Source organism: Rhinopithecus roxellana, chromosome 12 (assembly GCF_007565055.1).
Source record: "Rhinopithecus roxellana isolate Shanxi Qingling chromosome 12, ASM756505v1, whole genome shotgun sequence".
Lineage (NCBI taxonomy): Eukaryota > Metazoa > Chordata > Mammalia > Primates > Cercopithecidae > Rhinopithecus > Rhinopithecus roxellana.
Genome location: NC_044560.1, coordinates 107,519,149 through 107,803,490, shown reverse-complemented (window position 1 = coordinate 107,803,490; position 284,342 = coordinate 107,519,149). Strand labels below are relative to the sequence as shown.

At 51.3% G+C, this 284,342-nt stretch overlaps 6 protein-coding genes and 1 non-coding gene across 8 annotated transcripts; 1 reads left to right on the top strand and 6 right to left on the bottom strand.

Moving 5' to 3' along the window:
- Nucleotides 1-6,030: 6,030 nt before the first annotated feature.
- Nucleotides 6,031-34,855, bottom strand: CRX (cone-rod homeobox). 2 transcript variants are annotated; one of them, XM_030912920.1, is made up of 3 exons: nt 34,756-34,855; nt 7,292-7,461; nt 6,031-6,777 (listed from the first exon to the last, which is right to left on the bottom strand). In XM_030912920.1, exons 1-3 carry the CDS (start codon nt 34,853-34,855, stop codon nt 6,031-6,033), a joined length of 1,017 nt encoding a protein of 338 aa, XP_030768780.1. The 2 variants fall into 2 exon arrangements, with proteins under 2 accessions (XP_030768780.1, XP_030768781.1); XM_030912921.1 differs by lacking the exons at nt 6,031-6,777; nt 7,292-7,461 and adding exons at nt 28,195-28,842; nt 32,504-32,655.
- Nucleotides 34,856-52,501: 17,646 nt separating this feature from the next.
- TPRX1 (tetrapeptide repeat homeobox 1) lies at nt 52,502-71,635 on the top strand. The gene is made up of 5 exons (XM_030942346.1): nt 52,502-52,581; nt 53,011-53,081; nt 70,064-70,233; nt 70,727-71,135; nt 71,346-71,635. Exons 1-5 carry the CDS (start codon nt 52,502-52,504, stop codon nt 71,633-71,635), a joined length of 1,020 nt encoding a protein of 339 aa, XP_030798206.1.
- A 14,799-nt stretch (nt 71,636-86,434) lies between these two features.
- SELENOW (selenoprotein W) lies at nt 86,435-93,238 on the bottom strand. Its single transcript, XM_010377392.2, has 6 exons — nt 93,007-93,238; nt 91,056-91,080; nt 90,884-90,937; nt 90,618-90,692; nt 90,408-90,506; nt 86,435-86,826 (listed from the first exon to the last, which is right to left on the bottom strand). Exons 1-5 carry the CDS (start codon nt 93,051-93,053, stop codon nt 90,426-90,428), a joined length of 282 nt encoding a protein of 93 aa, XP_010375694.2. The 5' UTR covers nt 93,054-93,238; the 3' UTR covers nt 86,435-86,826; nt 90,408-90,425.
- A 14,219-nt stretch (nt 93,239-107,457) lies between these two features.
- Nucleotides 107,458-120,091, bottom strand: NOP53 (NOP53 ribosome biogenesis factor). Its single transcript, XM_010377393.2, has 13 exons — nt 119,815-120,091; nt 118,772-118,836; nt 114,796-114,904; nt 113,959-114,158; nt 113,489-113,559; nt 111,962-112,057; nt 109,897-110,001; nt 109,631-109,813; nt 108,994-109,169; nt 108,696-108,762; nt 107,914-107,990; nt 107,774-107,830; nt 107,458-107,523 (listed from the first exon to the last, which is right to left on the bottom strand). The coding sequence occupies exons 1-13, from the start codon at nt 120,036-120,038 to the stop codon at nt 107,517-107,519; spliced, it is 1,437 nt and encodes a 478-aa protein (XP_010375695.1). The 5' UTR covers nt 120,039-120,091; the 3' UTR covers nt 107,458-107,516.
- Nucleotides 108,557-108,666, bottom strand: LOC115892572. Its single transcript, XR_004052441.1, has one exon. It is a non-coding gene; the product is annotated as a small nucleolar RNA SNORD23 (small nucleolar RNA).
- Nucleotides 120,092-123,992: 3,901 nt separating the features above from the next.
- Nucleotides 123,993-147,998, bottom strand: EHD2 (EH domain containing 2). The gene is made up of 6 exons (XM_010377394.2): nt 147,809-147,998; nt 144,059-144,517; nt 142,772-142,869; nt 134,852-135,264; nt 129,195-129,359; nt 123,993-124,954 (listed from the first exon to the last, which is right to left on the bottom strand). Exons 2-6 carry the CDS (start codon nt 144,460-144,462, stop codon nt 124,403-124,405), a joined length of 1,632 nt encoding a protein of 543 aa, XP_010375696.1. The 5' UTR covers nt 144,463-144,517; nt 147,809-147,998; the 3' UTR covers nt 123,993-124,402.
- A 10,400-nt stretch (nt 147,999-158,398) lies between these two features.
- BICRA (BRD4 interacting chromatin remodeling complex associated protein) lies at nt 158,399-259,251 on the bottom strand. Its single transcript, XM_030942775.1, has 15 exons — nt 259,101-259,251; nt 191,562-191,663; nt 187,877-187,922; nt 187,731-187,773; nt 185,577-185,642; nt 180,224-182,179; nt 179,265-179,441; nt 166,890-167,501; nt 166,536-166,716; nt 166,130-166,239; nt 165,094-165,155; nt 162,820-162,968; nt 162,544-162,638; nt 162,197-162,299; nt 158,399-160,354 (listed from the first exon to the last, which is right to left on the bottom strand). Exons 3-15 carry the CDS (start codon nt 187,915-187,917, stop codon nt 159,264-159,266), a joined length of 4,686 nt encoding a protein of 1,561 aa, XP_030798635.1. The 5' UTR covers nt 187,918-187,922; nt 191,562-191,663; nt 259,101-259,251; the 3' UTR covers nt 158,399-159,263.
- Nucleotides 259,252-284,342: the final 25,091 nt, after the last annotated feature.

Here is a 284,342-nt window from a genome sequence, read left to right as displayed (position 1 = left end):
TTTTTTGAAACAGAGTCTCACTCTCACTCAGGCTGGAGTGCAGTGGCGCAATCTTGGCTCACTGCAGCCTCCACCTCCCCGGTTCAAGTGATTCTCCTGCCTCAGCCTCCCGAGTAGCTGGGATTACAGGCATGCGCCACCACATCTGGCTAATTTTTGTATTTTTAGTAGAGAGGGGGTTTCACCATGTTGGCCAGGCTGCTCTCAAACTCCTCGACTTAGGTCATCCGCCCACCTCGGCCTCCCAAAGTGCTGGGATTACAGGCATGAGCCACCAAACTGGCTTTGGTGTCTTCTTAATAATGACAGTTAAGCATCAACTCCTGGGAGTTTGTCTACTCCACGGCAGGGATTTGACCGAGAACAGCAGTACTTAAGCTTTGCACATTGGAATTGCCTCAGAGCTTTAAAACATACTGGTGCCCCATCCCAACAACCTCACTATTTTTTTTTTTTTTAAGAGATGGGGCAAGCCAGACGCCGTGGCTCAAACCTATAATCCCAGTGCTTTAGGAAGCTAGATGGGAGGATTGCTTGAGCCCAGGAGGTCAAGACCAGCCCAGACAACATAGCAAGACCCTATCTCTGCAGGAAAAAAAATTAAAAATTAGCCTGGCTTGGTGGCACATGGCTGTAGGCACAGCCACTAGGGAGGCTGGGGTGGGAAGACTGCTTGAGCCCAAGAGTTCGGGGTTACAGTGAGCTGTAATCACACCACTGCACGCCAGCCTGGGTGACAGAGTGAGACCCTGTCTCAAAAAAAGAAAAGAAAGAAAGAAGAGGAAAGGAAAGGAAAGGAAAGGAAAGGAAAGGAAAGGAAAGGAAAGGAAAGGAAAGGAAAGGAAAGGAAAGGAAAGGAGGAAGGAAGGAAGGGAGAAAGAAAGAAAGAAAGAAAAAGAAAGAAAGAAAGAGGAAGGAAGAAAATCACCACTGCATGCCAACCTGGGTGACAGGGTGAGATCCTGTCTCAAAAAATAAAAAAAAAGGAAAGAAAGAAAGAAAATCAGGCCGAGTGCGGTGGCTCACGACTGTAATCCCAGTACTTTGGGAGGCTGAGGCGGGCAATCACCTGAGGTCAGGAGTTTGAGACCAGTCTGGCCAACATGGTAAAACTCTGTCTCTACTAAAATTATTTTAAAAAATTAACTGGGCGTGGTGGTGGGCGCCTGCAATCCAAGCTACTCGGGAGGCTGAGGCAGGAGAATCATCTGAACCCAGGAGGTGGAGGTTGCAGTGAGCCTAAACTGTGCCATTGCACTCCTGCCTGGGCAAAAAGACCAAAACTCCATCTCAAAAAAAAAGAAAAAGAAAATCAGAAACTAGATACAGGAACCTAGGATGAAGTTGGGTATTAAAGCAAGAGGTTTTGGCCAGGCACGGTGGCTCACGCACTTTGTAATCCCAGCACTTTTGGGGGCTGAGGCAGGAGGATTACATGAGATCAGTTCAAAACCAGCCTGGAAAACAGTGAAACCTCATCTCTACAAAATATATAAAAATGCCGGGCGCGGTGGCTCACGCCTGTAATCCCAGCACTTTGGGAAGCCGAGGCAGGCAGACCATGAGGTCAAGAGATCCAGACCATCCTGGCTAACACGGTGAAATCCCGTCTCTACTAAAAATACAGAAAATTAGGCGAGCGTGGTGGCAGGCGCCTGTAGTCCCAGCTACTCAGGAGGCTGAGGCAGGAGAATGGCGTAAACCCGGGAGGGGGAGGTTGCAGCCAGCTGAGATTGCGCCACTGCACTCCAGCCTAGGCGACAGAGCGAGACTCCGTCTCAGAAAAAAAAAAAAAAAATTAACTGGGTTTGGTGGTGGCAGGCACCTGTAATCCCAGCTACCCAGGAGGCTGAGGCAGGGGAATCACTTGAACCCAGGAAGCAGAGGTTGCAGTGAGCCAAGATCGCTCCACTGCACTCCAGCCTGGGAGAAAGAGTGAGACTCCCTCTCCAAAAAAAAAAGAAAAAAAAAAAAAAAAAACACGATGGCCCCCCTCTCTCCAATTCTTACAAGACAAAGACATTTCTACCTGCACTGTGTCCATCTCCATCCCGGAGCATGCAGGATGGTATTAAGCTTGAACTTGGCCCATTTGTCAAAGGTACAATGACCTGTTCTCATATGTACCCTGAATCCTTTCATGTTACGCTTTTTGGCTATAGGCAAGAAAACAAAGAGAAACTCTTGCTGTTGCCAAGACAGACATGGGGAATTTCCAAGGCCTGCCTTCTGAAAGTCACCTCGTCCCTTCTTCCTTGGCCCAGTGAGAAGTTCAGATGTTTCCCTTGGGGATGCCCAGAACACAGCCTGGGATGGTGAGGAGAGGCGGGAGAGCCTCCTAGGAGATGGTAAAACTCCCTAGGAATTTTCACATTCGGAAGGGAGTGAAGGGGGCTGGCATTGCTTGGGTGAAAAAGGAGGGAAATTGAATGGAGAAGATATAGCCAGGAGCGGTGGCTCCTGCCTGTGGTCCCAGCACTTTGGGAGACATGGGCTGGAGGATTGCCTGAGCTCAGGAGTTTGAGACCAGCCTGGGCAACATGGAGAAACTCTGTCTTTACAAAAAAAAAAAAAATTGGCCAGGCACAGTGGCACGCACCTGTAGTCCCAGCTACTCAGGAGGCTGAGATGGGAGAATTGCACAAACCTGGGAGGCAGAGGTTGCAGTGAACTGAGATGGCACCACTGCAGTCCAGCCTGGGTGACAGAGCAAAACCCTGTCTCCAAAAAAAAAAAAGAATTGAGGCTGGGCACAGTGACTCATGCTTGTAATTCCAACACTTTGGGAGGCCAAGGTGGGTGGATCATCTGAGGTCAGGAGTTCGAGACCAGCCTTGCCAACATGGTAAAACCCCATCTCTACTAAAAATACAAAAATTAGCTGGGCGTGGTGGCTGGCGCCTGTGGTCACAGCCAGGGAGGCTGAGGCAGGAAAATTGCCTGATCCCGGGAGGCGGAGGTGGCAGTGAGCCAAGATTGCACAACTGCACACCAACCTGGGCGGCAGATTGAGACCCTGTCTCCAAAAACAAGAAGAATTGAGGACATTAGAAAGAGAGGAATTCTGTTCTACCTAATCCATTCACTTTCTATTCAGCTAATCAGGGCACATGCAAACTCAGTCTTCATTCATTAACAACTAATCCATGGCCCGGCATGATGGCTCACGCCTGTAATCCCAGCACTTTGGGAGGCCAAGGCAGGTGGATCACCTGAGGTCAGGAGTTCCAGACCAGCCTGGCAAACATAGTGAAACCCCATCTCTACTAAAAATATAAAAATTAGCCGGGCGTGGTGGTGGGCACCTGTAATCCCAGCTCCTTGGGAGGCTGGGGCAGGAGAATCGCTTGAACCTGGGAGAGGAGGTTGCAGTGAGCCGCGATTGCACCACACTGCACTCCAGCCTGGGTGACAGAGTGAAATCCTGTCTCCAAAAAAAAGAATTGAGGAGACGAAAAAGAGAGGAATTCTGTTCTACTTAATCCATTCACTTTCTATTCAGCTAATCAGGGCACATGCAAATTCCATCTTCATTCATTAATAAACTAATCCATTTTCCATTCACTGATATGCCTGCAGGGCCCTGGAGCACCACCATCCCTCCCCTAGGCCCAGGATGTGATTCTGAACCTACAGTCAGACTGGACCACCTCTCCCCCCATGCCACCAGAATGTCCACAGGAACTCCCTCACCTACAATAGACGGATTACATTCCTCCCTACTCTTCCCACACTGTCAGAGTCTGACTGGTGTGAAGTTTCCGTGTTTTTATGTGTATTTTACTACCAGGGTCGGCTAGATAAGGAGGAGCTTTCATTACATCCTGGAAGTCTGCCCCTGGCACACACGCACAGCCGTCCTCCCTTCCCCCCACATCTGATCTAATTCTCTCTCTGCTCTGCTGAGGCTGGCCTGGCCTAAGAGGATTAGAGCATTTGCTAAACGGGACCAGGACAGGGTCAGAGAAACCGCTGTGGGGAGACCCAGGGCCAGGACGGCCACCAGGGGGCGGCAGAGGAAGCGAGAAGCGGAGAGGGGTGTGGAGTGCCGAGGAGGGGGAGCTCGTTGGCTTAGCACCATGAACTATTTTCATTTTCAAATTTACAATGTTCAGATAAGTTATAAGAATTCAGAAGAATTGAGGTAGGTTCCCGGAAACAAAATAAACTGATCAACTGAATCCTATGTACAAGACAAGTATATTTTTTAAAAATAAGAAATTTAAAATACCATGTAAAATATCAGACAATAATAACAATGAAGTACAAGAAATAAATCTACAGAAAGATGCTTGCAAGAGCTCTGTGATTAAATAATTGCATTTCAGCCAGGCACGGTGGCTCACGCCTGTAATCTCAGCACTTTGGGAGGCCGAGGTGGGTGGATCACCTGAGGTCAGCAGTTTGAGACCAGCCTGGCCAACATGGTGAAACCCCATCTCTACTAAAAATACAAAAACTAGCCAGACATGGTGGTGTGCGCCTGTAATCCCAGCTACTCAGGAAGCCGAGGCAAGAGAATCACTTGAACCCGGGAGGTAGAGTTTGCAGTGAGCCAAGATTGCGCCACTGCACTCCAGCCTGAGCAACAGAGTAAGACTCTGTCAGAAAAATAATAACAGTAACAACATTTCATGAAGAGCCTTTGTAAAACACCAATTGAATGAATATAAATAAGTACTAAGTCGACTAGACTTTGTACAAACTTCAATTTCTCCCAAAAACATTTATAAATTTAATGTCATTCCAATTAAAATTCCAACAATTTTCTTGAAGAAACTTGAAAGCTCAAGTCTGGGCAACATGGAGAAACATTGTCTCTACAAAAAATACAAAAATTAGCCGGGTGTGGTGGAGCACACCTGTAGTTCCAGCTAGTCAGGAGGCTGAAGTAGGACAATCACTTGAACCTGGGAAGCAGAGGTTGCAGTGAGCCAAGATGGCACCACTGCACTCCAGCATGGATGACAGAGTGAGACCCCGTCTCAAGAAAAAACTTTTATAACAGTTTTTGTCCATCAAGTCTAATTTTTAAATTGGGTTTTTTCTTCCACTAAAGTATCAATCTGCTGATGAATGTTTTGAATGCTACGCACAGTGATCTACTTAACAAAAGCAAGAAGAAGACAAGCCACAGAATAGGAGATCTTTGCAGAATATTAACTCCCAATAGAGTTTTATGTTAAAACATCGTGGCTGGGTGCAGTGGCTCATGCCTGTAATCTCAGCACTTTGGGAGGCTGAGGCAGGCGGAACACTTCGAGGTCAGGAGTTCAAGGCCAGCCTGGCCAACATGGTGAAACCCCGTCTTTACTAAAAATACAACAATTAGCCAGGCACAGTGGCTGGCATCTGTAGTTCCAGCTACTCAGGAGGCTGAGACTCAAGAGAATCACTTGAACCTAAGAAGCAGAGGTTGCAGTGAGCCAAGATCATGCCACTGCACTACAGCCTGGGTGGCAAAGCAAGGCTCTGACTCAAAAAAATACTTATATGAAATCAACTACAGAAAATGGGCCCAAAAGAGCATGAATAGTCACTATTTAATAAAAATAAGAAAAAATTTAAAAAAAAAAACTAAAAATAGTCACTATTTGAAAATGCCTAATGCCCACATGAGAATTTCTCAATCTCTCAATCATCAGGGAAATGGATATTACAACCACAAAGCCACAAGTCACTGGATCAACAAACATTAAAAAGTCTCACAATCCTCAGTGTTGGGGAGGACACTGACCAGCAGGAGGGCTGGGAAAAGCCCTTTACAAAGCTCTCAAGAGGCATCCACTAATGCCAAACATCCCAGTGAGCAGTGACTCCAATCCCAGCAGAGAAATGTTCAGGCTCAATTCAAATGAGAGGCAGGCACATCCACAGGCCACCTGTGATGGCTGCACAATGAAGACAGCAAATGTCCGCCTGTAGCAGGGTGGGTAAAGGGTGGTGCATTCACTGCAGAAAGTCACCAGCAGTGTAGATCAGCCACTCCAGGCCCTCTGGGATCTGAAGAACTTTGCAGGCACAGGCCCCCTATAAATCCAGTAACGACCCAAGGACTGAGTGATTTTCGTCCACGGAGCCATCCTTCTCTTCGTACTGAGATGTCGTGGTAAAGAGTGAGGATTCCTCGAACAGGTCTACGGGCGGGAGCAGCTCCGTGAAGTCAGGGAATAACTGGGTTTCTGGCAACAAGTTGGAGGCATAGGGGCTCTGAGGCCACACGGCGTCTGGGGCTGGGGCTGGGGCTGGGAGTGATCCTGAACCTGGCATCAGGGCTTTGCCTAGGACTGGGTCTGGGATTGGACCTGGGCCTGAGATGGGGGCGGGGAATGGACCTGGGCTCGAGCCTGGATCTAACATTGAGCCTGAGAGTGGGCCTGACATTGGGCCTGGGATCTGGGCCGGGCCTGGGATAGGGCCTGGGATAGGGCCTGGGATCTGGGCTGGGCCTGGGATGGGAGCTGGGATTGGGCCAGGGCCTGGACCCTGGGCAGCCAGGAGGCCCTCCTGTGCTCCACACCCAGGGCCACCCCAGGTCTGGTGGAGGCTGTAGGTCGTGGGTTCTGCTGCTGGGAGGACTCCCCAGGGGCCCGGCTGAGGGGAGATCCAGGAACCCCGGCCCTGCGGGAACTCAGGACCCCCAGGGACAGAGGCGAAGCCTGCAGGGACTAGGGGTGCAGCGCGGGCTCCTCGGCCTCTCCGCCCAGGGACGCGCTGGGGCTGTTGCTGGAGCCGTCGCTCCCGAGCTAGTTTGGCGCGGCGATTCTTGAACCACACCTGGGGGCAGAGGGGACAGGGAGGAGGTGTGAAGGAGGGGCTCGCGCGGTCCGGTGAGCCGCTTGGGGGTGGGGCCGGCCTCAACCTCTCCCTCTGTTCACCCCCACCCGGCACCCACCATAAGAGGGCCCCCGGCTCCCAGGTCTGGAGAAGGAAGGGGAGAGGGTGGGGTGGGAGGGGAGAAGGGTGGGGTGGAAGGGAAGGAGCGGGGTCTGCTGCCCGGGAGTCCGGGGGGCCAGGGAGGGTTCGAGGGGAGGGACCGCTGGTTCTGAGGGAGGCCTGAGGTCTGGGCACCGGGAGACCTCGTGGGGGACAGCTTGGACCGATCCTGTGGGCAGGTTTGGGTTAGCATAGAGTTGGGACAGGACTCAGGATGCAGCCCGGGTCTACACTGGCGGGACCCCTTGTGTGGCAGGGCAGGAGGTGGTCGGGCGGCCCAGGTCCCGGTAAATGACAGAGGTGAAGAGGCTCCTTGGGGTGACTGAGGCGGGCGGGGTGGGGCTGGGAGTCAGACCTGCAGTTGGTGCTCCTTGAGATCGAGTGTCTTCGCCAGATTCAGTCGCTTGTCATAGTTCGGGTACTGGTCGTTCTGAAAGTAACTTTCTAGCACTTCCTGCTGGCTTTGAGTGTAGACCGTGCGCTCCTGCCGCTGTCTCCTTGGAGGGTCCGGGGCCACGGGAGGGCCTGGGAGCGGGAGGGAAACAGGTCAGAGAAGCCCCCAGGCAGCCCCCGGCCCCCTTAGGTACCCCGTCCCCTGCCCGAGGCCAGGAGCACAGGCAGTGTGGGCTGGGGCGGCACCGCCAATGGTAGCCCAGTATCTGGACCAGACCTTGCACCTCCCTGGGCCTCAGGATCCACATCTAGGAAATGGGCATGATAACACCTCCTGTATTATTAGGGACCCCACAGAAGGGAAGGCAGGGAGCCTAGGCATCTCACCAGGGAGCAGACAGGGCTGCTTCAGGCCTGCTCAGCCCTCCCCAGCTGCCCCTTCCCCTCCCATCCAAGGGCTATAGGGACCCTGACACTTGCAGGGGTGCAGGCACCTGCCCAGTCCTCTGCTCCACTCAACTGCATAGTTTAATTTCTTTCCTTCTTTTTCTTGGAGAGGGGATCTCGCTCTGTCACCCAGGCTGGAGTGCAGTGATGTGATCACGGCTCAAGGCAGCCTCCACCTCCTGAGCTCAAGCAATCCCCCCGCCTCAGTCTCCCGAGTAGCTGGGACCACAGGTGTGCGCCACCACCCCTGGGTAACTTGTATTTTTGGTAAAGACGGGTCTCACTGTGTTGGCCCAGCTGGTTTCAGAGTCCTGGGCTCAAGTGATCCTCCCACCGTGGTCTCTCAAAGAGCTGGGATCACAGGCGTGAGACGCTCCGCGCCACTGCATGATTTTTCATTTCCCAAAGGCCACTAAGTTCTCCCCTCTCTGCAGGACGGGAAGCCTCCCGCACAGGCCCAGCCCTGCTCTGGCTGCCCAGATCTGCACTCTGCAGCCTTGGCCACGGGATCAGCTCAGACCCCTCACACCCCTGCCCTCGCTCACCTTGGAGATGACCAGGGTCTTGCATCCTGCGTCCTGCTCTGTTCCCAGACATGAGTGTGTACTGCCAAGTGCTTGGCTCTTAAATCACTTCTATGCTGTGCCCACCCTGGCCCACCCTGCTGGGACCCTCCCTTTCCCACCCTGCCCTGCAGTCCCACCCCCTGGAGGAGCTGAATGATGGATGAATCCTTCATCACTGAACAGGTACTGCCTGCCAAGCTGTGCTAGGAGCCGGGGAACCTCAGTGGGCAACACAGCCTTGGTTTCACCCTCATGGGCCCAGGCGAGGCGGCATTCCATGCGGGGTTGGGGAAGTCAGCATTATGACCTGTGGTTGGGGTCCCCATCTCAGGAGAGGCACCGCCTGTCAGCCCCCAGGAGTCATCCTTGTTCCTTCCCAGGGCTGGGGCCCCGCATGACCAATGTCAGCGAGTCTAGCCACTCCTCCTGGCTCCCGGGCTGCCTGCCTTGTCCAGCCACCATCCCTCCCTCCTGGATGACCCTACAGCCTCCTCTTTGGTCCTTTGAGGCCACTCTGGCCCCCACTATTCATTCTTTTAGTTACCTCTCCTCCAACCAGGAGGGGACACAGGTCTGATGGATAGTTCCATGGGCCGCTGCTGACCGGCTCTTGTGAATGAATGAACCTGCTGCTGATGTATACAGGGAACCCATGACCTTGGTTCACACATGTCAGGTCCCTTAGAGATGCATCCACTGTGTCAGACCCCTGGCTGTTCTCATCTCCTCATAGCAGGACCCACGTGGGTTCAGGGGTCAAGGAGATTGACAAGGCTTATGATCCAGGGAGCTAAAAATTAGTCAGTCAAGGCCAGACACGGTGGCTCATGCCTGTAATCCTAGCACTTTGGGAGGTCGGGGTGGGCAGATCACCTGAGGTCAGGATTTTGAGACCAGCCTGGCTAACATGGCAGAACCCCGTCTCTACTAAAACTACAAAAAGAATAGCTGGACCTGGTGGCAGGCACCTGTAATCCCAGCTACTTGGGAGGCTGAGGCAAGAGAATCACTTGAACCTGAGAGGCGGAGGTTGCAGTGCAGCCTGGGCAACAGAGGGAGACTCCGTCCCCACTCCCCGCCAAAAAAAAAAAAAGAAAGAAAAAGAAATGACTCATGCAATCAATTTCAAAATTCAATAAAACTTAGACATAAACAGGCCTCGCTCATTGTTTTCACCGGCTACTGAGAGTTCTGTTGTAGAAAGCAGCATCCCCAGCAATGATTCCTCATCGCATGCGTTGTCCGGCTTCATCTACAGGACATGCTGGGAACACAGTAGTGACCCCGGTGATTTTGCACTGTGGCTATTTATTTGGCCAACAAAGGCATAAACAGATGAACAAGCTCACTGGTACTATTTTGTGAAGATAGACATTTAAATATAAGAAAATTTGGCCGGGCGCAGTGGCTCATACCTGTAATCCCAGCACTTTGGGAGGCCGAGGCGGGAGGATAACCTGAGGTCGGGAGTTCGAGACCAGCCTGACCAACATAGACAAACTCCGTCTCTAATAAAAATACAAAATTAGCTGGGCATGGTGGCACATGCCTGTAATCCCAGCTACTCAGGAGGCTGAGGCAGGAGAATTGTTTGAACCCTGGAGGTGGAGGTTGTAGTGAGCCAATATCGCACTATTGTACCCCAGCCTGCGCAACAATAGCGAAACTCCGTCTCAAAATAAATAAATAAATATAAACTGAAACAAAAAAAATAGTGACTGGGCATGATGGCTCATGCATGTCATCCTAGGGCTTTGGGAGCCAAGGCAGAAAGATCACTTGAGGTCAAGAGTTCGAGACCAGCCTGGGTAACATAGCGAGACCTTATCTCTACAAAATATATATATATTTTAAAAACTAGCCAGGCGTGGTGGTAGGTACCTGTAGTCCCAGCTACTTGGGAGGCTGAGGCGGGAGGATCTCTTGAGCCCAGGAATTTGAGGCTGCAGTGAGCCATGATCAAACCACTGCACTCCAGCCTAGGTGACAGAACGAGACCCTGTCTTGGAAATAAATAAATAAATTGTAAAACAAATAGATGGTATGCTTACAAGTTCACTGCACTATTTTTTTCCTTTCTTTCCTTTTTTTTTTTTTTTGAGACGGAGTCTCACTCTGTTGCCCAGGCTGGAGTGCAGTGGCGCAATCTCGGCTCACTGCAAGCTCTGCCTCCTGGGTTCATGCCATTCTCCTGCCTCAGCTGTTGTAGAAAGCAGCATCCCCAGCAATGATTCCTCATCGCATGCGTTGTCCCCAGCAGCTGGGACTACAGGTGCCCACCACCATGCCTGGCTAATTTTTTTATATTTTAAGTAGAGATGGGATTTCACCATGTTAGCCAGGATGGTCTCGTTCTCCTGACCTCATGATCCACCTGCCTTGGCCTCCCAAAGTGCTGAGATTACAGGCGTGAGCCACTGCACGTGGCCTCACTGCACTCTTTTAAACGGTTGCTTAGTACCTCATAGTGGCATCCTTCCATCATTGTATCTATATTCTGCTTCCTTTCTGGGAACATTTCACCATAATTGCACATTTTGTTCCACTTTTAGGTAGCTGGGAACACATTATTCACCAAGGCAGATGATGGCCCTGCTGTCAACAGGAATGATCTCGCAGTTTTCTTGGTCTATAAGTTGTGGGTAAAAGGTCCCCCTCTCTGTAATTTCTAAAAGAAATCAAGTGTAAGACTTTGCATATTCGAGGCCAGGTGTGGTAGCTTATGCCTGTAATCCCAGCACTTTGGGAGGCCAAGGTGGGCGGATCATGAGGTCAGGAGTTTGAGGCCAGTCTGGCCAACATAGTGAAACCCCATCGCTACAAAAAATACAAAAAAATAGCTGGGCGTGGTGGTGGGCGCCTGTAATCCCAGCTACTTGGGAGGCAGAGGCAGGAGAGTTGCTTGAACCCAGGAGGCGGAGGTTGCAGGAAGCCTAGATCGCACCACTGCACTCCAGCCTGGGTGACAGAGCAAGACTCTGTGAAAAAAAAAAAAAAAAAAAAAAAAAAACTTTGCATATTCGATTGGCAAAGATTAAGCCAAGAGACTCTACCTAGGCTTAGTAGGTGAAGGGGTAGGGAATCTGATTATTTCTCCAGAAATGGTTTTGGAGCATAGGTTGGTTTTTTGTTTTGTTTTGTTTTGGTTTTGGTTTTGGTATTTTTGGTTTTGAGACAGGGTCCTGCTCTGTTGCCCAGACTGGAGTACAGTGGCATGATCACAGGTCACTGCAGCCTTGACCTCATGGGCTCAAGCAATCCTCCCACCTCAGCCTCCCAAGTTGCTGGGACTACAGGCACCCACCACCCTGCCCGGCTAATTTCTTATATTTTTTGTAGAGACAGGGTTTTGCTCTCTTGCTCAGCCTAATGTCCAACTCCTGGGCTCAGGTGATCCTGCTGCCTCAACCTCCCAAATTGCTGGGATTGTAAGTGTGAGCCACCATGCCTGGCTGGTTGGTTTTTAAGACTGACTTGGTGATACCTGTCAATGTCCATCAGCTAAAGCCCATCAGAGGGACACCAGTAGTCAAGCAAAGTTGAGTTTATTGTCTTCTTGCAAGAAGGAGGAACACGAAAGGGAAGGGAATCTTTGGGGCCTCTCAGTAAGAGGGTGTTTGAAAGTATGTTTTAGATTGATGCGAAAGGAATTGTGGCTTTTGCCCTTGCCTTTTTTTTTTTTTTTTTTTTTGTGAAATGGTGTCTCGCTCTGTCACCCAGGCTAGAGTGCAATGGAGCGATCGATCTCAGCTTATTGCAACATCTGCCTCCCAGATTCAAGCGATTCTCCTGCCTCAGCCTCCCGAGTAGCTGGGATTACAGGCACCCACTACCACGCCCAGCTAATTTTTGTATTTTTAGTGGAGATAGGGTTTTGCCATATTGACCAGGCTGGTTTCAAACTCCTGACTTCAGGTGATCCGCCCGCCTTGGCCTCCCAAAGTGCTGGGATTACAGGTGTGAGCCACCACTCCCGGCTGCCCTTGCTTTTAATGGCAAATGTTATAGGATTTGAGCTTATTTGATAATTTTGGAAAGGGTTCAAAACAGAGTGACTTTTATACCAAAAGAATGTAAACAGGCCGGGCGCGGTGGCTCAAGCCTGTAATCCCAGCACTTTGGGAGGCTGAGACGGGCGGATCACGAGGTCAGGAGATCGAGACCATCCTGGCTCACATGGTGAAACCCCGTCTCTACTAAAAAATACAAAAAACTAGCCGGGCGAGGTGGCGGGCGCCCGTAGTCCCAGCTACTCCGGAGGCTGAGGCAGGAGAATGGCGTAAACCCGGGAGGCGGAGCTTGCAGTGAGCTGAGATCCGACCACTGTACTCCAGCCCGGGCGACAGAGCAAGACTCCGTCTCAAAAAAAAAAAAAAAAAAAAAAAAGAATGTAAACAAAAAAAAAATGTTTAAAAACAGGAAAAAAAAAGAATTTAAATCAGGGAAACGAAGAAATATTTGTGCACTAATGTTCATAGCAGCATCTTTTACAATAGCCAAAAGGCTGAAACAATCCAAATGTCTATCAAATGAATGGACAAAATGCACGCATGGTCTATCCATGCAATGGAATATTCTTCAGCCTTAAGTAGGAAGTTCTGGCACAGGCTACAACCTCCATGAACCTAGAAAGTATTTATGCTAGATGAAATAAGCCAGGACAAATATTGTATGATTCCACTCCCAAGAAATATCTAAAATAGACAAATTCATAGAGACAGAAAATAAGCTAGAGGTTCCCAAGGGTTGGGGATGGGGAGAATGAGGAGTTCAACATTTGATAAGTATAAAGTTTCAGTTTGGGGCCGGGTGCCCTGGCTCACGCCTGTCATCCCAGCACTTTGGGAGGCTGAGGCAAGTGGATTTCTTGCCCAGGAGTTCCAGACCAACCTGGGGAACATGGTGAAACCCAGTCTCTACTAAAAATACAAAAATTAGCCAGGCGTGCTGGCAGGCACTACTCGGGAGGCTGAGGCGGGAGGATCACTTGAGCCCGAGAGGTGGAGGCTTCAGTGAGCCAAGATAGCACCACTGCATTCCAGCCTGGGCAACAGAGCAAGATCCTGTCTCTAAAAACATAAAAGTAAACAAATAAATTGAAGGTTAGGATGGTAAATTGTATGTTATGCCTATTTTACTGCAGTTTTAACAAATAAGAAAAGTGGTTTTGCTCTGGGTTCGATGCTGTCAGGAAAAGAGGGTCATCCTGATTCTCTTACCTTGAAGGTGAGGGGGATGAGGAGTGCCCAGAACTAGGGTTTTTGTATAGAAACAGTGTCACTTGTATTTGACAGAATAGGAGGACATGGATCTTTGTGGTTTGAACAACATATTTCTCTCTGGGTTCAGACATGATTACAGAGAGCTCAGGGCAACACAAGGAATAACCTTGTGCGTTTGTGCTTGTTTCTTTGTTTAAATCCAGTTCTTGCACCATGCATTGTGTTTTATGAAATCCTTTCTTTTTTTAATAATGTTTGTTTATTTATTCATTTATTTACTTATTTATTGAGACAGAGTTTCGCTCTTTCACCCAGGCTGGAGTCCAATGGTGCGATCTTAGCTCACTGCAACCTCTGTCTCCTGGGTTCAAGCGATTCTCCTGCCTCAGCCTCCCGAGTAGCTGGGCTTACACGCGCCCACCACCAGGCCCACCTAATTTTTGTATTTTTAGTAGAGATGGGGATTCGCCATGTTGGCCAGGCTGGTCTCGAACTCCTGATCTCAGGTAATCTGCCCACCTCAGCCTCCCAACGTACTGGGATTACAGGCATGAGCCACCGTGCCCCACCTGGAATCCATTCTATCCAAAGAGAGAGCATGGAAGGCCTGGATGTGAGTGCAAGGCCAGCACCTGGCCATTGGGGGCTGCTTTTCTCTTTCTGGTATTTCACCAACTCCCTTGTACTGAACATTCCAGGCAGTATCTCAGAGCAGCTGGGAAGCCCTGGAGGTCCTCATTATTATCAGCTGTGTGACCTTGGGCAAAAGCCTTCCTCCCTCCAGGATCAGTTTCCCCACCTATACAATGGGCCTGGGTGGATTCAGGCATCTCTTATCATGACATCTGCTCAGGAGGGGACCTGGCACAGAGAACCCTCCCTGATCCCTCCCCTGCTCCCCTGGTTTGGAGAATCCTCCCCAGTCCTTGCATGCTTGTCCCCAGGGCAATGTCACTAGTGGCCCTGCCTCACCTCACCTCTCCCCTGCAAGAGATACTGATCAACATTATTATCTTGAAAACCAGCCTCCTCCCCAGCCCCCACCAATGCACCAAGTTTAAGCCAGCAATTTTCTTTTTTGTTTTTTTGTTTTCTGTTTTTTGGTTTTTTGAGACAGTCTCCTCTGTTGCCCAGGCTGGAGTGCAGTGGCGCAATCTCAGCTCACTGCAACCTCTGCCTCCTGAGTTCAAGCCATTCTCCTGCCTCAGCCTCCCGAGTACCTGGGATTACAGGCGCCCACCACCATGCCTGGCAAAGTTTTGTGTTTTTAGTAGAGCCAGGGTTTCACCACGTTGGCCAGGCTGGTCTCAAACTCCTGACCTCAAGTGATCTGCCCACCTTGGTCTCCCAAAGTGCTGGGATTACAGGAAGGAGCCATCATGCCCAGCCATAAGCCAGCAATTTTCAATATCTAGTTGGCATCAGAATCCCCTGAAGAGCTCCTTAAAACCCAGATCCCTGGGTCTCACCCCTAGAGTTTCAGTTTCTGATTAGCAGGTAATGCTGATGCCACTGAGATGCAGCAGGAACCACACTTTGAGAATGGCTGTTGTCAGCTCAGCGGCAAGCCTCTCTATCCACCTCAGCCCCACACCTGGCCTCTGTCTCAGAGCTTGCCTTGTTTAGGGACAGGAAGAGGCCAGCAAGCCAGGGCAAGAAGGATGGAGACTTGAGCCAGGGCCAGATGGCATCAGACCTTGGAGGAGCTCAGATGTTATTCCCAGAAAACAGAAAATAAGAGAGAGGTGCAGAAGTAGGAAGACATCATAAGCTTGGGAAGCTGGGCGTCGCAGTGGGGTACAGCGGGGAGAAGAAGAAAATAAGAAGACAGATACAAGAAACAGGCCGGGCACGGTGGCTAACACCTGTAATCCCAACACTTTGGGAGGCTGAGGCGGGCAGATCACAAGGTCAGGAGTTCGAGACCAGCCTGGCCAACATGGTGAAACCCCGTCTCTACTAAAAATACAAAAATTAGTCTGGCGTGGGTAGCAGGTGCCTGCAATCCCAGCTACTCGGGAGGCTGAGGCAGGAGAATCACTTGAATGTGGGAGGCAGAGGTTGCAGTGAGCTGAGATCGTGCCATTGCACTCCAACCTGGGTGACGGAATGAGATTCTATCTCAAAAAAAAAGAAAGAGAGAGAGAAAGAAAAAGAAGAAAGAAAGAAAAAGAAAGAAAGAAAGAAGGAAGGAAGGAAGGAAGGAAGGAAGGAAGGAAGGAAGGAAGGAAGGAAGGAAGGAAGGAAGGAAGGAAGGAAGGAAGGAAGGAAGGAAGGAAGGAAGGAAAGAAAGAAAGAAAAAGAAAGAGAGAAAGAGAGAAAGAAAGAAAAGTAGGAAAAGAAAAAAGGGAGGCCGGGCACAGTGGCTCACACCTGTAATCCCAGCACTTTGGGAGGCCGAGGCAGGGGATGGGAGGGATCGCTTAAGCCCAGGAGTTTGAGACCAGCCTGGGCGACAAAGTGAGACCCCAACTCTACCGAAAATATGAAAATTAGCTGGGCGTGGTGGTGCATGCCTGTAGTCCCAGATACTTAGGAGCCTGAGGTGGGAGGACCATTTGAGTGTGGGAGGTCAAGGCTGCAATAAGCTGTGATGGCATCACTATACTCCAGCCTGGGTGACTCAGCAAGAACCTGTCTCAAAAAATTAAAAAAATGAAAAGAAAAAGAACACAAGTTTCCTGAACCATGCTTGAGCAGCAAAGTAAAGAGACAAGAAGACCGGGCGTGGTGGCTCACGCCTATAACCCCAGCACTTTGGGAGGCCGAGGCGGGCGGATCATGAGGTCAGGAGATCGAGACCATCCTGGCTAACACAGTGAAATCCCGTCTCTACTAAAAATACAAAAAAAATTAGCCGGGCGTGGTGGCGGGCACCTGTCCCAGCTACTTGGCAGACTGAGGCAGGAGAATGGTGTGAACCTGTGAGGCGGAGCTTGCAATGAGCCGAGATCGCACCACTGCACTCCAGCCTCGGCGACAGAGTGAGACTCTGTCTCAAAAAAAAAAAAAAAAAAAAAAACATAAAATGACAGTGTAGAAATTGGAAAACAAGACACAGGTACAGTTTTGCTCCCACATGCACAGCAGGCATGAAGAGTGACACATAGGAAGCTGCTAAGAATGGTGGCCCCATGGACAGGCCGCCATGGGATCAGGGAGAATTTTCATGGCATGCACTGTGAATTCCCCAAGGGGCAGGGTTATTAACGATGCAAAATGTAAGTGAAATTTACATGAACCAGGCGCAGTGGTTCATGCCTGTAATCCCAGCACTTTGGGAAGCCAAGGTGGGCGGATCGCTTGAAGTCAGGAGTTCGAGACCAGCCTGGCCAACATGACGAAATCCCATCTGTGCTAAAAAGACAAAAATTAGCTACATGTGGTGGTGTACACTTGTAGTCCCAGCTACTTGGGTGGCTGAGGCAGGAGAACCGCTTGAACCCGGGAGGCAGAGGTTGTAGTGAGCCCAGATCGTGCCACTGCACTCCAGCCTTGGCAACAGAGTGAGACTCCATCTAAAAAAAAAAAAAAAAAGTAATAAAATAAAATAAAGTCTATTGTATTTTTAGAAAATTGGTTCCTTTCTCTGGTAGCTCTAGACCACATTCCCTTTCTCTTGGGAATAGAATTTCTTTTTCCCAAATTCATAGAAAATAGCTGCTTTTTCATCTACTGCTCTGGGCCTCGGGTTTTCTCTGGAAAATGTCTCCTTTCTGACCCACCTATAGGGGCATTGAAGTAAAACATTGGTTGAGGAAAATTCACACACCAAGTGTAGTGGTGCAATCATGGCCCATACAGCTTGGTGCTGCTGGGAGTATTCTGCTTTTCACTCTGGGCGGTGATTACACAAATGTGCTCCTTCCTTCCTTCCTTCCTTCCTTCCTTCCTTCCTTCCTTCCTTCCTTCCTTCCTTCCTTCCATCTCTCTCTCTCTCTCTCTCTCTCTCTCTCTCTCTCTCTCTCTCTCTTTCTTTCTCTCTTATTTTTGAGATAGGGTCTCCCTATGTCACCCAGGCTGGTCTCAAACTTCTGAGCTCAAGCGATCCACCCTCCTCAACCTCCCAAAGTGTTGGGATTACAGGCGTGAGCCACCGCACCCAGCCATGTATGCATTTCTGTTAGTACAATACTAGAAGTAGAATTTTGGGGTCACAGATAAGCCATTTGTTCAAATTTTATAGATAACGCTGAACAGATTTCCAAATCGATTTTACCAGTTTACATTTTCGGTTACTCCATATCCTCACCAAAACTTGGCATGGTCTGTCTTTATTTTTTGTTTGTTTGTTTGTTTGTTTGTTTGTTTTTGGCAGGGGTTGGGGGTGGGGAGGAGGACGGAGTCTTGCTCTGTCATCCAGGCAGGAGTGCAGTTGGGCAGTCTCATCTCACAGCAAACTCCGTCTCCCAGGTTCAAGCGATTCCCCCACCTCAGCCCTCCAAGTAGCTGGGATTACAGGCGCCCGCCACCATGCCCGGCTAATTTTTGTATTTTTAGTAGAGACGGGTTTTCACCATGTTGGCCAGGCTGATCTCAAATTCCTGGCCTCAAGTGATCTGCCCGCCTCAGTCTCCCAAAGCGCTGAGATTACAGGCGTGAACCACCACACCTGGCCAGACTGTTGAGTGTTGATTCACCGTTTATGTATCTTCTCAGAGCACTGTCAATTCAAGTCCTTTGCCCATTTTTAAATCAGGGTTTTTTGTTGTTGTTGTTTTACTGTTGAGTTTTAGGAGTTGGTATATTCTGATTATCAATCCCTTAAAAAATGTGTGATTTGCAAATGTTTTTTCCTATTCTGTGACTTGCCTCTTTACTCTGTTGATAGTGGTTTGTTGTTGTTGTTGTTGTTTTGAGACGGAGTCTCGCTCTGTCGCCCAGGCTGGAGTGCAGTGTCCCCATGTCAGCTCACTGCAAGCTCCGCCTCCCGGGTTCACGCCATTCTCCTGCCTCAGCCTCCCGGGTAGCTGGGACTACAGGCGCCCGCCACCTCGCCCGGCTAATTTTTTGTATTTTCCGTAGAGACGGGGTTTCACCGTGTTAGCCAGGATGGTCTCGATCTCCTGACCTCGTGATCCGCCCGTCTCGGCCTCCCAAAATGCTGGGATTACAGGCGTGAGCCACCGCGCCCGGACTATAGCGGGTTTTTTATTATTATTATTATTTTAGATACAGGGTATCGTTCTGTCACACAGGCTGCAGAGCAGTGGCATAATCATGACTCACTGCAGCTTCAGACTCCTGGCCTCAAGCGATCCTCCTTCCAAAGTGCTGAGTGACAGGTGTCGCCTCCGTGCCCGCCCGTCCCCACACTGTCCTTAATTATCCCTCCCTCCCAGTCATCGGCTTTCCCAGCCCAGCGCCCCAGGTGAATGTCAGGAGCTGGATTCTCATGGTGTCCTTTGTATTGCAAATTACAGTGAGGTATGAATGTGGCCAGTGGATAACGTCCTCCGGCTCCTCCTGGCCTCTGTTTTGTCTATTCTGTTCCCACCTAATCTCTTCCTCTCTTCCTCCACCCTGCTTTCCGTTTCTCCTCTGAAATGCATTTTCTTTCTCCCTCTGTGTGTGTGTGTGTGTGTGTGTGTGTGTGTGTGTGTGTGTGTGTGTGTGTGTTTCTCCACTCTCTCGCTCTCTCTCTTCTCTCCTCCATACTTTACGGAGGCTAAAACTTCGGGAGGCAGAGGTGGGTGGATCACCTGAGGTCGAGAATTCGAGACCAGCGTGGCCAACATGGCAAAACCCCGTCTCTACTAAAAAATACAAAAATTAGCCGGGCGTGGTGGCAGGCACCTGTAATCCCAGCTACTCGGTAGGCTGAGGCAGGAGAATCGCTTGAACCCGGGAGGCGGAGGTTGCAGTGAGCCGAGATTGCGCCACTACAGAGCAAGACTCCGCCTCAAAAAAAAAATCGTCCCGAAGTTACCCCGACAAAGCTGCGCCCCCTTGCGGTGTGATCCCCCCACCCCCGGCCCCTCAGTTTACATCCCTCCAGTGTTTTTTCATCTTTAACCTGAGAAGCACCAGGAAGGCTGAGATTGGATCCCAATTGCCTCAGGAAAGTTAATTAACCTCTCCTGATCCTTAAAACCAGGGAGGGGCCGTGCCCCTCCCTCAGGGAGCTGTACTGACGTTTCAATGAGTGAAGGGGCTTAACAATCAGTGCCTGGCACCTAGGAGGAGCTCCGTGAAGGGTTTAGCCGTGATTTTATCATCATTGTGTGCCCCAGGCACCAGTGCTTTTCCATGGAGGGGATAGGAGTGGAGGAGGAGGGGGCATCGTTTCGATAAAACTCCCCGAAGTCCCCTCCCCAACAAGTCATGCGTCTGAACCTAATCCTCGCTAATTCCCCTGCCATTCTGCTGAGGCTGGGCTGTTGCCCTAAGAGGATTGGAGCATTTGCTAAATTAGTCCTGGTCAGGGGCTGAGGAAACAGCTGGGGGAAGGGAGGGTGTTTGGAGACCAGGAGGGACAGAGACATATGGGGGTGAGGGAAGAGACGGAGAGAGGGAACGAGGGCAGAGAATCACTGACCGTTGAAACCTAGGGAGGGGAAAACAAGAGAGAAGAGAACACGAGTGGCGGTCAGGCGCAGTGGCTTGCCCCTGAAATCCCAGCGCTTTGAGAGGCCGAGGCGGGAGGATCGTTTAGAGCCCAAGAGTTCAATGCCACACGGGGCAACATAGCAACACCCCATCTCTACACATGCATAAATAAAAATTTGAGAACAGGAGTAAAATGAAGGACAGAAAATGGAAGGGACAGAGACCAGCAAGGAGGCCGGCAACCTGACGAGATGAATATCAAGACCGGGTCCACCCCCTCCTAGCTTGGGACCTCGGGCAGGTCACCCAGACGCCCTCTGCCTCAGTTTCTGCATCTGTGAAATAGAGATCATAATAATAGTAGCATCTGATGGACCATTCTGAGGATTAAAAGAGTTAGAACTGACTTACGCCACTGCCTGCTCAATAATTTTATTTTCTTGTCCTTCTGATTTACTAAGTTATAATTTATGTCCTATAAAATCCATTGTTTTTTCTCCAACTTTCTTTTTTTTTTTTTTTTGAGACAAGAGTCTCAGTGTTGCCCAGGCTGGAGTGCAGTGGCACAATCTCGACTCACTGCAACCTCTGCCTCCCAGGTTCAAGCAATTCTCCCACCTCTGCCCTCCAAGTAGCTGGGATTACAGGCACTCATGACCACATCCAGCTAATTTTTATACTTTTAGTAGAGACAGGGTTTCACCATGTAGTCCAGGCTGGTCTCAAACTCCTGACCTCAGGTGATCCAACCTCCTCAGCCTCCCAAAGTGCTGGGATTATAGGCGTGAGCCACCACGCCCAGCCTACCTGATTCCCTTTTCACTCTCTTATTGAAATACATTCATTTTCTAGGGTGTGATAAGTTTGGGGAATTATGTACAGTCCCAGCAACCATCACCATAATAAAGATAGAGAACATTTCTAGCACCCCCGAAGATCCTCATTTGTTCCTTTGCAGTAAATCTCTCCAGCTGCTCCCTAGGTCCTGACAAGCACTATCTGCTCTCTGCCCGGTAGAGTTTTATCTTTTCTAGAATCTCATAGGCATGGAATTGTATTGCATGGTATTTGCTTCTTTTTGTTAATTTTATTTTTATTTATTTATTTCAGTATTTGCTTCTTTGTTCCTGGTTTCATTTCTTTTTTTTTTTTTTTTTTTTTTTTTTTTTTGTGACAGTGTCTCACTCTGTTGCTCAGGCTGGAGTGCAGTGGCGCGATCTCAGCTCACTCCAGTCCCAACTTCAAGGATTCAAGCGATCCTCCCACCTTAGGACCCCAAGTAGCTGGATCTATAGGCACATGCCACTATACCCAGGAAATTTTTTTAATTTTTTTTAGTAGAGACAGGGTCTCACTATGTTGTCCAGGCTGGTCTGGAACTCCCGGGCTAAGGTGATCCTTCTCCCACCTCGGCCTCCCAAAGTGCTGGGGTCACAGGTATGAGCCACCGTGCCCAGGCTGGATTCAATTTTCTTTCTTTATTTTTAAGACGTGGGGTCTCACTCTGTCGCCCAGGCTGGTCTTGAACTCCTGAGCTCAAGCAATCCTCCCACCTCCGTCTTCCAAAGTGCTGGGGTTACAAGTGTGAGTCACTGTGCCCAGCCCTAGTTTCTTTCACTGGGATATCAACTACTGGGAGTTCATTCCTTTTCATAAATGAGGAATATCTTTTTTTTTTTTTTTTTTTTTGAGACAGAGTCTCGCTCTGTCACCCAGGCTGGAGTGTAGTGGCGTAATCCCAGCTCATTGCAATATCTGCCTCCTGGGTTCAAGCGATTCTTATGTCTCAGCCTCCCAAGTAGATGAGATGACAGGCACGTGCCACCACGCTTCGCTAATTTTTGTGTTTTTAGTAGAGACAGGGTTTCAAGCAATCCACCCACCTTCAGCTCCCAAAGTGCTGGGATTACAGGCGTGAGCCACCGTGCCTGGCTCAGGGTATCGATCCTTTTGTATGGATGCATCAGGGCTTGTTTTTCCCTCCACCTGCTGATGGACGTCTGGATAGTTTTAAGCTTGGGACCATTATGACTAAAGCTGCCAGGAATAGCGTAAGTACAAGTTCAGTAAAAATAATAATAATAAAGACCCAAGTGCCTGGTCAACATGGTGAAACCCCGTCTCTACTAAAAATACAAAAATTAGCTGGGCGTGGTGGCGTGCCTCTGTAATCCCAGCTACTCAGGAGGCTGAGGCAGGAGAATCATTTGAATCCGTGAAGCAGAGGTTGCAGTGAGCAGAGATCACACAACTGTACTCCAGCCTGGGCGACAGAGCAAGATTCTATCTCAAAATAATAATAATAGGTGAAGATAAATGTTTAGCATGATGATTTCAAGGTTCATCCATGTCGTGTTTATCAGTGCTTCTTCCTTTTCATGGCTGAGTAATATTCTCTTGATGGGTAGACCACATTTGTTTCTGTGGACAGACATTTGAATTGCCTCATCTTTTGGCTACTGTGAATTGTCCTGCTATAAATTTGAGCGTACAAGTTTTGCTTGAACACCTGCTTTCCGTTCTTTGAGGCATACACTTTGGAGTGGAATTGTTAGATCACTACATAGCTCCAGGACATTTTCGTCATCCCAAAAGGAAACCCAATATTCATTAAGCAGTCACTCCTCATTCAACCACACAGCACCCCTCACCCCAGCCCCTGGCAGCCACTACGTTTCTGTCTCTATGGATTTGCTTTTTTTTTTTTTTTTTTTCGAAATAGACTCTCAGACTGTTGCCCAGGCTGCCAGGCTGGAGTGCAGTGGTGCAATCTCAGCTCACTGCAACCTCTGCCTCTCAGGTTCAAGCAATTCTCATGCCTCAGCCTCCCGAGTAGCTGGGATTACAGGCGCGCACCACCACGCCCGGCTAATTTTTGTATTTTTAGCAGAGGCGGGGTTTCACCGTGTTGACCAGGGTGGTCCCAAACTCCTGACCTCAAGTGATCCGCCCACCTCAGCCTCCCAAAGTGCTGGGATTACAGGCGTGAGCCACCGCGCCTGGTCAGATTTGCCTATTCTGAATATTTCATACAATTAGGATAATAACAATATATGGTCTCTGTGTCTGGCTTCTGTGAATGTACTTAATGCCACTGAATTAAGCACCTTAAAATGGGAAAAATGAATTAAGAATCATGCAATGGAAAAGATGGTACCTTTTATAGTATGTGTATTTTACCACAAAAATAAATAAATGCTTATTGAGCTCTTTTCCTGGACCCAGCTTCAGAACCAAGTAATTAATATAATAACGTCATTTCGTTCTCTTGAGGTGGGTCTTCTTAGATCCTCCATGCTACAGGTAGGGAAATTGAGCCTGGGAGAAAGGAATCACTCGAGGTCAGATGACCAGAAGAGGCTGAGCCAAGCTCGGACAGCAAGTATGACCCTCCATCCTGTGTATAACTCCCAGTCATCCCCCAACAAAAATCTTAACCTGGGATTCAGCAATTGAGAGGAATACAGGCAGAGAGAGATGATCTAGAAGCTGGGCGCGGTGGCTCACGCCTATAATCCCAGCACTTTCGGAGTCTGAGGTGGGTGGATCACTTGAGGTCAGGAGTTCAAGACCAGCCTGGCAAATATGGCGAAACTTCATCTCTACTAAAACATACAAAAATTAGCCAGGCGTGGTGGTGGACGCCTGTAGTCTCAGCTACTCAGAAAGCTGAGGCAGGAGAATCACTTGAGCCCAGTAGGAGGAGGAGGTTGCGGTAAACTGAGATCAAGCCACTGCACTCCAGCCTGGGTGACAGAGATCCCGTCTCAAAAAACAAAAACAAAAAACAAAAAAACAACCTAGAGCTGGAAAAATAGGAACTCAGAGGTGGGCCAGGCATGGTGGTTCACACCTGTAATCGCAGCACTTTGAGAGGCCGAGACAGGTGGATTGCTTGAGCCCAGGAGTTCGAGACCAGCCTGGCAGCATGGCGAAACCTTGTCTCTACTGAAAATACAAAAATTAGCCGGGCGTGGTGGCGGGCACCTATAGTTCCAGCCACTCAGGTGGCTGACGTGAGAGGATTACTTGAGCCCAGGAGGCAGAGGTTGCAGTGACTGAAGACCACGCCACTGCACTTCAGCCTGGGTGACACAGTGAGACCCTTTCTAAAAAAAAAGAAAAAGAAAAAAAACAGAGTCAGAAAAAAGTCAGACGCAAAGAAAAAGAGAAGGAGGGAAAGAAAGAAAAAGGTGCAAATCCATCGAAATGAAACGAGGACCTGGGAGTCTGAAAGACAAGAGGAAGAAAGGAAAGAGAGAGAGGAGAAGAGATGAGAGACAAGGGGTGAGATTGAGAAACTGAAAAGGATCCGGGGGAAGAGCCGAAGCTGCAGAAGACTGGATGCTGAGAGGGAAGGCTGGGCCGGAGGCTGGGCGTGGCTGTAAATGCTGGCGTTCATCTTCACATCCTGCCACTGAGGCAGGGATCATTCTCATCACTCCCCTGTTTTTTCAGGAGGGGCACTGGAAGGTCACAGATGGGTGGGGCTGGGGCTGGCCCTGGGAACCCCTGTTCCTCCTCCTCCTCCTTTTTATTTATTTATTATTTATTTTTTTATTTTTTATTTTTTCTCGGAGACAGGGTCTCTCGTTCCGTCACCCAGGCTGTAGTGCAGTGATGCAGTCATAGCTCCCTGCAGCCTCAAACTCCTGGGCTCAAGAAATCCTCTTATCTCAGCCTCCCAAGTAGCTGGGACCACAGGCACACATTACCACACCCGGGTAATTTTTTAAATTTTTTTTAGAGACAGAGGTCTCGCTATGTTGCCCGGGCTGGTCTCAAACTCCTAGCCTTAATCGACCCTCCTCAGCTTTTCAGAGCACTGGATTACAGGCGTGAGCCACTGCACCCAGTCCCTGATCCTTTGTAAACTGGCTTTAGAGAGACGTCAAGGAAAGGAGGGTGATGAGACAGGAAACACATGGATGGACCCAGGCCCCACAGACAGAAGGAACAGAGCAGTTCCTGTTCCTACCTGCCCCTCCTGGAAAAAACACAGAAATTAAAGAATCACCCAGACTTTAAATGAGATCCAACATTTTAATCGGTTTCACTCTGTGAGTGGGCAGAGAAGGGGGACCCAGAGGCCAGTGTGTGGGGAAGAAGAGGACAGAGAAGGTGGCACCTTCTCAGGGAGGCTCCTGGCTTCTTCCTTCTGTCCCCACCTGCCTTGTCACTCTTCCTGGCTTTAGGACGTAGAACATTTGAAATCCCCCGTGCACAGCTTGAAGAACCAGCACTCAGGAGCCCAGCCCAGGAAAAGCAACTAGTAACCTCCTAGCCAGATTTGGCTCTCTGCCATCTCCGGCTCCTGGCGGAGTCTCAGAAGACCCCAGGATCAGGCTGTCTTGAAGTCTTACCCCGTCGGCCTGTGATGGGAGCCCCTCGGCCTCCACTACTTCTCACTCTTTCCTAGAACCTTGCATCCATCCTTCAGTCCCTCCCCGACTCCCATCAAGTTTCTACGACTTGTTTGCACAAGACACAGCCTCCCTGGTGAATAAGGAGAAGATTCTTGTCCATGCCTGAGTCCCGGCCTCCAGTGCAGAGCTTCAGTGTCTCTGAAGAATGAAATTTATAGTGGATTCTGGTCCCAACGTTTGCACACACCCAGGGCACAATATCATCTCATCCCTGCCCCTCCCGTGTGAATTTTGTCTAGCTCCCCCAGCCTCCCCAATGACATATGTTGTCTTCCTCTGTTTATATTTTCATCCCACACTGGACTCTTGAGCCACTCGTGGGTTATTTTTGTTGTCGTTATGATTGAGACGGAGTTTCGCTCTTGTGACCCAGGCTGGAGCGCAGGGGCACAATCTCTGCTCTCTTCAACCTCCGCCTCCCGGGTTCCAGCAATTCTCCTGCCTCAGCCTCCCGAGTAGCTGGGATTACAGGTGTGTGCCACCATGCCCGGCTAACTTTTGTATTGTTAGTAGAGACAGGGTTTCACCATGTTGGCCAGGCTCGTCTCGAACTCCTGACCTCAGGTGATCCACCTGCCTCGGCCTCCCAAAAGTGCTGGGATTACAGGTGTGAGCCACCGCACCCGGCCCACTCCTGGGCTTAATGTCCCAGAACCCAGCAAGACTCAGGCCTATGAGAGATGAACACATTTTATGTTGAATAAAAGCCTCTTTGTGGGCTCTAGAGATCAGGGTGTGCCCCTCAGGGGTCTAGGCTGTATGCACCTCTTCTGGTCTGGTGCTGGAAACATCATCTGATACCTCTCGGCCTCTCTCCTCTCTGCCTCTCTTCACACCTCGCCTTTCTCCTGACCCTGGGGTGCTGCTGACAGTGTGCACCGGCTCGGAAGCGTATATTGTGCCCTATCTTCTTCCCAACTCTTAGTTCAGCGACCTCAGGTTGCTAGCCTGAAGTCAGCTGTGGTGAGAGTATTTACACCACGGAAACTGACAAACACTCCACAACCAAGCTTTTCCTCTTCCTTGGAGAGCCCATTGTTAGACCTCTGCCAGCACACCACTGCCTTCCTGCCCTACTTTTTTTTTACCCCTTGCCTTGTGAACCCCACCGATGAGCGGCTCTTGGATCCTGCCTCCCCACCCAAAACTGAAAGGAGAACTCAGACTGAGGAGGCAGGGAGCCAGCACCCAACTTCTGAGCATCAAACGACTTCAGTCCGTCTTCAGGTTCTCACGAGTGCTTGCCTGTGTCACCATGAGTAAAATTCTATTTCAAGAAATAATGGTGCCACCCCAGGAAAATGTCCTGAAGCCATGCTCTATTTTCCAATCCCACCATCGAAACTGAACACCAAAAAAAAAAAAAAACTAAAAAAGAAAATGTATTTTCGAAATGTAGGGGTGCCTCCTCCAAATCTATGTCCCCCTCTTCCTGTCTCTTGTTTATTTACAGATGGGAGGCTGTCCATTTGCTTCTTCTCTGTGAAATAGCCATAACTAGAGGTGGTACGTCCCATGCAGCTACCCCAATTCCACCAGTGTCTCACCTTTAGAAAATCCTAAAAGGAAAGAAAAAAGGAGTAGAGATGCAACAGGCAAGCTGTGTTTCATTTCCCTACCAAATACACACATTCCCAATATGCTAATGAGCAAATGAGTGATAAAATGTCTTTTTAAAGAAACTAAGAAGAAAAAGTACATATATGTATAGCTACATATATGAATATAGATCTTTGTCTCTCAAACAGCCCCCTAAACCTACCAGGTAAGCCTGACATTTGTGAAGTCTGTAAAATTCCCAGATGATTTATTTTTAATGTAACTGCATCATTGGCCTAAGGTTTCCCGATGGGGCTTCTTAAAGTCTGTCTTTGGAATTTCTAGAAAGGTCCTTAACCATATGCTAAAGAAGTGTCCACATGTAGTGCCAGGCACCGTGGCTCACGCCTGTAATCCCAGCACTTTGGGAGGCCGAAGCGGGCGGATCACTTGAGGTCAGGGGTTCGAGACCAGCCTGGCCAACATGCTGAAACCCCGTTTCTACTAACAATACAAAAAACTAGCTGGGTGCGGTGGAGCACACCTGTAATCCCAGCTACTTGGGAGGTTGAGGCAGGAGCATCGCCGGAACCCAAGAGGCGAAGGTTGCAGTGAGCTGAGGTCGCACCACTGCACTCCAGCCTGGGTGACAGAGCGAGACTCCGAGTCTCAAAGAAAAGTGTCCACGTGGAAAGTTAAGGAATCAAGCTCCTCCACCTGCTTGTTCAAGGGCGTGGTGATTCTGACCTAAACATGACCCCAAATCAACTGCAAGTTTGGTTTGATTTCTTCTCGGAGCAAGTTCTCAGCACCACTTTCTGAAGCCTGGAGCTCGTGGTGTACTTCAGCGGTCACAATCGTGCCAGACGGTGTTGGGGTTGAGAGAATCACTAGGACCTGTGAACTGTCCCGGGAGAGGGAGGCGCCTCTCCCTGTGGAGGAAAGGGGTGGGCTCTGTAAGCTGAACACGGAGCCACCGAGACCACGGCTGTCGGAAGGACAGCTGGTTCTGGTTGCTTTCTCAGGGATGCCGTCCCGGGATCTAAGCTGCAGGGAAGCAGATTCGGAAGAGAAAGGGTCCCGACGCCCAACGGGGAGAGATGGAGACTGCGTCCTCTACAAGATCTGAAACTTCCAGGCACTCTGATCCTTGTAGTCCAGAGGGTCCATGGGATTGTAGGTGAATTTCCAGGTGCCCGTGGGGTCCTTGAATTCCAAGCTATCCACGGGGCTGTAGGCGCCATAGCTCTGGCCTGATAGGGAGGTGGGGGACTGGGCCAGGGAAGGTCCCACAGAGGGGCCAGAGAGGGGGCTAAGAGCTGGGCCCCCTAACTGGGGCACCATGGGAGAAAGGTAGGGGTCTAGGCCGCTGAAATAGGAGCTCGGAGACCCATAGGCGGAGGGGGAAGAGCAGAAAGCGGAGGCCGGGGCATAGGTCATGGCATAGGGGGCCGACGTCAGAGACGGCCCGGAGGCCACCAGCCCAGCCCTCTGCGCCTCAGGCAAAGGGGACTCTGATGCTGGGCTCCAGATGGACACAGTGGCCACTGCCGTGGTTGGGGAGCCTGAGGGGCCGGGCAGAGGGGGACTGTAGGAATCTGAGATGCCCAGAGGGTCTGGACAAACATCCGTGGAGGGTCTTGGGGACGTGCCTGCCTTCCTCTTGGCAGGCCGGGCCTTGGCCTGGCCCCCTGGAGGCTGCTGCTGCTGTTTCTGCTGCTGCCGCTGCTGCCTGCATTTAGCCCTGCGGTTCTTGAACCAAACCTGGGGGTAAGAGGGGAGATGGGGGTGGGTAAGTGGGGAAGAGGCCCAGGAGAGCCGCAGGGTGCTCGGGGATGAGGACGCTTGTTGGTGAGAGGTGCTGGGGTCACATCTCTCTACTTTGCATCCAGCTGTGGGGCATCTATTCATCCATCCATCCATCTATCCATCCAATCATACCTGCGTGTGTGCATGAACACAAACATACGTCATACCTACAGGCATTCATCCATCCAATACAAACATGCACACGTACCATTATGCATACATACACCATACGCACATACATCATGCTTATATTTACCCATCTATATGATCATACATACATCATACACATATTCATCCACCCATCTAATACAAACATGCACACGTACAATTATACATACATACACCATACACATGTATATCATGCCTACATTTACCCATCTATCTGATCACGCATGCATACATCACACACATATACATCATACATTCCCTGGTCCATCTGATCATACATACAAGTATACATACATACATCATACACACATACATCATACATGCATTAATGGAATATCTGATCATGCATACATACATCATACACATATTCACCACCCATCTAATACAAACATGCACATGTACAGTTATACATACATACACCATATGCACATACATCATGCCTACATTTACCCATCTACATGATCATACATACATCATACACATATTCATCCATCTAATACAAACACGCACGTGTACAATTGTACATAAATACACCATATACAGATATGTCATGCCTACATTTACCCATCTATCTGATCATACATACATCATATACATATACATCATACATACATTCCTTGGTCCATCTGATCATACATGCAAATGTACATACATACATTATACACACATATATCATACATGCATTAATGGAGCCATCTGATCACACATACATTATACACATAGCCATCCATCTGATCATACAGATATACAATTATACATACATACATTGTACACACATCATACACACATACATCATGCATATATATACATTAATCCATACATACAATCATACAAACACATATTTCATTTATCCATCTAGTTATATATACATGCATACACTCATATATACATAAATAAATCCATCCAGTCATCCAATCATGCATGCATGCATACATACATCATACCCTACAGGCATTCATCCATCCATCTAATACAAACATACACACATACAATTATACAGGCATGCACCATACATGCATGCATCATGCATACATTTATCCATCTATCTGATCATACATACTTCATACACATATTCATCCATCTGATCATATGAACATACAAATATACAATTATAGGCACATACGTTGTACACACATAACATCATACGTAACTACGCACTAATCTATCTAATCATACATACATACAATCACACAAACACACATATTTCATTTATCCTTCCAATCATACACGTGTGTATGTATATATACATAACATCATACCTGCAGCATACAAACATACATGCATACAATTATACATACATACACCATACACACATACATTATGTAGACATCCATCTGATCATACATACATACCTCACACATGTATATGTCATACAAACATTCACCAGTCCACCTGATCATACATACATCAGACATACACTTATCCATCTGATGATACATACAATTGTACACATACATCATACATAGATTCATCCATACATCATAGACACATACATCATACATTAATGGATCTATCTAATCATACATACATCATATGCACATTCATCCATCCATCTGATTATACAAGCATACAAATACACAATTACACACACATACATCATACACACATACATCGTACACATATACACATTAATTTATCCAATCATACTTATATCCAATCACACAAACACACACATTTTATTTATCTGTCCAATCACATGTACCTGCATACACTCATATATACATAAATACACCCATCCAGCTGGGCACAGTGGCTCACATCTATAATCCCAGCACTTTGGGAGGCCAAAGCAGGTGGATCATGAGGTCAAGAGTTCGACACCAGCCTCACCAACAGGGTGAAATCCTGTCTCTATTAAAAATACAAAAATTAGGCCGGTATGGTGGTGCGTGCCTGTAATTCCAGCTACACAGGAGGCTGAGGCAGGAGAATTGCTTGAAGCCAGGAGGCGGAGGTTGCAGTGAGCCGAGATCGTGCCACTCCAGCCTGGGCAACAGAGCGAGACTCTGTTTCAAATAAATAAATAAATACACCCATCCATCCAATCATGCATGCGTGTATACATGCAATTGTACATGTGTACATACATCATGTATACATATATCAAGTGTGCATACATTCATCATCTAATCATACCTACGTGCGTTCGTACAAACACACATATATAAATGTATCCGTCCATCATACACACAGACACTTATATATACACATACATACACTCATCCATGCTTCCAGTCATACATGCACACACACATATACAGTCACACATACATTCATCTCTGCATCCACCTATCCATCCATCTGTCTATTCAGTCAATGAATAAACATGCATTAACCATCTTCTGCTACTCTGAGGGTCCATCAGTGGAATTGACATTCTAGTTGGGAGAGACAGAGTCTAAATAAACGGACTCTGAGATACCATATGTAAACTGTATGAGCGCATGATCATATGAACATACAAATATACAATTATAGGCACATACATTGTACACACATAACATCATACAAAGCTATGCACTAATCTATCTAATCATACACACATACAATCACACAAACACACATATTTCATTTATCCTTCCAATCATACACATGTGTGTAGGCACATATACGTAACATCGTACCTGCAGCATACAAACATATGTAACTGTATGGTATCTCAGAGGGCGATAGATACAAACATACGTAAACTGTATGGTATCTCAGAGGGCGATAGATACAAGCATACGTAAACTCTATGGTATCTCAGAGGGCGATAGATACAAGCATACGTAAACTCTATGGTATCTCAGAGGGCGATAGATACAAGCATACGTAAACTCTATGGTATCTCAGAGGGCGATAGATACAAGCATACGTAAACTCTATGGTATCTCAGAGGGCGATAGATACAAGCATACGTAAACTCTATGGTATCTCAGAGGGCGATAGATACAAGCATACGTAAACTCTATGGTATCTCAGAGGGCGATAGATACAAACATACATAAACTCTATGGTATCTCAGAGGGCGATAGACACTGTGGAGGAAACGATTGAGCGGGATAGCGGGCAGCAGTAGAGTCAGGGTCTTGGGGAAATACTGCAATGTTAAATGCTGTGTTCAGCGTGGGTCTCATTGATTGATAAACAAAGACTCGAACAAGGGACCTGCTGTGTGGTTATCTGGAAAATAAGGATTCCAGATAGAGAAAACTTATTGCAAAGGGCCGAGGCAGGAGGGTGCTTGGCAGGCAGGTCAGAGGCCGGCGCGGCTGGAGAGGAGCCAGGGGCGATGAGAGCCTTAAGAGGCGGTCAGTGGTATGGTGGGGAGAGGAATTATTGTCTCCTTGATAACTTTGGCTGTCACTCTGTGATCTCTCCCTCCTCCCATCACTCTGAGTTCCAGGGAGGGCCCCTGGAAGGTCACAGGAAGGGTCGGGAGGGGTCCAGGGACCCGCCACCCCACCTGAACCCTGGACTCAGGCAGATTGATCTTCAGAGCCACCTCCTCGCGGGCATAGACGTCTGGGTACTGGGTCTTGGCAAACAGTGCCTCCAGCTCCTCCAGTTGGCTCCGGGTGAAGGTGGTCCGCTCCCGCCGCTGCTTCCTGGGGGCGCCTGGGGTGGGACGGGAAACAGGACCCTCAGGTCATCCACCATGGGCTGATGTGAGGCCCTGAGGCTGGGTGGGATGCCAAGAATTCCATCCCGGTTGCCATCTGCCTAAACTAAGAATGGAATGCACATTCCCTTTCCTTCTATGCCTTCCTCTGTGCCTGGCACTCTGTGGCTCCTGCCTGACCCCAAGGGGAATTGGTTTTAGCTCTACGAGGAGGTGTGTGAGCCGTTTCTCCCTCTTCTAAGCTTTCTCATGCACTAAAACATATTCAGTTGAAGCATGACATCACTGCCATTCAACAATTTCTAGCCTATAAAAGTAGCAAGTCTGGGCCGGGCGCGGTGGCTCATGCGTGTAATCCCAGCACTTTGGGAGGCCGAGGCGGGCAGATCACAAAGTCAAGAGATCAAGAACCAGCCTGGCCAACATGGTGAACCCCTGTCTCTACTAAAAATACAAAACATTAGCCAGGTGTGGTGGCTCCCAGCTACTCGGGAGGCTGAGGCAGCAGAATCGCTTGAACCCAGAAGGCAGAGGTTGCAGTGAGCTGAGATTACGACACTGCACTTCAGCCTGGTGACAGAACGAGGTTCAGTCTCAGAAAAAAAAAAAGAAAGTAGCAAGTCCACACTGCTCAACGTAATGCGAAAAAGAAAAACAAAAACAAAAACAAGAGCTAAAGAATAATGCTAATAATGCTACAAATAACTGAGTACTCACTTCTCTTAAAAATAGGCTTTATGAAAATTAGCTGGGCATGGTGGCGTGTGCCTGTAATCCCAGCTACTTGGGAGGCTGAGGCAGGAGAGTCACTGGAACCTGGGAGGCGGAAGTTGCAGTGAGCCAAGATTGCACCATTGCACTCCAGCCTGGGCAGGAGTGAAAGTCTGTCTAAACTCCATCTCAAAATAAATAAATAAATAAATAAATAAGGCTTTGCAGGCCAGGTGCAGTGGCTCATGCCTGTAATCCCAGCACTTTGGGAGGCTGAGTCAGGTGGATTATTTGAACCCAGGAGTTTGAGATCAGCCCGGGCAACATAGGGAGACCCAATCTCTACAAAAAAAAAAAAAAAATTAATTTTTTTCTATGTTTTGTATAATCCGGATCCTGCACAATCTACAAAAACTTTAAAAAGTTAGCCAGACATGGTGGCATGCACCTGTAATCCTAGCTATTTGGGAGGCCGAGGCAAGAGGATCGCTTGAGCCCAGGAGTTCAAGGCTGCAGTGAGCCATGATTGCACCATTGCACTTCAGAGTGGACAACAAGAGTGAGTCCCTGTCTCAAAAATGAAATAAAACAAACAAACAAATAAACAAAGCTTTGCTGCCTCGGCACGATGGCTCACACCTGCAGTCCCAGCTACTCAGGAGGCTAAAGTGGGAGGATCGCTTGAACCCAGGAGTTTGAGGCTGCAGTGAGCCGTGACCGTCACCACTGCACTCCAGCCTGGGCGACAGAGTGCAAAATCCTATCTCTGAAAAATAAATAAATAATAAAGTTTTTTTTTTGTTTGTTTGTTTTTTTTTTTTTTTTGAGACGGAGTCTTGCTCTGTCCCCTGGGCTGGAGTGCAGTTGCCGAATCTCAGCTCACTGCAAGCTCCGCCTCCCGGGTTTACGCCATTCTCCTGCCTCAGCGTCCCGAGTAGCTGGGACTACAGGTGCCCGCCACGTCGCCCGGCTAGTTTTTTTTTTTTGTATTTTTAGTAGAGACAGGGTTTCACCATGTTAGCCAGGATGGTCTCGATCTCCTGACCTCGTGATCCGCCCGTCTCGGCCTCCCAAAGTGCTGGGATTACAGGCTTGAGCCACCGCGCCCGGTCTAATAATAAAGTTTTGCTAACAGATGAAAATTCCTCTTGATTCCCCTTCCAAATTACATTCCCTCTTCCCCACCCCAAAAGGAACCTCTGTCCTGAATTTCTAGGACTACACATGTTTTTCTAAGTGACATGCATTTCAGATGAATGCAGAGGGCTGGTATATGGCCCTGAAGTCGCCCCTGTGACTGCTTTTTTCCTGGGGGCAGAGGGACCCCAGAGGTGCTCTAAGAGGTGAGGCCAGCCTGGGGTGCCAAGAGAAATGACTGTACTCACTTGGGTAGGGCACAGCCTGGTGCATCAGATCCACACTGGGGCCACTTAGGGCCAAGGCGTTGACAGAATAGTGAGGCCCCGGGTTCATATACGCCATCATGATCTTCCGGGACGCTGAGGCCCAAGTCAGGGGGCCTGCAAGAGAAGAGAAGGGATGCTCACTCACTTACCAGTTACTCACCATGGGGTTACAAGCAGGCTGAGATTCAAATCCTGCCTCGGTCTTCTCTTAGGTACGTGACCTTGGCCATTTATCTCACCTCCGTACCTCTGTGTCCTCACATGTAAAATGGCCTCTGCTTAAGGTTCTCAGAGCTTCCTTGAGACTCTGCAAAGCAGAGAGCTGAAGTGATCACGCGCCTCATAAGTGCGAGCTCTTATTCCTACTCTACCCTCTAAAACAATCTCATCCTGGCTGGGCACAATGTCTCACATCTGTAGTCCCAGCACTTTGGGAGGCCAAGGTGGGAGGATCACTTGAGCTCAGGAGTTTGAGACCAGCCTGGGCAATATAGCAAGACCCTGTCTCCAAAAAAAAAGTGTTTTTTAAAAAGTTAACTGGGAGTGGTGATGCATGCCTGTAATCCCAGCTACCCAGGAGGCTGAGGTGGGAGGATCACTTGAGCCCAGGAGTTTAGGGCTGCAGTGAGCTGTGTTCAGGTCACTGTACTCCATCCAGCCTGGGTGACACAGCAAGACTCTAAGAAAAAACAAAACAAATCTGATCCCGTAACACTTCCTCATCCAAGATCCCTTCTTTCTGTGACCATGGGCAAACACTCTCAGCCTCACTGATAACCAAGGACTGCAGGTTGACCAACCATCCCTGTTTGCCCAGAATGGAGGAGAGGTGGGTGTATCTTGGAACATAGGACTTTCAGGCTAGAACCAGAATGGTCCCAGCCAAACTGGATTGGCTGGTCACCCTAAGGGAGAGTTGCATTAAAAGGACAGTAAAGGCCAGGCAAGGTGGCTCATGCCTGTAATCCCAGCACTTTGGGAGGCTGAGATGGGCGGATCACCTGAGGTCGGGAGTCCAAGACCAGCCTGGCCAATATGGTGAATCCCGATCTGTATTAAAAATGCAAAAATTAGCCAGGCATGGTGGCCCACGCCTGTAATCCCAGCTACTCGAGAGACTGAGGCAGGAGAATCGCTGGAACCCGGGAGGCAGAGGTTGCAGTGGGCCGAGACGGCACCACCGCACTCCAGCCTGGGCAACAGAGCAAGACTCTGTCTCAAAACAAAACAAAACAAAACAGCAACAACAACAACAAAAAACTACAGTAGGGGCCAAGAAAGGCAGCTCACACCTGCAGTCCCAGCGCTTTGGGAGGTCAAGGCAGGAGAATCACTTGAGCCCAGATGTTCAAAATCAGCCTAGGCAACATAGTGAGACCCCCATCTCTGAAAAGAAAAAAAAAAAAAAACCAGTGATTGTGGATCTTCCATGATCACCTTGACCTATCAGGTTGGCAAAGATGAAAGAGGTTGATAACTTCCAGCACTGGGGTCAGTGTCGGGAAAGGCGCACTCCCGTGGCAGATAGGTAGCAGAACAGGTTGCAACAAACTTATCGAAGTAAAATGCCATCTTTCTTTTCTCCTAGTAATTCACCTTCAATGTACACCTCAGTCGCCTTGTTGGAAAATGGGAATGAAAATCGCATTAAGGGCCAGGCGCGGTGGCTCACACCTGTAATCCCAGCACTTTGGGAGGCCAAGGCAGGCAGATCAGTTGAGGTCAGGAGTTTGAGATTAGCCTGGTCAACATGGTGAAACTCCTTCTTTACTAAAAATACAAAAATGAGCCAGGTGTGGTGGCGTGTGCCTGTAATCCCAGCTACTTGGGAGGATGAGGCAGGAGAATCACTTGAACCCAGGAGGCGGAGATTGTAGCGAGCCAAGATGGTGCCACCACACCCCAGCCTGGGCTACAGACTCCATCTCAAAAAAAAGAAAAGAAAAAGAAAATAGCATTTATGTTCAGGTGGCAACATAGCGAAACTCTCCTGTCTCTACAAAAAATTATTTTTTTTTATTTTTAAAGTAAGCCTGGGCCGGGCGCGGTGGCTCAAGCCTGTAATCCCAGCACTTTGGGAGGCCGAGACGGGTGGATCACGAGGTCAGGAGATCGAGACCATCCTGGCTAACATGGTGAAACCCCGTCTCTACTAAAAATACAAAAAACTAGCCGGGCGACATGGCGGGCGCCTGTAGTCCCAGCTACTTGGGAGGCTGAGGCAGGAGAATGGCGTGAACCCGGGAGGCGGAGCTTGCAGTGAGCTGAGATCCGGCCACTGCACTCCAGCCTGGGCGGCAGAGCGAGACTCCGTCTCAAAAAAAAAAAAAAAAAAAAAAAAAAAAGTAAGCCTGGGCACAGTGGCTCACGCCTGTAATCTCAGCACTTTGGGAGGCCAAGGCAGGCGGATCACCGAAGGTCAGGAGCTCGAGACCAGCCTGGCCAACATGGTGAAACCTTGTCTCTACCGAAAATACAAAAAAAGCTGGGCATGGTGGTGGGTGCCTGTAATCCCAGCTACTCAGGAGGCTGAGGCAGGAGAATCACTTGAACCGGGGAGGCAAAAGTTGCAGTGAGCCAAGATCGCACAATTGCACTCCAGCCTGGGTGACAGAGCAAGACTCTGTCTCAGGAAAAAAAAAAAATAAAGCATAAGGCTACTCTCTGAACTGATTTTAAAAGATCTCTAGTATATAATTTTTAAAAAATTGTTCTAGGGACCGGGCGCAGTGGCTCATGCCTCTAATCCCAGAACTTTGGGAGGCCAAGGTGGCCGGATCACCTGAGGTCAGGAGTTCGAGACTAACCTGGCCAACATGGTGAAACCCCGTCTCTACTAAAAATACAAAAATTGGCCGGGCATGGTGGCAGGTGCCTGTAATCCCAGCTACTCAGGAGGCTGAGGCAGGAGAATCGCTTGAGCTCAGGAGGCAGAAGTTGCAGTGAGCCGAGATTGTGCCATTGCACTCCAGCCTGGGGCACAAGAGCGAGACTTCATCTCAAAAAAAAAAAAAAATATTCTAGGCTTGGCAGTAAGACAAAAGACTGACAGCATGTCATTTCCAAGTCATTTGGGAGTCTTGTCTAACAGACCCACCTGAAGTTTACTTCATATTCTTTTTTTTTTTTTTTGAGATGGAGTCTCCCTCTGTCGCCCAGGATGGAGTGCAGTGGCCGGATCTCGGCTCGCTGCAAGCTCCGCCTCCCGGGTTCATGCCATTCTCCTGCCTCAGCCTCCCGAGTAGCTGGGACTACAGGCGCCCGCCACCTCGCCCGGCTAGTTTTTTTTTTTTTTTTTTTTTTGTATTTTTTAGTAGAGACAGGGTTTCACCGTGTTAGCCAGGATGGTCTCGATCTCCTGACCTCGTGATCCACCCGTCTCGGCCTCCCAAAGTGCTGGGATTACAGGCTTGAGCCACCACGCCCGGCCTACTACATATTCTAAGGCAGCAGTCCTCAACCTTTTTGGCACCAGGGACTGGTTTCATGAAAGATAATGTATTCTATGCATGGGGGTGGGCAGTGCATTAGATTCTCATAAGGAGCATGCAACCTAGATCTCTCACACACGCAGTTCACAATAGGGCTCACGCTCCTGTGAGAATCTAGAACCACTACTGATCTGACAGGAGACAGGGCTCAGGCGGTAATGCTCGCTCACCAGCTGTGCAACCCCATTCCTAACAGACGACAAACTGGGGGCTGGGGATCCTGTTCTAAGGGACTGCACCTGTGTTTGATTTACTATTCTTTTGTTTGTTTCTTTGTTTGTTTTGTTTTGTTTCTTTGAGACAGAGTCTTGCTCTGTCGCCCAGGCTGGAGTGCAATGGCATGATCTTGGCTCACTGAAGCCTCTGTGTCCTGGGTTCAAGCGATTCTCCTGCCTCAGCCTCCCGAGTAGCTGGGACTACAGGCACCCACCACCACGCCCAGCTAATATTTGTATTTTTAGTAGAGACAGGGTTTCACCATGTTGGCCAGGCTGGTCTCGAACTCCTGACCTCGTAGTTCTCTCGCCTCGGCCTCCCAAAGTGCTGGGATTACAGGCATGAGTCACCGCGCCTGGCCTACTATTCATTATTGATTAGAGTCTAGACTTCAACAAGGTAAATAGTAACCTCAGGAAGTTTGGTTGCAAATGATTTCTCTCTGGTAGAAAAGATAACCTCAAAGGTCACAGTTGTATTGCCCTGTAGGTCTTTAACCAGTTTTGTATCTAACCTGGCAAACTTTCTCCAGCACGTCTTTCCTGACTAAACGTATTAACTTCTGTTCATCAAATTATCCTTTTTTTTTTTTTTTTAAGGAGTCTCTCTCTGTCGCCCAGGCCGGAGTACAGTGGCACAATCTCGGCTCACTGCAACCTCCGCCTCCTGGGTTCAAGCGATTCTCCTGCCTCAGCTTCCCAAGTAGCTGGGATTACAGGCGTGAGCCACCACGCCCAGATAATTTTTTGTATTCTTAGTAGAGACAAGGTTTCACCATTGTTGGCCAAGCTGGTCTCGAACTCCCAACCTCAGGCGCCTGCCACCATGCCTGGCTAATTTTTGTATTTTTAGTAGAGATGGGGTTTCACCACGTTGGCCAGGATGCTCTCGATCTCTTGGCCTTGTGACCTGCCCGCCTCAGCCTCCCAAAGTGCTGGGATGACAGGCATGAGCCACTGCATCCAGCCCAAATTCTCCTTTGAGACAGCTGGTTCCTTCATTCATGGCTTAAATAAATCTTTGACCCGTGCTTGTTATATATGTGTCAGAGAATCAGATTTGTTTTTGGGATTTTTTAAGAGATAGGGTCTCCCTCTGTCATCCAGGCTGAAGTGCAGTGGCGTGGCCATAGCTCACTGCAGCCTCCAACTCCTGGGCTCAAGTGATCTTCCCACCTCAGCCTCCCAAAGTTCTAGGACTACAGACATGAGCCACCACACCTGGCCAAATGGTTTTTTTCTTTTTAATTTAATTGTACTTTGACAATAAGTGTTTGTGAATGTTATTTTATATATTGTATATGACCAAACGATATATATTTATTATATGTATTTGTTATTTTATATATTTTTTTTTTCTTTTTTTTTGAGACGGAGTCTCACTCTGTCCACCAGGCTGGAGTGCAGTGGCGTGATCTCGGCTCACTGCAAGCTCTGCCTCCTGGGTTCACGCCATTCTCCTGCCTCAGCCTCCCTAGTAGCTGGGACTACAGGCGCCCGCCACCGCGCCCAGCTAATTTTTTGTATTTTTAGTAGAGACGGGGTTTCACCATGGTCTCGATCTCCTGACCTTGTGATCTGCCCGCCTCGGCCTCCCAAAGTGCTGGGATTACAGGCGTGAGCCACCGCGCCCGGCCGTTATTATATATTATAAATATTATAATATTATAATATTTGTATCTTCAAAGGAAACAAGTATGGTGCTGGGCAGTGTGTATACCTCGCAACCATTTGTGTTTTTTTTTTTTTTTTTTTTTTGAGATGGAGTCTCGCTCTGTCGCCCAGGCTGGAGTGCAGTAGCCGGATCTCAGCTCACTGCAAGCTCTACCTCCTGGGTTTACGCCATTCTCCTGCCTCAGCCTCCCAAGTAGCTGGGACTACAGGCACCCACCACCACGCCCGGCTAGTTTTTTTTTTTTTTTTAGTAGAGATGGGGTTTCACCGTGTTAGCCAGGATGGTCTCGATCTCCTGACCTCGTGATCCGCCCATCTCGGCCTCCCAAAGTGCTGGGATTATAGGCTTGAGCCACCACGCATGGCCCCATTTGTGATTTTTAAAGCAATGCAGACGGCCAGGTGCTGTGTCTCACACCTATGATCTCAGCAGTTTGGGAGGTCAAGGTGGGCAGATTGCTTGAGCTCAGGAGCTTGAGACCAGTCTGCGTAACATGGTAAAACCCTGTCTCCACACACACACACACACACACACAAACACACACAAAATACAAAAATTGCTCAGGCATGGTGGCCTGCACCTGTAGTCTCAGTTACTCAGGAGGCTGAGGTGGGAGGATTGCCGGAGCCCAGGATTTGGAGACTGCAGTGAGCTATGAGCATGCCACTGCACACCAGCCTGGGCAATAGAGCAAGACCTTGTCTCAAAAACAATAATAAATAGGCCAGGTGCAGTTGCTCATGCCTGCAATCCCAGCACTTCGGGATGCCGAGGCAGATTGATCACCTGAGGTCAAGAGTTCGAGACCAGCCTGGCCAACATGGCAAAACTCTGTCTCTACTAAAAATACAAAATTAGGCGGGCATGGTGGTGGGCGCCTGTAATCCCAGCTACTCCAGAGGCTGAGGCAGGGAAATCGCTTGAACCCGGGAGGCAGAGGTTGCAGTGAGCCGAGATCCCGCCATTGCACTCCAGCCTGGGCAACAAGAGCGAAACTCCATCTCAAAAAAAAAGTAATAATAATAAAATAAATTTTAAAATAAAAATAAAATAAAAACACAAAAATTAGCCAGGCATGGTGTTGCATGCCTGTAATCCCAGCTACTTGGGAAGCTGAGGCAGGAGACCCTCTGGAACCTGGGAGGTGGAGTTTGCAGTGAGCCGAGATTGTGCCAGTGCACTCCAGCCTGGGTGGCAGAGTGAGACTCCATCTCAAAAATAATAAGTATAGGCCGGGCGCGGTGGCTCAAGCCTGTAATCCCAGCACTTTGGGAGGCCGAGACGGGCGGATCACGAGGTCAGGAGATCGAGACCATCCTGGCTAACACGGTGAAACCCCGTCTCTACTAAAAAATACAAAAAACTAGCCGGGCGAGGTGGCGGGCGCCTGTAGTCCCAGCTACTCGGGAGGCTGAGGCAGGAGAATGGCGTAAACCCGGGAGGCGGAGCTTGCAGTGAGCTGAGATCCGGCCACTGCACTCCAGCCCGGGCGACAGAGCGAGACTCCGTCTCAAAAAAAAAAAGAAAAAATAATAATAATAATAATAATAATAAGTATTATTATTAATTAATTAATTAAATGAGGCATTGATTTTACTCATGTGTAGAATATACACTTGTATATGCATAGAAAATTCCCAGGAAGGAAGCAAGCTACTGGTACCAGTGACTGCCTCTGGGAAGGAGTGCTAAAGCCGTATCTTGTTTCTATAGTTTGGATTCCTTTTTAATTGTGCGTGTGTGCGTGCGTGTGTGTGTGTGTGTGTGTGTGGTTTTGTCAAAAGCAAAAACAACAATGAAATCTTCAAAAAAGCAAACAGAACATGAAAACCCTCTGAGGGTTCCTCACTGCCCTCATTAGGATGGCCTCAGAAAACCTCTCAACCTCCAGGGCTATTTACATAAGCCGTTTCCTGGGCTAGGAACGCCTCTTCCCCACCCCAAAACCCCTCTCACCAGCTAACCCCTTCTCCTCCAGGTCTCAGCTCAGCTACTTTCCCCAGAGAAACCAACCTACGCCCCTGAACTGGATTTTACACACACACACACACTCCCTACCTCCTTGTCTTCAAGACACAGCTTGTATTAAATGACATATTTATATGTTTGTTTATCTATCTCTCTCCCTCAAATTCTATCAGTTACCTGAGTTCAGGGACTGGAAATATCTCGGTTCCTGCCATGTCCCCAGCACCCCCAATAAATATTTGAAACATAAGAAATAGAATTAAAAATGGATGGCGTTGCCGGTCACGGTGGCTCACGCCTGTAATCCCAGCACTTTGGGAGGCCAAGGCAGGCGGATCACGAGGTCAGGAGATCGAGACCATCCTGGCTAACATGGTGAAACCCCGTCTCTACTAAAAATACATAAAAAATTAGCTGGGCGTGGTGGCGGGCGCCTGTAGTCCCAGTTATTCAGGAGGCTAAGGCAGGAGAATGGCGTGAACCCGGTAGGCGGAGTTTGCAGTGAGCCGAGAAAAAAAAAAAAAATGAAAAATGGATGGCGTTTATTTTCAGCTCTCACCCCTTCATTTCTCTCACTGTCCTTTCCTTCTCATCCCTCACGTGAGGAGGGGGGACAGATTCTGTTTATTTTAAGTGAGATTCTACTGCTAATTCAGTAAATATTTTTTGAATGCCTTCCCTGCTCTAGGAACTAGGAATATAGCAAGAAATAAGACCACAGCTCCTCTGTTCTCATAGAATTGAACTTCTTGGTTCCGTTCCTAGAGAAACCAGTAATGAACAAGGAAAAAAAAATAGTCTCACTCTTGTCCCCCAGGCTGTAGTGCAATGGTGCGATCTCGGCTCACTGCAGCCTCTGCCTCCCGGGTTCAAGTGATTCTCCTGCCTCAGCCTCCCGAGTAGCTGAGATTACAAGTGCCTGTCACCACACCCAGCTAATTTTTTGTATGTTTAGTAGAGACGGGGTTTCACCATGTTGGCCAGGCTGGTCTCAAACTCCTGACCTTGGGTGATCCTCCCACCTCGACCTCCCAAAGTGCTGGGATTACAGGCGTGAGCCACCACGCCTGGCTTTTTTTTTTTTTTTTTTTAAATAAAGATGCCATGGCCGGGGGCAGGGACTCACGCCTGTAATTCCAACACTTTGTGAGGCTGAGTTATGAGGATCATTTGAAGTCAGGAGTTTGAGATCAGCCTGGCCAACATGGTAAAACCCCATCTCTACTAAAAATACAAAGATTAGCCAGACATGGTGATGCGTGCCTGTAATCCCAACTACTTGAGAATCACTTCAACCTGGGAGGCGGAGGTTGCAGTGAGCTGAGATGTCACTACTGCACTCCAGCCTGGGCGACAGAGCAAGACGCTGTCTCAAAAAAAAAAAAAAAAAAAAAAAAAAAGCCTTCAGCAAGTTTCAAAAACTCCCGGAAAATAAAACAGGTGGAAAAAAAAGCCTTTAGAAAGTTTCAAGAACTCCCAAGAAAATAAAACAGGTTGTTATGAGAATGAAGGAGTTTGGGGTGGAGTGAGGCATCTAAGAAGTTTTGTGGATCTGGGATAGAGATTTCCAGGAAAAAAAAAAAAAAAAAAAAAAACAGGTGCAAAGGCTTGGAGGCTGGGCTGGACTCTCACACTGTCACCCTGAGTGAGACGGAGTCTCCAACTTGGTCTTGTTGGAGGAGAAACAAGGCACCCCACAGCAGAGTGGTCATGGAGAAAAGCAGAAAGAACAAGTAAAACCTGGCAGGAATGTCACGAGGAGGCTCAGTGCTGACAATAAAATCAAAAGCAGCTACATTAAATCCCCAAAATCAAACTGCCTCCAAGGTAACTCCCAATAATCCTTACCCGCTGATATTCATGCCCTGTGTAGTCCCTACTAACAAGCAGGCTGACGTGTGTAACCAACGGGATATTGCAGAAATGACAGAGCGTAGCTTCCAAGGCTAGCACCTGCTCTAAGGACAGCCAGCCGCCATGTTGTGAGGATGCTCAAGCCATCCCATGGAGAGGTCTATGTGGCAAAGAAATGAGGCCTCCTGCCAACAGCTGTGAGAGTAAGCTACTATGGATGTTATCTCCCCAGCCTCAGCCAAGCCAGTAAGTGACTTCAGTCCTGGTCGACATGTGACTACAGCCCCGTGGAACACCCTGAGCCGGAATAATCCAGTTAAGCCACTCTTGGACTCCTGTCCATCAGAAACTATGAGAGATCATAAATGTTTATTGTTTGGGCCGGGCGTGGTGGCTCATGCCTGTAATCCCAGCACTTTGGGAGGCTGAGGCGGGAGGATCACGAGGTCAGGAGATCAAGACCATCCTGGTTAACACGGTGAAACCCCGTCTATACTAAAAATACAAAAAATTAACTGGGCGTGGTAGTGGGCGCCTGTAGTCCCAGCTACTCGGGAGGCTGAGGTAGGAGAATGGCATGAACCTGGGAGGCGGAGCTTGCAGTGAGCCAAGATCACGCCACTGCGCTCCAGTCTGGGTGACAAAGCAAGACTCCGTCTCACAAAAAAGAAAAAAAAAAAAGAAATGTTTATTGTTTGAAGCTGCTAAATTTTGGGATAAGCTGTTACCCAGCAATAGGTAACTAATACACAAGCCTTCTCTATACAGGATGTCATTAAATCCCCAGCACAACCTTGGGAGGTAGAGATTGTATTACTATGATGCTTACATTTTGGTTTTGGTTTTGGTCTTAGGGACAGCGTCTCACTCTGTCCACCCAGGCTGGAGTGCAGTGGCAAAATCATAGTTCACTGCAGCCTCGACCTCCTGAGCTCAAGCCATCCTCCTACCTCAGCCTCCCAAGTAGCTGGGACTACAGGTGTGCCACCACGCCTAGCTAATTTTTTTCATTTTTGTGTAGAGAGGAGTGTCTTGCCATGTTGCCTAGGCTGGTCTTGAACTCCTGACCTCAGTAGATCCTCCTGCCTCAGCCTCCCAAAGTGCTGGGATTACAGGCCTGAGATGCTGGTTTGCCTGATGCTTACAGATTAGACAGCATCGTCAGGCTCAAAAGTGTGACTTACTCGGGATCACACACAGGCTGGCAGTGGAGAATCCAGGATTTCAAGGCTAGAGTAATTCCTGAAGGTCCTATTCCCCCAGCCCCCTATCCTGGGATCCCTCTGTCCTCTCCCACTTCTCCAAAAACCGATAATGTTAAATATGAACCTCCAGAGAGTGGAGGCAAGGAAACTGGTGAACTTGCCCCACTGGGGACCATTTGCAGGGCCTGGAACAAAAGCACACACTTTCATTGTCTTCGTCGTCAAATCTGAGCCAGGTTGCCCGGCTAAGCAGTTGACCTTACAGGAAAGCCAAGAAAGCTCACATTTAGGATCACCCCTTTCTGGGTTTTTGTTGTTTTTGTTGTTGTTGTTATTTTGAGACGGAGTCTCTGTCATCCAGGCTGGAGTGCAGTGGCGCGATCTCGGCTCATTGCAACCTCCACCTCCCGGATTCAAGCAATTCTTCTGCCTCAGCCTCCCAACCTGGGACAACTGGCATGTGCCATCACGCCTGGCTAACGTTTTTTGTTTGTTTGTTTGTTTGTTTTGTATTTTTAGTAGAGATGGGGTTTCTCCATGTTGGCCAGGTTGGTCTCAAACTCCTGACCTCAGGTGATCTGCCCACCTCGGCCTCCCAAAGTGCTGGAATTACAGGCGTGGGCTACCGTGCCTGGCCAGGATCATCCCTTTTTACGGATAGGGGATAGGAGGCTCCGCAGGAGGAAAGTGTGGGCCGCAGATCAAACAGCTGATAATAATGATTAAAGTGCTGCCTGGACAAGATGTCAGCAGAGAATAATAACAATAAAAATAATATCAAACATCCACTGAAACCTTTCTCTGGGTTTGGCAGCAACCTGAGGCAGCTGATGACAGAAAAGCCTCCAGTGAAGGCTGGGCGTGGTGGCATGTACCTGTAATCCCAGCACTCTGGGAGGCTGAGGTGGGAGGATCGCTTGAGCCCAGGAGTTGGAGGCTGCAGTGAGCTATGATCAAACCACTGCACTCCAGCCTGGGCGACAGAGCAAGACCCTCTCTCAAAACAAAACAAAACAAAACAGGCCAGGACTGTGGCTCAGCACTTCGAGAGGCTGAGGCTGATCACTTGAGGTCAGGAGTTCAAGGCCATCCTGGCCAACGTGGTGAAACCCCGTCTACTAAAAGTACAAAAATTAGCCAGGCGTGGTGTTGCGCGCCTGTTGTCCCAGCTACTGGGGAGGCTGAGGCACAAAAATCTCTTGAACCCAGGAGGCAGAGGCTGCAGTGAGCTGAGATTGCACCACTGCACTCCAGCCTGGGCGACAGAGCAAGACTCCAGTCCAAAAAAACAAACAAACAAAGAAAAAGTCAATCAGTCAATCAGAAGAGGACCTGTGTCATGGGGAGGAAATAAAAAAGGATGTCCGGGAAACTCAGCAGACACGACCAGGCTTTACATACAAGATCCCACAATGACAACGATTTCCAGACACTGGTGTTTTATGATCTCAAAGGGTGCCACAAGGGACGTCAGTGTCCCTGCCCTGGGGATCAACCTGGGAGGCCCAAGGCTGGTTCTCAGAGCTGTGGGGTTCGGCACCCACTGGGTCCCAGGTTCCCACCTGAACAGTCGTTCTCACAGGTGAGGCCTGAAAGCTCACAGCCACCTGGTGGGGCAGACATGCAGATAACTCCATTCTAAGCAGGGGAGACTGAGCCTGGGAGGGAGGGAGGTGCCCACAGGTCAGGTGGCTGAAGACCTTAAGGACTTCCAGGGGGTCCCAGCTTCTCACACACTGCATGCACCACGGACCTTAGGAACAAGATCTCAGGGAACCATAACCCCATGGAAACTTCCTCCAAGGCGGCTCCTGGTATCATCCCCGCTTTACAGAGGAGGAAACTGAGGCTGAGGGAAGTGGAGTCTCCAGTTCTGTCTTGCACATCAGCGGCAGAGCCAGGGCTGGGCCAGCACCTGCCCCGGAGCCTGTGCCCTCTTGACCACCAGTCGACATGGCCTCTTAGGACACTCGCCACAGCCCCATGGAGCTCAGAGGTCCCTTTGTCAGAGGAGGAAACTTGAGGCTGAGAGAGGTTTCGTCAATTCCCGAGGTCACACAGGTGATGAGTGGAAGAACCAGGGGTAGAATTTAAATCTCTTCGGCCCCAGAGCCCCGCTCTTCACCCTCAAGTCTACCTGGGGACCCCAGAAACAGAATGAGGCTGGTCTCCGGCCCTACTCCCACTGCAGGCCAGGCCTGCAACACAGGGTTCCCATGGCTTATCTGGCTGGATCATTGTGACAGCTTCTCATTGTCCCCACTTTGCACAGGAGGCAACCGAGACCCAGAGAGCCCACATGAGGGGTCCAAGGCCACACAGTGAGAAAAGAATAGGGTTTAAACCCAGACTCGGCCGGGCGCGGTGGCTCACACCTGTAATCCCAGCACTTTGGGAGGCCGAGGCGGGTGGATCACCTGAGGTCAGGAGTTCGAGACCAGCCTGGCCAACATGGTAAAACCCTGTCTCTACTAAAAATACAAAAATTAGCCAGGCGTGGTGGTGCATGCCTGTAATCCTAGCTACTTGGGAGGCTGAGGCAGGAGAATCACTTGAACCTGGGAGGTGGAGGTTGCAGTGAGCCGAGGTTGTGCCACCGTACTCCAGCCTGGGCAACAGAGTGAGACTCCATCTCAAAAACAGAAAACAAAAAAAACAGACTCATGTGGCTTCATGCCAGCCTTTAGGAAGACCCTCCCAGCCCAGCCACGTTCAGGGCCTGCCCTTGTCAACCACTCCAGCCTCTCTCTGCAGCCTCTGTTGGCGCCTGTGTGCAGTGGGGATAAGGAGCTGGGTGGATGCACCCACTGCCGGGCATGAGACCTGGGGGAAGCCAAGACCCATGGCACAGTTAGAGTCTGAGCCAATCAACTCAGTGATCAACACTGTGATCCCTGGAGCATCCAGAAATTCAAACACAGTGGGCAGCCTTGAAGTCAGACCTCACTCTGCGGCCATCACAGCCCTCGCTCGGTCCTTTTGGGAAAATCACATCACACCTCCTCTCTGTGGCAGTCTGTCTACCTGATTCTACCCTCTGCCCTTCATTCATTCATTCATTCATTCATTCATTCATTCCCTCCATATTCAGTGAGCACTCACTGTGTGTCTAGGACTGACCCAGGCACTGGGAATACAGCCGAGAACAAGACAGACAAGGCCCCAGTCCTCCTGACTGGGGCAGACAAGGAACAAAGTGTCAATCAGAGTTTTGCAGGAGACCGGCCAGGCGCAGTGGCTCACGCCCATAATCCCAGCACTTTGGGAGGCTGAGGCGGGCGGATCACTTGAGGTCAGGAGTTCAAGACCAGCCTGGACAACGTGGAGAGACCCCATCTCTACTAAAAATACAAAAAATAGCTGGGCATCATGGTGCGCGCCTATAGTTCCAGCTACTCAAGAGGCTGAGATGGGAGGACTGCTTAAACCCAGGAGGTGGAGGTTGCAGTGAGTGGAGATCATGGTGCTGCACTCCAGCCTGAGCAACAGAGCATGACTTCATCTCAAAAAAAAACGGCTTTGCAGAAGATCAGAGAGAGTGACTGTGCTGGAAGCTAGGAGCGCAGGAGTGTGAGGAACCCCTCAGTCCCGAAGTAGAGCCTGGGCTGAAAGCCGGAGCCTCTGGGTGCATCGAGGCCCCAAGTGATCAATTCACCAGCACAGTGATCCTCAGTCATCACATTTCCAGCTCCCTCGGGCAGGCCCAAGTCCACCCGGAGTCCTTCCTGCTGCAGCCACAGACCTGGGCTCTCTGCGTCTATGTCCGTTCCGTCCCTTGTCTGTCATTCATCCATCCATCTATGCAACACATATTTAGGCAAATCCCAGCCACACGCTGGGGCACTGGGGAGAAATCAATGCTCAGCAAGGGAGGGAGACAGGCCATTTGTGGATCATCACGCAAATGAAAATTTCGGGCAGTGCTAAGAGTTTTAAAGAAAATCCAACAGAACGGTGTGCTGAGGAGTTGCCTTAGAACCATGGTGAGAAGCCCCCAAACCCGGATGCTGTCAGGGCTTGAGGGCGCCCACAAGCCACCCTGAATCCTCCAATGCCCCAAGTGCCATGGACCAGTCCCTGCTGTCTAACCTTACTCCCTCCTGCTGCAATCACATCCCAGCCCTGTTTCCGCAAACACCAGGACGACACCTCTGTTTTGTGTGTGACTATTCAGCAAACGTCACCTGCAGAGCACGGCAAACACAGCCATGAATAAAATAAACCCAACTTCTCCCCTCTCTTTCTTCTCCCCCATCCCCTCTCCCTTCCTCAGTCCCCTCCGCCTCTCCTGCAGACGCTCACCTTCAGAAAGGAGGGACGGGGCTCTCCTGGTGGCCCAGGACCTAGACAGAGCAGCCAGACAGCAGAGGCTGAAGGAAACACGTCCCCTCACATGGGGAGATTTTAAGCCCGGGCTGGGAATGATGTCATTTGTCATGGCCCGGATCTCGGAGGGTAATCCTGGCCAAGGTGGGGGACTCGACTGGGCACCAGGAGGTGACATTGGCTGAAAGGGGGAGGGGCACCCGTCTGCCTAATCCCCTCCTCTTCCCCCCATGACATCTTGGCAATTAGGGTTGATGGGGAAGGGAGGCCCCAGCTCCTGCTGGTGACCATAAGCCCCTACTCCTCAGGGAAGTCCTTCCTTTGGTCTAACTGGTGTCTCTCCAGCTTCAGCTAGCATCCCAAGAGAGAGGCATCAAAGAGGAAGGAGAGAACTGTCAGAGGGTCCTGATAGACCATCTGAAAAAAGAGAGGCACGGGGCTTTCTGGATCCCTCTCCTGGGTCCCCCTTTCTCTCCACAACAGTTTGACAGCTAGTTTATCTCTGTACTGCCTCATTGTTCTCGGTTTCTGCCTCAGTTTCCCCTGTTTCTCTTTCTTTGACTTGATCAACTCCTATCTGTGGCCTGTCTGTCTCTGTGTTGTCAGACATGATATTCTCCTCTTTTGGGGGGCAGTGGTGGGGGCGGGGGCTGCTCCCAGCACTGAAAATAGGCAGACGTTAGAAAGGGTGTTTCGTTTTCTGTTTTTGGTGGAGTTTGGGGTTTGGGTTTTTTTTTTTCTTTTTCTTTTCTTTTCTTTTTTTTTTTTTTTTGAGACAGGGTCTCACTCTTCTATCACCCAGGCTGGAGTGCAGTGGCATGATCACGGCTCGCTGTAGCCTTGACCTCCTGTGTTCAAGGGATCCTCCCTCCTCAGCCTCCCAAGTAGCTGAGACTTTACAGGCACACACCACGATGCCCAGCTAATTTTTTCATTTTCGTAGAGATGGAGTCTGTCTATGTTGCCCAGGCTGGCCTCAAACTCCTGGCCTCAAGGGATTCTCCCATCTCGGCCTCCCAAAGTGCTGGGATTTCAGGAGTGAGCCACTGCACCCAGCACTTGCCATCTCGCTACACACCGTTGGTCTTTGTCTGGTTTCTCTGGACCTCAGTTTCTTTTCCTTTGGGCCTCAGGCTGTAGCATTTCTGCCTGCTTGCCTGAATACCCCTCTTTCATTCTCCATCTGCTCCTCTCCGTCCCTGTCTTTGTTGATAAACCTGCATTACCACCTTGGTCTCTCTTATTCTTTCCCTCTCTTTCTCTGTCTCTCCCTGTCTGTCTTGCTCTCTCTCCCCTCTCCCTCAGCCTCTGTGTCCTTCTGTTCCTGTCTGTCCCTCTCTTTGCTGTCTTTCTGCCTGTCCACCTGTCCCTGTAACTCCAGCCTCGTCTCTGTCTCTCTGTCCTCACTTATCCACCATGCCTCTCTACAGCTCCAATCTCTGTTCCTCCTTCTCTTTTTCCCTGTCTCTCTTTCTCTCTCTTTCTCTCTCTCTCTCTCTGATTCTTATTTCCCCTCTCTCTGGATTGCCCTTCATTTTCATTTTGTTTTGTTTTTGTTTTGAGACAGAGTCTCGCTCTGTCACCCAAGCTGGAGCGCATTGGCACCATCTCAGCTCACTGCAACCTCCGCCTCCCGGGTTCAAGCAATTCTCCTGCCTCAGCCTCCCGAGTAGCTGGGAGGATTTCCTTTCATTTCTGTCCTTCTCCCTATCTTGGTACCTCTGTCCTATTTCCGATTTTCCTGGTCTCTGGCCCTCTTTGTGTCTCTCTCCTCTCGTCTCTCTCTCTAGATATTAATATCTCTCCCTGAGCTCCTGGGCCCCACACGGGTCTGTTTCACTTCCCCATGCACCCAAACACGCACACAAACACACACAAGCACACACGCGCACGCGCGCACACGCGCACACACACACACACACACGCCCAGTAATCCCTCCTTGTGGCTGGGTCGTGTGTCTCAGCCATAAGGGGCCCTTTCTTTCTCCTCCTCCCTCCCCCAAACCCCCTGCTAGGAGAGATTAAGGCTACAGGCCTGGCTGAGGAATCAGGACAGGTCTCATTAGCTTGAAGAGCCAGGGGTGACAGCAAGAGAGGGAGGGGCCGTCTGACCCTCGGCGACCAGTCCAGAGGCTCCCGATGGGAGAATCCAGTCCTGGAACAGACCCTCTGGCCCTGGAGCAGGGAAGGAAGGTCAGCTGTGCAGGGAGAGGGAAGAGAAAATAACTTCTAGCAGGATAGAGAAGGTGTCAGCAACTCTGAAATCACCTGCCCCTGGGAATCTGGGTACTGGTTGGCTCTTGGATCCAGAGTCCTTCCAGGGGCGAGGGTACAGAGAGGTGGCTTTCAGCTGGTCCTGCACATGGCCCTGGGATCAATTAAGCTGAAATCAAATCCAAGCACTTCCTCTCTGAGCTAGGTCTTCTGAGGCAAGTTGCTTTCCTTCTCACCTCCACCCAGTGGCTCAGGCAGAAATCTGGGCACTCAACCTGGCCCCCAACCCCTTTCTCCTCACCACTCACATCCAATCCATCCATAAGCCCTGCCTTCTCTTCTTTCAGATCATTGTCCTACTGAAACAATATAAAGCACTGCTGGAAGAAATTAAAGGAAACTCAAGTCAATAGTGAACTATATACCATGTTCATGGATTAGAAGACTCAATATTATTAAGAGGTCAATTCTTCTCAAACTAATCTTTAGATTTACTGCAGTCCCAGTCAGAATCTCCTCAGGATTTTTCTGTAGAAATTGATTGGCAAACTGATTCTGAAGTTGCTATGGAAATATAAGTGATCTAGAATAATCAAAGCAGTCTTGGAAAAATAAAACGAGTTGGAGAACTTATGCTACCTGATTTTGAGACTTATTGTAATGCACATGATTGCAGCTGGAAAAAGTGGGGTTAAGGATTAAGAAAATGTGGCACATATACACCATGGACTACTATGCAGGCATTAAAAAGGATGAGCTCATGTCCTTTGCAGGGACATGGATGAAGCTGGAAACCATCATTCTCAGCAAACTATCACAAGGACAGAAAACCAAACACCGCATGTTCTCACTCACAGGTGGAAATTGGACAATAAGAACACCTGGACACAGGGTGGGGACCATCACACATACAGGCCTGTCATGGGGTAGGAGGCAGGGGGAGGAATAGCGTTAGGAGAAATACCTAATGTAAATGACGAGTTAATGGGTGCAGCAAACCAACATGGCACATGTATACTTAGGTAACAAACCTGCACATTATGCACATGTACCCTAAAACTTAAAATAAAATAAAACAAAGTGGGGTTAAATTCTGGGGACAGTCTGAAGACATGTGGAATACTGGAGGATCCTTGGATCAGGTTGTTAATGAGTTTCACTCCAGGCTCTACTGCAGGATGGGGGTCTCCTCATGCCTGCACCTCCTTAGCTCCCTAACACCTTCATCCTGTTTGATCTTTTGCAAAACTCTTATTGACACCTTGTTTCTTGTCTGCCCTTGTCAGGAAGATGGGGCCCTGTCTGTCTTGTTCTCAGCTGTATTCCCAGTACCTGGGACTGTCCCAGACACACAGTAGTGTGTGTTCAATAAATGTGAAAGAAATGGATAGATGGATGGATGGATGATAGATGGATGGATGGATGGATGGATGGATGATGGATGGATGATGGATGGATGGACGGACGGATGATGGATGGATGATGGATGGATGATGGATGGATGGATGATGGATGGATGATGGATGGATGGATGGATGGATGGCTGATGGATGGATGGATGGCTGGCTGAGGCTGGATGGATGGATGTGGCTGGATGATGGATGGGATGGATGGAGGATGGATGGATGGATGATGGATGGATGGATGATGGATGGATGGATGTGGATGGATGATGGATGGTGATGGATGGATGGATGATGGATGGATGATGGATGGATGGATGGATGGATGGATGGATGGATGGATGGATGGATGATGGATGGATGGATGATGGATGGATGGATGGATGGATGCATGGATGATGGATGGATGGATGATGGATGGATGGATGGATGATGGATGGATGGATGGATGGATGGATGGATGATGGATGGATGGATGGTGGATGGATGATGGATGGATGATGGAGGATGATGGATGGATGGATGATGGATGGATGGATGGTGCTGGATGATGGATGGATGGCTGATGGATGGATGCTGGATGGATGGAGGCTGATGGATGGATGGATGGATGGTGATGGATGGATGGATGGATGGATGGATGGATGGATGGATGGATGACGGATGGATGGATGGATGGATGGATGGATGATGGATGGATGGATGGATGGATGGATGATGGATGGATGATGGATGGATGATGGATGGATGGATGGATGATGGATGGATGGATGGATGGATGGATGGATGATGGATGGATGATGGATGGATGATGGATGGATGGATGGATGATGATGGATGATGGATGGATGGATGGATGGATGGATGATGGATTGGATGGATGGATGGATGGATGGATGGATGGATGGATGGATGATGGATGGATGGATGGATGGATGGATGATGGGGATGGATGGATGGATGATGAATGGATGGAGGATGATGGATGATGGATGGATGATGGATGGATGGATGGATGATGGATGGATGATGGATGGATGATGGATGGATGGGATGGATGATGGACTGGATGGATGGCATGGATGATGGATGGATGATGAGGATGATGGATGGATGGATGTATGGATGGATGGATGGATGGATGATGATGGTGATGGATGGATGGATGGAGGATGGATGATGGAATGGATGGATGGATGAGGATGGATGGATGGAATGGATGGATGGATGGATGATGGATGGATGATGGATGGATGGATGGATGATGGATGGATGGATGGAGGATGGATGGATGATGGATGGATGATGATGGATGATGGATGGATGGATGGATGATGGATGGATGGATGGATGGATGGATGGATGGATGATGGATGGATGGATGGATGGATGGATGGATGGATGGATGATGGATGGATGGATGATGGATGGATGGATGGATGGATGATGATGGATGGATGGATGGATGGATGGATGGATGGATGGATGATGGATGGATGATGATGGATGGATGGATGATAGATGGATGGATGGATGGATGGATGGATGATGGATGGATGGATGATGGATGGATGATGGATGGATGGATGATGGATGGATGGATGATGGATGGATGGATGGATGGATGATAGATGGATGATGGATGGATGGATGGATGGATGATGAATGGATGGATGGATGGATGGATGATGGATGGATGATGGATGGATGGATGGATGGATGATAGATGGATGGATGGATGGATGGATGATGGATGGATGGATGGATGGATGATGGATGGATGGATGGATGGATGATGGATGGATGATGGATGGATGGATGGATGGATGATGATGGATGGATGGATGCATGGATGGATGGATGGATGGATGATAGATGGATGATGGATGGATGGATAATGGATGGATGGATGGATGATAGATGGATGGATGGATGGATGGATGGATGGATGGATGGATGATGGATGGATGATGGATGGATGGATGGATGATGGATGGATGGATGGATGGATGGATGGATGGATGGATGATGGATGGATGATGGATGGATGGATGATGGATGGATGATGGATGGATGGATGATGGATGGATGGATGGATGGATGATGGATGGATGGATGATGGATGGATGGATGGATGGATGGATGGATGATGGATGATGGATGGATGATGGATGGATGGATGATAGATGGATGGATGATGGATGGATGGATGGATGGATGATAGATGGATGATGGATGGATGGATGATGGATGGATGGATGATGGATGGATGGATGGATGGACGGACGGATGGGCAGAACCAGGTAGAGAAACTGGCACAGAGAAATGGTGTGATGTTTTTGCAAAACGACCAAGGGTCTGTGATTGCTGCACTGTGAGGTCAGACTGTGGGGCTACCCACCGGTGTTTGAATCTCTGGATACTTCAGGAATCATATTGTTCCTGAGTTAATTCATTCAGGCTTTAACTGTGCCATGAATCCCGGCTTCTACCAAGTCCCATGCCTGGTAGTGGATGCATCCATCCAGCGCCTTGTCTTCACTGGACAGAGGAGCATACAAAGGCTGCAGAGAGAGGCTGGTGGGGCTGACAAGGGAGGGCCCTGAACGTGGCTGATCCGGGAGGTTCTTGCCAAGAGCTGGCATGGAGCCACATGAGTTTGGGTTTAAACTCTGGTCTTTTCAAACTGCGTGGCCTTGGGCTCTTCATGTGGGCTCCTGGGCCTCAGTTACCTCTTCTGCAAAGTGGATACAGTGACAAGCTGTCACAATGAGCCCTGGGAACCCCGTGTCCTAGGCCTAGCATGGGGTGGCCTGGGGTGGGAGCGGGAGCAGGGGAGGGAGCTGACCTCATCCAACTTCTAGGAACCCCAGGTAGACTTGAGGGTGAAGAGCGGGGCTCTGGGGCCAAAGAGATTTAAATTCTACCCCTGGTTCTTCCACTCATCACCTGTGTGACCTAAGGAATTGACGAAACCTCTCTCAGCCTCAGTTTCCTCCTCTGACAAAGAGACCTCTGAGCTCCATGGGCCTGCGGTGAGTGTCCTAAGAGGCCATGTCGCCTGGTGGTCAAGAGGGCACAGGCTCCGGGGCAGGTGCTGGCCCAGCCCTGGCTCTGCCGCTGATGTGCAAGACAGAACTGGAGACTCCACTTCCCTCAGCCTCAGTTTCCTCCTCTGTAAAGCGGGGATGATACCAGGAGCCGCCTTGGAGGAAGTTTCCATGGGGTTATGGTTCCCTGAGATCTTGTTCCTAAGGTCCGTGGTGCATGCAGTGTGTGAGAAGCTGGGACCCCCGGAAGTCCTTAAGGTCTTCAGCCACCTGACCTGTGGGCACCTCCCTCCCTCCCAGGCTCAGTCTCCCCTGCTGTAGAATGGAGTTATCTGCATGTCTGCCCCACCAGGTGGCTGTGAGCTTTCAGGCCTCACCTGTGAGAACAACTGTTCCGGTGGGAACCCGGGACCCAGTGGGTGCCGAACCCCACAGCTCTGAGAACCATCCTCGGGCCTCCCAGGTTGATCCCCAGGGCAGGGACACTGGTGTCCCTTATTCCACTCTTTGAGATCATAAAACATCAGTGCCTGGATATTCAACCAGGTTGCAGAAGACTTATACAGGCATTTCAAAAGTGAGAATAGCAAATAATCCACCAGTGTATAACACAGGGCTCACATTCATTGATCAACAGGGAAATGCAAATGAAAAACTCATAGTGGTAACTCCACATCCCACCAGGACAGCTAAAATGGAAGACTGACAATGCCATGTGTTGACAAGGACATGGAGCATTCAGGATTCGCACACCCTGCTGGGGCAAAGTACTGTAGCTCTCTTTGAAAAATGGTTTGGCAGTATTTTCTAAAGTTGAGTATATGACTCAGTGCCTTCATTCCTTGGTACATACCCAACAGAAACTCTGTGTTGTTTCACCAAAAAGATGAGAACAAGAATGTCCCTAGCATCAACCTTCACAAGAGCCCCACACTGAAAGCTTCCCAAATGACTGTCCATAATAGACGGGATACGTTTCTTCTGCTGCATTCACTGAAAACAATCCTGCCCAGAGATGAGTCTGAAACTCCTTGGTCTCAGGATCCCTTTATGTTCTTAAAAGTCATTGAAAAGTTGGGCATAGTGGCTCACAGCTGTAATCCCAGCACTTTGGGAGGCCAAGGCAGGTGAATCGCTTGAGCCCAGGAGTTCATGACCAGACTGGGCAACATAGTAGGACTCCATCTCTACAAAAAAAAAAAAAAAGTACAAAAAATTACCTGGGGTTGATGGCACATGCCTGTAGTCCCATGTAGTCCCAGCTACTCAAGAAGCTGAGGTGGGAGGATCATTTGGGTCTGGAGGGGCTGAGGCTGCAGTGAGCCATGATTGCACCACTGCACTCCAGCCTGGGTGACAGGGCGAGACCCTGTCTCAAAAAAAGACAAAAAGAAATCATTGAATACCCAAAGAGCTTTTGTTTGTACCAGTTATATCCATTGCCATTTACCTTAAGAAACATTAAAACTAGCCAGGCACAGAGGCTCACACCTGTAATCCCAACACTTAGGGAGGCCAAGGCAGTCGAATCACTTGAGGTCAGAAGTTCAACACCAGCCTGGCCAACTTGGCGAAACCCGTCTCTACTAAAAATGCAAAAATTAGCCGGGCGTGGTGTTGCATGCCTGTTGTCCCAGCTACTCAGGAGGCTGAGGCATAAGAATCACTTGAACTCAGGAGGTGGAGGTTACAGTGAGCCAAGATCGCACCACTGCACTCCAGTCTGGGCAACAGAACAAGACCCTGTCTCAAAAGAACAAAAAATTAAAACGGAAAGAAACAAAATAATATCTTTATCAATCCATTAAAACAACAAAAATAGGCTGAGCGCAGTGGCTAATGCCTGTAATCCCAGCACTTTGGGAGGTTGAGGCGGGTGGATCACTTGAGGTCAGGAGTTTGAGACCAGCCCAGACAACATGGTGAAAGCCCACCTCTACTAAAAATACAAAAATTAGCTGGACTCAGTGGCATGTACCTGTAATCCCAGCTACTCAGGAGGCTGACACAGGAGAATCACTTGAGCCTAGGAGGTAGAGGTTGCAGTGAGCCAAGATCACATCACTGCACTCCAGCCTGGGTAGTGGAGCAAGACTATCAAATACCCATCAATGATAGACTGGATAAAGAAAATGTGACACATATACATCGTGGAATACTATGCAGCCGTTAAAAAGGATGAGCTCATGTCCTTTGCAGGGACATGGATGAAGCTGGAAACCATCATTCTCAGCAAACTAACACAGGAACAGAAAACCAAACACTACATGTTCTCACTCATGAGTGGGAGCTGAACAATGAGAACACATGGACACAGGGAGGGGAACATCACACACGGGGGCCTGGTGGGGGGTGGGGGGCTAGGGGAGGGATAGCATTGGGAGAAATACCTAATGTAGATGAAGGGTTGATGGGTGCAGCAAACCACCATGGCACGTGTATATCTATGTAACAAACCTGCATGTTCTGCACATGTATCCCACAACTTGAAGTATAATAAAAAATTAAAAATAAATAAATAAACAAAAAGAAACAAATGATAAGATACACAATACATGGGTGAATCTCACAACTATAACACCGAAAAACAGAAGCCAGACATAACAGAGAGTATGCAGGAGAGGGAGAGAGAGAGAGAAGAATGCAGTATGATTCCATTTACACAAATTATGAAAACTGGCACGTGGGCACCATGCTATTGGAAGTCAGGATAATGATTGCCATTGGAGGAAGGGAGTGAGTCGAGGGATGAGAAGGGCTTCTGGCTTCCGGAGAGCTGGCCATATTCTCTTTTTTTTTTTTTTTTTTTTTTCAGACAGGGTCTCGGCCGGGTGCTGTGACTCACGCCTGTAATCCCAGCACTTTGGGAGGCCCAGGCGGGCGGATCACGAGGTCAGGAGATTGAGACCATCCTGGCTAACATGGTGAAACCCTGTCTCTACTAAAAAATACAAAAAAATTAGCCGGGCGTGGTGGCAGGCGCCTGTAGTCCCAGCTACTAGGGAGGCTGCGGCAGGAGAATGGCGTGAACCCGAGAGGCGGAGGTAGCAGTGAGCCGAGATCCCGCCACTGCACTCCAGCTTGGACTACACAGCGAGACTCTCTCAAACAAAAAACAAAAAACCCCATGGTTTGGGAGACCAAGGCGGGAGGATCATTTGAGGCTATGGATTAGAGACTGAGGCCGGCCTAGGTGACATAGGGAGACCCTATCTCTACAAAATAAAATATATTAGAAGGGGGAGGAGGCCAAAAAAAATTTTTTTTAATTAAAAAGAAGGTCAGGTGCGATCATTCACACCTGTAATCCCAGCACTTTGGGAAGCCAAGGTGGCAGGATTGCTTGAGCTCAGGAGTTCAAGACCAGCCTGGCCCACATGGCAAAACCCCGTCTCCACTGAAAATACAAAAAATTAGCTGCATGGTGATGCGCACCTATAATCCCAGCTACTCAGGAGGCTGAGGCGTGAGAATCGCTTGAACTCAGGAAGCAGAGGTTGCAGTGAGCCGAGACTGATCACACCACTGCATGCCAGCCTGGGCAACAGAGCAAGACCCTGTCTCAAAATATAAATACATAAACAGACAATATTTGGAACCAGCCATGTTTGCCTCTCAAAACTGTGCCCTCAACTATCCTGCTACACATGACCCAGAGTCTAAATAAGACTTGCCCAAGTCCCAAAGAAATACCACAGGGTCCTCTCCAGCTCTTGAAATTTAAAGTAACTAAGGGCTCAAAGAGCTTTTTTTTTTTTTTTGAGACAGAGTCTAGCTCTGTCGCCCGGGCTGGAGTGCAGTGGTAGGATCTCAGCTCACTGCAAGCTCCGCCTCCCAGGTTTACGCCATTCTCCTGCCTCAGCCTCCCAAGTAGCTGGGACTACAGGCGCCCGCCACCTCACCCAGCTAGTTTTTTGTATTTTTTTTAGTAGAGGCGGGGTTTCACCGTGTTAGCCAGGATGGTCTCGATCTCCTGACCTCGTGATCCGCCCGTCTCGGCCTCCCAAAGTGCTGGGATTACAGGCTTGAGCCACCGCACCCAGCCTGAGCTTTTGTTGATATTGACTATATATCTATTGCTATTTACTGTATTGGAAATTATTTCTTTTTACTTTTTTTTTTTTTTTTGAGACAGGGTCTTGCTCTGTTGCCCAGGCTGGAGTGCAGTGACGTAATCTCGGCTCACTGAAGCCTCAACCTCCTAGGCTCAAGTGATCCTCTCGTCTCAGCCTCCTGAGTAGCTGGAACTACAGGTGCACACCACCACACCTGCCTTTTTTCTTTTTTTCTTTTTTTTATTTTTGTAGAGACGAGGGTCTCACTATGTTGCCCAGACTGGTCTCAACCTCCTGCTCTCAAGTGATCCTCCTGCCTGGGCCTTCCAAAGTGCTGGGATTACAGGCATGAGCCACTGGGCCTGGCATGAAGTAGAAATTAAAAGTGTGGAATTTAAAAAATACTTTTGAAGATTTTAAATTTTATTTAAAATGTATTTTGAGCTGGGCACGGTGGCTCACGCCTGTAATCCCAGCACTTTGGGAGGCTGAGGTGGGTGGATCACGAGGTCAGGAGTTCAAGACCAGCCTGGCCAACATGGTGAAACCCCATCTCTACGTAAATACAAAAATTAGCTGGGAATATATATATTCCTAGCTATTGGGAGGCTGAGACAGGAGAATCCTTTGAACCCAGGAGTCAGAGGTTTCAGTGAGCCAAGATCACACCACTGCACTCCAGCCTGGGTGACAGGGCAGGACTCTGTCTCAAAATAAAAAAAATTCAGCAATGTTGGCACCCTTCTAACCCCTTAAATGTGGTTCCCTAAACAGCCAGGGAATATGCCTGTGTCCACTCCCTGCCTCCCCGCCATGTGGCCCCACAACCCCCATCCCACCCCCACCCCCACCCCCACCCTGCCCTTCTCTGTCCCCTCTGTCTTCTGGTCTCCCCCGTCCTCTGCCGCCCCCTGGCGGCCGTCCTGGCCCCTGGGTCTCCCCATCGCCGCCTCTCTGACCCTGTTCTGGTCCCATTTAGCAAATGTTCCAATCCTCTTAGGCCGGGCCAGCCTCAGCAGAGCAGAGAGAATTAGATCCGATTTGGGGGTGGAGGGGGGCAGACTTCCAGAATATAATGAAAACTGCTTGTCAGACCATGGTAGGCAGTAGACATACAGCAGCTCACACACTGGGATCCCACAAGGGGCAACGAGGAGGGGAAACTGAGGAACAGAGAAAGGGGGAGACAGAGGGGCAGGGTGGGGGGACGCCAAGGGGTGGACAGGGCACCTGGAGGCTGAGAGGTCTTGCTCCCTGCGCCTGGAAAATGTCTTCCCAATTTGGCTCTCACCGCCACGGTCACCGGAGCACCTAGTGCCTCCACCTGCAATTCTGGAGTATCTTCCCTCTTTACAAGGACCCGATTCTCTCATCCAGAGTTATTAATTAATTCTTGGCATGTGGTTTTTTGTTTTTTTGTGTGTTTGGGGGGCTTGTGGGGTTTTGGGGGGATTGTTTGTTTTTTGAGATAGGGTCTCACCCTGTTGCCCAGGCTGGAGTGCAGGTGGAGGGCACAGCTCAATGCAACCTCAACCTCCCAGACTCCAGCGATCCTCCCACCTCAGCCTCCCAAGTAGCCAGGACTACACTAGCACACCACTCCGCCTGGCTAATTTTGGGAGGTTTTTTTTGTTTTGTTTTATGCTTTTGTTTTTATTTGTTTTGAAACAGAGTCTCACTCTGTCACCCAGGCTGGAGTGCAGTGGTGTGAGCTCGGCTCACTGCAACCTCCACCTCCTGGGTTCAAGCGATTCTCCTGCTTCAACCTCCTGAGTAACTAGGATTACAGGCGCGTGCCACCACGCCTGACTAATTTTTGTATTTTTAGTACAGATGGGGTTTCACCATGTTGGCCAGGCTGGTCTTGAACTCCTGACCTCAAATGATCCACCTGCCTCGGCCTCCCAAAGCGCTAGGATTACAGGCCTGAGTCACCATGCCTGGCCTTTTTTTTTTTTTTTTTTTTTTTTTTTTGAGATGGAGTCTCGCTCTGTCACCCAGGCTGGAGTGCAGTGGCCGGATCTCAGGTCACTGCAAGCTCCACCTCCCAGGTTCACGCCATTCTCCTGCCTCAGCCTCCCGGGTAGCTGGGACTACAGGCGCCGCCACGTCGTCCGGCTAGTTTTTTTTTTGTATTTTTTTAGTAGAGACGGGGTTTCACCGTGTTAGCCAGGATGGTCTCGATCTCCTGACCTCATGATCCGCCCGTCTTGGCCTCCCAAAGTGCTGGGATTACAGGCTTGAGCCATCGCACCCAGCCCATTTTTTGTATTTTTTAGAGAGACAAGGTCTCGCTATTTTGCCCAGGCTGGTCTCGAACTCCTGGCCTCAAGCAATCCACCCACCTCAGCCCCCCAAGGTGCTGGGATTACAGGCATGAGCCATAGCGCTCAACCTATTCTGTGATTCTTTGAGTAAAACACCTGCCTTCCCCCACTTGGAGGATGAGTTCCATGAGAACAAGAGCTGCACCTGTTAACTATCTGGAGGTGCCTAGGTCAGTCCCTTGAATGTACAGAGCACTTAATAAATACAGGCAGTTCTCAGGCCGGGTGCGGGTGGCTCACGCCTATAATCCCAGCACATTGGGAGGCCGAGGTGGGCGGATCACCTGAGGTTGGGAGTTCAAGACCAGCTTGACCAACATGGAGAAACCCCATCTCTACTAAAAAAAAAAACAAAATTAGCCAGGCGTGGTGGCAGGTGCCTGTAATCCCAGCTACTTGGGAGGCTGAGGCAGAATTGCTTGAACCCAGGAGGCAGAGATTGCAGGGAGCTGAGACCGTGCCATTGCACTCCAGCCTGGGCAATAAGAGCGAAACTCCGTCTCAAAATATATACATATAATAAATTAAAAATAAATAAATACAGGCAGTTCTCATTCTTACTGGTTATGTTCTATGAAGTTGCTGTGAACATGGTCTTAGCCAATAAGGAACCACTGCTCCCGGGGGAAATACAGATTTGGGGTCCTGCAAGGATCTGCTCACACTATTGTCATCAATCGATCAATACCTCACCCTGGTTCATGCGTGTTTCGGTTTAAAGACACCTTATTGAATATATATTAATATGTTATTGATTCATTCAAATTAAACTCAGGACTGGCCAGGTGCAGTAGCTCACACCTGTAATTTTAGCACATTGGGAGGCTGAGGCAGTTGGATCACCTGAGGTCAGGAGTTTGAGACCAACCTGGCCAACATGGTGAAACCCCGTCTCTACTAAAAATACAAAAATTAGCCAGGCATGGTGGCAGGCACCTGTAATCCCAGCTACTCTGGAGGCTGATGCATGAGAATCCCTTGAACCCGGGAGGCAGAAGTTTCAGTGACCCGAGATCAATCCACTGCATCCAGTCTGGTTGACAGAGAGAGATCCTGTCTCAAAAAATAAAATTTAATAAAAAAGAGAGAAAGGACAGTGTTTCAAGAATGAATGTCCAGACACTGAGAGGAACCCCAATGGCAGAAAGACATTGAACAACAAGATTCTAGAAAGCAGGCCAGGTGTGGTGGCTCACACCTGTAATCCCAGTACTTTGGGAGGCTGAGGCGGGAGGATCACGAGGTCTGGAGATCGAGACCATCCTGGCTAACACGGTGAAACTCCATCTCTACTAAAAATACAAAAAATTAGCCGGGCGAGGTGGCGGGCGCCTGTAGTCCCAGCTACTCGGGAGGCTGAGGCAGGAGAATGGTGTGAACCCGGGAGGCAGAGCTTGCAGTCAGCCAAGATTGTGCCACTGCACTCCAGCCCGGGCGACAGAGCAAGACCCCGTCTCAACAAATAAATAAATAAATAAAATAAAATTTTTTTAAAAAGATAGAGAAAGGACAGTGCTTCAAGAATGAATGTCCAGACACTGAGAGGAACCCCAGTGGCAGAAAGACATTGAACAACAGGATTCTAGAAAGCAAAAGCCAACCTCACGCCTTCATCACCCTCACTCTGATCTGCCCAATACTGTCTTCAAAGCCCAAACGACTCCTTGTTGCCCGTGTGCCCCTCCTGAACCCCCTACCCCTGCACCAAGAGATACCCTTACAATGCAGAGGATGGGGAGGTGTCTGTGGGCCTCTTGGGGGCAGGAGCAGAGATGAGTCAACCCCACCAACAGGTCCACCCCATCAGAGCCCACAGGTGTAGGGTAAAAGAGGAGACTGAAGAATTGATGGAAGGCCAGGTGTGCCTGTAATCCCAGCACTTTGGGAAGCGGAGGCGGGCAGACCACAAGGTCAGGAATTCGAGACCAATCTGGCCAATATGGTGAAATGCCGTCTTTACTAAAAATAGAAAAATTAGCCAGGGATGGTGGCAGGCACCTGTAATCCCAGCTACTCGGGAGGCTGAGGCAAGAGAAGGGCTTGAACCCAAGAGGTGGAGGTTGCAGTGAGCCAAGATCCCACCACTGCACTCCAGCCTGGGTGACAGAGCGAGACTCTGTCTCAAAAAAAAAAAAAAAAAAAAAAAAAAAAATTGATGGATAAGGAGAGAGCCATTTTTTCTGTTCTGAAGGAATCAAATACAAATGGATTTATTTATTTATTTATTTATTTGTTTGTTTGTTTGTTTGTTTATTTATTTGAGATGGAGTCTCACTCTGTCACCCAGGCTGGAGTGCAGTGGCACAATCTCGGCTCACTGCAACCTCTGCTTCCCGGGTTCAAGAGATTCTCCTGCCTCAGCCTCCCGAGTAGCTGGGATTACAGGCGCCCTCCACGATGTGCAGTTCATTTTTGTATTTCTAGTAGAGATGGGGTTTCACCATGTTGGCCAGACTGGTCTTGAACTCCTGACATCAGATGATCCTCCAGCCTCAGTCTCCCAAAGTGCTGGGATTACAGGTGTGAGTCATTGCGCCTGGCCAAGAATGGATTTCATAATCCCTTCTGCATGCTTTTCCACCTACTTCATTCCCACCTATGTTGCTTTTGCCCCAGGCTCTGGAGGACCTCCCTCCACCCACGTGACTCTAGGAATTTGGCCATTGCCTAGGAAGGCCCAGGAGGAATCTCCAGAAATTCCATCCAATCCTGAAGACACATCAGGACGAGAGAAGGCATGGGGACTTCCGTGGGCGGGGCGCTGACGAGCCCTAGGGTGGCATTCAAGGCCAGAAATGCTTCTTGTTTTCCAGGTTGTCCATTAAAAAATCATAATTATAAGCAGCAGGAAATAGAGAAAGTAGACATTCCCCATCATCTCTGGGTAATTACTTTTGCAGGAGTTTTTATTGTTGTTATTTATTGTTCATGCAAATATATTATGGGCCAGACGAGGTGGCTCACACTTGTAATCTCAGCACTTTGGGAGGCCAGTGTGGATGGATCACTTGAGGTCAGGAGTTAGAGATCAGCCTGGGCAACATGGCAAAACCCCGTCTCTACAAAAAATACAAAAATTAGCCAGGCGTGGTGGCGCATGCGCCTGTCCTCCCAGCTACTTGGGAGGCTGAGGTGGGAGAACGGCTTGAGCCAAGGAGGCAGAGGTTGCAGTGAGCCGAGATCATGCCAGTGCAATCCAGCCTGGGTGACAGAGCGAGATCCTGTCTCCAAGAAAAAGAAAGAAAAGAAAATATATATATATGTATAATATGTATATATTTTTGTATGTGCTTATTAAATGTATACATTCTTCAAAATAAACAATGTGCCTGAGACAGCACTTGACATGGAAAACACAAACTCCATCCTTTAGCTCATTATTAGTCAGCAACCTTGAGCTTTTCCTATTATAGACATGGGAATTCGGGAGGAATAAAAGAAAAAGCCCAGCAAAGTGTCTGTGTTCAAGACACATTTATTTCGGCAAACAGCAAGCAGACATCCAACAGGCAAACAAAACAAAAAATACATTAAAAATCATCATTTGTTACTAATGGGTTGCCCTTCATCCCTTTTTTAAACTTATTAGCATTCCATAGTCTGAGGCTGCCACAAATTAATCATCTTCTAATTTGTGGGTGTGAATTAATCCAGTTAACTCAGTTGATATTTCAAAGAAATGCTACACTGAACACTGATATCTGCGCTCATTTACAGGGGAGCAAGAATTTTCCCAGGATAAGTCTCTTACAATAAATAATTGAGGGCAGGCACGGTGGCTCACACCTGTAATCCCAGCACTTTGGGAGGTCAAGGTGCACGGATCACCTGAGGTCAGAAGTTCACATAGTGAAACTCCATCTCTACTAAAAATACAAAAAAAAAAAACTAGCTGGGTGTGGTGGCAGGCGCCTGTAGTCCCAGCCACTCGGAAGGTTAACGCAGGAGAATTGCTCGAACCCAGGAGGCAGAGATTGCAGTGAGCCAAGATCATGCCACTGCACTTTAGTCTGGGTGACAGATCGAGACTCAGTCTCAATAAATAAATAAATAAATAAAATAAGAAAACTGGCTGGGTGCGGTGGCTCACGACTGTAATCCCAGCACTTTGGGAGGCTGAGGTGGGTGGATCACTTGAGGTCAGGCATTTGAGACTAGCCTGGCCAACATGGTGAAACCCTGTCTCTACTAAAAATACATAAAATTGACTGGGCGTGGTGGTGTGCGCCTGTAATCCCAGCTACTCGGGAGACTGAGGCAGGAGAATCACTTGAACCCGGAGGTGAGGTTGCAGTGAGCCAAGATCACGCCACTACTGCACTCCAGCCTGGGTGACAGAGCAAGACTCCATCTCAAAAAAAAAAAAAAAAAAAGGCCGGGCGCGGTGGCTCAAGCCTGTAATCCCAGCACTTTGGGAGGCCGAGACGGGCGGATCACGAGGTCAGGAGATCGAGACCATCCTGGCTAATACGGTGAAATCCCGTCTCTACTAAAAAATACAAAAAACTAGCCGGGCGACGAGGCGGGCGCCTGTAGTCCCAGCTACTCGGGAGGCTGAGACAGGAGAATGGCGTGAACCCGGGAGGCGGAGCTTGCAGTGAGCTGAGAGCCGGCCACTGCACTCCAGTCTGGGTGGCAGAGCAAGACTCCGTCTCAAAAAAAAAAAAAAAAAAAAAAAAAAAAAAAAATTAAATGGTTTTTAGTCTACTTGCAGAGTTGTGCCTCCATCACTATAGTCAATTTTAGAACATTTTTCACCATGCCCAGGAGCTATCCCCATAGCTACTCCCAGTTGGTCCCAATTTTCCCTTCTCCCCAACCCCTAGCAACCACTAATCTGCTTTCTGTCCCTATGGATTTGCCTATTCTGGACACTTTGTGTAAATAGAAGCATATGTGTGCTTTTGAGTCTGGCTTCTTTCACTTGGCTTCATGTTGGCAAGGTTCATCCACGTTGTAGTATGTATCAGAGCTTTATTCCTTTTCGTGGTTGAGTACTATCCCATTGTGTGAATATAGGACATTTTGAGTTTCTATTTTTTGTGGGTTTTTTTTGGGGGGTCGTTGTTTTGTTTTGTTTTTTGAGGTGGAGTCTCCCTCTGTCACCCAGGCTGGAGTTCAGTGGCACGATCTCAGCTCCCTGCAACCTCTGCCTCCCGGGTTCAAGTGATTCTCCTACCTCAGCCTAACAAATAGGTGGGATTCCAGGCTCCCCACCACGCTTGGCTAATTTTTTGTATTTTTAGCAGAGACTCGTTTTTACCTTGTTGACCAAGCTGGCCTCAAACTCCTGACCTCAAGCGATTCGCCCACCTCAGCCTCCCAAAATGCTGGGATTACAGGCATGAGCCCCCGTGCCCGGCCACGCGGCACTTTGTTTATCCATCAGTGGATCGATGTTTCAGCGTTTTCTCCTCTTGGGTGATTGTGAATCATGCTGCCGTGAACTTGCTTATATTTAAATGTCTGTTTTCACAAAATAATACCAGTGAGCTTGTTCATCTGTTTATGTCTTTATTGGCCAAATAAATAGCCACGGTGCAAAATCTCTGTGGTCGCCACTGTGTTCCCAGCATGTCCTGTAGGTGAAGCCGGACAACGAACGTGGGCGATGAGGAATCATTGCTGGGGATGCTGCTTTCTACAACAGAACTCTAAGTAGCCGGTGAAAACAATAAGCCAGGCCTGTGGTAACAATGTCTACGTTTTATTGAATTTTGAAATTGATTGCATGAGTCATTTCTAGTTCCCTGCACCATGAGCCTTGTCAATCTCTCTAACCCCTGAATCCATGTGGGTCCTGCCATGGGGAAATGGGGACAGCCAGGTGTCTGACAGAGAAGATGCATCTCTGAAGGATCTGATTTCTGTAGACCAAGGTCATGGGTCCCCTGTATCTTCAGCAGCAGGTTCGTTCACTCACAAGGACAGACCAGCAGCGGTCCATGGGCACATCCATCAGACCTGTGCCCCTTCCTGATACAGGTCTATGCAGCTCGGAGAGGCTGGGCTCATGTGAACCCAGCACACGAGCCCCGTATATAAACTGGAATAAACCAGCACTGAGGTCATTTACTCATCAGGAGAAACCAGCAGAAGTCTATGTGAATGTGCATCAGAACTTCGCCCCACAGGCAAATTCACTACAGAAACCAAACCATTATCAGCAGGACCAATGTGTACTGAGCTCTGCTTACACCTATAGGCACCTGGGGGGCAATTTTTGGAATAGATAGTAGGGGCCAGAGTGGCCTCAAGGGACCAAAGAGGAGGTTGCAGGGTTATCCAGGAGGGAGGGATGGTGGCTGGACAAGGCGGGCAGCCCAGGAGCCAGGAGGAGTGGCTAGACTCGCTGGTATTGGTCATGCGGGGCCCCAGCCCTGGGAAGGAACAAGGATGACTCCTGGGGGCTGACTGGCGGTGCCTCTCCTGAGATGGGGACTCCAACCACAGGTCACAATGCTGACCCCCCCCCAACCCCACGTGGAATGCCGCCTCGCCTGGGCCCATGAGGGTGAAACCAAGGCTGTGTTGCCCACTGAGGTTCCCCGGCTCCCAGCACAGCTTGGCAGGCAGTACCTGATCAGTGATGAAGGATTCATCCATCATTCAGCTCCTCCAGGGGGCGGGACTGCAGGGCAGGGTGGGAAAGGGAGGGTCCCAGCAGGGTGGGCCAGGGTGGGCACAGCATAGAAGTGATTTAAGAGCCAAGCACTTGCCAGTACACACTCATGTCTGGGAACAGAGCAGGACGCAGGATGCAAGACCCTGGTCATCTCCAAGGTGAGCGAGGGCAGGGGTGTGAGGGGTCTGAGCTGATCCTGTGGCTGAGGCTGCAGAGTGCAGATCTGGGCAGCCAGAGCAGGGCTGGGCCTGTGCGGGAGGCTTCCCGTCCTGCAGAGAGGGGAGAACTTAGTGGCCTTTGGGAAATGAAAAATCATGCAGTGGCGCAGAGCGTCTCACGCCTGTGATCCCAGCTCTTTGGGAGGCCACGGTGGGAGGATCACTTGAGCCCAGGACTCTGAAACCAGCTGGGCCAACACAGTGAGACCCGTCTTTACCAAAAATACAAAAGTTACCCAGGGGTGGTGGTGCACAACTGTGGTCCCAGCTACTCGGGAGACTGAGGCGGGGGGATTGCTTGAGCTCAGGAGGTGGAGGCTGCCTTGAGCCGTGATCACATCACTGCACTCCAGCCTGGGTGACAGAGCGAGATCCCCTCTCCAAGAAAAAGAAGGAAAGAAATTAAACCAGCGCCTACGCTGCCTGCCTTCCCTTCTGTGGGGTCCCTAACAATACAGGAGCTGTCATCATGCCCATTTCCTAGATGTGGATCCTGAGGCCCAGAGAGGTGCAAGGTCTGATCCAGATACCAGGCTGCCATCCGCGGTGCCGCCCCAGCCCACACTGCCTGGGCTCCTTGCCTGGCTCAGGGGACAGGGTCCCTAGGCGGGGCCGGGGGCTCCCTGGGGGCTTCTCTGACCTGTTTCCCTCCCCTCCCCAGGCGCTCCCCCGGCCCCGGACCCTCCAAGGAGACAGCGGCAGGAGCGCACGGTCTACACTCAAAGCCAGCAGGAAGTGCTAGAAAGTTACTTTCAGAACGACCAGTACCCGAACTATGACAAGCGACTGAATCTGGCGAAGGCACTCGATCTCAAGGAGCACCAACTGCAGGTCTGACTCCCAGCCCTACCCCGCCCGCCCCAGTCACCCCAAGGAGCCTCTTCACCTCTGTCACTCACCGGGGCCTGGGCCGCCCAACCATCTCCTGCCCTGCCACACAAGGGGTCCCGCCAGTGTAGACCCGGGCTGCATCCTGAGTCCTGTTCCAACTGTATGCTAACCCAAACCTGCCCACAGGATCGGTCCAAGCTGTCCCCCACGAGGTCTCCCGGTGCCCAGACCTCAGGCCCCCCTCAGAACCCGCGGTCCCTCCCCTCGAACCCTCCCTGGTCCCCCGAGCTCCCGGGCAGCAGGCCCTGCTCCTCCCCTCCCACCCCATCCTCTCCCCTCCCTTCTCCAGGCCTGGGAGCTGGGGGCCCTCTTATGGTGGGTGCCGGGTGGGGGTGAACAGAGGGAGAGGTTGAGGCCGGCCCCACCCCCAAGCGGCTCACCGGACCGCGCGAGCCCCTCCTTCACACCTCCTCCCTGTCCCCTCTGCCCCCAGGTGTGGTTCAAGAATCGCCGCGCCAAACTAGCTCGGGAGCGACGGCTCCAGCAACAGCCCCAGCGCGTCCCTGGGCGGAGAGGCCGAGGAGCCCGCGCTGAGCCCCTAGTCCCTGCAGCCGCTGCCTCCGCCCCTCAGCCGGGCCTCTCGGGAATCCTTCCAGCGGCGGAACCCACGATCTGCAGCCTCGACCAGGCCTGGGGTGGCCCCGGGTGCAGAGCCCAAAAGGGCATCCCAGATGTCCTGGGTCCAGGCTGTGGCCCGATCCCAGCCCCAATCCGAGGCCCAGCTCAGGTCCCAGGTCCACTCCCTGGCCCAATCCCAGGCCCAATTTCAGGCCCAGCCCAGATCACAGGCCCACTCCTTGGCCCAATCCCAGGCCCAGCCCAGATCCCAGGCCCACTCGCTGGTCCACTCCCAGGCCCAATTTCAGGCCCAATTTCAGGCCCAGCCCAGATCCCAGGCCCACTCCTTGGCCCAATCCCAGGCCCAGCTCAGGTCCCAGGCTCAGCCCAGATCCCAGGCCCGATCATAGGCCAGATCCCAGGCCCAGGCAGACTCGGAGGCCCAGGTCCCATCTTAAGTCCTGGCCGGATGTCAAGCTCAGGTTCACTTCCAGGCCCACCCCCGATTTTAGGCCCAGGCCCAGGCTCAGTCCCAGCCCCAATACCAGGTCCAGGATCATTCCTAGCCCCAGCCCCAGTCCCCTTATGGCCTCAGAGCCCCAATGCCTCCGACTTCTTGCCAGACACCCAGTTATTCCCTCAATTCACAGAGCTGCTCCCACCCCTAGACCCCTTGGAGGGATCCTCAGTCTCCACCATGACCTCTCAGTACCAAGAAGGGGATGATTCTATGGGCCAAAAAGACTCAGGGTCTCAGTACCAAGAGGAAGGTGGCTCTGAATGAAAATCACTCAGGCCCCAGGTCATTACTGGATTTATAGGGGGCCTGTGCCTGCAAAGTTCTTCAGATCCCAGTGGGCCTGGAGTGGCTGGTCTACACTACTGGTGACTTTCTGCAGTGAATGCACCACCCTTTACCCACTCTGCTGCAGTCGGACATTTGCTGTCTTCACTGTGCAGCCATCACAGGTGGCCTGTGGATGTGCCTGCCCCTCATTTAAATTGAGCCTGAGCATTTCTCTGCTGGGATTGGAGTCACTGCTCACTGGGATGTTTGGCATTAGTGGATGCCGCTTGAGAGCTTTGTAAAGGGCTTTTCCCAGTGCTTCTGATGGTCAGCATCTTCCCCAACACTTAGGATTGTGAGACCTTTTAATGTTTGTTGATGCAATGAATTGTGGTTTTGTTGTGGCTGTAATATCCATTTCCCTGATGTTTGAGAGGTTAAACTCTCACATGTTAACTGAACCTTAGAAATCCTCATAATGTGTCTCTTTGTTTACCCCTTTTCCTTCATTTATTTGAATGTATTCTTATATTCTCTTGGCAATTAAAGTTCTGCAAACGCCTTTCCTATTTGCATTTTGTTTCATTAGTAGCATTTCTTGATTTCAATGTTGTCTATTTCACTGTTTTTCAAATTACCTATTGTTATGGACCAGATTTGTCTTCATTTTTCATTTCCATCAGCGGCAGACTGATAATGTTGTAAAACACAATGAAGTTATTAATAAAAATTAAAATGGGCCAGGTAAGGTGGCTCATGCCTGTAATCCCAATAATTTGGGAGGCCAAGGCAGGTGGATCACTTGAAGTCAGGAGTTTGAGACCAGCCTAACCAACATGGTGAAACCCCATCTTCACTAAAAAAAAAAAAAATATATATATATATATATATATACAAAAATTAGCCAGGCATGCTGGCGGATACCTGTAGTCCCAGCTACGTGGGAGTCTAAAGCAGGAAAATCACTTGAACCTGGGAGGTGGATGTTGCAGTGAGCTGAGATCATACCACTGTACTCCAGCCTGGAGTACAGAATAAGACCTTGTCAAAAAATATAAAATAATAAAATAAAATGACTTTTACAAAATATCTCAATATATCTGTATTTTCAAATTGAACAGAAAAGCTTCTAAAAGCTGGTGTTTCTAAAAGACCTCTGTTACTAATTGTTACTAACTGGAGACGAAGCCCACAGGTGGCACCAGTCTGAGGTGTCTGGCTTACTGCTTTGAAAATTGCTCCATTTTCTCGCTTTTTCCTTCTAAGAATAATGCTTTTTTTTTTTTTTTTTTAATGGCTTGTCTAAAATATCTTTCTCCAGGCTGGGCACAGTGGCTCAAACCTGTAATCCCAGCACTGTGGGAGGCTAAGGCAGGTGGATCACATGAGGCCAGGAGTTTGAGACCAGCCTGGCCAACATGGTGAAAACCCACCTCTACTAAAAGTACAAAAATTAGCCGGGTGTGATGGCACATGCCTGTAATCCCAGCTACTCAGGAGCCTGAGGCAGAAGAATCGCTTGAACTCAGGAGGTGGAGGTTGCAGTGAGCCAAGATCATGCCACTGCACTCCAGCCTGAGTGCCAGAGTGAGACTCCATCTCCAAAAAAAAAAAAAAAACAACAACAACAAAAAAAAACTTTCTCCAAGATGAGGTAACCAACAGGAGAAAAAGAAATCTTGCATTATCACATGATGATGAAGGTATTCCATTTTTTCTCTAAATTTTTATAGTTTTACCTTTCATATTTAGGTCTTTAATAGATGTATAATTGATTGTGCATGGTGTGAGGTAAGGATTTTTCCTTTCTCATGGATTTCCAATTGCCAATTTATTGGGAACTTGCAATTTATTTTGTATTTTGTCATAAATCAAAGGTTCATTGATGTATGAGTCTGTATCTACAAACTCTTTTGTTTTGGGGGGTTTTTCTTTTTTTTTTTTTTTTTTTGGAGACAATCTCACTCTGTTGCCCAGGCTAGAGTGCAGTAACACAATCACAGCTCACTGCAACCTCTGCCTCCCAGGTTCAAGTGATTCTCATGCCTCGGCATCCTGAGTAGCTGGGTTCACAGGCATGCACCACCATGCCCAGCTAATTTTTTGTATTTTTAGTTGAGACGGGGTTTAGCCATATTGGCTACATTGGTCTTGAACTCCTGGCCTCATTGATCTGCTAGCCTCAGCCTCCCAAAGTGCTGGGATTACAGGTATGAGCCACCACACCTGGCTTTTTTTTTTTTTTTTTTTTTTTTTTTTTTTTTTTTTTTTTTTTGGACAGCATCTTACTCTGTTGCCCAGGCTAGAGTGCAGTAACACAATCACAGCTCACTACAACCTCAACCTCCCAGGCTCAAGTGATCCTCCCACCTCAGCCTTCTGAGTAGCTGGGACCACAGGCACACACCACAATGCCTGGCTAATCTCCTTTTACTTTTTGCAGAAACAAGGTCTCACCATGTTGCCCAGGCTGGTCTTGAATTCCTGGGTTCAAGTGATCCCCTCACCTTGGCCTCCTAAATTGCTGGGATTGCAGGTGTGAGCCACCATGACTGGCTCTACAAAAAGTCTCTATTGGGTTCTTGGTCTCTATGTCCTTGCACCAATAGCATGCTACCCCTTGCCTCTGTCCTCTCCTCTCCTGCTTCTTTTGCCATCACCTTGTGGCCATCCTGGCCCCTGTGTCTTCCCACAGCTAGTTCTCTGACCCTGTCCCAGTCTCATTTAGCAAATGCTTCAATCCTCTTAGGTCAGGCCAGCCTCAGCAAAACATAGGGAGAATTAGTGCGGATTTGGGGGAAACATGTGACAGGCTGTGGTTGGAGGTGGGGACAGACTGCCGGGATACAATGAAAAACCCTCCTGCTCCTCAGAGAGACCCTGAGAGGGATGTACACAGAAAACCACACTGAGACTGTCCCAAGGAAGGCAGAGTGATGGAAAAAGGGAGAGACTGAGGGGCAGGGAGAAAGGGAGAGAGGGAGAGTGAGGTGCAAAGAAAAGGGGAAACTGAGGCATGGGAGTCTCCTGCCCTCAAAACCAGAACAGACAGGGTCTCCCCAGCCTGTGTCACTTCCCATGTGACAGCAGCTGTCCTGTGTGCTCTAATATCCTTACAAAAGGTCCTTTGAGGCTGGCAGCCTGTAATCCCTTTGCCTATGGGGGGTTACACCAAACCTCAGGGTGTTTAAGTGCCTTTCTGAGAAGACTGAAAAGATTCAGTCTGAGCATGGACCAGTCCACCCAGCCAAAGAGCACAGCCCTTAAACCCTCCACTCTATCGAGTGATACCAAGCTCATCTGCTTCTTGGACTCTTTGGAGGAGGACCTGTGGACAGCTGGATGTCCATGAGACTTTGGGTAACAACTACACCTTCTCCATACGTGTGGGGTGTAGCAACATGGAACTGTGCCATTAACATGCCCAGCACAGAGCCTAGCTTACAGGAAGCTCGGAGTAAATGGGTGATCTTATTATTTTACCATTTAGACAACAGCTTCCTCCCGTATCTCTTCCCTCCTCTGACTCATCTCCTATCTCTCTCTGCCCTGTGCAGACCCATGCTCCCCCTTCCTGCTCCTTCCCTAGTCTCTCTCCCTCCCTCTCAGTCCCTGTGTTTCTCCCTAGCAGGTTTCCCCGGCCTTGACCTAATCTAACTCACCACCTGCCCCAATCCTCTTAGAGCCAGGTGAGGCGGCATCTGCAGAATCTCAGCCGGGTCAGAGAAGAGTTGAAGGGGAGATGGGACATATTGGTGGATGATGTCAAAACCCTTCTCAAGCCCATGCTGGCACCTTTTCATGCTCCTTACTGGCCATGAGACTTCAGTTACACAAGTAGGTGCTGTCAGGGTCTCCTGGAGCCCTTCCCCTATATAAACCCCAGAAAGACTCCTCAGAAAGACAAAATGAACCTGCAGAATCTCCTCTCCCTGATTTGGGCAGTGAGTGGAACAACATGTTGCAGATGTTCCACAGACACATCTGATTGTCTCTGCATATATGATGAAAAATGTAAACTGACCGGACGCGGTGGCTCACGCCTGTCATCCCGGAACTTTGGGAGGCTGAGGCAGGCCGATCACAAGGTCAGGAGTTCGAGACCAGCCTGGACAACATGGTGAAACCCCATCTCTACTAAAAATACAAAAATTGACCAGGCATGGTAGTGCGCATCTGTAATCCCAGCTACTCAGGAGGCTGAGACTGGAGAATCGCTTGAACCCAGGAGGCAGAGGTTGCAGTGAGCCCGAGATCGCACAATTACTCTCCAGCCTGGGTGACAGAAGGGGACTCCGTCTCAAAAAAAAAAAAAAAAAAAAAATAGCTAGGTATACTGGTACGTGCCTATAGTCCCAGCTACTTGGGAGGCTGAGGCAGGAGAATTGCTTGAATCTGGGAGGCAGAGGTTGCCGTGAGCCAAGATGACGCTCCAGCCTGGCAACAAAGCAAGACTCCATCTCAATAAAAAAAAGAAAGACAGGCATGGTGGCTCATGCCTGTAATCCCAGCCTTTCAGGAAGCTGAGGCAAGAGGACTGCTTGAGACCAGTCTGGGCAATATAATGAGACCCCATCTCTACAAAAATATTAAAATTAACTAAGCATGATGGTACACACTTGTAATCCCAGCTACTTAGGAACCTGAGGTGGGAGGATCACTTGAGCCTGGGACAAGGATACAGCAAGCCATGATCACTATACTCTAGCCTCGGTGACAGAGCAAGACCCTGTCTCAAGAAAAATAATAAATAAGAAATAAACATGTCCACAGGAAGACTTGTACAAGAATGTTCATAGCAACCTTATTCATAAAAGACCAAAACAGAAAGAACCCGAGTGAATGGTTAAGCAAATTATGGTATGTCCATACAATGGACTATAACACAGCACTGAAAAGGAACAAGCTGTGGATACACATATGATATGGAAGAATCTCAAAATCATTATGTTGGGTGAAAGAAGCCAGACACAAGAGGCTGTATGTGGTGCCATTTCATTTCTACAAAATTCTAGAAGATATGGAAGTAATCTGTAGTTACAGAAAGCTATATGTGATACAATTTCATTTATATGAAATTCTAGAAGAGACAAAAGGAAGTATTCTATAGTTAAAGAAATCTGATTGGTGGTTGCCCAGGCAGGTGTGGGAATGAACAGAAAAATAACTGCAAAAAGGTCCCAGGGAACTTTTGAGGCTGATGGATGCTTCTTGTTTGGGTGCTGGTATCATAGTTGTATAATTTATTTTTGATGCTCTTTCGAGATGGGTCTCGCTCTATCACACAGGCTGGAGTGCAGTGGCACAAACATGGCTCACTGCAGCTTAACGTCTCAGGCTCAAGTGATCCTTTCACCCCAGCCTCCCAAGTAGCTAACACTACACGTGCACACCACCACGCCCAGTCAATTTTTTAATTTTTTGTAGAGACAGGGCCTTGCTATGTTGCCCAGGATGGTCTTGAACTCTTGGGTTCAAGTGATACTCTTGCCTCAGCCTCCCAAAGTGTTGGGATTGCAGGCATTAGCAACCAACCAGTTGTATACATTTATCAAAGCAATTATACTGAACACTTAGGACAAGTGTGTTTTATCTAAAGAAAGCATCTATCGGCCGGGCGCGGTGGCTCAAGCCTATAATCCCAGCACTTTGGGAGGCCGAGACAGGTGGATCACGAGGTCAGGAGATCGAGACCATCCTGGTTAACATGGTGAAACCCCATCTCTACTAAAAAATACAAAAAAAAAAAAAACTAGCCAGGCGAGGTGGCAGGCGCCTGTAGTCCCAGCTACTCGGGAGGCTGAGGCAGGAGAATGGCAGAAACCCAGGAGGCAAAGCTTGCAGTGAGCTGAGATCCGGCCACTGCACCCCAGCCTGGGTGACAGAGCGAGACTCCGTCTCAAAAAAAAAAAAAAAAAAAAAAGAAAGCATCTATCTTTAAAAGTTGATGTTTCAAAACTCTATGAATGGGGCCAGGCACGGTGGTTCATGCCTGTAATCCCAGCACTTTGGGAGGCCGAGGCGGGCGGATCACCTGAGGTTGGGAGTTCGAGAACAGCGTGACCAACATGGAGAAACTCCATCACTACTAAAAATTCAAAATTAGCTGGGCGTGGTGGCACATGCCTGTAATCCTAGCTACTCGGGAGGCAGGAGAATTGCTTGAACCTGGGAGGCAGAGATTGTAGTGAGCCGAAATCACGCCATTACACTCCAATCTGGGCAACAAGAGCAGAACTCCATCTCAGAAAAAATAAAATAAAAATAAAATAAAAAATTAGCCAAGTGTGGTGGTGTGCGCCTGTAGTCCCAGCTACTCGGGAGGCTGAGGCAGGAGAATCTCTTGAACCCGGGAGGCAGAGGTTGCAGTGAGCCAAGATCACACCACTACACTCCAGCCTGGGCGACAGAGCAAGACTACGTCTCAAAAAAAAAAAAAAAAAAAAAAAAAAACCATACAAACAAACAAAAAACTCTGTGAATTTTTAATATGAAAGATTTTTTGGTGAAAGGGAGGGTTTGGAGAAGGGTTAGATGAGTCAAATCATGTAAATCTTTTTTTTTTTTTTTTTTTTTTTTTTTTTTTTTTGAGACGGAGTCTCGCTCTGTCGCCCGGGCTGGAGTGCAGTGGCCGGATCTCAGCTCACTGCAAGCTCCGCCTCCCGGGTTTACGCCATTCTCCTGCCTCAGCCTCCCGAGTAGCTGGGACTACAGGCGCCCGCCACCTCACCCGGCTAGTTTTTTGTATTTTTTAGTAGAGACGGGGTTTCACCATGTTAGCCAGGATGGTCTCGATCTTCTGACCTCGTGATCCGCCCGTCTCGGCCTCCCAAAGCGCTGGGATTACAGGCTTGAGCCACCGCGCCCGGCCCAAATCATGTAAATCTTAACACTGATGATGGTCAGTGATCAACAAACCATATCTGCCATTATTATGGCTAATAATAGCATCACATACAGAAAGTTATTGGTCTTTTTCTAACTGTCAGTCTCTCTCTCTCTCTTTTTATTTTTTATTTATTTATTTTTTTGAGATGAAGTCTCTCTCTGTCACCCGGGGGGCTAGAGTGTAGTGATGTGATCTCAGCTCACTGCAACCTCCACCTCAAGCAATTCTCCTGCCTCAGTCTCCCAAGTAGCTGGGAGTACAGGCACGTGCCACCATGCCCGGCTAATTTTTATGTTTTTAGTAGAGTAGGGGTTTCACTATGTTGGCCAGGCTGGTCTTGAACTCCTGACCTCAAGTGATCCAACCACCTTGGCCTCCCAAAGTGCTGGGATTATAGGCATGAGCCACCTCGTCTGGCCTACATCTTCTTCAATTATTTTTGTTATTGTTTTTTCGTTTGTTTTTTGAGTCAGGGTCTCGCTGTGTTGCCCAGGCTGGAGTGCCATGATATGATCTAAGCTCACTGTAACCTCCACCTCCCAGGCTCAAGGGATCCTCCCACCTCAGCCTCCTGAGTGACTGGGATCACAGGCACGTGCCACCACGCCTGGCTAATTTTTTGTATTTTTGGTAGAAACAAGATTTTGTCACGTTGCCCAGGCTGGTCTCTAACTCATGACCTCCAGAGACCCTCCCATCTCAACCTCCCAGTGTTGAGATTACAGGCATGAATCACTGGGCCCGGCCTCATTTTTCAATATGCATCCAGTGATCACGTAAGTATTGTTAACCCACTCAGGTGGGTGTGGGCGGATCTCTATACCATCCCTGCTGGGTCCACCACTCCGTCCTCCCCCTGCCCGCTCTGAAATGGAAGCACCCCCACCTCTTCTTTCTGCCACTCTGCCTCTCCTCTGCTGCCCCCTGGTGGCAATCCTGGCCCCTGGGTCTCCCCAGCGTTGGTTCTCTGACCCTGTCCTGGTCCCATTTAGCAAGTGTCCCAATCCTCTTAAGCCAGGCCAGCCTCAGCAGAGCAGAGAGAGAATTAGATCCGATTTGGAGGCAGGAGACACCCAACAGGCTACTGGGGAAGGGGGTGGGGACAGACAGCTTGGATAAAACAGAAGCCCCTCCTGCTTTGGGAGGTCAAAGCTGGCAAATCGCTGGAGCCCAGGAATTCGAGACCAGCCAGGCAGCACAGCAATACCCCGTTTCTATAATAATATTTTTAAAAAAGAAAAGAAACCAAAGGCTGAACAACTTGAGCTTACAAAGAAGAGCTTCAATGGATTGAAAGACGTCAGATGCATAGAAGTCCATGGGTTCACAATGGTCCTCCAAAGAGAAAGGAAAAAACTAGAGAAAGTTGTTGAGGCTCCAATTTAATGTTCTGCAAACTGCTAAATTAAAAAGAATCTCGGGCCGGGCGCGGTGGCTCAAGCCTGTAATCCCAGCACTTTGGGAGGCCGAGACGGGCGGATCACGAGGTCAGGAGATCAAGACCATCCTGGCTAACCCGGTGAAACCCCGTCTCTACTAAAAATACAAAAAACTAGCCGGGCGAGGTGGCGGGCGCCTGTCGTCCCAGCTACTCTGGAGGCTGAGGCAGGAGAATGGCGTGAACCCAGGAGGCGGAGCTTGCAGTGAGCTGAGATCCGGCCACTGCACTCCAGCCCGGGTAACAGAGCAAGACTCCGTCTCAAAAAAAAAAAAAAAAAAAAAGAATCTCCTGGCCAGGCGCAGTGTGGTTCACACCTGTATGGCTGGGCACAGTGACTCACACCTCTAATCCCAGTACTTTGGAAGGCCGAGGCAGGTGGATCACCTGAGGTGAGGAGTTTGAGACCAGCCTGGCCAACAGGGTGAAACCCCGTCTCTACTAAAAATACAAAAAAAGGCCAGGTGTGGTGGCTCAAGCGTGTAATCCCAGCACTTGGGGAGGCCAAGGCGGGAGGATAACAAGATCAAGATATTGAGACCATCCTGGCCAACATGGTGAAACCCCATCTCTACTAAAAATACAAAAATTAGCCAGGCGCGGTGATGGACCCCTGTAATCCCAGCTACTCAGGAGGCTGAGGCAGGAGAATCGCTTAAACCCGGGAGGCAGAGGTTGCAGTGAGCCAAGATCTTGCCACTGCACTCTAGCCTGGACGACAGAGAGAGACTCCCTCTCAAAAAAAGAAAAAGAAAAAAAGAAAAAAAAGAGTTTAATTGGATTATTTGTAATACAAAAGTTAAATGCTTGAGGGAATAGATACCTCATTTACCCTGATGTTATTAGTATGCATTGTATGCCTGTATCAAAATAACCCATGTGCCCCATAGATAGATACACCTAGTATGTACCCAGAAAAATTTTATTTTTTATTTATTTATTTATTTATTTATTTATTTATTTATTGTGTGTGTGTGTGTGTGAGATGGAGTCTCACTCTGTCACCAAGGCTGGAGTGCAGTGGAACCATATCGGCTCACTGCAACCTCTGCCTCCTGGCTTCAAGCGATTCTCCTGCCTCAGCCTCCCAAGTAGCTGGGACTACAGGAGCACACCACGACGCCCGGCTCCTTTTCGCATTTTTAGTACAGACAGGGTTTCACCATGTTAGCCAGGATAGTCTCGATCTCTTGACCTCGTGATCCGCCCTCCTCGGTCTCCCAAAGTGCTGGGATTACAGGCGTGAGCCACCGTGCACGGCTACATTTTCATTTTTAAAAAGAAAGTGTCATGTCACCAATCCAAAGATGGTGTTTCATTTGACTCTCCTAAATCTAGATGACCGGAAGTGATTCCTGGTGACCCACAGGGATTCCACAGCGATTCCTGGTCTTCCGCGGTGACCCGAGGCGAACTGAGAAGATGCAGTTCTCAGACGTGGCCACATGCTGTCGCTGTTATAAAGGAATTCTTGGTGTCTCCCTTTTCAGGCTGGGTGATGTTCATGCTGAATTCTTTGAAGGTGTGAATTGTCTTGATTACTCCAAAATCAGATGGTGGCGTTTTCATGCATACGGTACAATTAAAATAAGAGCCCTGGTAGATATTTGTAGTGCTCACCAAGTTTTCAAGTTCTCATCTCCTTCTTTTTTTTTTTTTTTTTTGAGACGGAGTCTTGCTCTTGTCACCCAGGCTGGAGTGCAGTGGCCGGATCTCAGCTCACTGCAAGCTCCGCCTCCCGGGTTTATGCCATTCTCCTGCCTCAGCCTCCTGAGTAGCTGGGACTACAGGCGCCCGCCACCTCGCCCGGCTAGTTTTTTGTATTTTTTTAGTAGAGACGGGGTTTCACGGTGTTAGCCAGGATGGTCTCGATCTCCTGACCTCGTGATCCGCCCGTCTCGGCCTCCCAAAGTGCTGGGATTACAGGCTTGAGCCACCGCGCCCGGCCCTCATCTCCTTCTTAAACATAGGAAAATTAGGTTCCCCAGCCAAGTTCTGCAGGTGGGCGGGAGTTTCGTGGTAGGGGTTCGGAAAGTGGGCGGGGCTGTGTAACTGGTTCTGGCCAATGGGCTGTGACGAAAGCTGATACGCATCACTTCCGGGCTGACGCCTTTAGCAGCGAATGCCTGCTCTGAAGGCCAAGGCGGGAAAGATCGCTTGAAGCCAGGTTCGAGACCAACCTGAGCAACACAGCAAGGCCTCCCACAGTGCCCCATCCCCGCCCAGTTCCCCTCCAAAACGAAAAAAATAAATTAGCTGGGAGTAGTGGTGCGCTTGTAGTCCCAGCTGGTCGGGAGGCTGAGGGGCAAGATGGCTTGAGCCCAGAAGTTCCAGGCTGGAGTGAACCGCGATCATGCCACTACACTCCAGCCTGGGCGACAGAGCGATACCTTCCTCTCTTTAAAAACAAGAAAAGTAGGCCGGGCGCGGTGGCTCACATCTGTAATCCCAGCACTTTGGGAGGCCAAGGCAGGTAGATCACCAGGTCAGGAGTTCGAGACCAGCCTGGCCGACATGGTGAAACCCCATCTCTACTACAAATACAAAAATTAGCTAGATGTGGTGATGTATGCCTGTAGTCCCAGCTGGTCGGGAGGCTGAGGCAAGACAATCGCTTGAACCTGGGAGGTGAAGGTTGCAGTGAACTGAGATCACGCCACTGCACTCCAGCCTGGGCAACAGAGTAAGACTCCGTCTCAAAAAAAAATGAAAGAAAAGCCAATGCAAGATTGCCTATGCTCTCTCCGCTCTGTTCACTAAAGCTGCTTTGGGGCCAGGTGCAGCAACAGGATGCAGAATTGCACTGTCTGATAACAAGCACATATTACACGGGTTGAATGTTATTTTTTTCTTTTTTTGAAACACTCTGTCACCCAGGCTGGAGGGCAGTGGTGCCATCACAGCTCACTGCAGCCTCGACCTCCTGGGCTCAAGCAATCCTCCCACCTCAGCCTCCCAAGTAGCTGAGATTACAGACATGCACCACCATGCCCGGCTGTTTTTTGTATTTTTTGTAGAGACAGGGTCTTACTGTGTTGCCCAGGCTGGTCTCAAACTCCAGGGCTCAAGTGATTCTCCCAGCTCAGCCTCCCAAGTGTTAGGATTCCAGGCGTAAGCCACCGTGCCTGGCCAAATGTAAATTTAATCACTCAGTTCCTTGGTCATGCCACATTTCAAGTTGTCACCAGCAACATGAAGTCAGTGACTATGGTGTTAGGCAGGGCAGATAGAAAAGAATTCCATCGTGCTGGCCAGCACAGTGGCTCTCCCTGTAATCCCACCACTTTGGAAGGCCGAGGTGGGCGGACCACCCGAGGTTAGGCGTTTTGAGACCAACCTGGTCAACATGGTGAAACCCCATCTCTACTAAAAATACATAAAAAAAAAAAAAAAAATTAGCTGGGCATGGTGACTACAGGCGGGTGCCTGTAATCTCAGCTACTTGGGAGGCTGAGGCAGGAGAATCGCTTAAACCCGGGGGGTAGAGGTTGCAGTGAGCCAAGGTCCCGCCATTGCACTCCAGCCTGGGGAACAAGAGTGAAACTCCATCTCAGAAAAAAAGAAAAAAAAAGAAAAATTCCATCGTGTAGAAAGTTCTATTGTACAGCATTGCTCTAGATTTCTGATTAGAAGCAGGAGAATTGTTGCCCTGGAGAGGGCTTTGCATGTGCTGTGTTCATCCATGGAGATTTGTTTGTTCTGGTTTGTTCCCACTGAAGCATAAGCCAACCTAGTCTGGCCCTGCCAGATTTCTTGCTTAAACAAAGAACTGAAAAGTCATGTGTCATTTAAATATTACCTGGTGCCACAGTGTGGCTTGGCTAACAGGTGGAGTGCTGACAGCTGAGGATGATGATAACTGGCTGACCTCAAATGTTAGACCAGTTGGCAAATGGGATTACGGAACCTCCACTGAGTCTCAGATGTTCAGATGCCACTCTCTGTGATCTCTCTCTACCTAGCTTAGAACTACACCACCAAGGCCGGGCGCAGTGGCTCACGCCTGTAATTCCAGCATTTTGGGAGGCCAACACAGGCAGATCACCTGAGGTCAGGAGTTTGAGACCAGTCTGGCCAACATGATGAAACCCCATCTCTACTAAAACACACACACACACACACACATTAGCCGGGCGTGGTGGCATACACCTGTAATCCCAGCTACTCAGAAGACTGAGGCAGGGCATTGCTTAAACCAGGGAGGTAGAGGTGGTTGCAGCGAGCCAAGATCGTGCCACTGCTCTGCACTCCAGCTTCAGCGACAGAGCGAGACTCCATCTCAAAAAAAAAAAAACAAAAAAAAAAAACTACACCACCAGGCCAGGGTCTGTGGCTCACGCCGGTAATCCCAGCGTATTGGGAGGCCAAAGCAGGAGGATCACTTGAGGTCAGGAGTTTGAGACCACCTGGGCAAAATGGCAAGACTCCATCTCTACAAAAAAAAAAAAAAAAAATTAGAAAATAAGCCAGGCATGATGGTATGTGCCTGTGGTTTCAGGTACACAGGAGGCTGAGGTAGGAGGATCACTTGAGCCCAGGACATCGAGGCTGCAGTGAGCCATGATCCTACCACAGCACTCTAGCTGGGTGACACAGGGAGAACCTTAGAAAAAAGATGAACTGTATGTACTACCAAAGGACTGTCATACTAAGAAAATCTCAGAATCATTAGAAATGAAGCCACGTGGGGGCTTGTTTCTTTGAGACAGTGTCTGACTGTGTCGCCCAGGATGGAGTGCAGTGGCATAATCTCAGCTCACTGCAACCTGTTTCCCGAGTTGAAGCGATTCTCATACCTCAGCCTCCCGAGTAGCTGGGACCACAGGCACCTGCCACCACCTGGCTAATTTTTGTATTTTTAGTAGAGATGGGGTTTCCCCATGTTGGCCAGGCTGGTCTCAAACTCATGGCCTCAAGCAATCCGCCTACCCTGGCCTCCCAAAGTGCTGGGATCACAAGCATGAGCCACTGCACCCAGCCTCTTGATGCTATTGTTGATGGCTGTCTTAACGTTTCCCAAGTGTCACTGGGCAGAGATCCATGGAATGTGGTGGGTTTCAGGAGTCAGCAGCATTCGACTTGGGAGAGGAACCATTTTATTTCTGTCCTCCCAGAATGAGTGGGTCAAGGTTTGAGTGAATCAGTTTAAAATTGTACCTGGCCGGGCGCGGTGGCTCAAGCCTGTAATCCCAGCACTTTGGGAGGCCGAGATGGGCGGATCACGAGGTCAGGAGATCGAGACCATCCTGGCTAACATGGTGAAACCTCGTCTCTACTAAAAATACAAAAAAATAGCCGGGCGAGGTGGCGGGCGCCTGTAGTCCCAGCTACTCCGGAGGCTAAGGCAGGAGAATGGCATAAACCCGGGAGGCGGAGCTTGCAGTGAGCTGAGATCCGGCCACTGCACTCCAGCCCGGGCGACAGAGCAAGACTCCGTCTCAAAAAAAAAATAAAATAAAATAAAATAAAATAAAATTGTACCTGATTGGAGTAAAGTGTGCATGCACTTCATGGCTATCAATAGTTACAAAAACAGCCGGGCATGGCAGTTCATGCCTATAATCCCAGCACTTTGGGAGGCTGAGGGCGGGTAAATCACGAGGTCAGGAGTTCAAGACCAACCTGATCAACATGGTGAAACCCCGTCTCTACTAAAAATATAAAATCCTATTAGCCGGGCATGATGGCACAAGCCTGTAATCCCAGCTACTCAGGAGGCTGAGGCAGGAGAATCGCTTCAACCCGGGAGGCAGAGGTTGCAGTGAGCCGAGATCACACCACTGCATTCCAGCCTGGGTGACAGAGCGAGACTCTGTCTCAAAAATAAATAAATAAGAATAAATAAAAATACAAAAATTAGGCCTGGCACGGTGGTTCACACCTGTAGTCCCAGCATTTTGGGAGGCTGAGGTGGGAGGGACACAAGGTCAGGAGTTCGAGACCCATCTGGCCAACATAGCGAAACCCCATCTCTAATAAAAATACAAAAAATTGGCTGGGCCTGGTGGCGGGCACCTGTAATTCCAGCTACATGGGAGGCCGAGGCAGGAGAATCGCTTGAACCCGGGAGGCGGAGGTTGCAGTGAGCCGAGATTGCACCACTGCACACCAGCCTGGGCGACAGAACAAGACTCCGTCTCAACAAACAAAAAAGAAAAAAAAAAAAAAGAAAAAGAAAAGGAAAAATTAGCCAGGCATGGTGGTGCACACCTGTGGTCCCAGCTACTCGGGAGGCTGAAACAGGAGAATCACTGGACCCCGGGAAAGAGAGGTTGCAGTGAGCTGGGATCGCACCACTCCACTCCAGAGCCAGACTGTCTCAAAAAATAATAACCTCAGCATTGCTGTAAGGTGCTTCCTTACAGAGGGCTGGTGCACTCAACACTCAACATGCGGTCACTCATTTTTGGGACAGGGTCCTGGAGGGAGGAGGCCCGGGGTAAAACAGGATACACTCCTCACAAGCACATTCGGTTAAATTCCTCCAATATTTATTGGATCGTGAATGGTTGCAAACGTCGCCGCAATCAGAAACTCACCCATCCTGATGCCTCTCTTGGCTTCCCCTTGAGAAGGATGCCTGAGGCAGGACGTCCCCCAAACTCCAGGGGACAACTGGGGAAGACATGGGGTATGCAAAGAGATATGATGAAACCAGGGGACAGGAGGACGGTGGGGTGGTGTGGATTCCGGGGAAGACATACACACAGACTCCCACACAGAGGCAAAGACCAGCGGCGTCAATCTCTGCCCCCAACAGCAGCCACAAGAACATCAGGGAAAGACCAGGCGTCCACAAGACTTTTCAGTCCTTCCTATCATGAAGCGTCTGCTGAGAGGGGCTGGGCCAAGGTCGCTGGACTGTGGAGAGAAAAAGAGGTGGTTGGGGGAGGGAGTCAGTTTGCGGGAACAGAGGCCAGGCTTGGGGCCCGTGTTAAAAGGAAGAAAGATAGCCGGGTGCCGTGGCTCACGTCTGTAATCCCAGCACTTTGCGAGGCTGAGGCGGGCGGATCGCTTGAGCCCAGGAGTTTGAGATCAGTCTGGGCAACATGGTGAAAAAAACCCATCTCTACAAAAACTAGAAAAATTAGCTGGGCGTGGTGGTGCAAAACTGTAATCCCAGCTACTCGGGAGGCTGAGGCAGGAGAATCCCTTGGGCCTGAGATTTGGAGGTTGCACTGAGCTGAGATCGTGCCACTGCACTCCAGCCTGAGTGACAGAGCGATACTGTCTCAAAAAAAAAAAAAAAAAAAAGAATTCAAAGCCTGCATGGTGATACCCCGCCCCCATGCTCAATAGCACCAGTCCACGATGCATTCAGCTGATGCAGCTTTGGAATTAGGCAATTCCATTTTTCTTTTCCTTTATGTTAGAGGGATTTGCTTTGTTTCAGACCTGCACATAAGGCAAGATATCGTTTCTGCATTACTTCATATTGGCACGTCCCAAGTCACATTGAACATAACCTCATTCTGCTCTAGTAAAGAATTCTAGGAAATGGAACTTCAGTGTAATGCATCTGAAACTAGTTTTCTGGCACAAGGCATGCTGGGAGCTGGTACTTGGGCCCACAGTGTGTTGGGATGGGACACTTTGTTCTTGATCAGCATGGAGAGGGAACTGGTGCTGAAGTTTAGAGGGGGGTAAAAAGTATCTCCGGGCACGGTCGCTCATGCCTGTAATCCCAGCACTTTGGGAGGCCGAAGCAGGCGGATCACCTGAGGTCAGGAGTTCAAAACCAGCCTGGCTAACACTGTGAAACCCCGTCTCTACTAAAAAACACAAAAAATTAGCCGGGTGTGGTGGCAGGTGCCTGTAGTCCCAATTATTCGGGAGGCTGAGGCAAGAGAATGGCATGAATCTGGGAGGCGGAGCTTGCAGTGAGCTGAGATCCTGCCACTGCACTCCAGCCTGGGCGACAGAGTGAGTCTCCGTCTTAAAACAAAACAAAACAAAACAAAACAAAAAAATACAAAAATTAGCCGGGCATGGTGGCAGACATCTGTAATCCCAGCTACTCAGGAGGCTGAGACATGAGAATCCCTTGAACCCAGGAGGGAGATGTTACAGTGGGCTGAGATCATGCCACTGCACTCCAGCCTAGGCGACAGAGCCAGACTCCACCTCAAAAAGTAAACTATGCTCAGGCCAGGTGCGGTGGCTCAAGCCTGTAATCCCAGCACTTTGGGAGGCTGAGACGGGCGGATCACGAGGTCAGGAGATCGAGACCATCCTGGCCAAAACGGTGAAACCCCGTCTCTACTAAAAAAATACAAAACCTAGCCGGGCGAGGTGGCGGGCGCCTGTAGACCCAGCTACTCGGGAGGCTGAGGCAGGAGAATGGCATGAATCCAGGAGGCGGAGCTTGCAGTGAGCTGAGATCCGGCCACTGCACTCCAGCCTGGGCAACAGAGGGAGACCCTGTCTCAAAAAAAAAAAAAAAAAGTAAACTATGCTCTAGGCCCTGGAGTGCCAGAGACCAGAACAAAGGGCTAGTAACTATTACTACAAAGGGCTAGTAAAAGTTCTAGAATGGGTTGGGTTTCAAGCTTATCTGGACCATACTGGCTTAAAAACTGGAAAATCAGACTCAGAAGGTCCTGGAAAGTAGTATTTTGTTCCTGAGGTTCATATAGAAATTGCCACTTGTTCCACAATGTATTAGGTTGGAAACAATACTTGGTTCAGAGTACATAAGGAGGCCGGGCACGGTGGCTCACACCTGTAATCCCAACACTTTGGGAGGCCAAGGCAGGTGGATCACCTTAAGTCAGGAGTTCAAGACCAGCCTGGCCAACATGGTGAGACCTACTACAAATACACAAATTAGCCGGGTGTGGTGGTGGAAACCTGTAATCCCAGCTACTTGGGAGGCTGAGGCAGGAGAATTGCTTGAACCCAGGAGGCAGAGGCTGCAGTGAGCCGAGATCACGCCACTGCACTCTAGCCCGGGAGACAGAGGGAGACTCCATCTCAAAAAGAAAAACAGTATATAAGGAACCAGTAGCCAACTCCGGGAACTAGTGGTGAATTCTAGTGTCTGGGGGCTGGCTCACATTTCTCAATTGCTGGGCCGGGAAGGGGAGCTCAGGTTTACAGTGTGTTGGGAGCTGGTGGTGTGTTTCATTCTCAGCTCTACGGGGGGAACTGGGAGTCAGCTCTAGGGTTGTTTTGGAGCAGACAATCCGTTCTAGAGTTAGCATTTGTTTCCAGAGCGTTCTTGGACTCATGTTCAGTTCTAAAGTAGATATGTTTCTGCAGCTGGATGAGGTCTGGAATATTCCTAGAACTAATTCTCAGGTTCCGAGCCCGATGATAATGAGTGACCTACTCGAAATTGTGGAGCAAGGAAATTCTGTCTCAAAACATGCTGGGAACTCGGCCGGACGCTGTTACATGACCTGCTGGGGTGGGAACTGTTTCCTAGCAATGGTACAAAGACCGCTGGGTGGCTAGCACTTTTCATTCCCAAACTGGGAGAGCTGTTTTAGGGCAGACCTCTGACCCCACCACCAGCTCAGCTGTCATCCTGCACACCTCTGACCCTATCTCACTTGTCACCCTGCACACCTCCGACCCCACCAACTCAGCTGTCATCTTGCACACCTCTGACCCATCTCAGCTGTCATCCTGCACACCTCTGACCCCATCTCAGCTGTCCTCCTGCACACCTCTGACCCCATCTCAGCTGTCATCCTGCACACCTCTGACCCTATCACCATCTCAGCTGTCATCCCGCACACCTGACCCCACCACTGTCTCAGCTGTCATCCCACACACCTCTGACCCCACCACCGTCTCAGCTGTCATCCCGCACACCTCTGACCCCATCACCGTCTCAGCTGTCATCCCGCACACCTGACCCCACCACCGTCTCAGCTGTCATCCCGCACACCTGACCCCACCACCGTCTCAGCTGTCATCCCGCACACCTCTGACCCCACCACCATCTCAGCTGTCATCCTGCACACCTGACCCCACCACCGTCTCAGCTGTCATCCTGCACACCTGACCCCACCACCGTCTCAGCTGTCATCCCGCACACCTCTGACCCCACCACCGTCTCAGCCGTCACCCTGCACACCTGACCCCACCACCGTCTCAGCTGTCATCCCGCACACCTCTGACCCCATCACCGTCTCAGCTGTCATCCTGCACACCTGACCCCACCACTGTCTCAGCTGTCATCCTGCACACCTCTGACCCCACCACCGTCTCAGGTGTCATCCCGCACACCTCTGACCCCATCACCATCTCAGCTGTCACCCTGCACACCCCTGACCCCATCTCACCACCCGGGTCTAACTTTATCCTGCTCGCTCTGGAGACACACGTGATGTCCCCTGACATCTCCTAGGCTCTCCACCCTGGGCCAAGGAGTCAGAGCATGGGGCAGGGAGGAGATCCAAAGGGTGGTGTCCCTGTCTAGTGGGCCCCCTCACCTCTGCCTTCAGGGCGCATTAGCCCTGAGCCAAAGCGGCTTTGATGGCGGCCACCAGCTTCAGAAACTTGCTTTCTGTGTCCACATAGCCATCGCCTTTCTAGGGAGGGGAGGAAGAGGGAAGGGGTGAGCTGGGACCAAGACACCAACCTCAGCCCCGAGCCCATGCTAGCCCCAAAACGAGGCAGGACGGACAGACAGAGAGACATACCTTCTTAGAGTGAATCAGCTTTCCAGCTACCGTTACTTCAAAGAATCCGGTGGCCTGGGGAGTTCCCTCGCCACGCTGAGGAAAGGGGGTGGGGGGGATGTTGGAGGGGCTGAGATGTCCTGTTGGGGAGACCCTCCCCTTCCCAGGGGATGGAGAACATGGGTGAAGGGAGTAGGGCCAACCTAATGCCCCCCCCAGTGCCATCCAGGCCTAAGGGACCGACACAGCGGCTGTATTCAAGTCTTTCTCCCTATCCCAGGACTCACGATGTCCAGGCGGCCGGGGAACTCATCTTCTAACTTCTTCTTGAGCTGAAGATACTGAAAACGGGGTGCGAGGTCACAGCAGGGGTCAGTCATACCAGTCAGCCACCCTCCCAACATGCACTCTACCCCTCCCCAGCTTCCGGGAATGTCCCCGGGCATCCACCCTGCTTACCTTGGACTTGTAGCCTCAAGCGCCACTGGTAGGTGAGTCCAAGACATCCGGGCCCAGGGGAGAGAGGGAGAAGTGGGGGATGGGGAGAAGAGGGTAGAGACAGGCGGCGGTGGGGGGAGAGAGCAAGGTGGGGCCAGGAAGAAATAAAGAGGAATACAGATGACCAAGCAGAAGAGGTGACAGATGCCCTCAAGGGAGAAGACAGGCACCAGCCAGGCAGAGTGTTGGGGCACAGCACAGGGGGTGGCGCAGGGACACACAGAGACACACAGAAAACCAACACCAAGCAAGAGACAGAGAAGGGGGAGCGGAAAAAGGGGAGAGAGGAGACGAGACCACAGATACGAGACAGGGACAGGGGGAAAACCAGGAGAACTGGATTAGGAGAAGAATAGCACAAATAAGGTCCCCACCCACTCCCTGTGCTCACCACCCTCACCCACAGCCCTTGAAAAACTCCAAGGAAAACCCTGCAGGCTCCTGGATTCTTACACCACGCCCTGCCAATTTTTGTATTTTCACAATGGCGGCCAGGCTGGTCTGGAAGTCCTGACCTCAGGGGATCCGCCTGCCTCTGCCTCCGCCTCCACCTCCCAAAATGCTGACATTACAGGCGTGAGCCACCGCACCCTGGCCCTGCGGCTCCTGGATTCTGAACACCTTCCCAGTCCCCAGGGTGAAATACAAGCTCGCTCAACCCCCACAGCAGGCTATTTTGGGACTGGAATCTGGTGCACATGCCTGGTAGGCATCTCAAAATGTCACTCTTGCCTCTGCTTTGTCGAGCAGGCAGAGACATTGGAAAGCTGACAGCGAACCCAGGTTCCAGTTACCCGTCACCTGCAGTCCAGACTTGAAGCTACTGACCTGCCCCCACCCCAGTCCCAGCCTGTTTTCTCACCTGTAAGACGGAACTAAAATTCCCCTCTCTTTAATTTACACTTTTTTTTGTCTTTTGAGACAGAGTCTCGCTCTGCTGCCCAAGTTGGAGTGCAGTTGTGCGATCTCAGCTCACTGCAACCTCCGCCTTCCGGGCTCCAGTGATCCTCCTGCCTCAGCCTCCGAAGTAGCAGGGACTACAGGTGCGTGCCACCATGCCCGGCTAAGTTTTCAAGTTTCTGTAGAGACCAGGGGTCTCCCTGTATTGCACAGGCTGGTCTCGAACTCTTGGGCTAAAGTGATCCCCCCGCCTCAGCCTCCCAAAGTGTTTGGATTATAGGCGTGATCAACAGCGCCTGGCCTAAAATTCCCCTCTAAGGGATTCCTGGGAGGATAAATTCATTGGGCACGTGTCTATTAAATACCTACTGCATGCCAGCACAGTATTAGGTGCTGGGGAGTGGAGAGAACGTAAAGTAATTCATATCCTACCCTATTATATCCTTCCTGAGACTTGGAGAAATTAAGCGTCCTCAGTGCTGACACAGAGCTTCCCTCTGGCCACAGACGGGAAAACTGAGGCCAGAAAAGGAGTGCGGTTCGTGGGCAAGGGAACCCACTGGGCAGAGGCCAACAATTCAAGTGCTTTTGAAACACAGGCTGAGACATTCTCGAACCTTCTGAGTTCTCACTGTCCCCACCCCGCGACTGTTCGGGATATTGGGGAAGAGGAAGCCTTAGGGTGGAAGAGCCTTAGGTCCCTTTACAAAGCTGATCACCAGCCCCTCCCAGCTGAGCCCCGGGGTCGGGGGTTCGAAACTGACACACACCCGTCTCAGCCTCACCTTTTATAACCCGAGATGCCCAACGTGGCAAGCCGAAGAGAGGGTCCGGGCACCACCGCTGTTTTTCACCCCTCCGTACGCCCACCCCACCCACACCGGAATCCTTTTTCCCATACAGGGGTCCCCATGGGTCCTCTCCCCGACGCTCCCAGACCCCGGCTCCGAGGGTGCGGAGGATCGGGTCCCGGTGGGAGTCGGGGACGGGGGCCGCTGGCCGCTGCGCTTACCAATAAACGACTCGCACGGCGAGAGCCATGGCTCGGGGCCGCCACATCCGCTGCGGAGCGGACGCCGGGGCCACACCAACGTCCCAGCTGGACGCGCTTGGTCTGCGCGAGTGCGGCGGGAACCTGCGCAGAAAGGATGGAGCCTCGGCTTCCTCTGGCGCCAACCAATGCCAGGGAGGGGCGGTGGGCGGAGAGGCGCCGAGGCGGGGGACAAGGGAACCGCGACCCCCCCAGCCGAGCCCCCATACAAGTCTCCTTCCCATCCCCCTGTTGGGCTGGAGAGAGTCTTGAGAGAGGCAGTCTCCAGGGGAAGCCCTCCGCGCGTCCCCTCCCAGGTCCCTCCCGGCCAGAATGGTACGGCCCGCGGGAGGAGGTGGTTCAGGGCCCGCCGCTCCCAGCTGGACCCAGAATCCGCCTCAAGGGTAGTCCTTTCACCGCGGGGGTGGGGAACGGCGAGGTGGGGACAGAAGCAGGGCGAGATTCTCGAGTCCCTTACCTTCCCTAGAAAGGGCGAGAGGGAGGAAGGGGGAAGGATTGGGGTAGACCAGGTGAGGGAGGAGAGAGGGGGTTGAGGGAGAGGTTTTCAGGGAGCGTTCCAGAGCGCACAGTTGCCTTATAAAGACCTGCAGCCGCAGGGCGCGGGGGCTCACGCCTGTAACCCCAGCGCTGTGGGAGGCAGAGGCAGGAGCATCGCTTGAGCCCAGGAATTCAGGACCAGCCTGGGCAACATAGCCAGATGCGTCTCTACAGAGTAACAATTGTCATGCGCGTCCGTGTGAAGAGACCACCAAACAGGCTTTGTGTGAGCAATAAAGCTTTTTAGTCAGCTGGGTGCAGGCGGGCTGAGTCCGAAAAGAGTCAGCGAAGGGAGATAAGTGTGGGGCCATTTTGTAGGATTTGGGTAGGTAAAGGAAAATTCCAGTCAAAGGGGGGTTGTTCTGTGGCGGGCAGGAGTGGGAGTCACAAGGTGCTCAGTGGGGGAGCTTTTTGAGCCACCATGAGCCAGGCACAAAATAATGTCATCGCTTAAGACAAGGACCGGCCATTTTCACTTCTTTTGGAGTGGAATGTCATCAGTTAAGGCGGGGCAGGGCATTTTCACTTCTTTTGTGATTCTTCAGTTACTTCAGGCCATCTGGGCGTATACTTGCAAGTCACAGGGGATGCGATGGCTTGGCTTGGGCTCAGAGGCCTGACAATAATAATACATTAGCGGCTGGGTGCGGTGGCTCCCGCCTGTAATCCCAGCACTTTGGGAGGCCGAGGCAGGCGGATCACTTGAGGTCAGGCCTGGCCATCATGGTGAAACCCTGTCTCTACTAAAAATACAAAAATTAGCCAGATGCGGTGGCGTGCACCTGTAATCCCAGCTACTTGGGAGGCTGAGACAGGAGAATCACTTGAACCCGGGAAGCGGAAGGCAGTGAGCTGAGATTGCAGCACTGCACTCCAGCCTGGGTGACAGAGCGAGACTGTATCAAAAAAAAAAAAAAAAAGGTTAACTCTATCTGGGATTTCCCTGTCCCCATATCCCCTAGTCTTTACCTCTTAGAACCCTAAGCAGACAAAGTGCAAGTCAACTCCACCCACCTCGGTCTGATCCCCCTGATCTGGGGGGGATTTAATGCAAAAAGTGAATGCCCCACAAATAGAGCTATCCTCTGTGGCTCCCGGAGCCCTCAACAAAAACCTAAACCTCTGCCTGGACAACATAGTGAGACCTCACCTCTATAAAAACAAATTATATATATAGATATGTATATACACAAAAATATATGTACAAAATAAATATATACATACACTATATATATATATTTTTTTTTTTTTTTTTTTGAGACAGCGTCTCACTTTGGCACTCAGGCTGGAGTGCAGTGGCGTGATCTCGGCTCACTGCAACCTCCACCTCCTCGGTTCACGCCATTCTCCTGCCTCAGCCTCCCGAGTAGCTGGGACTACAGGCACCTGTCATCACTCCCGGCTAATTTTTTTTTTTTTTTTTTTTTTGTATTTTTAGTAGAGACGAGGTTTCACCATGTTAGCCGGGATGGTCTCCATCTCCTGACCTTGTGATCTGCCTGCCTCGGCCTCCCAAAGTGCTGGGATTACAGGTGTGAGCCACCACACCCAGCCTTTTTTTTTTTTTTTGTGTGTGTGTGTGTGTGTGAGAGGGCGTCTCTGTCACCCAGGCTGGAGTGCAGTGGCGCAATCTCGGCTCACTGCAACCTCTGCCTCCCAGGTTCAAGCAATTCTCCAGCCTCAGCCTCCTAAGCTGGAACTACAGGCATACGCCACCATGCCCAGCTAATTTTTGTATTTTTAGTAGAGACGGGCTTTCACCATGTTGGCCAGACTGGTCTCCAACTCCAGACCTCAAGTGATTCACTCGCCTCGGCCTCCCAAAGTGCTGTAATTACAGGTGTTGAGGACCAGGCCCGCCCCCAGCCAATTTTTAAAAATATTTTGTAGAGACAAGGTCTTGCTATGTTGTCCAGGCTGCTCTCAAACTCCTGGGCTTAAGTGATCCTCCTGTCTCAGCCTCCTAAACAGCAGGGATTATAGGCATGAGCTACCTCTCCAGGCCCAAATTTCTGAATTTTGTAAGGACACAAGTCATGATGGTTTAGGGATCATCCTACTCCAGTATGACCCTACTTCCAGGTAAGGTCACGTTCTAAAGTATGGTGAGTTAAGACTTCAACATGCCAGTTTTGGGAATAGACCCAATTCAACCCTTAACAACATCATTCAGGCCGGGCGCGGTGGCTCACGCCTGTAATCCCAGCACTTTGGGAGGCCAAGGTAGGTGGATCATGAGGTCAGGAATTCGAGACAAGCCTGGCCAACAGGGTGAATCCTCGTCTCTACTAAAAATACAAAAATTAGCCAGGCATGGTGGCGGGCACCTGTAGTCCCATCTACTCGGGAGGCTGAGGCAGGAGAATCACTTGAACCCAGGAGACAGAGGTTGCAGTGAGCCAAGATCGCACCACTGCACTCCAGCCTGGGTGACAGAGTGAGACTCTGGCTAGAAAAAAAAAAAAAAAATTACAAACATCATTCAGAGTAATTGATCCTTGGGATGTATTTTGCAATTGTGTAAATTACAGATGAGCCAGGGCAATGTAAAACAATTCTTCTCTCTGCAGGCACGCTAATGAGTTCTGTCCGGTAGACGGACAACCCTATCCCCACATGTTTCTCCTCTCCCTCTCCTCTCTCCTCTGTCCTCTCTCTCCTCCTCTCTTCTCTTCCCTTTTTGAGATGGAGTTTTACTCTTGTCGCCCAAGCTGAAGTGCAATGGCGCGGTCTCAGCTCACTGCAACCTCTACCTCCTGGGTTCGAGCAATTCTCTTGCCTTAGCCTTGCACCAGCTAATTTTTGTATTTCTAGTAGCATGGAGTTTCACCATGTTGGTCAGGCTGGTCTCAAAACTCTTGGGCTCATGCAATCCTCCTACCTCGGCCTCCCAGAATGCTGATTATAAGCATGAGCCACCATGTCCACCCCACGTGTTCATTTTTAGATCTGTAGGACAGTCATGGTTTTACGTGTTTTTCCATAATTATCTTGTAACAATATTATCCTCATGAAGGCCCTCTCTAAGCCCCTGGGCTCCTCCATCGATGGCCAAGCCACTGTGGTTGTCACACGTCCTGTGCCCTCACTGATGTCCTCAGCACACTCTGCAGGTGGCCAGGCTCAATGCAAAAGCTCAGAGAGCCTTTTGTTGACCAGGCTCAGGGCTGAGAACTTGCCAGGGGCCTAAAGGACTTCACTGCTTCTGCGACTATGAACAAAGGGGCCTCTGTTGCCCAGAAATGGGGGATGCTGGAGGAATTAGTAATGACTCATGGGCTGGGAGGCCACCTCTCTCTCTCTCTTTTTTCTCTCTCTCTCCTCTTTCTCCTTCTCTCTCTCTTTCACACACACAGACACACACATGACAAATGATAACTCACAAGTGATCACCCTCACCCATTTACACAATTGCACATCCAGACTAACCCAACCCAGCCAGAGACACAACACATCAAACACACCTTTACTCATTCACAGCTACACAAAAGCACTCCTGGCTCTCAATACACGACAGCCCTGGCCAGGTGCAGTGGCTCACGCCTGTAATCCCAGCACTTTGGGAGGCCGAGGCGGGCGGATCACTTGAGGTCAGGAGTTCAAGACCAGCCTGGCCAATATGGTGAAACCCCATCTCTACTAAAAATACAGAATTACCCGGGCGTGGTGGCGCATTCCTGTAGTCCCAGCTACTCGGGAGGTTGAGGCATGAGAATCGCTTGAATCGCTTGAATCCGGGAGGCAGGGGTTGCAGTGAGCTGAAATCGCGTCACTGCACTCCAGCGTGGGCAACAGAGCCAAACTCTGTCTCATCTCACACACACACACACACAACAGAGCCAAACTCTGTCTCATCACACACACACACAGCAAAACTTTGTCTCATCACACACACACACACAGCAAAACTGTCTCATCACACACACACACACAGCAAAACTCTGTCTCATCACACACACACACACTGCAAAATTTTGTCTCATTACACACACACACCACACACACAGCAAAACTCTGTCTCATCACAAACACACACACAGAGCAAAACTCTGTCTCATCACACACACACACCACACACACAGCAAAACGCTGTCTCATCACACACACACCACACACACAGCAAAACGCTGTCTCATCACACACACACAGCAAAACTCCGTCTCATCACACACACACACGCAGCAAAACTCTGTCTCATCACACACACACACACACACACACACACACACAGCAAAACTCTGTCTCATCACACACATACATACACACGAGTATATTCCGGATGCCCCCACTCCTCCCCACCTCTACCTGCTATTGGGGGTGGGGCCTCCACCATTGCCCACCTGGAAGCACTGCTCTGCCTGTTCTCCATATCGCCGACAGGGGACGCCGGTTCCCATTTACGGCGCCTCCTGCTTGCTCAGAGTCCAAGTCCTCACGGCGGACTCCAGGGCTGTGCATGACCTGGTCCCTTACCTCTCTGACCTTACATAAAGCCCTCCTCCCTCTGCCCCCGCCACACTGGGCTCCTTGCTCTTCCAGGAACACAGCAGACCTATTTACTCCTCTGTTTTCCCCTTTTTTTTTTTTTTTTTTTTTTTTTTTTTTTTTGAGACGGAGTCTTGCTCTGCCGCCCAGGCTGGAGTGCCGTGGCCGGCTCTCAGCTCACTGCAAGCTCCGCCTCCCGGGTTCACGCCATTCTCCTGTCTCAGCCTCCCGAGTAGCTGGGACTACAGGCGCCCGCCTCGTCGCCCGGCTAGTTTTTTATATTTTTTAGTAGAGACGGGGTTTCACTGTATTAGCCAGGATGGTCTTGATCTCCTGACCTCATGATCCGCCCGTCTCGGCCTCCCAAAGTGCTGGGATTACAGGCTTGAGCCACCGCGCCCGGCCTTGTTTTCCCCTTTTTTAAAAATTGAGGTAAAAAAATCACATAAAATTTTTTAGGTAAAAATTGAGGTAAAAAAAATCACGTAAATCTTTTTAGAGACAGGGTCTCGCTCTGTCACCCAGGCTGGAGTGCAGTGACGTGATCATAGCTCACTGCAGCTTCGACCTCCGTGGCTCAAGCGATCCTCCCACCTCAGCCTCCTGAGTAGCTGGTGCCACTATGCCGGGCTAATTAAAAGTTTTTTTTTTGTAGAGACGGGTCTCCATAGATTGTCCAGGCTGGTTTCAAACTCGTGGGCTGGAAAAATCCTCTTGCCTCAGCCTCCCAAAGTGCTGAGGTTACAGGCATGAGCCACTGAACCTGGCCTCGTGTGTGATTTTTCTTTTTTTTTTTTTTTTTTTTTTTTTGAGATGGAGTCTTGCTCTGTCACCCAGGCTGGAGTGCAGTGGCATGATCTCAGCTCACTGCAACCTCCGCTTCCCAGGTTCAAGGAATTCTCATGCTTCAGCCTCCCAGGTAGCTGGGATTACAGGTGTGCACCACCTCACCCAGCTAAGTTCTGTATTTCTAGTAGAGAAAGGGTTTCACCATGTTGACCAGGCTGGTTTTGAACTCCTGATCTCAGGTAATCCACCCGTCTCAGCCTCGAAAAATGCTGGGATTACAGGCATGAGCCACTGCATCTGGCCTTGTGTGTGATTTTTAATTGTGGTAAGATACACATAAGCACTGGGCCCACTTTGGGAGGCTGAGGTGGGTAGATCACAAGGTCAAGAGATCGAGAGCAGCCTGGCCAACAGGGTGAAACCCCATCTCTATTAAAAATACAAAAATTAGTCAGGCGTGGTGGCACGTGCCTGTAATCCCAGCTACTCGGGAGGCTGAGGCAGGAGAATCACTTGAACCCGGGAGGCAGAGGTTGCAGTGAGCTGAGATCCCACCACTGCACTCCAGCCTAGGCGACAGAGCGAGACTCCGTCTCAAAAGAAAAAAAAAAGAAATTGACTGTGGTCCGTTTTCTTCTGAGCTCCTCATATAGTAAACAATCATACAGCACTTGCTATGTGCTGGGCATTGCTGTCAGCATTTACAGCACAAATAAGGTAACAGGCATTACCTTATTTAACCCTAGACACTAGTATTACCTGTCTTGAGACTCAGAGAGATTAACTGACTTCCTCAAAGACACCCAGCTGGTAAGGAGTGGAGCCAAGATGTGATTCCAGGAGCTTGGCTCCAGAGTCCATGCTACTAACCAATGCCCTGTATCACCTGCATCAACAGGTGTTGATTAAGCACCTTCTGCATACAAGGTTCATGTTACCCCCATCTAACAGTTAAGGGTGTTTAGGATGTCAGAGGGAAGCTGTAGTTACGTGTTCATGAAGTTCAGATGGAAAGAATCGGACTGAGCAGACTTGAAACCAACCCCCCAGCTCTTAGGTGGAGCCCAGTATTGCTCCTGATTCTACTTCATGTGGGTGGGGTGGGGGGAAGGGTGCAATCCAGGCTGACTTCCTGGAGTAGAGGGGCTTGAGGACAAAGGGGCAGGAACCCAGTGAGCCAGGGAAAGGGGCCCAAGGCTGATGTGCCAGGAAAAGGAGGGGTGAGGTGCCCAGACTTGAAGGCCAGACTCAAGGTTTGGATGGATTCCCACCAGTGACAGGGGCAGAGGCGAAGCCTGGGGAAGGCAGCTGAGATGGGGGAGGGGGCATTAGGGCATATTTCAGATAGATTCTGGTCATAAGTGTCTGAATCCAAGTTGTGATTGGCTTAAGCATGTGGCTCCTGTAACCAAAAAGCCTGAGGGCGGACTTCAGGCACAGCTGGATCCAGGTGTTCTGATGGCATCTCCCTGAGTCTGTCTCCCTCTATGTCCTGTCTCAGACTGTCCCAGACTGTCTGGTTCCTCCTGGCACAGGCTCAAGGCGCCTCCTGGTGGCCACTGTCTCCCACATCCAGATTCTCCTTGAACTTGGGTGACCCTGTATTTGGTGGTCACACAGGATCAAGGAGTGGGGGCATTAGTGATCACGCAGGACCACAGTGGTGCTATGAGGTTGCTCCCAGCCCTGAACACCCACTCCCTGGGCAATTCTCAGCAATGGACACCCAGCCCCAGCCTCCTGGCCAACCCTCCTGGGGTACCTTCCAGCCTTGTGTGGGCAGGTGGAGGGGGTAGCTCATCCACAGCCCCGAATCTCTCCCACACCCTCCCCACCACCCCTGCTCAGTGCCCTGTGCTGGTCCCCACCCCCCACCTTTTTCTCCTTCCCCCAGACCTCCCTGCTTTTCACCTGTCACCTTTGGTCTATGTGCAACTCCTACCCACTCCCACTGCCTCAAACGTCACACACCCACACGCTGACCACTCATCTCCCCCTGCCAGGTCCCCTGAGCTCTGGCTCCTGTGTCTGCCAGCTCAGCGACATCGCCATTCACAAGCCAAACAGGAAGCTCAGGCCAAATCCGGCCAAAGCCTACTCTGAATTTCTCTGCCCCCAAACCTACTCTCACTTGAGTTGTGTCTACCCATTAATATGGATTTTTTTCTTTTCTTTTCTTTTTTGAGACGGAATCTCCCTCTGTCCCCCAGGCTGGAGTGCAGTGGCACAATCTTGGCTCACGGCAACCTCCACCTCCCAGGTTCAAACCAATTCTTCTGCCTCAGCCTCCTGAGTAGCAGGGATTACAGGCGCCGACCACCATACCCAGGTAATTTTTGTATTTTTAGTAGAGATGGGGTTTCACCATGTTGGCCAGGCTCGTCTCAAACATAGCGCCTAAACAGAAAAAAGAATAAGGAGAAGTGCTCTGACCTCAGGTGATCTGCCCCCCTCGGCGTCCCAAAGTGCTGCAATTACAGGCGTGAGCCACCACACTCAGTCTTTTTTTTTTTTTAAATAGAGACAGGAGTTTGGGCGTGAAGGCTCACGACTTTAATCCTGGTACTTGGGAAGCTGAGGCAGGAGGATCGCTTGAGTCTAGGAGTTTGAGACCAGCCTGGGCAACATGGCGAGACCCCATCTCCACAAAAAATACAAAAATTAGCCTGGCATAATGTCATGCACCTGTGGTCCCAGCTACTTGGGAGGCTGAGGTGGGGGGATCACCCGAGCCCTGGGGAGGTGGAGGTTGCAGTGAACCATAATCGTGCCACTGCACTCCAGCCTGGGCAACACAACAAGACCCGGGCTCCAAAAAAAACAACAACTAAAACAAAACAAAACACACACACAAAAAACGCAATGCATGATTGTCTCTAGCACCTGAATAGAAAGCACTCCAGGTCTCTTACAGGGAACTGGGTGCTTACAAAATCATGGGAAGCTGAAGAAGCGGCTCTAGGCCAAGCCCTCAGAAATGACACCCAGGACAGCACTGAACTGACCTGCCAGGGGCGCTGCTGCCTATGGGGCCACTGCTGGAACCGCTGGGTTCAAGGACACCAGGCCCGGCTGCGATTCCGGGATCGCTCCTGCCGTCCACACCTCACAGGGGGGTCTCTAATTGTTGGAACCTAAATCTCATCCAGAATCCCAGCTGCTGGGGTGTCTGGGAAATACAGGCGTTGCTTTTAGCCTCTGATGAGAGGATGGAGGAGGTCCGCCCACCATGGTTCCCACCACCATGAAGAGCATGGGAGCACATGGAGAGGACACAGAAAAGCGGATCTAAGGAAGAAAATAAAAGTCCCCCAGGCAGGGCATGGTGGCTCGCCCCAGTAATCCCAGCACTCTGGGAGGCTGAGGCGGGTAGATCACCTGAGGTCAGAACTTCGAGACCCGCCTGGCCAACAAAGCAAAACCCAGTCTCTAGCAAAAACACAAAAATTAGCCAGGCGTGATGACACGTGCCTATAATCCCAGCTACTCGGGAGGCTGACGCCGGAGAATCGCTTGAACCCGGGAGGCAGAGGTTGCGGTGAGCCAAGATCGTGCCACTGCACTGCAGCCTGGGCGACAGAGCAAGAATATCTCAAAAAGAAAAAGGAAGAAACCTTTGGATTCCTTTTTTAAGTTTGCTCCATTACAGATAATGTGGGGCCTGGCTCAGTAGCTCACACCTGTAATTCCAGCACTTTGGGAGGTCGAGGTGGGTGGATCACTTGAGGTCAGGAGTTTGAGACCAGCCCGGGCAACATGGCAAAACCCTGTCTCTACTAAAAATCCAAAAAGAAAAAAATTAGCCAGGCATGGTGGTGTGGGCCTGTAAGTCTCAGCTATTCAGGAGGCTGAGTTCAGGGGATCACTTGAGCCCAGGAGGTTGAGGCTATAGTGAGCTGAGACAGAGCCACTGTGCTCCAGCCTGGGCAACATAATAAGACCCTTTCTCAAAAAAAAATTTAAAAATTTTTTAAAAAAAGGAAATGCTGGAAAAAAGAATAAGGAGGAGTCCTCTGAAATCCTCCCACTTAAGAGACTTTTGATATGGGGGTTTGTTTGATGAACACCAGCGTGGACGGCGGCAGATCCTGTTTGCTTTTTCCCACTAAGCATCCAAACACGAACACCTCCCAGTGCTGCAGGCACTTCCGACCCCTCGGTTAATGGCCACAGAGGTGGCGCCTGCGTGGCCAACGCCCGCCCCGTGTCCATGACCATGTTTCCTCCCATTCTGCAGAACACTCTCAAGGACCAGCCTGTGCAAAATGCTCTTCCCCAACTTCCGGCTGTTTCTGTAGGCCACGTTCCCAAGCATGCAATGACTGTGTCAAAGGGTCGGAGCATTTGTGAGGAGTCTCTGGCACAAATTGCAAGTTTCTGCATCTTTTTAAAATCATCTTCCCCCACCCTAACATTGTTACAAAAGCAAACACTCACCTAGAGCTTCCCCTGTGCCAGGGCCTCACTTTCAGGTGCAGACTCACTTACTTATAATAACCCACAGCAAGATAAGCACTATCGTTATGTCTGTTTTACAGGCACGACACTGAGGCACAGAGAGGTTGAGTAACCTGCACAACATCACACAGCCAGTATGTAACAGAGCGATTCTGAAATCAGGACACAGACTCCATCATGTTCTTCATGGGTGCGGTGGCTCGCGCCTGTAATCCCAGCACTTTGGGAGGCTGAGGCAGGTGGATCACAAGGTCAGGAGATCGAGACCAACCTGGCTAACACGGTGAAACCCCGTCTCTACTAAAAATACAAAAAATTAACCAGGCGTGGTGGCAGGCACCTGTAGTCTTAGTTGCTGGGGAGGCTGAGGCAGAAGAATGGCGTGAACCTGGGAGGCGGAGCTTGCAGTGAGCCAAGATCGTGCCACTGCACTCCAGCTTGGGCAACAGAGTTAAGACATTTTCTCAAAAAAAAAAAAAAAAAAAAAAAAAGAGAGAGATCCTCCCACATCAACTCCTGAGTAGCTGGGACTATGGGCACATGCCATTATGCCCAGCTAATTTTTTTCTTTTTTTTGAGACAGAGTCTTGCTTTGTCACCCAGGCTGGAGTGCAGTGGCCGCATCTCAGCTCACTGCAAGCTCCGCCTCCCAGGTTCCTGCCATTCTCCTGCCTCAGCCTCCTGAGTAGCTGGAACTATAGGCGCCCGCCACCACGCCGGGCTTTTTTTTTTTTTTTTTTTTTTGAGACGGAGTCTGGCTCTGTCCCCCAGGCTGGAGCGCAGTGACCGGATCTCAGCTCACTGCAAGCTCCGCCTCCCGGGTTCCTGCCATTCTCCTGCTTCAGCCTCCCGAGTAGCTGGGACCACAGGCGCCCGCCACCTCGCCCGGCTAGTTTTTTGTATTTTTTGTTGTTGTTGTTGAGACGGAGTCTCGCTCTGTCGCCTAGGCTGGAGTGCAGTGGCCAGATCTCAGCTCACTGCAAGCTCCGCCTCCCGGGTTTACGCCATTCTCCTGCCTCAGCCTCCCGAGTAGTTGGGACTACAGGTGCCCGCCACCTCGCCTGGCTAGTTTTTTTTTTTTTTTTTTTGTATTTTTAGTAGAGATGGGGTTTCACTGTGTTAGCCAGGATGGTCTCGATCTCCTGACCTCATGATCCACCCGTCTCGGCCTCCCAAAGTGCTGGGATTACAGGCTTGAGCCACCACGCCCGGCCGTTTTTTGTATTTTTTAGTAGAGACGGGGTTTCACCGCGTTAGCGAGGATGATCTCGATCTCCTGACCTCGTGATCCGCCCGCCTGGGCCTCCCAAAGTGCTGGGATTACAGGCTTGAGCCACCGCGCCCGGCCCGCACGCCCGGCTTTTTTGTATTTTTTAGTAGAGACAGAGTTTCACTGTGTTAGCCAGGATGGTCTCGATCTCCTGACCTCGTGATCCGCCCGTCTCGGCCTCCCAAAGTGCTGGGATTACAGGCTTGAGCCACCGCGCCCGGCCTAATTTTTTTTTTTAAGAGATTGGGTCTTGCTATGGTGCCCAGGCTGGTCTCACTCACGGCCTCAAGCAATCCTCCCATCTCAGCCTCCTAAAGGGCTGGGACGACAAGAGCAAGCCGTCACATTCGTCTGGTTTCCACCCTTTTATAAAAGCAAAGTCATACCCATGCCACAGCATAGATGTATCATTTGTTCGGCTGTTCTCCAATTGTTGGGTAGTCCTTCCAATATTTTTCTATCACAATCAGAAGCAGATCCAGGTTTTGTGGTGCCTGAAGCTTTTCTTTTTTGAGATGGGCTCTCACCCTGTTGCCCAGGCTGGAGTGCAATGGCACGATCTCGGCTCACTGCAATCTCCGCCTCCTGGGTTTAAGCCATTCTCCTGCCTCAGCCTCCTGAGTAGCTGGGATTACAGGCACCTGCCACCACGTGCGGGTAATTTCTGTTTTTTTTTTTTTTTTTTTTTTTTTTTTTTAGACGGAGTCTCGCTCTGTCGCCCGGGCTGGAGTGCAGTGGCCGGATCTCAGCTCACTGCAAGCTCCGCCTCCCGGGTTTACGCCATTCTCCTGCCTCAGCCTCCCGAGTAGCTGGGACTACAGGCGCCCGCCACCTCACCCGGCTAGTTTTTTGTATTTTTTTAGTAGAGACGGGGTTTCACCATGTTAGCCAGGATGGTCTCGATCTTCTGACCTCGTGATCCGCCCGTCTCGGCCTCCCAAAGCGCTGGGATTACAGGCTTGAGCCACCGTTTTTTGTATTTTTAGTAGAGACGGGGTTTCACCAAGTTAGCCAGGATGGTCTTTATCTCCTGATCTCGTGATCCGCCCATCTTGGCCTCCCAAAGTGCTGTGATTACAGGTTTGAGCCACCGCGCCCGGCCTCTGTTTTACATTTTTCAAAGGAACTGCAGACATTAGTGAAATTCAGCTTGCAAACTGTGAACCAGAGTTCCGCATTTTATGTTTTAGTCTCGCTGTCACCCAGGCTGGAGCACAGTGGCGTCATCTTACTACACTACAGCCTCCACCTCCCTCCAGCCTCAGCCTCCTGATGAGCAAGGACTACAGGAGCACAACACTGTGACTAAGTAATTCAAAAGTTTTTTTTTTTTTTGGAGACAGGGTCTCTCTGTCACCCAGGCTGAAATGCAGTGGATTCTGGCTCACTGCAACCTCAACCTCCGAAGCTCAGGTGATCATCCCACCTTGGCCTCCTGAGTAGCTGGGGCACCACCATGCCCGCTAATTTTTCCAGCTTTTGTAAAAACCAATGGGATTTTGCCATGTTGCCCAGGCTGGTCTTGAATTCCTGGGCTCAAGCAATCCACCCATCTCAACCTCCTGAAGTGCTAGGATCACAAGTTACACTGCTCTGGCCTAAAAAATGTTTTTCTAGAGATAGAGTCTCACTGTGTTGCCCAGGGTGGTCTCCAGTTCCTGGCCTCAAACAATCCTCCTGCCGGGGCCTCCCAAAATGACGGGATTACAGGGGTAAGCCACTGTGCCCAGCTGAGTTCTGTACTTTCAGGCTTTTGACATAAAATTCGGATGTGAAATGCCATTTCTGTGCAGAGACACACACACATCTTTGCTGTGGATCCCCCATTTCGCACATGGGAACAGACGCATTTCCCCCAGCAAGGAAATACCAAGGGCTTCCTGAGGACACTGAGTGTCCACGCCACGGGGCTTGTGCTTCAGTGGCTGTGACCACCCACACCCCCGGGTATCCAGGAATGTGGCCGACGCCCTGACGGCCGTCTCCAGGCATGAAGAGCTTCCTCCCCGTTTCCAGCAGTTTCCTTCGGTCACCCCTGAGCACAGACTCACTGGGTCAGAGGCTGGCCTCCTTGGCAGATGGCATTTTTTTTTTTTCCTGAGATGGGAGTTTCACTCTTGTTGCCCAGGCTGGAGTGCAGTGGCGCGATCTCAGCTCACTGCAACATCCGCCTCCCAGGTTCAAGTGATTCTGCTGCCTCAGCCTCCCCAGTAGCTGGGACCATAGGTGTGTCCCACCACGCGTGGCTAATTTTTGGTAGAAATAGGGTCTGGCTATGTTGCCCAGGCTGGTCTCAAACTCCTGGGCTCAAGTGATCTGCCCGCCTCAGCCTCCCAAAGTGATGGGATTACAGGAGTGAGCCACTGTGCCCGGCCCTGTTTCCTCACCTTGAAAACGGGAGTAAGTACAGCCCTCCTTGGTTGGGCTGCTGTGAGTTCAGTGAGTGAATCCACCTGCATAAACCTGATAGCAGGTGCCTGGCGGAGGTCAAATGCCACCACTCCTACCATCGGTGTGGCGAGAGCTGCTGTCACTGCAGCAGAAGGAACTGGGCTATTCTCCAAGTTGGAATCCAGTAGAGAACCTCCTCCTTACCTCTGCTTCACCCCCCACCTCCAGTCAGGTCGTAAGCCCTGCACCCTCTGCCTGCTAGCTTTTTAGGATCTGCCCGGGCTTGGAAGGGCTGCCAACTTCACTGCTATTGGACAGACCACGATCCAGTTGGCTGACGACCCCTTCGGACACACCCCAGGACCTCACCAGGCTCTGGTGGCGAGTTCTGGCACCTACATGTTTGTGCGCCACAGAGGGACATGCAGAGTCTGCACCCGGGAGCAGCTGCCCGCAGGAGGCACACAAGCCACACACGAAGCTCACTGATTGGCTAAAAGGGACTTTTATTGAAGGGCAGGGCTCCAGCATCCGATGGCAGCTACAACCTGGGGACAGAGAAGAGGGGCTGAGGGTGGGTAAGAGGGTGCCCCACAACCCCTGCCCACCTGACACTCCCTGCCTTTCAGTTTCCCTTTGGGGACCCTCCCAACCCCACTCTGGTTTCAAGGCCTCTTCTGGGCATGGCCAAGAGGTTGTGATTCAGCCACTGGCCACCCTCTGGGAGGGGCCCTGGGACTCGGGGGGCACCATGGGGCGGGAGAAGGGCTCCCTTGTGCTGAAACCGGGTGGACTCACTGGATCTCACGGAACGCCCGCTTCTCCACCAGCTTCACCTTGTACTTGCGTTTGAACCTGGAGCAGGGACAATGGAGCCGTCAGTGCCCGGGGCCAATCCCAGATGCCCTCACCCCACAGCAGCCCCAGCCGCCCCTTACTTGGCTCTCTCTCGAGGCTCGATCATGTTCCTCCTCTGGAAGCTCTTGAACCGGTCTCGAAGGATGTTGCCCTCGGGCTGCAGGACAGAGAGGGAGGCCTCAGCAGGGCCTGGGAGAAGCCCGAGGGCCTGGGACCTCTCCTCGGGGTCCTGGCAGCTCAGCCCTGTGCAGTCTCCCCAGGGGAGCCTTGTGGGCACCAGGGACTCAGCCTGGCCCTCAGCTGCTGGGGCTCAGCGCCGGGATGACAGCCACCAACCCACGGCCATCTCTGAGCTGGTCTTGGAGGAGTCATGGGAAGTGGGCTGGTGACAAAACAGAAAAGGGGACAGCAAGGGCAAAGGCCGGGTCAGAGGGAGAAGGTGCAGTCCACTCATGAGCACAGCTGGCTGGAGCCCCATGGCTGGGGCAGGCCAGGCCAGGTGTGTAGCTGACAAGAGGAGCTGGGTTTCCTCAGGGGCACTGGGGAGCCACAGCAGGTTCTGAGCAGGGGAGGGACAGGGTTGGTTCTGAACTTCAGGAAGGTCCCTCTAGTCCTAAAGGCGACCAGACTGCAACAGGGACCAGCTGGAAGGAAAGGCCTTCTTAGGGTCCCAGACTCAAACCCTAGCCTGACCCCTACCCTGGGATCCCCCCCAGCACCCCGTGCCCTCAGCCCCTGGGCATTGGCCCCACTGGCCCAGCCCAGGGGCAGCCATGATGTCACCCATAGCCCCTGGGGGGCACGGGGAGCAAGGATGGTGTCATCATTGGGCACAGGGCTCTGCGGCGCCAGCAATGAGCACCTTCAGGGTCCTGAGCGAGTCTGTCAGCTCCGAGCTCAGCTGCACGTCAATGTCGGGTGCCTGGTACCTGCAGAACAGGGCGGGTGTTCAGAAATATCACCCCTGCAGGGCCCAGGACACCCAGTCCAAAGCCCCTTCCTGGAGAAGGAAGGGCCTCTGAGAATGTGGGGTTTTGTGGGGGAAGAGGTGGTCTCCCGGTGGAGGGGTGGGCAGTTCCTGAACAAAGGCAGGAAGGCGTCAGGCCCTGGGACCTGGCCCCCATCCCAGCTTCTCCCAGAACCCCCGGCCTGGTTCTCACTTGAGCCGCCCCAGCCTTCGGGGCTTGTCAGCCTCAGCCTCCCGCCGCGCCTGCCGCTGCCTCCGCCGCCGCGCCAGCTCCGCCAGCCTCAGGGCCACCTGGGCCTTGATCCCGCGCAGCCGGAACAGCTCCTGGTGCTGGAGCCGGGCGGACCGCAACGCGGCCTGCTGTACCCGCTGTGGAGACAGGGCAGGGTCAGGGTCCAGGCGAGTGCTGCCCACCCAGGGAGGCCTTCCCTCTACACAGGGAACCCTACCCGCACAAATCTGCCTGCCCCCGGAGGCCCTTCCTGACCCTGTCCCCATCAGGTCAGCAGCGCCTCCAGTGCCTTCCCAGCAGCTGCTAGCTTCAGCCCCGTCACCCATCTCCCCCGGTCTGCGGTGCAGAAACCTCCCTGCACCTCACTCCTCAAACAGAAGCGTCAGGGACCCCCGTCCCACCCCAGCCCAGAGGCCTGCCTGGAAGAGGCTGGGAAATGAGTCTCAGCTGTGAGGATCCCAAACAGCCCAAACCACAGGCCACACACGGGGCTTGGGGTGGGCAGGCTGCCCGCAGCACCCAGGACAGCCCATGGGAGGGAGGAAGGAAGGAAGGAGGCGAGGCATCAGAAGCAGGCCCCGCCAGCCCAGGTGCTCACCAGCCTGCGCGCAGCCTTCTCCCGCCGCCGCTGCTGCTCCGTCTTCTTCTCTGTGGTGGCCAGGCGGGCGGGCGTGGGACAGACCTCGGCATCCCCTGCCTCCGGCCCCTCGCCCTGGCCTGGCTCCCCCTCACCATCCGACTCCTCCAGCAGCCCCTCGCATAGCTCCTGGAACGTGGACTCCTGGGGAGGTGGGAAGCAGGGAGCAGTGTCAGGGGTAGGTAGCAGGCCCCGGGAGGGGAGGGAGGGGCAGGTGTGGGGCTCACCTGGGTGGCGGCCTGCTCCGTGGTGGGCAGGGCCAGCTGCCGCTCCAGCTTCTCCGCCTCCTTCTGCCGCTGCAACTCCACCTCGTGGGCGACTGAGAGCAGGGTCTGCGAGGCGGCGGGAGTGAGGACCCGTCCCTGAACCTCTCCTGGGACACTGAGACTAGACCCTTTTACCTCCCATCTGTCCCTCACCCAGTGCCCACGGATCTCACCCCGGCCCAGGCTTTCCTCCCCATGCCCCATCTACCAGCACACCCCACCCTGCACAGAGCCAGAGGGCACCTCAAACCCTCGTCCTCACACCTGTTCTGCACGTCTGGGAAGGCAGTCTGGCCTGTACGCTTCCGTTTTTTGTTTTTTTTTTTTAGACAGAGTTTCACTCTTGTTGCCCAGGCTGGAGTGCAATGGCATGATCTTGGCCCACGACAACCTCCGCCTCCCGGGTTCAAGCGATTCTCCTGCCTCAGCCTCCCGAGTAGCTGGGATTACAGGCATGCGCCACCACGCCCGGATAATTTTGTAGTTTTTAGTAGAGACGGGGTTTCTCCATGTTGGTCAGGCTGGTTTCAAACTCCTGACCTCAGGTGGTCCATCCACCTTGGCCTCCCAAAGTGCTGGGATTACAGGTGTGAGCCACCGCGCCCGGCCCACAGTTTCATTTATGTGAACTGGTCGGGGTGGGCAACTCCCTGAGACAGGAAGCCTGGCATCTGCCTAAGTCCACACGAGACAGGGAATTGTGGGGGTGACGGCTGACGTGTGTGAGGTTTCCTTTACGGACAGAGAAAATGTTCTAAAATTGACTGTGGGGATGGTTACACAATAGTCACTAAAAACCACGGAATCACATACTCTAACCAGGTGACTGTATGATAAGTAAATTTGACCTCTAGGAAGTAGTTCTGTACAAATCTAAAAGCGAATGTCCGATCTCCACGCCTCCTCCCACATCTGGTCCAGGAACAGACGGCAGAGAGCGGCACCCTCGTCCTTTCAAACGTGAGCACACTGTTGCTTTTTTCCGCAGACATTTTTCTCTACCAGATGAGGAAGGTGCCTCTGTTCCTGGCTAGCTCCTTCTTATGAACGCTAAAAATGATGAGGGCAAGCATCCTGCCTCTATCGCGAACATCTCAGCGTCTCTCCAGTCACGTCATCCCAGGAGAAGGAGTGTTCCTCCAGGGAGGGTTGTGGCTGTTTTTTGAGAGTCTTGCTCTGTTATACAGGCTGGAGTGCCGTGGTGCCATCACAGCTTACTGCAGCCTGGACCTCTTGGGCTCAAGCAATCCTCCCACCTCAGCCTCCCAAGTAGGTGGGACCACAGGCATATACTGCCACGCCCTGCTAATTTTCTGTATTTAGTAGAGACGGGGTTTCACCATGTTGGTCAGGCTGGTCTCGAACTCCTGACTTCAAATGATCTGCCGGCCTCAGCCTCCCAAAGTGCTGGGATTACAGGTGTGAGGCACTGCATCCGGTCAAGGGAGGGGTTTTCGTACCCTTTGTCCAGTATCTGTGCCCAACAGATGCCTGCTAAATGCACAGTGGCTCCAGCCAGACTTTCCCATCGCTGAGCTAGCCTCGCCTGTGAATAACTGTCACTTGGCTGCCAGTGTGCCACCGAGTCACCACAGCCTTTTGCATCTCTGTCCCACAGGCTTCCTGGCAGGCGCCATGGTCTCACTCACCTCTGTACCTTTGCACGTGCTGTTCCCGCCACCTGGAAAACTCACTCCCCCCCTCCCATTGCAAACCCCTCCCTCAGCCTCTGCCTCTGCCTTGGCTCAGGCGTCCCCTCCTCCAAGGAGCCCTTCCTGACCCCCCAGGCTGGGCCAGGTGCCCCATCTGGGCTCCCAGCCCCAACCACTCTGCTCATCATTATCTGGGAACAGGTCTCTTGCACTGGACCGTGAGCCCCGTGAGGACAGGCCCCAGGGCTGTCTGGGTCACTCTGGAGTTCCCAGCACCACCCAGCACCACCCAGCACAGGGAGGGAGCTAGTGAAGCCCTGACCGAGAGGCAGAGCCCGCTGAGGAGGGAGGCCTGGTCAGGGTGGTGTTGTTACCTGGTGGTCTTCAAACGATGGGTTGTAGGAAGCTCCGGCAGGCGCCACCTCCACAGCGGGTGCCTGGGACGGCTTGGTGTGCAGGCGTGGTGGCCGCTGTGGAGAAAAGGCCGCGGCAGGGTAAGGCCGTGTGAGGTCAGAAGGTCCCCCGGACTTGTGTGTTCAAACTTAACTGCAATGTGGTAAAGTCACCAGACGGGACTTTGGGGAGTGATTCAGTCAGGAGGGCCTCGCCTTAGAAGCCTGGGCGACCTGGGCGCACGGCCCACTTCCAGGCTTTCTTCATCCCTCCCCATCTTCTCTCCAACCCACGAAGGCCCTGTCAGTCGCCAGCAGAAGCCTGGAGTCACCTGAATGCCCCTCAAGCTCTTCCCACACCCAACCGCTGGCAAGGCCTGGAGCGTCTGCCCCATGACTATGTCCCGGGTCACCCGCAGCCCCAGCCCAGCTGGCTCAGGGCTCCACTCTCAAGCCCCTGACTCCCGGCGTCTCACTCTACACCTGCCCCACCACAGTGTGACCTCCCCAGAGTGGCCACCTGGGTCCCACCCCTCCCCTCCACAAAACCCTCTGGTGGTGCCCCACACATCTGCCCCGCTCAGAATAATCCCCCAAGCCTGGCCTGTACTCCCTCCGCGACCACCCCCTCTCCTCCCGGCTCCTGAACACACTCGGTCCCCCCTCAAAGCCTCTGTCATCAGCCTGGCGGCTCTTCCCTGGGACCTCTGCATGGCCTGCCCCTCGCCCTTCCAGGTCTCTCACTACACTGCTATTGCATGTTCTTTCCAGCAAGGGCTTCTCTGGCTGAGCCCCGAAGACTGTAAGTACCTGGGCTCTAACACTCGGGGTACAGCAGCTCAGGAAGGAGGAGGCTGCAAATCCAAACTCAAACCCATGACACTTCTGCCACTTGCCAGCACCGTCTCCACCTTCTCACGCGTTACCTCTTTAAATTCTCCCCACCAGCCCACGATCTAAGTACAATTTCATCTATATTTTATTATTTTTTTTTTGAGACGGAGTTTTGCTCTTGTTGCCCAGGCTGGAGTGCAGTGGCATGACCTCGGCTCACTGCAACCTCCACCTCCCTGGTTCAAGCGATTCTCCTGTCTCAGCCTTCCTAGTAGCTGGGACTACAGGTACGTGCCACCGCGCCCAGCTAATTTTTAAAAATATTTTTAGTAAAGACAGGGCTTCACCATGTTGGTCAGGCTGGTCTCAAACTCCTGACCTCAGGTGATCCACCTGTCTTGGCCTCCCAAAGGGCTGAGATTACAGGCGTGAGCCACTATGCCCCGCCCTCATCTGCATTTTAGAGGAAGACACAAGTCACAGAAAGGTTAGCCCACCTTCCCAGGATCAGTCAGCACTGGAGCCGGGACAGGAATCCCAGCCACCTGGCTCCAGCAGAGTTCTCGGCCACTGGGATAGAAGGGTTCTGAGACTGAGACTCTACTGCAGGAACACAGAGCAGCTCCCGGCCCTCCTCACCCTCCAATCACCCAGGACGCCCTTCCCACATCTCACCTTCACTCCTTTCTTCTTGGTCTGCTCCAGGAAAAACTCGTCCTGGCCAATCAACGGCCTGTCCAGGGGGTCTGTGGATACAGCGAGGGGAGCTGCTGGGACAGTCCCAGCATGGAATAGGCACCAAAGGGCTCCCCCCAATCCCTCCCCATTTCAAAAAGGTGACCCTGAAGCTCAGGCAAGGGAAGGACTGATTCTAGACCCCAAGGGGCCTTGATTGCCCGGACAAAACTGTGTCTGGACGGGTTCAGAAACTGGAGGAGACCAAAGCTGAAGGCAGGAGCCTCACAACTCAGGAAAGGAAAAGTACGAGTGGGAAACAGCCGCCCCTTCAGGACGTGTGACTCTGCTGGGAGGTCACCAAAGCACAGGGCACTCCCTTTCGCACTGTACTCGTGTGCAGTGCACAACACACACAACTGCACATGGCAGTCCTGCCCCCATCTGTAGGTGACAGCAGGGTCACTCACTGTCTGAGGCCCAGAGGTCGTAGAAAGGCCGCTCCACCGTGTCCTGGGGCCTGGGCTTGGTCCTGGCTGCGGGAGGGTTGAGGAGCCGGGCCTGGGCCCTGCGCACCTCCCGGGGCATCTCGCCCTGCTTGGCCAGCTTCTCCCATAGCTGCTCCTTCCGCCTGAGCTTCTTGGCGTTAGGAACCTGGTGGGCAAGGACGCTGGTCGGGGAGAGGTGGCACAAGTGCAGCAGGTGAGGTGGCGGCCTGAACAGCAGCCAGGCCTCCTCCCTGTCGGGCTTCCTCCACCATTAAGGCAGCTCCAGCACCCCCTCTCCAAAAGGTGGTGCTCCGCCTCCTCTTCAGAGAACCCCTCTCCCCACGTCTGTCTCCTGCCTAGGCCTCCCCTCCCCTCTGAGCCCCAGACTCAACGAAGCGACAGTCCTGTCCTGGACATCCCCCAGGCACCTCACACCACCATGTCAAAACCAACCTCAGCATCACCCGAAATCCCGCTCCTCCTCCACATCCCATCTCAGGGGAAGGCCAGCTGTCCACCCTCTCACCCGCTCATGCCCCAAGACCCACCTGATGTGCCTCCTGAACACGCCTCCCACTCAGCCCCTCCTCCCCAACCCCCAAGCCCCAAGCTGGGTCCAGGCCCCTCCTCACTGCCTCGGCCCAGCACCAGGGCACCCAGACTCCCTCCCTCCAACCTGCACTCCAAAGCCCAAACCTGCCTGACCCTGTGCCTGCCCTACCCTCCAAATGACCCTCACCTACCATCCCGCCACCCCGGAAGCCCTTCAGGACCAGAGTCCGGCGGGAAAGAAGGGCCCAGGGGTGCCGGGACACTCACTCTTTGGGGGCGGGGACTTTGGATGTGTTCTCGAGGATGAGGTCGACCCGAAGGGGTTTCTTGAGAAGCAGTGACTTCTTCCGGACTTTGGTTCTCTTCTTAGTCAGCCCTAAGAGTGGGAAACAGAACGAGTTGCGGCCTCGGGCCTACCCACGGCAAAGAATATCCACCCCCTTCAGCTCCATGGGAGCCACCGGACCTGAATCCAAGTCACCCCAGGAGACCTGGAGGACCCCAGGCTCCAACCTGGAGGCAGAGGCCCCTCAGGGTGGGGCCCAAGGTGCCCAAGCCCTGAACCTCCACACCAAGTGGTGGGCCAGCAGGAGGCAGGCCCCATGCTGAGGACACAAAGAGTCACACCCACAGCCACATAGGAGAGTCTCTCAGACAGAGGGAAGGGGACCAGGCATGGTGGCTCATGCCTGTAATCCCAGCACTCTGGGAGGCTGAGGTGGGAGGATCGCTTGAGCCCAGGAGTTGGAGGCCAGCCTGAGCAACATAGTGAGATCTCATCTCAGGGGAAAAAAAAAAAAAAAAGGAAGAAAGCAAGTGATCAGTTGACACCAAAACCCAGGGAGGGCCACAGAACTGGACATGGGACCCAGGACGGCCACTTCTCAGCATAACTTCTAGGTCTCTGGTTTTTACTGCCTTTTTCCTCCACAAAGGTACCTACGGTATTTACTTCAAAAGCCTAACAGTTAAAAGCAGTAACTAGCTGGGCGCGGTGGCTCACGCCTGTAATCCCAGCACTTTGGGAGGCCAAGGCGGGCGGATCACAAGGTCAGGAGATCGAGACCATGGTGAAACTCCGTCTCTACTAAAAATACAAAAAAAAAAATTAGCCGGGCGCAGTGGCGGGCGCCTGTAGTCCCAGCTACTCAGAAGGCTGAGGCAGGAGAATGGCGTGAACCCGGGAGGCGGAGCTTGCAGTGAGCCGAGATCGCGCCACTGCACTCCAGCCTGGGCGACAGAGCGAGACTCCGCCTCAAAAAAAAAAAACAAAACAAAAAAACAAAAAAACAACAACAACAACAAAAACAAACAAACAAAAAAAGCAGTAACTCTACAGCAAAACGCCCTAAAATGGAATTATGTCCTGGCATGGACTGTGGGACCTCACATAAGAGGCATAGCTCGGCCGGGCGCGGTGGCTCACACCTGTAATCCCAGCACTTTGGGAGGCCAAGATGGGTGGATCACGAGGTCAGGAGATCGAGACCATCCTGGCTAACCCGGTGAAACCCCGTCTCTACTAAAAAAATACAAAAAACTAGCCGGGCGCGGTGGCGGGCGCCTGTAGTCCCAGCTACTCGTGAGGCTGAGGCAGGAGAATGGCGTGAACCCAGGAGGCAGAGCTTGCAGTGAACTGAGATCCGGCCACTGCACTCCAGCCTGGGCGACAGAGCAAGACTCCGTCTCAAAAAAAAAAAAAAAAAAAAAAAAAGAGGCGTAGCTCCTCCGTGCCCCCAAAATGAGGATGTCGATGCCTCCCTCACAGGGCTGCTGTGAAGACGAAATCAGTTAAGTCCCACAAAGCACAGGGGCTGACCTGCGACTGTTCACAACCACTATTACCTTTGTCCATGTTTTCTTACTGAAGTGGACCCAAAAACTACCTCCCTTCTGCCCCGCAAAGCGGCTTCCCACTCGCCAAAGCACGCCAGTAACTACTTCCCCATCTGTTCATGACAGGCAGGTCACTGACTTGCCCTTTATGCTCACACACCAGATCGACTCACTTCACTCAAGGCTGACTTCTCTAATAACACCCCATTTTCTTTTTTTTTTTTTTTGAGACAGTCTTGTTGCCCAGGCTGGAGTGCAATGGTGCGATCTTGGCTCACTGCAACCTCTGCCTCCCAGGTTCAAGCAATTCTCCTGCCTCAGCCTCCCAAGTAGCTGGGATTACAGGCACGCACCACCACGCTCGGTTAATCTTGTACTTTTAGTAAAGACGGGGTTTCTCCACGTTGGTCAGGCTGGTCTCGAACTCCTGCCCTCAGGTGATCTGCCCGCGTCAGCCTCCCAAAGTGCTGGGATTACAGGCATGAGCCACTGCGCCCGGCCTGAGACAGAGTCTTGCTCTGTCGCCCAGGCTGGAGTCCAGTGATACAATCTTGGCTCACTGCACCCTCCACCTCCCGGGTCCAAGCGCTTCTCAGTAGCTGGGATTACATGCGTGTACAATGACGTCTGGCTAATTTTTGTATTTTCAGTGGAGATGGGGTTTCGCCATGCTGCCCAGCCTGGTCTCCAACTCCTGACCTCAAGTGATCCGCCCCACCTTGGCCTCCCAAAGTGCTGGGCTTACAGGCGTAGGCCACTGCGCCCGGACTCTAATAACCACTTTTTACCTGCCTATTGGAAGTCTCTCGTACCTGAAGGCAGCGCCTTCCACTCTATCTGGTCACTGAACCAGGTCCTCTCATTTTCATTAAAACAGACCCTTTGACTGATCTCACACAAGCTCAGTCTCTTGCTCATTAAAGCCATCAGCCTTTCCATCAAAGCGGATGCCTTCACTTGCTTCCGGGCCCTTCATTAGAGCAGATCATCTGTTCTTAGTCTGCTTTTCTACATGTTGAAGTAAACACTATTACTCATCAGAACAATCCCTCCCTCACTCCTCATCTTGTTTCAGCAGATCCCCACCCTGCATTCTGGCAACATAATGCAAGCAAGTTAAGACTAGCGTGTTACCTGTTCACTAAATCAGGTCCTCTTGTTCCTATCAAAGCTCATCTTGGCCGGGTGTGGTGGTTCACGCCTATAATCCCAGCACTTTGGGAGGCCAAGGCGGGTAGATTACCTGAGGTCAGGAGTTCGACACCAGCCTAGCTGACATGGTGAAGCCCCATCTCTACTAAAAATACAGAAATTAGCCAGGCTTGACCAGGCGTGGTGGCTCACACCTGTAATCCCAGCACTTTGGGAGGCTGAGGCGGGCGGATCACCTGAGGTCAGGAGTTCGAGACCAGCCTGACCAACATGCAGAAACCCCGTCTCTACTAAAAATACAAAATTAGCCGGGCATGGTGGCGCATGCCTGTAATCCCAGCTACTCGGGAGGCTGAGGCAGGAGAATCGCTTGAACCCTGGAGGCAGAGGTTGCGGTGAGCTAAGATCACGCCATTGCACTCTAGCCTGGGCTCAAAACTCCATCTCAAAAAGTAGCCGGGCTTGATGGTGCAGCTTGTAGTCCCAGCTACTTGGGAGGCTGAGACAGGAGAATCACTTGAACTGAGATCACACCACTGCACTCCAGCCTGGGCGACAGAGCAAAACTGTCTCAAAAAAATAAGAGTAATAATAAATCAGTCTCGTTTTAGTTAACAAGATGAGCTTTATTTTGTTTATTTTTTGAGAGAGTCTTGTTCTGTCGCCCAGGCTGGAGTTTAGTGGCACAATCTCGGCTCACTGCAAACTCCACCTCCCAGGTTCAAGTGATTCTCCTGCCTCAGCCTCCTGAGTAGCTGGGATTACAGGCGCCCGCCACCATACCTGGCTCATTTTTGTATTTTTAGCAGAGACGGGGGTTCACCATATTGGCCAGGCTGGTCTCGAACTCCTGACCTCAAGTGATCCAGCTGCCTGAGCCTCCCAAAGTGCTGGAAATACAGGCATGAGCCACCGCATCCAGCAGGACTGATTTGTTTAAGCAGGTCCTTGACTTATTTTTCTGCAGGCTAAAAAGAGATCCTTTAATGTGTTTCTAACCTATTGATCAAGGCAGACTCCCAGCAGCTTATCTGTGCATGGAGATCACTGACACCTCAAAAGAAAAACCCACCTTCCCTAAGTTAGTCTCCAGCTTGCTTTCTGCTCACTTGAGGTCCCCTTGTTTATATTAAGGTTGACCCGTTTCCGCAGATATTTGCCTCCCACGCCACAAAATTAACATAGATCTCAAGGCTACAGTAAGCCAGCTAATAACGAATAACGGCCATTCCCCACCACATAAGCCTCTCCTCACCTTTTTCCTTGGAGCCAGTGTCCACAAAGAAGAGCTTTTCATTTGGAGCCTCTGACAACAAGCCACTGCAGGACAGAAATGCAGAACATCAGCCAGAGATGTTGGAGAGGAAAGAAATTTAATCTGGCAGCCCCAGCCTTCCTCTTCTTAGTCAAGTCCCACCACGGGACTCTTCCCGGCTAAGGCCTCGCCCTGCAGTTTACAGAACTTAATATTTGGGAAGGACTGCCGGGCGCGGAGGATCATGCCTGTAATCCCAGCACTTTGGGAGGCCCAGGAGGGTGGATCACCCGAGGTCAGGAGTTCAAGACCAGCCTGGCCAACATGGTGAATCCCTGTCTCTACTAAAAATACAAAAATTAGCCGGACGTGGTGGTGCGTGCCTGTAATCCCACCTACTTGGGAGGCTGAAGCAGGAGAATCACTTGAACCCTGGAGGCAGAGGTTGCAGTGAGCTGAGATCGTGCCATTGCACTCCAGGCTGGACTACAGCGAGAGACTCCGTCTCAAAAAAAAAAAAAAAGAAAAGAAAAGAAAAAAAAGAAAGAAAAAGAAAAAAATAGCCGGGCGTGGTGGCGCCCGCCTGTAATCCCAGCTACTCAGGAGGCTGAGGCAGGAGACTCGCTTGAGCCTGGGAGGCGGAGGCTGCAGCGAGCTGAGATCGCGCCACTGCACTCCAGCCTGGGTGATAGAGCGAGACTCCGTCTCAAAAACATATATATATATATATACACACACACATATATATATAGCAAGCAGCAAGCTAAAGTGGAGGCATAGAACGTATTTACGCTAAAAATTATTCATTGTTTACCCAAAATCCAAATTTAAGCGTCCTATATATTTACCTGCTAAACCTGGTAACTCTATCAAGCTTTCCAGCTTCCCATGCTGAGTCCCCTGACCATGCTCTCCATTTCCTCGGCGGTCCCCGGGACAGCTGCCCGCCAACCCCCGGCCACCAACCCACCCACGCAAACACGCCTGGCCTTGCACCTGGGCGCAGGAGCCGTCCCAGTTCCCGGAAGTCCTGCCCCGCGTACCCGCTTGTGCGCTCCTGTAGCCGCACGTCTTCCAGGAACCGGTCAACCTCCAACCCCAGCGGCTCCTGAGCCAGCCGCCGCCAGCCCCGCTTCTTATTTCTTGGGCCTCGCCGCCGCCGCCTCAGCGCTGGGTCCACCGAAGTAGGCCGCAACCCCAGGAAACCAGAATCGGCATCGCTTTTCGAGCTGTGCTTCCCACCACCGCCACGGCCTCCTGCCGCCATCTTGTCAAAGAAAGAATTCAGCCGCTGGCGTCCCAAAAAAAAAGCCGTTTGCAGCGTGCGCGCGCAGATTTCCCGCCCTCTTCCGTGACGTACTTCCTGTGGCAGCCATATTTGTAAAGTGACTGGAGTTGCCGGGAGGCTGTCATCTTGGTAAAGGATAAACGGCCCACCCTTCCTCCATTCTTTACAGCGGGATCTGAAGACTCCTAACGGCGGCGGTTGGTAGAAGAGAGACGGGAAGGTTGCAGTTTCTTGGCTCTCGCCCATAGGCGAACACCTGGCCGCCTGGGGTCTTCGCTCAAACTGATTTTTTCTTTAATAGACAAGGTCTCACTTTGTTGCCCCCAGGCTGGAGTGCAGTGGACGGGTAATAGCTCACTGCAGCCTCCAACTCCTAAGCTCAGGGATCCTCCTACCTCAGTCTCCCGAGTAGCTGCGACCACAGAAGCGTGCAACCACACCTGGCTATTTTTTTATTTTTATTTTTTGTAGAAATGGAGCCTCCCCATGTTGCCCAGGCTGGTCTCGAACATCTGGTTTCAAGTGATCCTCTTTCCTAGACCTTCCAAAGTGCTGGGCTCACACCACCACTCCCGGTCCAAACTGATGTGTTTTTTTTTCAAGAGACAAAGATCTCACTATGTTGTCCAGGCTGGTCTCGAACCTCAGGGCTCAAGTAATTCTCCCTCCTCAGCCTCCGAAAGTGCTGAGATTACAGACGTGAGCCACCATGTTCGGCCTTATACTTTTTTTTTTTTTTTTTGAGACAGAGTCTGGCTCTGTCGCCCAGGCTGGAGTGCGGTGGCTGGATCTCAGCTCACTGCAAGCTCCGCCTCCCGGGTTTATGCCATTCTCCTGCCTCAGCCTCCCAAGTAGCTGGGACTACAGGCGCCCGCCTCGTCGCCCGGCTAGTTTTTTGTATTCTTTAGTAGAGACGGGGTTTCACCGTATTAGCCAGGGTGGTCTCGATTTCCTGACCTTGTGATCCGCCCGTCTCGGCCTCCCAAAGTGCTGGGATTACAGGCTTGAGCCACCGTGCCCGGCCGGCCTTATGCTTTTTTAACCTCGTTTTCTTGGAACAGTCAGTGGCAGATTCTGCACAGCACATGTTCCACTCTCAGAAGTTTTGTCATCTCAAATGTTCCAATCCTAGGATCTTGGAAATCAAGTAACTTTCGGAATATCAAAGTTGGAAGCACAGAACATTAGAGGAATGTTAGAAACATACACTTTTAGGACCCTAGAAGTGCAGACTCAAGAATCATTCATCTTGAGCAGGCTACTTCGCTGTGCCTCAGTTTCCTCATATGCAAAATAAGGATGATAACGGTACATCTACCTCATAAATCATGCAGAAGATTAAACATATGTAAAGCACTTAAGGCTGTGTCTGGCATCTGAGTGTTAGCTGTTGTTAGTGCCTTGCCCTCTGAGGTTTCATCTTAGAATCAACTCATCTTTGCTATTTACAAATAAGGAAGGAAGCTCAGAGGCTCTTGGGCCCTGGCAGCCATTCAAAGGGATCCATGGCAGGGGGCGTGGTGATTCACGCCTGTAATCTCAGCACTTTGGGAGGCCGATGCAGGAGGATCGCTTGAGCCCAGGAATTCAAGACCAGCCTGGGCAACATAGTGAGATACTGTGTCTGCCAAAAATTTGAAAATTAGCCAGGCGTGGTGGTGTGCGCCTGTAGTCCCAGGTACTCAGGAGGCTGAGGTGGGAGGATCGCTTGAGCCCAGGAGTTGGAGGGTGCCCTGAGCCGTGATTGTACCATTGTACTCCAGCCTGGGTGACAGAGCAAGACCCTGTCTCAAAAACAAATCAAAGGGAACCAGACCTCATAAAAGTCACTTTGGACTCATAAAGGAAAAAGGCACAGAGAGGGAAGGCGCCACACTCATGGTCACACGCAACTGAACTCAGCTGGATCCTTGCGCAGAGCTTTGGAAAGGTGACAGGCCCTGCATCGTAGCCCCGAGACCTGAGCGCCCGACCGCCTGGGACAGAGATTTTGGAGACCACAGCCTGTCTGTCTCCTAAACGTCCGCCAGGGGGCGCCGCGAGCCGCGAAACTGGCCCCGTGTGGGCGGGATGAGAGCGCGGCCAGCGTGTCCCGGGACGCCGTGGGTGTGGCCTGGGTGTGAGTGCGCGGGACGGGGCGCGTACGGTGCGCTGCCCAGCTCTGGCGAAGAGCCCCCAGGACGTGAGCACGCGCACACTCCTGGCAACGCGTGTGGGCAAGGAAAGCAGTATGTGTCCCCGGTGTTACGCGTCGGGAGTTATGTACCCAGGTTGTGCAAGGGCACGTTGCCGGGCAGGGCGGGGGCTAGGGGAGCACTTCGTGCCCGAAGACACACACACTAACAAACACACACACACACACCGCGCACGCCCCAGGGCTTGGTTCCCAGGCCCCCGCCACAGGAGGTGGGAGGGAGGGATGTCCCGGGGGGAGGGCCCCAGAGTCACTTTTCTTCGGAAAATATGCCGGTCTGGCCCCCAGCCCAGGCCTGAGTCACCAGGCCTCGCTGCATTGAGTCACGGACTCCACCCCGCCCCTGAGAGCACGGAAGGGGGCCTCCCCCAACCCCAAATCCTGCCCAGCTCTCTCCTTCCCTGGGGGAGGGCGGGCGATCCCTGTCCCAAGTCAGCCTGACTGCCACATGGGAAGAAGGCTTGGCTTTATTCGCTCTGTGGGGACACTGTTCCGTTCAGAGGCCCCTCCCAGCCACGGGGTGGGGGACAATGGTGGGCGTGGGAATCCCAGCGAGCATCCTGGAGGGGGCGTCGTCTCCATGTATTTTGCTCTTCCCCATCTTTTCCGTGGGGTCCCCTGCCAGGGTCAAGCACTAATACGTGATGAAGGCAGCAGATAGCGTCGGGGTCCCTTTAGGGGTGGGGAGAGGGCTGTAGCACCAAGAACCCCCCTCCCCCGCCCACGAAATCCCTGAATAGGAAACTAAAATAAAGCCCCAAGGCCTTTCTATGTAGGGGCTCCACTTAAATATGGAATGGTGATGGGCAGAGAGGCTGTGGCCCAGCAATCCTTAAGTCCAGACCACCAGCTGTGGGGAGGCTTCCAGGGGGCCAGGAGCAGGCTGGGCATTTCCAGCCACGGACAAGTGGAGGATGGAAATACCTCCAAGGGGGTACAGTCTCGGAGGAGCGGGATGGAAGGGGTTTTTCTTCCTGCTACAGGATCCTTTTAAAAGAAATGGGTGTGAAGCTGGGCACGGTGGCTCATGTCTGTAATCCCAGCAGTTTGGGAGGCCGAGGCAAGCAGATCACCTGAGATGAGGAGTTCGAGACCAGCCTGGCCAACATGGTGAAAATCCGTCTCTACTCAAAGTACAAAAATTAGCTGGACGTGGTGGCTCATGCCTGCAGTCCCAGCTACTCGGGAGGCTGAGGCACGAGAATCACTTGAACCCAGGAGGTGGAGGTTGCAGTGAGCCGAGATCTCACCACTGCACTCCAGCCTGGGTAACAGAGAAAGACTATTAAAAAAAGAAAAGAAAAGAAAGAAAAAAAAGAGAGAGAGGGAGGGAAAGAAAAAGAAAGAAAGAGAGAGGAAAGAAAGAAAAAGAAGGAAGGAAGGAAGAAAGGAGGGAGAGAAGGAGGGAGGGAAGGAGGGAGGGAAGGAGGGAGGGAATGGGTGTGGACAGAATTGGGGCAAAAACAAAACAAAAAAGGAAGGAAGAGAAGGAAGGAGGGAGGGAGGGAAGGAAGGAAAGAAGGAAGGAAGGTCTGAAAGAAGGAAAGAAGACTGTGTCTCCCCTCTGAGCCCCCCATGGTCCCGAGACCTGAGGATGTGATGGAGTGGGTTGAGGGTCTTGCCTGGCTGGGCAGGAGGAAGCGGAGCAGAAGAGGGTCTATCAGTCATTTCAACCACAGGGCTGCTCACCCAGGGAAGGGGCTGGGGTCCTGCCAGGAATTAGTGTGTGTTTGTGTGACTGTGTAAGTACCCTCTCCTGGGAATGTCACCTTCCATGAGGGCAGATGTATTTGTCTATTTTGTTCTCTGTGGTAATGCCCGGTGCCTAGAACAAGGCTGGGCACATAGTAGGTGCTCAATAAATATTTGAATGAAGGATGGATGGATGCCTGCGCGTGCCAGTGTCTGTGTGATGTGCCTAAGTGAACGTGAGGCTGGAGGTGTGAAGGGCGGACAGAGAAGCCTTGTCCCTCCCGTGGTCCCCTCTAAATCCTTCCACCGGGGTGTCTGGCGGTGGTGGGGAGGGAGACCCCCGGTCCTTACAGCTGGGCAGGGAGGGCAGGCAGGGCATGTGTGAGCTGGGGCAGGGGTGTGCGTGCAGCCGACTGGAGCTGGGGAGCCACAGCAGGGCCATGGGAGGGGTGCCGGCTCACTCGGCGGAGCCCTTGTGGCGCCGCTTGGAGGGTGGCACCAGGCGACGGGGCAGGTTGGCGGGTAGCCCATGGCCCTCCAGCTTGGCCTCGATGAGGTGACTGGCCAGCGCGAACTCCTCGTCATCCAGCATGCCATCGCGGTCCACGTCGCTCAGCTTCCAGATGCGCCCCAGAACTGAGTTGGGGAGTTTGGTCCCCACCATCCAGGTCTTGGCCTTGGAGCCGCTCAGCTTGCCGTCGGCAGGCGCCAGGTTGTAGAAGATCTCGTCGTATTTGGACTTGTCCTTGGTCACCACCCACTCGGCCTCGTCGTCCGAGCCCTCCTCGCCGTCCTCCATGGCCTCGTCAGGTCCCCGCTCCACGAACGGGCCCATGTGGGTGCCCTCAAAAGCGCCCCCCTGCACGCCCACCTCGGTATTCTCCAGCTCCTCCTGCCGCAGCAGGGGCATGAGCTTGGCGATGTCGTGCGTCAGCATCTCATCCAGCGCCTCCAGCAGCTTCGGCTTCAGCGAGTGAAACTTGGTGAAGTCGTGCGCCATCAGCAGCTCCTGTGGTGGGGGACAGGGGGACCCAAAATTCAAGCGGCGCCATCCCTGAGGCCCTCAGGCTGCAAGGTGGTACCAGGACACTGGAGAAGCTCAGGGGGGCAGCTGTTGTGGGTTTTTTGGTTGTTGTTTGTTTTGAGACAGAGTCTTGCTCTTGTTGCCCAGGCTGGAGTGCAAATGGCACGATCTCAGCTCACTGCAACGTCTGCCTTCTGGTTTCAAGTGATTCTGCTGCCTCAGCCTCCTGAGTAGCTGGGATTACAGGCGCACACCACCACACCCGGCTAATTTTTGTATTTTTAGTAGAGACGGGGTTTCATGTTGGCCAGGCTGGTCTCGAACTCCTGACCCTGTGATCCACCTGCCTCAGCCTCCCAGTGCTGGGATTACAGGCATGAGCCTCCATGCCCGGCTGTTTTTTGTTTGTTTTGTTTTGACAGGGTCTCGCTCTGACACCCAGACTAAAGTGCAGTGGCACCAACATAGCTCACTGCAGCTTCCAACTCCCAGCCTCAAGCGATCCTCTGGCCTCAGTCTCCCAAGTAGCTGGGACCACAGGCACACACCACCACACCCAGCTAAATTTTGTTTTGTAGAGATGGGGGTCTCGCTATGTTGCCCCAGCTGGTCTCAAACTCTTGGGCTCAAGCCATCCTTACACTTCAGCCTCCTAAAGTGCTGGGATTGCAGGTGTGAGCTACTGCGCCCAGCCAGGGTGGCAGCTCTTTACTGACACATGCAGAAGTATTTGAAGATCTGAACAACCTGCTCTGCTCGGGCACCCACCACTCGGAAGATACTTGGGCAACAAGGTCCCGGAGGCTTTCTCCTAAACCCTAGAATTACTGGAGGGTGGGGGTGCTGGGGACCCTCTGATGAGTGAGAGCAGCAACCCTCTGCCAGCTATCAGAGAAGGATTTCAATGTTTTCGCATCAAGTATACCTTTCTCAGAGCATCCACACTGGCCCAGAACCCTAACCGCCCTCTACTGGACTCTAGCTGCCCAGCCAGCATGCACAACATTGAAAATTTAAAAAAAAAAAACTCAACAGGCATGGGTGGCTCACATTTGTAATCCCAGCACTTTGGGAGGCTGAGGTGGGAGAATCACTTGAGCCCAGGAGTGCAAGACCAGCCTGGACAACATGGCAAAACCATATTTCTTTTTTTTTTTTTTTTTTTTTTTGACAAGTCTTGCCCTGTCGCCCAGGTTGGAGTGCAATGGTGCAATCTTGGCTCACTGCAAGCTCCGTCTCATGGGTTCAAGCGATTCTTCTGGCTCAGCCTTCCAAGTAGCTGGGATAACAGGCACCTGCCACCACGCCCAGCTAATTTTCATATTTTTAGTAGAGACGGGGTTTGCCATGTTGGCCAGGCTGGTCTCGAACTCCTGACCTCAGGTAATCTGCCCACCTCGGCCTCCCAAAGTGCTGTGATTACAGGCGTGAGCCACTGCACCTGGCCTCAAAACCCTATTTCTGGGAAAAAAAAAAAAAAAAAAAAAAAAATTAAAAATTAGCCAGGTGTGATGGTGCATGCCTGCAGTCCCAACTACTTTGGGAGGCTGAGACAGGAGAATCTCTTGAACCCCGGGAGACAGCTGTTGCGGTGAGCCGAGATAGCACCATTGCACTCCAGCCTGGGTGACAGAGCAAGACCCTGTTTCAAGACAAACAAGGGAAGGGAGAAAAAAGAAAGTTCAAGGCCGGGCGCGGTGGCTCAAGCCTGTAATCCCAGCACTTTGGGAGGCCGAGACGGGCGGATCACGAGGTCAGGAGATCGAGACCATCCTGGCGAACACGGTGAAACCCCGTCTCTACTAAAAAATACAAAAAACTAGCCAGGCGAGGTGGCGGGCGCCTGTAGTCCCAGCTACTCCGGAGGCTGAGGCAGGAGAATGGCGTGAACCCGGGAGGCGGAGCTCGCAGTGAGCTGAGATCCGGCCACTGCACTCCAGTTTGGGCGACAGAGCAAGACTCCGTCTCAAAAACAAAAAAAAAAAAAAAAAAAAAAGAAAGTTCAGAAAGCTCAGTTCCTGCCACTGCGCTATCACACCACGCAGAAAGGACTGAGTGGCTGGCTGCCAAATTTGGAGGTGAGTTTGGGATGAAGAGATCAGGGGTCCCTGGGACCACCCCCCCACCCCCCACTGAAGAAGTCACTTTGTGCTAGCGCACACTGTAGGGTGGGCTTGGCGTCATGCTGCTGCTCACACGGCCAACTCTTAGTGGCCCGGACTGCACCAGGACCGTCTCTGCAAAGGTGCGTTCCTTTCACAGCCCTGTGTGAATTTCCTGAGCCAAGGCAGAGAGGCCAGCTGATCACGACTCTGAAGGGCTGGGGCTCCTAGGTTGCAACCTGGATTCCCTGGCAGCCAGAGTATGACTAAGTTCAAGTCCACTGAGGCAAGCACAGGTTGCATGTGCAGCTTCTACTGTTAGCCTGTCCAGTAGGGCAGCCAGTAGCCACATGTGCTTATTTACATTCATTAAAATGAAATACAGGCCGGGCACAGTGGCTCACGCCTGTAATCCCAGCACTTTGGGAGGCCAAGGTGGGAGGATCGCCTGAAGTCAGGAGTTCGAAACCAGCCTGGACAACATGGTGAAACCCCATCTCTACTAAAAATACAAAATTAGCTGGGCGTGGTGGTGGACGCCTGTAATCTTAGCTTCTCAGGAGGCTGAGGCAGGAGAATTGCCTGAACCCAGGAGGCAGAGGTTGCAGTGAGCCGAGATCATGCCACTGCACTCCAGCCTGGGCAACATAGCAAGACTCCATCTCAAAAAAAAAGAAAAAAGAAATACAATGTAACATTCTATTTTAATGTGGCTAGTGGCTACCATATTGGACAGTGCAGAATGAAACATTTCCATCACTGTAGAAAGTACTGCTGGACAGCACTGTTCTAGAAAGTGTTCTTGGCCAGGCATGGCAGCACCTGCCTGTAATCCCAGCACTTTGGGAGGCCAAGGCAGGAGGATCACTTGAGGTCAGGAGTTGGAGACCAGCCTGGCCAACATGACAAAACTCCGTCTCTACTAAAAGTATGAAAAATTATCTGGACTTGATGGCACATGCCTGCAGGCCCAGCTACTCGGGAGGCTGAGGTGAGATAGCCTGAACCCGGGAAGCAGAGGTTGCAGTGAACCAAGATCGTGCCTCTGCACTTCTGTCTGGGTGACGGAGTGAGACTGTCTCAAAAAAAAAAAAAAAAAGTTAGCTAGGTATGGCATGTGCCTGTAGTCCCAGCTACTCTAGAGGCTAGGCAGAAGGACCCTTGAGCCCAGAAGTTCAAGTATACAATGAGGTATGATCACACCATTGCACTCCAGCCTGGACAACAGAGTCTCTGAAAAATACATAAATAAATCTCTAAAAAATATATAAATAAATCTTTTAAAGTATTTATTTATTGAGACAGAATCTCACTCGGTCACACAGGATGGACTGCAGTGACGTGATCTCAGCTCACTGCAACCTCTGCCTCCCATGTTCAAGCGATTCTCCTGCCTCAGCCTCCCGAGTAGCTGGGACCACAGGCACACGCCACCACGCCCAGCTAATTTTTGTATTTTTAGTAGAGACGGGGTTTAGTAGAGACAGGACAACCACCATGTTGTCCTGGCTGGTCTCGAACTCCTGACCTCAGGTGATCCACCTGCCTTGGCTTCCCACAGTGCTGGGATTACAGGCGTGAGCCACTGCACCCAACCGTATATATTTTAAATATTTATATTTTACAAATATAAATATTTAAGGCTCAAATAAATAAATAAATGAAAAATAAAACAAAAAGCATTCTTAAAGAGACTGTATACTTTTCTTCCCTTTCCCAACTTCTTGCTGGCTGGAACGCAGACACAGTGGCTGAAGCCTTCACAGCCCTCTTGTACCATGAGGTTCCTTGGGCCTGGAGACCAGGCATGAAAGAGAAATAAGACAGAAGGGGACTAGAGCCCTGGCTCTGTAAAGCACCAAACCAGTCCCGGACCACTTTCTGGGAGTTTTATGGAGCAAAGAAAGAAAAACCCTCTCTCAATTTAGCCACTGTTATTTCGGGTTTTCTCTTCACTCCCCTAGCCTGACTCATAAAACCATGCTCCCACGGAACTATTTGAGGGAGGCGCTTTCCAGAACCTGCCACCCATCCCTCCGGCTTTTGAGGTCCCATCTCAGAGCTTCCAGAAGCCAACCTTCCCATCACCCACCCCTAACACTCCCTCCCGGGCAGCTTCCCACCTGCATTTTCTGGCAGTCAGGAAAGTCACCAGGGGAAATGTGATGTTCCAGCTGAATCTTCGCAAAGATGACGGGCAGTTTGAGGATCAGCTGCTTCTTCTTGTTCTCCTTCCCAAACACAGAGGGCATCTCCTTCTTCAGGTAGCTGATGATGTAAGCATGAACCTGTGGGAAGAGTTCTCACCTGAGCCTGCGTCAGGGTCCACCAGGGGGCTTGTTAAAACAAGCTGCTGGCCCCACTCCCAGAGATTCCCATTCACTTGGTCTGGGCTGGGGCATGAGAATTTGCGTTTCTCTTCTTTTCGTTCTTTTCTTTTTTTGAGACAGATTCTCGCTCTGTTGCCCAGGCTGGAGTGCAGTGGTGCAATCTCAGCTCCCTGCAACCTCCAGCTCCTGGGTTCAAGCAATTCTCGTGCCTCAGCCTCCCAAGTAGCTGGGATTAACAGGTGCGCACCACCACACCTGGCTAATTTTTTTTTTTTTTTTTTTTTTTTTTGAGACGGAGTCTCGCTCTGACGCCCTGCCTGAAGTGCAGTGGCCGGATCTCAGCTCACTGCAAGCTCCGCCTCCCGGGTTCACGCCATTCTCCTGCCTCAGCCTCCTGAGTAGCTGGGACTACAGGCGCCCGCCACCTCGCCCGGCTAATTTTTTGTATTTTTAGTAGAGACGGGGTTTCACCATGTTAGCCAGGATGGTCTCGATCTCCTGACCTCGTGATCCGCCCGTCTCGGCCTCCCAAAGTGCTGGAATTACAGGCTTGAGCCACCGCGCCCGGCCATTTTTTTGTATTGTTAGTAGAGACGGGGTTTCTCCATGTTGACCAGGCTAGTCTTGAACTCCTGACCTCAGGTGATCCACCCGCCTCAGCCTCCCAACGTGCTGGGATTACAGGCGTGAGCCACCGTGCCCAGCTTTTTTTTTTTTTTTTTTTTTTTTTTTTTTTTTTTGGAGACAGGGTCTTGCTCTATCGCCCAGCCAGAAGTGCAGTGGTGCAGTCATAACTTACTGTAGCCTCAAATTCCTGGACTCAAGGGATCTCCCGCCTCAGCCTCTCCAGTACCTGGGATTACAGGCAAGAGCCACTGTCTGGACGAGAATTTGCATTTCTGACAAGTTACAGGTACTGCAGGTGGCGGCACCACACTGTGAGCCCCATGGCCTCCTCCTGCTGGGGCTCACCCTGGGCTCCTCCTATCTTCTAACTAAGTGAGCTCAGTCCCTCCCAGTTTTAAACATCCCTTAAAGAGGTCCACTCCCGAATCTGCATACCAGCCTAAGCCTCTCCCTCCAGTTTAGGACTCAGAGCTAATTGTCTTGTCAACATTCCTGGACAGCTCCATCCCAGGATGCCCTAAGTGGAATTTGGCATGTGCCATTGCACCAGCCCGGGCGACAGAGTGTGACTCCGTCTCAAAAAATAAATAAATAAATAAAATAAAAAAGAGTAAATAAATGCTTTTATAAAATGCAACATATCTGGAAAGAGACACAAGAAACTACTTACGGCGATTGCCTCTAGGAAAGAGGCCCTGGGAGCTGGTGGGATGAGGTATGGGAGAATCATGTCTGATAAAGTATGAATGCCTTTCCATGAGATGGTCTTAAATGTTCAATAAAAAAGACTTGTTAAAAAATTCTTTTAGGCCAGGTGCCGTGGCTCGTGCCTGTAATTCCAACACTTTGGGAGGCCGAGGCAGGTAGATCACCTGAGGTCAGGAGTTCGAGAACAGCCTGGCCAACATGGTGAGACCCCCCCCCCACCCCCACCCCGTCTCTACTAAAAATACAAAAATTAGCCGGGTGTGGTGGCACCTGCCTGTAGTCCCAGCTACTCGGGAAGCTGAGGCACAAGAATCACTTTAACCTAGGAGACAGAGGTTGCAGTGAGCCGAGATCGTGCCACTGCACTCCAGCCTGGGTGACAGAGAAAGAGTCCAACTAAAAACTATATATATATATTTTAAAGAATCACGGATTTAGAATGCTGAGAATGTTGGTGGTCCCTGACTGGTTCTAAATCCTCATCTCTTCCACCCTCCACCATCACCCTGTCTCCAGACCCGTTAGGCTCTCAGTTCAAACACATCAAATAAATGGCTGCCCCAGGGCCTTTGCACATGCTGTTCTCACTGCATCGACTGCTCTTCCACCCAGTTGCCACTTGGCTCGCCCCTTTCTCTCACCCCTTCCTCTCCTTCAGGCCGCTCTAAAATAGTCCCTCGCCAGCCCCTCTTTCTTCCGCTTCATTTTTCTTCATAACTATTGATTTGTTTAATGTCTGCTTCCCCACTAAAAAGTAATTCTATGAGAAAAGGAATTTATCTTTGTGCCCTGCTGTATCCGCAGAGCCTAGAAGAGTGCCGCATGTGCTTGGCAACTGCTGAATGAATGTCATTGGGCCACTGCAGAGAATGTGGTCTGAACGCTTGGGGCATCTTGGCGTCTTTAGAATCAGACCCGCCCAAGATCTTGGTCTCACGTATCACAGCATCATAAAATCGCCCCTTCTAGCAGCTATCACTTCAGTCGAAGGACCTAGAGCCAGAGGATTCGTCCACACCCTCCAATGTACAGATGGGAAACTGAGGCACTGGGAGAAGGGTGATTACCTCGGAGGGGCAGTGAGCCTTGGTCACAGCGAACCCAGAATCCCATGCTCCTATGTCCTGAGGGGCACTGGGGAGCCATGGATGAACCAGCAGGAAGAGGTGGAGGGAGTGCCTAAGGGTCTGAAGGACCAATCAGGGCAGGGGTGTGGCCGGGCTGGGGGCGGGGCCTGTGAGAGCGGGCCAATGGAGTCAGGGGGCAGGGTCGAAGGGCGGCTCCATAGGGACCAAAGGAGGGGAGGCGGGAGGGCGCTGATGGCTTTTCCAGAGAGGAAGCAGGGGAAGGTGCCAGGAAGAGATAAGGTGGGAAGGCGGGCTGGGCCGGGGCTGGGTCCCTGACTCCGGGGTTTGTCTGGGTTTCCGGAGCCGCCCCCAGCCCGGCGGGGGCACCAGGTGTCTGGCCCGGCCCCACCCCTCTGTCCCTGAGCCTTGCGCTCCAGCTCCCGCCAAGGAACCCGCGGGAACGAACCTGGGGGAGTCTAAGTAAGACCAGGAGGAAGACAGAGAGAAGGCGGCGGCGGAGCGGGGGAGAGATGGAGAGACAGGAGGAGACAGACAAGGTGAGAAGGAGAAGGAAAGGCAGTTAGAATAAAAGAGAAAATAAAAATGGAGAAGAAAGAGATTGAGAGAGAGGTAGAAAAGGGACTGATATAGAGACAGAAAAAGAGAGGGACAGACACTGCAGAGCCGCCTGGGCAGAGGAGCGCAAGGTGAATTCCGAAGGTTCCAGGAGTGGCAACCCCGTCCACAGTGGGCCGCTCCCTCCCAAGGAGGATTCCTGGGGTGGGGGTGGGGGCTCTGACTCACCCACTCTCGTTGCTCCTTAAACCAATACCTCAGGCTCCTCCACCCCCTAGAACCTTCTTGGCCTCCCTGCCTGCCCAGCTTCCTGCCCCGCCTCCACCCTGGCAGCCTCCCCTGAGAATGTTCCATTCGACATCCAAAATTGCTCTGAAACCGGCGCTCTCCTTTCTCCTCTCCCTCCGCAAGGCCTGCCCTGATCCAGGAACCTCCAAGCCTTTTGCCTCGTCTCCAGGCTCTTAGACTCACCTGCCTTGAATCCGCCCTCCAAAAGGCAGCTTGAGTCTAATTATCTCCTTTCCCTGCTCTGAACTTTTCCATGGCTCCCCAGTGCCCTCAGGACAAAGTACAGATTCCTGGACACAATCCACATCATCTCCAGGGGTCTGACTCTTAGCCACATCCTCAGCCTCAAACTGAGTTATGCACACTGTCTACACTGTGTTCTCTCCTTTCCCTGCTCCAAACCCTTCCATGGCTCCCCAGTGACCTTGGGACAAAGCACAGATTCCCGGACACAACCCACACCACCTCTGATCTCAGCCACATCCTCAGCCTCTAATTGAGTTATGCACACTGTCTACACTGGGTTCAACACTGACATTTCCCCTCAGATGCCCTCTCCTCCAAAGAAGCCCTCTCTGCCTGCCTCAGCTACCCCACCCCAGCTCTGACCACACTGGGTCATCGTTGTCTGGGGATGGGTCTGTCCCCTCTCCAGGAGCCCCAGTGAGGACTGAGCCCTGGAACTGCCTTGATTATTTAGGACTGGGAGCCTCAGCAGGACAGGACTGGAACCACTGTGGTCACTGCTGTGTCTCCTGCACCACCCAACACCAAGCCAGGCATAGAGGAGATGTTGTTCAATGCAACTGTTTGTTCAATGTCATTCATTCAATAAATATTTACAGAGCACCAATTCTGTTCCGGTCGCTGGGGATAAAACAATGAAGGAATTCAAGGAGCCCTGATTGGCTAGGCACAGTAGCTCACACCTGTAATCCCAGCACTTTGGGAGGCCGAGGCGGTCGGATCACCTGAGGTTGGGAGTTTGAGACCAGCCTGACCAACATGGAGAAACCCCCATCTCTACTAAAAATACAAAATTAGCCGGGCATGGTGGTGGGCACCTGTAATCCCAGCTACTTGGGAGGCTGAAGCAGGAGAATTGCTTGAACCCAGGAGGCGGAGGATGCAGTGAGCTGAGATCGTGCCATTGCACTCCAGCCTGGGCAACAAGAGCAAAACTCCGTCTCAGAAAAAAAAAAAAAAAGGAAAAGCAAAAGAAATATTTGTGGAATAAACCAATGAACTTGGAAACCTTTGAGCCACAATCTTATAAATTATCAAAAAATAAACAAGAAGGGTAGAATAATGAGTATTGGTATGTCTATATTTTACAGGAAGCTCAAAAATTCAATATAGCTCATGCCTGTAATCCCAGCACGTTGGGAGGCCGAAAGGGGAGGCTCACTTGAGGGCAGGAGTTCAAGACCAGCCTGGGCAACACAGTAAGAACCAGACTCTACAAAAAGTAAAAAATTAGCTGGGCGTGGTGACATGCACCTGTGGTCCCAGTTACTTGGGGCAGGCTGAAGAGGGAGGATCAGCTGAGCTCAGGAGTTCGAGGCTGTGGTGAGCTGTGATTGCATCATTGTACTCCAGCCAGGGCAAGAGAGCGAGACTCTATCTCTTAAAAAAGAAGGAAGAGGAAAGGAAAGAGGATGTAAGGAAGGAGGAAGGGAGGAGGGAGAGAGGAACAGAGGAGGGAAGGAGGGAAGGAAGGAAGGAAAGAAGGAAGGAAGGAAGGAAGGAAGGAAGGAAGGAAGGAAGGAAGGGAGGGAGGGAGGGAGGGAGGGAGGGAGGGAGGGAGGGAGGGAGGGGAGAGAAAGAGAAGCAGAAACAGGAGGAGGAGGAGAAGGAGGAGGGGAGGAGGGGGGCAGAGAAGAAGAGGGGAGGAGGAGGAGGAACAGGAGGAGGAAGAGGAAGAAGAAATAGAAATACCAGGACAGTGAAGCCAGGGTGATACGGAGTCGACACAGAAATCCAAAGGCAGAGGAATGAGTCTCCATACAGTTCTTCCTCCCTGCTCCACTCTGTGCCAGAATGACCCAACTTCAAGAGAACTAACTAACCTGGGCACTGATAAGTCAGGGACTCACAGCACTGGTAGGGGAGGACGGAGGAAAGGCAGGGGCTCCCCTTGCACCCTCCTCCAAGAATGCACGCCCAGCCCCCAGGACGACTCACCCGCACCAGCCGGGCCCTCTTCACCAGGTCGTTGAGCTTGCGCAAGGCGGCGTGCCGGGGCAGGCCCTGGATGTCGCGGAAGAGGTCCTGCTCCTCCAGCTCGAAGAGGCGCCGATTGTCGGGCACGAGGAGAGGCTGGGACCAGAAGGAGCCGATGTAGACACGCAGCACCTCGGGCGTGCCCACCACCTTGCCCAGCGCCCACATGAGCGCGCCGTAGACGCGCATCAGCTGCTGCGTCTCCACCATGTCGGCCTTGTTGAGCACCACGCGGATCTTGTCCTCATGGCCTCGCAGCGCGCCGATGGCCTCCGAGAACTCGTCCGAGATCTCCAGCTTGTGCGCGTCGAAGAGCAGGATGATGAGGTCCACGCGCTCCGCGAACCAGCGCAGCACGGCAGGGAAGTCGTAGCCTGGAGTGGGAGTGGAAAGACAGGGGCGCAAGGGACAGAAGTCAGACCCCCACCCTCCAGCCATTCAGTAGCATCCATTCTCTTGCATATTGGACTGTAAAGATGTTCACGTTGTTGGCTGTCCAAATCCTGTCTAGGCAAAATAGCCAGGGCCCTCAGTGGGTACCACTGCTTTGGTTCCCCAGTTCCCAGAATTTCTCCCCTCACTCTGGTCCCAGCCCCTCAAGTCCTCAAGCCATCTGGTCACAGGGGCAATCATCCCCCTTTTCCTTTGCTGGAGTACAATGGCGGGATCGTGCCTTCCTGAAACCTCCGCTTCCCAGAGCTCAGGCAATCCTCCCACCTCAGCCTCCCTAGTAGCTGGGACCGCAGGCGGGCGTCACCACACGTGGCTAATTTTTTTTTGTGTGTGTACAGATGGGGTCTCACTATGTTACCCGGGCTGGTCTCAAACTCCTGAGCTCGTGATCCTCTTGCCTCAGCCTCCCAAAATGTTGGGATCACAGGAGTGAGCCACCGTGCACAGCCTCCAGGCCTCCATTTTTTCATTCGCTCATTCATTAACCAGTTATTAGTGGTGTGCTTTGTAGGTGTGCATGTGTAGGTTGTTAAAAATACTGACATGAGGCCGGGCGCAGTGGCTCACGCCTATAATCCCAGCACTTTGGGAGGTCGAGGTGGGCGGATCACAAGGTCAGGAGATCGAGACCATCCTGGCTAACACGGTGAAACCCCGTCTCTACTAAAAATACAAAAAATTAGCCGGGCGTGGTGGCGGCGCCTGTAGTCCCAGCTACTCGGAAGGCTGAGGCAGGAAAATGGCGTGAACCCGGGAGGCGGAGCTTGCAGTGAGCCAAGATCGCGCCACTGCACTCCAGCCTGGGCGACAGAGCGAGACTCCGTCTCAAAAAAAAAAAAAATACTGACATGTTTGCTAAAAGATCCCCCCGTGCTTCTATGGAACCCCAAGGCTGCCTCATGCCTGTGTCACCCCAGCTTCTCCCCAGGACCTGTTGGATTCCCCCCCATGATCTAGCAACTACAGTTCATGTTGGATAGCTGTGCTCTTGCCATAGCAGATTTTTTTTTTTTTTTTTTTTTTTTTTTTTGAGACAGAGTCTCACTCTGTTGCCCAGGCTAGAGTGCAGTGGCATGAATGCAGCTCACTGCAACCTCCATCTCCCAGGTTCAAGCAATTCTCCTGCCTCAGCCTCCCAAGTATCTGGGATTACAGGCGTGCACCACCACGCCTGGCTAATTTTTGTATTTTTAGTAGAGATGGGGTTTCACCATGTTGGCCAGGCTGAGATGTTAAATATTTTGCATTGATTTAGCAATATTTACTGAGAGTCTCATGTGTACCAAGCCCTGTCCTGGGAGCCTGAGATACTGCAGAGAACACACAGACAAGACTCTTGCTCTGATGAAGCACCCATCCCAGCCATGGGTTCCCATGCTCATTCATTCATTCCTTTCACCATTCATTTCCTCATTCACTCCTTCATCCACCCATTCTCACCTTTGCTTGTTCACTCATTTAATCACCAGCGAGCAATGCTGAAGTGAGCATTGATTGAGACCCCCTGATTTAGCTGTCTAGAATACCTGGATTTGAATCCCTCCTCTGCTCTGATCTGCTGTGTGATCTTAGGAAAGTAGCTTAACCTCTCTGAACTTGTGTTTTCTCTTCTGTAAAATGCAGATCATAGAAGGACTGTTGTGAAGCCAGGTGTGATGGCTCAAACTTGTAATCCCAGCACTTTGGGAGGCTGAGGCAGGCAGATCATTTGAGGCCAGGAGTTCGAGACCAGCCTAGCCAACATGGCAAAACCCCCATCTCTACTAAAAATACAAAAAAATTAGCCTATTGTTGGTGGCTCATGCCTATGGTCCCAGATACGCGGGAGGCTGTGGCACAAGAATCGTTTGAGCTTGGGAGGCAGAGGTTGTAGAAAGCCGAGATAGCATCACTGCACTCCAGCCTGGGTGACAGAGTGAGACTCTGTCCGGCCCCCCCCCCCCCACCCAAAATAAAAAGGACTGTTGTGAAGATTAAAATAATATAAATGAGTTTATATATATATAAAGAGCTTAAAATAATGCCTGGCATTGAACTGTACACTTAAAAATGATGTAGGTGGCTGGGCACAGTGGCTCATGCCTGTAATCCCAGCACTTTGAGAGGCTGAGGCAGGAGGATCGCTTGAGTCTGGGAGTCTGAGACCAGCCTAGGCAAGATGACATTCCCTGTCTCTACAGAAAAAAATAAAAATAAAAAATTATCCACGCATGGTGGCATCTGTAGTCTCAGCTACTCCTCAGGAGCCTGAAGCAAGAGGATCACTTGAGCCCAGAGGTTGGAGGCTGCAGTGAGCCATGACTGTGTCACTGCACTCCAACCGGCAGACAGAGCAAGACCTTGTCTCTTTTTTTTAAATGGTTGAGCTTTTTTTTTTTTTTTTTTTTTTTGAGGCGGAGTCTTGCTCTGTCACCAGGCTGAAGTGCAGTGGTGCGATCTCAGCTCACTACAACCTCTGCCTCTCGGATTCAAGCGATTCTCCTGCCTCAGTCTCCCAAGTAGCTGGGATTACAGGCGCCACCACACCCGGCTAATTTCTGTATTTTTAGTAGAGATGGGGTTTCACGACGTTGGCCAGGATGGTCTCCATCTCTTGACCTCGTGATCCGCCCACCTCGGCCTCCCAAAGTGCTGAGATTACAGGCGTGAGCCACTGATCCCATCCGTAATGAGCTTTTATGGCATGTAAGTTAAACCTCAATGAAACTGTTTTTCATTTTTTATTTTTTGTCTTTCTTTTTTTCTTCCTTTTTGTGGAGAACGGGGTCTCGCTATATTGCCCAGGCAGGTCTTGAAATCCTGAGCTCAAGTTATCCTCCCGCCTCTGTCTCCCTGAGAGCTGGGATTACAGGCACCAGCCACCGAGCCACCGTGCCTGGCGAAACTGTTTTTTAAAAACAGTGCTGGATGTACGTTAAGCGCTTAGCAAGTCATGGTGATGTCACCCACCGGGAAGCACCCCCTGCAGTCCCTGCTGTGTGGAGGCCGAGGCAGTGCCGGCCCTGTCCTTACATCCCTCAGTCCACTGGGGACACAGACCTGGCCCCTGAGTTGTCAGCCCAGGGTGGGCAGGGGGACTCAGGGAGCTGTGGGAGCCCAGGGCCAATGCCTGACCCAGCCCCCAGCCTGGGGGGTCAGGGAGGACTTCCTGGAGGAGGGAACGCAGAGTGGGAACCCGGAGGACGAAGAGTTAACTGGCAGAACAGGGAGCTAGCCCTGATTTACTAACTTCACGCCCTCCAGCTAGAACTCACTCAGTGACTCTTCAGAACAACCCCAGGAGGTGGCCACTGTTCTGACCCCATTTTCCAGATGAGGAAATGAGGCACAAAGAAGTTAGGGGACTAGCCAGGCACGGTGGCTCATGCCTGTAATCCCAACACTTTGGGAAGCTGAGGCGGGTGGATCACCTGAGGTCTGGAGTTGGAGACCAGCCTGGCCAACATGGTGAAACCCCGTCTCCACTAAAAATACAAAAAAAATTAGCTGGGTGTGGTGGTGGGCGCCTGTAATGCCATCTACTCGGGAGGCTGAGGCGGGATGATCACTTGAACCCAAGAGGCGGAGGGTGCAGCGAGCCGAGGTCCTGCCACTGCACTCCAGCCTGGGCAACAAGAGTAAAACTCCATCTCAAAAAAAAAAGAGAGAGAGAGAATTTAGGAGACTTACTCAAGACACACAGGTAAGAGGTGACAAAAAAGGAGCCCCATGGGCCCCTGTGCTCCTCCAGGGAGCTGGCACTCATGCCCATCATGCCTGGGAGGAAGCAGCCTCCTTGCGGGTGCTGCAGGGGCCGAGATGGGGTTGGGGGATGTTGTTTTGGGGGAGAAGGACCAAGTCACTGCAGGGACAGCAGCTGGAGCCCCCCTCCCTCCCGGTGTCTCCACAAACACACACTGGCCCAGATTTGGAAAGTGTGTCTCAAGGTGGGGGAGGGAAGGAGGGAGAGAGGTTGAGTCAGTGTGGGATGGGAGACGTGGCAGAAAGGAACTTTGGGCCCACAACAGCACTCACCCAGGAAAACCAGGCATTGTTGGGCTTTCTGCAGCACCTACTGTGTGCACACACAAGTGTGCACCTTCTAAGTGCTTTGTAGGTTTTAACAAATTTAACCTTTAGGGCAACTATGAGGCTGCTAGTATTATTATTCCCATTTTGTGTGTGTGTGTGTGTGTGTGTGTGTGTGTGTGTGTTTTGTTGCTGTTTTGAGACAGAGTCTCACTCTGTCGCCCAGGCTGGAGTGCAGTGGCGCGATCTCGGCTCATTGCAACCTCCACCTCCTGGGTTCAAGCAATTCTCCTGCCTCAGCCTCCCAAGTAGCTGGGATTACAGGCGTGCGCCACCACGCCCAGCTAAGTTTTGTAGTTTTAGTAGAGACAGGGTTTCACCACGTTGGCCAGGCTGGTCTCGAACTCCTGACCTCAGGTAATCTGCCCGCCTTGACCTCCCAAACTGTTGGGATTACAGGCGTGAGTCACTGCGCCCAGCCTATTATTACCATTTTGCAGATAAGAAAATTGAGGCAAAGAGCGGTTTACACAAAAACAGTTTAAAAGTAGCAGAAAATAGGCCAGGTGCGGTGGCTCATGCCTGTAATCCCAACACTTTGGGAGGCCGAGGCGGGTGGATCACGAGGTCAGGAGTTCAAGACCTGCCTGGCCAAGATTGTGAAACCCCGTCTCTACTAAAAATACAAAAAAAATTAGCCGGGCATGGTGGCGGGCGCCTGTAATCCCAGCTACTTGGGAGGCTGAGGCAGAGAATTGCTTGAACCCAGGAGGTGGAGGTTGCAGCGAGCCAAGATCACACCACTGCACTCCAGCCTGGACAACAGAGTAAGACTCCATCTTGTTGGGGAAAAAAAAAGTAGCATAGCATGAATAAATAAAAGTAGCAGAGCACAGATCTGAGGGCTTCACTATACTACAATCACACATATGTGTGTTCACACATCTTACATGCAGAGGCAGACACACGAGCTCACGTACACACACACACACACCCCTAGTAGCACACCCACACACAAACGGCCAATTCCTACAAGATGCAGGCTCCCAGACACACTCGTGTTCACAATCTGGGACCCGCACAGATGTTTGTAGTCACACAATCACAAAGACAATGTGAGATGCACACACATCACAGACACAGAGACCTGCACGCACACACAGGTACAGAGGCACATGTGTACACCCACACAGACGCAATCGCACACACATAACCTCCCATGCCCTCCCGAACCCAAAGGCACCCACACAGACACACACACAGTTACACACAGTTACTCAAAAGATACACTCCTGTACACACACACATTCTCACATAACACCACACAGAAGCACACAACTGTATCCTGAGGTACAATCACAAGTAGTCACACACAGCCCAACAAAATCCCCGCAGCCCTGTACCGCCCAACGCAGCCACACAAAGTCACACACAGCCCAGATACACATATATGCCTAGACCATCTCACGCACAGGCACACAAAGTCAGACTCACACCCACAATGATACACACTAAATCCACAGACACATAGACAAAAGATGCCCTTTATGTCTCTCTCACACACACACACACACTTATACACACACTTCACAATATAACAGTATATAGAGACAGAATCAGTTGCACACAATCCCACAAAGTCTCTCATAGCCCTACACAGCCCTTCAGAGTCACACAAAGTCATCCAGCAGGCTGGGCACAGTGGCTCACACCTGTAATCCCAGCACTTTGGGAGGCCAAGGCAGGAGGATCACCTGAGGTCCGGAGTTTGAGACCAGCCTGGCCAACATGGTGAAACTCTGTCTCTACTAAAAAAAAAAAAAAATACAAAAATTAGCCAGACATGGATGTGGCGGGTGCCTGTAGTCCCGGCTACTCAGGAGGCTGAGGCAGAAGAGTCACTTGAACTTGGGAGGCGAAGGTTGCAGTGAGCTGAGATCGTGCCACTCCACTCCAGCCTGAGTGACAGAGTAAGACTGTCGCAAAAACAAACGAACAAAACAAAGTCATCCAGCCACAATTATAGGCACACACACACACACACACACACAGAGGCAGGTACACAATTCAAAGTCACACAACCTCAGAGCCAAGGCCATGATGAGGCACGTCCACTGCTATATACAAATGCATGGAACCACCACACCCAGGAGTGCATTCACAGTGACACACTTTCCCAAGATATACACAAACACACACACACACACACCAACAGCTGGACACTCTCTCCTCCTCTTCCTCTACCCTCAAGGCCAGGAAGGGAGACCCCGTTTCCCACTCCCCCACCACCCCATGGCCTTTGGACGCCCCTGCTGGCACCCCTGCCCTGGCTGAGAGAGCCGCTCCCTCCCGTTGTCCCAGGCCCAGGCCCTGGGGTGGGAGCCCCAGGAATTCCTCCCCCTCAGCTGGCAGCACGTCCTCCCAATCGTTTCTGCAGCTGCCTCCTGCCTTTCTCCCGTGGGGCCTCTGGACAGCGGCCAGGGACACCGTCACCCCCGGCGTCCCCGCCCCACCCCAGGCCCAGCCTCCTCGCCAGGGCTTCTCATCCCCTCTGCCCCACATGGCAGCCTCCTTTGCCCCAGTTCCCGGCCTCCGAGGCCATGGGGGGTGGGTGACACAAATCCGTGGGGCTGGGGGGCCACAGATGCTGAGCAGGGCTGGGCAGGAGTGGTGGGGGCTCAGCACACCCGGAGGCCCCGGCTGGAATTCACCCCCCGCCGCTCTCCTTGCACAGCTGTTTATAAATTCCAGGCCTGGCCTTGGCCCCCACCCAGATTCCCTTCCCATCCTCTTCTCAGCCCCATCTGTGGCCCAGACGCAGAGCCAGGAGCTCACAGGGCCCAGCCTCCCCTGCCCAGGCTCTGCCTCATCTCTGGGCCTTGTGTCTCCCTGCATTGCTGTCTCACTGCCTCGGAATCCCTGTCCCTCTTCATCTCTCCCTTCCCATCCTTCCTGCCTGCCCAGACGTGCGGCTCCTGCCCGCTCCCACCACGTGGTCACTCACACGCCTCCCCCACCCATCAATGCGAGCCAGCATGGAGCAGTCACGGCTTCCACTAGCTCCCTGCGGCTGCCCTGCCAGCCAGGGCCAGAGGACGCAGGCCCAGGTCCCAGTGGAGACACCGCCCCTCCTCCTCTAAACCCAGGAGTTCAGATCCCAGGTCCTCGTCCGTCAGACCCAGGGGTCCAGGCCCAGCCCCTCCTCCCTCTGACCCAGGAGTCCGGGCCCCCAGGCCCTCCTCCCTCTGACCCAGCAGCCCGGGCCCCCAGCCCCTCCTCCCTCAGACCCAGGAGTCCAGGTCCCCAGCCCCTCCTCCCTCAGACCCAAGAGTCCAGGTCCCCAGTCCCTCCTCCCTCAGACCCAAGAGTCCAGGCCCCCAGCCCCTCCTCCCTCAGACCCCAGGGTCCAGCCCCACTCACCGCGGCTCACTCTCTGTTTGGCACCCGACAGGATACCCGGGGTGTCGATGATGCTGATGCTCTCCAGGACCTGATTGGGGAGCTGGGCACACATGAACCTGGGGGATAGAGGGAGGGTCAGGGGTCAACACAGGGAAGGACAGAAGGAGGGAAAACATGAAGAGGAACTCAGGACCGCATGACGGAGCATCCCGTATGGACGAAGAAAGACTCCAGACAGAAAAAGGACGACCAGGACCATCTCAGAGCTGTAACCAGTCACAGCTCATGTTCGGTAAGCACTTAATTTGTGCCAGGTGCTGTTCTTTTTTTTTTTTTTTTTTTTGATAGAGTTTTGCTCTGTCACGCAGGCTGGATTGCAATGGCACTATTTTGGCTCACTGCAACCTCCGCCTCCCGAGTTCAAGTGATTCTCCTGCCGAAGCCTCCCGAGTAGCGGGATTACAGGCATGCACCACCACACCCAGCTAATTTTTGTATTTTTAGTAGAGACAGGGTTTCGCCATGTTGGCCAGGCTGGTCTCGAACTCCTGACCTCCGGTGATCTGCCCACCTTGGCCTCCCAAAGTGCTGGGATTACAGGTATGAGCCACCGCACCCAGCCACCAGGTGCTGTTCCAAGTCCTCACAGCAACCATGGCATAGAGACCATGGTGATCCTTTTTTTTTTTTTTTTAGACAGAGTCTCACTGCACCTGGCCCAAGGTGATTGATCCCCATTTTGCAGATGAGGCTACAAGAGGGGCAGAGAGGTCAAGTCATTTGCCTGAGGCCACGCAGCTGGCCGGGATTTGAACCAGGCATGCTGACTTCACTAGCCTAGGTGCTCCCCTGAATAAGAGAGCAGAGACAGGCATGGGAAGAATTGGGTAGAGAGAAGGGAATTGGGGCTGAGAAGGAGGGAAACACAGTCAGGGAGGGGACAGAGAAGGGGGACAGCAAGATGCACCCCCAGGGCCGGGTGCGGTGGCTCACGCGTGTAATCCCAGCACTTTGGGAGGCTGAGGCGGGTGGATCACTTGAGGCCAGGAGTTCAAGACCAGCCTGGCCAACATGGTGAAACCCCGTCTGTACCTAATAATACAGAAACTCGCTGGGGGTGGCGGCGGGTGTCTGTAATCCCAGCTACTCAGGAGGCTGAGGCAGGAGAATCGCTTGAACCCAAGAGGTGGAGGTTGCCGTGAGCTGAGATCGCACCACTGCACTCCAGCCTGGGCGACAAGAACGGAAACTACGTCTCAACAAAAGGAAAAAGAAAGATGCGCCCCGGGCTCGCGGCTGGCACACCTGTTGAGGAAGGTGTTTCCGAAGGGGTTGAGTTTGCGGAAGGGCTTGTCCGGGTCCACGACGAGGGCGTTGCCGGGCACGGTGCCCTCAGTGTCCCCATGCATGACGGCCACAAAGCAGTCGGTAGTGGGCTCAGGCCCCACGCGGGAGCCAGGCACCTCCTGCTCCAGCAGGTACTGGATGAAGCTGGTCTTGCCGGTGCTGTACTGGCCAGCCACCAGCACCATGGGCTTGCCGTCGAAGTCTGCGTCCTCCAGGGCCGGCGAGTGGAAGGCCCCAAAGCGGTAGTGCTCCTCCAGCGGCAGCAGCTTCGTGCGGTACAGCTCCTTGAGGGCCGAGGTCACTGTACGGATGGCCTCAGGCTGCTGGCCCCGTGCCCCGCCCCGCTTCAGCCAGCTGAACATGGTGGCTGCACACTGCCCACTGGGTTCACAGAGAGACGTGCAGATGGAGAGCTGCCTGTGGGATAGGGAGAGGGCATGAGCATGGGCGGCCCGGCCAAGGAGGAAGAAAGGGGTCTGAGTGTAGACTGTCTGGGTGGCCGGATGGGTGGAGAAGGAGGAGGAGCACAGATATTTGTGGTCACAAATATGTGGTCACAGAGCATGGATGGCGGGTGGCAGGAGGAAGAATGGAATTGGGATAGGCACGATGGTTCACACTTGTAATCCTGGTATTTTGGGAGGCCGAGGCAGGAGGATTGCTTGAGGTCAGTAGCTCAAGACCAGCCTGGGTAAAATAGTGAGACCCCCATCTCTACAAAAAAAAATAATAATAATTAGCTGGGCATGGTGGTACATGTCTGTAGTCCCAGCACTTTGGGAGGCTGAGGCAGGAGGATTGCTTGAGCTCAGGAGTTCAAGGCTACAGTGAGCTATGATCATGCCACTGCACTCCAGCCTGGGCTAGAGCAAGACCCCATCTCAAAAAACAAACAAACAAACAAAAACCTGGGTGCAGTGGCTTATGCCTGTAATCCCAGCACTTTGGGAGGCCAAGGCAGGTGGACCACCTGAGGTCAGAAGTTTGAGACCAGCCTGACCAATATGGTGACACCCTGTCTCTACTAAACATACAAAAAATTAACCAGGGATGGTGGTGGCCACTTGTAATCCCAGCTACTCAGGAGGCTGAGACAGGAGAATCACTTGAACCCAGGAGGCGGAGGTTGCACTGAGCCGAGATCCCACCACTGCACTCGACAGAGTGAGACTCCATCTCAAAAAAAAAAAAAAAAAAAAAAAAAGGAGGTTATAGTGAACCAGCTGAAGGAAGAGAAAGAAGAAAGATTAATGGTGACATGGTTGAAGAAGGGGGATTGATGGTGGTAATGGAAAACCAAGAGATGGACAAGGCGAAGGATACAGAAGCTGCCTGGAAGAAACAGATTCCTTAATCAGTTCATTCATTTCTTCCTCCCTTCACCCTTCCATCATTTGACACATTTTCACTGAAATCACTCACTCCATGCTTCAGGTACTGTGGACCCAGAAACCAGTCAGAGATCATCCCTCACCCACCCAGCGCCTGTAATGAGGACCTAGACACATGCCAGACATCCAGAGAAGGGCGTGAGAAACTAACCACAGCACCAGTAAGACTCAGGGCAGGGCTGACTTTTGAGCTGCTCCATGAAGAGCAGGCAAGACAAGGGGATTTAGGCAGAGAGGATGGCGCGTGCAAAGGTCTGGGGGTATGAGAGGTCCTGGTGTGTTGGGAGCCATGAAATATCTGGGTGGTTGACACAGGGGCACAAAGAGGAGGGTTGAGAAATGGAGCTGAGAAGGTTGCCTGGGTGTACCCAGGTCATGAGGGCTGTTGGGTGTTAAGAAAAATGATGCAACATTTATGATCACTGCATGCCAGGCACTGTACTAACCACTTAACCTTCATAACCCTGTAAAATAGGTCTATTACCATCCCTGCTTTTCCTTCTGTCTTTTTTTTTTTTTTTTTTTTTTTTTTGGAGATGGAGTCTCACTCTGTAGCCCAAGCTGGAGTGCAGTGGCACAATCTCGGCTCACTGCAACCTTCACCTCTGCGGCTCAAGGGATTCTCCCGCCTCAGCCTCCCAAGTAGTTGGGACTAGAGGCATGCGCCACCACGCCCAGTTAATTTTTTTTTTTTTTGTATTTTTAGTAGAGACAGAGTTTCACTATGTTGCCCTGGGTGGTCCCAAACTCCTGAGCTCAGGTGATCCACCCACCTCAGCCTCCAGGTGTGTGCCACCATGCTGGCTCATCTCTGTTTTTTTGAGACCGAGTCTCACTCTGTCACCCAGGCTACAGGTTGGAGTGCAGTGGTGCAATCTCGGCTCACTGCAAGCTCTGCCTCCCGGGTTCATGCCATTCTCCTGCCTCAGCCTCCTGAATAGCTGGGACTATGGGCGCCCACCACCACGCCCGGCTAATTTTTTGTATTTTCAGTAGAGATGGGGTTTCACCGTGTTAACCGGGATGGTCTCGATCTCCTGACCTCACGATCTGCCCACCTTGGCCTCCCAAAGTGCTGAGATTACAGGCATGAGCCACCGCACCCAGCCTCATCTCTGCTTTTTTAACAAGGCAAAGGAGGCTCAGGAAGACAGCAATAAATTACCCAACATCACTTAGCTAGAAAATGCTCAAGCTGGGACGCAAACCCAGGCAACCTGACCTCAGAGCTTGCAATCCTATCATAGGTCTAAAGATCTGAGTTAGGGAGGTTAACCATGACCAATCCAGGAGCAATGAGCACCTCCAGCACCCAGACTGTGTTCTCTACCTTCCCTTACTATCCTTTTATTTACCGTAGGATCTCTAGTGATGTCCCCTCTTTCATTTCTGATACCAGCCGTATGTGTGTGTCTTTACTTTTTTTAAAAAAGAAAAACAAAAACGATTGGTCCCGTTGATGCTTATGATTTTACTGATCTTTTCAAAGAATCAACTTTTGGTAAGATGGGAATCTCTAAATACCGTTCCCCACTAAAAGAACCTGGGACTCCTTAGAGAAATGGTGGATTCCAGGGCTGGGGCAGGGAAGAACAAATGAGCCTGGGTCAGACGGTGAGGAAGTGCTCAAAGGCAGATAGGGCATGTTACGGGAATGGAGGACTCAGCTTGCAGGGGTGCCCAATGGCCAAAAATGGAGCAATTTGAGCATCAAAATGACTGCAAATCAAATATGCTAAAATCTATAAAATCATGAGACTTTTAAAAGGGGTGGCGAGGGGTTGGGGGAGATAAAAGGAAAGGGAGTTCGTGAAGGAGTGGCAGGAACGGAAAAGAGAGGCAGGATCTGGGATGTGGGCAGAGGGAGAGGGCTCTAGGCGGTGTCCCAGGCAGGGAGGGCCCTGAGAGAGTTGGGGAGAATGCCATCAGCAGTGGCCGATGGAGCTGGTGAGGCAGGAGAGGGGCTCTTGGGTGGCTGGAGGGGCCAAGTTAGCCGATATGGATGAGGGCCTGGATGGAGACCCAGCGGAGAGGATCTCTAGCCAGGGGATAGGGAGGGGTGTTGGGGGAGGATGAAGGAGACTGGGGGAGTGGAAGAGGCTGCAAAAGACTGGAGGAAGAGTGAGGGGGCTGGGGGAGTGGGGGACATGGTTACAGACTGGGGGGACTGGTGAAGACTGGGAGGGACTGGGGAACACCTGGGGAGACCGTTACAGACTGGGGACAGGGTGTCGGGGAGCAGGGATCAGGGATGAGGAACCAGGGCAGGCTCGGGCGGGGGTCGTGAGGCGACAGCTGCGGTGCTGGGAGCACTCACCGACGGGGCGCGCTGGCGGCTGCAGCGGGCTGGGCAGGCTGGGCGGGGGTGGGGTCCCGCAGGGATCCGAGGCGCCCGCGGAGCGGCCTGTGCTCACGGTCCCGTCCGGAGCCGTCTGAGCCGGGTGGGGCCCGGAGCGGGGAAGACGGGAGGGAGGACAGGAGGGAGGGGCAGGACGAGGAGCCCCCCTCAAAACCGGGCGCCCGGCCTCTGGCGCCCCCTTGTGGGAAGTGGGGAAGACGCCTTAGCACGGCGGGCGAGAGCTCCAGCGTCCAGCCTGGGATTCGAATTCCACCTCCACCTCCGGCGTTGGGCTGCTCCCCAATCCGTCTCTCTTCTTAACACGGGAATCACAACAGCAGCAGCAATAATAGTAACAATAACTTAGGTCGGGCGCCCTGGCTCACGCCTGTAATCCTAACACTTTGGAAGGCCAAAGTGGAAAGATTGCTTGAGGCCAGGAGTCCAAGACCAGCCTGGGCAACATAGCAAGACCCCATGTCTATTAAAAATAATAATAAATAATAAAATAATTTAGCCAGGCACAGGGGTGCACACCTGTTATCCCAGCAACTTGGAAGGCTGAGGTGGGAGGATCGCTTGAACCCCAGGAGGTCGAGGCTGCACTGAGCTAGGATTGTGCCACTGCACTCCAGCCTGGGTGACAGAGTGAGACCTCACCTCTAAAAAAAAATTATAGGATCGGGCACGGTCCTATAATTACACACCTGTAATCCCAACACTTTGGGAGGCGAGACAGGTGGATCACTTGAGGTCAGGAGTTCAAGACCAGCCTGGCCAACATGGTGCAAACCCATCTCTACTAAAAATACATGGGAGGCTGAGGCCGGCAGATTATGAGGTCAGGAGATCAAGACCATCCTGGCTAACACGGTGAAACCCCGTCTCTACTAAAAATACAAAAAATTAGCTGGGTATGGTGGCGGGTGCCTGTAGTCCCAGCTACTTGGGAGGCTGAGGCAGGAGAATCACTTAAACACAGGGGAGGTGGAGTTTACAGTGAGCGGAGATTGTGCCACTGCACTCCAGCCTAGTTGACAGAGCAAGACTCCGTCTCAATAAATAAATAAATAAATAAATAAATAAATAAATAAATAAATAAATAGATAGATAGATAAATAAAATACAAAAAATAGCTGGGTGCCGTGGCACGTGCCTGTAGTCCTAGCTACTTGGGAGGCTGAGGCAGGAGAATCACTGGAACCCAGGAGGCAGAGGTTGCGGTGAGCCGAGATCACACCACTGCATTCTAGCCTGGGCGACAGAGTGAGACTCCATCTCCAATAAATAAATAAATAAAAATAGTATTACTTTTAAAACTTAAGGGGGCTCATGAAACTTCTTGGCTAACAACCCTCCCTGGCTCTCCTCTCTCTCAGAGTAAAAGCCAAAGTCCCCACAAAGGCCCACAAAACCTAGCATGGTCCACCTACATCTCCCCTGTCCCCTTTCATCAGGCGACTCCAGCCACCGTGGCCTCCTCACCGTTCCTCAGACACACCCACAACCCTCCAGATTCACGGCCTTTGCACTTGCTGACCCCTCTCCGTGGAGTACTTTCCCCATAGGGATCTGAATGCCTCACTCTCTCCCCTCCTTCAGGTCCCTGCTCAAATGTCACCTCCTCAGAGAAGCCCTCCAGGATCACCCTGCCTAAGGTAGAACCCACTCTCTACCTCTTATCACTGCCCTATTTTTCTCCAAAGCCCTTCCAACCACTCTGCATAGTCCACATTTCTCTGCCTAAGGGACTGTCTTCGCCCTGAGAACATGAGCCCCATGAGGGCTTTGCACAATGCCCAACTCACTGCAGGGGCTTAGTAAACATTTGTAGAAACAATCCCTAATGTTGACTAAGCCATTCCTACGTGCAGGTACCACTCTGAGCTCTTTGCATGCATGTATTAGCTCATCAAACCCTCATAATATCTCCAAGAAACAGGAGTTTTGGGGTTTTTTGTTTTCTTTTGTTTTTGAGATAGTCTTACTCTATCACCCAAGCTGGAGTGCAGTGGCATGATCTCGGCTAACTGCCACCTCCACCTCCTGGGTTCAAACTATTCTCCTGTCTCAACCTCCCAAGTAGCTGGGATTACAGGTGCCCGCCACCATACTCGGCTAATTTTTGTATTTTTGGTAGACACGTGGTTTCACCATGTTGGCCAGGCTGGTCTCGAACTTCTGACGTCAAGTGATTTATCCACCTCAGCTTTCCAAAGTGCTGGGATTATAGGCATGAGCCACTGTGCCCAACAGAATTGTATGCTTTAAATGGGTGAATTGCATAGCTTCTGAATTATATCTCAATAAAAGTGATATTATATATATTATATTATTATTATATAATTATAACATATTATTTATTTTCTCTTTTTTTTCTTTTTGGACACAGACTCTTTTTTTTTTTGTTTTTTTGTTTTTTTTTTTTTTTTTTTTTTTTTTTTTTTTTTTTGAGGCGGAGTCTCGCTCTGTCGCCCGGACTGGAGTGCAGTGGCCAGATCTCAGCTCACTGCAAGCTCCGCCTCCCGAGTTTACGCCATTCTCCTGCCTCAGCCTCCCGAGTAGCTGGGACTACAGGCGCCCGCCACTTCGCCCGGCTAGTTTTTGTATTTTTAGTAGAGACGGGGTTTCACCGTGTTAGCCAGGATGGTCTCGATCTCCTGACCTCGTGATCCGCCCGTCTCGGCCTCCCAAAGTGCTGGGATTACAGGCTTGAGCCACCGCGCCCGGCCTGTTTTTTTGTTTTTTTAGATGGAGTCTCGCTCTGTCGCCCAGGCTGGAGTTCAGGGGCGCAATCTCAGCTCACTACAAGCTCCGCCTCCTGGGTTCACGCCATTCTCCTGCCTCAGCCTCCAGAGTAGCTGGGACTACAGGTGCCCACCACCACACCCGGCTAATTTTTTGTATTTTTAGTAGAGACGGGGTTTCACCATGTTAGCCAGGATGGTCTCGATCTCCTGACCTCGTAATCCGCCCGCCTCGGCCTCCCAAAGTGCTGGGATTACAGGCTTGAGCCACCGTGCCCGGCCTGGACACAGACTCTTACTCTGTTGCCCAGGCTGGAGTGCAGTGGTGCTATATTGGCTCACTGCAACCTCTGCCTCCCGGGCTCAAGCGATTCTCATGCCTCAGCCTCCCGAGTAGCTGGGATTATAGGCGTGCACCACCACGCCCAGCCAATAACATATTACTATAATATTACTATTATATATATAATATATAAAAGGTCTGGAGCTCAATGATGACTTATGTTACTGTTGCTACTGCTAGGAGACAGGCCCTGTTCCAAAAGCATCACCTAAATCATCTGCCTTCCCCCAGGAGGGCAAGTGCTGTTATTATTGTTGTTATTATTATTCCTATGTCTCAGATGGGAAAGTAGAGGTACAAGGAAGTAGAGTCTCAGAGCTGGGTGCAGTGGCTCATGCCTATAATCTGAGCACTTCGGGAGGCTGGGGCAGGGGATTGCTTGAGGCTAGGAGTTCAAGACCAGCCTGAGCAACACGGTGAGACCCTATCTCTGCAAGATAAAAAAAATCTAAAAATTAGCCAAGTGTGGTGGTGCACACCTGTGGTCCCAGCTACTCGGGAGGCTGAGGTGGGAGGATCACTGGAGCCTAGGAGGCTGAGGCTGCAGTGAGCTGTGATGGCACCACTGCACTCCAGCCTGGGTGACAGAACAAGACCCTGTCTCAAACAAACAAACAAAAAAAGTAGAGTTTGGCCTGCCAAGGTGTGGAAGAACTCGGAGTTGAGCCAGAGTTGTCTGATGGGAGAGTCTTGTTTCGCTTCTACCCCAGGACTTCTCAACCTGTTGCAAAGCATTCCGGAGGATCGGCCGGGCGCGGTGGTTCACGCCTGTAATCCCAGCACTTCGGGAGGCCGAGATGGGCAGATAATGCAGTCAGGAGATTGAGACCATCCTGGCTAACACGGTGAAACCTCCTCTACTAAAACTACAAAAAATTAACTGGGCGTGGTGGCGGGCACCTGTAGTCCCAGCTACTTGGGAGGCTGAGGCAGGAGAACGGCGTGAACCCGGGAGGCAGAGCTTGCAGTGAGCCGATATCGTTCCATTGCACTCCAGCCTGGGTGACAGAGACAGACTGTCTCAAAACAAAACAAACAAAGATAAAACATTCCAGAAGATCTGTGAGCTTAGATGGGGGGAAGACATCTGGAGTTTTCACTGAAATTCAGTTTCTGTCAACCACAAATATGACCAGCAAAGCGCAGTGGCACTAGCACGACCTGGGTCCCCGCCACCCAGAGGAATCACTGATGTGTTCATTAGTTGGCAGTTGTGGATTTTTTTTTTTTTTTTTTGGAAACAGAGTCTCCCTCTGTTGCCCAGGCTGGAGTGCAGCAGTGAGATCTCAGCTCACTGCAACCTCCGCCTCCTGGGTTCAAGTGATTCTCATGCCTCAGCCTCCCCAGTAGCTGGGACCACAGGTGCCCACCAGCAAGCCCGGCTAATTTTTTGCATTTTTTTAGTAGAGACGGGGTTTCACCGTGTTGCCCAGGCTGGTCTCGAACTCCTGAGCTCAGGCAATTCACTCGCCTTGGCCTCCCAAAGTGCTAGGATTACAGACATGTGCCACTGTAATCCTAGCCCGGTCCAGTTGTGGATATTTTCAGCGACTGTATACACTCATCGCTCACTGTACTCACTGTATACACCGCCAGCTCTCTCTAGTGAATGCACTGATGCAGGTTGGCCCACAGCCCAGCCTGCCATGTACTACATCTTTGGGGCCTCAGTTTCCTCACCTGCAAGCTGGGCCTATTAGTTCCCACGCTGGGGCTGCTGTGAGGATCCACACGGTTCCCTGTTTAGTAAAGGTTAGTCACTGCTATTCTTCCGCTCTGCCTGCAGGCAGTCAGCCTTCCGGAACTGAGTCCCGGAGCCCGTGGAAATTGTGGATGAGTCCTTGTGAGTAATCAGGAGGGGTCTTTCAGGAGAGTCTCTGAGAGTTTTGTGAGCCAAGAATGTTAAGAAATGGCCATTTAGGCCGGGCACAGTGGCTCACACCTGTAATCCCAGCACTTTGGGAGGCCGAGGAGGGTGGATCTCTTGAGCCCAGGAGTTCAAGACCAGCCTGGGCAATATGGTGAAACCCTGTCTGTACCAAAAATACAAAAAAAATTACCCGAGTATGGTGGTGCACACCTGTTAATTCCAGCTACTTGGGAGGCTGAGGCAGAAGAATGGCTTGAACCCAGGAGGAGGAGGTTACAGTGGACCAAGATCGTGCCACTGCACTCCAGCCTGGGCAACACAGTGAGACTCCCTCTAAAAAAAAAAATTTTTTTTTTTAAAGAAACAGCTGTTTTCCTATAGTGCTTTAGTTTGCATGTGGAGGGGGTAGTTCTAGAGCTAGGAAAAGGGATGGTCCATCCCTCTGAGGCCCCAGAAATCAGCTTCCCACCCACACACAACCCCAGGGGGCCCCCTGCCATGGCTCACGCCTGTAATCCCACCACTTTGGGAGGCTGATGTGGGAGGACTGCTATAGACCAGTGAGACGCCTGTCTCTACAAAAAATAAAAATAAAACAATAAAAATTATCCAGATGAGGTGGTATGCACCTACTCAGGAGGCTGTGGCAGGAGGATCCTTTGAGCCCAGGAGTTCGAGGCTTTAGTGAGCTATGATCGCACCACTGCACTCCAGCCTGGGTGACCCAGTGAGACCTTGTCTCTCTCTCTTTGTCTCTCTGTCTCTCTCTCTCCCTCTCTTTAAGACAAGGTCTGGCTCTATCTCCCAGGCTGAAGTGCAGGCAGTGGTGCAATCTCAGCTCATTGCAACTTTCATCTCCCAGGCTTAAACAATCCTCTCATCTCAGCCTCCCCAGTAGCTGGGACCACACCACTACACCTAGCTAATATTTTTCTTTTCTTTTCTCTTTTTTTTCTTTTTCTTTCTTTTTTTTTTTTTTTTTTTCTTTTTTGGTAAAGACTGGATTTCGACATTTTGGCCAGGCTGGTCTCGAACTTCTGACCTTAGATGATCCACCTGCCTCTGCCTCCCAAAGTTCTGGGATTCCAGGAGCAAGCCACAGTGCTGGGCCGAGACCCTGTGTCTTAAAAACAACGAAAGAAATAAGCAAACAAAACGCTTCCAGGGGCCTGCAGAGAAACAGGTTGCATCACCCCAGTCCAGCCGCCACCACCACCCGCCTGGACTCACACAGCAGTCGCCTCCTCGCTGCACTTGGTTTCCGCCCTTGCCCCGCGTCTATTCCCCCAAACAGCCACCAGAGGGTGCTGGTGAACCTAAGTCAGCTCAGGGCCTTCCTGAAGCTCCGGTCTCACTCAGAGTAATAGCGAAATCATCCCCTTGGAGGATACGGTCCGGCACGATGAGGTGCGCTTTGTTCCCTCTCCGACCTCACCTCCAGACCGCTCCCCATAACTCATGGGCTGCAGCCGCACTGGCTTTTTCGCTGTTCCCCGACACTCCAGGCAGACTCCTGCCACAGGGCCTTCGCACTGGCGGTTCCCTCTGTCTTGGATGCTGTTCCCTGAGAGATCTCCTGTGGCTTCCTCCTTCTTTTCCTGCATGTCTCTGCTCAAATATCACCTCCTCAAAGAATCCTTCCCTTCCCACCTGATCCTGAGGGTCCTGATGTGCAGTTGGGCAGGTTGTTCACTTCTCAAGGCACTCACTGGATGGGTGAGAGGGGACTGGAGCCCAGCTCACGCTCTGCTCTTCAAATTCTGGACCCAGGAGTAAGGGGTGCCCTTTTCTAGTTCACACACAGGCATACTAGGGCCTGACAGCTGCCTTACCCACTTGCAGAGTCCTAATGAGGGAGAGTCAGGCTGCTGAGAACATAGGAAAGCAAAAAGATAAAGCAGCTAAGTTACAGGTCTGCCTTTCTTTCCTGTCCAGGACATAGCCCTCCTGTACAAATAACTCTATCTTCCTGCGCCCAAGTATCACCAGACACCTGCAAGTGAGCTCACTGTAACCCTGGCATTATCAGGACTGCACAAAGCCCTCTTCAGCATGCAGCATGAACTCTATCCTACAGGCCGGGCACAGTGGCTCACGCCTGTAATCCCAACACTTTGGGAGGCAGAGGCAGACGGATCACTTGAGGTCAGGAGTTCGAGATCAGCCTGGGCAACATGGTGAAAATCCGTCCCTACTAAAAATACAAAAATTAGCTGAGCGTGGTGGTGGGCGCCTGTAATCCCAGCTACTCAGGAGGCTGAGGCAGGAGAATCGCTTGAACCCAAGAGGCGGAGGTTGCAGTGAGCTGAGATCATGCCATTGCACTCCAGCCTGGGTGACAGAGCAAGACTCCATCTAAAAAACAGACCAAAAAACCAACTCCATCCTATACAACCCCCAGCAAGCCTTTGTTTCCTTGCAATCAGCTTCTCTCTGGCTGTGCTGCCCATTGCAAACTTGCAGTGTATTTTCCTACTTTATGTCATAAATCTGCCCTTTTTTTTTTTTTTTTTTTTTTTTTTTGAGATGAAGGCTCCCTCTGTTGCCCAGGCTGGAGTGCAGTGGTACAATCTTGGCTCAACCTCTGTCTCCTGGGCTCAAGTGATCCTCCCAGCTCCCAAGTAGCTGAGACTACAGGTGTGCACCACCAGGCCCAGCTAATTTTTGTATTTTTATTTGTTATTATTTTTTTCGATGGAATTTCACTCTTGTCGCCCAGGCTGGAGTGCAATGACGCGATCTCAACTCACTGCAACCTCTGCCTTCTGGGTTCAAGTGATTCGCCAGCCTCAGCCTCCTGAGTAGCTGGGATTACAGGTGCCCGCCGCCATGCCTGGCTAATTTTTGTGTTTTTTAGTGGAGTCAGGGTTTTGCCATGTTGGCCAGGCTGGTCTCAAGCTCCTGACCTCATGTCATTTGCCCACCTCAGCCCCCCAAAATGCTGGGATTACAGGCATGAGCCACTGCGCCCGGCCAATGTTTGTATTTTTAGTAGAGACAGGGTTTCACTATGTTAGTCAGGCTGGTCTTGAACTCCTGACATCAAGTGATCTGCCCACCTCCCAAAGTGCTGGGATTACAGGCGTGAGCCCATAAAACTGCCTTTCTTTACCTACAACTGTCTTGGTAAATTCTCTTACCCCACACCACCGGCCCAGATCATTGTTACTCACCTGTGACACCCACCTCCTTACCCTGAATTAGAGATTGAGTCATTGTGTCCTCTCAAAATATATGCTGATGTCGTAACCCTAGTGCCTGTGAATGTAATTTTATTTGGAATCAGGGTCTCTGGTCTGAAGAAAGCTAGAAGGGCTGGGCGTGGTGGCTCATGCCTGTAATCCCAGCACTTTGGGATGCTGAGGTGGGCAGATCATGAGATCAGGAGATTGAGACTATCCTGGCTAACACAGTGAAGCCCTGTCTCTACTAAGTATACAAAAATTAGCAGGGCGTGGTGGCACATGCCTGTAGTCCCAGCTACTCGGGAGGCTGAGGCAGGAAAATTGCTTAAACCCTGGAGGCGGAGGTTGCAGTGAGCCAAGATCACGCCATTGCACTCCAGCCTGGGCGACAGAGCAAGACTTCAGTCTCAAAAAAAAAAAAAAAAAAAAGAAAGAAAGAAAGAAAAGAAAAAGAAAAGAAAAAGAAAAGAAAAGAAAAGAAAAGAAAAAGCTAGAAGGAAAATAAGAAAGGATCAGGGCCTTTGCAGATATGATTAAGTTATGACAAGGGCATACTGGTAGGACGGGCAAAAATCCAATATGGCTGATGCTCTTAGAAGAGAAGAGACACAGTGGGAAGTCAGCCGGAGACTGGACTGATTCAGCCACAAGCCAAGGAGCACCTGGGACCACCAGAAACTGGCAGAGGCAAGGAAGGATCCTCCCCTAGCACCTCTGGAGGGAGCATGGCCTTGCTGCCACCTTGTTTTTAGACTTCAAGCCTCTAGGGCTGTTGGAGAATAAATATCTGCTGTTTTAACTGCCCTATTTGGGGCATTTTGTTATAGCAACTTGAGGGGACTAGTACACCTAGCATGATTTTTTTTTCTTTATTATTATTTTTTTTTGGCGGGGGGAGACGGGGGATAGAGTCTCACTCTGTCACCCAGGCTGGAGTGGCACAATCTTGGCTCACTGCAACCTCCATCTCCTGGGTTCAGGTGATTCTCTTGCCTCAGCCTTCCTGGGTTCAGGCGATTTTCCTGCCTCAGCCTCCCAAGTAGCTGGGACTACAGGCACATACCACCATGCCAGCTAATTTTTGTACTTTTTTTTTTTTTTTTTTTTTTTTTTTTTTTTTAGTAGAGACAGGGTTTCACTATGTTGGCCAGGCTGGTCTTGAACTCCTGACCTCAGGCAACCTGCTCGACTTGGCCTCCCAAAGTGCCAGGGTTACAGGTGTGAGCCACCGTGCCCAGCCTGATTTTTCTTTATATGGGCATCTGACACTATACACATTTACAGTGGACCCTCGCTATTTGCAAATATCATATTTGTACATTTATCTGCTCATCAAAACTTCTTTGTAACCCCCAAGTCAAGAATCTCAACACACACAGGGCTGCAAAATATCAAGTTGCCCAACACACGTTCCCAGCTGAGGTTGAATAAGGCGACATTCTGCCCTCTGTTTTGGCTCTCGTGCCATAAACACGCGTCCTTTTTTTGGTGTATCTAGTCCCACACTTTTCACATTTTTGTGCTTTCTGTTGGTGACTCATTGTTCAAAATGGCCACATGCATAGAGCTGAAGTGCAATCTAGTGACCTTAAAGTGCAAGAAGCTGTGATGTGCCTTTGGAGAAAAGATAAAATACATTTGTGACATAAGCTTCCTCCAGGTTCCAGTTATAGTGCTGTTGGCATGACTCCGATGTGAATGAATCAACAATATAAATGAAAAAAGGCATCTTTAGGGCTGGGCATGGTAGCTCACGTCTGTATTCCCAGCACTTTGAGAGGCCAAGGCCAGAGGATCACTCAAGCCGTGGAGTTCCAGACCAGCCTGGGCAACATAGTGAGATCCCATCACTACAAAAAATGAAAAAAATTAGCTAGGCATGGTGGTGCGCCTATAATCTTAGCTACTTGGGAGGCTGAGGTGGGAGGATCACTTGAGCCTGGGAGGTCAAGGCTGCAGTGAGCCACGATCGTGCCACTGCACTCCAGCCTGGGTAACAGAGTGAGCCCATCTCAAAAATACATTAAGAAGTGTTTTTAAACAGCAATACACGTAAACTAATGTATTGACCAAAATGTGGCGATCAGAGGCCCTTAGAAACCTAATCCTGTCTCCCTGGGGGAAATGGCTCAGTATTCACTAATTCTCCGAGTATATGCAGAGATCATAGCACCTTAACAGAAGTAAGAATTGGCTGGATCTGGCTTAGCTGTTTACCACCTGCCTTCCCCACTAACAAGTCAGCTTACCGGCTTAGCAGGGACTTTTGTCTGCCTTGTTCACGTTGAACCCCCTGAGTCTAGAACGGGGCCTGGTACTCAGCAGGTGCTCCACAAATGCACGGGGAAGAAGGCCTCACAACCCCAGATCCAAACACTCCCCCATTCTCAAACACCCGAAAGCAATGGGCCAAGGCGGCATGAGTACAGTTTTAAAAAAAGGATCGGTTTTTAATTTACAAGAGTTCTAAATGTACAGAATTCTCCTTTAAAAAAATCGTTATACACAATAAATACAGTACAAAAAAATTTATCTTACAGTACTAGTTTTGTCTCCGAGATTTCAAAATCTGGCGCGGGCGGCTGGAGGCAGGAAGAACAGAGGGAAGACTAGCTGGGGAGGGGGTCAGGGGAGAGGAAGACCCTAGTTTCTTGTTTTGCTCAGATTTCAAAGTCGAGGGGTGAGGGCGTTTGAAATCTCTCACTCACTTGCGCACACACACAGACACGGGTCACGGAGCTGGACGTGTGGATGTTGGATGTCACACAGGTGCCTGCGGGCACAGCGCGCTGGGAAGCTGGCTCCCCCACCCCTCTCTGGTTTTGTTTGACAGCCTGTTGGGGGCGGTGGGAAGAGGCTGAGACTGTCTAGAAGGACCCTGCCAGCTCCCAGCACCCTCCACCATCTGAGAAGCCACATGGACAAGACAGGCACCCGGAGCGTTGGCATCAACCTGGTGGCCCCATCCCTGGCAAACACACGCGCGTGTCCCCTGGACAGAGGAGCAGAGTGTGCCAGGAAGCGGGAAGAAACAGGAACTGACACACCACTTTGCCCCTCCTTTGGCAGGGGAGGCGTCTTACATCACAGCCCCCTCCCCTAAATCCACGCCCACCCCCCCAGCAACCCAGCTGAAGCAGGCAGCAGGGAAGGAGGCCTTTGTGACTCAAATAACTTAGGCAAGAAAAACCGTCAGGGGATCCCCGGCTCGAGTCCCCAGGAGGCTGAGGGCGGACACCCGGCTGGCGTCTGCGGGAGGTGGGGACAGGGAAGGGGAGGCGGCCCGGTGTTATCTGGTCAACGTCCTGGCGCCGAGGCCGCCGTTGTGACTGGAGGGCGGGTAGGCCTCGGGCCTGTGCAGGGGCGGCGGGGAGGCGGGCGTGCCGGCCGGGGCAGCGTGGGCGTACGGGGGCGCGGGCGTCCGGCCGGGGGCCTGCTGCAGGTTCAGGATACTGTCGATGGCGCTCTGCAGGTGCTCGGTGAGCGTGTCATCCTGCGGGCTGTCGCTGGAGAAGCTGGCCTGGTCCACATCGGGCGACTCTGACTTGCGCCGCTTGGCAGGGGGCAGTGCGGGCGCCTCCCAGTCGGGGTCCCCAGTGCCTTGGGCGGCGCTGGCTGCGGGCTCTGGCGGGGCGCCCTTCAGCATACGCTGGTACAACTCATCCTCCACGGCCGCCAGCTCGCGGATGAGCCCGCTGGTGGCCTCGTCCACTTTGGCGGGCAGCGGCGCTGGGCTGCCTCCCCGTGCCCTGCCCGCGGGCGTCCCCTCTGGCGCGCCAGGGCCCCCCACGTTCTCGCGGTAGGTCTTGCGCAGTGGCAGGCGCGGGCAGTGCGGGGTGGTGCCCAGGGGCTTGCGCTCGGGGGCGGCAGGCGGCGGGTGGTCCACCGTGCCATTCATCTGGCCCGTGGGCGGCGGTGGCGGCGGCGGCCGTGGCGGGGGCTCCGCCACCTTGAGGGCGGCGGGGGGAGGCGGGGGCTGGTGCACAGGGTCCAGGGCCGTGTTGTGCACGACTTTGCTGAGACCGGCTTCCTGCTTGATCTTAAGCTTGAGCCCAATGCGGCTCCGGGCCTCGTACGTCTTGATAGGCGGGCGGTTGCGGGAGGGCATGGGGCCATCCTCGTCGGCGTCCAAGGAGGAGGCGGCAGAGGAGGAGGAGGAGGAGGAGGAGGACAGGGAGGACGACGCCCGGGCCCAGGTGACCGAAGGGGAGCCGCCTGCCCCGCCGTGCCGGATCACAAGCTTGGTGGGCAGGTGTGGAGGGGGCTGGGCGGAGGTCCCGGGAGCTGAAGACGACAGGGTGCCGTGGCCGGGGAGCCGATGACCCTCAGAAGAGGCTGCGACGGGGAGGCCGAGCGAGCGGGAAGAAGACACGTACTCATCTGCAGAATGGGGGCAAAGAAAACCCACGGGGTTAGGTCAAGGCCCCCCGCGACCAAGCTGGGAGGAGCTGTGTGCGGTAAGCACCTACCACCTGCCAGGCACCAGACCGCACCCTGGACCCTCCAATCCTCAGGACAGGCTGGGTGAGACCCTCTTCAGCAAGGCCCAAATTCCCCCAACTCTAAACCACTGTGTCTGGCACAGCAGCCACGAACCACCTGGGGCTCATTCAGACTTAAGGGAATGAAGAGAATATACAGCAAGGCTCACGCCTGTAATCCCAGCATTTTGGGAGGCCAATGCAGGGGGATCGCTTGAGCCCAGGAGTTTGAGACCTTCCTGGGCACAGTAGTGAGACCCCTGTCTCTACAAACAAATAAATAAATAAAATATAAAAGTTCTATTGGACAGCGTTGCTCTAATTATATATATAACTTTTAAAAAATGGGGTTAAGAAGTATCTAATTTCAAAATCTGGTCTGAAATGACATGAGGTGTTTTTGTTGTTGTTGTTGTTTGAGACAGAGTCTCATTCTGTGGCCCAGGCCGCAGTGCAGTAGCATGATCTCAGCTCACTGCAACCTCCACCTCCTGGGTTCAAGTGATTCTCCTGCCTCTCCCAAGTAGCTGGGATTATAGGTGCCAGACACCACGCCCAGCTAATTTTTGTATTTTTAGTAGAGACAAGGTTTCACCACGTTGCGCAGGCTGGTCTCGAACTCCTGACCTCAGGTGATCCATCAGCCTCAGCCTCCCAAAGTGCTGGGATTACAGGTGTGAGCCACCGCACCCGGCTGCATGAGGTTATTTATGGTCTTGATTTATCCCAACTACTCTGGATACCCATCGATTTCACTCCAGAAGTGTGTTTGATCACAGAGTGCTTCCCCAAACCCACTGGGGGTAAATCAGAAGATAGCATCTAGGTAGCTCATCGCCTTTCTAAAAGCAAAGATTCCAGAACATATCGGGCCCCAGTGGTATCAGATAAGGGACTGTAAACTGATCATCAAAACCCCCACTTTACAAAATGAGAACACGGAGACACAGAGAAGGTAAGTAACTTGCCCAAGGTCACACAGTCAGTAAGTGGCAGAGCCAGGGTTTGAACCAAGACTCCAGCATCGAACCCCTAACCACCGAACTATCCTTCCTCTCCTACCCTAGAGACTTCAGACTCGCTCCCAGCCCCTCCTTCACTATGGCCACCCCTTTGCACCCATTTAAGTGCCAATGACTACGTTTTCAAAATTAAGGTCCAGAGCTCCAGGTGAAAAGCCTGGGCCTGGCAGCAGAAAGCAGGGACCATGTTTTTTGACCATGTTTTTTCAAGGGAAGCTCTGGAGTTGGAATGCAGGTGAGGGCTAAGGGAATATTCTAAAAACTCTGGCAGCTGGGATCTGCCTGTACCGTTTCCTGCAGACAGGAGACTAGAGTGAGGCCAGCGAGCCGCCTAAGGTGCAACACTTAAGGAGGCGCTCACTCTCAGAGTCCCCAAAGGACTGGCACCCAAGAGTAGGCGCTACCTTATATACTTTGCAACCTAGGAGCCTGCTCTCCCATTTTCTGTCCCACGGGGGTGGCAGAATATTCCCCCCATCCTAGGGTGTCGGGGTTCGTGAAAGGGACACACAGGGATGGAGGAAGATGGATGTGGGCTTTCTGGTCTGGGAGGCGGGAGGTCAGGGGAGACCCAGCCGCAGTAGCAAGGCGGGGCTGGGGCGCCTCCTAGTGGTGGAGTGAGGTAGGGCCACACACCTACTCCCCACCCGGAATCTAACTCTTCCGCCCAGGTGGGGTGGGGGCACCTCTCCCTCCCCCCTCTCACTACCCTCTCTCACCTGGCTTCTCCTTGGCCAGCTGTTTATCCAAGGCAAGGGTGGTCTTCTCCTCCTGAATGAACATTCGGTCGATCATTACCATCTCCGCTGAGGGGCTCACCCTCTGGGGTAGGGGGAAGAGAAGACGTGCGAGTGAACCAGCAAGAAGGCAGAAGGGGCGAGAGCGATGGGGACGATGCGCACAGGGTCCAAACTGTCCTTGTGATCGGAGCTCACGCCTCCCTCCCAACCTCCCTCCCGGGGCTAAAAGGGGTGGAAGGCTCCACCTTGCCCAGAGCGGGCGAGGGAAAGGGGCAGCGTCCCAGCGGGGAAGAGCCCAGAAGCGAGGAAGGCAACTCTGACCCTACCCGGGACTCCTCTAGGAGCAGGAGTCGATATTTATTGAGCATGGCCTGGGTGCGTTTCAGCAGCTGCGTGGAGACCGTCTCAAACTCCTCATCCACTGCAAGGAAGGGAAGAGAGGCAAGGGCGGAGATGTTGGGGGCGGCCACAGACGCGCAGGAAGGACGGCGGGGCAGGGCAGCACAGCACACCGTGCACCTACAACTCTACGCTGGCAGTGCCCCGCCCCACCGGCTGGGGTCCCCCGGGACATATAAGGCTGTGTCCTGGGGAGGCCTCACCTTTGTGGTAGTCATTGGGGGAGGGGAGGGCGCCCTGGTAGACATGGTAGGGCAGAAGGCGATGCAGGGCGTCCTCGAAGGAGGGGAAGGCCGTCTTGTAGTCGGGGTGCAGGACGGAGCCCTGGTGTTTGTGCAAATGCTCCAGGAAACTGCGGGTGGAGAGGGGAGAGACCACACACGGCGGAGGGTCGGGGTGGGGAGGGCGGTGCGCAGGTGAGGGCCAGGGGAAGTCCCTGAACCCTCAGCCCAGACCGCAACTGAACACAACAGAGGGAAGGGGAATACTTGGGCAGCGGTGTTCGCATGTGCTGAACGTGCTTGGTCCGTCTCACTGAGTCCCTGGGGCCGACCAAAGCAGTACTATCGCTATCCCCATTTTACAGAAGGGGAAGGTGAGGTGGAGAAAGTGAAGTGAAGTCACTCCTTCCCAAAGCACATAAAGGAGGAAGAGCAGAGCGGGAGGCCAGAGCCTGGAAGCTGCTATTCTGCCTCCTGCCACCTGGGGCCAGTGTGGCTCCACCCTGCCTCCTCCTAAGTGCAGCCTTCGGGAGGGAGGGAGGGAGACTGGATCCTGTCTTCTCACCGGGCCGCTTTTGTAGCCCATGTTACAGTGGATTATGTCTATTGGCCGTGTGACTGTCTCTCCCACCAGGCAGGCTCCAACTCCACACTTGGCTAAAAACCAGCAGCCTCTCTGTACTATGGGGGCAGGGACTTTGTGTCACTTACACCTGTGTTCCCAACATGGGGCTCAGGCCTGGGCACTGAGTGGGGACTTAATCTACACTCCTAGGCTAGGCAGAGGCTCACGCCTGCAATCCCAGGGTTCTGCGGGGCCGAGGCAGAAGGACTGTCTGAGCCCAGGAGTTCAAGATCAGCCTGGGCAACACAGCAAGACCCTGTCTCTACAAAAATTATTTAAAAATTAGCCGAGTGTGGTGGCACGTGCGTGTAGTCCCAGCTACTCAGGAGACTAAGATGGGAGGATCGCTTGAGCCCAGGAGTTTCAGACCAACCTCGGCCGGGCATGGTGGCTCACACCTGTACTCCCAGCACTTTGGGAGGCCGAGATGGGCAGATCACCTGAGGTCAGAAGTTCAAGGCCAGCCTGGCCAACATAATGAAAACCCATCTCTACTAAAAATACAAAAAACAGGCACCTGTAATCCCAGCTACTCAGGAGACTGAGGCAGGAGAATCACTTGAACCCAGGAGGCAGAGGCTGCAGTGAGCCGAGATTGCACCACCGCACTCCAGCCTGGGTGATAAAATGAGTCTTGGTCTCCAAAAACAAAACAAAACAAAACAAAAACAAAACCAACCAGACTGGGCAACATAGTAAGACCTTGTCTCCACAATATATATAAATATATATATATTTTTTTTGGTGGGAGGATGGAGTCTCGCTCTGTCACCCAGGCTGGAGTGCAATGGCGCAATCTCGGCTCACTGCAACTTCCACCCCACAGCCTTACATGTTTTTAAAAAACATTCATGGTGGGCTGGGCGTGGTGGCTCACACCTGTAATCCCAGCACCTTGGGAGACCGAGGCAGGCGGATCACTTGAGGCCAGGAGTTCAAGACCAGCCTGGCCAACATGCTGAAACCCTGTCTCTACTAAAAATACAAAAATTAGCTGGGCATGGTGGCGGGTGCCTGTGGTCATAGCTACTTGGGAGGCTGGGGTAGGAGAATCACATGAACCCGGGAAGCGGAGGTTGCAGTGAGCCAACATTGCTATTGCACTCTAGCCTAGGTGACAGAGTGAGACTCTGGCTCAAAGAAACCCCCCTAAAACAAAACAAAAAACTCTGGTGGTGGAAGGAGGGCAGGAGAGAGGGCAGACAGGCATCCAGCATTTACCCGTCCATCCACCCAGACTCCCATCCATCCATTCCCAAACACCCCCCATCACCCTCCCGACAGCCATGTCCACCCACTCACTTACCCCACCCAGTAGGGCTCATGCCCCGCCATGTGGGAGATGCAGAGGGCACAGCAACAACCAGGACGGACCAAACTGCTGCCCTCTTGAGCCCCAGCCTGGCGGAGTCACAGCTCACCCTCCCTCCACCACCCTCTGGTCACCCCCATTACCACCCCATTTTCCAGAAGGGGAAACTGAGGGTCTATGAGGGAACTACATTGCTAGCAAGAGGTAGAGCTGGGCTTGGCAACTGGGTCCCCCAACCCCGCTTCTGGAGGGTGGCCCCATGCTCCCCAGGTCTCTGGAAAGTATAGGGCAGGCGTGCAAGGGTGGGGTGTGGACTCACCAGGCTTCCTTGCTGGGCTGAAGTGTTGGGGGCTTCTTCAGGCCACTCAGCTTGCTCTCGTACTGGGAGAAGAAAGGTGAGTGAGAGGCCTTTGCCTCCAGAAGCCTTCCCTCCCCTGACCTGCTTCCCCTTCGCGCCCTGACCCGCTTCCCCTGCAGCCTGGGATAAACACGGGGCAGGGGACCGGTGTCTCACCCGGGTGGGGGCCTGGCCCCAGCTGCAGGATCCCCTACCCATCACAATAAACCCCAGTGGGAGACCTGGGCTGGGCTGGGGAGCGGACAGAGAGGGTGAAAGGCAGGCTGGAGCCCTGGGCATCCTCCACCTGGGTCCCCTCCGTCCCCTCGCCCAGGGCCGCCTCTGTGTGACCTCCCTCCTCTGCTGGATGCCTGCTTCCCACGTCACCGCCCAGCACCCGCCGCCCCTGCCTCGCACAGTCTCTCTCCCCATGCGGCTCCAGTCATTTCGCGCCCCCACCTCCCTTCCTTGCTTCCCCTCTTGTCCTCAGCGTCTGGCCTTTGTTCCGGCATCTCCATCTCTGAGCCTCTCCCGGCCTCTTGGGTCCTGGTCCTCCCATCTGCTCCTCTCCTTGTCTTCCATCTCCCCGTCTTACAGGTGGCCTCGGCCTCAGCTGTCCCTGCCCTCTCACCCTTCCATTCTCGGTCCCTGATCCGCTCTGTCTCAGGTCTGTCTTGTCTCAACCTGCCTTTCCTATCCTGAGTCTTAGCCCTGTCCTCCCCATCCTGTGTCCACGTCACTTGCTCTTGCCCCAGTGACAGTCCCTCACGCTGTTGCCAGTTGTCTTGGTGCCGTCTCTGTCCCACCATCTCCATGCTTCTCCCTCATCTCTGGCTGCCTGTCTGGGTGTCGTTCTGCCCTTCCTGTCCCTGCACGGCTATTCGTGGTCTCAGCTGCCTGATGGTCCCAGCTTCATCCTGTCCCCGTCTTCCCGTGTCTCCCTGCCCCTGCCAGCCCCAGTTCCCAGTTCCCGAAGACTCCTGGTCCTGTCCTGACCCTTGCTCTGAGGGCCCCTTACCTGCAGCCCAGAGGTCTTCCCTGGCCCAGAGGAAGTGGCCTTGGCCACATTCAGGGTCGGGAGGTTGCTGGCAAAAGCCTTGTTCTCAGCCGGAAGCAGAGGAGGGAGGCCTGGGGGTGGGCGGGGTGGGGAGACAGGGCCTGCGGTCACTGCATGAAGGCCCGTTCCTCAAACGGTAGCCCCACCCTGTACCCCACCCCTCTCCTCCTGGCCCTCCGGCCCTTCAAATCTGGGGCCAGCCCTGCCACCTCAAGCCTTCCTGGGTCCCTTGAGTTCTGGCTGATGCCCTGTGCTGAGTCCCACAGCCCTGCCCCAGCCCCGCCCCAGCCCCTCCTCCCTGCTCTCAGCCCCGCTCGCCCATCTTCAGGCCCCGTCTCCCTGGGCACGTGGGCGACCTCTCCCCTACCTGTGGTGGCCATGGGCGCCGGGGCGGGGGCGTGGCTGGGGGCGGTGGGGGTCCCGGATGGGGCCTGCCCACTGACCAGCACAGAAGCAGTGGGGCTGGTGAGGGGCCCCAGGCTGGTGGCGGTCTGCGGGGCGGCAGGGCCCCCCCCAGTCTTGTTCTGGAGAATGATTCCGGACGGCACCTGAGGAGGGGACAGGCGGATGAGGGGTGGGGAACACAGGCTAGGAGTGGGGGTGTCCAGACGCAGCAGGGCTGGGGAGGAACACAGAGCCGTAAGGCAGAGGGGCTCCCATCAGACTGAAGGGGTGGGATGGGATGGGGCTCATGGGGCGGGCGGTCCCTGCCTCCCGTTACCTGGTGAAATCTCTCGAGAAGAGCCTTCGGCTGGGGCAGCGCTGGGAAGGGGGTGGTCACCATCTGGAAGGTCCGAGGAGGCGGTGGGGGGGGTGCTGCCGGCTCGGGGACCAGGTGGAGGGTTGAAGGGGGCGTGGGGGACTTGTGGGGCCCCTGGCCAGGTGGGAACTGGAGCTGGAAGTCGGATGGCGTAGGGGCTGGCAACCTGGAGGACGTCTCGGAGGAGGAGGCCACAGCGGAGGAGGTGGAGGATGGAGGGAGGTGGGGGGCTGGGGGCAGCGGTCCCTCAGGCGGCTGGGATGGGGGGCGGAGAGGTGGCTGGGGCGGGCCTGGGGCAGTAGGGGCCGGGTTGCTGGCAGGTGGGGGAACACCCAGCTGGTTTTGGATGACAAAGATGCCAGGCAGAGTTGGGGGGGCCTGGGGTGGGGGACAAGGGTGCAGGGCTGGTTCTGAGGGAGGACGGGACACACTCTGGGGCCGGGAGGGTGGGCGGGAAGGGGGCCGGGCGGGGTGTGGGGAGGGCAGGTGGGGGCTGTCCCCCAGAGGGGCCTGGTGAGGTAGTGACGGGGACGAAGAGGGGCCTGGGCCCTTCAGTGGAGCCGCTGCCGGGATCTGGGCAGGGGAGGGAGGGAGAGGGGAGGGGCGGGGGTCAGAACCAACCGTAGCTCCCATTGCCCCAAGACACTGGGGTCCCCAGCCATCCCCGCCAGAAGCCCCCTTCCTAGCCCACCCCATCCTAAGAGGGGAGCCCGCCACGGCTGCCCTTCCCTCCCTCGTCTCTCACTCCCCATGGCGCCCCTCCACCTGCCCCCGACCTCTGTCCCCCACCCCAGCTCCTCCACATTTCTCTGGCCTCCAATTTCAAACCCCCTTCTGCCCCATTCCCCCAGCCCCTCGCAGTTCCCCGGACAAAGGCGAGCCCTGTAGGGTTGGGGTGGCAGCAGCGGAGGAAGCAGAGGCAGTGGTGGCGGCGGCAGCAGGGGCACCACACCTGCTGCCCAGCAGGAGGCAGGAGGGCCGGGCGGCGAGCACAGCAGCGGGGAAGGAGGGCGGGCAGGGCAGCGTCCCAGCCGCCAGCCCCCACCAGCCCATCTAGCCAAGTCAAGGCAAAGAGACACCAGCATGATGCTGTGTACCGTGGCTAGGGGCTGATGGCCATGGCACGGGGGCTGCCGAGGATACGGATGGCCACACAGGGACAGGCCTGGGTTCACAGCCACATGTGGACCTCTGGATGTGGGCATGGGAAGGCCCAGACTTCTAAGTGTCCTGGGCACCTGCCTCTGTGTGCCTGTGTGGCCATGGCTGCAGGCCTACCTGGGCGCCACGTGAGCTTGCAGGTGCAAGCGTGCGTGTGTGTGCACAACATACCAGATTGTGATGAAGCCTGTGTCTGCAAGCACACGTGATCTGGTGCTAGTTCTGTCACGCGCACACAGCCACCTTGCCTAAAGCATGTCTCAGACAGAGCGCCTTGCCCCTATGGACCCTCCTCCCAAAGAATCATAACCAGAGCAGCCACTGTGTAACCAGTGGGTACCAGCTGTGTACCCAACACTGGGCTGGCACCGTGACACTTGCTGTCACAGAATCTGCATCCTAGTAACAGCTCATGCTGATCTAACACGAATGGCCGGCCTCCTGCATCCATTTGTGCAATCTCTCCCTAGCCCTGAGAGCAGTGGTAACACTGGACCCATTTCACAGATAAGAAACTGAGGCCAAGGCGCCGAAACTGGTCCAGACTCTCCAGGCTGGGGAAGGCGGAACTGAGGCCTTTACACTGCTCAGTGACTTCTGAGCCGTTTCTCAAAGCTGACTGAGTTCAGGCTTAGACAGCTCAGGAGATCTGCCTGAGGACAGCCAGCGCCACCACACTCCAGAGCCGGGCCTCTCGGCATGACATCAGATTCACCACCAGCTTTGGCCTCTAAGTCCTAGAGCCCTTCCAGCATCCCTTCCAAGCTGGGCCCTGAGTAACTTCTGACAGTTAAAGAACCAAACCAAACCAACCAATCAATCAATTAATCAGTCATCAATCCAGACACCCGAAAGGTTTGCCACCTCTAAGAAGAGATAAGAGGCACAGTCCTTGGCGCTGTGTACGGCTGATGGGGCTGTCCCCTGGAGGGCAGCTTGGTCTGGGGACTTTGAAAGGGTCACGACTTTGACCTGGAAATTCCCCCTCCAGGAATCTGTGATAAAGAATATTCGGCTGGGCACGGTGGCTCACGCCTGTAATCCCAGCCCTTTGGGAGGCTGAGGCAGGCAGATAACCTGAGGTCAGGAGTTCGAGACAAGCCTGGTCAATATGATGAAACCCCGTCTCTACTAAAAATACAAAAAAAAAATTAGCCGGGCATGGTGGCATGCACCTGTAATCCCAGCTGCTTGGGAGGCTGAGGCTGGAGAATCGCTTGAACCCAGGAGGCGGACGTTGCAGCGAACCAAGATCGCGCCACTGCACTCGAGCCTGGGCAACAAGAGTGAAACTCTGTCTCAAAAACAAACATCAAAAAAGAATATTCAAGTACTTGCTCATGGGGATACCCACTGTGGGAGTATTTACAATAGAGGAGAAGGAGAAATGACTCAAATGGCCAATTCTCCGACATCGCTGAGTCGGAGAAAAAAGAACTTGCCCACTCAACAGGTTCCAAGGGCTCAGGGAGGTGGCCCGCATGCAGCGGCACTCTGATGCTACATGAAATAGGAGAATAATACAATACTACAGGATCCCTGGGCACCTGGTGAAGTTGGATTATGGACAGTGGATTTGACAACAGTATCATGTCAATGCTGTCTGCTTTATTTCTTTGCAGTATGATGGTTAAGAAAGAGAATGTCGTTGTTCTCAAAGGTTAAAATATTATACTAAAATATTAAGGGGTAGGCTGGCCGCGGTGGCTCACGCCTGTAATCCCAGCACTTTGGGAGACCAAGGCAGGTGGATCACTTGAGCCCAGGAGTTCAAGACCAGCCTGGTCAACATAGTGAAACCCCATCTGTACTAAAAACACAAAAATTAGCAGGGCATGGTGGTGTGCACCTGTACTCCCAGCTACTCAGGAGGCTGAGGCTTGAACCCAGGAGGAAGAGGCTACATTGAGCCGAGACTGCAGCACTGCACTCCAGACTGGACAACAGAGTGAGACTCAGACTCAAAAATAAATAAATACATAAATAAATAAAATAAAATATTAAGGGGCGAAGGGGTATAATGGTTGCAACTTACTCTCAACTGATTCAGAAAAAAATGTACACAGAATGAGAATGCTAAGGTCAAGGCAAATGCAGCAAAAGGCTGACAATGGGTAGATGTTGGAGGCAGCCACCACCAATCCCCACCTCCTTGTGTTCAGTCCCTTCCCACTGCTGGTCTTTGTGGCCAATAGACTTTGGCAGAAGTGATTATATGACACTTCCAAGATTAGTTATAAAAAGCCTGCTGCTCCCATCCTGAGCATTCTCAGTCTGTTTCTATTGGGTCACTCACTTTGCAGGAAGCCAACCACTGTGTGTCATGTGCTGCCCCTTGGAGAGGCCCACTGAGGGAGCAATTGAGGCCTCCTGCTAATAGCCACACAAGTGAGCATGGGAGCAGGTTCTCCAGATCAGTGGGACCTTCAGATGACTACCGCCCAACTGACATCGTGACTACAACCTCATGGGAGATACAGAGCTAGAACCTCCTAGCTAAGCTGCTTTCAGATTCCTGATGCTTAGAAACTGTGTGAGACATGTGAATACTTGCTGTTTGAAGCTGGTAAGTTTTGAGGGTAATTTACTGCATAGCAATAGATAACTAATACATCTAGTTGAGGAGTAAAGAACTCCTATGAGCTCTCTGTACTAGTCCTGAAACTTTTTATGTGTTTGAAGTCATTTAAACATAAAAAGCTTAAAGATACCAAAAACTTAAAAAGTTTTAATTTCATTCTCATCAAAAGTGCACACACACACAACCCACAAATTAAGTCACATGCCAAATGACTTACTGGGAAAAATACTTGTAACTCCTAGCACAAAGTTCATCTCTCTCATATATAAAGAGCCTCTAGAAATTACTAAGAATTACAACTGGTGAGAAAAAGGGGCAAAGGATATGATCAGACAGTGCACAGAAAAGGAAAGACAAAAGGCTTGAGTATTTCCAGTATTATCACTTGTAATAAGAAAAATGCACAGCAAAACACACCCCAGGGCACTATTTTTCACCCTAGGGTACCATTTATCACCCATCGCATTAGGAATAAAGCCTATGTCTAGTAAAGACGCTTGCATATACTACCCTTGGGGGTCTAAACTGGCATAATTTGCTACAACTCCAGAGGAATGCAATTCAGCAGTAGCTATCCATGTTATAAATGCACACTTGCTTTGGTCCAGCAAACAGGCTTCGAGGAAGTAAACAGACCTGCACACATGGGAAGTAACAGGTGAACGAGTAGGCCAGGCATGGTGACTCACGCTTGTAATCCCAGAGCTTTGGGAGGCTGAGGCGGGCAGATCACCTGAGGTCAGGAGTTCAAGACCAATCTGGCCAACATGGTGAAACCCTGTCTCTATTAAAAATACAAAAATTAGCTGAGCATGGTGGCATGCGCCTGTAGTCCCAGCTACTAGGCAGGCTGAGGCAGGAGAATTGCTTGAACCTGGGAGGCGGAGGTTGCAGCGAGCCAATATCACGCCATTGCACTCCAGCCTGGGCAAAAAGAGTGAAACTGTCTCAAAAACAAAAGCAAAAACAAAAACAAAAACAAAAACAAAACAAGTGAACAAGCTGTTTCCCGCAGCTTCGTGTAGAATGCCAAAATCTGGATGTGGCCTAACATGCATCAATATGGCATTTCCTGGGGAAATGAACTGTACAAAGGAATACTTCAAAACTCTAACAGAAAACAAGCATACTCTCTGTTGCTGTCACAGTAAGTACATAATGAGCTCCCCTTTGGGTACAAATGGGAGAGAAATATAAACCATATTTGCACTAGGTTGTATATACACAAAGAACTGGAAAGGGATACAAAAATTAGGCCAGGTGGCCAGGCGTGGTGGCTCACGCCTATAATCCCAGTACTTTGGGAGGTCAGGCGGACAGATCACCTCAGGTCAGGAGTTCAAGACCAGCCTGGCCAACACGGCGAAACCCTGTCTCTACTAAAAATACAGAAATTAGCTGGCAGGGTGGTGGGTGCCTGTAATCCCAGATACTCCAGAGGCTAAGGCAGGGAGAACTGCTTGAACTCAGGAGGTGGGGGTTGCAGTGAGCAGAGATTTTGCCACTGCACTCCACCCTGGGCGACAGACTGAGACTCTATCTCAAAAAAAATAAAAATAAATTAGGCCAGGCTCAGTGGCTCATGTCTCTAAACCCAGCACTCTGGGAGGCTAAGGCAGGAGGACTGCTTGAGCCCAGGAGTTCAAGACCAGCCTGGACAACAGAGCAAGACCTTGTCTCTAAAAAAAAAGAAAAAAAGAAAAAAATTTTGATGATTGTACCATGTGAATAAAATGCCTTATTTAAAAAATGTTTTAAATAAAATTGGGGTCGGGGGAGTTAAACAGAAACTCCATACCAAAATGTTACAATATTTATCTTAGAAAAAACAAAGCTAGGCCTGGCATAGTGGCTCACGTCTGTAATCCCAGCACTTTGGGAGGCCAAGCCGGGTGGATCACTTGAGGTGAGGAGTTCAAGACCAGCCTGGCCAACATGGTAAAACCTCATCTCTCTAAAAATAGAAAAATTAGCCAGGCGTGATGGAATGTGCCTGTAATCCAAGTTACTTGGGAGGCTGAGGCAGGAGAATTGCTTCAATCCCAGAGACAGAGGTTGCAGTGAGCCAAGATCATGCCACTGCACTACAGCCTGGGCGACAGAGAGAGAAGCTGTCTCAAAAACAAAAAATAAAACAAAACAAAGAAAAAAAATTTTTCTTTCTTTTTTTTTTGAGAGCAATCTCAGCTCGCTACAACCTCTGCTTCCCAGGTTCAAGGAGAATTTCCTGCCTCAGCCTTCCGAGTAGCTGGGATTATAGGCGCACACCATCACACCCAGCTAATTTTTGTATTTTTAGTAGAGATGGGGTTTCACCATGTTGGTTAGGATGGTCTCAATCTCTTGACCTCGTGATCCACCCAACTTGGCCTCCCAAAGTGCTGGGATTACAGGTGTGAGCCACTGTGCCTGGCCAGAAATTTTTTTTTTTTTTACTAACTGCTTCCACACAGTGGTATTATGTGTGACTTATTTTTCTTCTTTGTTCTTTTCTGTATTTTCTACATTCCCTAAACAAGCACCAAATTATTATTACTATTATTATTTGGTCTTCAACTGCTGGCCTCAAGTGATCCCCCCATCTTAGCCTCCCAAAGCAAAAAAATTACCATATGAGTGGATTGTTCACCAAGAGATTCCCTCCTTCTCTTCCTTCCCTTTCTTTCTTTCTTCACAAATGAAGTCTCGCTATGTTGCCCAGGCTGGCCTCAAACTCCTGGGCTCAAGTGATCCTCCTGCCTCAGCCTCCCTCCTGAGTAGCCGGGGCTACAGGCATGAGCCACCGCACCCAGCTTCCAAGAGATTTCAAGAACCCCATGTGGAGGCGGCAAGATGCTCAACTTCACACACAATTAGAGAAAAGCACAGGGGGTGTGTCACTTTCCAGCCTGGCAAAGAGCAGGCCAGCTGCTAATCTCGTGTGTCGGTAAAGCTGCAGGACCAAGCGAAGCCATGACTGGCATGAACTTTTTCAAAAAGGTTTAGCACTTTCCACAAAATGGCTGGAAAGCTTATCCTTTGCGTCTAGTAATTCTATTTTTAGAAATTTACCCTACAAGTACTTTCATACCTGTGTGCAAAGGATGGATGCAAGAATTTTTTTTTTTTTTTTTTTTTTTTTGAGGCAGAGTCTCACTCTGCCACCCAGGCTAGAGTGCAGTGGCATGATCTCAGCTCACCACAACTCCCTCTAGGCTCACTACAACCTCCGCCTCCCAGGTTCAAGCGATTCTCCTGCCTCAGCATCTCAGGTAGCTGGGATTACAGGTGCCCACCATCATGCCTCACTCATTTTTGTATTTTTAGTAGAGATGGGGTTTCACCACGTTGGCCAGGCTGGTCTCGCACTCCTGACCTCAGGTGATTGCCCGACTCGGCCTCCCAAAGTGCTGGGATTACAGGTGTGAGCCACCACGCTCAGCCAAGAATATCTTACAGGAGTTTCGTTTGTTAACAATGACAAATAAACCACCTGAAGTATTCCTGAAGAAGGGGCTGAATAAAGAAATCATGGTATGTCCATATCACAAAACACAATAAAGACATCAAAAGAAAGAGGCAAACTATAGCCCACAAGCTAAGAATAGTTTTTACATTTTTTTTTTTTTTTGAGACGGAGTCTTGGTCTGTCGGCCAGGCTGGAGTGCAGTGGCCGGATCTCAGCTCACTGCAAGCTCCGCCTCCCGGGTTTATGCCATTCTCCTGCCTCAGCCTCCTGAGTAGCTAGGACCACAGGCGCCCGCCACCTCGCCCGGCTAGTTCTTTGTATTTTTTAGTACAGACGGGGTTTCACCGTGTTAGCCAGGATGGTCTCCATCTCCTGACCTCGTGATCCGCCCATCTCGGCTTCCCAAAGTGCTGGGATTACAGGCTTGAGCCACTGCGCCCGGCCCGTTTTTACATTTTTAAATAGTTGAAGAAAAAAAAATCATAAGAATACTATTTTGTGACTTGCAAAAATTACATGAAACTCCAATTTCAGTGCCCTTAAACAAAGTTTTATTGGAACACTCCTGTGCTCATTCATTTGCATATGGTCTGTGGCTGCTTTTGTGCTCTAATAACAGAGACCATATGGCCCTCAAAAGCCTGAAACGTTTACTATTGCCTCTTTCTAGAAAGTTGCCCGGAAAAATAAACAAATAAATGAATAAAAATCAAATTAAGCAAAAAGAAAGTTTGCCTGGCTTCTTTCCCTTCACAGCTCTTTCAACATGCCCAACTCTGTTCTAAAACATTTTAATGTTAATATACATCTATTAATTTACAGATATTACTTTATTTAACCCTTACAGCTGTACGAAGTAGCCGCTGTTCCTATCATTCTCATTCTGCAGGCAAAGACACCATGGTACAACAGAGAGGCAAGCAGCTTGCTGAAGGTCACAGGGCCTGTAAGTGGCCAAGTCCTATTTCCTAACTCCCACATCACAGCAATCCTCCCAGATGGTGGTTTGCAAAAAAAAAAAACCCCAAATAAAAACACACCCCTACACGTAGTAACCACTGATAATGGCTGAAGTCATCTTAGGGGGTTGTGACCAGCACTTAAAAAGAACAGTGGAGGCTGGGTGTGGTAGCTCACGCCTGTAATCTCAGCACTTTGGGAGGCCAAGGTGGGCAGATCACCTGAGGTCAGGAGTTTGAGACCATCCTAGGCAACATGGTGAAACCTCATCTCAACTAAAAATACAAAAATCAGCTTGGCATGGTAGTGCACTCCTGTAATTCCAGCTACTCGGGAAGCTGAGGCAGGAGAATCGCTTGAACCTGGGAGGTGGAGGTTGCAGTGAACCAAGATAGTGCCGCTGCACTCCAGCCTGGGCGACAGAGGGAGACTCCATGCCTCCCCGCTAACCCCAGAAAAAACAGTGGAAACAGAATAGAAAATATTGATGTGTATCACACATTGTAACTTCCGTTTCAGTGATATGTGTATATATACAAATACATGTATGTAGGCGTGTCCTGAGTGGTGACATAAAATGAAATTCTTGTGCCGGGCACGGTGGCTCACACCTGTAATCCCAGAACTTTGGGAGGCCGTGGTGGGCAGATCGCCTGAGGTCAGGAGTTCGAGACCAGCCTGGCCAACATGGAGAAACCCTATCTCTACCAAAAATACAAATATTAGCTGGATGTGGTGGCACGTGCCTGCAGTCCCAGCTACTCGGGAGGCTGAGGCAGGAGAATCGCTTGAACCCGGGAGGTGAAGGTTGTAGTGAGCTGAGATCGCGCCACTGCACCCCAGCCTGGGTGACAGAGCAAAAAAATAAAATAAAAAAGTAATTCTTATCCTGGGTGGTGGGTCAAGGAAAAAAAAAAAAAAAAAAGATTTGAAAGCCAGTGCTCCAAGATATGTTGCTAAATAAGCAAAGCCAGATGCAGAACACAGTCTTTGCTTTTCTGTTTGTGTTAACACAAAGGGAAAATGCACGCACGTGCATACACACATACACAGACACACACACACGGAGGCTGCCAAATCCATCTGGGTCCAGAGAGCAGAGTTCCGAGTGCAGGGGTTGGAGTTCATAACAGTAAGAATCATCCAGATTGGGAACTGCTATTCCGTGCATATACACAGGATAGTGGTTCTCAATCTGGATGATTCTGTCCCCGCCAGGGGACACTTGGCCAATCACCCAGTCACACACCCACCCATGCCATCCATCCGTCCGTCCATTCAGCCATCCATCTGTCCATCCACTTGCCCACTCAACAAACATTCATTGACCACCTTCTGTCATGCTGGCACTGTTGTAGACACAGCTGCTGTGGAGAGTCCTACCTTGTGCCTCCTCGCCTGTGTGTGTGACTAAGAGTCAGCTCAGGTGCACACTTGACTGTGTGCACTAAGCATCCTTCTCAAAGGTCCTCCACATGGCCAGGCACAGTGGCTTACCCCCATAATCCCAGCCCTGTGAGAGGCCAAGGTGGGAAGATTACTGAGCCTAGGAGTTCGAAACCAACCTAGGCAGCATAGTGAGACCCCATATCTCCCCCACAAAACAAAATACAAAAAAAAAAAAAAAAAAAAAAAATTAGCTGTGCGTGCTGACACGCACCTGTAGTCCCAGCTACTTCAGGGTCTGAGGTGGAAGGATCACTTAAGCATGGCAGGCAGAGGTTGTAGGAGCCAATATTGCACCACCGTACTCCAGCCTGGGCGACAGAGCCAGACCTTGCTTCCAAAAAAATAAGTTCAGCTACAGCATAATTACTGCAACTGCTAACAGTAAGTGTCTGTTCACTGAGCACTGGCTCTGTGCAGTGCCATCATGCCAGGTCACTGGCCTTATTCCCATTTTAGATGCAAAAACCATGCCTCAGAGAGCTCCACTAAGCAGAGCTGGATTGACACCCAGGTCTGGCTTTCTTAAGACTTCAGGTGTCTCCAGCAATAAGCCCCCAGGGTTTTAATCCAGGCCCTACCATTTGTGAGCTGGGCAACCTTGGGCAAGCTAATTAATCTCCCTGTGCCTCTGTTTCCTCACCTGCAAAATGAGATGCTACCACCTGCCTGGTGGAGGTTGTGAGGTTTAAATGAGAGACTGCTAGGTGGGTGCGGTGGCTCACACCTGTCATCCCAGCACTTTGGGAGGCTGAGGCGGATGGATCACCTGAAGTCAGGAGTTTGAGACCAGCTTGGCCAACATGGTGATACCCCAACTCTACTAAAAATATGAAAATTAGCCAAACATGGTGGCGGGCACCTGTAATCCCAGCTACTCAGGAGGCTGAGGCAGGAGAATCACTTGAACCCAGGAGGTGGAGGTTGCAGCAAGCCGAGATCTTGCCACTGCACTCCAGCCTAGGTGACAGAGTGAGACTCTGTCTCAAAAAATAGATAATAATAATAATAATAAAAGCAAACATTTATCAAGTGCTTACTTTGCGCTAACTCATTTACTCCACCTACGCGCTCCCTCAGCCTACCTAAGCATCTGCTGATGGAAGGAACAATTGGTTGGTAAAGGTTAAATGGTAAGTGGGAGAGCCCGCAAGTGAAATAACGGCTGTTCAAGGTCAAAGCCCATGCTGACTTCTGCCATCCTGCCCTTGTCACTGTCCCACTCTCCTCTTCCTACCTATCCACTGGTCCTTTCTGAATGAGTACCACATTCACTGCTCTAGAATAAGAGGGTAGCCCTCCCTAACCTGCTATGTGCTTATGACTCATAAGCATAATGCTTATTACTCTTAAGACAAAAGGCTAATTTTCCTAATATGTAAAGAGTTTCTACAAATCTACAACAAAATGACAGTAACCCAGATTTTACAATGGCAAAGGGTATGAGCAGTTTCATAAAACAGAAGGTACATATGGCTCTTACTCTTATGAAAATCTGCCTGAGCTCATTCACAATAAAAGAAATGCAAATGAAAACAAAACAAGATACTATTTTTCACCTATCTAGATCAGCCAAGTTCAACATACTGGTGAGGTTGCGGGCAGGGCGGGGAAGGCATAATCACATATTGCTGATAAAGGTTAAACTCATTTATACTCCACAGGGGCAATTTGGCAATATCTGTCAGAGATAAAAATGAATATGCCTTCAGAGCCAGCAAATTCCTTGTGAAGAACTTACCCTACAAAATGACATACATACAAAGGCATTCTTTGCAGCCTTGTTCACAATAGCTAAAGATCAGAAGTGACCTAAAAATCCAACAATTTAGACTGGCTAAATAAATATCAGTACATGCACACAGTGGAATACCACACAGTCATATAAAAGAATGAAGAATGGGAACGGGCACAGTGGCCAACACTTGTAATCCCAGCACTTTGGGAAGCCAAGGCGGGCAGATCACTTGAGGTCCGGAGTTCAAGATCAGCCTGGGCAACATGGTGAAACCCCGTCTCTACTAAAAATACAAAAATTAGCCCAGCATGGTGGCAGGCACCTGTAATCCCAGCTACTCAGGAGGCTGAGGCAGAAGAATCATTTGAACATGGGAGGCGGAGGTTGCAGTGAGCCGAGATCGCGCCATTGCACTCCAGCCTGGGCGACAGAGTAAGACTCCATCTCATTTTTTTTTTTTTTAAAAAAGAGAGAATGAAGAATGGTCTCCAAGATCGATTTTTAAATAATAAAAAATGCAATACTGCAGGCAGAGGATGCTACCCTTTTTGTAAAAATTGAAGGAAAAGAATCCATATTTGATTGTTTCCCTATCCAGATAACAAATGCAAGAAACCACCCTGGGAAGATGACAGGAGGCTACGGTTCAGGAGAGGGGGGTTCTCCACTATGCATCTTTTTGTACCTTTTAAAATGTGAATTATCTGAATGTATTACTAATTCGGATGTGAAAATTATAATTTTAGGAAAAAACAGATTTCCTTCCATGTGTGTCTTGCATTCCTGCAGCGCATGGGCTCCCCCAGGGCCGGCCCTGGTCTCAGGCATCCATGATCATTGGGGAGACACTTGGGAAACACTTTGTGGGAGTGAAAGAGAGCTCTGTGTTCCAAGTCAGCAGGACAGAGACGCAGGCAGGGCGGAGAGCGAGGAGCGGGAGAGCGGGCAGGAGGGGCGAGGCTGGGTCTGTGCTGTGGACACACGCTGCTGGGGTCCCTCTACCTGGGGGGCCGGAGCCGGGGAAGCCTGGCCGTCGGGGGCCTGAGGGCCGAGGCCAGCTCCTTTGGCGACGGGGGTGGCCGGGGCTGGGTCTTGGGCGGGAGGCGGGGCGCTGACTATGACCGAGGCAGGCACGGAGAGGTGGGGACCCTCTGCAGAGAGGGGCTGCTGGCTCCTCTCCTGCAACGGGCAGCCCGCACAGGGTCAGAAGGCCGCCCCCACGGGCCCTCGACCACCCCACCCGAGACCCCTGCCCCTACTGACGCTCCAGAGAACAGGGTAGTGGGCAGCCTGGCAGGCAGGGTGCCAGGCACAGAGGCCATGGAGGCCAAAACCCAGGCAGCCCGCTCCATTCTGAGCTCCTATTGGCCCCTCTGCCAGCTCCACCTTGCCCTGCCTCTCTCCTGCCCCACCTGCCTGTCCGTCCGTCCCTGTCTTGTCCACTTCCTGTCTAAGATCCCTCTCCTTGTCTGTCAGCAGGCCAGCGAATGCCTGCCTTTCTCTGTCCGTCTGCCAGTCCCTTTCCCTGTCTGTCAGCAGCCCAGCCGGTGCCTGCCCTTCTCTGTCCGGTGCCTGCCCTTCTCTGTCCGTGCACTAGTCCCTCTTCCTGCCAGTCCCTCTCCTCTTCCTGTCTGTCAGCAGCCCAGCCAGTGCCTGACCTTCTCTGTCTGTTCGCAGGTCCTTCCCCTTGTCTGTCTGTCTGCCAGTCCCTTTCGCTGCCTAACAGTTGTCCTGCCCCTCGTCCGTCAGTCAGCCAGCCTGCCAATCCATCTTCCTGCCAGTTCAGCCAGGGCCCTCAGCCCTCCAGCCTCCTCTTAGGGGCCACCTGTGCCATACTGAGACCTTCCCCCACAGCTGCCACAGTGGCATCCACTTTTGGATCTTGGCGCCTCGCCCCAGGGCCCCTCCTCCTCCCAAACCCGCCTCCTCTGGTACCTGCTCCCCTGCCCTGCCCTGCTTACCTGGGGCAGGAACATCTGCAGGGAGTCCTGAGTGAGGATGGCCGTAGGGGTGGCAGACGGCGGCTGTCCCAGGACGATCTTCTCCGGGCTAGACGCCAGGCCAGGGCTGGGCTGGGGGGTGGTGGCCTGAGGCGGGGCAGCAGCCTGTGGGGTGGGGGCCTGCGGGGGCTGCTGCGCCTGCGGCTGCTGGAGGCCCAGGGGCAGGGGTGTGCTGACCGCCGGGGGCGCCTGGGGGGCAGGCTGCACCGTGAGGACGGGCGCGGCCTCCCCGGTGGCGGCGGCAGGGGTGGCCGGCTGCACCAGGCCGTCAGGGGTGTTGAGCATGGCCACGGCGCTGGGGGGCAGGGTGACCCCCTGGAGGACGGTGGTGGCGGCCGGCCCGGCGGGCGCTGGCTGGCTCTGCGTGGGCAGGCTGCCCGCCGCCAGCGACACGGGCATCTGGAAGAGCGCAGGCTGGCCCACCTGGATGGGGGCGGCGGAGAGGATGTGCGCGCTATGGGCCCCAGAGTGGGGGGCCAACACGGGGCCCAGGCTCAGTGGGCCCGCCAGGTTCTGGTTGGTGAGGATGGGATTCGCGATGAGCTGTCCACCCGTGTGGGGGGCAGCGGCTGCCAGGATCTGCCCGCCCACGTTGGCCGGGAGGGCTGAGAGCTGCTGCGGGAGCTGGACCGCGGGGGCGCCAGGCAGTAGGAACTGGTTCTGGCCCGGCAGCATGTGCTGGGCGGGGATGACGATGCTGCTGCCTTGGTTCAGGAGGTGGACGCTCATGGGCTTGCTCAGGGCTCCGGGGGGCTGCGGTGGGGCCGCCCCGGTGGTGGTGGCCGGTGGCTGCTTGAAGACATTTGCCTGCAGCGCAGGCGCGGGGAAGCCCGACAGCACCACGTTCTGGCCCGCCTTCCCCGCCGCCATGAACGTCAGGTTCTGTGGGGCCTTGGGCTGCTGCGGGAGTGCCCCCGGCTCTCCCTGGATGGTGAGCGTGGCGCCCGCGGGCGCGAATGGCTTGGGTGTCAGCTGGTAGAGCTTGGGGGGCAGCACTCCCGCGGGCTTGGGCTGGATGGGCGTGGGCGTACGATGCAGGATCACGTTGGGCGCCGGGACCAGTGGCGACGAGCCGAGGCCTGGGGCCACCGCCAGCGGCTGTCCCGAGGGCGCCCCGCTGGGAGCCGAGGCGGCCCCGGCGCCTCCGAACACAGAGTTCCCATTGAGCGTGGTGGCCACAGCGGCCGGGAGGTTCTTCTGGATGACCAGGCCAGCCCCCTGTGGCGAGACACCGGCCGACGCCAGGGTCACGGGCTCTGAGGGGCCGGCCGCCGAGGCCAGGTAGCCGCTGACGGGCACCTGCTTGGCCAGGAGCTGGGAGGTGGGCGTGTTGAGCGCCATGACGGGCTGGCCCACCACCTGGATGGGCGCCAGGCCCAGTGTGGCCGCTGTGGCGCCCCCAGGGCTGCCATTGGGCAGGCCTTGGAGGCCAGGGATGGGCTGCAGTGTCACGTTGCCCAGGCCCACAGGCTGCAAGAAGGGCTGAACACTCAGGGCTTTGTTGACCACGTCCTGGGGCGGCACCAGGGCCTGGTGGGTCAGCACGGTGGGCGGGCCCTGCAGCCCCAGCAGGTCGGTGCCGCCTGGGAAGAGGGCTTGGGGCCCCGCAGCCACAGCCGCCGCCCCTCCAGCGCCCGTCGGGCCTGCTCCACCATCCGCAGGCTGCAGGGTGGGCAGCTGGAAGGGACCCAGGTCCAGCTCAGCCTCGGCCTCCAGCGTCTGCTCTGTGATGTTGGCCTCTTGGAGGCTCTGCTGGAGGATGTCACAGGGCTGGTCAGCGCCCCCACCGCCCCCGCCGCCGCCCCCTGTCGCAGGAGAGCCCAGGATGTCATCTTCCAGGAAGTCTAGGTCCACACTGGGGGCTGGCTGGTTGGGCTCTGGGTTCAGGTGGTTGCCAGAAGCTTCTTGCACATGGAGCTGAAGGCCAGGAAAGGTGGGAAGGAATAAGCTGAGGTTAGCAAGGGGCTAGGCTCAGGCCACAGCTGCAGCAAAGAATGCTGAGGTGACAGAGCAGCCATGTTCAAGAAAGAACATTCCTGCCTGGCATGGTGGCTCACGCTTGTAATCTCAGTGCTTTGGGAGGCTGAGGTAGGAGGATGGCTTGAGCCAATGAGTTCAAGATCAGCCTGGGCAACATACTGAGGCCCTGTCTCCATAAGAAAATTTTAAAAAAGAAAAATTAGCCAGCGGTGGTACCATGTGCCTGTGGTCTTAGCTACTTGGGAGGCTGAGGTGGGAGGATCACTCAAGCCCAAGAGTTTGTGGCTGCATAGTGGAGCTACGAGCACACCAGCCTGGGCGACAGGGGCAAGACTTTGTCTGAGAAAAAAAGGAAAAAAAAAAAAAAAGAAAGAAAAAAGAACATTCCACCTGCAAGTGGCTGGACCCAGGATCAAATCCCAGCTCTGCCAAGGCTTAGCTGTGTAACCTAGGGCGTGCTTGATCTGACCTCAGTTTCTCCATCTGTACCCATGAGTAAAATGTAATAAAAAAAAAAAAATATTCTTCAAGTCCAGGCACAGTGACTCACGCCTATAATCTTAGCACATTGGGAGCCTGAGGTGAGAGGATCACTTAAGCCCAGGAGTTCTAGGCTACAGTGAGCTATGATTGTGTCACTGTACTGCAGCCTAAGTGACAAGAGTAAGACCCAGTGGGGTGCCCTCAGGACAGCCGCTGGTGGTGGCCCCGGGCCTCAGCTCATCACCACTGGTCCCGGCGCCCAACGTGATTCTGCATTGCACACCCATGCCCATCTAGCCCAAGCCCGCAGGGGTGCTGTCCCCCAATCTCTACCAGCTGATGCCCAGAAACCAAAAATAAAGTCTAGGCACAGTGGCTCACACCTGTAATCCCAGCACTTTGGGAGGCAGAGGCAGGCGGATCACCTGAGACCAGGAGTTGGAGACTAGCCTGGCCAACATGGTCAAACACCGTCTCTACTAAAAATATGAAAATTAGCTAGGCGTGGTGGTGGGCGCCTGCAGTCCTAGCTACTCAGGAGGCTGAGGCAGGAGAATCGCTTGAACCCGGGAGGCGGTGCTTGCAGTGAGCCGAGATTGCACCACTGCACTCCAGGCTGGGTGATAGAGCGAGACTCCATCTCAAACAAAACAAAAATAAATAAAAACAAGCAACTATTGTTTAAATAGTCAATACATGCCTACGACACTTATCTGTAATGACAAAACCCAAAAAGCTCTAAGAACTAAGACTGTTTTCATAGCTCTGTTGGCAGCAAAACCTGACCAGAACCGACATGACACTTTAGGTGGGATCCATTTATCCACATGATGTGACTTCCTAAGTTTGGCCATCGAAAGGCAAGCGTGTGACATTACACACACCACACACATGGCACCACTTTTCTGGAATTTGAGAAATTCGAAATTCTGAAACACACCTGGCCCTAAAGGTTTCCAACAAGCGGTCATAGTCCTGGTGGAGAAAAGCTCACATCAGCCGCTCCCATTTGTGAGCTTCTGTGCCAACCACACTGTGAGTTCAATGCTTTTTGTTTTTTGGGGTTTTTTTTTTTTTTTTTTGAGACAGAGTTTCACTCTTGTTGCCCAAGCTGGTGGAGATCTTGGCTCACCGCAACCTCTGACTGCTGGGTTCAAGCGATTCTCCTGCCTCAGCCTCCCAAGTACCTGGGATTACAGGAATGCACCACCACGCCTGGCTAATTTTGTATTTTTGGCAGAGACAGGGTTTCTCCATGTTGGTCAGGCTGGTCTCGAACTCCCAACCTCAGGCGATCCACCCACCTTGGCCTCCCAAAGTGCTGGGATTAAAAGCGTGAGCCACCGCGCCTGGATTCAATACTTTTTAAGTGCTTTTCATGCTATGCTGGACTGCAACCCAGGACACGCATGGAAAAATATCAGCATGCATATGTGTGGATAGCCCCACAAACAATACTTATCCAGTTTTCCATCTCCACCAATACCTAACCAGATAACCCATAAAAACCTGCAGCTTCCAAGATTCTCAATAAATCCACATGGAGGGTTCACAGTAGCATCCGGCCCCTGGCAGATGCACGAGAAGCATCTATCATCATCACTGTCATTATTATTGTGATTGTCCATGCTGTTGTTGGTGACAGTCCCATGAGGCGGGTGCTGCTCCCTTCCTCATTTCACAGATGAGGGGACTGCCTGGGTCAACCACTGGTGAGTGGAGGGGAGTGGCAGGCAGACAGGGCTCTGGCTCAGCCTCCAACCGACTGAAGACCAGGCAGGCCACTGTGACCCCCTGAGCTCTTAACTGCCAGATGGTCACAACCAACCTGCCTCCTGGGATGCCTGTGAAAATTCACCGACGTCACGTGCAGAGAGTATTTAGAACCTGACCAGGGATCTTAGGGTATACAAAAATGGTGGTCACAGTAAGAAGTGTGATCACAAAAGAGTAACAGGATCACTGCTGTTACTGGGCCTGTAAATGGACCAACGTTATATAATTACTGCATTTCCTCCTCATTTATATTATGAAACATAAGCTATTTGGAATATGATATTATAGCTGTGAGAACTAAATGAAGATGACAAGGAAAGGCCAGTCGTGTAAGTGTTTGGTGAATGCGTGTTCTGATGATGAAGACGGAAGGTGGGAGGGTGAGGAGGGGGAATGAGGAAGGGGAGGCGGGGAGGGAGGAGGCCAAAGGAAGAGTGGGGGAAGAAAAGGTGAAGGGGGAAAAGCAGCAACAGAAGAGGGAGAAAGAGGAAGGAGGTGGCCACCGTGGTGTGGACAACTGGCACTTAGTCATGGGACTGGCAGTCAGGCACACAGTGGGTACTCGATAAACGTCCTCTGCATTGGCCACTCTGGGCTTTGCTCAGCACTTGTCTTCACTGTCCAGGTGAAGACTGAAGTCTGCAGGTGAGGAGGCCCCTCCCCTAGGTCACACCCCGCCATGGCTGAGTTGGGCAGGACCCCAGGTCTCCCCCAGCCCTCTGCTCTCCAGAGGAGTACCCCTGTGAACCCCACAACCCACATCTGCTTCAGCTCCCCAGAACCACTCTGCACCAGCCGCCCCAGGGCCCCAAGGCCTCGGGACCCTCACCTCTTCCCCGAGGGGCCTTGCAAGGCACAGTCAGCCTTACCCATGTTGGCCCCCCCCCAGGGCTCCCCAGCTGTGCTCCATCCTGCACTGCCAGGGTGGTCCAGCCACCCTCAGAGGCCCACCCCCGCCCTCCTCCTGTCAACGGCCCTCAGGAGATGAGCCCAAGCCTCCCCTCTTGCCTTTAGGGCCCCCCTCCCACTGGCAGCCCCAACAGCTCAGGCGAAGATTGGGAGCCACGGCACTTACCCCAGGACCTTCATAGAAGGCACTTTGGGCCTCCCCGGGATTATCCAGGAGGTCATCACTGTCAAGCTGCAACAAGACCCACCCCATCCAAGGTCAAGGGTCAGCAGGGCAGGCCCATGCTCTGGAGCAGAAACCAATTTAGGGTCACTCGGGACAAAAAGACAAGGGTTGGGATGGGAGAGGGCTGGGGGTATGGGAAACTCTGGCCTCCGAGAAGAGGCCCCAAAGGCAGGGGCTTGGGTGCCTGCCTAAAACCCAAGGCATCCCCAGCGCTGAGTCCCCGAGCCTGGCCTGCAAAATGATCCTGCCATGACTGCCTTGAATTCCAGAATCCTGCCTCCACCACGCCTCTGCCCAAGCTGTGCCCTGCCATTGCCCCCAGTCTCTCCAGTAGCACAACCTTCAGGAGCGGTCACCTGTGGTCCAACAGCTCCTGTGCCTTCTCACTAAGTACTCCATTCCCAATGCAGCCTGAGTGCCTGGCACGCCCACCATCCGGGCACCTGACAAGCCCTGCGGTGCCGTCTCTGGCAGGGCAGGGCCTTCTCAGATGCCTAGCACCATCCTTAGTGCCCAGAACAGGCCCTGGCATCCACGTATGTGTCCAGTGAATGTCTGGGTGTGGCTGGGGCTTCCCTAATTTCTTGTTCCAGCTGGACATCTCTCCAGAACCTCAACTTGTACATCCACCAGCACCACCTGGACTTCCAGAATCTTCCCCAAATTTCCAACCTCAGAAAGTGGCACCAGAATCCACCCAGTTGCCCAAGCCAAAATCCAGGAGCCATGGTGAACACTCTCTCCCCCTCAACATCAAGTCCACCAGCAAGTCCAGCTGATGCCACCTCCCAGAGAGATCCCAAATCCAATGCTGCATGCCTCCCCCACTGCCTGCACCATGGCCCAGGCTGCCATCATCCCATTGCTCATGCCTCTGCTCTACAAATTATTTGATACCTCTCCTTTCAAGAGGTGCTCAATTATCCTCCCTCTGAGTGCTGGCCAGACTGACTGATTAGCTTCTAGTGAATACATTGTGATGGGAGGAAGGGCGTGGGACTTTGGAGACTGCATCATTAAGGGCACTGCAGGTTCCTCCTGTGTTCTCTCTCAGATTACGCGTTCTGGGGGAAGCCAGCTGCCATGCTGTGAAGACACTTAAGCAGCACTATGGAGAGGCCCCCGTGGTGAGGAGCTGAGGCCTCCTGCCAACAGCCACGGGAATAAGTCCTGGTGGAAGCACATCTGCCAGCCCCAGTCAAGCCTTCGGATGACTGCAGCCCCAGCCCACAGCTTGACTACAACCTCATGAGAGTCCCTGAGCCTGAACCACCCAGCTAAGCTGCTCCCAGATTCCTGACCCTCAGACACTGCAAGAGCTCTAACAATTGCTGAAGGTACTACATGCTGGGATAATCTGTTACACAGCCAGAGATACTAATACAGCTGCTCAGAGCTCAACAGACTTCTACTTTTCCCCCATTTTGTTCTGTTCTCTGGGCAGCAAATCAAACATGGCATTCTCCTGTTTAAGAGCCCATCAGAGCTGCCTGTCACATTCAGAATAAAAATAACAACTCCTCTATTGGGCTTCCAGGCCTGCATAACCTGGTGGTTTTTACCTACTACAGTCTCACCTCCTACTAGTTTCCCCTTTAGTTTGGCCCCACCAGCCTCCTTTCTGTTCCTCAACCACGCCAAGCTCTCTCCCACCTTTGAACTTGCTGTTCCCCCTGCCAGGAGCACCGGCCCTGGCCACCTTGCTGTGATCCTTCACGTCTCACCTTCAATGTTACCTCCCTCGTGTGACCCTCTCTGACTACACTATCTAAAGGAGCCCCTGGGACCCATTTATTTTCTTTTAAACCTCTTTCATTGTGCAAATGACACTATTATGTTTTTTATCATACTCTACATGGTACTTTTCACCATGACCTTTATTAGTGACTGGTTTCTTTGTTTACCAAGGAGGTGTCCATGGCAGTAGGACAGGGATTTACCATGAGTTTTGCTCATTGCTGTAACTCCAGTGCCTGGCGTTAAAGCCACAAGGCAGATGGCTACTGCATCAAGGGGAAGTGTCTCTCCCTGTCCCTCACTCTCAATTATACAGCCCCCCATATAGGGAATGCCTCTCCCTGCGCCCAAGCTTACCTTCTCAGATCCATGCAAGAAGTCATTGAGGGCCTGTGGATCACTGGAAAAGAAGAGGAAGAGAAGCTGAGGAGGTAAGGAGCTGGGGAGGGGAGGGAGGGGAGGGGTTGAGACAGAGGGCAGGGGGTGGGGAGCCCGTTACTCACCAAATCACGTCTAGTAAGCATCTCCCATCCTCATCATCCATCGCCACTGGATGGGGTGGGGTCAGGAAGAGGGCGAGGGAGACAAGGTTAGATTTTGGCAGCTTGCCTGGCCCCCTCCCTTCAGGGGAACCCCCTGGAGGGGGTCAGAGTTTCTGTTCCCTTGAGTTCATGGAGATAGACGGGGACAAGGAATACCCCCAGGTGCCCTCCTAGCCAGAAACCCCTGACCAGGGACAGGGTCCTTTTCCTCCCGCTCCGACTCTCCCAGCACCTGATGATGATGATGATGATGATGATGATGATGGTATCAACTGAGACTAAGTGGGTCCTGACTGTGCCTCACACACACTAAGCTAATCCTCAGGATATCCCAGGAGGGGCCCCACAGCCCGTACTTTGCAGATGAGAACTGGAGGCACCGGGAGGGTCATCCTCCGTCTCCCAGCAAGCAGGCAGCAGAGCCAGGCCTGGAACCTAGGAGGCCTGGCTCCTGAGCCCTGCTCTTCACCACCCTGCTGTCTTGCCTCCCCAGACATGGGGCGTGTGGTGGGGGTCTGTCCTACATATAAACAGGTGAAGGAGTGAGGGAGCCAGTGTAGAAAACAAGAAGGGCTTTGTGGCTCAAGGCTCTGAGTGGCCCTTGAAGACGTCTGCAGTGTGTTCCCGAGGAAGGGGAGGGTGGTGGGGAAGCTAGGCAGAAGCAAGGGAAAGGGGCTCATGAGGAGGGGAGTTCTGAGTCAGAGAAGCCACCGGGGTAAGGCTGAGCCCCATGGTCTGAATGATGAGGATGAGGATGGCTAACATTTGTCGAGCACTCACTAGGTGCCAGGCACTGTCTGAGCACTTCAGCAATGTTAGCTTGTTCCACCCCCATAGGGAAGGGATCGTTATTCCCACCTGACACCAGGGGAAGCAGGTATTCTCTGTATTTATTTACCCATCCACGCTCACATCCACCTAGCCTTCCCTCCCTTCAAACACCCCTCCAAATATTCCTCCAACCCTCCAAAACATCCCTCCCTTCCCTGCCTCCATCCATTCATTCACTTCTTTATCTTTCCAAACATCCCTCCAAACATCCAACCAGCCCTCAGAAACATTTAACTAGACAACCCTCCCTCCAAAGCTTCCTCCTTCCTCCCTCTAGCCATCAGTCTCTTCTTCCCTCCATCCTTCCATCTACCTACCCATCCTCCATCCTTCCCTCCATCTACCTACCCACCCTCCATCCTTCCATCCATCTACCTACCCATCTTTCCATCCTTCCATCCATCTACCTACACATCCTCCATCTTTCCATCCACCTACCTACCCATCCCTCCATCCTTCCATCCATCTACCTACCCATCCTCCATCCTTCCATCCATCTACCCACCCATCCTTCATCCTTCCATCCATCTACCTACCCATCCTCCATCCTTCCATCCATATACCTACCCATCCTGCATCCTTCCATCCATAACCTACCTACCCATCCCTCCATCTACCTACCCATCCCTCCATCCTTCCATCCGTCTACCTACCCATCCCTCCATCCTTCCATACATCTACCTACCCATCCTCCATCTTTCCATCCACCTACCTACCCATCCCTTCATCCTTCTACCCATATACCTACCCATCCTCCATCCTTCCATCCATATACCTACCCATCCTCCATCCTTCCATCCATATACCTACCCATCCCTCCATCCATCCATCTACCTACCCATCCCTCCATCCTTCCATCCGTCTACCTACCCATCCCTCCATCCTTCCATACATCTACCTACACATCCTCCATCTTTCCATCCACCTACCTACCCATCCCTTCATCCTTCTACCCATATACCTACCCATACTCCATCCTTCCATCCATCTACCTACCCATCCTCCACCCTTCCATCTACTTACCCATCCCTCTATCCTTCCATCCATCTACCCATCCATCCCTCTATCCTTTCATACCTCTACCTACCCATCCCTCCATCCATCCATCTACCCACCAATCCCTCCATCCTTCCATCCATCTACTTACCCATCCCTCCATCCATCCATCTACCCATCCCTCCATCCATCCATCTACCCATCCCTCCATCCATCCATCCATCCATCTACTCATCCCTCCATCCTTCCATCCGTCTACTTACCCATCCCTCCATTCATCCATCTACCCATCCCTCCATCCTTCCATCCGTCTACTTACCCATCCCTCCATCCATCCATCTACCCATCCCTCCATCCTTCCATCCATCTACCCACCCATCCCTACATCCTTCCATCCACCTACCTACCCATCCCTCTATCCTTCCATGCATCTACCTACCCATCCCTCCATCCTTCCATCCATCTACCTACCCATCTCTCTATCCTTCCATCCACCTACCCATCCCTCCATCCTTCCTTCAATCTACCCACCCATCCCTCCATCCTTCTGTCCATCTACCCACCCACCCCTCCATCCTTCCATCCATCTACCCACCCATCCCTCCATCCTTCCATCCATCTACCCACCCATCCCTCCATCCTTCCACCCATCTACCTCCCCATCCCTTCATCCTCCATCCATCTACCTAACCATCCCTCCATCCTTCCATCATCTACCTACCCATCCCTCCATCCTTCCAAGCTTCCATCCAAACACCCCTCCTTCCCTTCTGTCAAATACCCACACAGACCCATCCTTCCAGTCACTCATCCCTTCGTCGCTTCCTGTACCCTCTGCCCCCCTCTCCTCCCAACGACACATACAATACACAATGGAAAAGAAGACCTGATTTCTGAATGGTGGGAATTTACAGCTCAGGACTGTGGAGTTCCCTTACCCTCTTTTTTCGTCAGGGTAGGGGGTCCCAAACCTCACTGATGACGTGACGACTGCCATGGGTCACCATCCCCACCCAAAAACCTCACATATAAAATCTTACATGAACCCTCGGCTGGTGCACAGTCCCTCACCCTGACAGCATACTCTGAACTTCCCTAACAGGGGCCTCCCCAGTGTCACCCCCGAGTCCTCCATCCCCAGTGCTCAGTGACATAATGAAGAGCCCTGGCCAGGGACCTCCCACCGTAGGTTGGGGGGTATTTGCTGAATCATACTCTGAAAAATCTGACGACACATGCATGTTTCACGCCAAAACATGCATGTGGGTAAGAAATGTGACACATACTTTTCCAGGGTTCACGGATCCCCCTCCCTGCAGCACAGACAGATACACATGCATCCCCAGAGCCCCACATGCCAATTACTCTCCCTCTCAGGGGTTGGCTGTGGGGACTGTCCCCAGGGAGGCTCCTCCAGGGCTCTTGCTGCCTTAGGAAGCGGTGAGGACGTGCTCTCACCTGCTCCATATCCCAGCCCCACCAGGCTTCCTCCCGCTGTGTCACCAGATCCATGACCTATGAGCCCCTTCCCTCCCCAACCCGCTCATAGAAGGCACGCAAAGGCATGGTCTGCAAAGAATCTGGAGAAAAGGGGAAAGGGGCAGGGAGAACGATTTTGCCTGCGCTAATGCAGAGGCAGGGTGATGGCCCAGATGATCCAGGGGGCCCAGGTGGGAGAAGAAAGAGCTGGAGATATTGCTTAGCCAGGCTCTTCCAGGAAGGAATGCTCCTTCCTCATCCAGGGGCCAAGGTGGTGCTAGGGAGGTGGAATGAGAGACGGTTGCCCCTCCAGTAATAACAGAGATGCTTCGCTGGTTACCTGCGCTACAAACGAATCATGAAGGGAAGGAGGGGCGTGTCCACTCCAGGTCTACGCGGGGCCCCCAGCTGGGGACTTGGAAAGGGTCCTCTTGGGGGCCAGCTGTGGAGAAAATGAGAGGCAGACAGTGAGTGAGAAAGTCAGTGAAAAGGAAAAAGACGTGGTCAGAGATGGACAGAGCTATGGGAGGTAGGTGGGAGAGGGATGGACAAAGGAGGGGGACGGAACAGAGACGGGAGGCTGAAAAGGTGACATGCAAGAGAAGCTTAAAAAGTTTAAAATCACACAAAATAGCTGGCGCAATGGCTCACGACTGTAAATCCAGCACTTGTGGAGGCTGAAGCAGGAGGATCACTGTAGCCCAGGAGTTCAAGACCAACCTGGCTAGGCAACACAGCAAGATCTTGTCTCCACAAAAAGAAATTTTTTTGGCTGGGCATGGTTGCTTGCCTATAGTTCCAGTTACTCGAGAGGCTGAGGCAGGAGGATTGCTTGAGCCCAGGAGGTCAAGGATGCTGTGAGCTAGGATAGTGGCACTACACTCCAGCCTGGGCGACAATGAGACCCTCTCTCAAAAATAAAAAAATCTGGTGGGCGCAGTGGCTCACCCCTGTAATCCCAGCACTTTGGGAGGCCGAGACAGGTGGATCACGAGGTCAGGAGATCAAGACCATCCTGGGTAACACAGTGAAACCCTGTCTCTACTAAAAATACAAAAAAGTAGCCAGGCGTGGTGGCGGGCACCTGTAGTCCCAGCTACTCGGGAAGCTGAGGCAGGAGAATGGCGTGAACTCGGGAGGCGGAGCTTGCAGTGAGCCGAGACTGCGCCACTGCACTCCAGCCTGGGCGACAGAGTGAGACTCCCTCTCAAAAATAAAAATAAAATAAAATAAAAATAAAAAAATTAAATCGAACAAAACCACGCTACACATACTATTATCCCGTATATATACTACATATGTGTAGCACATACACTATAGCACATAACATTATACTATGTCATTTACTGGTACTTCGGTCTAACAAAATGCAGCCAATTCTTGCTATTTGCAGTAGTGAGGTTCTAGAAAGTCACCGTGAACACCGAGCCGCTGCTCCTGGGGAAAATACAAGGCTAGGTTCCTGCCAGGCTCTGGCCACAGTATTTTCGCCCATCAATCAATACATCACCTTGACTTATATGCGTTTCTGTCTGAAGACATCTTATTTAATCTGTATTGTTGATTCATTCACATTGAACTCACGGCCAACAGGACTATAACTCCTACCTGAAGGAAGCTTCTCTAACACAGGTATTTTCTCCAGAAGGCACATCACAGCCTCACTGCCCTTAGGAACACTAGATTTCTACACCCTGCTTGGAGTCATTTTATTTTATTTATTTGTATTTTTTGTGAGTCTTGCTCTGTCGGAGCAAGCGAGACTCACAGAGTCTCGCTCTGTCACCCAGGCTGGAGTGCAGTGATGCAATCTTGGCTCACTGCAACCTCCGTCTCCTGGGTGCAAGCGATTCTCCCGCCTCAGCCTCCCGAGTAGCTGGGATACAGGCGTGTGCCACTGCACCCGGCTAAGTAGAGACAGGGTTTCACCATATTGGCCAGGCTGGTCTCAAACTCCTGACTTGAAGTGATCCACCCACCTTGGCCTCCCAAAGTGTGGGGATTACAGGAGTGAGCCACCGCATCTGGCCTAGGAGCCATTTTAAACAGAGAAATCACCAATAAGAAGCACAAAGACAGTCGGGCACAGTGGCTCATGCCTGTATCCTGGCACTTTGGGATGCTGAGGCGGGCAAATCACTTGAGGCCAGGAGTTCGAGACCAGCCTGGCCAACATGGCAAAACCCTTTAGTCTCTACTAAAAATAGAAAAAATTAGCCAGGCATGGTGGCGGGTGCCTGTAGTCGCGCCTACTCGGGACGAAAACCACTTGAACACAGGAGGCGGAGCTGCTTGCAGTGAGCCGAGATCGCGCCACTTGCACTCCAGCCTGGGTGACAGAGAGAGACTCCGTCTCAAAAAAAAAAAAAAAAAAAAAGATTCACAAAGATATGAAAACTGTGAACTGTGGCACTAAATCGACTGCAAAAAGGACACTGCTTTGCAATCTGAGCTGAAACAAGACATCAGAGTGCTGCTGGGCCCGACCTCAGCTGGGAACCTGCATGTCAGGCAGCTCAACTTTTCTGGCCACTCTACCCACTTCTGCAAATGACCAGCACCGTTTTGGGGTTACCAATTTTCGCAAGTAGGTGAATTCGCAAATACGGGATCTGTGAAGAACGAGGACCGACTGTGACAATAATAAAACCACTGATTGCGGGCCTCCTATGTGCTGGGTGCTGGTTTAGGTACCCCGCATGTACAACTCATTCGCCTTCCCTAAAACCCCAGAGGCAGGTGCTTCTGTGATCGCTACACAGTAGATGAGGAAATAGGTTCAGAGAGGTTAGTCATCTGGCCGAGATCCTGTAGCTGATAAGGGGTCAGGCTGGGTTTTTTTTTTTTTTTGTTGTTGTTGTTGGCTCTTGTTGCCCATACTGGAGTGCAATGACACGATCTCGGCTCACTGCAACCTCTGCTTCCCGGGTTCAAGTGATTCTCCTACCTCAGCCTCCCGAGTGGCTGAGATTACAGGCATGCACCACCATGCCCAGCTAATTTTTTATATTTTTAGTAGAGACAGTTTCACTATGTCAGCCAGGCTGGTCTGAACTCCTGACCTCAGGTGATCCGCCTCCTTGGCCTCCCAAAGTGCTGGGATTATAGGTGTGAGCCACCGCGCCCTGCCCAGGCTAGGATTTGAGCCCAGGTAGGCTCACTGCAGAGGCCTCGCCCTTAACCAGTACCCCACAGGCGACCATCTCCTGCTACTTCTCTCGTAGGATCTGAAACAAATACAGCAGAATGTTCAGGCACTATTGCGGGGCTGGGTGACGGGGGTATGCGTCTCTGTTATCATTTTATGAATGCCTGGGATGCTTCAGATTGGAAAAGGAGATAAAGGGACTGGCATGGAAGAGGGAGGAAGGAACAGGAATGGCAAGTGGCTTTCTCTCTTCCTCTCAGGTCCTGATCCCAGAAAGATCTAGAAAGCAGATGTCGCAAGACCCTGGAACACAGGATTCTTTTCCTCTGGAATGCGGGTCCTCTGGAATGCGGGTGCCCTGCTCCTGGCCTGGAGGTGTGCATGAGCTCCCAAGACGAAGGGTTCACGTCTGTTCATGCCTCCTCCCTGGCTCTGGTAGGTGTGGCCCAAGCTCTGTGCACGACCTACCTACCAGCAGAATTAGAGACAGGAGGGGGTACAGCTCCCGCGGGGCTTCTGCAAACCAGTCCCGAGGTTGAATTTCGAAGTGGAGGCTGGAGAGCTCTCTGCGGATTCTGTATTTGTGTGCTTTCATTCCAATGACAACATTAAAGACATGAACGGGAATGTCCTGGGGAGAGGGACACGTTCCGTGTTGTGACTAAGCTGTGGTTATGTGAGTGTTCAGAATTTAACAGCTCGGGTTTCTGTGTTTCAACACAGGAAAATGTCACTTCAAAAAACGAAAAAGGAGGGAGGCGTGGGTAGCTCACACCTGTAATCCTAGCCGAGGCAGGGAGGCTGAGGCAGGAGGATGGCTTAAGCTCAGGAGTTGGAGAACCAGCCTGGGCAACACAGCAAGACCTCATCTCTACCAAAAAATTTAAAATTGGCCGGGGGTTGTGGTGGGCCCCTGTGTTCCAAGCTACTCGGGAGGCTGAGGTGGGAGAATCGCTTGAGCTAGAGAGGCCGAGGCTGTGGTGAACCAAGATCGCACCACTGCTCCCCAGCCTGGGCGACACAGTGAGACTCCATCTCAAAAAGAAAAGAAGGCCGGGCATGGTGGCTCACACCTGTAATGCCAGCACTTTGGGAGGCCGGGGTGGGCAGGTCAACTGAGGTCAGGAGTTCAAGACCAGCCTGGTCAACATGGTGAAACCTTGTCTCTACTAAAGTACAAAACTTAGCTGGGCATGGTGGCACACACCTGTAATCCCAGCTACTCAGCAGGCTGAGGTAGACGAATTTCTTGAACCCAGGAGGCAGAGGCTGCAGTGAGCTGAGATTGCACCACTGCACTCCAGCCTGGACGACAGAGCTCCAAAAAAAAAAAAAAAGAAAGAAATTGGGTGAGGGGCTGGGGTTGCTGCCTGCGCACGCTCACAGCAGGAATCAAGTGCATCTTGCCAATTCTGAGGCTCCCATCCCTGGGCTGCCACTTCCCATTCCCAGCCATGTACCCTAAGACAAGTTACTCATCCCCTCTGTGCCTCAGTTTCCCCATCTGGAAAATAGGGGAGGATAACACTACGTCCTCCATGGGACTGTTAAATAGGAACATCTTTAATCCATGTCCTAAAGCACTCTGTAAGCGGTGTGCATGCTAGTCACAATCATTTTAACTGCCACTGTTGATGCTATCTAGTGGTGCAACTCCCAGAACTTTTGGGCCACAGCCCAATGAGTCTGGACAGAAGTCCCTGGCCCCACTTTGGTGCTGTTTGCCACACGTGGCCTATGTGTGTATTTGGAACGGTTAATAGATCCCCTGCTTTAGCCAGGTACCGGGATTCTTTGATCCTTGCAAACACCTGCTATTACCCCCATTTTGCAGATGAGATAAATGCAGTGGAAGAGAGCGGTTTTGGGGGTGCTGCGGTACCTGCACTGTGTGCACCCACACCAGGCCAGCTAGGTGTCTTGTTGCTCTCAACCCAACAGGCAGAGGAAGCCTTTCAAGACACACATGAAGATTAAAAAAACAAAAAAATCAGCCAGACATGGTGTTGCACACCTGTAATCCCAGCTACTCGGGAGACCAAGGCAGGAGAATTGCTTGAACCCAGGAGTTCTAGGCTGCAGCGAGCCGTGATCGTGCCACTGCACTCCAGCCTGGGCAACAGAGCAAGACCCCGTATCCAAAACAAAAACAAAAACAAAACTTTAACATCAAATATCATACATCTGTCTGATGGTTTGGTTGTTTACTGTGTGTCTCCTCCACCAAAATGTCCCTCAGGACAGGAAACTTTGCTTGGTTTGTCCCCTGCAAGATCCTTGGGACTGGCCTGGTATGTGGCATACAGTAGGAGCTCAACAAATATCTGTGGGATGAATGAATGAATGTGCAGAGGAAATTAAACAAATCCTTTCATTTGTTCAAGAGGCAACCTGCTGAAATGTACATTTAGTAGGCACCTACTGTGTGTCTGGTGGGGGGTTGCTAAGGACAGCAAAAGGGCAGAAGCAGACCCCATTCTGGCTTGGGGAGCACGGCCGGTGGTTCTCAGCCAGGGAGGGTGCTGGAGACCCCTCTCCTACCCCCCACAATCAGAAACTTTGGAAGCAGTGACTGAGGTTGCGGGGTGGGGCAGGGGGGTGGGGGGCAGAAGCTTTGGGAGCCATCACATAGTTCCCCTGAGTCCCAGAACCGGGCGGACATGTGGACAGAGCTATAGCCAACCCACCACGGGCACACACAAGAGTGAGAAGTCAGCCTCTGCCACCGGGAGCCATTGCAACCCGGGCTCACTCGTCACTGCGGCATCATGCAGCTGAAGCTGCCTGGCACACCCCAAAGAGCCCGCACTGCCTGAGTGCTTCTGGGTACCAGCCCCTGTGCTCACTCCATATCCACTGATCCCTCCCCATCCCCACGGAAGCACTGCTGACGCACATCTCACAGGAAAAGGAGACTCGGAGGTGTTCGGGACACTTGCCCCAGGTCATACCATGGCACCAGAATTTGAACTCAGACCCTGTGATTCTGAAGACCTCACTCTTCACCACCACGCTATAAAAAGCAGGAAAGGCCGGGCCTGAAAACCACAACCAGCTCCAGAGAACAGCCATGATGCAACAATGACACAGTGTCCTTCCAGAAAATTGTGTGAATTTCTCCTCCACTTGTAATGCAATCGGAGTTTTGCCCTGTCATCAGGAGCTGTGCAGAAGCCAGGCTGCTAGCAGGGTACGGAATTAAAAGGGCCGGCTAAGCTCCACAAACAGGCGGATTTTAATTTCCCAATACAAACTGGAGTAACCCTCAGGTTGCCTGCCAGTAATAAAAAGTCTCCAGAACGATATCAGGAAGTGCAGATGATGTGGCAAAGTCTATCCGTTGCTTTTTAAAACACCATTTCCCCACCTCTCCTCCTCTGCTCACAGAAGCCTGACTCTGTGCAGGGTAACACTTGCCAACGCTAAGATGTAAACAAAGACTGTTCTAGGCCAGTCTCTCAAACTCTGGGTCACGCCTTTGAAGGTTGTGAAATCAAATTAGCAGGTTGTGACCACGAACTGCTTTAAATAATTAAACAGCATGGAAACGAATGGAATGGAATGGAAAGGAATAGAAGATATTAACGCGTACTATGCATAGTAAGAGTGAGTATTTGAGAAATTGGTTTCAATAATGTGTGTGTGTGTGTGTGTGTGTGTGTGTGTACTGCAACACACAGAAACATATTTTGGACTGTCAGTTGTGGTCAAAATAGCCTTAAAATAATTGAACTAAGCCAGCGGCACTCCCACCTCCTTTATCAGACATTCACTTTCCCAGCCTTTCTTTCAGTTAGAGTAAACACAGTTCTGCAAATAGTAAAAACCGAAGTGTACAGACAGGTTCTGCTCAGTGAGACTTTCAGGGAAGATTCAGGGAAAGTTTTTCTTCCAGAATACAAAGACAGAGTTTTTCCAGAAAGACAGTATTTTGCTCCTGCTTCCAGTTTTGAATACAGTTGAGATGACTAGAGCTGTGGCAGCCATTCTGCAACCATGAGGCAACAAACCTGAGGCTGAAAAGCCCACCAGCAGAGGATGGTTGATGGGAGACAAAAAGACCGTGTTCCTTTTTTTTCTTTTGAGACAGAGTCTCGCTCTGTCGCCCAGGCTGGAGTGCAGTGGCGCGATTTTGGCTCACTGCCACCTCCGCCTCCCAGGTTCAAGTGACTCTCCTGCCTCAGCTTCCTGTGTAGCTGGGATTAGAGGCGCCCACCACCATGCCCGGCTACTTTTTGTATTTTTAGTAGAGACGAGGTTCACCATGTTAGCTAGGCTGGTCTCAAACTCCTGACCTCTAGTGATCCGCCCACCTCGGCCTCCCAAAGTACTGGGATTTCAGGCATGAGCCACCGCACCAGCCTGACTGTATTAATAACTTTTCATGGGCTGCCCGCCTCCAAACTTGTTAATCCTTATGGTTTAAGCCATTATTTGGTTTCCCATTATTTGCAGACAAATACAACCTGATGCAAAAGAGCTTTCATTTCTGGATTATCTTTGCAGCCCACGGCAAGGCCTCTTACATGGGTCAAGGGCTGCTCTTTGTGGGTCACTGATTAAGAAGAGAGGCTGCTACTCGGGAGGCTGAGGCAGGAGAATGGCGTAAACCCAGGAGGCGGAGCTTGCAGTGAGCCGAGATCCAGCCACTGCACTCCAGCCTGGGAGACAGAGCGAGACTCTGTCTCAAAAAAAAGAAGAGAGGTCAAACGAAATAGGAGAGGGCTGGTGGAAAAGGGATCTGAAACAAAGGCCACTATGGTTGATCGCAAAGTGGCCAGAAATTCTCCTCCCCTGCCCCACACTCTTTGTAGCTCCTCCTATTAAGAAGTAGGATCTATGACTTCAATCCTTGACCCTGGGCTGGCTTCTTGACTTGCTCTGGCCAACAGCATGTGGTGAAAGTGATGGTGTGTGATTCTTTTTTTGAGATGGCGTCTTGCTTTGTCGCTCAGGCTGGAGTGCAGTGGCACAATCTCAGCTCACTGCAACCTCCACCTCCTGCGTTCAAGCGATTCTCCTGCTTCAGCCTCCTGATTAGCTAGGATTACAGGTGCATGCCACCACAACCACCTAATTTTTGTATTTTTAGTAGAGATGGGGTTTCACCATGTTGGTCAGGCTGGTCTCGAACTCCTGACCTTATTATCCACCCACCTTGGCCTCCCAAAGTGCTGGGATTATAGGCATGAGCCACCGCGCCTGGCCGACGGTGTGTGATTCTGAGCCTGGCAGACTTCCACTCTTTGCCCAGCTGCCAGGTGAAGAAGCCCAGGCTGGCCTGCAAGAGGATGAGAGCCACGTGCCCATCACCCCATCACCCCAGCCAACAGCCAGCCAAGCCCTAGACGCAGAGTCACCAGCTGCCCAACAGCTGACTACAGACACCCAGCCCAGGCCAGAAGCACTTAGCTACACCCAGTCCAAATTCTAACCGTTGGGATCATGGTTTTCCTTTCTCTGTTTATTATTGTTTTGATTTTCTAAGACAGGGTTTCGGTCTGTTGCCCAGGATGGACTGCAGTGGTGCGATCACAGCTCACTGCAGCCTTGACTTCCTGGGCTCCAGGGATCCTCCCACCTTAGCTTCCTGAAGAGCTGGGACTACAGGCGCACGCCACCACGCCTGGTTAATTTTTTGTAGAAAAATTAACTATGCAGCCCAGGCAGGTCTCAAATGCCTGGGCTCAAGTGATCCTCCCATCTGACCTCCCAAAGTGCTGGGATTACAGACATGAGTCACTGTGCCCGGCCAGGGCTGTGTGTTATATAGTGACAGCTCACTGATACAGCTCTTTCTGGGGACTAGGCACCAAGTTTAACCCCACACCTGACTCATCCAAGTTGTATCCCTCCCACCTCCCAAATCTCTCCAATCAGTACCCTCCTGTCCATGACCACTATTCTGGCCCAAATCTAGGCCCTACCGTTTCTTCATCACCCAGCCTGGGTTCACATTTGGCTTATTCACATCTGGCTGCTCCTGCTATTAAAATACTCAAAAGCTTCCCTACCGATTAGTAAATAAATGTTGCCCAAGCAGCCTTGGCTCCTCCTATATGCCTTCCCTGCGCTGGACACCGAGATGCCATGTCCAAACGACCATAGAAAGCCCTCCTCCCAGGCCCGGCTCCCTCTGGCCTCTGCTCCTCCCAGCCAACCCCCTTCCTCACTGGCCACCGGCTAGACCTGCCCGAACTATGAGTCCAACCTCTGCCTGGGCCACGTGGCTACGAGCCCTGGTGTTTGGGAGTCTGGGTGTTTGACTGGGTCAGATTCTGTCCCACGAGCCCTTGACTATGGCCACCTCTGACTTCATCATCTTCGTCACCCCCACCAAGTTTGCTGAGTGCTTACTAAATGCTTCATCTTACTTCATTTCATTCTCACAGCAACCCTATAAAGCAGATGCCATTATCCTCATGCCCATTACACAGATGAGGAGACTGAGGCCAGAGGGTTGGGTACTTGTCCAAGGTCACCCAAGAGCGAGAACTTGAACCCAGCTGAGACTCCTAAGCCCATGGGAACTACATGATGGGTGCCAGCCTGGCCATCTCCCCCTCCCCCCCAGTAGCAGGGGTGTACTGTGACAGGTTCCCCACCTCCGCCAGTCACCCAGGCCAGGTCCTCTACCCCTTTCGTTGTCCTGAAATGCCTCGAATGAGTCATTCCCGTGCACCTTGCTCAGAGAGACAAATGAGGTGATGTGTTTACCTGGTACATGGACTTAACATGCTATGATGCCAAGAAGTTAAGCTCTTAGGATGTATTTCCAAGGTGTTTGTAGTGAGTTGAATGGTGGCCCCCACCACAAAAAAATATGTAAACATCCTAGAACCTGTGGATGTGGCCATCCTTATTTGGAAAAAAGGGTCTTTGTAGATATAATTAGATTAACAATTTTGAAATGAGACTGTCCTGGATTATCTGGGTAGGCTCAAAATCCCATGATAAATGTCCTCTTAACAGCAAAGAAGTCACAGAAGAGCAGAAGGCCATGTGAAGAAGGAGGCAAAGCTCAGTGTCACGTGGCTACGAGCCAAGGACCACCTAGAGCTCCAGGGGCTGGACCAGGCGAAGAAGGCTCTAGGCTCCTCCCTAGAGCCTCCCAAGGGAGCACAGCTCTGACCACCCCAGTGGCCTTGCTAACACCCTGATTTTGGACTTAGGGCCTCTGGAACTATACGAGAATAGCTTTCGGTTTTAAGATCCCGCATCTGTAGTATTTGTTATGGCAACAATGGGAAACTAATGTACACGTAAGTTTCCAAGACAGAGAGGCATATAATATGTACTGAGTATAGAACATATATATGTAGCCTGGGCAACACAGTGAGACCCCATCTCTACAAAAAATTTTAAAAATTAGCCAGGTGTGCTAGTGTGCACCTGTGGTCCCAGCTACTTGGGTAGCTGAGGTGTGAGGATTGCTTGAGCCTGGGAGGTTGAGGCTGCAGGGAGCCATGATCATGCCACTGCATTACAGCCTGGGTGACAGAAGGAGACCCTGTCTCAAAAAAGAAAAAGAAAAGAGAAGAAAATGTGTGTGTGTGTGTGTGTGTGTTTGTATGCACCACCATGTACAGCTGCACAGGTTGTTCACTGCACAAAGGAATCCAAAGGGGCAAGTGGGGCATCAAGTCCAGTCCAGGTTCTGCTCACACCTATGAGCCCCAGAGAAGGGTAGCATCCACATGGAGAAAGGAGTCCCCTTTCTCATTTCATACAAACGACCCACCACAGAGTCATGCCCTCTTAGACAAGCACCATTTTCAATTGCATGCAAAAGCCCTGTAAGAGCTGGCCGGATCCTGGATATGTAGCCTCTTGCATGATGTGTCTATTTCAAAGCTAGAAAAGGAAAACGGGAAGAAAATGTTGATTCTTCACCCACCTCCACCCCTGTTGGGAAAGACAGAGAAAGAGCAATTTGAAGAGCAATTAAAATCTACGCCATCTTTATTTTTAGTGACCTTTAGAGCTCTAAAATCATTGAATTAGTTTAACCAAATAAAGTGGGCTCCATGAAGCTTAGATTGCTCATAAAGCGACTGATGTCTAGCCCCTAAAAGCCTATTTTATACAGGTAGTTACAAACTAGAAACGTTTTGTGTGTCTTCTCTTTTCCCTTTTTACCATTTGACGCTGTTCTAAATACAGCTATAAAGCTGCAGCCTTGCCAAGAAAACCAGGTATCTCAAAAGGGTTTGGATTTTTCTCAATGCTGGCTTATGAGAAACAGGAAAAACCCTGGGAGAGGGTGAAGCACAGGCATGCGGGGTGGGTGACGGGAATACAAAAGAAATGATTATGTTCACCGGACACAGGTCATCAGGCGATGAAGCAGGCTTCGCATTCAGGGAAGAACATGCAGCTAAGAGAAGCAAAGGGGAAACAAACGTTCCCCAAGACGTGCACATGGGTTTGTAGACCACTGGCTCCTAATACAGATTTGGGAATCTGGGAATCAGCAGGTCCCGGTGCGGCCTGAGACTCTGCATTTCTAACGAGTTCCCAGGTGATGCTGATGCTGCTGGCACAGACCACACTCTGTGAACCACTGTTCTAGAAGCTTCTTTTTTTTTTTTTTTTTTTTTTGAGACGAAGTCTCATTCTGTCACCCAGGCTGGAGTGCAGTGGCATGATTTCAGCTCACTGCAAACTCTGCATCCCGGGCTCAAGCGATCCTCCCGCCTCAGCCGCCCAAGTCACTGGGATCACAGGCACCCGCCACCACGCCTGGCGAACTCCTGACCTCAAGTGATCTGCCCGCCTCAGCCTCCCGCAAAGTGTTGGGATTACAGGCATGAACCACCACGCCCGGCCCAGAAGCTTCTGTCTCTTTAATTTTCCTTCTAGGGTTCCTCTTGTTCTTGTATCAAACACAAGCCACCAGCTCCTGGTCAAGGTCCAGGCCCCTGACCAAGTAGTCCCACCAAGTGTTCTCTGAGGCTCGGGAGGGCTAATTTAAAAGTTGCCCAGGGTCTGGTAAACACTTCCAACACCAGCATCCTGGTCAACAGAGGACGGACCATAGTGAGTGAAGATCCCTGCTCCTTGGCCATAAACTTTCTTCCTCGGACCCCCTTGCGGCTCAGAATGGATATGGGAAAGTTTTCACATTTGGCTAAAAAGGCAGAATCTTGTCTTGGGAAGACTGTTTGCTCCTGCTCCTTCTTTTTGCTTGAAAGACTGCTATGAATATAATGACAATGACCGGTGCCGCAGCAGCCATTATGCATTCCTGAGGGGAAGGTCAAGAGAATCAGAGGTTCCTTAGCAAACACACTCAGGGAAAAAAAAAAAAAGAGAGAGAGAGAGTATCAGAGGGACACTGACCTACTGGCCTGACAATCTCAGCTGCCAAACATCCCTGGAATGGCCTTCTCCTAGACATCTTGCCCCAGAGGAGAGAATTAAAGCCTGGATTAAGTAAAGTTAAACATATACCAACTCTATGACCCAACAAATGTCATGCCAAGGTATTAACTCAAGAGAGGTGAAAAGTATATCCACAAAAGCACCTGTACAAAAATTTTTACAGCAGTCTTATTCATAAAAGCCCCTAAATGTAAACAGCACAGACAGCCATCAACAGGTAAATGGATACATTGTTACATCCACACAACAGAATACAGCTTGGCAGTAAAAGGGAATGAAGGACTTCTACATGCAACAACACAAATGAGTCTTAAATGGATCATGCTGAGCAAAGGAAGCATGAGTCCACTTGTATAAAGATCTAGAACATCGGCCCGGCAGGGTGGCTCATGCCTATAATCCCAGCACTTTGGGAGGCCAAGGCAGGTGGATCACTAGGTCAGGAGATCAAGACCATCCTGGCTAACATGGTGAAACCCCGTCTCTACTAAAAATACAAAAAATTAGCTGGGCGAGGTGGTGGGCACCTGTTGTAGTCCCAGCTACTTGGGAGGCTGAGGCAGGAGAATCTCTTGAACCCGGGAGGCAGAGGTTGCGGTGAGCCGAGATCGCCTCTCTGCACTCCAGTTTGGGCGACAGAGCAAGACTCCGTCTAAAAAAAAAAAAAAAAAAAAAAAAAATCTAGAACATCCGGAACTGATTTATAGTGGGGGAAAAAAATCCGACATGTGGCCACTTCAAGGGAGGGATGCAGGAATGTCTGGGAAAGGCTATGAGAGAGCCTTCTCAGATGACAGACGTGTTCTCTAGCTAGATCTGAGTGATGCTTATACAGGTAGTATTTGTCAAAACTCATCAAACTATGCACTTAAGATTTGTGCATTTTACTGCACATAAATTAGATCCCAGTAAAGCACCACTAGCATGTAGAAAAAAATTCCCGGTGCAATTGGTCGTTATTCCAGGTGGCTGTGTTCTATATTACAGAATCTATAAAGTGACTGTGAACACTGGATTAGCAAATACTTAGACATTAGCCATGTCTCCTGGGGGAAATACAAAGTTAGGTTCCTGAAAGCCTCTGGCCACAATGCTTTCATCAACCAATATATAACTTTGGCTTATGTGTGTTTCTGTTTGAAGACACCTTATTTAATGTATAGTTTTTGATTCACTAACATTGAGCCTTCCTCACATCAGCAGCGCCCTAACTTGTGCCTTAATGAAGTTTCTCTAATATGTGTATTTTCTCTGAAAGGCACATCGCAGCCTTCTTGTTTTTGTTTTTTTGAGACAGGGTCTCACTGTTGCCCAGGCTGGAGTGCAGTGGTGTGAAGAGAACTCATGGCAGCCTTGACCTTCCAGGCTCATGTGATCCTCCCAGGTGGGCGCCACCACACTTAGTTAATTTTTAAATTTATTTATTTATTTATCTATTTATTGTATGTGCGTGTGTGTGTGCATCGTGTGTGTGTGTGTGTGTGTGTCGAGACAGGATCTCACCATGTTCCTCAGGCTGGTCTCGACCTCCTGGGCTCAAGTGATTCTCCCACCCTGACCTCCCAAAGTGCTGGGGTTACAGGAATGAGCTACCACGCCCAGTCTCACATTACAGCTTTCCTGGGTTTAGAAACGTTAGACAGCACTTCAGCACTAAACTGGGGACTGTTTTTTTTTTTTTCAGACAGAGTCTCCCTCTGACACCCAGACTGGAGTGCAGTAGTGGTGTGATCTCGGCTCACTGTAACCTCCACCTCCCAGGTTCAAGGGATTCTCCTGTCTCAGCCTTCCGAGTACAGGTACCCGCCACCACGCCCAGCTCATTTTTTTTGTATTTTTAGTAGAGACAGGGTTTCGCCGTGTTGGTCAGACTGGTCTCGAATTCCTGACTTCAGGTGATCCACCCGCCTCAGCCTCCCAAAGTGCTGGGATTACAGGCATGAGCCACTGCACCCGTCTTAAACTGGGGACATTTTATTAATTTTTTTTTTTTTGAGACGGAGTTTTGCTCTTGTTGCCCAGGCTGGAGTACCTGTTGCCCAGGTAGCGTGATCTTTGCTCACTGCAACCTCCACCTCCCAGATTCAAGTGAATCTCCTCCTTCAGCCTCCCAAGTAGCTGGGACTACAGGCATGCACCACCACACCCGGCTACTTTTGTATTTTTAGTAGAGACAGGGTTTCGCCATGTTGGCCAGGCTGGTCTCAAATTCCTGACCTCAGGTGATCCATCCGCTTTGGCCTCCCAAAGTGCTGGGATTACAGGCGTGAGCCACCATGCCTGGCCAAACTGGGGACATTTTAAACAGCAAAATCACAAAGCACGAAAACGTAGAAAACATGGCACTAACTAGATTACAAAAAGGGCACTTGTTTATAGTAAGAGACATAATAAGAAAGCAGGGCGTGGCGTTGCTTGACTGCGGCTGGTGATGTGTGTACCAGGTGACTCAAATTTTTTGCTATCCTGTGAGTGTCCGTAAATGACGGGAATAGCATGGTGTGTTATTGATTTTGGGGTTATGAGTAAGCACTCGCGATTAGATGAATCTGCAAATTTGGTATCCTGGAATAATGAGGACTCACTGCACAGGACGATACCCGTCAAGATCAAGACGCATTCACCCTCTGCCCGACTTCACTTACGGGAACATATCCTGCAGGTGCCAATGACGTGACGAAAAGTATACAGTCAGGGCCTTTAACAGGTGTGTTGTTTTGTGCTTTTTTTTTTTTTTTCCCACAGAGATGGAGTCTTGCTATGTTGCCCAGGCTAGTCGTGAACTCCTGGGCTCAAGTAATCTTCCCACTTCAGCCTCCCAAAGTGCTGGGATTACAGACATGAGCCACCATGCCCTGGCCTTACAGTTATGTTTCTATTAATAATAGCAAGACGGTGGCGGGTGCCTGTGTAGTCCCAGCTACTCGGGAGGCTGAGGTGGGAGAATGGTGTGAACCCGGGAGGTGGAGCTTGCAGTGAGCCGAGATCACGCCACTGCATTCCAGTCTGGGTGACAGAGTGAGACTCCGTCTCAAAAAAATAAAAATAAAAATAAAAATAAGTAATAATAGCAAGATACTGGAAACAACCCACTGGCCATCAGTAGTAAACAGATTGATTTGAGGCCGGGCGCGGTGGCTCAAGCCTGTAATCCCAGCACTTTGGGAGGCCGAGATGGGCGGATCACGAGGTCAGGAGATTGAGACTATCCTGGCTAACATGGTGAAACTCTGTCTCTACTATAAAATACAAAAAAAACTAGCTGGGCGAGGTGGCAGGTGCCTGTAGTCCCAGCTACTCGGGAGGCTGAGGCAGGAGAATGGCGTGACCCTGGGAGGCGGAGCTTGCAGTGAGCCGAGATCGCGCCACTGCACTCCAGCCTGGGCGACAGAGCGAGACTCCGTCTCAAAAAAAAAAAAAAAAAAAAAAGAGTTGATTTTTTTTCTTTTTTTAATTACTTGGGCAGGACTATTGCAGTAGTAAATGGGTTAAATAAACTAGTTTCTCTAAACAGGGGAACAGTATGCAGCTGTACAAAAAAGAAAGAGGTATACAAATGGCCATGAGAAGATACTCAACATCACTGGCCACCAAGGAAGTGCACATCAGAACCACAGGATACCATTTCGCATCCATTAGGATAGCTCCAATCAAGGAGACAGACAAGGGCAAGTGTTCGTGAGGGTGTGGCAGAACATGAACCCTCACTCACTGTTGGTGGGACTATCAAAGGGTGCAGCTGCTGTGGAAACTCGCCTGGCAGTTCCTCCAAAAGTTAAACATAGAGTTGCCACGTGACCCAGCAATTCCACTCCTACTTATAGACCCAAGAGAGGCGAAAACATATGTCCACACAAAAACTGGCCCGAGGCTGGGTGCGGTGGCTCACACTTGTAGTCCCAGCTACTCGGGAGGCTGAGGCAGGAGAGTCGCTTGAACCTGGGAGGCACAGGTTGCAGTGAGCTGAGATTGCACCACTGCCCTCCAGCCTGGGCAACAAGAGCGAAACTCGGTTTCAAAACAAAACAAAACAAAACAAAAAAAAACAAAACAAAGACTGGCCTGTGAACATCGCAGCTCCTTTACTTGCAAGAGGCAAAAGGTGGAAAAGACCCAAACGCCCGTCCATGGATGAACGGATAAATAGATGTGGTGTATCCATATCACAGACTATTACTGCGCCATAAGGAAGGAAGGAAACACTGGCACACGCTCCAACACGCATGAACCTGGAACGCATGACGCCGAGTGAAGGGAGCCAGGCACAAAGGCCATATATTCCATGATTCCATTTATGCAAAATGTCCAGAATAGGCAAACCCAGAGAGATGGAAAGTAGATGCATGGTTGCTAAGGACTGCGGGGAGGGAGAAATTCAAAGCGGCTGCTCATGGGTACCGTTTCTTCTTGAGATGATGAAAATGTTCTAAAATGGATTGTGGTGATGTCTGCACAACTCTATGAATATACTGAAAACCACTGAATTGCTATACTTTAGATGGGTGCATTTTATGGTATGTGAATTATATGTCAATAAAGATGTCATTGAAAAAAAAAAAAAAAGAATGAGGCCAGGCACAGTGGCTCATGCCTGTAATCCCAGCACTTTGGGAGGCCAAGGCAGGAGGATCACTTGAGGTCAGGAGTTCCAGACCAGCCAGGCCAACATGATGAAACCCCGTCTCTACTAAAATATAAAAATTAGCCCGGTGTGGTGGTGTGTGCCCATAATCCCAGCTACTGGGGAGACTGAGGGGGGAGGATCGCTTGAGCCAGTGAGGGTGGAGGTTGCAGTGAGCTGAGATCGTGCACTCCAGCCTGGGGGACAGCACGAGATCCTGTCTCAAAAAAAAAAATAAAGAAAGAACGAGGATGTTCTCTGTGTACTGATAGGGAAAGACAGGGAAAGATCTCCCAGACTGTTGCTACATGGAAAAGTAAAATGCAGAGTGGCATGTTTAAAACGTCACCATCTGATTAAGAAAAGGGTGAAGGAGAAATGATACATATTCTGAATGCTTTTCAATGCCTAAAGAACTTCAGGAAGGGTCTGTATGACACTAAATACACTGACTAACTATGAAGGGACCTGGCAGATGGGAACAGGGATAGGAGGCGTTCCACTGCATAGTTTTCAAAATAATGTTTGCTTTTTCAGCTTTGTGAATGAGCCATCTCAAAAACTAAATTTAGAAATATTTGTTGAAAAAAATAAGAGAGTATTTAAGCCATCAGTGGTCAACTATTACTTGCAGCCGAATGCACACAAGCTAAAAAGCCACTGAGTAAGTAGTAAGAAGCAATGAGATTAGAACCTGGGTTTCATGGACACCAAAGCCTTGGCTGCTTTCCAAGATGCCCCACTGCCTGATTGCTGATGTCTACACAAAGTCTGGACAGGCCAGACGCAGTGGCTGACACTTGTAATCCCAGCACTTTGGGAGCCAAGAGAGCAGGATCGCTTGGGCCCAGGAGTTTGAGATCGGCCTGGGCAGCATAGTAAGACCCTTTTCTCTACAAAAAAAATTAGTTTAAATAGCTGGGTGTGGTGGCACATGCCTCTGATCCCAACTACTCAGGAGGCTGAGGCAGGAGGATTGCTTGAGCCTGGGAGGTCGAGGCTGCAGTGAGCCATGGTCGCACCATTGCACTCCAGCCTAGGTGACCTTGTCTCAAAAAAAAATACTCCAGATGACCTTCCTCCCCTCCACCCTTCCATACCAGAAAGTTTTTTACCTGGATTCTGCATGAGCCTTCCTAATCACTCCCCCATTTTTCTCACATGCCACACAGGCAGAAAAGCCTTAGAGTCCAGAGAAGTGACAGCAGGCCGACATCTGCCCAGGATCTGGCAGGGGTTTGGGCTGGCAGAGTCACAGGCCTGGATCTTAGAGCAAACACCTTCAGATGCTGACCTGGTGCGGTTCAAACGTTCCTGTCCTAAAGCAGGTCCCGGGCAAGCTGTGGGTTTGCAGCCACATCAGAGCCAGGAGTGGGGCTGTCTGTGGGAATCAGCCAACGCTGGTTGGCTCCAAGATGCCACCATTCCTCCTGTCTCTTACATAACTCCAGCCCACCCTTCTCTAGGTCTTGGAACGAGCATCATCTGCCCAACCCTCTCGTGCTCGCTGCCTGGAGGGTAGCAGGGACTTCTAACTGGCCTCCTGCTTCTAAACTCAGTTCCCCACTTGGTGGCCAGAGTGACCTATTTTATTTAAGGTCGTGCTGTTCCCCTTCTTAGGGCTCCCTACTGATCCCTACTGCCCCACAAAGAGAAGCCAAACGCTTTCCTGATGGTGCTGGGAGTGAGGAAGTCATCCCTGCTCTCAAGGAGCTCACGTTCTACTGGCAGGAGTCAGATCCTGAACCTAGAGACAGCACCCCAAAGAGAAGATGAAGGCAAGGACGCCAAGAATGGGTTGGGGAGGGCTGGGGTACATACAGGATGTGCAGGAGGTAAGGGGAGCAGCAATGTGGCCACCCCAGGAGAGGGGGCTCCAGGAAGAAGGAGGAGGACATGCAATGGTCCTGAGGCAGAATCACATGGGTGCCTCAGGGGCCACGAGCAGTGATGAGGGCATGAGCATGAGTAGACACACGGGAGACGCGAGGTCAGACAACAAGGGTGAGGACTTCAGCTTTTATTCCAGGTGAGCCCCGGGCCGCGGGAGGGCTCCAGACAGGGCAGGGACATGACCTGACTTGGGTGTTTACAGGTTCCTTCTGCAGTCCGTTCTGGAGTGGAGAACGGACTGCAGAAGGTGATGATGGAAGCACAGAGAGGAGGCGACGGTAACGGTCCAGGCAGGAGACATGGTGACAGGAGAGGGGACGAGGCACAGTCAAATTCTGGACATAACAGCAGAGCAAGAGGGTTTGCAGATGGATTGGCCACGAGGTGTAAGGGAACAGCAGAGCAGAGAGCCCTCCAGCATTTGAGAAGGCTGGGCGGGCCAGGCGGATGGTGTCAAGATGGGTGGGCCGGGCAGATGGTGTCAGACTGTGCGGGTCAGACGGATGGTGTCAGGATGTGTGGTGCACACAAGCCCACATACATGCTCCTTCCTCTCATCTACTGCCCTCTTCAGGGAAGCCCATTCCCCTCTAATGCATTCCACTGGTCCCAAAGCTACTGATCACCTTATTAAGAGAGGAGATGACCCCAACCCCAACCCAGGGCACAGCAGGGAGGGCTGCCCAGAGCCTCAGAGAAGGAGAGAAATACTGAAGTGGCAGCCACAGGCAAGACCTCCACACCTCCCTCTAAGAGCAACACCTCTTATATTAGGTTGGTGCAAAAATAATTGTGCCTTTTGCCATTAAAAGTAATGGCAAAAACCGGCCGGGCACGGTGGCTCACGCCTCTAATCCCAGCACTTTGGGAGGCCAAGGTGGGTGGATCACTTGAGGTCAGGAGTTCGAGACCAGCCTGGTCAACATGGTGAAATCCTGTCTCTACTAAGAATACAAAAATTGGTCAGGTGCTGTGGCTCAGCCCTGTAATTTGGGAGGCTGAGGCAGGAAGATCACGAGGTCAGGAGTTTGAGACCAGCCTGGCCAACATAGTGAAACCCCGCCTCTACGAAAAATACAAAAAACTAGCCAGGAGTGGTGGCTGGTAGCTGTAATCCCAGCTACTTGAAAGGCTGAGGCAGGAAAATCATTCGAACCCGGCTGGCGGAGTGTTGCAGTGAGCTGAGATTGCACCGCTGCACTCCAGCCTAGGTGACAGAGCAAGACCTTAAAAAAAAAAAAAAATTATCCAGGCATGGTGGCATGCACCTGTAATCCCAGCTACTCGGGAAGCTGAGGCAGGAGAATCGTTTGAGCTCCGGAGGTGGAGGTGGCAGTGAGCTGAGATTGTGCCACTGTACTCCAGTTTGGGCGACAGAGACTCTGTCTCAAAAAAAAAAAGTAATAGCAAAAACTGCAATTACTTTTGCACTAAATGGCAAAAAGTCTGATTACTTTTTACACTAACCTAAATCTCACTTCAGAATCTGTCCCTACCCCAAAGCCTAAGCAGCTTCCAAGTTTATATTTGACTTTGAGTACTCAATAATCTTGGGGTTTGCTTTGCAGTGTGAGGTAGAGATCTGATTTCATCTCCTTCCACCTGTGGACGACCTTTTTACTTTTGATCCCTACCTCTGTTTATTATGAGTCCCTCGTTTCCCCACAAATCTGACCATTGGCCATATCGACCTCATACCATGTCTTCATGTGCCTGGTTCTCCTCCTGGACTCTGTTCTATTCCATTAGTAGGATATCAAGTTCTACTAATTCCCTAACCTCAGAGATAAAATAGATTCTGTTGGACAGGTAATCAATACATTGACACCGAGCAGAAAGTGGCAGGTGAGTGGGGAAGTGAGGTTTCTCCAGGAAGGACACAAGATCTTCGAGGCAGAGACAGTAACATTCCTTTGCTTGTCAATATGTTCCTGTTTGAATTTCTGATTATGCTGACTTATATATTATGAGATCAACTTTTAACTATTAATCCTCACAAAAGATACAGAGGGCATACAACAGTGCTCACAAATAAATGAAAAGATTAACAATAATATTAATAATGTACAGGCCAGGCACAGTGGCTCATGCCTGTAATCAGAGCACTTTGGGAGGCCAAGGCAGGTGGATCACTTGAGATCAGGAGTTTGAGACCAGCCTGGCCAACACAGTCAAACCTCGCCTCTACTAAAAATACAAAAAATTAGCCGGGCGTGGTGGCAGGCACCTGTAGTCCCAGCTACTTGGGAGGCTGAGGCAAGAGAACGGCGTGAACCCGGGAGGCGGAGCTTGCAGTGAGCCGAGTTCGCGCCACTGCACTCCAGCCTGGGCAACAGAGTGAGACTTCATCTCAAAAAAAAAAAAAAAAGCCGGGCGCGGTGGCTCAAGCCTGTAATCCCAGCACTTTGGGAGGCTGAGACGGGCGGATCACGAGGTCAGGAGATCGAGACCATCCTGGCTAACATGGTGAAACCCCGTCTCTACTAAAAATACAAAAAACTAGCCGGGCGAGGTGGCGGGCGCCTGTAGTCCCAGCTACTCCGGAGGCTGAGCCAGGAGAATGGCGTAAACCCGGAAGGCGGAGCTTGCAGTGAGCTGAGATCCGGCCACTGCACTCCAGCCTGGGAGGCAGAGCCAGACTCCGTCTCAAAAAAAAAAAAAAAAAAAAAAAAAAAAATTGGCCTGGCATGGTGGTCCACGCCTGTAGTCCCAGCTACTCAGGGGGTTGAGGGAGGAGAGCTCAGGGCTCACTTGAGCTCAGGAGGCAGAGGCTGCAGTGAGCCAAGATCAGCCCACTACACTCCAGTCTGGGCGGCAGAGCAGAGCAAGACTCTGTCTCCAAAAAAAAAAAAAAAAAAAAAACTCCTGACCTCAGGTGATCCCCGCCCCGCCCCCCCGCCCCCGCCCCCACCCCCACCCCCACCCCCACCCCCACCTCGGCCTCCCAAAGTGCTGGGATTACAGGCGTGAGTCACCGCTCCCAACCATGCCCTTCCTTTCCTCAAGTATCACCAGGGCCATTTGTAGTCAAAAACCCTCGCCCAGTCCATCTGCTTGCTTTCCTGCAGGCACTGATCGCTATCTGACAGGCCATAAATGGGACTTATCTTAGCTCCTGCCCAGCTCCCCCAGGAGCCGTGAGCTCCAGGTTTCTTTTTGTTCGCTTTGTGTAAATACTGACTGACAGGGACTCTTGAAGGAGGATGATTCTCAGTGGCCACAGGTAATGCTGTCGGCGCCTGACCTAGGCCTCACTGGGGCACATCCACAGGCCAACCAGAAACCACAGGGATGGGCCAGCTGGAGGCAGGAGAGGAGGTGAAAGGGCACAGGAGCGGGATGCAGCCCCAACAGCCACTGCGGGCTCAGAGACGCCCAATCTATGGGGGTGGGCAGTTAAATTGGGCATCAGCACAGAAGGCAGGGAGGGAACGAGCAGTTCAGAGACAGAGAGAGGGACGGGGAGACGGGGACAGGAAAACAGGGAGACAGAGAGAAGGGAGATGCTCCACAAGAACTGACGCACCCTCCCCCCATCCCGCACACTGATCCAGGAGCAAGTTAATCCAGTCGATCTACACCAGTGGATCGATCTACACCTGCCCAGGAAATGCCAGGAGCACCCCCACCCCCAATAAACAACCCCAAATGCCAGGGCAAATATGCCAAATGCCCCCCAGGGGGTGACACCGCCCCCTGTGAACTTCGGTCTCCATATCTAGACACTGAAGCCCAACAGGACACCCCTCATGGTGGACAGGCTCCCCACGCAGTGTGGATGAGGACGTGGCAGGGTCTTCACTAACGATATGGACATCTGGGTCACAGGCACCGTGGAAAAGCATGTTTCTCAAGTCCAGAGAGCAAGGGTTAAAGACTAAAACCAGCAACAGAGACAGGTGATGGTGGCTTCCAATCCTCACCCAGGAAGGAGGGTTCTAGAACATGCAACATGGGCCACACACATGTGCCAAGGAGAGATAGGAGCCCACAGATCATTTTTACCGGTTACCTAACAGGTGCTACTCTCTAAGGAATCCCAACTTGATGAAAAACGGGGCAGAGGTGGACCACAAAACACATTCTAGAATGTTCACAGCACCCCTGAACTGAAACAACCCAGATCCTATCAACAGGAGAATGGATGAATCATCAAAATGAGAGAGAAATCAGAGCCCTCCTGCATTGCTGGGCGATACACAAGGGTGCCGCCGCAGTGGAAGAGTCTGGCTGGTCTCAGCAGGTTAACATGCAGTTACCCTGTGACCCAGCAATTCCACGGCCACGTAGACACCAGCAGAAATGGAAACACGTGTCCACACAAAAGCCTGCACACGAATATTCATACGGCATCATTCAGAACAGTGCAAATTGAAAAAAAAAACCCCTCCAATGTCCACCAACTGAACGGATAAACAAAATGTGGCCTATCCATACAAGGGAATATTACTGAGTCAGGAAAAGGGATGAGACAGTGATACATGCATGGATGGACCCTGACAACATCATGCTGACTGAAAGAAGCCAGGCACAAAAGGCCATGTCGTGTAAGAGTGTGTTTCCACGAAATGTCCAAAATAGGCAAATTCACAGAGCCAGAAAGTAGATTTGTGGTTGCTGGAGGCTGGGAGGGGGAGAAGGAGTGGGGATGATGGCTAAGGGATGCAGGGTTTCTTTCTGAGGTGATGAAAATGTTCTATAATAGATTATGGTGATGGCTATAACTCTGCAAACACACTATAAACTGTGGTGAACGATTTACATGGGTGAACTGTATGGTATGTGAATTATATCTCAATAAAGCTGTTAAAAAAAGGAGTAACTGTGTGTGAGAGTGTTACTTTATAATTGCTAGATGAAATGAGCATATTTTACACTTTTCTGGAGGAATCCTCGAGTTACTTCACCTCACTGTGTCTCAGTTTCCACTTCTGATAGTAACCGTCTCACCTTCAAGGGACTATCAGGAGGATTAAACAAATTAATACGGGTGAAGTGTATGACCTGAGCTCCCAGGATGTGCTAGGGAAGTACTCTCAGGAGAAGCTGTTATTCTCAAATCCCCGGGCTAAGGCTCAAAAAGTAAAACACAGGGGAGAAATGTTCTTAAGCATGGTATTTCAGCCGTGTGTGTGTGTGTGTGTGTGGTGTGTGCGTGTGGTGTGTATGTGTGTGTGTGGTGTGTGTGTGGTGTGTGTATGGTGTGTGTGTGGTGTGTGGTGCATGGTGCGTGTGGTGCGTGTGTGTGGTGTGTGTGGTGTGTGTGTGTGGTGTGTGTGTGGTGTGTGTGTGTGGTGTGTGTGTGTGTGGTGTGTGTGTGTGGTGTGTGTGTGGTGTGTGTGTGGTGTGTGTGTGGTGTGTGATGTGTGTGCGTGGGTGTGTGTGTGGGGTGTGTGTGTGGGGTGTGTGTGGGGTGTGTGTGGGGTGTGTGTGTGTTATGTGTGGTGTGTGGTGTGTGTGGGGTGTGTGTGTGCTGTGTGTGTGTGATGTGTGTGGTGTGTGTGTGTGTGTGGTGTGTGTGGTGTGTGTGTGGTGTGTGTGGTGTGTGTGTGGTGTGTGTGTGGTGTGTGTGTGTGGTGTGTGTGGTGTGTGTGTGGTGTGTGTGTGGTGTGTGTGTGTGGTGTGTGTATGGTGTGTGTGTGTGGTGTGTGTGTGGTGTGTGGTGCGTGTGGTGCGTGTGGTGTGTGTGTGTGGTGTGTGTGGTGTGTGTGTGTGGTGTGTGTATGGTGTGTGTGGTGTGTGTGGTGTGTGTGTGTGGTGTGTGTGTGGTGTGTGTGGTGTGTGTGTGTGTGGTGTGTGTGTGTGGTATGTGTGGTGTGTGTGTGGTGTGTGTGTGTGTGTGTGGTGTGCGTGTGGTGTGTGTGTGTGTGGTGTGTGTGTGTGTGGTGTGTGTGTGGTGTGTGTGTGTGGTATGTGTGGTGTGTGTGTGGTGTGGTGTGTGTGTGTGTGTGGTGTGTGTGTGTGGTATGTGTGGTGTGTGTGTGGTGTGTGGTGTGTGTGTGTGTGTGGTGTGTGTGGTGTGTGTGTGTGGTATGTGTGGTGTGTGTGTGGTGTGTGTGTGTGTGTGTGTGTCAGGCTGAGCTGATCCCTTGGACTTGATTAAAAGCCTCCACTCCGAGCTCACCAGGGGCTGGTGATTTCTGGAGATTTTTGCAGATGCTCTGGAGACACAGGGAAGTTTCCAGCAGGGACCCACCTCTGCTCCCCTGAGGACCCTGGTGTCCCCACTGTGAGGCAGAAATCCCAGGTCTGGCGACACAAGCCCTCAGGGGGCAGAGCATTCCCCACCCTGGATGTACCCCCCACCCGGACCCCTTGCCAGTTCCCAAAATGCACCTCCCTGGCTGAGGCTCCCCTGCCCTGAGTTTTCTTTTTCCTTTCTTCCTTTTTCTTTTTCTGGGGACAGGGTCTCACTCTGTCACCCAGGCTGGAATGCAGTGGCACAATCACGGCTCACTGCAGCCTCAATTTCCTGGGCTCAAGAGATCCTCCTGCTTTGGCCTCCAGCATAGCTGGGACTACAGGCACGCGCCACCATGCCCAGCTAATTTTTTTTATTTTTTGTAGAGGCAGGGTTTCACTATGTTGTCCAGGCTAGTCTCGAACACCTGGCCTCAAGCAATCTGCCTGCCTCAGCCTCCCAAACTGCTCAGATTACAGGCATGAGCCACTGCACCTGGAATCTCAGTCTTTAGCTCTCAAAATATGTCTCTCCTGTCAACTGTGCAAACTGAATGCCTGAGGGCAAGAGGAAGAGCCAATCAGAAGGGAGATCAGAAGGAAATATGCCCAAACGTTAACATACTTGCTCTACCCCAGGCGTGACAGGATCACAAGTTACTTTTGTGTTCTCTGCGTTTTTGGAACTTTGTATATTCCAGTTTGTTTTTTGCTCCTTCCCCTTTCCTCTTTTGCTCCTTCTAATGATCCTCTATGACCTTTTCATGTTAAGAGACCATTTTTCTTTAACCTTTTCTTGAAATTATATGACCCCAATATTATGAGTGCAGCGGGCTGTCCAGCTGAACCTGCCAGAACAAGGACAAGATGACGACCAGCCCTTTGGAAAGGAACCAGAATGTCCCTTTCAAAGGCAGAACCTCAGGGTGCTTAAGAACGCAAGCTCTGGAAATTCCAACCGGCCATGTGTAGCCTGGATCTCACTGAGAGGAAACAACCAACAAACTGAAAGTGAGGGACATTTTACACAATAACTGGCCTGGACCCTTCCAAAATGTCAACATCATGAAACACAAAGAAAGGCTGAGGAAACCTTCCAGAATGAAGGCACTGAAAGAGGCCAAATAAATGCAACTGGTGTGATTCCAAACCTCATCCTACATCGGGGTGGGGAGAATATGGCTCTGAGGGACATTTTAGCATCCAGATTTTTAGCATCCAGATAGAACTGACAGAGCCAGAATACGGAGAGTGGCTGGGTTAATGGTGGTGTATCAATCAATGTTCAACAAGGTGCGTTTGATAACTGTCCTGTGGTTACATAAGAGAATGGTTCTTTGGAAATGCACGTTCGTGTCATTCCTACTCTCAAATGGTTTAGGAGAAACACAGGACAGAGAGAGAAAGAGAAAGTGTGTGCATGTAGAGTTCAGGTGAAACTGGTTCATTTTCCTTAAGAGTAAACTGAGATCTGCAGACAGAAAACCTTTTGCTCTAGTGGCCTGTAGAAAGAAAAACAGATGGAATGAAATCTGGGTGTGGTGGCTCACGCCTGGAATTCCAGCACTTTGGGGAGGCCAAGGCGGGCAGATCACTTGAAGCCAGGAGTTTGAGACCAGCCTGACTAACATAGCAAAACCCCATCTCTACTAAAAACACAAAAATTAGCTGGGCATGTTGGCGGGTGCCTGTAATCCCAGCTGCTCTGGAGGCTGAGGCAGGAGAATCACTTGAACCCAAGAGGCAGAGGTTGCAGGGAGCTGAGAATGCGCCACTGCACTCCCCCCTGGGTGACAGAGTGAGACTCTGTCAGAAAGAAAAGAAAGAAAGGGGAAGGGGAAGGGGAAGGGGAAGGGGAAGGGGAAGGGAGGAAGGAAGGAAGGAAGGAAGGAAGGAAGGAAGGAAGGAAGGAAGGAAGGAAGGAAGGAAGGAAGGAAGGAAGGAAGGAAGGCAGGCAGGCAGGCAGGCAGGCAGGCAGGCGAGAGAGAAAGAAAGAGAGAGAGAGGGAGAGAGAGGAGAGAGAGGAGAGGAGAGGAGGCAAAATATTAAAAGTTGGTGAATCTGGGCCAGGTGCAGTGGCTCACACCTGTAATCCCAACGCCTTCAGAGGCTGAGGCAGGAGGATCGCTTGAGGCTGAGGACTAAGAGTTTGAGACCAGCCTGGGCAACATGGCCACATCTAGTCTCTGCAAAAAAAAAAAAGAAAAAGAAATAATTAGCTAGGCATGATGGGCACACCTGTAGTCCCAGCCACCTGGGAGACTTGAGGTGGGAGGATCCCTTGAGTCCAGCAGGCAGAGGCTGCAGTGAGCCATGATCTCCCTACTGTACTCCAGCCTGGGCAAGAGAGCAAGACACTGTATCAAAAAATAAAGAAATAAGTAAAAGGTTCGTGAATGTAGGTAAAGGTCTCTCTATATCACGCTCTGTGCCTCCTGGCTGTGCAACCTGGAGCAAGTGACTTCCCTCTCTGTTGTTCAGTTCCTAGGTCTATAAAATGGTCATCGGAACAGAATTCACCCCCTAGGCTGGTGGTGTTCTGGCTGAACATGCATCTGGTAGTCTCGCAGCCAACCTGGGTTCTGGTGGGGCTCTGGACGCTTACATATGCTCAGCATTGCCCGTGCTTCCAGGGCTGTTTCAGGATTTCATGAGTCCAGAGCCTGATACAGCAAACAACCGATGTTAATTGTTAGAACCACCATGAGAAAAGCAAAACCATGAAAATGTATGCCTCGTTTTCTCAGCTAACCTACAGGCTGTTCGAAGTCAGAGAGTGCGGCTTCTGCTGGGCTCTTCTGTCCACAGCCACCCAGTGGGAGGCTGGTGTCCCTCATCACAGCCTGTCGAAGGCCAGAGACCCCAGGGACAGCACCGTGAGCAGCCCTGGCGTGAGAAGGGATGATCATGGCTGGATGCCAGGGACTCTGCGACAGGGCCAGTATCCCAGGTGACAGATGCCCCTCCAGGGCCTGGACTGAGCCGCTAGGATGCAGAAAGAGCCACATTCAAAGCCTTCGCTTTGTCAGTCAGGGGCAGCACACCAGGGCCCCAGATGTATTTGGGTTGGTTACAGAGTCACTTTTGTAGGTTAATTTTTAGCATCCAGAAAAAGGGCTTTTAAAAATAATTCCAGACCAAGCACAGTGGTTCACGCCTGTAATCCCAACCCTTTGGAAGGCTGAGGCAGGAGGATCACTTGAGGTCAGGAGCTCGAGACCAGCTCAGCCAACATGGCGAAACCTTGTCTTTACAAAAAATACAAAAATTAGCCAGGCATGGTGGAGGGCACCTGTAATCCCAGCTACTCAGGAGGCTGAGGCAGGAGAATCGCTTGAATGCAGGCGGCAGAGGTTGCAGTGAGCCAAGATTGCGCCACTGCACATCAGCCTGGGCAACAGAGCAAGACTGTCTCAAAAGAGACAACAAACGATCCAATTTAAAATGAGCAAAAGAAGGTATGCAAACAGCCCATAAATCAATGCAATGTTCAACATCTCTAGTCATCAGGGAAATTAAAACTACAACCATAATGAGATATTACTACATACCTGTTAGAATGTCTGACATTATAAAGACTGACGATGGCAAGTTGGTGGGGAGGATATGGAGCAACTGGAATGCTTATCCATTGCTGGTAGTAAACAACTGCTTTGAAAAATATTTAACACTTTTTTTCTTATTTTCTTTTTGAGACAGGGTCTCACTTTGTCATCCAGGCTGGAGTGCAGCAGCACGATCTTGGCTCATTGCAACCTCCGCCTCAAGAGGTCCTCCTGCCTCAGCCTCCCGAGTAGCTGGGACTACAGGTGCGTGCCACCATGCTTGGCTAATTTTTTTGTATTTTTGAAGAGACTGGGTTTTGCCATGTTCCCAGGCTGATCTCAAACTCTTGGGCACAAGCAATCCTCTCGCCTCAGTCTCTGAGAGTGCTGGGACTATAGGCGTGAGCCACTGTGCCCGGTTGGGCAGTTTCTAACAAAATTAAACATACCCTTATCATCCGACCCTGCCATTCCACTTCTAGGTATTTGCCTGAGAGAAATGATAGCATAGGTCCACACAAAGACTTGTACCAGCATGTTCAAGCAGCATCATCTACAGCAGCCAAACACTAGAAATAACCCAAAGGTCCATCAGCAGGTGAATGGATGAAAAAAATTATATATCTGCATAATGGCATATTGCCAGCAAAAGAAGGAATGAACTAATGGTTCACACAACATAGATGAATTTCAAAATCACGATGCTGAGCGACAGAAGCCTGATACAAAAGAGTATGTGCTGTGTGACGGTATTTATGTCAAACTCTAGAACAGACAAATTGAAACTTCAGAAAGCTGCAAAATCAGCATGGAAAAAATCAGTTATGTCTCTATACACTAACGGTAAACCTATCCAAAAAAGAACTTAGGAAAAAACCGCATTTACAATAGCATCTAAAAGAATAAAATAAATTTAACCAAGCAAGTGAAAGATCTGAACTGAACACTGACAACTATGACACATGGCTGCAAGAAATTATAGAAGACACAAGTAATGGAAAGATGGCGCATGTTCATGGATTGGAATACTTAATATTGTGAGGAAAAATATATACATATTACTCAAATTGGTCTATAGATTCAAGGTAATCACTATCAAAATTCCAACGGCATTGTTCACAGGAATAGAAAAAAAATCCTAAAATTCCTATGAAACGACAAAAGACCCTGCCTGAATAGCTGAATTTTTTTTTTCTTTTTCTTTTTTTTTTTTTTTTTGAGGAGGAGTCTCGCTCTGTCGCCCAGGCTGGAGTGCAGTGGCATGATCTTGGCTTACTGCAAGCTCCACCTCCTGGGTTCACGCCATTCTCCTGCCTCAGCCTCCCGAGTAGCTGGGACTACAGGGGCCCACCACCACGCCTGGCTAATTTTTTTGTTTTTTTAGTAGCGACGGGGTTTCACGGTGTTAGCCAGGATGGTCTCAGTCTCTCGACCTCGTGATCTGCCCGCCTCAGGCTCCTAGAGTGCTGGGATTACAGGTGTGAGCCACCGCGCCCGGATGAATTTTTATTTCATTTTTTATTTTTTGAGATGGGGTCTCGGTCTGTCACCCAGGGTGGAGTGCAGTGGCATGATCATAGCTCTAACTGCTGGGCTCAAGTGATTGTCCCGCCTCAGTCTCCCAAGTAGCTAGGACCACAGGTGAGATTCTAAGAAAAAAGAAAAAAGCGGCCGGGCGCGGTGGCTCAAGCCTGTAATCCCAGCACTTTGGGAGGCCGAGACGGGTGGATCACGAGGTCAGGAGATCGAGACCATCCTGGCTAACACGGTGAAACCCCGTCTCTACTAAAAATACAAAAACTAGCCGGGCGAGGTGGCGGGCGCCTGTAGTCCCAGCTACTCGGGAGGCTGAGGCAGGAGAATGGCGTAAACCCGGGAGGCGGAGCTTGCAGTGAGCTGAGATCCGGCCACTGCACTCCAGTCCGGGCGACAGAGCAAGACTCCGCCTCAAAAAAAAAAAAGAAAAGAAAAAAGCTGGAGGCATCACACACTCCCTGAATTTGCTGATTAGAAAAGACAAGCTGAATCTACAGTTACAGAAAGCAGAGATTTTTATATTGTCTGAGCCAGGGGGTAGGAAGGATTGATTATAAAAGGGCATTATTGATCCTTTTGGGGTAACAGAAACATTCTGTACCCTGATTGTGATGATGGTTAATAATGGTACACATTTATCAAATTGTATCCAATAACACTTTTTAAATGGATGTGTCCCATTGTACATAAATTATACCTAAGTAAAGTTTACTAAAAAAAAAAAAAAAAAAAAATCTGGCCAGGCACGGTGGCTCACATCTATAATCCCAGCATTTTGGGAGGCTGAGGCAGGCAGATCATAAGGTCAGGAGATCGAGGCCATCCTGGCTAACACGATGAAACGCGAACTCTACCAAAAATCCAAAAAAAAAAAAAAAAATTAGCCGGGCATGGTGGTGGGTGCCTGTAATCCCAGCTACTCAGGAGGCTGAGACAGGAGAGTTGCTCGAACCTGAGAGGCGGATGTTGCAGTGAGCCGAGATCGCGCCACTGCACTCCAGCCTGGGCGACAGAGCGAGACTCCAGCTCAAAAAAAAAAAAAAAAAAAAAAAAAAAATCCGACTCTGACTCCAGACTACCCAGTTCAAACCCCAGCTCCACCACTTACTGGCTGTGCCACTGGGCAAGTGTTTTCAAATCCCTGCCTCAGGACCTTTGCACCTGCTGTTCTTGCAGCTAGGAACTCTGACAGGGCTTTACACTGACAGGGCTTGCTCCCTCACCTCCTTCAGGTCTTTGTTCAAATGTCACCTTTTCAGCAAGGGCCGGTTACAACGACCACTCGCATTGCCAGCCCTCTCCACCCCCATTCCCTCTCTTTTCCTCCACAGCACTCAGCACAGTCTGATGAGCCCGACTGTGAGTCTCCTCCACCAGCAGGTCAGCTCCCCAAAGGCAGGGATTTTTTTTTTTTTTTTTTTTGAGACAGAGTCTCGCTCTGTTGCCCAAGCTGGAGTGCAATGGTATAATCTCGGCTCAATGCAACCTCCGCCTCCTGGGTTCAAGTGATTCTCCTGCCTCAGCCTCCTGAGTAGCTGGGATTACAGGCATGCACCATCATGCCTGGGTAGTTTTTCTCTTTTTAGTAGAGACAGGTTTTTGCCACATTGGCCAGGCTGGTTTCGAACTCCTGTCCTCAAGTGATCTCAGCCTCAGCCTCCCAAGGTGCTGGGATGACAGGCGTGAGCCACTGTGCCCAGCCAGGGATGTTTGACTTGTTCATGTCACATCCCCACTCCCAAAACTGCCACGTATACAATACAATAGGAGCTCAGTAAATTACTGTCAAATAAGTTAACAAAGGAGGATATATGTTACTCTCATTTTTGGATGCAAATCACAGACATGCTCAATAATGTAGCCTTATGACAGAGTGACGCTAACCTAGGTGTCCAGCCAAGCAGGACTGGCCCAAGAGGTTAGGGCCTTCCAATGGAACACCACGCCACTGTGAAAGAGGCTGAGTCTGGTAAATCAGAACCTGCCGATACGTTGTTAGAAAGAAGAGCAGGCTGGGCATGGTGGCTCACGCCTGTAATCTCAACACTTCGGGAAGCCCAGGTGGGAGGGTTGCCTGAGACCAGGAATTTGAGACCAGCCTGGGCATCATAGCTAGACCCCATCTCTACAAAAAAATGTTTAAATTAGGTAGGCGTGGTGGTGCACACCTGTAGTCTCAGTGACTTGGGAGACTGAAGGTGGGAGGATTCCTTGAGCCCAGGAGGTCAAGGTTGCAATGAGACATGATGGTACCACTGCACTCCAACCAGGGCAACAGAGAGAGACACTGTCTCTTAAAAAAGAAAAAAAAAAAGAAAAAAAAAAAAAAAAGGCAGGGTGGGGGACCAGGCGTCATGGCTCACACTTATAATTGCAGCACTTTGGGAGATAGAGAGGGGTGGATTGCTAGAGGTCAGGAGTTCAAGGCCAGCCTGGGCAGTATGATGAAACCTCAGCTCTACAAAAAATATGAGAACAAAATTAGTCAGGTGTGGTGTTGCACACCTGTAGTCCCAGCTACTCAGGAGGCTGAGACGGAAGGATCACTTGAGCCCAGGAGGTGGAGGTTGTAATGAGCTGTGATCACACCGCTGCACTCCAATCTGGGTGACAGAGTGAGACCTGGTCTCAAAAAATTTTTTTAAATGGTAAAAAAGAAAAACAAAGGTCAGAATGGTATTAGAGTAACCTGCTGTTGGCAGGGCGTGATGGTTCCCGCCTATAATCCCAGAACTTTGGGAGGCCGGGGCAGGCAGGTAACTTGAGTTCAGGAGTTCGAGACCAGCCTGGCCAACATGGTGAAACCCCGTTTCTACTGAAAATACAAACACTAGCCGGGCATGGTGGCAGCCACCTGTAATCCCAGCTACTTGGGAGACTGAGGCAGGAAAATCACTTGAACCTGGGAGTGGGGGTTGCAGTGAGTCAAGATTGCGCCATTGCACTCCAGCCTGGGCAACAGAGCGAGTCTCAAAAACAAAACAAAACAAAACAAACCTGCCTTAAAAAGTGTGTGTGTGTGTGTGTGAGCGAGCGAGCGAGATGCTGACACATGCACAGAACATCTCTTTGAAAGGAGGTCCAAAAATCCTAACCATGTTGCCTCTGGGAAGAGAACGTGGGTATAGGTGGCTGGGAGTCGGGGGAAGAAGGAGGCTTGTCACTAGAAATCCTTGGTACCATCTGAGTATTATACTTGAGCATGTGTTCCCTATTCCAAAAAAAAAATCAAATAAATGCACACAATTTTTAAAGCCCCAGAGAAAAGCTGTTTCCCAGGCTTGGCCCCCTCCCTACCCCTTCCCTGGGGCCGAAGAAGATGCTGGCTGTCCCTTCTGTCCCTTCCCTGGGGCTGGTGTTCAGGGCAGGCTGAGGCCTCCCTGCAGGGGGAGCAGAGCTGCCCCAGGGCCTACCCGGGGCTCCCTGGAAATTACTTCCAGACTCACTCTCTCTTGGCTGAGGCTGTGGGAGGGGGAGATACACAAAGAAAGAGCAGGAGGAGGAGGGAGGAGGGAGGAGAGGAAAAGAGGGAGGAGGAAGGAAGAGACCCGTGGGCACTGTGAGAGCAGTGAAAGAGCAGCCCCGGGCAGAGAGGGGCTGGAAATGCCACCTTCCACCCGGCTAAAGAAACGGCCACCAAGCAGCTTCTGTAACAGCCAAAGGGGAATGGACTTAATGCCCATCCACGGATGAATGGATCAACAAAATCTGGTCCTTCCATCCAGTGGAATATTATTCAGCCATAAAAAGGAATGAGGCACCACCACAGCAGGGGTGGACCCGGAAAACATGACGCAGAGAGAAAGATACCAGATACAAAAAGATCGGCTAGTGTACGATCATGTTTATGTGAATTACCCACAACAGGCAAATCCATGGAAACAGGAAGCTAACTAAAGGCTGCTGGGGCTGGGAGAAGCAGGGGATGGGGAGTGGCTGCATAGTGGGTATGAGGTTTCCTTTTAGGGTGAGAAAAAATGTTCTCAAACTAGACAGAGGTGACCATTGCATAACTCTGTGGAGATACTAAAAACCACTGCATTGTACACTTTACATGGCTGGATTTTACGACATGTGAATTAGGTCTCTCAGCAAAGCTGTTTTAAAAAGTTAAGCAAGAGAAAATAAAGTCACCATGCGGTGGACCCCACTACCCTTACCTCAACTCTTAACTCCAACCTGCATTTCCCAGGCTGTAAATTCACTCAGAGCATCCTCTCTCAGCACAGGCCCCATGGGCCACCCCCAACCCCCAAACCCCCTGCCTGTTCTGATCAACAGGCAGAACCAGGCCCCGCCTCCAGTCTTGGCTGTACCGCCTGGGTCCCCCACGTGATTCACGTGGCCCCCAGTTCAACCCGGTTCCCTCCCTTCTGCACGCGCAAGGGGAGGAGGGCGCCCAGCTCGGCTTCATGTTCCCCCACCACACCGCCCACCCCCACCCCAAGCCAAAATTGAGCCCAACAAGACGTAGAAACCACAATATGCCGGGTGTGCAGAATTTCCTAAGTGATGTAAAGTGCTGACTTCAGAAGCATAGACACCTCTATACTTCAAAAAACAAAACCCAAAATGTAGAAACCTTTACACATCCATAAAAACATACACACATGGCCGGGCGCGGTGGCTCAAGCCTGTAATCCTAGCACTTTGGGAGGCGGAGACGGGTGGATCACGAGGTCAGGAGATCGAGACCATCCTGGCTAACACGGTGAAACCCCGTCTCTACTAAAAAATACAAAAAACTAGCCGGGCGAGGGTGGTGGGCGCCTGTAGTCCCAGCTACTCGGGAGGCTGAGGCAGGAGAATGGCATAAACCCGGGAGGCGGAGCTTGCAGTGAGCTGAGATCCGGCCACTGCACTCCAGCCTGGGCGACAGAGCGGGACTCCGTCTCAAAAAAAAAAACAAACAAACAAACAAAAAAAACATACACACATACGTACATACACACACACAGAGAGAGAGAGAGAAAGAAAGAAATCCACACTGGAGGGGTTAAGGGAAAGGCTAGGTAGGGGCCCTGCCATGGGCTTTGTGGTGCCTCAGGAGGCTACACTGATCAAGTGAGATTTAGGACTAGTATTAAGCAGGGAGGAGAGAAAAACCTAAGGTGTTCCTAAGCAATAATTTTTTTTTTTTTTTTTTTTTTAAGAGATGGAGTCTCGCTCTGTCGTCCAGGCTGGAGTGCAGTGGCGCGATCTCAGCTCACTGCAACCTCTGCCTCCCGGGTTCAAGCGATTCTCCTGCCTCAGCCTCCCGAGTAGCTGGGACTACAGGCGCCCGCCACCACGCCCGGCTAATTTTTGTATTTTTAGTAGAGACGGGGTTTCACCGTGTTAGCCAGGATAGTCTCGATCTCCTGACCTTGTGATCCACCCGCCTCGGTCTCCCAAAGTGCTGGGATTAGAGGCATGAGCCACTGCGCCTGACCAGCAATTCTTTTGTGAAATAGTAATCCTGGCCAGGCACGGTGGCTCACTCCTGTAATCCCAGGACTTTGGGAGGCCAAGGCGGGTGGATCACCTGAGGTCAGGAGTTCGAGACCAGCCTGGCCAACATAGTGAAACCCCATCTCTAATAAAAATAAAAAATTAGCTGGGCGTGGTGGCGTATGCCTGTAGCCTCAGCTACTCAGGAAGCTGAGGCAGGAGAATCTCGTGAACCTGGGACGCGGAGGTCGCAGTGAGCCAAGATCACGCCACTGAACTCCAGCCTGGGGACTCCATCCCAAAAAAAAAAAAAAGGAAATAATAATCCTGACCAGGCGTGGTAGCTCACGCCTGTAATCCCAACACTTTGGGAGACCGAGGCATGCAGATCACCTAAGGTCAGGAGTTCAAGATCATACTGGGCAACATGGTGAGACCCCATCTTTAAAACAACAACAACAAAAATAAAATAAAGAAATAATAATCTATAGACATATGTTTTTGCTTTCAAGCAACCAAGCTATTGATTCCATAGAATTCCTGGGAAGGGCCTTCCCAGCTCCAGCTTCTCTTGCTCCCATGCCACCCTGACCTAGCCCCTCCAAGACAACACCCCTATACGATTCACCTTCCCTTCCCAAAATGCTGACTGGTAGAAACTGCTTTCCAAGTAGACAAGGGAAAAAACAAAAAAACTTTGATTCATTCATTCAACAAATATTTAGTGCTGCACCTACTAGGCCCCAGGCCTTAAGAAAATCCTCATGGAACTAAATTCTTCTGAAAGCAGCAAACACAAATCAGGAAACACATTAATCTTGAATGTAACATTGTCTAGTGGTGAGTGGCTTATAAACCCCCGTGGCCATAAATGAGGAACTGGACTGGGCACTTTAATCATCTTTTCAGGACAGCCTTGCATAGTAGGTTCTTCATCCCCATCTTGCAGATGAGGACAACTGAGGACTACGGCAGCTGCCCTGATGATGAGAACTGCCATTCACCACGGGCCTGCCAGGTGTTTCAGTGCTTAATTCACATGTCAGCCCCAGGAAGTGGGAGTCTAGAACTGAAACCCAATGGGGGCAGGAACGATGCCCACCACACCTGCCACGGTGCCTGGCACATGGAAAGTAGGCAATCGATAGTTGTTGAATCAATGAACCCACAGACACTTTTTTCGCTTTTTACAGATGAGGCCGTGAGGATCAGAGAGGGCAGGTCACTGACTCGAGGTCACTCAGGAAGCGAGTGACAGAGCTGGACTGCAGACGTGCTCTGGACCCCAAGCACTCCCCCCGCCTACTCAGCCAGCCTGTCCCCAGAGCCCTCGCACCCACCTAAAGCCCGACTGGCCCCAGCTTTCAAGCCTCTGGGCGTTTTTTGGAGATGTTCCTAACTCTTCCCACCCTCCGTTCCCAATGCTCTTTCCTTTGGTTCACTCAAATCGTCCCAAGTTCCTCATTCAATAAATAATCACGCACTCAGCAATGAAGGAGAGAGGCAAGAGCTATGTGCGGGCTCTGCTCTAACGCTGAGGGACAGTGGTGAAGAAAACCAAGATGTTCCTGAGCTTGCGTTCCTGAGGACGGTAAGGGTGAAGACAGGAAAGAACAATAATATAACATATTAAATATTTAATTTGCATGTATTTGATTTATAGCCACTGAATACAAAAGTTACGTATTTATGATTTATATTTATATTAAAATACAAATGATATCTATGTAAAAGTTATTTTCTAAATATTAAAAATACTTATGGCTGGGCACAGTGGCTCATGCCTGTAATCCCAACACTTTTGGGAAGCCAAGGCGGGAGGATCGCTTAAGCCCAGGAGTTTGAGACCAGCCTGGGCCATATCGCGAGACCCTATCTGTACAAAAAAATAAATTTATGAAAAAATAAAACTATTTATAAATATTACAAAATATGGCTATATATAAAACCAAGGCCGGGCACCGTGGCTCATGCTTGTAATCCCATTACTTTGTGAGGCCAAGGTGGGTGAATCACCTGAGGTCAGGAGTTCAAGGCCAGCCTGACCAATATGATGAAACCCCATCCCTACTAAAAACACAAAAATTAGCCAGGCATGGTGGCACGCGCCTGTAATCCCAGCTACTCAGGTGGCTGAGGGAGGAGAATCGCTTGAACCCAGGAGGCAGAGGTTGTAGTGAGCCAAGATCGCACCACTGCACTCCAGCCTGAGCAACAGGGCAAGACTCTGTCTCAAAAAATAAAAATAGGCCGGGTGCAGTGGCTCACACCTGTAATCCCAGCACTTTGGGAGGCCAAGATGGGCGGATCACGAGGTCAGGAGATCGAGACCATCCTGGCTAACAAGGTGAAACCCCATCTCTACAAAAAATACAAAAACTTAGCCAGGCACAGTGCTGGAGCCTGTAGTCCCAGCTACTTGGGAGGCTTAGGCAGGAGAATGGCATGAACCTGGGAGGCAGAGCTTGCAGTAAGCCAAGATTGCATCACTGCATTTCAGCCTGGGCAACAGAGCAAGACTCCATCTCAAAAATAAATAAATAGGCCGGGTGCAGTGGCTCACGCCTGTAATCCCAGCACTTTGGGACGCTGAGGCAGGCAGATCATGAGGTCAGGAGATCGAGACCATCCTGGCTAACACGGTGAAAACTCATCTCTACTAAAAAATACAAAAAAATTAGCCAGGTGTGGTGGCAGGCGCCTGTAGTCCCAGCCACTTGGGAGGCTGAGGCGGAGAACCCGGGAGGCGGAGCTTGCAGTGAGCCAAGATCACGCCACTGCACTCCAGCCTGAGTGACAGAGCGAGACTCTGTCTCAAAAAAATAATAAAAAATTTAAAAAAATAAATAAATAAAAATAAATAAAAATAAAATCAATGTAAAATAGATGGCATGTCAAAAATGAAGTGCTATGAAGAATAAGCAGTGAGAGAGATGCGCAAGGGAGTTGCAATTTTAAACAGGGTGACAAGAGCAGGCTTGGCTAAGGAGGGCCACACAGCAGGCAAACAGCAAGTTCAAAGGCCCTGGGGTGAGATTCATGCCTGCCTTGAAGGAAAAGGTTGGCGTGGCTGAAGTGAGTAAACGAAGAGGACTCAGTGGGAGGTGAGGTTAGAGGGAGAAATTAAGAAGCCAGGTTGCATATTAAATACAGTTAATACAGGCTGGGCGCAATGGCTCATGCCTGTAATCCCAGCACTTTGGGAGGCTAAGATGGGAGGATCACCTGAGGTCAGGAATTCAAGTCCAGCCTGGCCAACATGCTGAAACACCATCTGTACTAAAAATAGAAAAATTAGCTGGGTGTGGTGGTGCACACCTATAATCCCAGCTATTCAGGTGACGGAGGCAGGAGAATCACTGGAACCTGGGAGGCAGAGGTTGCACTGAGCTGAGATCACACCACTGAACTCCAGCCTGGGTGACAGAGACTCCGTCTCAATAATAATAATAATACAGCCTGGGCGCAGTAGCTCACACCTATAATTCCAGTACCGCTTTGGGAGGCCAGGCAGGAGGATCGCTTGAGCTCAAGAGTTGGAGACTAGCCTGGGCAACAAAGCTAGATCCCAAATCTACAAAAAGATTTTAAAGATTAGCTGGGCATGGTGGCACATGCCTGTGGTCCCAGATCCTCAGGAGGCTAAGGAGGGAGGATCGCTTAAGCCCAGGAGGTCAAGGATGCAGTGAGCTATGATTATACCACTGCACTCCAGACTGGGCAACAAAGCAATACTCTGTCTCAAAATAATAATAATACAGGTTGAGCATCCCTTAACCTAAAATAATTGGGACCAGAAGTGTTCCAGGTTTTAGATTTCGTATGTATATTTGCATATACATAATGAGATATCTGGAGATGGGAACTGAGTATAAATATAAAATTCATTTATGTTTCACATACACTTTATACACATCTGAAGGTAATATTATATTTTGAATAATTTTGTACATGAAAAAGTTTGTGTACACTGAACCATCAGAAAGCAAAGGCTTCATGCCAGTGATCAAAAAGTTTCAGATTCCAGGGCATTTTGGATTTTTAGATTAGGGGATGCTCAACTTGTAGTTAAAAGGTGGAAACAATCCAAGTTTATCCATTTCGGCAGAAAAGTGGGTAAACAAACTGTGGTATATCCGCACAATGGAGTATTACCCAGCCTTAGAAAGCAATGAATTCTGATATGTGCTATAGTATGTATGAGCCTTTACTACGTTAAATAAAATAAACCAGACACAAAGGGACAAATATCACATAATTCCACTTAGATGAGGTGCCTAGAGTAGGGAATTCAATGAGACAGACAGCAGAAGAGTTGTGCAGGGGCTGGGGGCCAGTGAGAATGGAGAGTTATTGTTCAATGGGCATCGAGTTTCTGTTTGAAAAAATTCCTAGAAATAGAAACAGGTGCATGGCTCATGCCTGCAATCCCAGCACTTTGGGAGGCCAAGGCAGGTGGATAGCTTGAGCCCAGGAGTTCAAGACCAGCCTGGGCAATACAATGAGACCCCCGTCTCTACAAAAAGAAAGAAAAAATTAGCCAAGTGTGGTGGCATACTCCTGTAGTCCCAGCTACTTGATAGAGTGAGGTGGGAGGATCACTTGAGCCCAGGAGGCGGAGGCTGCAGTGAGTCGAGATCCAGCCACTGTACTCCAGCCTGGGTGACAGAGCCAGATCCAGTCTCAAAAAAAAAAAAAAAAAAATCCTAGAAATGGACTGTGGTGATGATTGTACAACATTATGAAGGTACTCAGTGCCACCAAATTGTACACTGAAAAATGGTTTAAATGGTTCAATTTTATGTTATGTATATTGTACCACAGTAAAAGTATAATAATAGAAGCTAACATTTGTGTTGCTTTTGATGTATCAGGTGTTATTCTAAAAGCTTTACATATGTGGCCGGGCGCGGTGGCTCACACCTGTAATCCTAGCACTTTGGGAGGCTGAGGTGGGCGGATCACGAGGTTAGGAGATCGAGACCATCCTGGCTAACATAGTGAAATCCCGTCTCTACTAAAATTACAAAAAATTAACCGGGTGTGGTAGCTGGCGCCTGTAGTCCCAGCTACTTGGGAGGCTGAGGCAGGAGAATGGCGTGAACCCGGGAGGTGGAGCCTGCAGTGAGCTGGACTCCACTGTACTCCAGCCCAGGCGACAGAGCGACACTCTGTCTCAAAAAAAAAAAAAAAAAAAAAAAAAAAGCTTTACATTCTTAATTCATTTGTTCTACCAACTCTGCAGGCGAAGTACCTTCTTGACTGCACTGCCCAACAGAAATACCAACACAAATACAGTAGTCCCCCTTAGGGCAGGGAGCACACTCCAAAACCCCAGTGGCTGCCTGACACTGAGAACAGCACTAAAACCTGTACATATCATGTTTTTTCAATCTGATAACCAAGACAGCAACTAAGTGACTAATGACGGGTAGCAAGGACACTGTGGATATGCTGGACAAATGGGTGACTCAGGTCTCCAGCAGCACAGCAGGGGTTTTCATCACACTACTCAGAACTGCGTGCATTTTAAAACTTAGGAACTGAGTTGGGCTTGCTGCCTCGTGCCTGTAGTCCCAGCTACTTGGGAGGCTGGAAGGATGTGGAGGCTGCAGTAAGCTACGACCACCACTGCACTCTAGCCGGGGTGACACAGCAAAGCCTTGTCTCAAAAGAAATTTTTTAAAGGGTTACAATGGTACATTTTGTTTTTTTACACACACACAAAATAAAATTTAGGTTGGGCATGGTGGCTCATGCCTGTAATCCCAGCACTTTGGAATGCCAAGACAGGTGGATCACCCACGGTCAGGAGTTAAGAGACCAGCCTGGCCAACATGGTGAAATCCCATCTCTACTGAAAACACAAAATTAGCTGGGTGTGGTGGCGTGAGCCTGTAGTCCCAGCTACTCAGGAGGCTGAGCCAGGAGAATCGCTTGAACCTGGGAGGCAGAAGTTGTAGTGAACCGAGATCGTCCACTGCACTCTAGCCTGGGTGATAGAGTGAGACTCTGTCTCAAAAAAAAAATTTTTTTTAATTTTAAAAGAGAGAGAGAGGAGAGTTGAGGATGGTGCCGAAGTATCTGGCCCAGGTGGTTGGAAGCTCGGAGCTGCTGAGATGGTTTACTGAGATGGTGCCGTTTACTGAGATGGAGAGAAGTAGGCTTTGTTTGTTTTGTTTTTTATGGGGTTTTTCCCAGGGAGGAGAACCGTATCAGGAGCGCGGTGTTGAACACATTAAGTCTGAGGTGTCTCTCAGCAACCTAGTGAGTTTAGCAAAGTGGTACAGGCTGCGGACAGCGTGCTAGTGACCAAGGGGGAAAGAGAGTGAGTGAAATCCCTTCCGGCACACTCTTCCTGAATTCTTTCCTCTACTTGGCCACTTTTAAGGCCCGGCCTCCCTCCTGGTTTCCACCAAAGTGGGCATAGCCAACACGGCCTCCTCCCGGTCAGGCAAGGCAGATCCCATGTCAACGGCACGTCCAGGTTAGTCCATGATGCTGTTCCCCCTTCCTCCCTTGTCCCAGCCATGGCCTTGCTCTGGGCTCTGGGCTCCGGGCTCTGAGCCTTCAGAGAACGGGTTCCAGAAGCTGCACTGCCCACTCCTCCCGCCCACCCTGCAGAGCCAGTCAAGGCCTGACGCCACTGCTCATTCTCACTCGTCTGGCAAGGACTGGAGAGCTGAGTGGTAAATACAATAAAACACAGGGCTGGGAGATGCCAAACGGTGTGTGCAGTATGCAGCCTGGGGTGTATGAAGAGGGAGAAACGGAATTTACATTCACATGGCTCCACAACCTTTTACTGTAAACCTGTGGAGTGAGATGTGTTCTGAAATGCGGCGTTTTTCAGGCTTTGCAAGGGGACGGGGTGAATGCACAAAACAGCCCCAGCGGGCTCTGAGACACCCGGCAATCCAATGTTAATATTTCTGAGCTAAACATATGAATATTCAGACGGAGCTCAATAAAGACAGGTTATAAATAGCCTGGCTTCAGGTCAGGGCTTGTCACCCGATAAGTCACTGCAGGTGAGGTACCATTAGCATGACTGATGCTGCTGGTGGTGTTTTCATATCGTGTCTTGTTCACTGGCCATTATAACAGGGGAAGAGACTTTGCTCCCTCAATCTGGAAGCTCTCCAGAAATGGGGTACCCCAAAAACCCTGGGTCAGAGGAACTTGGCTTCCAATCTCTATTATTTCCTGACCCTGAGCAACTGCCCCACACCTCTCTGGGGCTTTAGTCCTAGAGGAAGACTAAGGATCTGGCTGTTGCCTATTAGGCCTTAAATTTAACATAACGACAATGGCTGGGCATAGTAGCTCACGCCTGTAATTACAGTACTTTGGGAGGCTGAGGTGGGAGGAATACTGGAGTCCAGAGTTCAAGACCAGCCTGGAAACCACAGGGACATCCCATCTTGGAAAAATAGGCCGGGGCATGGTGGCTCAGGTCTGTGATCCCAGCATTTTGGGAGGCCAAGGCAGGAGGATCACTTGAGGTCAGGAGTTCAAGACCAGCCTGACCAACATGGTGAAACCCTGTCTCTACTAAAAATAAAAAGATGAGTTGGCTTGGTGGCGGGCACCTATAATCCCAGCTACTTGGAGACTGAGGCAGGAGAAATGCTTGAACCTTGGAGGTGGAGGTTGCAGTGAGCTGAGATTGCACCATCGCAGCACTCCGGCCTGGGTGAGAGTAAGACTGTCTCAAAATAAAAAAAAGGAAAGAAAGAAAGAAGGAAAATCAAATAAAAATGATGACAACAACAAAGCGACAGCAATATTAATAAGAGCAGCTAAACTTTATCAACCCTTACTGTGGTCCAGGACAGATACTGAACTTTGCTGCCATCATCTCACTGAGCTGAACCCTCGCACCACTTCGGGAGGCAGACTCTGCTTTCATTTAACCTCATCTAACAGGGGAGAACTTGCCCAGAGAAGGATAGAGCTGGGGATCCAAGCCCAAGTGCAACTGACAGAGGCCTTAAACACTGTCCAAAACTTGAGTCATGCCCTTCCCTAGGCTGGGTGGGCCCGTGCCTGAAGGTGGTCCCCTCCCACCGTGCAGATCATTTGGTCAAATGACAACCTGGATCCTTAAGTTCTGACTGTGTGCTCTCTGCCCTCTCACTGAATCCTCCCAAACAAGTCCCAGAAGGGAGGTACTATTATTTGACCCCTCAACTGCATCCCAACATGGCACACAGTGATGGGAGCCCACACGTGTAGTTCCCAGTCCAACACACTCCACCTCCTGGTCACGCTCCCTGTGGTGGTACCATTGGATGCACCAGTTCTCATATCACCTGGGATGTGCCAGGCCGCCTTCTGCCACCCACAATCATCTCTTGCTTCTCCTTTTTTTTTTTTTTTTTTTTTTTGAGACGGAGTCTCGCTCTGTCGCCAGGGCTGGAGTGCAGTGGCCGGATCTCAGCTCACTGCAAGCTCCGCCTCCCGGGTTTACGCCATTCTCCTGCCTCAGCCTTCCGAGTAGCTGGGACTACAGGCGCCCGCCACTTCGCCTGGCTAGTTTTTTGTATTTTTTAGTAGAGACGGGGTTTCACCGTGTTAGCCAGGATGGTCTCGATCTCCTGACCTCGTGATCCGCCCGTCTCGGCCTCCCAAAGTGCTGGGATTACAGGCTTGAGCCACCGCACCCGGCTGCTTCTCCTTTTTATGGCCCTCACCTTTCAGAGGATCTGAAATCCTCACCTTTTCTTGAGATCGGAGGTAGGACTCGAGGACCGAGAATTAGGAAGCAGCCAGCCCCGGGCTGACTCCTGCCAAGGTCCCCAGAGTCCAGCACAGGCCTGGCATGGAACAGCCACTCAAAAGCTCCGGCTGCCGTTTGCCAGCAGTGAAAATGGTGAAGACTTTCTGGAATGCAACTTGGCGGGGCTACCAAAGTCTAAATGCTTGCTCCCTTTTGCCTCAGCAATTCCTCTTCCAGGAATCTGGCCGGTAGAAACATTCTTGCATAAGCAACCCAAGGTATGGATATAAAAATGTCAGGTCGGTCACTCCCCAGCTCAAAGCCCTCCCATGGCTCCCATCTCACTCAGATTCAAAGCCAAAATCCTAGTCAAAGACAGAGAATGGAAACACTATAGCAATAAAAAGGTAGCGCTACCAGGCTAAAAACAGAGATAAAATGGAACACCAAAATATTCCATTTAGAAGAAGCAGGGAAAGGCCAGGCACGGTAGCGCACGCCTCTAATCCCAGCACTTTGGGAGGGCGAGGCGGGTGGATCACCTGAGGTCATAACTTCGAGACCAGCCTGGCCAACATGGCGAAACCCTGTCTCTACTAAGAATACAAAAATTAGCCAGGTGTGGTGGCGTGCACCTGTAGTCCCAGCTACTCGGGAGGGCTGAGCCAGGAGAATTGCTTGAACCAGGGCAGAGGCTGCAACGAGCAGGGATCACACCACTGCCCTCTAGCCATACCAACAATTATAATAAACATAAATCAGCCAAGTGCAGTGGCTCATATCTGTAATTCCAGAACTTTGGGGGGCCAAGGCATGCAGACCACTTGAGGCCAGAAGTTTGAGACCAACCTGGGCAACATAGTGAGTTCCCGCCTCTACAAAAAATGTTAAAAATTAGGCTGGACGCAGTGGCTCACGCCTGTAAACCCAGCACTTTGGGAGGCCAAGGCAGGAGGATCACTTGAGTCTCGGAGTTTGAGACCAGCCTGGGCAACATGGCAAAACCCTGCCTCTACAAAAGAATACAAAAATTAGCTGCGTGTGGTGGCATGTGCCTGTGGCCCCAGCTACTTAGGAGGCTGAGGCGGGAGGATCACCTGAACCTGGGATGTTGAGACTGCAATGAACTATGATCACGCCACTGCACTCCAGCCTGGACAACAGAGAGAAACCATGAACCCCAAACTCCCCACAGAGGTCACCTTTGGAAAAGGAAGGAAGAGGGGATGGTGCAAAGACTTTCGCCATGTTATATGACTTTTTTCCATATGTAATGATTAATACAGACCTGGCTGCAAATTGGCAAATCCCAAAGCTAAGAGCTAAGGAATCTTATTTTGACCTTGGCATCCAATGCCTCCCCTCCATTTGCAGAATCCTTGAAAGCAACTCAGAAACGCCTGGAAAACCACTGGACACCTGGCTACTCAAGAGGGCAGGCCCCTGACCACAGCAGCCAAACCTGGGAGTTAGAAATGCAAAGTGTCTGCACCAGCTGACTCAGAACTCACATGGTAACAGGATCCCCCAGGAACTGGTGTGCACGTTAAAGTCCAGAAAATTGGGCATCACAGCCCAATGTGTCGGCACCAGCCCATACAGACTGAAGAGGGGTTAGTAATAATGATAGCAACAACAGTCGATAGTAATAGCAACCAGCAATGACAAAGTCCTTGTTATGTGCCAGTCACTCCACAACATATCATCTCATTTAAACCCCATACCGTGGCTGGGGTGCAGTGACTCACGCCTGTAATCCCAGCACTTCGAGGGCTGACATGAGTGAATCACGAGGTCAGGAGTTCGAGACCAGCCAGGCCAACATGATGAAACCCCGTCTTTACTAAAAATACAGAAATTAGCCAGACATAGTGGCATGTGCCTATAATCCCAGCTACTTGGGAGGCGGAGGCAGAAGAATCGCTTGAACCCAAGAGGTGGAGGTTGCAGTGAGCCAAGATCGTGCTGCTGCACTCCAATCTGAGTGACAGAGCAAGACTCCGTCTCAAAGAAAAATAAAAACAAGAAAAACAAACCCACATCCATCCTACCCGATAGGCATTTGAGGTCTGTGGCCCCTAATCTGCAATTCCAACCTCCAAAAATCTCTAAAGCCATCCTTTTTCTTTCCCCCGGCTCATTGTGGGATACAGCAGAACTGCAATGACTATCCTTAGATCTCCCTCTTAGTATCAACAGCCGCAGATATATTTGCTGCAGAAATATTATTTGCAGAAGTGCTAGCATATGTGTTGACAGGGAGCTGCCTGCCTTGCTGGGGGTGTCCCACATCATCCTGTGTGTGCTCTGGTCTGAACCAGCCTGAATTTTGAAACACCTTCGAGGTCAGTCACTGCCATAAATGCAGCATTTCTGTTGACCTGTGAATGTCATCTATTTAACCTCCAAAGAGGCAGTAGGCCTCTCTAGCTGATTAGGGAAACTGAGGCTGAACAAGGTAGGGGCCTTGTTCCAGCGCCACAGTTGACTCCAGGCCTACACCATACCCCCCAAGTCCTGACTCCAGCCAGTCACCTATCCTCTCTAGCTCAGGAACACATTGCTCTCTGAAGGAAGCTGGGGTGGCCATGATTATGTTAAAGAAGACATCAGAGAGGGTAAAAGGAGAGAGGCTGTGCCTCAGCCTGTAATAGCTCAGCAGCAACCCAGGTTGGCTCTCGGGGCAAGGGGAAGGGAGCTTCCCAGCTGTGGTCATGGCCCCTGTGCCAAGGGGGCAGCGAGGCTTGATGAATAAAAACCCAGGGTGGACCAAGCGCGGTGGCTCATGCCTGTAATCCCAGCACTTTGGGAGGCCAAGACGGGTGGATCACTTGAAGACAGGAGTTCAAGACCAGCCTGACCAACATGGTGAAACCCTGTCTTTACTAAAAATACAAAAAATAGCCAGGCGTGGTAGTGGGCACCTACAATCCCAGCTACTCCAGAGGCTAAGGCAGGAGAATTGCTTGAATCCAGGAGGTGGAGATTGCAATAAGCCAAGATTGCACCATTGCACTCCAGCTTAGATGACCAAGCTAGACTCCATCTCAAAAAAAAAAAAAAAAAAAGAACAGGGTGCACCTGGGCGTGGTAGTTCATGTCTGTAATCTCACTACTTCGGGAGGCCAAGGCAGGCAGATCACCTGAGCAAGGTCAGACTGGGCAACATGGCAAGACCCTGTTTCTAAAAAAAAAAAAAAATCCAAAAAATTAGTGGGGCATGGTGGCACATGACTGTAGTCCCAGCTACTCGGGAGGCTGAGGTAGGAAGATCGCTTACGCCTGGGAGATTGAGAGGTCGGGGCTGCGGCAAGCCAAGATCACACTACTGCACTCCAGCCTGGGAGACAGAGTCTCACTCAAACAAAACAAAACAGAAACAGGCTCCAGGACCAGACCATCCAGGGAAGAGAGTGGGGGCTCTGCCACTTAGCAGCCGTGGGGATCTGGGCAAGTCACTTAATCGCTCTGTGCCTCAGTTTACTCATCTGTAAAATGGGGGTGTTCCCTGCACCTACCTCCTCCAGTCCTTCTGTAAGTGAAGGAGTTGATGCTTGTAAGTGGCCAAGACCAGGGCCCGGGCCGGGGCGAGCCAAGGTAAGTGCTGGCTGCTATTATCATGGTTATTACCACCACCATCCACGAACAGCTTTTTTTTTTTAGACAGAGTCTCAGAGTCTTGCTTTGTCGCCCAGGCTGGAGTGTGGTGGCACGATCTCGGCTCACTGCAAACTCCGCCTCCCAGGTTCACGCCATTCTCCTGCCTCAGCCTCCTGAGTAGCTGGGGCTACAGGCGCCCGCCACCACGCCTGGCTAATTTTTCATATTTTTTAGTAGAGACGGGGTTTCATCGTGTTAGCCAGGATGGTCTCGATCTCCTGACCTCATGATCCGCCCACCTCGGCCTCCTAAAGTGCTGGGATTGCAGGTGTGAGCCACCGCCCCCGGCCCCGTGGACAGCTCTTAGCTGGCTCCCCCACCCTCCTCAAACCCTTTGCCAAACTTTGGGATATAGTCAAGTGTGTGTTTCTCTGGGGAAAAGTCTGTGGCCTCTGAGCAGATTCCTAAAAGGACTGGAGCTCCCTCTTACCCCAAATTAAGAACCATTTGCTCATAAGACCCAGGGGCCAAGAAACAAAAGGCGCCTCTCTACGCCGAGCAGGGCAGCTGCCAGAGCTCTCCCTAACTACAAGCTCCCCGTGCCCCCAGCCCCCACACAGCCCCACAGCCTCCCTCTCCTCCTGTGTCTCTCAGCTCGTCCACACTGGCCTCCTGAACACCTTCCCAATTGTACACGCACCCTCTGCCTTCACACCCTCTCCTCTTCGCAAACTGTGAGCGAACCTCACTCCTGAGCCCAACCCAGTACCACCTCCTCCAGGCTCTTCTAGAACCTTCCCTCACCTTCTTTCCTTTTGTCTCCTAAGCTTCCAACTCAGCTCAGAGACTCAAAAACCCAATCCAAGTCCAATCCAATCTCCTCACCATCTGTGTAAAGGTCACCTGGCTCCTCAATCATTCAGTAAGTTATCAGTCAGGGCTTTCGTCAGTCCTTGTCAGACCCTGGGAACGTCACCTAACATGGAAATAAACTGAGTGAAGTTAAGGAAATTGGACGAGAGAGTCAAAGAGGGCTTCCCCGAGGAGGGAGCATTTAAGCAGAGACCTGCGAGATGTGGACGCAAGAGAGTTGGAGGCCGCAGTGAACCATGATCGCACCACCGCAATCCAGCCTGGGCACGAGTGAGACCCTGTCTCTTAAAAAAAAAAAAAAAGTCCGGCCAGGCGCGGTGGCTCAAGCCTGTAATCCCAGCACTTTGGGAGGCCGAGACGGGCGGATCACGAGGTCAGGAGATCGAGACCATCCTGGCTAATACGGTGAAACCCTGTCTCTACTTAAAAATACAAAAAAAAAAAAAAAAAAAACTAGCCGGGCGAGGTGGCGGGCACCTGTAGTCCCAGCTACTCAGGAGGCTGAGGCAGGAGAATGGCGTAAACCCGGGAGGCGGAGCTTGCAGTGAGCTGAGATCCGGCCACTGCACTCCAGCCCGGGCGACAGAGCAAGACTCCATCTCAAAAAAAAAAAAAAAAAAAGTCCAGGCACAGTGGCTCACGCCTGTAATCCCAGCACTTTGGGAGGACGAGGCGGGCAGATCACGAGGTCAGGAGATCGAGACCATCCTGGCTAACATGGTGAAACCCCGTCTCTACTAAAAATACAAAAAAATTAGCCGAGCGTAGTGGCAGGCGCCTGTAGTCCCAGGTTCTCGGGAGGCTGAGGCAGGAGAATGGTGTGAACCCGGGAGGCAACGGAGCTGGCAGTGAGTGGAGATCGCGCCACTGCACTCCAGCCTGGGCGACAGAGCAAGACTCCATCTCAAAAAAAAAAAAAAAAGGCCAGGTCAGTGGCTCACACCTGTAATCTCAACACTTTGGGAGGCTGAGGAAGGCAGATCACTGGAGGTCAGGAGTTCAAGACCAGCCTGGCCAACATGCCAAAACCCTGTCTCTACTAAAAATACAAAAATTAGCCTGGCATGGTGGCACACCTGTAATCCCCGCTACTCGGGAGGCTAGGGAGAACTGCTTGAACCCAGGAGATGGAGGTTGCAGTGAGTCAAGATCATACCACCACACTTCAGCCTGGGCAACAGAGTGAGACTCTGTCTCAAAAAAAAAAAAAAAAAAAAAGCGGCCGGGCGCGGTGGCTCAAGCCTGTAATCCCAGCACTTTGGGAGGCCGAGACGGGCGGATCACGAGGTCAGGAGATCGAGACCATCCTGGCTAACACGGTGAAACCCCATCTCTACTAAAAAAATACAAAAATCTAGCCGGGCGAGGTGGCGGGCGCCTGTAGTCCCAGCTACTCCGGAGGCTGAGGCAGGAGAATGGCGTAAACCCGGGAGGCGGAGCTTGCACTGAGCTGAGATCCGGCCACTGCACTCCAGCCTGGGCGACAGAGCGAGACTCCGTCTCAAAAAAAAAAAAAAAAAAGCCAGGTGCAGTGGCTTATGTCTATAATCCCAGCACTGTGGGAGGCCGAGTCAGGAGGATCATTAGAGCCCGGGAGTTCAAGGTCAGTCTGGGCAACATAGTGAGACCTCAGTTGTACAAAAATGTATAAAATTAGCCAGGTGTGGTAGCGCATACCTGCAGTCCCAACTACTCAGGTAGCTGAGGTTGGAGGATTGCTTGAGTCTGGGAGGTCAAGACAGGAGGGAGTATGATCACACCACTGCATTCTAGCCTGGGCGACAGAATGAGACCCTCTCTCCAAAAAAAAAAAAAAAAAAGTGAGGGCGTGGCGGTGGGAGGTACAGGCATACCTTGTTTGACTGTGCTTTGCTTTACTGCACTTCAAAGACGCTGCGTTTTTTTAACAAACTAAAGGTTTCTGGCAACCCTTTGTCCAGTGAGTCTATCTGCATCATTTTCCCAGTCACGTGCTCACTTCATGTCGGTATCAGCATATTTCAGCAATAAAGCAATTTTTAATTAAGGTGTGTACACTGTTTTTTTTAGATATAATGTTACTGCACACTTAACAGACTGCAGTATCGTATAAACATAACTTTTATATCCACTGGGGAATCAAAAAACTTGTGTGGCTCGCTCTATTGTGATACTCACTTTACTGCACTGTCTAGAACCTAACCTGCCTCCTGTCTCCAGGGTATGCTTGTAGCAGGGGAAGGTGACTCTGGGCAGAGTATGGTGCAGGCCGAGGTGGGAACAAGCTTGGTGTGTGAAAGACAAGATGAAAAGGGTGGGAGATAAGCCAGGCCAGATCAGGCAGACTTTGTATGGGGAGCTCAAGGGGTTTTACCTGAGGGCACGAGGGAGTCACAGGGGGTGGCAAGACTGTTTTTTCAAAATCAGCAGCGTGAGCACTTTGGGAGGCCGAGGCAGGCAGATCATCTGAGGTCAGGAGTTCAAGACCAGCCTGGCCAACATGGAGAAACCCCTACTCTACTAAAAATACAAAATTAGCCGGGTGCAGTGGTGCATGCCTGTAATCCCAGCTACTTGGGAGGCTGAAGCAGGAGAATCGCTTGCACCAGAGGTAGAGGTTACAGTGAGCCAAGATCGTGCCATTGCACTCCAGCCTGGGCAACAAGAGCGAAACACCGTCTCAAAAAAAAAAAAAAGAAAGAAAGAAAGAACACTTCCTTCTACCCAGCTGCTCAGGGCAATGACCTTGGATTATGCTAGATTCCCTGTTTTTCTTACCTCACCCTAAACCCCAAAACCTGCCCCAGAAACTCCCTCCTCCAGGAAGCCTACCCTGATGTCTCCCCGCCTGACCTCCCCAGGCTCAGCTGGCAATCCTGATACTGATCTGGCTTTGCAGGGGAATGGGTGTGTTCCTGCCTCATCACCCTCCCCAGTCCCTGAAGGCACAGCACTGGTTATTTGTGCTGGAGGCAAGAACATGGGCCACAGTCCAGGCAGTAGGAAGCCTCAGGTTGAGTTTGAATAACCAGAAGGACGAAAATCCTAGCTCAGGTGGCAGCTCCCTGTGTGCCCTTGGGCAAGTCATTTTACCTCTGTGCCTCTGTGACAGGGAGATGGTGGACACCTGGGTGGTCTAACCCTCGGGAGGATTTGAAGTGAACTGTGCTATCTGCGGCCCATGGAGCGCACAGCAGGAAGGAGCAGCAGACTGGAGGGACAGGTAACCAACAAGGCGACCCTGTAAACACAGCACTGGGAGGAAAAGCAGCAGGAGAAACAGAAGCAATATCCTTTCTGTAAAGCAAAAATCCACAGCACAAAGCAAGCAATTCACTCCAGCACAGGAGGTCGCTGACAGGGAGAGGAATGAAAATAAGAAGGAATTTTATAATAAATAGGAGTATATATTTTATATATTATAATGTGTAGTTTTATATTTCTATTATGTATTATGTAATGTCTAATGTATGAGAGTATGCACACACACACTCACACTTCTTTTTTTTTTTGGAAACGGAGTCTTGTTTTGTCGCCCAGGCTGGAGTACAGTGGCACTATTTCGGTTCATTGCAACCTCCGCCTCCCGGGTTCAAACAATTCTCTACCTTAGCCTCCCATGTAGCTGGGATTACAGGTGCCTGCCACCATGCCCAGCTAATTTTTGTATTTTTAGTAGAGATGGGGTTTCACCATGTTGGCCAGGCTGGTCTTGGACTCCTGACCTCGTGATCCATCCACCTTGGCCTCCCAAAGTGCTAAGATTACAGGCGTGAGCCACGGCACCCGGCCCACTCACACATATTTTTAAGCAGACTTTTGTCAGAAACCAAGTTACAGTTGGGCACAGTGGCTCATGCCTGTAATCCCAACACTTTGGGAGGCTAAGGCGGGAGGATCACCTGAGGTCAGGAGTTCAAGACTAGCCTGGCCAACATGGCGAAACCCCATCTCTACTAAAAAAGTATAGCCAGGCGTGGTGGCTCACACCTGTAATTCCAGCACTTTGGGAGGCTGTGGCGGGCAGGTCACGAGGTCAGGAGTTTGAGATCAGCCTGGCCAACATAGGGAAACCCCATCTCTATTAAAAATACAAAAATTAGCTGGGCATGGTGGTGCAGGCCTGTAGTCCCAGCTACTCAGGAGGCTGAGGCAGGAGAACTGCTTGAACCCAGGAGGTAGAGGTGGCAATGGGCCGAGACTGCACCACTGCACTCCAGCTTAGGCAACAGAGTGAGACTTCATCTCAAAAAAGAAAAAAAAAACATACAAAAAGTAGCTGGGTGTGGTGGTGCGCACCTGTAACACGAGCTACTCGGGAGGCCGAGGCAGGAGAATCACTTGAACCTGGGAGGTGGATGTTGCAGTGAGCCAAGATCGCACCACTGCACTCCTGCCTGGACGACAGAGCAAGGCTCCATCTCGAAAATAAAAAGAAACTGAGTTAAATAAGTCTATCAATTCAGGCCGGTGCAGTGGCTCACGCCTGTAAATCCAGCACTTTGGGAGGTAGATGCCAGTGATCACCTGAGGTCAGGAGTTCAAGACCAGCCTGACATGGTGAAACCCCATCTCTACTAAAAATACAAAAATTAGCCGGGTGTGGTGGCATGTGCCTGTAATCCCAACTACTCAGGAGGCTGAGGCAGGAGAACTGCTTGAACCCAGGAGGCGGAGGTTGCAGTGAGCCGAGATAGCGCCATTGCACTCCAGCCTGGGCAACAAGAGCAAAATTCCATCTCAAATTAAAAAAAAAAAAAAAAAGGCTAAAAAATTTTAAATACAAAAGCAGGACCATGGAAGGGGACACGCTTGAGAAGGCACAAAGCACTGGGCAGATGTCAGGGGATTTTGTTCCTTTGGCTAAAGAGACAGAAATTTGACAGAAAAAGGCAACCCTGCACAAGACAGCCTTGAGACAGCAGGCAAACTGCAGGGTAGGAGAGGACTTTTCCTGAATTTTATCAACTCCACGATGCGCATTTTTCATACTTTTGTCTCTGAAAAGGAAGACGCATCTTACAACTGATGGCTGCTTAGCCAAGGAAATACCTTATGTCTGGCTTCCACTCCCAGGTGAACTGCAGGAAAACACCTGAACTCGTGGAGCCTCAGTTTCCCCGCTGAGCAGTGGGGAGGTCGATAATCCTGACCTGCCTCCCAGGTTCCCATTCATTCCCTCTTTGAACAGCACTTACGGAGTGAGTACAGGACTCCAGGCTCACATGGAGGCACTGGGGAGGCAGCCAGGGTCAGGACAAGCAAGGACCATAGACAGAGGTCGGGTGGGGCTCCAAGACGCATGGCCGCCTCGACAGAGTGAGAGGCCTGCTGGGGAGCTCTGCTGCTGCCAGAAGAGACCTAGGACTTAGGGCTGGACTACCTGTGCAAAAGAACTGCTCAGAGATGGGGCTTGATGAAAAGGCTGTTTCCTGGACTCCACCCATCAGGATTCCCAGGAGTCTGGTCTGTGTGAGGCCCAGGGACGGTCATTTTTCACAAGCATCCCTGGTCATTTGGAAGTAGGTAGGTTTTTTTTTTTTTCTTTTCTTTTCTTTTTTTTTTTTTTTGAGACAGAGTCTTGCTCTGTCGCCCAGGCTGGAGTGCAGTGGCGCAATCTCGGGTCACTGCAAGCTCCACCTCCCGGGTTCATGCCATTCTCCTGCCTCAGCCTCCAGAATAGCTGGGACTACAGGCGTCTGCCATCACGCCCAGCTAATTTTTTAATTTTTAGTAGAGACAGGGTTTCACCTTGTTGGCCAGGATGGTCTTGATCTGCTGACCTCGTGATCTGCCTGCCTCAGCCTCCCAAAGTGCTGGGATTACAGGCATGAGCCACCGCGCCTGGCCTTTTTTTTTCTTTTTTTTTTTTTTTTGAGACAGAGTCTTGTTCTGTTGGCCAAGCTAAAGTGCAGTGGTACGATCACAGCTAACTGGAGCCTCAACCTTCTGGGCTCAAGTGATCCTCCTACCTCTCAGCCACCCGAGTAGCTGGGACTGTAGGCATGTACTGCCATGCCCAGCTTCTTTTTGTATTTTTTTGTAGAGATGGCGTTTCATCATGTTGCCCAAGCAGGTCTCAAACTCCTGACCTCAGGTGATCCACCCACCCTGACCTCCCAAAGTGCTGGGATTAGAGGTGTGAGCCACCGCACCCTAGCCAATGGGACACTTTTTGGGAAACATACAGGAACTCCAAAGACAGGGTCTCTGCTCCCCTTTTTCCATCCCTGGGACATGCCTGTCATCCACCCATCCATTCATTCAATAAGCGTCTACAGAGCACCTACTGCATACCAGGAGCTGAGAACACAGGAAACACAGCCCTCCCTCTCATCTTCTGCAGTTTGGAGCCTCGTGAGAAAGCCACGCTTGAAGAAATACTCACGGGAAAGAATCTCTTAAAGGAAGGCCCTCCCAATACACACACCAACATGCCTGCCTGCATCTCAAAAGGATGATGCTGAGCCAAAGATGCTCAACCCAAAGGGCAGGTCTCCACCTCTGTGAAATTCTAGAAGAGGCAAGTCTTCTAGACTTGCCACAATGGCAAGGCAGGTCAGTGACTGCTTCTGGGAGCAGGTACTGACCAGGAAGAGGCACAGGGCAACTCGCTGGCATTGACGAGAATGTGCTGTATCTTGATAGGGGTTGGGACTCATGGACAAGCATGCTTAAGCTATGTGCATTTTTTTTTTTTTTTTTTTTTTTTTTTTTGAGACGGAGTCTTGGTCTGTCGCCCAGGCTGGAGTGCAGTGGCCGGATCTCAGCTCACTGCAAACTCTGCCTCCCGGGTTTACGCCATTCTCCTGCCTCAGCCTCCCGAGTAGCTGGGACTACAGGCGCCCACCACCTCACCCAGCTAGTTTTTTGTATTTTTTAGTAGAGACGGGGTTTCACCATGTTAGCCAGGATGGTCTCCATCTCCTAACCTCGTGATCCGCCAGTCTCGGCCTCCCAAAGTGCTGGGATTACAGGCTTGAGCCACTGTGCCTGGCCAGCTATGTGCATTTTAATGAAGGGCTCTCTGCAGCCTCAGCCTCCTGGGCTCAAGTAATTCTCCCACCTCAGCCTCCAGATTAGCTCCAGGCAGGGGCCACCACAACTGGCTAAGGTTTTTATTTGTTTTTTGGAGCAATAGGGCCTTATTGTGTTACCCAGGCTGATCTCGGACTCCTGGCCTCAAGTGATCCTCCCACCTCGCCCTTCCCAAAAGTGCTGGGATTACAGGTGTGAGCCACCGTGCCTGGCCCCTCTGCGGATTTTACTGTATACGAATTACACTTCAGTGAAAAAGGATTGGGAGAGGCCAGGAGCAGGAGCTTATACCTGTAATCCCAGCACTTTGGGAGGCCGAAGCAGGCAGATCACCTGAGGTTAGGAGTTCGAGACCAGCCTGGCCAACATGGCGAAACCTCATCTCTACTAAAAATACAAAAATTAACTGGGCGTGGTGGCAGGTGCCTATAATCCCAGCTACTCGGAAGGCTGAGGCAGGGAGAATGTCTTGAACCTAGGAGGCAGAGGTTGCAATGAGCTGAGATAGCGCCACTGCACTCCAGCCTGGGCAACAGAGCGAGACAGTGAGACTCCGTCTCAAAAAGAGAAAAAAAAAAAAAAAGGATTGGGAGGGAAAAGAAAAAAATGTATATATACATACACATATACATATACACACACACACATATATACGTATACACACTGTCCATGAAAGGGTAAGTATACACATAAAAGTAGGAGGTTGGCCGGGCGCGGTGGCTCACGCCTGTAATCCCAGCACTTTGGGAGGCCGAGGCGGGCGGATCACGAGGTCAGGAGATCAAGACCATCCTGGCTAACACAGTGAAACCCCGTCTCTACTAAAAATACAAAAAAAATTAGCCGGGCATGGTGGCGGGCACCTGTAGTCCCAGCTACTTGGGAGGTTGAGGCAGGAGAATGGCATGAACCCGGGAGGCGGAGCTTGCAGTGAGCTGAGAAGCTCCACTGTACTCTAGCCTGGACAATACAGCGAGACTCCATCTCAAAAAAAAAAAAAAAAAGTAGGAGGTCACCACGTACATTCTAGGGAGAGAAACTCCGCCAGTATAGCAAGGGCTTGCTAAGCTGTGAGCTAAGACTTCTCCCAGGGAGACCTCCCTCACCCAGGCTGGGTGTCAAGTGTCGGAGGTCAATGAAACGCTATGCATGCCAGGTGACGGAGGTTATAGTCCAGCGAATTGTCACAGCCACCCTGTGAGGCAGGGGCTATGGACATCTGCCCGCCCAGCCTCACACAGTGGACAAGAGTTGGCATCCAGCCTCTGGAAAGCTGGCTCCGGGGAGCTTCACCTGCAGGCGTCCCTGGACACTGAGCCATCCACTGCCTCCAGGCAGCAGAGGCCACCAGGCACTCCCTCAAGGACCCCAAGGGTCATTAGCAAAGGTCTCACAGCCTCAGACAGATATTCCCGCTCACTCCGTTCTCAAGGAACGGGACTGGGACACAGAGGACATAAGAGGCTGACAGGGGCCATACAGAAGTTGGCAGCCCCCTAAACAGGCAAGCACTTCAAAGGGAGAGTGCAGAGGGACAGGGTGGGCATGGCGAGAGAATGAAGGCAGCGGGGCTGGGCTGGGGGGTCCAGAGGCATCAACCCTTCCTCTGCAATCCTAGAAAGGGCATTTTGTCCCCAACCTCAAGAGTATACACAGAAGCAATAACTAACAGCACTAACAACAGTGACCGTTTACTCTGAACCAGGCACTTGCAAAACATCTTTTCCACGCTAGACCTTATTTAACAATAAGGTCATCCAAAGAAGTATTTATTATTTCTCCTGTACTTCCGGTTCTCTAACCTGGCCTAAAGGAGGGAAATAGCTTGCCACCAAGTCACAGGGTTAGAAGGAGCAGAAACAGGACTTTTACCCACACAGCTGACCCAGTTGCCCGTCACCTCCAGGGTCATCCTAGGGGTCCACCCCCTGCTGCCAGCCCCACTCTGACTCTTCCTTTTTGAGAACGATTTCTGCACAGAGTAACAGAACCTGTACACTGCATGCACCCAGGTGTGACCCCCAAACCTGTGTAATCAGAAACAACCCACAGGGTTCGAGGCTTGGTGTGGCCAAGACAGGGAATTCACCACAGTCCCAAAGAGGGGATCACAGAAAAAGGACAACCTGATCAAGGCCCACTCCCTGCTGCCTCAGTTTCCCATCCTATGAAACAGGCCTAATGCCACTTTCTTCACAGAACAGGACAGACTCCGGATGTGCTGAAACAAATTCTGGATCCCAGAAATCACAACACCGTAAATAACAATAATAATATAATGGAAATGATATGATATCTGGAATTTGCTTTAAAATACCTTGGCAAAAAAGAAAAAAATATATGTTCACGGTAGGAAAGGGGATAATGTTCAAAAAAAGATCAGATCAGCCGAAAATTCTTGCAGAAGCTGGTGATAGTTACACAGGGGTTGGTTGTGGTATTCTCTCAACTCTCAGTGAGCGCTTTAAAATTTCCTTAACAAAAAGTTAAAAAGGCCGGGTACATGGCTCATGCTTGCAGTCCCAGCACTTTGGGGGGCCTAGGCGGGCAGATCACCTTAGTTCAGGAGTTCGAGACCAGCCTGGCCAACATGGTGAAACCCCTTCTCTATTAAAACTACAACAATAAGCCATGTATGGTGGCATGTGCCTGTAATCCCAGCTACTTAGGAGACTGAGGCATGAGAATTGCTGGAGTCTGGGAGACAGAGGTTCAGTGAGACGATATGGCACCACTACACTCCAGTCTAGGGTGACAGAGTGAGAGCCTGTCTCAAAAAATAAAAAATGTTAAAATAACAATAAATAAATCTGCCAAGCCGAGTCGACATGGCAAAAAAAAAAAATAAATAATAATAATAATAATAATAATAATAATAAGCAAAGACGGCCAGGTGCAGTTGCTCATGCCTACAATTCCAGGACTTTGGGAGGCCAAAGTGGGAGGACTGTTGAGCCCAGAAGTTGGAGACCAGCCTGGATAATATAGCAAGACCTTGTCTCTATAAAATAAAATAAAATAAAATAAAATATTTAAAAATAATAGGCCGGGGCCGGGCGCGGTGGCTCAAGCCTGTAATCCCAGCACTTTGGGAGGCCGAGACAGGCGGATCACGAGGTCAGGAGATCGAGACCATCCTGGCTAACACTGTGAAACCCCGTCTCTACTAAAAAATAGAAAAAACTAGCCGGGCGAGGTGGCGGGCGCCTGTAGTCCCAGCTACTCGGAGGCTGAGGCAGGAGAATGGCGGTAAACCCGGGAGGCGGAGCTTGCAGTGAGCTGAGATCTGGCCACTGCACTCCAGCCCGGGCGACAGAGCGAGACTCCGTCTCAAAAAAAAAAAAAATAAAATAAAAATAAAAATAAAAATAATAATAATAATAATAGGCCGGGTATGGTGGCTCACGTTTGTAATCCCAGCACTTTGGGAAGCTGAGGCGGGTGGATTGCTTGAGTCCAGGAGTTCAAGACTAGCCTGGCCAACATGGCCAAACACCATCTCTACAAAAAAAAAAACAAAATTAGGTGGGTGTCGTGGCCCACATCTGTAGTCGTAGCTACTCGGGGGGCTGAGACATAAGAATCACTTGAACTCGGGAGGTGGAGGTTGCAGTGAGCCAAGATCACGCCACCGCACTCCAGCCTGGGCACAGAGAAAGACTCTTGTCTCAAAAAAAAAAAAAAATTAAATAAATAAAAAATAATAAGAATCGAAGTGAAGCTTCACTGAACATTCCCGAGAGCCAGGTCCTATTCTAAAAAGCTTCCCAAGTCTTCACTCATTGAAACTTCACAACACCCAAAGCAGGGGAAGCTCTGTTACAGAAGAGGAAATTGTGGCCCAGTGGGTATTTGGGCACTGTCTTCCCTTTTTTTTTTTCTTGAGATGGAGTCTTGCTCTGTCACCCTGGCTGGAGTGCAATGGTGCAATCTCAGCTCACCACAACCTCTGCCTCCCAGTCTCAAGCGATTCTCATGCCTCAGCCTCCTGAGTAGCTAGGATAACAAGCATGTGCCACCACGCCTGGCTAATTTTTTGTATTTTTAGTACAGACAGGGCTTCACCATGTTGGCCAGGCTGGTCTTGAACTCCTGACCTCAGGTGATCCGCCGGCTGGCCTCCCAAAGTGCTGGGATGACAGGCATGAGCCACCAATGCTGGCCCTGTGCCTTCCATTTAAAATGCCAAAACTGGCCGGGCGCGGTGGCTCAAGCCTGTAATCCTAGCACTTTGGGAGGCCGAGACGGGCGGATCACGAGGTCAGGAGATCGAGACCATCCTGGCTAACACGGTGAAACCCCGTCTCTACTAAAAAATACAAAAAACTAGCCGGGCGAGGTGGTGGGCGCCTGTAGTCCCAGCTACTCGGAGGCTGAGGCAGGAGAATGGCGTGAACCCGGGAGGCGGAGCTTGCAGTGAGCTGAGATCCGGCCACTGCACTCCAGCCCCGGCAACAGAGTGAGACTCCGTCTCAAAAAAAATAAAAAATAAAATAAAATAAAATAAAATGCCAACACTGATTGCCTAGGGTTTGAGGGAAAGGCCATAGCGACTTGGGTATCTAATCCTATGGGAGACTCTGCTACTTAATAATAATTATTCCAATCACAGCCACTCACGTTTTTGGGGCACTTGCTATATACCCCAGGCACTGTGCTGAACACTAAGCATTCCTGAGGTGGGTGGTGGGTTTCCTCTCATGCCCACTCTTCCAGTTGGGGAAACTGAGGCACGGTACAGGGAAGCCCTGTGTGCCTCATGCCGGAGCAGCCTGCTGCGTGCCCTCTGCTGCCATGCAGTTTAGAATGCCAACATTGTTCCTCGTGTGCCTTTCAGGAAGACAATGGGGACCTTTCAGAGCAGAGGAGTCAGTCTGAGTCCCGTGGGAGAACAGTAATCATAGTGAAAACAACAGCAGCATCATTTGCTAGTTCCTGAAAGCAACTGCCTGCCCAGCTTGGCAGAACATGGCTTCGTTCAGCCTCACAGCAGACCCTACGAGGGAGGCATCATGGGCCCATTTTATAGACAAGGAAACCGAGGCCATGCAAAGAAATCGCTTGCCCAGGGTCACACTGCAATTAAGCAGAGAAGTCAGCATTCCATCCGACGCCTGCCAATTAAGGGGGTCACAGTCCCCAGGAGAAATAAACTGTCTAAGAATGACAGGTGACACCGACACTGACGGACAAGGCTACCTTGGCACTTTATGGGTGTTTGGGGACCCTCACAAGAGCTTTACCAAGTAGGTACTGAGATGAACCCACTTAATAGAGGGGAAAACCAAGGCCCCAACCAAGCCCCCTGTCCACAGCCATTCAGCCAGCAAGCAGCAGAACTGGGATTATAACCAACAGGCAGGGCCCAGAGCCCACGCTCCTGACCTCCACACCAGGTGGCAAGCACATGACACAGGCCATAAGCAGGAGGAAGAGGTAAGGAGGTCATCAGACACAAGGAGGTCACCCAAAGCAAAGACACGTGCAGCCTGGAGACGCTGCCTGGGCGACAGGTGGGATCACATTGAACAGGAAAGAAAGAGAACAACTTTCTGCAAGGTGCAGCATGAGGGGCCGGGCACGGTAGCTCACGCCTATAATCCCAGCACTTTGGGAGGCCAAGGCGGGAGGAGTGCTTGAGCAGGAGTTCGAGACTAGCCTGGGCAACACAGTGAGACCTCGTCTTCACAAAAAATACTAAAACTCCCTGGGTGTGGTGGCATGCACCTGTAGTCCCAGCTACTGGGGAGGCTGCGATGCGAGGCTCACTGGAGCCCAGGAAGGATAATGCTGCAGTGAAAAGTGATGGCGTCACTGCACACCGCCTGGGTGACACAGCAAGATTCTGTCTCAAAAAAATTACAAAGATGCAACATCAAAGGTGCTCCCTAAGAGCTACCAAAAGGCAAATCACTGGCCCTTGATCTAGCAATCCCACTTCCTGCAGTCGATCCCACAGGCATACTTATTTCACTTTAACATGTGTGGACATGTGCCTTCCCACGCTTCACACAGAAATATCTGGAAACACCTCCACGTCCATTACAGTAAACCAGGATTCGCCCACAGAGGAATACCATGCAGCCAAGAAAAAGATGGAGAAGACCTACATGGTAGGGTCTCCCAGGGAGATGAAGTGGGAAAAAAAGCAATGGATAGATCAGACTACCATCTGTGTAAGATGAATAGTTTTTTGTTTGTTTGTTTGTTTTAGACAGAGTTTCACTGTGTCGCCCAGGCTGGAGTGGAGTGCAGTGCTACAACCTCCGCTTCCTGCGTTCAAGCAATTCCCCTGCCTCAGGTTCCTGAGTAGCTGGGATTACAGCCACGCACCACACCATGCCCAGCTAATTTTTATATTTTTAGTAGAGACGGGGTTTCACCACGTTGGCCAGGCTGGTCTTGAACTCCTGACCTCAGGTGATTTGCCCACTTCAGCCTCCCAAAGTGCTGGGATTACAGGCGTGAGCCACCGTGCCCAGCCTGAATAGTTTTAAAGACATACATCCATATATAAAAGTACATGCACAGAACATCAGAATGGAGGTGCTGTCTCCAGGGAAGAGAGCTAGGGGACCAGGGATTCTGGGGAGGTTAGAGGGAGAGACACCATCTTTAGCGTTCTGAATTTGCCCCATGTGCATGTATCACTTAGAAAAAAAAGAATGAAAGGCAGAGGGAGAGAAAGATGATGTCTCAGGCCGGGCGTGGTGGCTCAAGCCTGTAATCCCAGCACTTTGGGAGGCCGAGACGGGCGAATCACGAGGTCAGGAGATCGAGACCATCCTGGCTAACACCGTGAAACCCCGTCTCTACTAAAAAATACGAAAAACTAGCCGGGCGAGGTGGTGGGCGCCTGTAGTCCCAGCTACTCGGGAGGCTGAGGCAGGAGAATGGCGTAAACCCGGGAGGCGGAGCTTGCAGTGAGCTGAGATCCGGCCACTGCACTCCAGCCTGGGCGACAGAGCAAGACTCTGTCTCAAAAAAAAAAAAAAAAAAAAAGATGATGTCTCAGACCACCCAGACAGAATAAATGAAACCCCACAGCGGCTAATCCAACCTTTCTCTCTCCTCCTCCTGGACTGCGTCCCAAGGTCTTAACTGATCCCCAGGGCCCTGCCACACAGTAGGCCCTCAGGAAGTTTAATTGGGAACAATTAAAGAAACAAAGGCCCCCTCTGCTTTTGCCAACACTCCCCCCACCCCCAATGAATACATGCACTCTTACACAAAACTAATTGTCACCAAACTAGAAATGCCTTAGAAAACTCTCCCTCTCCACTGGGGAAACTTGCATGTCACTGAGACACAAAAGCTTCAGTCAACTGGGACAAAACTCTAATGGTGGTACTCCAGGAGGAGGAGAACGCGAGGGACAGAACCAGGAGACACTCCCTGAGGACCCCTCAATCAAACGCTCCCCATGCGTCTCTGGTGTGGCCTAAGGTGCATCCTACCAGGGAGCTAGCTCAGGCAAGACAGGGGACAAAAAAGCAGAGGGATATGAAGGGGTGAGTAAGGAGGGGGCAATTCATTCTGCTGGGGAAGCGGGCAGCAGTTGTCACCGTGGACACGGCGCGGGTGATTGCTCTTGTTTCTACTAAGTGAGGGTGCCTGGTGGGGGAAGAAAGCTCAAATATGACCAGGGCAAGATAACCATACTCCCCACCCCTCTCCCCTGCAGGGCGGGAGAAGGGGAAATGGCAGCCCCTCTGCCTTCCAAGCCCAGGCGGCCTGGAAAGGAATGCCATGTTTTCCTGTTTCCAATTAACTTCCCCTACCAGCAGCCTTCTGCATTCTTGAGACCTGGAGTCAAGGCAGCCTGGCGGGTGGGGGTTGAGAGCTGGCGGGGGAACTGGGCTGCTGGCTAGACCTGGGCTACAAGGTGGCCCACGGGAATCGGGGGAGTCCTACACACCCCCCGGGAACTCCCCCTTCATAGGTGCTCTGGGTGCTGATCCCCTGGCCCTTCCACAGCCTGGGGCACACCCCACCTCCTGAAGGAAGGTTAGGGAAGGACCAAGGACCTCTGGGAAGGAAGTCAGCAGGGAGACCCTCTTGGGCCTCACTCAGACTTCTCTCACCACCCCGCAAAAATCAGCTCCTACATTCAGCCAGCACTCAATCTTGAGAGATCTGGGTGTTCCCCACAGCCTCTCTCCTCCTGCCCACCTCCCCCGTCATCTCACCAAGGGAAATACCTGCACTTAAAGGAGGGGACAGTGGCTGTGGGGATCAGGGGTCCCTTAAAGCTCCTGGGATCCAGATCCCATGAAGCACCATCTCCCCAGTTCTGTTGACAAATATGAAGTGCCCACCACTAGTCTCTGCCATCTGGTTTGGAGTCCCAGCTCAGCCATGGAACATGCTTCCCCTGGCCTCAGTTTCCCCATCTGTAAAACGGCAAGATCACCTATATTACCTCCTACACGGGGTGAATTGGGCCCAGTCCTTCTCCCTCAGCCCCCAGGCCCTCTTCCTCAGCCCCCTGGCCCCTACAGCTAAACATGTATTCCGCACGGGTAAAGTGCTGAAGGGGTAGGGGCCTAGTCCCCAAAGCGCTCAGAGCGTGGGTGTTGCTGAAGGGGAATTGTTTGTTTGCAGTTGGCCTTCCCCAACCACAGGGAATTCTTCTGGGGCAAAGGTCTTCTGCTACTCACCTTTAAATTTTTTTATTTTATTTATTATTATTTTTGAGACAGGGTCTCACTCTGTTGCCCAGGCTTGAGAGCAGTGGCACAATCATGGCTCACCCCAGCTTCAAACTCCTAGGCTCAATCGATCCTCCCGCCTCAGCACCCCTAAGCAGCTAGGACCGCAGGTGAGTGCCACTATGCCCAACTACTTTTTTCATTTTTTGTAGACACAGGGTCTCACCGTGTTGTCTAGGCTGGTCTTGAAATCCTGGGCTCAAGCGATCCTCCAGCCTTGGTCTCCCCAAGTGCTGGGGTTACAGGCGTGAGCCATGGCACCCGGCCTTAAATTTAAATGCCAGTCAGATCACCCGAGATTAGGACCTCAAGACCAGCCTGGCCAACATGGTGAAATCCCATCTTTACTAAATATACAAAATTTAGCTGGGTGTGGTGGTGGGTGGCCTGTAATCCCAGCTACTCAGGATGCTGAGGCAGGAGAATCACTTGAACCTGGGAGGCAGAGGTTGCAGTGAGCCGAGATCACGCCATTGCACTCCAGCCTGGGCAACAGAGCAAGACTGTCTCAAAAAAAAATTAAATGCCAGCAGCTGACATTCCTCCCCTTTGCCCACACTGCGTACTCTGCCTGGTGAATGATAAATATAAATGACACGTTTGGATAATACTTTTACCCACCTCCAGGTCACTTAAAGGAACCATAATTATCCCCACTTGCAGATGAGAAAACAGGACCAGCAGTTAAATGACCTGCCTAAGGTTATACAGCGGATGAGGCCAAGGGGAGAAAAGGCAAGAAAGTTCTCTGCTAGCTGCATCAAAGGGCCATGGTGTGGCAAAGCGACAGCAGGTCACAGGGCATAGGAACAACCAGACATCAACAGTCTCAAACAGTTCAGCTCCTCTCGAGGCAGCGCTGAGTAGCAGCAAATGGGGCCAAGTCCCCCGCTCAGGTAGAGAAGGGAGAGGATGACAGTGGGGCCAGCTTCCAGGTACCCCGAGCCCATCACTGGCCAGGCCTGGGGCTCCCCTTCCGACTCCTTACACACCTCCAATTCTCAGTTCCTGCAGGCAATTCTCCATTCCAGCCACAAGTGAAACGATCCCGCCCTCAGTCCAACTTCGAAGTGCATCATACCCCTTCCCAAAACCAGCTCCCAGGGAAAAAAAATCTGACCGCTTCTCTAGGTATTATCTACACTTCTGAACCAGGTCCACTGAAGTCAGAGGGACAAAGTGCCAAAGGGTGGGACAGAAGAAGAGCTTAACAGTTTTTCAGTTTTTGAGCTAAGCTGGAAAAACTCCAGGAGGTTACAAATTGGGGCTCTGTGTGACCCAGGGCTGTGTGACCCTGGGCAAGCTTCTTAACCTCTCTGAACACTCCATGAACCTGTCTGGAAAATGGGAATAATGTCGGTCCCTTGTCTATTTCCTCCTTGGACTGTGGCCAGTGTGTAATGTACTTAGCAGCAGCGGAATAAGGCTCCCTGGTTAGAGATATTGTTATTAATATTTCCCTCTTGAGGGGGGAGCCATGGGAGAAGGCAAGGGAGGTCAACATGCCCCAAGAGTCCTACCAGTGCATGGGCAGGGGGTGCTTCCTGAGTTGTCCCCCCCTGTTTTCTCATGACCCAGGGCAGGGCAGAGTTGACAGAGCCCCCCACACCCACCCCAGGTGCTGGGAGAGGTTAAAAGCACAGAGAGCTTATCATAAATCTCAGGCCTTGATGCCTTGGATGCTTCTAGTTTCCCTTTCAAGTGTCCTCTGTAAAGAGGTGTAAGAGAAAGGCACCCCTAGATCTGTATTATACTATGGGTGGGTGGGTAGGTGGGTGGGGGGGACAAAAGGGGACGATGGTCAGGACATGGGCCTGGGCACAGACTGCAGCCCGCAAGGCTAGGGACACCAGAGAGCTAGGACCTGTCACCTGGGCCTCCCCGGGAGAGCTGACACGGCGGCCTCTGACCCCACCTCCCGGGAAGTTCAGCTGCTTAGAACCACAAAGCAAAACAAAGGGGCGCGGAGAGGAAGGAGCCGCAGTGCCTTCCAATCACCGCCGGCGCCCGAGCCCGAGCCGAGCCCTCCCGCGGCTCCTTGCCCGGTCCTCCCGGCTGGCCGCGCACCAAGGCCCAAGCAGCCCCTGGTCCCTCGTCTCCCCGCGGCCGCCCGTGACAGGAGTCGGGGAAACAGCCGAGGGGCAGCCAGGGATGGGAAAACCAGATGGCTCCATCCCTCCTCCCTCCTCCTCCATCCCTCCCTCCGGGTGCCCGCGGCCTGGCTGCCCTCCGCAGGGGCCCGAGGAGGCCGCGGGCCCAGCTCGTCCGGGCTCACCCCGGGGAAAGGGCTGCCTTTGTCTAAAGGTCACCACCCCAGCGCGGTGCCCCGGCCGGGCCTGGTGCCTCCAGTTCTCAGGCCGAGGGGGAGGAGATGAGGGGCCGCCCCGAACCTCGGGAAGTGACAGGAGGCGCTCACCCCCCCACCCCCGTAACGGCCCCCTCCGGGATGAGCCTCAGCTGGGGGTGGGGGAGGGGGTCACCTCCCTCCACTGCCGGGGGCTGGGGGTCAAGTCAACTCCTTTCATTGTTTAAGGGCAGTGCGGAGGGGGAGCCCCAGTGGCCTCCTTCCCCATCCATCCCTCCCCAGCTTTCCAGGGGCCCCCCGTGTCCGCGACACCCACGGGAGGGATTTGGGGAGGGGGCGCAGGGGCCGAGCGAGGCGGGGAGATGCAGGCTCTCCGCCTCCGGCCGGGAGATCACCGATCGCTGCCCAGCCCGGTGGCCCTCGCCTTCCCCGAAAGGCGGGGAGCGGGGCGAGGGGAGGGGGCCGGGCCGGGGAGGGGGTCTCCGCGCCCCTCCCCCCGTGGAACGTTAGGTCTCCTCTCTCCGCCGCTCCATTGTATCCCCGGCAGCCGGCGGGAGGGCCGGGGAGGCACCGGGCGCCGGGTCTGGGCAGGGAAGCCGGTTGGGGGGGTCCCCGTAGGATCAGGGCGGCGGCGGTGGTGGAAGAGACGCTGGGCTGGGGGGTGCCGGTGGCGGTGGGCGCCGAGCAGAAAAAAAAAAAAAAAAAAGGAGGCAGCGGGCGCTGCGCCCCGGCTGGGGGGCTGAGTGTGTGAGTGTCGCGGGGGTGGGTTCGGCCCCGGCTCCGGCTCCCCCCACACACACCCTCGCCGCCAACCCCCACTCCCCCCTCGCTTTTGCGCCCTGTCACAGCCCCGACTCGCAGGTAGAGAGAGTTAAGAGATTTAAAGAGAAATTGCTACATTGTGAGAAACTCACCCTGATGTTTGAGCAGCCGTCGGCGCGGGGTCTCCGAGACGGCCCCGCACGGGCTGCAAAGGGAGGACCCAGAAGGGGCCGGCCGGCCGGGCCGGTCAGCGCACTGCCTGATCGCATGGCGGCCGCTCGGCAGCCGCCGACGGGGCCCCGCCGCCGCCCCGCGCCCAGGCCCGCGCGCCCCGGGCCCGCGCCCGTTCCGGGGAGGGCCCCTCGGGTATGCAAAAAAAAAAAATTTTTTTTTTAATTAAATGCAAACGGAAAAAAAAAAAACCTCGCAGGTTTTGTGTTCCGCCCCCCCTCCTCTTCCTCCTCCTCCTCCTCCTCCTCTTCCCTCCGCCCTCGCCGGAGGAGGGGCTTCAGGAATCCCCGCCCCGCGCCCGGGCGGACCAGCCCCGGCCCAGCCAGGCCGAGCGGCGGGCCCCGGAGCCAATGGGAGGCTGCAGACGTCCGGGGACGGGGCCCTCCGCGCTGGCACCGCCCCCGCCCCAGCCCCAGTCCCGGGGGTTCGGGGCGCGCCTGCTTGGGCCACGGTGTAGTTTGTCTCCTGCCTCGAGCCGCGATCCGGGTGCTGGGGCGCGGGGGAGCTGAAGGGATCTGCGCTCCCAGACCCCCAGTCCGGCTGGGGAGGGGGCGCCGTGCGTCCTGGGCGCGTCCCCCGAGGCGGAGGACGGTCGTCCGGCGGGAGGACGCGTCCAGGGGGAGCGCCGCAGGTTCGAAAAGATAGCGGGAGTCGAGGATGAAGGAGATGGAGGGAATAGAGGGGAGTCCCTCCAGAGGTGGGACCGCGCCGGAGCCCGGAGACGGAGCCTGGCAGGGTGGAAGGCGGCGGGGACTTCGGAATGACAGGCCGGGACCCCGGGCGTGGCTTGATCACTCACCCTAGTCGGTCTCGGCCGAGCCACGGCGGCGCCGGGGAGGCGGGTCGGGCCTGCCTCGGAGCCTGTCCCCGGCGCGCTGATGGGATTCCCAGAAGCCCCAGGACGCCGCGGTGGTGTCGGGTCCGTTTCCGCCCCACCAGGCCGTAAACGCCCTGCTGGCGGGACACGGATTCACGCGTTCCCTTAGCGAGGGCTTGATGAGCGCCTACTGTGTGCGCTGCTCAGTGCTGGGGGCCCAGCGGGGACACAGAGCCCCTGGACCTGCCCTCCCGAGGCTTGCAGCCCAGGGAGACTTATATTTTGTTATCTTAGTCCCTTCTGCCTCCCCATTGCCCTAGAAAAGCTCGTGCACACAGTAGGTGCCCAGTGAATGCGTGTTGAATAAATGAGTAATTGAGACAGATGCTGATTTTGTTGTTGTTGTTGTTGTGTGATATTTGGTTTTGTTTTGAGATGGAGTTTCGCTCTTTCGCCCAGGCTGGAGTGCAGTGGCACGATCTAGGCTCACTGCAACCTCCGTCCCCCGGGTTCAGGCTATTCTCTTGCCTCAGCCTCCCGAGTAGCTGGGACTGTAGGCGCGCACCACCAGGAACTCCCAACCTCAGGTGATCCACCTGCCTCGGCCTCCCCAAGTGCTAGGATTACAGGCGTGAGCCACCGCACCCGGCCTCTGTTTTTTTAAACCTTGACATGTATTCTAGTATCTTGGCGGTACTACCCATTATATTTACTCCAGCGTATTTTTTTTTAAAGAATTTATTGGCCAGGCGCGGTGGCTCACACCTGTAATCCCAACACTTTGGGAGGCCGAGGAGGGTGGATCACCTGAGGTCAGGAGTTAGAGACCAACCTGGTCAACATAGTGAAACCCCGTCTCTACTAATGATACAAAACTTAGCTGGTTATCAGTTCCACAAGTGAATATGCAATGTCCCAAACATAAAAACGTAGTAGATCTATAACTTAATACAAGGGTGTTCATTGCAATGCTGTTTACAATAGCAAAGACATGGAATCAACTCAGGTGCCCATCAACAGTGGATTGGATGAAGAAAATGTGGTAAATGTACACCATGGAATACTATGCAGTCATAAAAAAGAATGAAGCCCGGCGCAGTGGCTCACACCTGTAATCCCAGCACTTTGGGAGGCCGAGGCAGGTGGATCACTTGAGGTCAGAGTTCGAGACCAGCCTGGCCAACAAAGGGAAACCCCATCTCTACTGAAAATACAAAAATTGGCTGGGTGTGGTGGTGGGCACCTGTAGTCCCAGCTACTCAGGAGGCTGAGGCAGGAGAATTACTTTAGGCTGGGAGGCAGAGGTTGCAGTGAGCCGAGATAGTGCCATTGCACTCCAGGCTTCCCAACAGAGCAAGACTCTCAAAAATAAATAAATAAACAAATCTAATAAATAAATAATGAATGTCCTTCGCAGCAACACAGATGCAGCTGGAGGTCATTATCCTAAGCAAATTAACACAGGAACAGATAACCAAATACCTCATCTTCCATTTATAAGTGGGAGCTAAACATTGGGTATGCATGGACATGAAGATGAGGTAGATAAACACTGGGGACTACCAGAGCAGGGAGGTAGGGATAGGAGACAACAATTGAAAAATTAACTTTCGGCCGGGCGCGGTGGCTCAAGCCTGTAATCCCAGCACTTTGGGAGGCCAAGACGGGTGGATCATGAGGTCAGGAGATCGAGACCATCCTGGCTAACACAGTGAAACCCCGTCTCTACTAAAAAAATATATAAAAAACTAGCTGGGCGAGGTGGCGGGCGCCTGTAGTCCCAGCTACTCCGGAGGCTGAGGCAGGAGAATGGTGGGAACCTGGGTGGCGGAGCTTGCAGTGAGCTGAGATCGCGCCACTGCACTCCAGCCCGGCGACAGAGCGAGACTCCGTCTCAAAAAAAAAAAAAAGAAAAAGAAAAATTAACTTTCCGGGGCAGGCGCGGTGGCTCATGCCTGTAATCCCAGCCCTTTGGTAGGCTGAGGCAGGCGGATCACAAGATCAGGAGTTCAAGACCAGCCTGGCCAACATAGTGAAACCCTGCCTCTACTAAAAATACAAAATTTAGCCAGGCATGGTGACATGCGCCTGTAGTCCCAGCTACTCGGGAGGATGAAGTGGGAGAATCGCTTGAACCCGGGACACAGAGGTTACAGTGAGCCGAGACTGCGCCATTGCACTCCAACCTGGGCGACAGAGTGAGACTCTGTCTCAAAAAAAAAAAAAAGAAAAATTAACTTTCAGGTACTATTCTCAGTACCTGGGTGACGGGCTCATTCATACCCCAAACCTAGACATTATGCAATGAAAGAAAAGAAAAAGCCACCATGGCCCGGGTGCGGGGGCTTATGCCCATAATCCCAGAGCTTTGGGAGGCCAAGGCAGGCGGATCACTTGAGGGGAGGGGTTCCAGAGCAGCTTGCTCAATGTGGCGAAAATACAACAATTACAACATCTAATGTATTAAAAATCCAAAAATTAGCCCGGCATGGTGGCATATGCTGAGACACGAGAATTGCTTGAACACCAGAGGTCGAGGCTGCAGTGAGCCAAGATTGTGCCACTGCACTCCAGCCTGGGCGACAGAGCAAGAGTCTGTCTGAAAATAAAAACAAACAGTCCAGGCACGGTGGCTCACGCCTGTAATCCCAGCATTTTGGGAGGCCAAGGCGGCTGGATCACCTGAGGTCAGGAGTTCGAGATCAGCCTGGCCAACGTGGTGAAACCCCGTCTCTACTAAAAATACAAAAATTAGCCGGGCGTGGTGGCGCATGCCTGTAGTCCCAGCTACTCGGGAGGCTGAGGCAGGAGAATCACTTGAACCCGGGAGGCAGTGGTTGCAGTGAGCTCAGATTGCACCACTGCACTCCAGCTTGGTGACAGCACGAGACTCCATCGCAAAAATAATAATAATAATAATACAAAAGAAATTAGGCAGACATGGTGGCTCACACCTGTAATCCCAGCTTCTCTGGAGGCTAAGGCAGGAGAATCGCTTGAACTGGGGAAGCGGAGGTGGCAGTGAGCCGAGCTCACGCCATTGCACTCCAGTCTGGGTGACAGAGTGAGACTCCGTCTCAAACAAAAACAAAAACAAGCAGTGATCATCCACCACTCAATGGAGGTGTGTGGACCCTCTGAGAAGCAGCAGTATACATGTTTTTTACTTTATGTTTGTATAGTCTGCGTCTTCCTAACTCTGCACTTCCACAGCCACTGATGGAGCTACACTTTTAGAGTGTGAACTGGGTGGTGAGCAGAGTTTCTGATGAGAACCGCCCACAGGGGAGAGACCTTTAGTTACCCCCATCCTACAGTGTAGAAAACTAAATTGGCTCTGAGAAGGGAAGTGTTTTGCCCAGTCATGCACCCAGGAAGTGAGACGCAGCCCTCATCTGAAGGCTTCACTGTACAATGGGACCTGATTGTAGCACTTGCGTTTATCTGTCATAGCTGCCAGCCGTGGGGGACTCAGAACTAGGGGACTCACTAGAGACTTCGTCAGAGTGTATTCATTCATATATTTTTAGTATCTAGTGTGTCAAGGATTCTGTGATGACCCACGCCACCCTGGTTCCTGCCTCCCGCATCTATTAGGCAACACAGCCAACAAGCAAGTAAGCAAATAAGTCGCTTAGCCTCGGTTTGCAGGCCTCAGTTTACCTCCCTTGGTCATGCCCTTTGTGGCAGTTCCCAGGTTCCTTTGGTACATTGTAGAATATCCACTGCCCTTAAAACAGTGCGTGGCACTTAGTAAATGCTCAATAAAAGTTTGCTGAATACATATAACAACATCCACCCACCTCATACGCACACCTGACCTCTTAGGGAGATGGTCTTGGGGCCATGCCATTTGGAATGGCTCTGGCAGGGTGCAGAGGACACCAACAAGAAGCCAGCCCTGGCCCCGTGCAGTGGCTCACGCCTGTAACCCTGGCACTTTGGGAGGCTGAGGCAGGCGGATTGCCAGGGCTCAGGAGTTTGAGACCAGCCTGGACAACATGTTGAAACTCCATCTCTACGAAAATAGAAAAAATTAGCTGGGCATGGTGGTGCGCATCTGTAGTCTTAGCTACTTGGAAGGCTGAGGCAGGAGAATAACTTGAACCTGGAAGAAGGAGGTTGCAGCGAGCTGAGATCGCACCACTGCACTCCAGTCTGGGTGACAGAGAGAGACTCCCTCTCAAAACAAAACAAAACAAAACAAAACCCAGGCTGGGCATGGTGGCTCATGCCTATAATCTCAGCACTTCGGGACGCTGAGGCAGGCAGACCACCTGAGCTCAGGAGTTTGAGACCAGCCTGACCAACATGGAGAAACCCCGTCTCTACCAAAAATACAAAATTAGCTGGGCATTGTGGCACATGCCTATAATCCTAGCTACTCAGGAGGCTGAGGCCGGAGAATTGTTTGAATCTGGGAGCCGGAGGTTGCAGTGAGCTGAGATCGCGCTATTGCACTCCAGCCTGGGCAACAAGAGTGAAACTCCGTCTCAAAAAAAGATAAAAAGAAGCCAGCCCCATGCCTAGCCATGGCTGATAGCCGTTAGTCCCTGCCCTGCCTGGGTGGCCCTGGGACAAGTCGCTGAACCTGTCTGGGTCTGACTGCTCAGCTCAGTTACTTCTTTCTTTCTCTCTCTCTTTTTTCTTTTCTTTTTCCTTCCTCCCTCCCTCCCTCCCTCCCTCCCTCCCTTCCTTCCTTTCTCTTTTCTCCTTCCTTCCTTCCCTTCTCTCTCTCTGTCTCCTCTCTTCTTTTTTTTTTTTTTTTGAGATGGAGTTTCGCTTTTGTTGCCCAGGCTGGAGTGCAATGGCACTATCTTGGCTCACTGCAACCTCCGCCTCCCGGGTTCAAGCAATTCTCCTGCCTTAGCCTCCCAAATAGCTGGGATTACAGGTGTGCACTGCCATGCCCAGCAAATTTTTTTTTTTTTTTTTCAGTAGAGACGGGGTTTCACCATGTTGGTCAGGCTGGTTTTGAACTACTGACCTCAAGTAATCTACCTGCCTTCGGCCTCCCAAAGTCCTGGGATTACAAGCGTGAACCACCGTGCCCGGCCCTTTCTCTCTCTCTCTCTCTCGTTCTTTCTTTCTTTTTCTTAGACGGAGTCTCACTCTGTTGCCCAGAATGGAGTACAGTGGCTCAATCTTGACTCACTGCAACCTCCATCTCCCGGGTTCAAGCAATTCTCGTGCCTCAGCCTGCCAAGTAGCTGGGACTACAGACAGGCACGCACCACCATGCCCATCTAATTTTTTGTATTTTTAGTAGAGATGGGTTTTCACCATATTCGTCAGGCTGGTCTTGAACTCCTGACCTTGTGATCTGCCCACCTGGGCCTCCCAAAATTCTGGGATTACAGGCATGAGCCACTGCGCCCTTCCTTCCTTCCTTTTTTTCTTTTTCTTTCTATTTCTTTCTTTCTCTTCCTTCCTTCCTTCTCTTTCTTATCTCTTTCTTTCTTTCTCTTTTTCTTTCTTTTTCTCTCTCTCTCCCCTCCCCTCCCTCCCCGCCCCCCCCCCCCCCCCCGCCTTCTTTATTTCTTGACAGTCGCAGGAGCTGGAGTGCAGTAGCGCAATCTCGGCTCACTGCAACAGCGCGCCTCCAGAGCTGAAGTGATTCCAGGTAGCTGGGATTACAGGCACCCACCACCATGCCCAGCTAGTTTTTGTTTTTAGTAGACAAGGTTTCATTATATTGGCCAGGCTGGTCTCGAACTCTTGGCCTCAGGTGATCCCCCCATCTTGGCCTCCCAAAGTGGTGGGATTACAGGCACCAACTCAGTTCTTAATGTGGGACTCATAACTTGCATATGATTCTTTTTTTTTTTTTTTTTTTTTTGAGACAGAGTCTCGCTCTGTTGCCCAGGCTGGAGTGCAGTGGCGCGATCTCGGCTCACTGCAAGCTCCGCCTCCCGGGTTCACACCATTCTCCTGCCTCAGCCTCCCGAGTAGCTGGGACTACAGGCGCCCGCCACCTCGCCCGGCTAGTTTTTCATATTTTTTAGTAGAGACGGGGTTTCACCGAGTTAGCCAGGATGGTTTCAATCTCCTGACCTCATGATCCGCCCATCTCAGCCTCCCAAAGTGCTGGGATTACAGGCTTGAGCCACCGCGCCCGGCCGCATATGATTCTTAAATGGAATTCTTTACACGATCCCTTGGTACATTAGCATCTGGGTTTTAGCTACCAGGCAGTGGAATTAAGGGGGTGGATCAAAGGGCATTGATTCCCTGGCAATCCCTGCCCTGGGAGAGCAAATGTCTGTTTTTCTTGCTCTGCCCTATCTGTCCCCTGGCAACCTGGAAAGCCTGTCCAAGATTCAGAGTGAATGAGTGAGTGTTGTCCACACTGTTCTAGAAGCAGTGAGGAAGGTCAGAGGAAGCCAAAGGGATGACCAAAGACTAGTGTTGGGGGTCAATATGGGCCCAGATCGAAAGAGACCTGCTGTCCTTCAGGGGTGACAGGCCCCTTCTATTTGAGGATCAGGTGCAAGTTACGAGTCCTAGGTTAAGCATTGAGTTAGGCAGTCAGACCCAGACAGGTTCAGCGACTTGTCCCAGGGCCAGCCAGGCAGGGTGGGGACTAAATCAGTACACTCAGGTGTTCTGTGGTTGAGTCACCAGAAGAACCTAGGGCAAGTCACTTCTTCAGTTCCTCCATTTTCTCATCTCTCCAATGGGGGTGGATTGTCAGGCACCCAAATCTGCCCCTGTCCCGAAACATTTTATTATGAAAATATTCAGGCCAGTCACGATAGCTCACTTCTGTAATCCTAGCACTTTGGGAGGTCAAGGCAGGCCGATCACCTGAGGTCGGGAGTTCGAGACCAGCCTGACCAACATGTTGAAACCCCGTCTCGGCCGGGCGCGGTGGCTCAAGCCTGTAATCCCAGCACTTTGGGAGGCCGAGACGGGCGGATCACAAGGTCAGAAGATCGAGACCATCCTGGCTAATACGGTGAAACCCCGTCTCTACTAAAAAATACAAAAAACTAGCCGGGCGACGAGGCGGGCGCCTGTAGTCCCAGCTACTCGGGAGGCTGAGACAGGAGAATGGCGTGAACCCAGGAGGCGGAGCTTGCAGTGAGCTGAGAGCCGGCCACTGCACTCCAGCCTGGGCGGCAGAGCAAGACTCCGTCTCAAAAAAAAAAAAAAAAAAAAAAAAAAAAAAAAGAAACCCCGTCTCTACTAGAAATACAAAAATTAGCCAGGCGTGGTGGCGCATGCCTGTAATCCCAGCTACTCGGGAGGCTGAGGCAGGAGAATCGCTTGAATCCAGGAGGCGGAGGTTGCGGGTGGGCCGAGATCGCGCCATTGCACTCCAGCTTGGGCGACAAGAGCGAAACTACGTCTCAAAAAAAAAAAAAAAAGAAAAAAAAGAAAAAGAAAAAGACAAGAAAGAAAGAAAAGAAACGAAAAGAAAATTTCGCCAATCCAAGTTGTTTCTCGACCTGGGAGGCTGACTGGTGCTACACGGAATTTTAGTTTTCTGTAGAGCGGCGCACCAGATACGTGCATTTTTCCTTAAGCAGGTAACACTTCAAGAACCAGGGGAAAGAAATGAAAAGCGTTGCCCAATCCAAAAACACCTCTCCGTCCCCTCCAGGTTTCGTTAAATAGGGGCGAGGGGAGCAAGTTTCCATCGGAGACCTTTCCGGGTCCGGATTTTAGCAGCCAGTCGGTGGAAATAAGCTGGGGGCATGGAGAGGGCATTGATGCCGGGGCGATCTCCGCCCTCTGACCGCTTCCTTCAAATGCAGCTGGGACCCTGGAGTGCGCCGCCCCAGCTCCTGGCCCTGCCAGCCCCCACCCCCGAGCGCCCGGAAACCGCCCAGACCGCGATCCGCGGCGAAATCAGGCAATTGTGCGCCCAGCCCGGCCTCGGGTCCTCAGCGCGGCAAGTGCCGGGGGCGGAGCCTAGCCGCCTATTGGCCCAGGCCTGGGGGCGGAGCCACGACTCCGCCGCCGTCCCGACCCCAACCCCTCCATCGGGTTAAATGGGCCTCTCTCCGGTCAGCGGATTATTCGTCGGGGGGTGGGGCCTGGGTTTGTTTACACACTATCATTGGCCAGATTTGAATCGGGCCTACTGTGGGCGGGCCATAGGGCGGGGCTACAGCGGGCCGCGGCCGCCGCCTGACAGCTTCAGAGAGGCCCGACCAGCCCTGGACGCGCGGTCCTTGGAGCTGGGGTACCGTCGGCGGATGCGGGGAGTCGGACGTTGGGGGGCGCAGGTTGAGGCTTCTGTCTGTCCGTTTCTTGACAAACACTAACCAAGGCGTGAGGTTGAGTAGCATTGTTTTTTGTTGTTGTTCTTGTAAAAATTAAAAAAAGAAAAAAACCCAAAAGACCAGAAACAACCTAGTTGTCCATCGATGGGGGACTCATTAGGTAAGCTGTGGTCCGGCCTACAATGGGATGCGGAGTCGCCGTAAAATGAGGAAGGGATACTTGAACTGACACGGTATGAGCTATGTAGCCTGACAAGGTAGGAGAGGAGAAAAAAAAAGGTATAAAAGTGTAAAAGGTGGAGATGAAAAAATACAAGATTTTGCTTGTTAAATACACAGAATGTCTTGAAAAGCAGAAGCAAACTGCAGCCTGACGCGGTGGCTCACGCCGGTAATCCTAGCACTTTGGGAGGCCGAGGCGGGCGGATTACATGAGGTCAGGAGTTCGAGATCAGCCTGGCCAACATGGCAAAACCCTGTTTCTACTAAAAATACAAAAAATTAACCGGGCATGGTGGTGCGCGCCTGTAATACCAGCTACTGGGGAGGCTGAGCCAGGAGAATCGCTTGGTCCCAGGAGGTGGAGGTTGCGGTGAGCCGAGATCACGCCACTGCACTCCAGCCTGGGCGACAGAGCGAGACTGTCTAGGAAAAAAAAAAAGCAAACTGGTCACCAGCAGTTTTCCGTGGGGAGACGGGTGGTTGGATGTTAGGTCTTTTTCTACCTTTGTAAAGTTTGAGCCTAGTGTCACCTATTCGAAGAAATACACACAAAATATTCAAATACATGCACACACACAAAAATCAAATACACAAAAACCTTCAAAGAAACGCACCAAAAAAATCCAATAAATACACAAAAAAAATAAGTTCTAAGAATTTCCCGTTTTCATCCACGTGTCCCTTTGCTCTTGACCTTGCCCTAGGGGCTGTGGACCTTCGACCTGCAACCTCCGCAGCCCCTGCACCCCGCAGCCTTTGGGGGATAGAGAATACGCTAAGAATGTGTCTTCATTTATCGGGTATTGTTACTCATGCACCATCAGATAAAATATCCTGACTCAAGGGAGTGGCTTTATTTGTTGCTTTTTTTTTTTTTTTTTTTTTTTTGGAGACAGAGTCTCGCTCTGTCACCCAGGCTGAGTGCAGTGCACTGCACTGGAGTGCAGCACTCACTGCAAGTTCTGCCTCCCGGGTTCAGGCCATTCTCCTGGCTCAGCCTCCCGAGTAGCTGGGACTACAGGCGCCCACCACGCCCGGCTAGTTTTTTGTATTTTTTAGTAGAGACGGGGTTTCACCGTGTTAGTCAGGATGGTCTCGATCTCCTGACCTTGTGATCCGCCCGTCTCGGCCTCCCAAAGTGCTGGGATTACAGGCTTGAGCCACCGTGCCCGGCCCTATTTGTTGCTTTTAAGCCTTGTAGTCATCACTGAGATATTTAACATTCCAACTATGTGGGAGGGGCCGCTTCCTTGGCGACACTTGGGGGAGGGTGATAGGAGAAACACACCAGGCCATCTTAGGAAAGAGAAGAGAAAGTCGAAACTAGGAAAGGCCCCTTTAAGAAGGGAAGCGGCCTCCGCTGGTCAACACCACTGACAGGAAGAGTTGGCTGGGTTTTGATTTTTATTATTACTCTGTTCCCGAAGATCTGGAGGAGAGAATGAGAAGACTGCTTGCAAAGCCAATGAGACTGAGGCGAGATTTGGAGTCTGTTACCAGATCTCGGCTGGGTGCGGTGGCTCACGCCTGTAATCCTAGCACTTTGGGAGGCTGAGACAGGTGGATCATCCCGTTTTGCTACAGGGTTTGTGAAACATTGTTTAGATGGCTATGAAAGTCACCCATGGCTAAAGGGGGATTTACAATGTAGTTGTAAGTAATGCTTAACCAGGCTTCTTTCTGTATTTGGATGCTCTCATTGAATGACCCCAACAATCCTAGCAGATGTTCATATCATCTCCTGTTGATATGGAAACTGAGTCATAGAGAAGTTGCAAAATTGTCAGAGTCAGGGGGCACAGGGATTTGAACCCAGGCAGCCCTGTTCCAAAATGTATACTTTTTTTTTCCGAGCCAGGGTCTCGCTGACTGGATTGCAACAACGCGTTCACCGCTTGACTTCCTGGGTGCAAGTGATCCTCCAACCTCAGCCTCCACAGTGGCTGGGACCACAGGTGCCACCACCATGCTTGGCTAATCTATTTTTATTTTTCTGTAGAGATGAGTTCTTTTCCTGTTTCCCAGGCCGGTCTCAAACACATGGGCTCAAGAGATCCTCCTGCCTTGGCCTCCCAAAGTGCTGGGATTACAGACGTGAGCCACTGCACCTGGCCCAAAATTCATACTCTTTTTTTTTTTTTTTTTTTTTTGAGACGGAGTCTCGCTCTGTCGCCCAGGCTGGAGTGCAGTGGCCAGATCTCAGCTCACTGCAAGCTCCGCCTCCCGGGTTTATGCCATTCTCCTGCTTCAGCCTCCTGAGTAGCTGGGACTACAGGCGCCTGCCACCTCACCCGGCTAGTTTTTTTGTATTTTTTTTTAGTAGAGACGGGGTTTCACCGTGTTAGCCAGGATGGTCTCGATCTCCTGACCTCGTGATCCGCCCGTCTCGGCCTCCCAAAGTGCTGGGATTACAGGCTTGAGCCACCACACCCGTCCAAAATTCATACTCTTAACCACCACATTACACTGTGCCATGTAAACATTTTCTGTCTTTAGATGTATTGTTTTAAAAGTTAAAGCTATAAGAATCTTAAGCAGATTATTTTTTTTTCACCATGTTGGCCAGGATGGTCTTGATTTCTTGATCTTGTGATCCACCCACCTCAGCCTTCCAAAGTGCTGGGATTACAGGTGTGAGCCACCACGCCCAGCCTATTTATTTATTTTTTTGAGATAGAGTTGCCCTCTGTCACCCAGGCTGAAGTGCAGTGGTGCAATCTTGGCTCACTGCAACCTCTACCTCCCAGGTTCAATCAATTCTCCTGCCTCAGCCTCCCAAGTAGCTGGGACTGCAGACAATCATAGTTCACTGCAGTCTCAACCCCTTGGACTCAAGTAATCCTCCTACCTCAGCTTCCCGGCTAGCTGGGACTAAAGGCACACACCACCACACCTGACTAATTTTTGTATTTTTTGTAGAGACAGGGTTTCACCATGTTGCCCAGACTGGTCTCAAACTCCTGGGCTCCAACGATGCACCTGGGCCTCCCAACACTTCTAAGCCCTTTATATATATTAGCTGATGGAATCTTCACAGCCACCTTGAAGTAGGAACTGTTGTCATCTTCGTGTCATTTCACAGATGAAGAACTGAGGCATAGAGAAGTTAACTAACTGGCCTAAGTTCTTACATTTCTCTCTGGAAAAGGAAGATGAAGACCAAGAATGAGTGGCGAGGGAGGAAGTGTCCAAAGTTGCTATAATCTCTGCCTCCCGGATTCAAGCGATTCTCCTGTCTCAGCCTCCCCAGTAGCTGGGATTACAGGCACCTGCCACCACACCCGGCTAATTTTTGTATTTTTAGTAGAGATGGGGTTTCACCACGTTAACCAGGCTGGCCTTGAACTCCTGACCTCAGGTGATCCGCCCACCTAGGCGTCCTAAAGTGCTGGGATTGCAGGTGGAGCCACTGCACCAGGCAACTGTCAGGTTTTTATGAACACTTCATTATGTAGGTATGGCTGATTCAACACTTGCCTATTGGCGATCCACTCAACCTTCAGCAGCTCCCCTCTCCCCAGGGGTTGGTGGATAGGGCTGAAAGTCCCAACTCGCTAATCCTGCCTTGGTCTTTCTAGTGACCAGCCCCATCCTGAAGCTACCTAGGGGTGGCCAGCCAGCAGTCATCTCGTTAGCATACAAAGACACTTACCGCTTTGGTAATTCCAACGATTTTAGGAGTTGTGCTCCAGAAAACAGGGAAGACCAAATGCATGTTTCACGATAACACAGGAGCACTGTTGGATTTCTGGGCCCAGAGTAGAGAGGGAGCCTGGGGTTTTTTGTTTTGTTTTGTATTGTTTTGTTTTGTTTTGAGACAGAGTCTCACTCTGTTGCCCAGGCGCTGGAGTGCGGTGGCACGATCTCAGCTCACTGCAGCCTCCACCTCCTGGGTTCAAGCGATTCTCCTGCCTCAGCCTCCCAAGTAGCTGGGATTACAGGCATCCACAACCTCACCTGGCGAATTTTTGTCTTTTTTGTAGAGACAGGGTTTTGCCACGTTGGCCAGGCTGGTCTTGAACTCCTGACCTCAAGTAATCCTCCCGCCTCAGCCTTACAAAGTGCTGGGATTACAGGCATGAGCCACCATACCCGGCCAAGCCTGGGGTTTCTAAAGCACAGATCAACCTTGACACTTTCCAGATTAAAACCCCCCTATGGGCCGAGTGCTGTGGCTCATGCCTGTAATCCCAGCACTTTGGGAGGCTGAGGCAAGAGGATCACTTGATCCCGGCAGGTGGAGGCTGCAGTGAACTGTGTTCAGCCTGGGCGACAGAACAAGATACCATCTTAAAAAATAAAAATGAAATAAAATAAAACCCTCCTGTGCCTCTCCAGTGCCCTTGGGGGGAAAGTCCAAACCTAGCAGCTTGGCATTTCTTCATTCAACACATACTTCCTGGGCACCTGCACTGAGTCTGCCCTGTGAGGGCAGCGCTTGGGACATAGCAGTGACTGAAATAGTCCGAGCCCTGCCCTCTTAGGGCTGACACCCGAGTCAGGGAGACAGACTTTAAAACAAATCACTGCCCTAGAATAGGTAAAAGCCCCCGTGGCTGCTTTGGAAGTTCAGGCAGAGTTAACCCTGCCACGGGGACCTCCCAATTTCTATTACTCCTGAAAGGCTATTTCACAATTTTGGCAGCGTGTTGCCTTTACCTTTAATTTGGTCTTCCAACCAACTTATTTTTTTTCTTCCTTCAGCGGGTTCCCACGGGACTACCTTAGACTCATCCTAATCAACAACAGCCATGAAATCACTGGTATGATGGGCTGTTTACTTTTTTGCTAATGTGCATTAAAATAAATGCATGACCATTAAAACAAGCCACTTGGAAATCATCTCAAATACTACTGTGGGAACCAGTGACCTAGACGCTGGGGGCTGGGGGAGTCCTTCCTGGAGGAAGTAAATTGTCTGCTAAGACTTATTTTAAATTGTAGTTGTATTTATTTATTTATGTTTGAGACAGAGTCTCCCTCTGTTGCCCAGGCTGGAGTGCAGTGGCACGATCTCAGCTCACTGCAACCTCCGCTTCCCGGATTCAAGCGATTCTCTGCCTCAGCCTCCTGAGTAGCTGGGATTACAGGCGCCCACCACAACGCCTGGCTAATTTTTGTATTTTTAGCAGAGACCATGTTGGCCAGGCTGGTCTCAAACTCCTGACCTCAAGTGAACTGACCACTTTGGCCTCCCAAAGTGCTGAGATTACAGATGTGAGCCATCGCACCCAGCCTAATTTTAATTTTAATTTTAAGACAGAGTCCCACTCTGTCACCCAGGCTGGAGTGTAGTGGTGTGATTATGGCTCACTGCAGCCTTGACTTCCTGGGCTTAGGTGATCCTGCCACTTCAGCCTCCCGAGTAGCTGGGACTACAGGCACGTGCCACCATACCTGGCTAAATTTTTTGTATGTTTTGTAGAGATAGGGTTTCACCATGCTGCCCAGGCTGGTCTTGAACTCCTGGGCTCAAGCAACCCTCCGGTCTTGACCTCCTGAAGTGTTAGAATTACAGGTGTGAGCCTCTGCTCCTGGCCAGTCATCTAAGACGCGAGATGAATAGAGTCATCAGATGAGGGTGGAAGGGAAGAGCAGATGCAAAGGCCCAGCACTGGGGAAAGAGGAAAGGCAGGCGGCTAGAAAGTCAGCAGTTTGGCTGAAATGGTCTGAGGGACAGGGCAGACTTGCAGGTGCACCAGGGATTTGGGGTTTGACCCCAGAGGTAATCTACAGTCATTAAAGTGTTTGCTGTTGTTTTTTAATTATTACATAATTCGGTCATGTGCAGTGGCTCATGCTTGTAATCCCAGCAATTTGGGAGGCTGAGGAGGGAGGATCACCTGAGGTCAGGAATTTGAGACCAGCCTGGCCAACATGGTGAAGCCCCATCTCTACTAAAAACACAAAATATTAGCCGGGCGTGGTAGTGGGTGCCTGTAGTCCCAGCTACTTGGGAGGCTGAGGCAGGAGAATCACTTTCACCCGGGAGGCAGAAGTTTTGGTGAGCTGAGATTGCACCACTGCACTTCAACCTGGGCAACAGAGCAAGACTCTGTCTCAAAAAAAAAAAAGAAAAGAAAAATTCTGATATAATTTACCTACCATAAATCTTATTTATTTATTTATTTTTGGGGGGACAGAGTTTCACTCTTGTTGCCCAGGCTGGAGTGCAATGGCGTGATCTCGGCTCCTCGCAACCTCCGCCTCCCCGGTTCTCGATTCTCCTGCCTCAGCCTCCCGAGTAACTGGGATTACAGGCATGCACCACCATGCCGGGCTAACTTTGTATTTTTAGTAGAGATGGGGTTTCTCCATGTTGGTCAGGCTGGTCTCGAACTCCTGACTTCAGGTGATCTGCCCACCTTGGCCTCCCAAAGTGCTGGGATTACAGGCATGAGCCACCATGCCCGGCCAAAGTACTGATACTTGAATGGATGAACCTTGAGAATGTTATGCTAACTGAAGGAAGCCTGTCATAAGAGACTACACACTGTATGATTCTATTTTTATGAAATACCCAGAACAGACAAATCCATGGAGACAGAAAGTAGATTGGTGGTTGCCCAGAGCTGGGAGATGGCAGATAGGAAGCAACTGCTAATGGGCCCATGGTTTTGTGCTGGGATACTGAGATGTTCTGAAGCTACATGATGATGATGGTTGCACAGCACTGGGAATATATGAAAAACCATTGAATTCTACAGGTTGAGACCAGTCTGACCAACATGGAAAAACACCATCTCTACTAAAAATACAAAATTAGCTGGACATGGTGGTGCATGCCTGTAATCCCAGTTACTCGGGAGGCTGAGGCAAGAGAATCGCTTGAACCTGGGAGGTGGAGGTCACGGTGAGCTGAGATCGTGCCATTGCACTCCAGCCTAGGCAACAAGAGGGAAATTCTGTCTCAAAAAAAAACGTATCAGTACTTCATTCCTTTTTATGGCTGAATAACATTCCATAGTATGGATAGACTACGTTTCATTTATCCATTCATTTGTTGTTGTTGTTGTTTTTTTTTTTTGAGACGGAGTCTCGCTCTGTCCCCCAGGCTGGAGTGCAGTGGCCGGATCTCAGCTCACTGCAAGCTCCGCCTCCCGGGTTCACGCCATTCTCCTGCCTCAGCCTCCCGAGTAGCTGGGACTACAGGCGCCCGCCACCTCACCCGGCTAGTTGTTTTGTATTTTTCAGTAGAGACGGGGTTTCACCGCGTTAGTCAGGTCTCGATATCCTGACCCAGTGATCCGCCTGTCTCGGCCTCCCAAAGTGCTGGGATTACAGGCTTGGGCCACCGCGCCCGGCCTCCATTCATTTGTCGATAGACATTTTGGTTGTTTCTCTCTTTTGGCTGTTGAGAATAGTGTTGCTATGGACATTTATGTACGAGTTATTGTTCGAACACCTATTTTATTTATTTATTTATATTTATTTTGAGACAGAATCTTGCTCTGTCCCCCAGGCTGGAGTGTAATGTCGCGATCTCGGCTCACTGCAACCTCTGCCTCCCAGGTTCAAGCGATTCTCCTGCCTCAGCCTGCCGAGTAGCTGGGATGACAGGTGTGCACCACCACACCTGGCTAATTTTTTTTTTTTTTTTTCGCATTTTTAGTACAGACGGGGTTTCACCATGTTGGCCAGCTGGTCTCAAACTCTTGACCTCAACTGATCTGCCAGCCTCAGCCTCCCAAAGTGCTGGGCTTACAGGTGTGAGCCACCATGCCCACCCATTACAGGTTTTTTGTGTCAATATATGTTTTCATTTCTCTTGGATGTCTACCTAGGAGTGGAATGAAGGTTTTCTTTGTTATTGTTTTGTTTTTTACCAGCAATAATTTCAAGCTTACAGAAAACTAGCAAGAAGGGTAAGTAGATCTTTTCTGGATTCGCAAGTCAGTAACATTTGGCCACCTCTGCTATGTGTTTCTTTTCTGAACATTTGAGAGGCAGTGGAACACGTCATGTCCCTTGATCCCTAAATCCTTCAGCATGGCATTACTAAAAACAAAGACATGCTCTTTAAAAAATCCAAAACAAGAATCAAAAACAGGAAATGAAACATTGATACAATAATACAATTGTTGGTAATCCATAAATTCAAATCTGTTTGTCTCAATAAAGTCCTTTATAGCAATGTTTTCCCCAGCCCAGGATTCAACACAGGATCATACATTGCATCAAGTCACATGGCCGAAGGATCTTAGGAAGGAAAAATCTTAATCATCTTTGCCCCTTCTTCGAATCCCTTTGGCTGACGTGGGAAGAATAGATCGGAGGGGGAATAGGAGGGCAAGCAGGGAGACCAGGGAGAAAGCCGGTGCTTGCAACAGGAAAGAGAAACTTAGGAGTCAGAAGGATCTCGGTTCAAGTCTTGGCCCAACTCTTCAGGAACTGTGACCTTGGGCATGCATGTGACTGAACTTTTCTAAGCCTCGATTACTGCATCAGAAAAATGGGACTAACTCGTAGGATTGGTGTGAGACCAGGGATGTGCTGAGCACAAACCCTGCCCATCACTCAGAATCAATTTCCCAACACCATCCCATCCACCATTTCAGTCTATTACACAACAACCCAGGACAGTCCTGAGTGCTTCAGATATGGTTACTTTCCGGATCCTCCCAAGAAACAACCTTACAAGTAGGTGTTATCCTCATCCCCCCTTTATTTATTTTTATTTCCATTTCTTTATTTCTTTATTTTGAGACAGAGTTTCTCTCTGTCATTCAGGCTGGAGTGCAGTGGCATGATCTCAGCTTACTGCAACCTCTGTCTCCTGGGTTCAAGTGATGCTCATGCCTTAGCCTCCCAAGTAGCTGGGACTACAAGCACCCACTACCATGCCCTGCTAATGTTTGTATTTTTGGTAGAGATGTGGTTTCCCCATGCTGGCCTCAAACTCCTGGCCTCAAGAGATCTTCCTGGCTTGGCCTTCCAAAGTGCTGGGATTACAGCAGGAGCCACAATGCCTGGCCTACTTGTGGGTTTTTGTACCCCACACCACACCATGTTAATGATTATAGCTCTAGTGTATGTTTTGTTACTTGAGAACAAAACTCTCCTTATGGCAAACAGGAAATACATTTATGGCGTGACAACTGTGTGCCAATCACTGTTCTTTTTGTTTTATTTATTTATTTATTTTGAGATAGAGTCTCACTCTGTCACCCAGGCTGGAGTGCAGTGGTGTGATCTCAGCTCACTGCAACCTCTGCCTCCCAGGTTCAAATTATTCTCGTGCCTCAGACTCCCAAGTAGCTGAGATTACAGGTGTGTGCCACCACATCTGGCTAATTTTTGTATATTTTAGTAGAGACAGGGTTTCACCACATTGGCCAGGCTGGTCTCAAACTCCTGACCTCAAGTGATCCACCCATCTCAGCCCCCCAAAGTGCTGGGATTACAGGCATGAGCCACTGCACCTGGCATATTTATTTTTACTTTTATTTTACAGACAGGGTCTCACTTTGTCACTCAGGCTGGAATGTGCAGTGGTTCAATCATAGCTCACTGCAGCCTCAACCTCCTGGGCTCAAGCAATCCTCCTGCATCAGCCTCCTGAGTAGCTGGGACTACAGGCACCTTCCATCACGCCCAGTTAATTTTTTGTATTTTTAGTAGAGACAGGGCTTCGCCATGTTGGTCAGGCTGGTCTTGAACTCCTGACCTCAGGTGACCCACCCTCGTTGGCCTCCCAAAATGCTGGGATTATAGGCATGAGCCACTGCACCCAGTCCCACCTGGGTCTTTCAAAGCTCTTGGAATACAAGTGTGAGCCATCATGCCTGGCCAATTTTTTTTTTTTAAGGCAGTTTCTTGCTTTGTCACCCAGGCTGGAGTGCAGTGGCGCAATCATAGCTCACTGCAACCTCCTGGGCTCAAGGGATCCTCCCACCTCAGACTCCTGAGTAGCTAAGACTACAAGCATGCACCACTATGCCCAGCTAATCATCCCCACTTTATGGAGGAGGAAACTGAGGCACAGAGAGGTAAAGTCACTCCCCTGAGGGCACTCAGCTACTACACAGCAGAAGCAGGACTGAAACCCAGGGCCAACACCCACCCCATCACCTCCACCTCCACCCCTTATGTGTCATTGTCATTGCCGGTCCAGGCGAGAGGTGATGATGGCCTGGACCAGCGTGGAGGTTTGGGGATGGAAACCAGAGGACTGACTCACAAATAGGTAGAACGGTGACTGACTAGGAAGAGGAGTGAGAAAGTAGAAGTCCAGGCCGGGCACGTGGCTCACACCTGTAATCCCAGCACTTTGGGAGGCTGATGCAGGTGGATCACTTGAGGTCAGGAGTTGGAGATCAGCCTGGCCAACATGGCAAAACGCCATCTCTACTAAAAACACAAAAATTAGCCAGGTGTGGTGGCACACGGCTGTAATCTCAGCTACTCGGGAGACTGAGGCAGGAGACTCACTTGAACCCAGGAGGCAGAGGTTGCAGTGAGCCAAGATTGCACCATTGCGCTCCAGCCTGGGTGACACAGCGAGACTCTGTCTCCAAAAAAAACAAGAACGTACCAGCTTCATGAACAGGCCTCAGGCTTTGCGTATTTCTCTTCTCTGTCTTGCTCCTCTGCCCTCACCATGAGAACATGCCTGGGCCAGCTTGCTGGAGGAATGTGAGAGAAAGGTAGGGAAGAACTGAGTCATCCCAGCTGAAGGCATTCCAAACCAGCCAGTCTCTAGTCAGCCTGCCAGAGGACCACAGATGCATGAGTGAGCCAGCCAAGGTCATCTGAGCCTGGCCCGGGTCACCAGGATAATCTTGAGGACCCAAATACATGTGAGGAAAAAAAATATATGGTTGTTTTATGCCATGACGTTTTCAGGTGATTTGTTACACAGCTGTAGCTAACTGATACAAGGGAGAGGCTAAGATCAGATATAGAAATATGGCCACTTCAGCATCTCATAATTTAGTACTTATTGAATGACAAAGGAAATCCAAAATTATTTCTTTTTCCTTCTCTCTCTCTCCCTTAATTTTCTTTCTTTCTTTCTTTTTTTTTTTTTTTTTTTTTTTTTTTGAGATGGAGTCTCACTCTGTCGCCCAGGCTGGAATGCAATGGCCAGATCTCAGCTCACTGCAAGCTCCGCCTCCCGGGTTTAGCCATTCTCCTGCCTCAGCCTCCCGAGTAGCTGGGACTGCAGGCGCCCACCACCTTGCCCAGCTAGTTTTTTGTATTTTTTTAGTAGAGACGGGGTTTCACAGTGTTAGCCAGGATGGTCTCGATCTCCTGACCTCGTGATCCGCCCGTCTCAGCCTCCCAAAGTGCTAGGATTACAGGCTTGAGCCACCGCTCCCGGCCTCTTTTTTTTTTTTTTTTTTTTAGAAACAGGGTCTCGCTCTTGGCCCGGCACAGTGGCTCATGCCTGTAATTCCAGCACTTTGGGAGGCCAAGGCAGGAGGATTGCTTGAGTTCAGGAGTTTGAGACCAGCCTGGGCAACATGGTAAAATGCTGTCTCTACCAAAAAAAAAAAAATTAGCCAGACATGGTGTCATGAGCCTGTAGTCCCAGCTACTCAGAAGGCTGAGGTGAGAGGATCACCTGAGCCTGGGAGGCAGAGATTGCAGTGAGCTGAGATTATGCCACTGCACTCCAGCCTGGGTAACAGAATGAGACCTCATCTAAAAAAGAAAAAAAAAAAGAAACAGGGTTTCACTCTGTCACTGAGGCTGGAGTGTAGTGGCATAATTGTGGCTCACTGCATCCTTGAACTCCTGGGCTCAAGGGATCCTCCTGCCTCAGCCTCCCAAGTACCTGGGACTACAGGCGCATGTCACCATGCCTTGCTAACTTTCAAAAAAAATTTTAGTAGAGATAAGGTCTTGCTATGTTGCCCAGGCTGGTCAGTCGGCCAGTGGCTAGAGGCTACCTGGTGAAGCCTCCCAGGAGAGGTGGTTTGGCTGAAGGAAACTTGCGTTGGAGGGACAACTGGGAGCCACTAGCAGCTGGGGGACAGGAGAGTGGAGCTGGGTGGGGATGTTACCAACAGCAACTTCTTCCTAGGAGGACAGACTTGTGTGGCAGCAAGTTAGCTTAGAGGAGACTGCTTTAGGAAGGACAGGGCCAACAAAGACCCCTGCTACCAAGGGTCTCGTAAGAACCTGTCCCCTCCCATATGAGACCCTTTCAGTCCCCCAGCCCCTGGGTTCCATACCCTACCTCAGTGTTACAGGAACAACAGGTTTGATGCCTGCTGTGCAGCAGCAGACCAATTGCACAGAGACAGCAGGGTTTGCAGCAGAGAAAGGATCTGCAATTGCGGGGCACTGAGGGAGGAGATGGAAGCAGATCCTCAGTTCATCTCCCCAAGGAGTTCTGGGCTGGAGTTTTTGAGGAGATCCTGAAGGGCAAAGGACTGGAAAATTGGCCTTGTTGATTGGTCAGGGAAAGGGGCAAAATCATCCCAAACGTGGAAATCGCATGCTTTGGTGAGTCAGCATCTCATGGGGTCCCTCAGATCAGCTGGCAGAGTTGTTTCATCAGCATACAGGACCTGAAGGAATATCTCAAAGAGAAATCTTTTATCATGTTTAAGTTGTCATTTACAGGCCGGGCGCGGTGGCTCAAGCCTGTGATCCCAGCACTTTGGGAGGCTGAGACGGGCAGATCACGAGGTCAGGAGATCGAGACCATCCTGGCTAACCCGGTGAAACCCCATCTCTACTAAAAAATACAAAAAACTAGCCAGGTGAGGTGGCGGGCACCTATAGTCCCAGCTACTTGGGAGGCTGAGGCAGGAGAATGGCGTAAACCCGGGAGGCGGAGCTTGCAGTGAGCTGAGATCCGGCCACTGCACTCCAGCCTGGGCGACAGAGCGAGACTCCGTCTCAAAAAAAGAAAAAAGTTGTCATTTACAGAGCAGTTGAAGGGAAGCAGAATCTGGTGACAAGGTCTACATGATTCTAGGACAATAGGCACAAAACAATTATGGGAAAATAGGTCAGAGAGCCACCTGGCCTCACGATTAATGCTGAGTGTACAGAAGCTGGGTTTCTTTTCTTTTCTTTTCTTCCTTTCTTTCTTTTTTTTTTTTTTTTTTTGTTTTGTTTTGAGACAGACTCTCGCTCTGTTGCCCAGGCTCGAGTGCAGTGGCACAATCTTGGCTCACTGCGACCTCTGCCTCCTGGGTTCAAGCGATTCTCCTGCCTCAGCCTCCCAAGTAGCTGGAACTACAGGCTCATGCCGCCACACCAGGCTAATTTTTGTATTTTTAGTAGAGATGGGGTTTTACCACATTGGCCAGCCTAATCTCAAACTCCTGACCTCAAGTGATCCTCCTGTCTGGGCCTCCCAAAGTGCTGGGATTGCAGGTGTGAGCCAGCTTGCCCAGCCAGCTTCTGGCTTATTTTCATTTGTCCCCATCCTGATTAACTTTATAAAATGTATAGGAGTGGTTTCATCAAGGATTGAGATGATCTCCCCCCGCCATTGGACATAAACAGAGGAGTGGTGTGACAGAAGCCATGTAGACTGAGCTGAAGATGGAAGACGGTGTTTTATCTATGTATGTTTTTATTTTTTATTTTTTTATTTTTATTTTCATTTTGAGGCAGAGTCTCGCTCTGTTGCCCAGGCTAGAGTGCAGTGGTGCAATCTCGGCTCACTGCAAGCTCCACCTCCCGGGTTCACACCATTCTCCTGCCTCAGCCTCCCGAGTAGCTGGGACTACAGGTGCCCGCCACCACGCCCGGCTAATTTTTTGTATTTTCAGTAGAGACGAGGTTTCACCATGTTAGCCAGGATGGTCTCGATCTCCTGACCTCGTGATCTGCCCGCCTCGGCCTCCCAAAGTGCTGGGATTACAGGCGTGAGCCATTGCGCCCGGCTGTTTTTATTTTTTTTGAGATAGAGTCTCACTCTGCCACCCAGGCTGGAGTGCAGTGGCGCGATCTTGGCTCACTGCAACCTCTGCCTCCTGGGTTCAAGTAATTCTCGTGCCTCAGCTTCCCGAGTATCTGGGATTACAGGTGTGTGCCACTACACCCAGCTAATTTTTGTATTTTGGGTACAGACGGGGTTTCACCATGTTGACCAGGCTGGTCTCAAACTCCTGAGTCTTGAACTCCTGACCTTAAGTGATCCGCTCACTTCGGCCTCCTAAAGTGCTGGGATTACAGGCATGAGCCACCATGCCCGGCCACATCTCTTTTTTTTTTTGAGACAGGGTCTCACTCTGTCACCCAGGCTGGAATATAGTGGTGCGATCTCAGCTCACTGCAGCCTTACAACCTCCACCTGCTGGGTTCAGGCGATTTTCATGAGTACTCAGCCTCCTGAGTAGCTGGAATTCCAGGCGCACGCCACCACACACAGCTAATTTTTGTATTTTTAGTAGAGATGAAGTTTCACCATGCTGGTCAGGCTGGTCTTGAACTCCTAACTTCAATTGATCCACCACCTCAGCCTCCCAGAATGCTGGGATTACAAGCATGAGTCATTGTGTCCGGCTCTGTCTGGGTAAATGCTGGGTAATGCTCTGTCTGGATAAATCCACCGCACCCAGCCTCTTTTATGCATGTTTTTACATCCAAAGCAACTGTGGCCAAATAAGACCAAAATAACTGTGGCCAGATTCAGAGACTGGCAGGTTTCAATTAATTTATTTTAAAAGTCATATTTGGGAGGCCAAGGTGGGTAGATTGCTTGAGCCCAGGAGTTTGAGATTAGCCTGGGCAACATGACGAAACCCTGTCTCTACAAAAATCACAAACAATAGCTGGGAATTGTTTGCATGCCAGTAGTCCCAACTACTCAGGAGGCTGAGTTGGGAGAATCACCGGAACCTGGGGAGGTCGAGGCTGCAGTGGGCTTTGATTGTGCCACTGTACTCTAGCCTGGGTCACAGAGTGAGACCCTGTCTCAAAAAAAAAAATTAAAAAGTATTAATTATTGGCTGGGTGCAGTGGCTCACGCGCTTTGGGAGGCTGAGGTGGGGGGATCGCTTGAGCTCAGGAGTTTCAGACCGGCCTACGCAACAGAGTAAGATGCCATCTCTAAAAAAAAAAAAGTGTAACTTATCTACTGTTTTGTGCCAGGCACAAAACAGACAAAGCTCCTGCCAGCATGGAGCTTACATTCTAGCAGAGAGACTGCCAGTCAACAAACAACCAGATATGACGTGATGTCAGGTAGAGATGAGCTTCCCGGAGAAAATAAAGTTGGAGAGAATAATCAGTGGAAGGAACCTCCCAACAGGGGACAGTTGAGCACAGACTGAGGAGGAGAGAGAAGAAGCCAGGTGAATCTTCTGGAAAGAGGGAACAGCATATAGGAACTTGCTCGGTTGGTGTGCTTGGAGGAGAGCAAGCCTGGACAGAGAGTGGAGATGAGGCCAGAGGGTGGACAGACCAGACTTACAGGATGTGGCGAGGGATGTTGGATTTTATTGTGTGATTTTGTTGTATTTTATTTATTTAGGAGACAGAGGCTCGCTCTGTCGCCCAGGCTGGAGTGCAGTGGTGTGATCTTGGCTCACTGCAACCTCCACCTCCCGTGTTTGAGCAATTCTACTGCCTCAGCCTCCCGAGTAGCTGGGATTACAGGCATGTGCCAGCATGCCAGGCTAATTTTGTATTTTCAGGAGAGACAGGGTTTCTCTATATTGATCAGGCTGGTCTCAAACTCCCGACCTTAGATGATCCGCTCACCTCGGCCTCCCAAAGTGCTGGGATTACAGGCGTGGGTCACTATGCCCGACCTATTGTGTGGATTTTAAAATTCTGTTTTGTTTTTTTAGAGATGAGGTCTCATTCTGTTGCTCAGGCTGGAGTGCAGTGGTGATCATAGCTCACTGCACCCTTGAGCTTCTGGGGGTAAAGTAATCATCCCACCTTGGCCTCCTGAATAGCTGGGACTAAAGGCACACACC

What these genes read in the sequence shown, in the direction of transcription:
- CRX (XM_030912920.1), bottom strand. Translation starts at nt 34,855, where the DNA reads ATGATGGCGTATATGAACCCGGGGCCTCACTATTCTGTCAACGCCTTG. An exon ending in CCAGGCTGTGCCCTACCCAA is followed by an intron (nt 7,462 to 34,755) that starts GTGAGTACAGTC and finishes TCCCGCTCCCAG; the next exon opens with GCCCTCCCGTGGCCCCGGAC. An exon ending in TCAAGGAGCACCAACTGCAG is followed by an intron (nt 6,778 to 7,291) that starts GTCTGACTCCCA and finishes CTCTGCCCCCAG; the next exon opens with GTGTGGTTCAAGAATCGCCG.
- TPRX1 (XM_030942346.1), top strand. Translation starts at nt 52,502, where the DNA reads ATGGATGAAGCTGGAAACCATCATTCTCAGCAAACTATCACAAGGACA. An exon ending in ACTGTCCCAGACACACAGTA is followed by an intron (nt 53,082 to 70,063) that starts GTGTGTGTTCAA and finishes TCCCCTCCCCAG; the next exon opens with GCGCTCCCCCGGCCCCGGAC. An exon ending in GATCCCAGGCCCACTCGCTG is followed by an intron (nt 71,136 to 71,345) that starts GTCCACTCCCAG and finishes GTTCACTTCCAG; the next exon opens with GCCCACCCCCGATTTTAGGC.
- NOP53 (XM_010377393.2), bottom strand. Translation starts at nt 120,038, where the DNA reads ATGGCGGCAGGAGGCCGTGGCGGTGGTGGGAAGCACAGCTCGAAAAGC. An exon ending in AAAGTCCCCGCCCCCAAAGA is followed by an intron (nt 114,159 to 114,795) that starts GTGAGTGTCCCG and finishes CTCCCCGACCAG; the next exon opens with CGTCCTTGCCCACCAGGTTC. An exon ending in CATCGTTTGAAGACCACCAG is followed by an intron (nt 110,002 to 111,961) that starts GTAACAACACCA and finishes GCCGCCTCGCAG; the next exon opens with ACCCTGCTCTCAGTCGCCCA.
- EHD2 (XM_010377394.2), bottom strand. Translation starts at nt 144,462, where the DNA reads ATGTTCAGCTGGCTGAAGCGGGGCGGGGCACGGGGCCAGCAGCCTGAG. An exon ending in GGAAACACCTTCCTCAACAG is followed by an intron (nt 142,870 to 144,058) that starts GTGTGCCAGCCG and finishes TCTATCCCCCAG; the next exon opens with GTTCATGTGTGCCCAGCTCC. An exon ending in CTGACTGCCAGAAAATGCAG is followed by an intron (nt 124,955 to 129,194) that starts GTGGGAAGCTGC and finishes CCCCCACCACAG; the next exon opens with GAGCTGCTGATGGCGCACGA.
- BICRA (XM_030942775.1), bottom strand. Translation starts at nt 187,917, where the DNA reads ATGGATGATGAGGATGGGAGATGCTTACTAGACGTGATTTG. An exon ending in GGAAGACCTCTGGGCTGCAG is followed by an intron (nt 165,156 to 166,129) that starts GTAAGGGGCCCT and finishes TTCTTCTCCCAG; the next exon opens with TACGAGAGCAAGCTGAGTGG. An exon ending in CAGCCCAGCAAGGAAGCCTG is followed by an intron (nt 162,969 to 165,093) that starts GTGAGTCCACAC and finishes CTCCACCCGCAG; the next exon opens with TTTCCTGGAGCATTTGCACA.